Source organism: Lepus europaeus, chromosome 7 (assembly GCF_033115175.1).
Source record: "Lepus europaeus isolate LE1 chromosome 7, mLepTim1.pri, whole genome shotgun sequence".
NCBI classification, from domain to species: Eukaryota; Metazoa; Chordata; class Mammalia; order Lagomorpha; family Leporidae; genus Lepus; species Lepus europaeus.
The window spans coordinates 9,928,323-10,194,040 of record NC_084833.1 but is presented as its reverse complement, the minus strand read 5'-3'; the positions used below and the strand labels follow the sequence as shown (position 1 = coordinate 10,194,040).

The following is a 265,718-nucleotide window of genomic DNA, read 5'->3' as shown; positions in this document are numbered from 1 at the left end:
CGCCGCGGCTGCCGCCCCGAGCCGCCCCGAGGGCACGGCCGCCGCCCCGCGCCCCGCCCGGCCGCAGCCCCCTCCCCGAGGGCGGCGGAGCGCCGCGGCTGGGCTCCGGGAGCCTGCGGGTCCCTCCGCACCGCGCGACCAGCCCAGCCCGGGCGCCGCTGATGGCAGCGGCCTTGCACCGGCAGGGCCGCGCAGCCGGCCACCTCCTCCGAGGTGCCCTCTGGCTCCGTTCCAAAAGGCGTGGAGATCCACTCCGCGTTTTCCGCTAGGTGGCGGCTCTAGGGCGTCAGCTCCCCGACTCGAGACCGCGGCGGTCCCGGGAAGACGGGCTGGAGTGTGCGAAAACCAGGACTGGATTTTTGTGCCAGCGCCGAGCCAGGGTCCGCCCCTCTGCTCTTTGCTGGGGCTCGCGCACTGCGGGCGCGCCGAGGGGGACGGGGTCTAGTGGCCCTCCCCCACTTCACCCAGCTCCACAAAAGAGGAAAACAGACTTCCTGCCTCTGCTGCGCTTTCTCGGATCCTCCCCTCTTTTCCCTGACCCCAGGGCCACTGTGGACAGGAAGGGAGCCTGTCCTTCCCCTTCCAAAACTCGGGCTTTTGGCCCTCTCTGCTCCTATTCCTACAGAATCGGAACTGTTTGATCCTGATGCAGAGAGAAAGGTCCTTCGTCTCCCGTGACTTCAAGTCCCTGGAATTCGAACTGAACCCTTGGTGGTATCAGGTACCGCGAGTACGCACACACCCGCACTTGATCACCTGCACACATGGACACACACACACACGTCTCCACATAAGGAGGCTCTGCTTGCCCCTACCTGCACCAAGCAGGGCAGGCAGGAGAGCTAAACCCCTGGTCTGTGCCCGCCCGCTGCCCCGCCCTCCAGGGGGATGCAGTTCACAGGGGGGGGGGGGGGGAGGGGAGCCAGGCTTCCCAGGCGAAGAATCCTGGCTCCCACTGCAACAAATCCACCCAAGGTGGAGGTGCCAGACACACCTCCACCTTCCCAGAGTGGTCCAGGCAGCCAGCACGCACGGGGACAAACCCCATCACAGACACACACACACACACGTATTCACCTCCACCCACAGCTTTTCCGCCTGAGGAGCAGATAAGGAAATTTCCCCAGCAAGCCTTCATGAAGACCAGATTTCCTGGGATTACATGTTCTAATTAAAAATGGAAGGAGAAAGAGGCATCTGTAGGTTAAGACTCTCAGCTCCTCAGTGGCCAGACATCGCAGCCCTCACCCTCTGGTCAAGGGGCTTTGTGTTCCACCTGCAGCCACCCTCACCCGGCACAGCGCCCTCTGGGAGCCAGCAACCCCCAGAGAACCAAGTCTATAACCCGGGCCTCAGGTCTCCAGCCTTGGTTTGTTCCCTCTCCCAGCCCTGCTCAGATGGTGCACCCTTCTCTCCCCTCCCCCTCCCCCAAATGGTTAGCACCCTCCCAGAGAGGTTCCTTGTTCAGGGGCCTCCCCACCCCAGATCCCTCCCCCATCAACCCGAGAGCCCCGAGAAGGATGGCAGAGTTTTCCAGAGTTGTTGGCGAGACCATCGGAGAGACGAGCCAGGCCGCCCTCCTCAGTACAGAAGGAACTGACCCTGGGAGCGAAAGGCCCCAGAGCACACGGCCCGGGGAGCCGGGGAGAGAACCAGGGCCGCCCTTGGCCCCCACGGCCCGTCTCTGCTGACTGAGGAGACGGCCAGAGCTCTGCTCGCTCTGTCCCTACCAACAGAAGAGTTCCTTGGCTGCACCAGATGGAGCTGTGCACACTGAGGCTCAGGGGCATCGAGGGTCTGGGCCATTTTCAAAAGTTTCCAAGCATCGTAAAGACACCCTCTTCCTGGGCCTCAACTCTGCTTTGAGGATGTAGTCACTGGGAAGAGGAGAGAGTGCAGATTTCTGTGGCTCTGCCACTCGCAGCTGTGTTTACCCTGGGCAGACACCTCTGGGCCCCGGTTTCCACATCTGAACAATGGGGATAATAATAACACCGATTTCCTTCAACAACTGTGATGTTCAATGGATGTTACAATTAAAGCACTTACAATGAGACTTGGGGCATGTAATTTATTCTTGATAGATACTAAATGCCATTATTATTGTTATTTGTTTATCCTTAACAGAGACACCACAGACATACTCCCATTGCCATGTGGTGCCCCCCTCTCAGGGAAGTTCTTCCAGATGTCTAACCTCCAACCATCCTGCTGTGTTTGAAGGCTACACACTGCTGCTGGAGGAGCATCCGTGAGAGCCAAGACAGCTGTGAGCTCCTGTCCCCGGAGCTCTCACAGAGGGCAGGGCAGAGGCAGGAAATGGAGCCTGCGGGAGTGAGCAGGTGCTCTGGGAAAGCAGAGCACAGACTGCACGTGCTCCACCCTCAGGTCCTGCTCGCTGGGGGAGGGGAGGGCCTCTGGTGATCTGTTTCTGCCCTTCCAGTCCCCAGTGGAGGCGGGGGGGGGGGGCGGGGGGACAGAGAGGCCCTCTCTTCCCGTGATGTGCCTGCCGCTGTGTCCTGGGTTCCATGACGTAGCAGGAAGTGCTGGCAGCACCTGGCTCCCTCTGGGCTGCCACAGTGCGTGCTGGGGACCCCTCGGGCCTGTTTCCGAGCTGGCACCGTCATCGGGGCCAGGTGTCCCGGGTCGGCCGCTAAGGAGGGGGGGGGAGGGAGGGATGTTCTGTCCCTGGGGAGCAGACGCTGGCCCCTGAGGCCACCTGGCTCCGTTGCTAGGCCACGGCTGGGAGGCAGGGCTCCTGGGTTTCCCTCCGGCCTCTGCCTCGCACGGCTGCTGCTGCCACCGTCTCCACACAGCTCCTGTCCCTCTGCCTCCGCCCCCTGGGCTACGGCTGCATTATTAATAAAAATGCTGAGGAAGCTGTTTGTGCAGCTCACGTGACAGAACAAATGCACCTCTCTCCTTGCCACCGAGCAAGTGGCGAGAGCCTCGGGCTGAGCGGTTGCCGGATGCAGGAGGGACAGGCCGAGAGCAGCCGGCACCCGCTGACGGGGCAGGAGCAAGGACCGGCTGCCACCCTGTCCCTGCCGAGGTCCCCAGCTCTTCTTTCTCCTCCGCAGAGGGCGGGCGAGAATCTGGAGAAGCCAAAGACACCACAGGAACAGCAGCCGTCTCCCCAGGAGGGACAATGACAGCGAACTCGCAGAAGGCAGCTCCTGCCACCTCTGTGCTCACCTCATCACAGTGGAGACCCAATCAATACTGACTGACGAATTAGCGCCTCTCTCTGGACCCAGTTGCTGCCGAATCCAGAGGCCGGCCCAGGGTCCACGCCTGGCACAGTGCCGGGTTCTTCAAAGCGGGTCTGGGACAAAAGAGGCCGAGTCTGAAGCCTCCACCTCGCTGTGGTGCTGCCTCTGCCCGTTTCTCCAGCTGTTCGGCTTTGGCTGAATGCATCTCTGACCCTCAGTCTTCTCATCCATAAAATAGGGCTAATAACTGCCCCCATACAACCCCATACAACTCACACGATGAGTGTCTTCCCCAGGCACCAAGGACCCTGCCTCAGGCTGACTCCCCCCAGGTGGTAGGGCAGGCCAGATACTCCATCCCAGCCATCTGTCCTCTCACATCCTTGCTCCCTGGAACCCCCTCCCCCTCCAGAGCCAAACTCTATCCAACTCTGCCCAACTCTGCTCTGAGACACTTCCCACCCCTCCGGGACCCCTGAGATGGCTGAGGGCTACTAGGTTAGTGAGCCCCCCACGCCCACCCCATCAGGATCTGCTGGCTGAATGACCAGGGTAAATCACTGGACCCTTCTGAGCCTCACTTTACCCAACTGCACCACAAGGATGCTGTGCTTTGGTTTTGACGAAGTCTCAGGCCCTCCTGGGTGCACACTCCCTGGATCTGCCTCCCCCAGGACAATGCATACACACCCACAGACACAACGGTTCACCCATCACTGGGGGCTGCCGATGGGGGGGGGGGTCGTTCACAGGTTCCACATAAAAATCCCTGGCCTTCGTGTCTAGAAAGTTGTTTCCAACTTGGACAGCCCGAGTCCAGTGCTCTGCCCTCTGCACCCTCCCCACAGTGGCTTTGGGGCCCTGTGGCAGGTGGGCTGGTGGTCTATCCCCACCACTCCCCCGTCCCCCAGCGTCTGGCACCGCTGGAGCCAGCTGATCGGCAGCTCAGGCTAGCGTTTCAAGCCTTCTTGGAACCCACTGAACCGGCTTCACCTACCTTTCAAGGTATTTAAAGGTTCTTTGACCAAATGCTTTTTGATCCTCTGCTGATGGGAATCAAGCAGAGGCTCTTACCAAACCTCCCTCCCTCCGACATGATTAGTCTCTAAGAGCTCTTTTGATGGCACAGAGACCTTCTGTGGTTTGTTTAAAGCCCTGGCCCCGGCCTCCACCTCCCTCGGAGACCCACGCGGGTCTGCTCCAGCCTCCACCGCCCAGCCCCAGTGGTGGCCTAGTTAATGGGGGCCTCCCAGGGCCAGGCGACTCGCAGGCGAGCTAGGACCCCAAATCCGAGCCCAGCTGGCAGAAGGTCAAGCCCCTCCTCTCAGGGAGCCCCTGCCGGGTCAGGAGAGGATGTGGTGGGGGCGAGCCTCGCCCAGACTTCGGCAGACCACGCCTCTTCCCTTCCAGCTGAGCGCACACAAGCGGCCTGCGGGGCCCCACGGTGGGGTTGGGCGGCAACTGACCTGTGATCAGAGTCTGCAAAAAAACCCAACCAACCAACCAAACAAAAACGAGATTGCTCAGCCTGAAGCCGAGACGGGGAAACTGAGGCTGGGGAGTTCCAGGATCAGGGTTCAGTGCGTGAGAGAGGGCAGGAGCCAGAACCCACTGACCCAAGGCCCCCGGAGGCTGCAGTAGCCACACCCAGCCGGCGCCACGCGTATCCCACGCTCCGGGTCCTCCAGGGCCGAGGGTGGGTCTCATGACGGCTGCGGAAGCCTTGGGGGCGGGGAGCAAGCAGTGGCCGCTCTCAGTAGTGGGGCGTCTGGCAACGCCTTGCTCGGGCCGCCACCTCTCGCCGTGCGCGTTCCCAGCGCGGGTGTCCTTTGCTCCAACTTGCACCGACCCACCCGGGGCGCCCGGAGTACACTGGCCCGGGGCGGGGGCCGGGGCGGGGACGCGCGTGCGCGGAGGGGGCGCCGCGGAGCCCGCGTGAGCAGGCAAATACCGTGCACCGGAGAGGATGCGTCGGCGCCCGCCGGTGCGCAGACAGAGGGCCTCTGGGGGATCCCTCCCGCCCCGGCCGGGGTTGAGGGTCCTGTCCCTCAGCAGGTGGAAGGGTCATAAGCACGGGGACAGCTGAGTGCCCCGCTTAGTTCCAGGCTTGCTGCTCTGGGCTGGGAGGGTGGCAGGCGGGGCCCCAACACTCCGGGAGCCTCGGGGGCTGCTGGGCTCCTCCCTGTCCACCCCGCTGACAGAGCTCCAGAATCAAGTCCCTGCTCGGCCATGATCATAATAGCACAGTCACCATTTATTGAGCTCTGAGGGCTGGCCAGGCCTGGGCGCCAAATGCGTTAACACGCACTACCTGTCTCCTAGTCACAGCTGCTCAAACAAGGAGGGCGTCTTGTGACCCCCAGGAAGGCGAGGAGGCTACGGATCCGAGAGGCTGGGACCAGGGCAGCCTGCAGCAGCGGTGGGCAGCGGAGGTCACGCCCAGCTCTGGCTCCTCCCCACTGCCACTCACCTGGCGGCTGGCAGCACAGGTCTGCTCTTGGGCAGGGTGTGGCCCAGCCCATTGGGTTGAGAGAGAGCAGGGCCCTGGAGCAGCGGGAGCGAGGGAGAAGCCGGGGACCCCCAGCTTGCGGGATGTTCCATTTCCTCCTGGGTCCTGCTCTTCTGCTCCCACCCCTCCTTACTGTGGGTGGCCCCCAAGGCTCTGTCCTCAGCCTCTGTCTTCTTTCTCGCCCCCCACTTTCTTCTTCATGATCTCATCCACTCCCACGGCCTCAGCTTTCGCTTCAGCCCAGCTCCCAGCCCTGTCTCTGGGGCTCTGACCTCCCTCCTGGCTCTGCCTCTGTGCTCTTAATGAGGCGTCTCCACCCGAGTTCCCTTCCCGGAGAGGCAGCCCCCTCCTCGGGGTCACACCAGGCCTGCTACGGCTCCAGGCCTCTCCCCAGCCCAGCCCATGTCCCCACATCCTCCTGATGCTCTTCCCCCACATGTAGACGGATCCTTCTCTCTGCACACACTCCTCACAGACAGCACAGCCACCTCCCCAAGTCAGGCACTCACAGCCTCGCCCCCTCCTCAGTGGCAGCTCCTGGCCTCCTCCTTCAGCCCCCCAGCCCAGGGCTTTCCCTCACTGTGATTTCCTTGGGGACAAGATCAGGTGGGACTGATGGCTGAGGCCCTCCGTGGCTCCTCACTGCCTGTGGAGTCAGGCTAGAGCAACTTGGCCTGACCTGGGGTGCCGCCGCCTCACCCCCCCCCCCCCGTGACCCTCTGCCTCCCGCCCACCTGTCTTGCCCAGTGCCCTACCTTCAGCTGACAACTGATTTCGAGTCCGAGTCCCTTCTACCCTGGGAAGCCCACCTCAAACGCCCCACTGTCTCTCAGGCAAGTTTGGTCTCTGCTCGTCTGCAGCCCCACGGCCCGCTCTCGGTAGTTCTATGATGGAGTTGTCTACTCTTAAAGCATGGATTTACACAACGCCTCTCCAGTGCCACTCTCTGCCCATCTCCCCAGCCTTGCCAAGGACTGAGAGCTCTTCCAAGGCAAGGATGGCTGCTTATCCCATCCATCCTCATCTTCCTTCCGTCACATTTTTATCGATCCGGTCAGCGAACGTGAATTGAGTAGCTGTGTGCGAAGCACTGCAGTACTGCGTCCTCCTCTGGGTAATGGGTGTAGAGCGACACCGTGCACTAATGCAGTGGTACATGGGGCACATCCATGGGCAGCTTGCCCTGGGCAAGTATTTCCTCAGGCTCTCAAATGCCAGCCCTTGGCCAAGGCACTAGGGGCGAATGCGAGTCTGGGTAAGACCAAGCCCTGCCCTCCTCCTAGGATAGACACCTAGATCACCTGATGTGCACAGTTCAGGTGGGAACAAGGCCTTCTGGGATCACAGCAGTCGAAACAGTGACCTAGGTCCTGGGGAGAAGTTTCCCAAAAGCCCAGTTCCTTGCATCAGGAGGGAGCCTTGTAAATCTTTGCTGGATGTAACTGGTTGGGGGGAGAGAGGAGACCCAACAGGGACAGAAGGCAGGAGTTTGGTGCCGCTTGGGACGTCCACATCGCCTACTGGGGAGCCTGGGTTTGAGTTCTGGCTCTACTTTCGAGTCCAGTTTCCTACTAATGTGTATCCTGGGTGCACCCTGCAAGGCCGCAGGTGATGGCTCAGTAGTTGGCTCCCTGCCATTCACTTGGGAGACCTGGATGGAGTTCTGGGCTCCTGGCTGCAACTTGGCCCAGCCCCAGGTATTGGAGGCAGGCATTTGGTCAGTGAACAAAAGATGAGAGATCTCTGTCTCTCTATCTCTGCCCATTAAATAAGAATGAGTGAATTTTAAAAAATATTTATTTTATGTATTTGAAGGACAGAGTTAGAGAAAGAGAGGAACAGACAGAGAGACGTCTTCCAGCCACTGGTTCACTTCCCCAATGGCCACAACGGCTGGAGCTGAGCCGATCCGAAGCCAGGAGTGAGATGCAGGCATGTTAACTGCTAGGCCGACGCTTCCCTCTAGGTGTGTCTTGTAATCCTGCATCCGTGAAGTCTTGGAAGTGGTCTCCTTTATCTGCTGGTGGTGCTGTCAGTCTCTCCCCACCAGACCAGGTAAGTCCTTACCTCCTTGGAGCCTCAAGCTCCTATCTGTGGAAATTGAGAGTGCCCCGTGGGGGCCGATGCTGTGGTGTAGTAGGTTAAAGCCTCCGTCTGCCGCATCGGCACCCTATATGGGTGCTTATTTGAGTCCCAGCTGCTCCACTTCTGATCCAGCTCCCTGCCAATGTGCTTGGGGAAGCAGAGGAGGCTGACCCAAGTGCTTGGACCCTTGCATCCACATGAGAGACCTGGAAGAAGTTCCTGGCTCCTGGCTTTGGACTGGCCCAGTTCTGACCAGTGTGGCCATTTGGAGAGTGAACCAGTGTTTGGAAGATCTCTCTCTCTCTCTCTCTCTCTCTCTCTCTCTCTCTCTCTGCCTTTCAAATAAATAAATGTTAGAGAGAGAGTGTGTGTGTGCCCTGTGACAAGCTGCTTCTCTCTGCAGACCTGTTTCCCCACCTACACTTGAGGATGTGGGGTGAAATTGTCCTAAGGATCTCTGGCTTCTCCAGAGAGATGCTCCATGGGACAGATGTGTGTGGCAGGGGACCACCCCCTGGGCTGACCTCATGGTGCCACAAAGGCCACTCCCCATCCTGCTTGTCTTCCTGGTCAAAGCTGGGTAGATAGTGAGGCAGTGTGGACTTCTCAGCCAGAAGCTCCCCTGTGAGTCCTGGGGCACGGGCTTCAGGCCTTGTTCTCTGAAAAGCTGCCCCCTCCCAGGTGGAGCCCTCCCCTCCACCCCTGCTCCAGGGTCGGGGTGCCCCTGGGGAAGCCCCATCTCTCTCCAGCAGCCTGGAGTCCTTGCCCCTGCTGGGCAGCACTGTGGTGCTACAAGATGCACACCAGAGAAAGGAGAGGCAGCTGTAGTGAGGACAGAGCTGCCAGCTCCCCCCCCTCTCCACCAGCGCTCTCCCGTGGCCACCCTGGACTAAGGCGTCACCTCCTCAGACCCCATGGAGCAGGACCCTTGGCTATGTCCCCATCTCCGCTCTCTTCCACCCCGGCTGCCTCTCCAGTCCTTCTCAGACTCCCCTGGCCCTCTTCCTCGGGCCTCTCTTCATCTCTCTCGGCCTCCAGCCCGGCTCCCTTGCAGCCCACTCTCGCCACGCTGCCTCTCAGCTCCGGGGCCCTTCCACGGCTCCCCATTGCAGGCAAGAATGTGCTGAGCCCCCCCCCCCCCTCCGGCAGGCAGGGCCCTTTCTGGCCCAGCCAGAGGGCTCAAGTGGCCTTTGGGAGGTGCTGAGGGTGAGGAGGGGCAGTGGGGCCCCTTTGGGAGGCAGGAGAGAGAAATGATGGCCCCCGAGGTGGGAAAAGTCAGAAATGTGACACGGCAGGAACCCGGGTTGCGTGAGCAGGTGCATCCAGCACACGTGCCGTGCGCCAGGCACTGCTCTCATGCTGGGGACACAGCAGGGCCCGCAGCAAGACCCCTGGCCTCAGGGAGCTGGCGTCCTGGCAGAGGGACGTGGGCCATCTGGAATAAGCAAAACAAACACATGTCACGTCAGCAGCTGATGAGGACTGTGGGAGAAAGAGTTAGGCAGAAGGCGGGGTTCTCTGCACGGCTGGAGGAGGCTGGCAGTGCCAAGACGTGGAGGCCGAGGCAGGCTGCACGGAGGCAGAGGCCTCTGAGCGAGGACCAGGGAGCAGCTAGTGCAGAGGTCCTAAGGCGAGACCATGCCTGGTGTGGGGGAGGAGTGCAAGAAGGCTGGTGGGGCTGGGGTCCTGCAAGGGAGGGAGGGAGGAAGTCAGAGAGGGGCCTGGGGAGGAGGGGTCACCGTGAGAACTTTGGGCCGTGGGAGCTGCTGCAGAGGCTTTTAGAGGAAGGGTCACTTGGCTGGGGTGGAGGCAGCCAGCCGGCAGCAGGGAGGCCGCCCAAGGGGCTGTTGTCACAGACCAGGCTAGAGGTGGTGGGGGGCTGGGTCCGGGTGAGTGGAGGAGCTGGATTCCAGATCTGTGGTGAGGGCAGAACCGACAGGGTCTCCTGATGGATTGGGTGTGGGCTGTGACATCAGGGAGGAGCTGACACTGCCTCCAGGGTTATAGCAGTGCACTGGAAGGTGGTGACGGCCACAGGCCGAGATGGGCAGGGCGCGGTAGCCCAGCACTGGTTCTCAGCCTTTGCTTGTTACCACCCACCCCCACGGACTTTTTCCCCTCTCTGATCATCCCTCCTGATGGAGTTTTAACGCCGTAGCTGTAATACCTCCGTGTTGATGTTCTTTAGCCCTTTGGAGCATCACAAGCCATTATGATGGTGGAGACTTTTTTCGTCCCTCCAGAGTCAATTTTCGCCCTCTTCCGGGAGCTGGTGTCCCCATGGAGAACGCTTGTGCAAGAGCGAGGTGTAAGAGGGAGGGAGAGCTGAGCTTGGCCGTGCACGGGTGGCTTTGAGCTGGCTAGCACAGCAGGGAGACGGCCAGTAGACAGGTGGGTGGTTGAGGTTCAGTCCTGAGGTGTAGACGCAAAAGTCATCAGTGTGTAGACACTGTGTAGCCCTGAGATGGTGAATTCAATATGGCAGTGAGCACAGAGACAAAGACCAAGACCAAGGACTGGGCATGGGGCACTCCATGTCTGGACATCAGGGAGAAGAGAAAGCAGCAAAGGAACAGCCAGAGAAGTAGGAGAGCAAGGAACAAGCCTGGGAGGCTGCTGGGAATGATGTTTCCGAGAAGAGGGATAGCTATGCTGTGTCGAATGCTGAGAGAGTGAGCGAGCGAGCTCCCATCCACTGGTTCCCTCCCCAAATGGCCACAATGGCTGGGGCTGGTCCACGCCAAAGCCAGAAGTCCAGAACTCCATCTGGGTCCCCCATGTGAGCTGCAGGGGCCCAAGCACTTGGGTCACGTTCTGCTGCTTTCCCAGGCACATCAGCAGGGAGCTGGATTGGAAGTGGAGCAGAGGGGCCTTGAACCAGTGCTCCAATATGAGATGACGGCATTGCAGGTGGCAGCTTTAACCCACTCCGCCACAGTGCTGTGCAACAGGGGCATTTCTGATGGGGTGGTGGGGACAAAAGCCAGATTGGAGTGAGCTGAAGAGTGAGCAGGAGGAGAGGCAACTCTGGGGGCCGTGTCGCTGCAGAGGGGAACACGGTGGTAGCAGGCAGGGGAGAGGCAGGATTAGAACAGGCTTGTGCAGATGGCAGGAGACCCGCCTGGAGGCTCACTGATGGGAGCCGCGTCCTTGAGCAGATCCGAGGCGCTGGGGTGGCGGGCGGAGCGTGGGCAGTCACCTCCCCCAGGGTGCCGTGAGGCAGAGCATGTGGGCGCAGACGCGGGTGGGGCCGCCTGTGCCCGTGCAGATCTGGAAGTACTTGTGAGAGACCGGATTGTCATCAGGGAGTGGGAAACAAGGTCACTCGCGGAGGGGGAGGCTGAGGGAGGCAGGGGAGGGGCTGGAGGGGAAGAGGTGGTGAGAAACAGTCACCCGTGTGGAGAGGAAGGTGGCCGGGGGGAGGGAGCTACACCAGACGCCTGCCCGCCCTACCCAGGTCACAGCCTCCCTTGCTCTGCCCAGTTTCAGATGCTTTCTACTCTGCTGTCTCTCCAGGAGGCTCCCTCTCCTTGGCAGTTACAAGCAAGAACCATGCAGGCAGGCAGCCAGCAGGGTTTGAATTCACCACTATCTCCTTGCTGCGTAACCCGGGGCACTTTTTTTTAATCCTCCCATGCCTCAGTGTTCTCATCTGTAGAATGGGGCAACAGTAATTGTCTCACTGTCTTTGGTTGTCCTTTTGCACCTGTTGCCTGGCCTAGGGGAGGAGTCAGCTAAATGAAGAGTGAGGGTGAGTGAGGGGGGCGGAGCTGCATGCCAAGGAGCTGGGAGAAGATGGCAGGCGTCGCGTCTACACCGCTGCTCCCACCACAGGAGCTGGCTTCCCTGGGATGAGCTCACAGTGCAACCTTGCTCAGCCCAGGTCCAGGGCCACACTGGCCACTCTCCCAGCAGAGCCCACTGGGATTGGCTCCTCTTCCCCAGGGCGCACCCTCAGGACTTCCTCCCCAGCCAGGCCCTTCCTGTTTCTCTTTCCTGGCCCCTAAGCCCATTTCCTCCCAGGGGTCAGGGCAGGGGGCTGCTCTCTCTCTGTCTTTCCGGAGCCCAGGGCTTCCTGGACTCACCGAACCTCTAGATCAGTATCTCTGGGACCTGGGAGGGGGTGGGGCAACATCGAGTGCATGGGTGTGAGTGTGTGTGTGTGAGATTGTGGGTGTGAGTGTGTATGTATGATTGTGTATGTGTGAGTTTGTGTATGAGTGTGTGGGTTCATGTGTATGAGTGTGAGTGTGTATGTGTGTGTATGATTGTGTGTGAGTGTGAGTATATGTGTGAGTGTGTTTGTGAATGGTTGTGTGAGTGTGTGTGTGTGAGATTGTGGGTGTGAGTGTGTATGTATGATTGTGTATGTGTGAGTTTGTGTATGAGTGTGTGGGTTCATGTATATGAGTGTGAGTGTGTATGTGTGTGAGTGTGTTTGTGAATGGTTGTGTGAGTTTGTGTGTGTATGGGTGTGTGTGTTTGTGTTCATGTGTGTGAGTGTGTGTGTGATTGAGTGTGTGTGAATGGGTTCGTGTGTATGAGTGTGAGTATGAGTGTGTGCGGGTGTGTATCGAGGGGTTAGGAGGATTGGTGGGGACAAATGTGGCCTCACAACCCTCTGCATGGCTGGGAAGAGCACAGGGTGGGGGCCGGCAGCTCTGGGAGGGGCGCTACAGCCCTGTGCGGGGGCCCTGCTCTGCCCGGCCCAGCTGGGGCCTCCGCTCTCCACCCTGCAACCTGGAGGCGGCAATGAAGCCTCTTGGCCAGGGGCGGGGCGGGGCCTTGGAGAAGCAGGAGCTAATGGGCCGGAGTGGGCTCCGTGCCGCCGTGAGAGCCGCCATGCTCCTTGCCACAACCACAGGCCTGGTGGGGAGGGCGGGAGGCAGCACTAAGTGCCAGCTGGGGGTGAGGGGGCGGATAGACAAAGTGCTCAGGGAGGTCCTGGCCCTGCCCTTCACCCCCTTCATGAACCAGCTGGTACCCACCCGCAGCTCCAGGCTCAGGCCCCGGCGGAGGGCGGTGCCCACATGCATTCCTGTGTGCCCTGCTAGCAGGCTTCCTAATAGGGTGTGGGCCCCCAGGGGGCCAGGCAGAGACCACTGCTGCCCGATTCCCACCCTGCGTCCAGCCCTGCCCTTTGCTTAGTGCCCAAGGTCAGTGCCCCCAGGCAGGACCGTGCCACAGGTCCTGAGCAACCCTGGAGTTGGGTTTCAGTCATCACTTAGCAACGCCCTCCCTGTACTGTGGGGAAAGCAAACAGAGAGGGTGTGAGACTTACTAAGGATGCACAGCCGTTCTCTCTGGGTCAGCCGGCTGCCTCCTCTGCAATGGGCAGACTCTCCCCGTCCCCTGGGGGGACCGTGGAGTGAAAGGGGTCACTGCTTTCTGCCCTGAGCGGCGATGTCGAGCCTCAAGTAGCGCAGGACAGAGTGAGGATCTACTGTGGGCCTTGGCAGTGTTCCAGGTGGTGGAATACAGTGGAGAACAAGACCCTCTCTGGGGTTTGTGTTACTGCGCTAGATCTTACAACACCCTGTGTGCTAAGTGTTGCTAGCCCCGCTTTCCAGATGGGGAAACAGGCTCCCTGGGGGGTACCGTGAGGCACCAGGACCAGTGAGCGGCAGAGCAGAGAGCCGGACCCTGGTGTGTCAGGCTCCACCCGGGCCGGCCCCTGCACCCTCATGGTTGACCAGAGAGAGCCTCCGGCGGAGTCGGAGCACGCTCGTGGCGCTCCGACTTGGACTTGGGACGGCCCTCCCCTCCCTGGACCTCAGCTGCTCCCTCCCCTCATCCGAGGTGATCCAGAAGGTTCTGTCCAGTGATTCTGCAGTTCTGGAATGGGAAGAGACTGGGAATCTGGCCAGCAGACGAGCCAGGTCTGAATGCCTCCTGTGTGCCGCTGCACCCACAGTGGGTGGGGCAGGAGGTGGAGGGGCATAGGGCCACGGTCAGGCTTGGACCCTGTGCCCTGTGCAGCCCGGCCTGGCTTGGCCACAGTCCTCCAGGTGAACTTGCACTCCACTTCCATCCCTGGGACCGGACTCCAAAGGCCAAGTTCTAGTCATGACCCCACCCCTCTAACTTGCTGTGTAATTAGGAAAGTCCCGCCCCTTCCTGGCTGAGGACCACCCCCCACCCACCCCCGCAGATCTAACTGTAAAAGCTCTTGAGCCTTCCCCAGGGAACTGACTCGGGCTGTGAGTATCTGCGGGTCACCGACCCCTGAACACCGCCTTGTAAACCAGGAAGAGAAGGGCGATGTCTCAGCTGATCCTGGGTTCCCCCTCGCTCTCCCCTCGTGCCCTTGCTCAAGGGACGACGGGGCAGCCGGAGGATCACGCCAGGTAGGGCTGGGAGGTGGGCAGGGCTGTGCGGACCAGGCTCAGCCGGAAAGGCGCCTCTCTCACACGCCTGCCAGGTAGTGGGAGGACCGCTTCTGTCCTTGCCTTTTTTATCACCGTCCAGCATGGCAGGCAGCGAGGGAACCCAGAGGGAAAGGCTCCTGAGACGGGAGTTGAGCCAGCAGCCCCGGGTCTGCACTCAGATGGGTGGGCGTCGGCATTCCGATTCCCTGGACCTGGAGCTGCTCCTCTCTCCTGGTCTTTCACGACTTTAACTTGTGGGCGTGAGTGTCCCACCCCATTTAGCGGGTAGGCCACTGAAGCTCAGGGTGGAGAGATGACTGACAGATCGGGGGGCGGGAGGCAAGTCCCCAGTCTCCTGGGGGTTCTCCAGCTCCTTCCAGCAGGGACCAGGGTTTGGGGGCTTGCCCCATGGGGAGATTATCTCCCCTTCCTTATTAAAGGAGTGCAAAGACCCAGGCAACAGGAAAGAGCAAAGAGGCCCACTCACAGAGAGCCCCCAGCCCATGGCATGCTTTCTCCATACTGCAGACACCCGTGCCTCCTCTTCCTTCTTCCTGGAACCGCTTCCTCGACCTGGTTAATTCCTGTTCATCCTTCAAGTCCCAGTTTAGATGTTGCCGCTTCCAGGAAGCCTTCCTGGTTTTCCCAGGTAACTCTGCCAGGAGCTGCTCCCATACCTGGTCTGGGGTTGTATTCCTCATCACACTGGGAGCTCTCTGAGGGGGGCGCTGTGCCTTATTAGTGGGAAGCTGGCTGGGTCCACAGTTTGCCCCAAGGGGCCGTTTGTTGAATGAATGAGTGACTGAATAGAAATCTGTGAAGATGAACTGCAGTCCCAGTCGAGCCCCTGGAACTCCCACACGCTCCGTGGCCCAGGACGCCATCTAGATGAGTATGGACGAGGCACTGTGGGAGCTCAGAGAAAGGAAGGTAGCATTGGAGCAGGATCCTAGGGGGCTCCTGGAGAGCCAGCAGGGAGGGGCCTTGAATGACACTCACATGGGGTAGGGGTTAGGGCTGGGGCTAGGTTAATGACCCACGAAGAGGCTGCCTTGTCCTGAACCCAGGCCTGCACCCAGGAGCAGACAGGTACGGGCAAGGAGCTGAGTCGGCCGATGGGCGTCGTCTCCAGGGAGGTCCCAGCTGGGCAGCAGCTCCCAGCCAGGCCTTGGGGCCGTCTGCTGCCCTGTTCCCCCCTCACCTCCATGGCCCGGTAGTCCCCTGGCTGCAGGCAAACAGCCACAGGCCCCGGCTGTGAGGCAACAAATAAAAGCTTGTCAACTGGCATGTGGGAGGCAGCCGCAAATTTCAGCGGCTAAGTAATCTGTGTCTAACGCTCGCCCAGCCAAGCACAGGCTTCGGAAATGTCACTGTCCGCAGGCTGACCCGGAGCTGGCGGAGGCCGCCGTGGCCAGGGAAGCAGAGGCGCTCGGCAGCGTAGAACTCCACACTGGCAGGGGCTGTGCGGGGAGCTGTGGAAGATGCTGGAATGTGCCAGAATGTTCGGTTGCCCGCCCAGCATGGGGGCCCCGCCCAGCTGTTTCCAAGGAGTAGGGAAGCATCGGTGCTGGTCTCAGGCACTGTCAGGGGTGCCGTGTCAGAACTGCACTGGCACAAAGCAGGGAGTGGGGGGTGCGGGGGCCTCTGAGACTACACGGCTGGGGACTCCACCCATGAGCTTCCGTTGCCTCTCTGGGAGCCCTGGGACGCCTCTCCCAGGCACAGGAAGGGAAGAGTCCCCTGCCCAGTCAGTGCCTCCCCCAGGACCGTGGCAACGAGGGGGCCACAAGGAGGAGGGGCTGAGCTCTGGACCCTGGTGAAAGCCGGGGCCCCTCCTTTGTTAAGGCCTAAGGGACCGAGCTCACCTCCGCGGCCACTCCCTTGGGGTTGCCTCTGCCCTGCCTCCCTGGGGGACCTCAGACAAATCCTCAGCCCTCCCTGGGCCTTGGATTCCCTGCCTGTCCAGTGGCTGTCCAGGTCTTCTCCTTGGACAATGCCCTACAGCGATGAGTAAGGGTCAGCCACAGTCTCCCCTCCCCTGCCCCGCTCTCCTCTTCCCCAGCTACAGGGTCCTCACGGTGCTCAATGCCATATTCCCAGCCTTGGAGCGATGCCTGCTGCATAGCAGGTGCTCAGTACACATTGGTGACTTTTAAATCCCTAGGAGCCACCCCACCACCGCCCTGCAGGTCCCTTCCTCTCCCCCACCCCCCACCCCCTAGCCTCTGTTTGGTCCCCTCCGAGGCTGGCTGCATTCAGCCTCCTGGGCACGTGTGGATATGTAAATCTGGAATCCTCCCCCCTGTTTCTATTCCACCTTCTCCTTTCCATCGTGGGTGCGTGGGAGCTGTGTCTTCTTTTAGATCCCCCCAGCCCGGCTAGGCTGCGTGCCAGGGCCTTGTGGTACAGCCAGTGCTCTGTGGAGTTGTGTACAGCCTGCCGGTGACACCACAACCGCCCAGAGCAGGCTGGGCCCAGGTGTGGGGGAGGCCAGGGAGACCACCGTCTCAAAGCCCAATAGCCTTGGCCGAGGAGGGCAGGCCCAGGGATTTAAAGGGCTAAGCTGGGCCAGAATGGGGGGAGATCCATCTGGTTCAGGCCCAAGGATTCACCCATTTCCAATGCCTTGTTGAGGCCTCACTCTGGGGGCCCTGGGCTTGAATCCACCCAGATCTCGGCTTCTGGGAGCTCGCAGGGTGGCGAAGGCAGCAGTGGGTGCTGGTGGAGGCAGGTGCAGGGTGATGTGGGGGTGCAGTCAGGGGGCTGTGTGGGCTGGGGCTTCTCAGAGAAAAGGCTCCGCTGGCCAGAGGACATGCCGCTGTGTGTCTGGGTGCTGGCCCTGCCCCTGCCTGGGCCTCCGCCTCCTCGTCTGGAACGGGAGGGGGTGGAGTGGGGTGGGGCTCGGGTACAGGGTGAGGGCTGCTCCTGGGAGCTCCCTGACGGCCCCTCCAGCTCTGACAGCCACCTTCTGCGGGCGTGAGGAGGGTGAGTTACCCATAAGACAGGGATCTGGGTGACGGGCAGGTCCTGGTGGCTGAGCGGGCAGGACAAACAAGGCTGGCTGTTTAGGTAAGGAGGGGAGCTGGGACTAAGCCAGCGCCAGCCAATTAGACTGTCTCTCCAGGCCCCTTGTTTGCCGATGGAATAAGGGAGCTGGTGTGTCAACAGTGCGGAGTGAGGTGGCCTGCCCTCGCTGCTGTGCTGGGCCAGCCAGCGCCCACACAGGGTGCAGCTGCAGGAGCCTGGGGCGCCCAGCGCTCCGTTCAGTGCTCGGACAACCAGGCCCCAGCTGTGTCCGGCTCTCAGCCTAGTCTCAGCCTGACGAAAGGGGCAGTGGCATGGCCCATCCGGTCCTGGCGCCTGCACCTGACCCCTCCAGCATTGCCATCCCAGGGCACTCCCCCTGCCCGGAGGGTTCTCTCCTCATTCTACCACTGACACAATGGGTGGCTGGGGCTCCCTTCCCTCTGTCGACTTCAATTCTTTCTTTTCTCCTCCTCCTCCTTCAATTTATTTATCTATTTGAAAGGCAGAGTAATAGAGAGAGAGGTTTTCCATCCACTGGTTCCTTCCCCAAATGACTGTAACAGCCAAAGCCAGGAGGCTAGAGCTCCATCCGGGTCTCCACATGGCTGGCAAGGGCCCGAGCACTTGGGTCCTCTTCTGCTGCCCTCCCGGGTGCATTAGCAGGGAGCTCAATCAGAAGTGGAACAGTTGGGGCTTGAACCGGCACTCATAGGGGATACCAGCGTCACAGGTGATGGGGAAACCCACTGTACCTAACGCTGACCCCTGACTCCAGTCTTACAAAATGAGAGGCTGAGAGAGGGGTGTCCTAGCCATCTGCAGGTGGACCCTGTCTGCGTCCGCCACAGCAGTCCTGCTGAGACAGTCTGTCCGAGGATTCTTCTTTGCACCCAGCACCAGCCGGGCAGGGCTGAGGTCGGCTGAGCAGCCAGCTTCTCCGGCCTCCATGAGCTCGAAGGGTGCACAGTGACACCCGCGTCTCCATGGCTCTGTGAGAAGGGCCAGCGTCACAGCAACCGTGGCTCCCACCCCCGTGCGACCCTGTGGCTGTACGTAACCCCTTTGTCCCTCATCTGTGACCTGGGAGTGATGACGCCAACCTATCAGATGGCTGCGTGACCAGGGCCATGGTGCCTTCAGAAGACATAAGTGGGTGCTGCCACGCCTTAGTGTGTCTTCTTACCAAGGATCCCCCACAGCTCTGCCCATTTCTAGGAAGGGGCAGCCGTGCAGGAAAGCACCTGGGAACCAAGCAGGGGTACAGAGAGTAGATGGAGGACCCCACAATTGACGGGCAGCCCAGGGCTGGGAGGTGGCTCTATCCCTCACTCCCTGCCCTGTGCCCTGTGCACGCACCGTGGAAGTCAGCAGTTCAGTTGTCCTTGGAGAACTTCTCGTCCCAACACACACACAGGAGCCCCAAGGCTCATGTTGGAAAAGCATCTTCCTGCACGAGTTCCAGCTGGCTGAAGAAGCAGGGAGGAGGGTGGGTAGACAAACAGATGCGATTCTGAGGCTCAAGTGACGGGGTCCAGAGAGAGATCCCAAGCTTCCTGAGCCCCTAGCCTGAACCCTGTCCCATGGCAGGAGCAGAAGAGGCTCAGAGCTGCCTACCATTAGGCCAGGTCGGCCTTAGCCCCACCCCTGTCCTTCCAGGGGGCACCGCCGCCCTGAGCTCACCCCTCTCTGGAGACGCACTCCCCCAGGGGAAGCAGATGGCAGCAGAGCCTGCTGGGAACTGGCTGTCCTAGAGCCCAGCTGTTGCACAGATGTGAGGGCGGGTGGAGCGGCGTATGAAGGTAGGGACCCTTGGCAGCTCCGGCCTGAGTCACCCATCAGCCGTCAGCCCTGCGAGTGATAATGAGGGGATTAGGGTTATTACCATCGAGTGACTCCCAGCGCACTCGCTCACCCGAGCAACCGCCGGCGGCAGAGGGCTGATCACACACACGGCTGCCACGCTGGGCCTGCTGCGCCCCTGCCCCCCCCTCCTGCCACCACCCATTGCAGCAGCCTCCATACGCCTCATTAGGGCTGCCCTGACAAGCCAACCGCCCCCTGCCATTCCCCAGCTTAGCCAGGGGGATGTGGAGCCTGAGTGGGGGGGTCTTGGTCAGTGGGCACAGCGATTCCTGATTGGGGAAGCAGGTGTGAAACGCCCCCGCCCACCTGGGACTGGGGTAAGGTCAGGTGTGGCGGGGACCCAGCCACCAGGGCCAGTCCTTGTCTGTCTGGTCATCTCCTAGGGATCTGAAAACACTGGGGGCCCTGGAGTGCTCGGCGCCGTCCTCGTCCAGCAAGAGACAGAGACCGAACACTTTGCACGGGGTTCCTTTATTGCTCGGCAAGCAGGAGATCCAGCTTCGATCTCTTCTGGGCAGGAACTTTTCTTACACCCGCGTAGCAAGGGTTTATATGCACAATACACGTCACAAATCAGGTGATAGGCTAGAAGCGCGGGGATAGGACAATCTCGTGGCAAGGCGGGAAGGAGCGAGCAAGAGCGGGAACTCCCTGAGATGAGGAAGAACCCGGAAGCAGGGAGTCGGCGCCATCTTAGGGGCACGGTTCCTCCGGTCTGGTTCCCTACATCTCCCTCCTTTTGTTTTTGCACAAATCACATCCCCGACGGCCCTGGCTCATGAGGGCCGGGAGAATATTTACTAGGCAGAGAGTAGAGGTGCATACCCAGCGTGCTTGTGATCCGTTAGTTACGGAACTTCAAGGGCCTGGCCACAACCCCTGATGTCTCCGTTAGGGATCAGTTTTTATTCCCTTTTGCTGGGGCAGGCTGGGAATTGAACCTGCATGCATATGCATATGCTCTCCCAGGACCCCCGGAACCCCCGGGTGGACTCCTGCTGCAGTACCTTTGGTCTCGCATACCCAGTTTTCGCTCCCCGTCAGGGATGGGTGATACAGCCCAATGAATGAGAGGGGGAACAAGACAACTCGAGGAAGGTGTGTGCCTGATGGAGGCATTGTCCATATGTAAGGCGTGAGTAGGGATGGGGGGACGAGGGTTTTAATCGCTTTGTTAGCTGTTGGTGGCGGAGCTGGTCCTGTGGGCCTCCGCCATCAGAGATATGCACGGGTGCCGTAGTGCGCCAGCACGCCCACTGTCCAGGCGTACCAACACAGGGGGCTGAGAGGTAGGGGGATGAATGGACTACCTGTGGCAAATGGTCAGGACTAGAGGACCTGCGAGTGCTTTGTAACTGGGTGGCATAGTACGACTGACCGCCAGAAGTGCATTGGAAGTATGAGGAATCGCAAGAGCTGTGCATGGATTCTTGAAAGGTCGAGCAAGGACAGGAGTGGTTTTTGCTATGGGGATCAGAAACGCGGGGTTTGGGCACACATATGTAGCCGCGTGGTAGGCCGGGGATCCCCTGGAGGGGCAGATATGCAGTTTTGTCCCCACAATCAGCTGTGGCGATGTGAGTACGCTGCAGTACGGTGTTGCTGGTCCCCCCCTTGCAGTCGCAAGGGTTGCCTACGTTCTGCAGTAAAACAGTGGGGTTGGAGTTAAAGCCCGCATAAGAGCCAGGGAGCAAAGCCGCTGCCAGTATGAAGAAGCGGAAGGGGTGCATCTCACGTCTCGTTGTTTTGTTGCAATTTGTCGTCCTGTGAGAGCGTGGTAATCTCGGTTATCTCGGGGGAGATGTCGTCCGTAGGTGATAGAGGTGTATCTTGCGGCGGCGGGGCTGTTTTTCTGACCAATCTTTCCGGTATCCAGAGAGGTTCTCTTCCAGATTCCTGTGGGAAGACACAGACCGCGCCTCGGTTCCAGCATAATACCGGATCCGGGCCGTACCACTTTCCCGTGAGGACATCTTTCCAACGGACATAGCCTCGTGAAGATGGCTCCTTTAACATGTGTCTCTCAGCGGGGGACATAGAATGATCTGTCAAATTCAAAAAGTTTATAGTAAACAGTGCAAGGGAGAGGCGCATTCGAGGGGTTTTGCCCGTGGCAATTCCCTCCTTTTGTTTTAAGAGAAAAGCCTTGAGGGTTCGATGAGCCCTTTCAATTATGGCCTGTCCCTGAGGGTTATAAGGGATTCCAGTTTTATGTTGTACCTGCATACGGGTGCAGAAATCTTGGAATGATTTACTTGTGTATGTAGGACCATTATCTGTTTTTAAAGTTTTTGGTTTGCCCCAGGCTGCCCATGCAGCAAGGCAGTGATTAATGACATGGGTGGTACGCTCACCCGTCTCCAGAGAAGCAAAAATTACTTGGGAACAGGTGTCAACTGACACATGAACATACTTTAAGGTCCCAAACTCGGATATGTGGGTGACATCCATCTGCCAGATATGTCCTGGTAGTAATCCTCGGGGATTAACTCCCACCGAAGGCACAGGGGTTAAAGTAGGGCATGCGGCACAATGGCGAACAATATCGCGAGCGGCAGCACGAGAAAGACCGAATTTGGCGGCAAGGGTTTTTGCGTTTACATGGAACTCTGAATGAAACTGGATAGCCTGCTCTTCTGGGGAAGAAAATTGGAGTATCCAAATGGGGCGTGTGGCTTGATCAGCTATAGCATTGCCTGTGGTCATGGGTCCAGGTAAGGAAGAATGAGCTCTAATATGAGTAATAAAGAAAGGAGCAGACCGATTCCAAATAGATTTTTGCAGGGTGAGGAAAACTGTCGCTACGGAGGATGAAGAATTGACTAGTCCTGCGGCCTCAAGGATAGACACAGAATTAACCACATAGCGTGAATCAGACACAATATTGACAGGTCCGGGGAAATCAGAGAAGACTTGGTTAACTATAAGAAGTTCAGTTACCTGGGGGGAGTTAGTAGCGAATTGGAATGTTTTTGGCACAGATCCTGAAACAACATATGCACCGACTCCTGTTTTAGAACCGTCGGTATACACTACTGGGGCTCCCTGTAAGGGCTTTTGGGATGTGGACTTTGGAAAAATAACTGGGTGAGACTGAACAAAGGTTAGCAAAGGATCAGAGGGTGTTCTGTTTGTAATAGTTGCGGAAGTGGAGCAGACTAAAACCGCCCAAGCATCAGTACAAGCGATTAGCACACGTACCTGTTCCATGGAATAGGGGACAACAATGGTGGATGGTTCGCGTCCAAAATGTTGGATAGCCCTCTGAATGGCTAGGAGAGTTATCTCCGCCACTGCCACGGGATAGTAACTAATAGATCTAGTAGATGACATTGAGGGATGGATCCAGAGGAGAGGCCCATCCTGCCATAGGACCGCGGTGGGCTGTTTAAGGGTGTCGAGGACCCAAAGAGTAAGGTCCCCCGCAGGGTCCCAACGTTTTAGGGCAGCTTTACTAAGGGCATCGTTGACAATTGACAGTGCTTGTTTGGCCTCAGAGGTGAAGGTTCGGGGGGAAGCAAGATCCGGGTCTCCTTTAAGTATATTAAAGAGGGGCTGCAATGCAGCATTAGGAATGTTAAGGTAGTGCCTAATCCAATTGATATCCCCTAAAAGTTTTTGTAAGTCATTTAGAGTGGAGATAGCATTGATTTTTATTTGAATTTTTTGAGGTCTAATTTGAGTAGGGGCGACTATAGCCCCAAGATAAGAAACTACAGACGACAATTGCACCTTATTAGGTGCAATATGCAGCCCTGCCCCTTCCAGCACTTGTTGGAGTGTACTGTATAAGGCCAGGAGCCTCTCTGCTGTGGGGGCTGCACACAGTAGGTCGTCCATATAATGTAGGCACCTGCAGTCGGAATATCGGTCTCTAAGAGGTTTTAGTACTTGGGCTACATAGACTTGACACATGGTGGGGCTATTAGTCATACCCTGAGGCAAGACTGTCCACTCCCAACGCTTGTCCGGTTGTTCCTGGTTCTGGGTGGGGACAGTAAAAGCAAAACGTGGGGTATCCTTTTTGTCCAATGGAATGGAAAAGAAACAATCCTTAAGATCTATTACAATAACAGGCCATTGGTTGGGAAGTGCCGAAAGCAGAGGAAGACCACGTTGCACAGGGCCCATAGGCTGCATCTGTGCGTTGACTGCCCTAAGATCATGTAAGAGTCTCCATTGACCTAATTTTTTGCGGATGGCAAAAATAGGCGTATTCCATGGAGAGGTGGATGGGATCAAATGACCAGCGTTGACCTGCTCCAAGACCAGAGTGTTGACTGCCTCCAGTTTCTCCTGAGATAGGGGCCACTGTGGAACCCAGACGGGTACGTCCGTTAGCCACGAGATGGGTAAAGGCTCCACTGGTTTAGGAGGCGAAACAGTGACCCCTAGGAAAAACCCAGGCCAACTTTACTTGGTCTTTGTTTTGGTTCAATGGGGGAAGGGTGGCCCTGGAGCTGGACACCGAGTCCCTTGCCTGGGACGTAACCCATATTTTGTAGCATAGATCGTACTGCAGGGGAAGTGGTGACCAAAGCAACATCCATTTCTGCCAGGACGTCTCTCCCCCAAAGGGAAATGGGTAGAGGTAAAATGAATGGAGAAAACTGTCCTCTATGACCCTCGCTATCCTGCCATGACAACAAGGCTGCACTGATTTTTGGGAAATGAGCAAAACCAAGTCCTTGCAAGGTTTGTTCCGCCACATTTGTAGGCCATGTACTAGGCCAGTCCTTTGTTGCTATAATGGATTTGTCGGCTCCTGTGTCTAAAAGTCCCTTAATGTCCTTGCCATTAATCTGCAACACTAAAGTGGGACGTTCATTTAAAAGCATATGTAAGCCGGTAAAATTAATGCCAGAGGACCCAAAGTTACCAGCGCCGCGAACGTGGTTTTTAGCTGGGATTAAAGAGTGAAGACTGGGCAGTAATAACATTTGTGCGATACGGTCTCCAGGATTGATTACTAAAGGTCCCTGAGGGGCCTGAACCATGATCTTTACTTTACCAGTGAAATCAGAGTCAACTACCCCGGGGATCACAGCTAGCCCTCGGAGGGCGGCGGAGGACCGACCCAACACTAATCCAACCGAATCCGGGGGCAGAGGACCGGAGCAGTCGCTCTCCACTAATTGTACCCCCATCTCCGGAGTTAAGAGGAGAGGGGAGGTGGCGCGGAGGTCCAGGCCTGCGGACCCGTGAGTGGCACGGGCTGAGGGTGCACTGGGTGTAGCGCAGACACGGGAGGTGGAACCTGAGAGTAGATTTGATTTTGGGGGCTCCTCGCTGGGTTGGGGAGCCCCCTCTGGCCGTTTTTTGGCCCCTGGGCGCTACCTGTAAGTGGGTTGCCATCGATATCGAAAGCAGAACGGCATACCTCTGCCCTATGAGGGCCCTTGCGGCAACGGCGACAAGGCTCTATGCCTGAAGGCTGTGCCGTGGAATACCCATGGCTGAGATTGGGGCAATCGCGTTTTCTGTGACCCGGTTGATGACATTGGAAGCAAAGTCCTGAAGATATGGGGGGTCGGGTCGATTTAGATTTTGGACTGTTTTCTTTGACTTTTGCCAGCATCGCAGCTAGGCCCGCATTAGTAAGTGGCCCACCGGTATCTCTGCAGTATTTTAACCAGGAGTCCAGAGATTTATGTCTATATTGTCGAAGAATGTTTTTGCACTCTTTATTAGCCTGCTCAAAAATAATTTGTTTGACCAGTGGCTGAACGTCAACCTCGGAAGGGAAAATACGCGACGCAGCCTCAAGTATGCGAGCGACAAAATCAGCGAAGGGTTCGGCCGTGCCCTGAACGATCTTGGTGAGGTGGCTAGCTGAGTCACTTGGATTGGACGCCTGCCTCCACGCACGTTGGGCACAGTTGGAAATTTGCCTGTATACTTGTCTAGGGAATTGGGTCTGGTCAGCCTGATAAGGTCCACGCCCTAAAAGCATATCAGCATTCCACGTAGGGTGGCCGTCCTCAGCATTTTCATCTGCCTGGTCATGACAGCACTCTGTATTCATAGATTGCCACAAAAGAAAGCCGCCTGGACTTAAACAGGCCCGAGCCAATTGGGTCCAGTCGCTAGGTGTTAAAATGGACTGGCCGACTGATTCAAGGAGTGACAATGTGAATGGGGCTGTGGGTCCATAGTCATGGACCGCAGCCTTGAGTTGTTTTAATACTGTCATGTCCAATGGTTCGTGCCGGGCCTCTCGCGTGCCCAAAGCCAAAACAGGGTAAGCCTGAGCGGGGGCAGCGGGAGCGCCAGTTCGCAACTGTTTCCAGGCTTGTTGATGAAACTGTCTGCCTGAAAAAGGTGGCACATTTGGGACGTTTAATGGCCATGGCGGCACGGGTGTTAGATGGGGCTGAGGCACGCCTACATGACCGCCAGTAGGAGGCGCTGCGTCTTTAATCTGATGGGCGGGCACGACATCGATAGGAGGAGCCGTAGGCACTAGAGGGCGTAAACAGGCATCTTTTAACTTTTGCCGCAGCTGCGCATACGTAGGAGGCGGGGATTTAGGATCGCCGTCCCCTTCCCCCTCAGACTCAGAGGAGGCGGAGCCACATTCGGAGCCTGAGGCCAGTGAGGAAGTCTGGCATCCCGTGTCCTTAAATTGTATGAGGTCCCGGGCGCCGTCCGAGCTCTGAGAACGAACTTCCTCGAGAGCCTCGCGAACCGCCGTAAGAGTCGGGCGGTCCGCTCCCACCGACCTCTCCTCTTGGAGGCACGCCCGCAGTAGTTCCCATAAGGGGAGAACAACGGGGTCGATATCGGGTTCCTGGGGATCGTTAACTGTGCGCCGGAGATCCTTTCCTAATTTCTCCCAAGACTCAAGAGTTATTTGGCCCTCGTGGGTGAGCCACGGCGCAAAGAAATCAACACTTCCAAGGAACCTGACAAGTGTGGTCTTAGAAACCTTAATCCCTTTGCTACGCAATAATGCTTTTAACGGATTAAGCAACATTGAATGGCTAGATGAATTTCCCATTTTCAGTTTAAAGCGGGAAGACACGTCCGCTATCTTATTTTCAGTTTAAAGCGGGGGAACAAGTCTGCTATTCTTTCAGTTTAAAGCGGGGAAACAAGTCTGCTATTCTTTCAGTTTAAAGCGGGGAAACACGTCCGCTATCTTAGGGTGCGTCCACCCTCCAACCACGAGATATACCTCACTCGCGGGGCCCAGACGGTAAGACTGACCTCGCTTACCTTCTACTTACCGGGCAACGTAGAGGAAGCTCCCCGTACGGGCCACCAGCTGCTCGGCGCCGTCCTCGTCCAGCAAGAGACAGAGACCGAACACTTTGCACGGGGTTCCTTTATTGCTCGGCAAGCAGGAGATCCAGCTTCGATCTCTTCTGGGCAGGAACTTTTCTTACACCCGCGTAGCAAGGGTTTATATGCACAATACACGTCACAAATCAGGTGATAGGCTAGAAGCGCGGGGATAGGACAATCTCGTGGCAAGGCGGGAAGGAGCGAGCAAGAGCGGGAACTCCCTGAGATGAGGAAGAACCCGGAAGCAGGGAGTCGGCGCCATCTTAGGGGCACGGTTCCTCCGGTCTGGTTCCCTACACTGGAGATCCGGGCCAGGGGCACCTCCTTTGTCACAGGGTCTCAGTCTTCCCTCTGCTCCTTCTCAGAGGAGGAGCAGGGCCCGCAGGGCCAGTGGCCCGGGACTGAGATGGGCTGAGCAGCGGCATGCCGGCGATGCAAGTGGCTGAGGCTCCCTGAGTCTTCCTAATAGGCGGTGCCCTAAGTGCCACCGTGCTGGAGCTCATGTGGTATTCCCAATGTCCCATGAGTTGCATTATCATCCCTTTCCATTTCATAGAAGACGCGGCTTGGGCCCACAGGGGTTAAGAAAGTCAGGAGCTAGAGGCAGGTGTCAAACCCAGGCACGCTGGTGTGGGAAGTTTAATGACAATTACTATGAAGGTCCTGGCACACTGCAGATCCGTGTGCACCTGCTGATGGGGGGAGGGAGAGCCCGCCTCCCTTTGTGACTCCAGAGAAAATCATTTGGGGTGGGCAAGGCAGGAAAAGCCATCACCTGGGGCCCTTGTTCCTAGGGAGTCACCTGTCCCCCCACCCCATCCACCCACCCCGTGCCTCTCTGCTCGGATCCCAGCACCAGGGATCAGGAAGGGCCCGCCATACCCAGAGCTGGCACAGAGCCCTCACTCCATCCTCAAGCCCAACACCAGCCATCCCCCGCCGTGGAGGGGGCGGGTGGCACTCTGCCTCCTCCACGTCGCCGTCGCCTCCAAGAGTCAGAATCCAGGGAGACGGTCTCCTGGCAGCCGAGCTCCTGCTGCCCCAAACGGGTGTCTGTGGCACTGCCACGCCCACCCCGGGGGCTGCAGGCGCTCTGGCATGGGGCTGACTCAGTCCTAGGAGTGAGAAGGAGGATCTGGCCAGGCAGAGGTGCCTGCTCCCCCAGGGGCAGGTGGCAGCATGGTGCCCCGCCCAGGCAGTGTGAGCGAAGACACCTGGCACAGGTGCATGGCAGGTGACCAGCGATGGAGAGAACTTTCCCTCGGTGGGATTCTGAGCATTTTGGTACCAGCAGGGTCAGCACACACTCAGGGCGCGGGGGCATTTGGCAGTGGCTGTTGGGAGGATGAAGGATGGTCAACCTTTCTCCACCTGAGAGGCAGGGCCCATATCTGCTCTCACCTTGGTGCCAGCCTCAGCCAGACCTGGGGAAGCTCATAGGGGACAGTCCTATCCAGGTGGACCTCACACCTGCTTTGGGCTGGGCTTGGACCCCCTGGCGGTCTCACTTTACTTCCCAGACTCCCGAGGGTCCCCGATGAGGGTCCCTAGATGCCATTCTCACCCCTGGAGCCTTTGGTTCTAGCCAAAAACACTTTTGAAGCTCGGTTTCAGCCAGAAGGCTCTCATCATGAAATGGATACTATAAAAATAATGAGCAAAAATAAATCAGAAATGACTTTTGTGGGTAATTTGAATGGGAGATACACTCACGAGACGCGATATTCAAGGTTCCAACAGGACACCCAGTGCACAGTTGCTCCTCTGCTCTGTCCCCAGCTGCCCAGTGCTGCCATTCCAGTGAGAAAGATCCTCATAGAGATATTCTCTCTACAAACCATCGCCCTTCTCCGCCCAGCCCCTGGGAGTCTGCAGGGTTCTGGGAGCTCTCGTGGGTACTGAGATTGAGCAGGGCTCAAGTCCCTTATGAAAAATGGCCTTGGGGGCCGGTGTTGTGGCGCAGTGGGTTAAGCCGCCACCTGCACCGCCAGCAACCCATATGGGAACCAGTGCATGTCCCATTTGTGCCACTTCTGATGCAGCTCCCTGCTAGAATACGCCTGGGAAGCAGCGAAAGATGGCTAGGGCCCCTGCCATCCACGTGGGAGACCCAGATGGAGTTCCAGGGCGTCTGGCTTTGGTCTGGCCCAGCTCTGGCTATTGCAGCCATTTGGGGAGTGAACCAGCAAATGGAATTTATCTCTCTGTGGAAGTCTGCCTTTGAAATACATAAATAAATCTTTTTTTTTTAAATGGCCTTGTGTTTCCATGTTCCTTTGGCACATCTTCCCATGTAGTTAAAATCATCACTCAGGATAGGTATCATGGCACAGCAGATTAAATCACTTCCTTTGACACAGGCGTCCCATATGAGTGTCGGTTCAAGCCCTGGCTGCTCCACTTCTGATCCAGCTCCCTGCTAATGCACTTGGGAAAGCAGTGGAAGAAGGCTCAAGGGTTTAGGCCCCTGCACCCACGTGGGAGGACCAGATAGATGGCTTTGGCCTGGCCCAGCACCAGCTGTTGTGACCATTTGGGAAAATGAAGCAGCAGATAGAAGCTCTCTTTGCAACTCTGCCTTTCAAATTAAAAAAGAAGAATTTTTTTTTCTTCTTCTTTTTTTTTTAAACCACCTCTAGATTAAGTGTGTTGTAATCATTTTCTACTTTTGGGGAAAAACGTTCATGCAGATGCAATTGTTTTTGAGTGTTTCTGGCTTGAGGTTGGCTGAGTCTGTGGCTGTGGAGCCCACGCCCAGAGGGGACCCGCAGCACTGTCATTTGTCATCCTTTAAAATGCACCCACATCCTCTTCTCTACCTGGCTTCCTTCTCTTACAAACACAGCTTGCTTACTGTGCTCTGTCAGCTACAGAACGCCTTCCTCAACCCTAGTTTATGGCTGTACATGACTTCATTGCGTGGAGGGACCCCATACTCCATGACGAGCCCTCCCTGGTTGCACATCTAGCTCATTGCCAGCCCGTGGCAATTATAGTAAGGGTTGCAGTAGACAACCTGCTACAGGCGGCCGCTGCTTCAGCACTAGGTTCCCACCTGTGGAATGGCCAGCTGCGGCCAAGAAGGATGCCGAGGGTCTGATTGCCCTCCATGGGGGCTGCACCATGCTGCCCTCCCACCAGCCCCCCCGTGGCTCTGCCAGCACAGTGCATTGTCAGTCTTCAAGTCCAGCTATCTTGTAGAGGTGGTTAGCAGAGTTCATTATTGTTTTGGGTGTTCCCAGGCACGTGAGGCACAAGGCTCATTTCCCACCAAGAGCCACTGGCACCAGGAAGTAGTTGCCCTGTTTTGTGCAGGAAAAAAATGGAGGCCCAGAGAGGCAGGTGGTTTCCTAAGGTCCCACAGCCTAGAGGAGCAGAACAGGGTCTTGAACCCAGATCAGCTGCCTTGGGCCCATGCTCCCAACTCATTCCTTGCAGGCTCAGCTGCTAATGATGCTGGAGGCCCGGGGATCACTCCTACCCTGCCCTTTCCCATCTCCGCCAGGCACTGGGCCCACTCAGGGCTGTCGCTCCCCAGGAGTGAGGTGACGGACAGACAGACAACTGGTCCCCGAGGCCCTCCCTGAGCTGGACTTCCTGGAGCCTCTGCTCTGCCCTCCTGGACGGGGCTCCAACACCACCCTGTTGGCACTCACAGGGGTCCCCCAGGCCACCTCCTGGGAGGCCGCAAGGCGTTCACCACCATGGCCTTTTCCTGCTCTCTGCCTCCCAGGCCCCAGTGGCCCAGCAACAACAACTCTGAACTCTGATCCTGGTCCTTCCAGCACGGGTGGGGCGGGAGTTTCTGTCAACAGCAGGAGCACTTGTTAGCTGAATGTCAACAGGATTAAAGGGTCTGGTGGTGCAGGAGACAAGCGCGGTGTCACGTGATGTGATGGACAGTGGGGAAGGACTCCCATGGGCAGGGACCTTGTGTCAGAGAGGGATGGGGGCGAGAGAGAGAGGGAGAGAGAGAGAGAGAGAAACAGATGGGGGGAGGGATGGAGAAAGAGCAGGAGGGAGACAGAGAAATGGGGTGGGGGGAGAGATGGGGGAGGGGAGGGACATCGTAGTGGGAGGGAGAGAGCAGGGGAGGGGAGGGCAGGGCAGGGGAGAAGAGAGGAGAGGAGAAGAGGGAAGGAGTAGGTTTGTAAACGTGGGGAGGAAAATGAAGATTGAGTGCCGAGAAGCACTCTGCCGTGGGCAGGCCTCCGAGGAGGCTGTGGACGGCGTCCCCAGGGACTCAGGATGGCAGGTTTGTCACTCAGGCGGGGATGAGATGTGTCAAGCACCCACGGAGTGTCAAGCTCTCCAGTGGGGGCTGAGGGTAGGTGGGGGCTGGCAAAGAGAGAAGGAGGGCGACTGAGCCCCGAGGGTTCCAGATGCACGGTGGGGGTGGGAGTTGGCTCAAGTCGACTTGGAAGGGTCCCTGACCCATGCCCTTGGGGACACGCGATGAGCCTGAGGCCCAAGAGGCCCCACCAGGCTCTCAAGGTCGCCCTGCACGTGTGGTCTGAGCCTGTGCTCACTGCCCAGCTGAACAGGACACACACGGGCACACGCACGCACACACACAGCAAAGGCGTGTGACTCTCAGCGTGTGGGATGCGAAACATCTCTTCAGGTCTGCCAGGCGAAGGGATTTGCAGGAAGGGGGCCGGAAGGGGGGGCTGGGTGAGAGCTGGAGTCCTGCTCCCACAAGGTAGGGGCTGGGCCTGCTCTGCTCGGCTCCGAGTGTGCGGCCTTGGCAGTTCCTTCCCCGGGCCCTCGCTGCCTCTCTTGGAGAGGTGGGCGGTAGTAGGGGGTGGTTGGAAACCCCTGGGGGGCACACAGGGGCCTCCATGACACTGCCTCTCCTTGCCCTCACCCCAAGTTCACGGGATCAGCAGAGTCCCCGTGAATGGAGTCGGCCCTGGAAAGAAGCCGGGAGATGCAGGATGAGCCGAGACAGGAGCGGCTGGTTTCCAGTTGTTCTTCCCCCGCTCAGCCCTGGAGCCAGGAGAGCTGAGGGCAGGCATCCCAGGCAGACAGCCTGGATCCAGCATGGGTGTGACTACAGCAGACCTGCCCAGGCCCTCCGCACACCCAGAGCCCTCCTTGGCAGCAGTGGGCCATCCCGGAGCTCCCCGTGCCAGGCAGAGCTCAGGACATCTGCTGGGCACACACTGCCCAGGCTGCTGGCTGGCACGCACACAGACAGGCGGGCTGGCCAGCGGCACTCCAGGAGTGTAAATTCCACATTTGCATGGTGGATGTTCCTGGCCCCAAGGGCCGCTGACCTTGCCAGCTGCTCCTCGGTCCTTCTTCCCCCTCAGGCCTCCAGGCTTAGCTGCGCTCCCCCCACCACCCCTTGCTGGAGCCTTGGCAGCAGGGAGGGCCAGGGAGCCAAGGGCTATGGGGCAGGGGCCCAGGAGGTGGGCCCTGCAGACCCCCTCCTCACCTCCAGCAGGAGGAGCCCACTGTCCTCTGAGTCACCATCAGCTGTTCCCCCCTCCCCAATCCAGGATCCCCTCCCACTGCACGTCACTGCCTGACGCACGCATGGGCAGCCAGGGCCCCCGGATTAGCAGTGTCACTGACACATCGGTCGCCCCCAGCTGCCTGTGACGTTTCCCTGGGGATTGCCCTGTCTGAGCTGAGTGACAGCAGGCTGAGCTGTCAGATTCTCTGGGCTCAGCAGGCAGGCCTGCTCTGCTAAGGGCTGGCACCCACCAGGCCCCCAGAGGCCTCTGGTCCCTGGTGGCTTGCTCGGTGAGCTTGCCTAAGCGAACTCCCCAGGACGCATCTAAGTTACAGTGCAGCTTCTGGCCCTCCGGGAGCGCGAGCTGTGACCTCGGCCCAGGAAACACAGGTGGGCTGAGCCCCTGGGGCTGGCGATCAGAAGGGTCCATGCCGTTGCATCCGCTCATCCCAGGGACAGCTCCTCAGCCAGGGGCTGGGGACGCCTGGAGTGTTCCGGGCTGCACTGCGCCCGCCCCCCGCCCTGCCAGAGGCTATGCTCAAGCCCTCACCCCCCAGCACCTTATTTGGAAACAGGGCCATTGCAGATGTCATCAGATGAAGTCAGGCTGCAATAGGGTGGCCTTTAATCCGACAGGACTGCTGTCCTTCCGAGGAGGGGAAGACAGCCACGTGGAGGCTCAGATGCCGGGGGTGGGAGGCCACGTGACCACAGAGGCAGAGATGGGCACGGCGTGTCTGCGGGTCAAGGAGCATCAAGGTGGTGAGCAACCCCCAGGAGCCAGGAGAAGGCCAGTGCCGCTCGAACGCCCTCTGGCTTCAGACTCGCGGTTCCAGGACCACGAGACCTGCAGCGTGTGCTGTCTGGAGGGACCCGGCGTGCAGCGTTTCACCCGGGCAGCCCCAGGTGGAAATCCAGTGAGAAACACGCTCACAGGCCTGCCGGAGCTCCCACAGCAGCCTGGGTGAGATGGAGGCACAGGAAACAGGACCGTAAAGGAGGAATCACAGGACGTGGCGCTCTGCTGAGGGCGCTGGCCTGTATCGGCGTTGGCCACCTGCCTGGCGCTGGTCCCAGTCTTTACCCACAGCTCCTTCCATCCCCGCACCAGATCGGTGAAGGTGGAGTTTCCCAATGCCCATTCGACAGATGAGGACACCGAGGAGCAGGAGCCAGTGCCCTGCCCAAGGCCACAGGCTGGGATGCGGCAGGGGCAACCTGAGCCAGGCAGCACCACCCAGGTCCCAAGCCCTTCACCACCACCTCCTGATGGGGGGTGGGCAGGGGGGACTGCTGAGAAAAAGAACCAGGAGTCCTTTCCCCATGCACGGACCACCCGCTTGGCTCCTCCTGAGGCCTTCAGCCCTCCCTCATCCGGCACACCAGGGGCCTCGCTTCTCCTCCAATGCAGAGGCTGGGCCATGGGGCAGGTGAGGGCAGGGGCTCTGGAACGAGGCTGACCCCAGCCCGGGGCCCACTTCTACCGCTTGCTGCCAGGGACTTCCGACCCGCAACTCCTCCACCTGTGAGGTGCTGGGTGGAGAGAGGACCTTGGGCTGCTGGGGCGGGGCGGGGAGGAGGTTGGTGATAGGAAGAATGAAGGGCAAGGGGCCGGTGCTGTGGCATAGCAGGTAAAGCCCCCGCCTGCAGTACCAGCATCCCATATGGGCACTGGTTCGAGTCCTGGCTGCTCCACTTCTGATCCAGCTCTCTGGATCTGGGAAAGCAGTGGAAGATGGCCCAAGTCCTTGGGTTCCTGCACCCATGTGGGAGACCTGGAAGAAGCTCCTGGCTCCTGGCTTCGGATTGGTGCAGCTCTGGCTGTTGCAGCCATTTGGGGAGTGAAGCAGCAGACAAAGACTCTGTCTGTCTGTCTCTCTGTCTCTCTCTCTGCCTTTCAAATAAATAAATAAATCTTAAAAAAAAGAGAGAGAGAGAGAGAGAGAGAGAACGAAGGGCAGCTGGCCTACTGCAGGCACCCGCCTGGGCCTCTCTCTGCCCCTCACTGGCCACAGGCTGCCCCCACACCACTGCTCATGCCACCCACCCTCCGCCACACACACACACACACACACACACGGAGGCTTTCTCTTCCTTCTCCACTCTCAGAATCCCTAGCCTCCCTTCAGGATCCAACTTGGAGGATGGCCCACTCTGATGCCAGCCCTCTGCCTGGGGTTGAGTGTCCCCCACGCCAGCCTCCCCGGGAACATCTCCCACGGTGCCCACAGGGAAAGCTCCACCCACCACCCAGGACAGGGACCCTAGCAAAATACCTGGGTCTCTCCTGGGTTTACCCATCCTTCCATGCTGTGGCTCCTGGCACACTTGCTGTGCCCTGCCCCCACGGTCCTGTATCACTCCCCACTCTGCCCACTGCTGGGGGCCCCATCACCCTTGCCCTGCCAGAGTCAGCCTGAGCCCCAGCCGATGGGCAGATTACACAGCTGTCTCTCCCGGAAGAGAGTGGGTGACAAGGGTAATTAGCTGCCCGCCAGCTAGCCATCCCAGCAGCCGGCTCCGCCCTGGGGCTGGTGACAGCAGGGAAGGCCCCTCCTCCTCCAGCTGTGGCCTTAGTCTCTCTTCCTGCTGCAGGCTCTGGGTGCAGGGGCCTGGAGGTGAGCCAGCCTCCTAGGAGTCACTTCATGGTGCAGGCATAGAAGACTGGGTCCTAGTCCTGGCCCTACTTTGCCGAGTGACCTCTGGCAAGTTGCTGCACCCTGGTATCTGATGGACAGATGAGCTGGGTGAGGAGCCAATGAGCGCCAAGCCTGCCCCATTGCATGGCTGTGCAAACACCACAGCTTGGCCCCCCTCATGCCCACCCTCTCCTTCCCTCCTTGATGACCACAATCCCATTTTCCGTGGGGTCCCCAGATCCCCAGCCCCATGTGGGTCAGGTGTCAGCTAATACGTTCTCAGCTTCTCCCCACCTCCATGGCTGACCATTGGAGCAGTCATAGAAGTTCACTGATTTGGGTTTCAGGAGAGGTTTTTTTTTGTTGTTGTTGTTGTTTTTTTTTTTTTTTTTAACTTTTTAAAATAAGGGGCAGACAGAGCTAGTCAGGTTCCTTTTGGCTCCAACTTCCATTTCTCTTGCCAGGAATCTATACATGATGGCTGGCGATGTGGCAGCCAGTCAGCTGCCATGAGGTTAAAAGGTAACATTGAAGGCCGAGGAAGCAGGAAGCCAGGAGCTGACTTGAAGCCAGCACAGTGGTCCTGGGCACCTTGCTTCTGGATTCCCTGTTCTGTGAGAGGCGTTTCCATATCTCCTTTGTCTTGTAACCGAATCAGCTCCTCCCAGATACAGATTGGAATCTATCTGCGGATGTCTCCACTACTCCAGGCCCCTGGAGGGTGTTGGAGCCTGTGCCTCAGTGATACCAGGAAGTACCTGTTGATCGACTAACTGAATGGATAACAAGTGTATATATGTTCATGATAATAAAAATAATTGTCGTATGATTGTGATAATTGTTATTATAGTAACCTCATGTGTTGAGGATCTGCTGTGCCCCTACATGAAACATTATTTCACTTAGTCCTCATACCAAGGCTATGAGGCAGAACCTTAACTGTGCCCATTTTACAGGTGAGAAAAACTGAGGCGCCGAAGGCCTCACACAGCTCTCAGGTGGTAAAGCCAGGGTTTGATCCAAGTGTGTAGGCTGCAGGCTGCATCTTGGTTCTCCTCACTTCACACCCTCAGGTCAAGCAAGGGAACAGCTCTAACACTGTGAGTCTTGGCCGAAGGTACCATGTAGGAGGAAGAGTGGCCTGGCTGGACTTGGTGGCCCCGGTGCTCAGAGCCTCCACTGTCACATGCTGCCGCATTGAGCACGGGGAGCCGAGAGCTGCAAGTCAGGGGAGCAGCACGCGGGCCCCTGACAAGGGGGGAATCCAGGACTCCTGGCAGACCAGACCAGACAGGGAGCAGTCTGTCTCAGGGCCTGACTGTGGCTCTCCCCATCCTGAGGGCCCACGGGCTGCTGCTCACCTTGTCCCCGCCCCCTGTTCCCCAGATTCCTCCGGGAGGACCCCCACTTGTTGCCTGGATATATTGCTGTGGAGGCAAAGGAAGTGGGCAGGGCCTGGCTCCTCTCCTGGCCCCCGTACATGGTGCCCACTTGCTCAGCCGACCCGGCAGCGCTGGAGCAGTGGGGGAGGCAGCTGGTCCCCCTCCCGTGGTCTTGTGCTCTGGAGAGCACAGGGGGCTCAGAGGGGTGGGGGAGCCCTGGAGAGGGGCACCTATCCCTGGTGTGGAGGGCCAGGAAGAGGGACAGTGGCCACGAGCAAGGGGGAGAAGACAGCGAAGTGGGCTGTGAGGGCCCGTCCTGGGGCTCCATGAGCCGTGTGGGGTTATGGGTACATGGAGGCTGTGGTGGGGTGGGCAGCGGCCTCCAGGCTCAGCTGCTTGAGCCAGCAGCAGAGGCCCTGGGTCAGGACGTGGGGCAGCCCTCAGGTCTCCCCAGCTTGCACACTGTGAGTCTCCGAGGCTGTCGCTGAAGAAGTCTGAGCAGGACAGGAGCAGCCGCAAGCAAGGGCGTGGGAGGGGCTCTGCGGCGCCCACGAGGGCCCTCGCAGACTAACAACGCCGAGCTGGACGCCGGCCCACGGCACCCACTGCCCCAGATGTCCATGCGGTGGCCAACACTGCTCAGGCCCCAGGGACCGAACCGGCGCCCATAAGGGATAGTGGCATTGCAGACGGCGGCTTTCCCCACTAGGCCACAATGCAGGCCCCCTTTTGCAACGTTGAAGGAGTTCATGTGACCCTTATGTTTGAATACATGCATTTAGGTCTAACACACGAGACATGCGATTCTAATTCTTCTCATAACCTTGAACACCAGCACTGCTGATAGTGCTGTTTTTCCAAAACATCTCATGAAAAATCTCAAAAAAAATCAGACTTCATTTCAAAAGACAATTTGAGAGGTCCCTTTCATTATCATTTTAATTTTGCCTTTTTGTTGCAGTAAATGGTTTTGAGTTTATAAAAAACTTTTGAAAAATATTTTAAGTAATTTACTGCCATCTATTTTTTCTACTTTTTTATTTTTTGAAAGATTTATTTATTTTTACTTGAAAGGCAGAGTTACTGAGAGAGGGAGAGACAGAGACCTCCCACCTGCTGGTTCACCCCCCAAACGGCTGCAATGACCAGGCTGAGCCTGCTAAAGCCAGGAGCCAGGAGCCAGGAGCTTCTTCCGGGTTCCCACACGAGTGCAGGGGTCCAAGCACTTGGGCCATCCTCCACTGCTTCCCAGGCCATTAGCAGGGAGCTGGACCACAGTGGAGCAGCCAAGCACACAAAGCAGCGCCTATTAGGGGTCTAAGCCACAACCCCAGCCCTATCATTTATCTTTTTGATGAGAACTTTTTTTTTTTTAATTTCCCTGGCCTTTTTAGATCAGCATTGTCACTAGAGTACACATGAGGACTTTTGGGGAAATGAAGGCATGAGCGCTTCATGGGATAACACTGTACTAATCCATGAATCGTGTATGCCTTTATCTTATCACTTGTCTAAACACAGCCGGTCTGTCAACAGAATCTCCAAACATGCCAGCTTTCAGGCACGTAGAAAACCAGAGCTTGCCACACACTTTTCCCAACTTGGCCACCTCGAAGCCACCTTTGGTAAAGGAAGAGAGCAGACTTTATTTAACCGCTCGTTTGCTTGAGGTTCAGAGATTCAGGCCTATGGTCTGCGGGGCCTCACTTGTGCGCTTGCACATAGCAGAAGCAGGCCTATTTTTGCAAATTTTTATTAACTAATTTATTTCATTTGAAAGGCAGAGACAGAGAGAAATCCCCCACCCACTGATTGGTTCTCTGAACTGCTTGCAACAGCTAGGGCTGGGCCAGGCTGAAGCTGGGAACCAGGAACTCAATCTGGGTCTCCCATGTGGGTGGCAGGGACCCAAGGACTTGAACCATCATCTGCTGCCTCCCGGGGTGTGTGACAGCAGGAAGCTGGACTGGAGAGCATAGTCAGGATTCAAACCCAGGCCCTCCCACTGGGGATGCGGGTGTCCCAAGCCAGATCTTCAGTGCTGTGCCAACTGCCTGTCCCTCCTTTTTTTTTTTTTTTTTTATAACAGCTTTGTTGAAGCAGAGTTTGCACACCATAAAGTTCACCCGTCTGAACTGTGCACTGTAGTGGTTTTAGTCCGCACACAAAGTCCTGCATTGCTCACTGCTAATTTCAGAACACTTACGTCACCTTCAGAAGAAAGCTTGCATGTGTTAGCAGTCACTCCCCATCTTCTCCCCGGTGCCACCTCCCAGAAGTCACTAGCGTACTTTCTCTTTCTACACCTTTGCCAGTTCTGGACACTTCATACAGAATGATTGACACACAAATCGTATGTGTCCTGTTGTGTCTCGCTTTTCTGCTTAGCATGATGTTTTCAAGGGTCATGCACGCTGTAGCAAGCATCCTTTTCATTGCTGTGTAATAGTCCGTGGTATGGATGTATCCATTCTCCAACTGGTGCACATTCAGATTGTTTCCACTTCTTTTGCTACAGTGTGCCCTTGGAACGTTCCTGTACCAGTTTTTTTTTTTTTTTTTTTTTTTGAGGACATATGCTTCTAATTCTCAGGGGTATATGCCTAGGAGGAGAATTGCTGGGCCATATGGTAACTCGGTGTTTCACTTTTGGAAGCACTGCCAAGCTGCTTTCCGACCGGCTGCACCACTTTGTATTCCCAGCAGCAATGCACAGGGGTTCTGGAGTCTCTATACCCTTGCCAGCACTTGTTACTGTCTGTGCCTGCGATTGCAGCCATTCTAGCGGCTGTGAAGTGGTTCTCCCCGGGGTTTGGATTTGCATTTCCCTGGGCAGTTGGATGTTGAGCATGCTTTGTGTGCTTCCCGGCTATTTGTGTATCTTCGTTGGAGAAATGCCTATTCAACTCCTTGGCCCAATTTGTAATGGGGTGACTCAGAGCCGGTTTTAACAATGTAGGGCTAGAATGACGTTGCTGAGGGCCTCCACACGGGCGTCCCGTGCTTGCTTCGACACCTGTGCACTGGGGGGTGGGCAGACTTACCTCTCAGTCTGCAGCGGCTGTGGCTCATGCCTGGAGTGCCTGTGGGTCTCACCTGTAGGGCAAAGCCTTCTTTGTCATCTTGCTCTGATCACAGACTGGTCCTTGGCCATGCTGCAGAGGACAGAGTCAGCCACAGCCTATGGTTAACAACTCCAGAACCACGGGGCCAGTGCTGTGGCACAGCAGGTAAAGCTGCCACCTGCAACACTGGCATCGGTTATGTCCCGGCTGCTCCACTTCCAGTCCAGCTCCCTGCTAACGGCCTGGGAAACTACAGCAGAAGATGGCCCAATGCTTGGTGCTCTGCCACCAACGTGGGAGGCCCGGATGGAGATCCAGGCTTTGGCCTGGCCCAGCTCTGGCCGTTACGGCCCTTTGGGCAGTGAACCAGTGGATGAAAGATCTCTCTGTGTCTCTCTCTCCCTCTCTCCGTAACTCTTTCAAATAAATACAAAAATCCTTAAAAAAAATGTGTGGACCTCAGCGCCTGGAGGATGCCTTTGGGGTGCTCCCCTGACAACTGCCCCCCGGCTACCCGGGTCCCAGAGCGACAGGGACAGTCTCCAAGCTCTGGCAGATGCTGCTCCTGCGGGCTCCCCCACCCCCAGCCCCCAGTGTCCATCTCCCTGCTGTGTCACCCACGCCTCCTCTCTCCCTCCTAAGTGGTGCGTGACTGCTCAGGGGATGTGAGAGGCAGCTGGGAAGTGACACCACACCCCTAATTACCCTTGTCCTTCTGTGTCCCTGCACCTAAATTTAGCCTGGGCACTGGGGACTCAGCTCCTCCCTCACCAAGCCCCCTGCCCTGGGTGGAAGCAGGAAAATGGCCCCGGGGTGGGGCTTCCCCCTGCCCTAGCTGTGGGTCAGGGACTTAGCTGAGAGGCCAGGTGGGGGCTGGGCCCAGCAGGGACCCTCCCGCTGCAGCTGCCAGCCGAGGTTGGTGGGGTAGAATCCAGTCCCCACCCTCTGCCCTTTTGAATGACACGGAACACCTGGCGGGGAGGAGGGGTAGAGACAATGGCCACAGTGTTAGGGACACGGGCTCCCTACTCCCCAAGCCTAACAGATAGCAAGGCTGGGACTCCCACCAGATCTGCAGGTTCCAGAGCTCTTAGCTGCTGTGACCTTCTATGCCATGACTTTGGCCAAGGGGCCTCATCTTTTTGCAAGTCCATCTCAGGGCCCACCGCCCCCTGGAAGCCCCCCTGGAAGACTCCAGCACATGTCCACTCCAGACCACGCCCCTCTCCCTGGCTCTAGGACAGGTCTGGGGCGGGGGCGTTGCTGGCTGCCTCTGTGTGTATGTGAGGATTCAGAACAGTCTGTATGAAGTCCAAGTACAGCCTGGCCAGCAACGGGAGGCTCTGAGGCCAGTCGGGCCTGGATTGCATCTGCAGAATGGGGCAGTAAAGGCCAGCCCCCTGCGGGTGGGAGGAAGACGGAGTGAGGCGAGTGGCTGGGCACTGGTGTGGCTCCCACTGTGCCCCTCGTGGTCAGCAGCCTCCAGCTTGGCTGGGCCTGCTCAGAGCCCGAGCCTTTCCCACTCAGTTCCAGCCTCGCTCCCTGGGGCCGCTGCACCGGTGGGAGCTGAGGTGCAGCTTGGCCAGCCCCCATGCCCCCAGCGGATCAGTCCCCCTGGAGCTCAGGGGCACCAGTAGGATGGGCCTGGAGCAGCCCCCGCCCTGGCTCCTGGTCTTCCCATGGCACCAACAGCCGGCTGTCATCAGACCTTACCAGGAACACATGACCTCATTTAAATCTCCCAAAACAGCTTCAAGAGGTGGGGTCCCTGCCCGGCACGTGGGAGACCCAGATCAAGCTCCTGGTTCTTGGCTTCAGCCTGACTGAGCCCTGGCTGTGGCGGGCATTTGGGGATGAACTGGCACATAGGGATCTCTCTCCATCTCTGCCTTTCAAATAAAAAAATAATAATAATAAGTAAAAAAACACAAAAAAGAAATCTCCCTGGGAGGCACTTACATCACCCCAGGTCACAGATGAGGAAAAGCGGTGCAGATGTTAAGGAACCTTCTGGAAGGGCAGGGCCCGGATTCAGACCCGAGCAGTCTGGCCTCAGAGTCTGTGCTCAGCACCCGGCCTTCCTGCCCCTCCCTGATTAGGACGTGCAGCCCCCACTCGGCCTGACCATCGGGGGACGGGACGGACAGCTGCTCCAGGCAAAGGCACCATCAACCCCCTAGCTGAAGCCGCAGCACCTCGGTTTCCAGCTCAGCCTCGGGGAGGGGCCCAGGGCCCCTGCACAGACAGCAGAGCGCGGCTGGCGAGCACCGTGCCGTCTTGGTCACACGCAGATGGCACGGTGGTTGTTTGACCTGCCTCCGCAGCAGGGGGGAAGGGATGGGGACAAGGGAGCCTCCCAGGAGCACCAGGTGGGCAGCCGGGTCTCTCCCACTGCGGCCTGTGCTGCCCCGGTGAGCGCGGAGGCCCTGGGCTGGGCTGCCAGCCCAGCAGCCCGGGACCCCGCGGCTTCTCAGCCAAAGCCAGCATTTCCAGGCGGCCCCACTGAGCCTCTGGCCCAGAGGCTGACTCCTGAAGGCCTCTGGGAGGAAGGCCGCCTGCAAGGGAACTGCAGCTGCCCGGAGGGTTTGTTGTTCGTCTTCTTGTCAAAATGAGTTTGACAGGCGGAGAGTGTTAACCAGGGTTGCTGGTTCACTCCCCAAATGCCGGCAGCAGTCTGGGCTGGACCGGGCTGGAGCCAGGAGCCCAGAGCCCAATCTGGGTCCCCCGGATGGGTGGCAGGGACCCAAGTACTTGAGCCATCACTACTGCCTCCCAGGGTGCACGTTGGCACGAAGCCGCAGTCAGGAGCCGGAGCGGAGGATCGAACCTGGGCACTCTGCCGTGGGACACGGGTGTTATAGCAGCCACGCTCAGTGCCCACTCCTGCCCCCGGGATTCTCATGCTTCTGTCAGTGATATGACAGTTGTCCATGAGGGCTTTTTTTTTTTTTTTAAGATTTATTTATTTATTTGAGTTACACACAGAGAAAAGGAGAGACAGAGAGAGAGGTCTTTGATCTGCTGGTTCACTCCCCAATTGGTTGCAACAGCTGGAGCTGCGCCGATCTGAAGAAAGGAGCCAGGAGCGTCCTCTGGGCTCCCACATGGGTGCAGGGGTCCAAGGACTTGGGCCATCCTTCACTGCTTTCCCAGGCCAAAGCAGAGAGCTGGATTGGAAGAGGAGCAGCCGGGACTCGAACCAGTGTCCTTATGGGATGCTGGCGCCAGCCACACCATGAGGGCTCTTGAGAAGTTGATCCTGATCTGTGTGCATGTTTAAGATACATTCACCAGAAGGAGATAGAAATCCCCAAAGAAACAGCAAGGCAAGCAGTGCAGTTTATTTTTCTCCCGACTAAATGACATTTGAAAGTATCTGGGGGCCGGTGCTGTGGTGTAGCAGGTAAAGCCGCCGCCTGCAGTGCCAGCATCCCATATGGGGACGCTCTGAGTCCTGGCTGCTCCACTTCCGATCCAGCTTTCTGCTATGGCCTGGGAAAGCAGCAGAAGATGGCCCAAGTCCTTGAGTTCCTGCACCCACGTGGGAGACCCAGAAGTTCCTGGCTCCTGGCTTCAGATTGGCGCAGCTCCAGCTGTTGCAGCCATCTGGGGAGTGAACCAAGCAGATGGAAGACCTCTCTCTCTCTCTCTCTCTCTGCCTTTCAAATAAATAAATAAACCAGAAAGGAAGGAAGGACGAAAGGGAGGGAGGGAAGAAAATCCGGTCCACATCTCGTGCTCCACACACAGGAATCCAATTCACTTCCTTCCTGTTTCACCCTTAACACACAGCTTCCATCTCAGGACCCAGGGTAGCTGCACCAGCTCCAGCACTCACATGCATATTCCAGCCAGCAGAAAGGCAGAAGAGGCCAAAAGGGTGCAACTCCTTGCCTTTGAGTGATACTCCTTCTTGCATTCCATGGAGGAACTTATTCCTATGGCCGCACCTGACTTCACGGGAGGCTGGGAAAGGTAATGTTTATTTTGAGTGATTTGTGCATAGCTGAAAATGAGGGCTTGTGTGTCAGAGAAGGCAGGAAGCACAGATGCTGGGGACTGGTTGGCAGGCTCCTCCTCCATGCCACAGGAGAAGCCAGGTCGCGTCCTCTCTGGCACCATGGCCCAGGCAGCCTTGAGGTCCTGGTTCTGGTATATTACTCTTTACGCCTTGCCCCCAGACCAGGAGCAACCAATCAGCAGGGCTCAGACCCAGGACAGAGCCACCACTCTGGCCTTTGGGGCCTTTGGCCACTGGGTCTCATCACCTCTGCAAGCCCCAGGCAGACTGTGCCTCCCCAGCCTGTTCCCCCAGCCCGGACACCCCCTCCCCCTGAACCTCCCCCGCCAGGGGACTCCTGTCTACCCTCGAACGCCCGCCACGAGATGCGAGGAGAACCACACTCCCTCTCTGCCCTAGGTCTCGGGAGCCTTCCGTCATCTTCTATTTATAGTTCAAGTCAGGTGCCCCTGGACTCGGCGCTGGGAGGGAACGGGCTCACCCGGGAGAGCCGGTTCTCTGAACCGCCCAGGGCAGGGCTGAGCTCTCCTCTGGCCCAGGCCCGAGAGGGGAAGTCCGCTGACCCCCAGCCTGGGCAGCCTGTGGGTGAGCCCCTTGGTGGTTTCCTGTCTCCCCAGCTTCCTCTCCACCTCTCCAGCCCTGGGCCGACTCCCCCAGCCTCCAGGGCTGTGTGTGGGGCTGGGAGGCTGGGCTGGGTTAGAAAGGGGTTCTGTGCCGGGGGAGCAGCCGAGCTTTGCAGAGGGGGCAGGAGCTGGAGGCGGTTCCTATACACTCAGCTCCTCCTTCCCTGGCAAGTCCAGACCACCCACCACGGGTGGTGGAGAAGCAGCCCCCTGCTCTCCAGACCGCCCAGCAGGGGAGAAGGAGGGCCCTGGACCCCCACCCTCACCCAGCCCAGGTCACCAGGAGCACTCTCCCTGGAGCCTGGACCCCCACCCCCACAGCTGCCCCCTCCATCCCCCAAGGCACTGGCCACCTCCTTCTTCCAAGGGGCTGACAAATTGGAATGGCCAGCCGGCACGCCCTGGGGTCTGGGGCCTGGCCCTCACCCCTCTGCCCCGCCCCCCACTCACACAGGCACTCTGAGACAAAGACGCCAACACTTGCCACAGTGGCGCCAAAGACATCCACCGGCTGTCGGCCACGGGCCTCCCCTGTGCTTTTACAAGCTCCCAGCCCAGCCCTGACGACACAGACCCAGCCCTGGACCCTTGAGGGACTGCAGGAAAACACCCTTCTGTGGCCACCGCCAAGGCCACTGTCCCTGGTGCTGAGGGCCAGGTGGCAGGCAGAGCCCGGCACATCCGCCCCCAGCCTCACCTGACCCTGCACCGGGAGTGCACTCGGGGGCTCAGAATGAGACGCGTCCACCTGGGTGACCACCAGCACGTTGCTGCCTGCTCTGAGCTTCTGGGATGTGTTGCTGCCTCCAGTTTGCCATGTGGGGTTTGCAGGGGGTCTGAGGGAGGGACTAATAGCTTCTCATGTCCCTGTGGGTTTCAGATGCCACGCCTTCTTTCCTCACCCTTGCAACGTGGGGGTGAGAGGGAGGGAGGGAGGAGGGACCAGGGCACCTCCCAGTCTTGACCTGGAGCTGGCAGCCCCAGGCCCCACCCAGCTCTGAGACCACCTAGGAGAGACCACTCTGGTGAGGGCAGATGGGGCTAGTGCCGCCCAGGAGAAGCGGTCTAGGGCGCCTCCTAGTGGGCACCAAGGGAACATCTGCCCGGCAGACCCGTAATTGACGGCTCCAGCTTGAAGTCAGGGGCCAGCCAGCTGTGGCAAAAGTCACCTGTTTCTACAAAGCTCAATCTACAAGAGAGCGCTCACGACAAGACCACAACCACACCGACCACAGTGAGGCTTCAGTCTGCGGCCCAGAAGGCAAGCCCACACTCAGGGATGCTTTCCCAAGGGGTGGAGAGGAGAGCCAGGGCCGGGAGCCAAGGGCAAGGAGCCCGATCCAGTGCTCCTCCACTCCTGGGTGCTGTCTGCCTGCGACCTGGGGCCCTCTGAGCCTATTAATTGCTCCACACGGGTCTCGGCGTTTTCGGCTGTGCGAGTGCTGTTAACACGCTTGTCCCTGGAACAAGCTTACAACCACATCCAATTAACCTCCCGCCAGCCGTTATAGGATAAAATTTCTTTCCCAGCCTTTGCAGAGATATCTCTGCTCCCATCTGCCCTGGAGACAGAAGCCTGTGGAAGCCACTTGTGTGAGTGCCTCCCACTGGGGCCACACACAAGGGCGATGCTGATCCTTCGTCCAGACTCTGCATCCTCTCCTAGCGGCGAGGCTGAGCGCCTCCCCCCTCCAACCCCGCCACCCCTCCGTGCCCCAGCCTGGGTGGACCTGGCTTCTGCATGGACAAGGAAGGGGCAGAGGGAAGGCCTTCCCTCCAGCAGAGGAGGTGTTGCGGAAGGGGCCCCAGCCCCTGGGGACCCACTTATTTGATCTGTAATGCACACAGCTCCCAAGTCTCTCAGGGGTGATGCTGGGGTTGGCCGAGCTGACCAGAGAGGAAAGTTGGCCCTCTGCATGCGGACTGCCGGGCAGACTCTGTCATGTTCCTTGGGCTGTGCCATTCACCTGGGGAGCTGGCCGGGGAGCTGATAGCTCCCTGGTGCTGCAGCCGCTGGGCTATCTTACGTCCTCGGGAGGCTCAGGGATCTTGGCCGTGACACTGAGACTGTGCCAGGGACACACTTGTGCACCACTTTCCCAGACACCCGCAGGCAGGCGGCGGCACAGACCACTTGAGCACATGTCCTGGAAGAGATACACCACACACACAGGGGAGCGGGAAGCAGCCGGGTTTCTGGTGTAGCCCAGCAGGGTTATGGGGGAGACGAGCTGTGAGCTAGGGCTGTGACAGATACTGGGGAGCCACAGGGCTCTCAGGAAGTAGAGCCGACCCCCAGTCCAGCCCAGTCACCTTATTCCTGCATACCCCTTACTTACGGTCCCCACCAGGAGTGCAGAGGAGGCAGCGCCCTGAGGACCCAGTGGAAACCCCATGCCAGGCCTGCACACCCACATTGGGGATGGGGTGACTCCAGGAGGGGAAGCTGGAGTGTGTTGTGTAGGCACTCACCCCCCACTCCCCACCCCAAGTCCCCAGCCCCAGCTAAGCAGGATCCTCTCTTTCTTGCTCTCCCCTCTCCCTGCTCTCCCCATCCTCCTAAAGTCCCTGGAGGGAACCCCCCTGGGTTCCCTGCCCCCAGGGGCACCAACCACCCCTGCCCCAAAGGTACCCAGTGCAGCCTCTGTGTGCAGCTGAATCCCTGACCCCACTCTGCCGAGAGACTGTACATGTTTTTCTGCTCTGTGCCAAGGGCAGTGGGAGGTGAGGAACACTTTGAATGGAGCCGTGGGGCAGCTGCTGGAGAGGGGCCATGAGGCTCCCGTGATCGCTCACAATGAGGCTGCCCAGGGATCGGCTGCTGGCAGCAGAGGCGGAGGTGGGAGAGGTAGAAAGATTCCAGGGACATCCTGGGGACAGCCTCCGCCCAACCAGTGGTCCCCAAGCCTGGTCATGTACCAGAAACCCCCAAAGAGATGTTTTTAAAAGATTTACCTATTTGAAAGGCAGATTGACAGAAAAAGGGTAAAAAGAGACTTTGCACCTGCTAGTTCATACCCCAAATGGCTTCAACAGCCAGAGCTGGGCCAGTCTGCAGCCAGGAGCCTGGAACTCCATCTGGGTCTCCCGCATGGGTGGCATGGGCCCAAGCACTTGAGCTTTTCCCTGCTGCTTCCCGGGAGCGTTATCAGAGAGGTGGGTAAGAAGCAGAGTAACTGGGACTTGAACTGGCACTCCAGTCTGAGAAGGGACAGCTTAACTCATAGCACCACCGCACCTGCCTCTCCCGAAGGTTTCTGGGGTGAGCACTGGGTTACAGTGGCTAGCTGAGACTGAGCCCTGACTCCACTTCTGATCCAGCTTCTTGTTAATGCGTGCTCTGGGAGGCTGCAGAAGCTGGCTCGAGGGCTTCAGTCCCTGCCACTCAGTGGGAGACCTGGGGGAAGCTCCTGGCTCCTGGACCAGCAGCAGCTGTTGAGGGCATTTGGAGAATGAAGCAGCTAGCTAATGGAAGACCTCTCTCTCTCTCCCTGTCTCTCTCTCTCTCTCTCTCTCTCTCTCTCTCTCTCTGTGTGTGTGTGTGTGCACGTATGGCTCTGCCTTTCAAATAAAATAAAAATAGGTTCCCAGGTTTTATCCCAGATGCACGTAAATATGATTTTAAGGGTGAGGACCAGAATCTGTGTGTGTTTTCATTATGGTAAAAAGGGCATACCATAAAATGTACCACCTTACCGTGGGTAGGTTACAGTTCAGGGGTGTGGAGTCAAGTGACATCGCTGACCAGACTAAAAGATCTCCAGAATGTTCTCATCTTGTAAATCTGAAACTCCTCCCATGAAACGAGGCCCATCCCTGCGCCCAGCCTGGGCGGTCACCATCCTCCTCCCCTATGGGATGCCGGCCCACTGTGCCTCAGTGCCGGCCCTGGTTTCCAAAGAGTCCTTACACAGCCGGAGTGTGGCCTGGAGTTTGGGACCCACTGCCCTTTTGTCACTCAAGCTGACAGGTGCCCTTCCCTGGTGTCTTTGCTCTTAGGATCCAGTGACCCCTGAACCTTGAATGAGGCCGCCCCTTGACCTCTGGGCCTCCAGCATCGACTGGAGTCAGACTAGACAATCACTCAACACGCCGCGTTGTTCATTTTCCGTGACCCACGTTACATTACCACAAAAGCGGATTCTCCGCCCCACTCCTGGAGATGGAACCTGAATCCACACATTAGCAGGCTCCCCAGGGGCTCTAGTGTATAGCAACACATGGGAGCAAAGCTTTAGGGTTTGCAGACTGGGGGGGCTGCAAGGTGGCCCAGGCCGTCACGGGCCTGGTTTCCTCTCTCCCACCCCTCTGCCACTGTCCCCACGCTGAGGCTGGAGGTGCTGTCCTGGCCCTCAATCACCTGCCTCACCTGCCAGGCCTTAGCTGTGAGTTCCCAGGCCGTGCACGTGGCCCACCACGTTCCACAGCTTGTCCTGACCTAGACCCGGCCAGTAGGGCCCCAGTGAGGGTGACGTCCCAGCCATCCAGTGGGTCACCCCGTAGTAACGGCTCACTGTGCATTTGTAAAGCACCAAGCACTGAGAAAAGCACTCAGGGGACACTGGGCCACTCAGACCCCACAGATCCCCCCAAGGGTGCCTCCGGGATCATTACCGCCTGCTATACAAGGACACAAGGCTCAGGAAGCCCAGTAGTTGACCAGAGTCGGCTCTGCCAGGTGCCCGTGATCCTGCCAAAGAGGAGGTTGACGCTTGGTCTCAGAACCTGGCCAGTGTCATGTGGCTGCTGAATGTCGCACCTGACTCTTCAACTCAGAGCTGTGCACCCCAAACCCTGAATTCCTAACAGCTGGGTCCTTTGCCCCCTTTACAGATCTGGGAGCTGAGCTGGGCGGCGAAGGATGGGACTCTGGAGCCCTCGCCCGTCCGCCCCGCCTCCAGCTGCCTGCGCTCACCTCTGGCGTCAGCCCCCTCCGCCTGAGCTGTCAACTCAGCAGTGACCCTGATTCACCTGGGTCACCCGAGCCACAGCTGCAGCCCAGACGGCTCCAGGAGCTCAGCACAGTGGGGAGAAATGGAAACTGACACCTCCAGGTCCCTCAGCTCTGTGCCCTCGCCAGGGGAGCAGCGAGCACACCTGGGCGCAGGAGGTGGCGGAGCGCAGCAGATGTCAATGATCAGGAGGAGGCGGGAATGGAAGCTGACAGTGGGGATGGAGCTGCTTCCACGGCAGGGGCTGGGGGGCTGCGGCACGCCTGGCTGGGGGGGCAAGGGCGGGCAGGGTCTTTGAGGCACAATTGCTTCATGCACAGGTTTCATTAGCAGCTCCAGTCCTCGCTACCTCTGCACTTGGAGACTCACTACTTAACACCCCAGGCTTCCACCCCTCATCTAGAACCTGGGTGATAGCAGCACCTCTCGCACCCAGAGAGCCCTAGCAGCTTGCACCCCGGTACCCAGAACACATCCTCTGGGGTCGGCAGAGCCTAAGAGAGGCAATTTACACCTGGCTGCTTCGAGGGACAGGTGACTGATACACAGGAAAAGGTATCAGCCCAGGGGGATGCAGCAAGCTCTCCAACAGCTATTACTACCAGGAGCAGGACCAGCTACATCATCTGCAGGGCCCGGGGCAAAATGGAAGTGTGGGGCCCCTGCTCAGAGACGATTCAGAATCGCAAGATGGTGACGGCAGTGCACGGAATCAGGGGTCAGGTCCTTCTGAGCACGGGGCCTGGCAGGCGCCGGCTCTGGCCAGAAGACAGGATATCCAGGCACGGCTGTCTGTCCCGGGAGGGGTGCCCGTCCCTGCCTGGCCTCCAGGTTACCTGGGAGCTCCCAGCAGCTGCCTCTCATTGACCCACCCCCAGAGTCGCTCATCCTGATGTGCTAAGACAAATGTCCCTTACATCCTCATGCCCACCCCAGGAAGGGAGAGTCCTGCCCCAGGACGCACAGGACCCAGGGAGGGGCAGGAAGACAACCTCTGACTCCCAGGAGCTAGCTCAGATACCAGGGGAACCCCAGGGCTCTGGGGTGGAAGAAGGGTGTGTCCCCAGGGGAACAGTGCAGGAGAGACACCTGTACACCTGTCCCAGGAGGTGAGGATGCAGGCATCTCTGCTCTTTTGGCTTCCATGTTTTTTGCAGTGGCACAAATTGCTTTTGTAATAGCAGAGGGGAAGAAGCTATAAAGGAAACTTCACAAGAAAAATTACAATGTTCTCACAGGAGCAAGTAAGATAAGCTCTTGCTACAAGGTATATTCAGAAAAGAAAATCCAAAATACAGAGACAGATTAGGGCCCCCGATGCTTTCAAGGCAACTCGTGACCACTCTGGCCCTGGAGGAGACAAGAGCAGGAGAGGAACAAACACCATGGGGCTCTGAGATCAGGGGTGGGGCTGGGGAGAGAGCAGACGTGGGGCATGCACGTGGAGGGGGGCCCACCCACCCAAGCCTGAGCTACCCCTCATCGGGGGGGGCACTCTGGAGAGAGCACAGGCTTCGGGACCAGGCATAATCTGGTTGGAATCCCAGCCTCCCTGTGTGGATTAAACAAAATGAGTTGGCACTGTTAGCAGGTGGTAGGGGTTCACTCCGCAGGAAGCACACCACCCTCCTTTACATGCACCTTGTGCTCGACAGCTTCAGAGGCCGATCCTCGATCCCCGCTGTGATCGGCAAGCTCACGCAAAAGGGACAGCGGGGAAGCCAGGGCGAGGCGACCGGCGCCAGCCACCAGGTGCACAGGGCCTCCTGGTTAGAGCTTGGGACATTCAGCGGAGCGTGGAGACCCCTAGTGGCCATATCGGACCCTGCACCTCTCGTCTTGAAACTTGCCACCGGAAGGGCGGAAGGAGCTCTGCTGCTTTCCGAATCCTAAATGTTTCTTGAGCTCTTTTTAAAGTGTCAAGCCTTGTGCTTGCGCTGTGGACACAGACAGGAGGAGACTCCCACCCTAGAGTAGCCCACCACCGGGGCAGTTGGGGCCGCCCCATTCCTACCGCCCAGCCCTAAATCCGTATGGAAGAGAGCTCAGGTATCCATCAGGGAACCTCACCCTCTCCCTTGGCCTCTTGGAAGCAATGCCCTACAGAGTCGGGATCTGAACCCAGTGGATCTGGCTCTCGTGCACAAGGCTCTGCATCTGCTCCGTGGGCCAGCCCGTGGTGTCGCCACACAGGTGCACAACCTCCAACACCTCTCCTGTTGTAGATGACGTGGGCACTGGTTCCCTGCCCTGGCTACACACGGGAGTCCCTGGACCCCCTGGTTCTCAGTGTATCCTAGGCACTGGGGCTTTTAAAATTTCCCAGGTGGTTCTGAGGAGCAGCAAGGGTTGAGAAGGCCCCAAAAGGCCCCGGGATTACTCTTTATTCTGCTAAGTATCAAACCTGAAGGGATTCCCCACATGCCCCCAGCTCTCCCCGGCTGCCCCTTTAAAAATTATTTATTTACTTTAAAAGGCAAAGTTAGAAAGAGAGAGAGATCTTTTATCTGCTGGTTCATTCCCCAAATGGACAAGCCAGGAGCTTCTTCCAAGTCTCCCACGTGGGTGCAGGGGCCCAAGCACTTGTACCACTGCTTTCCCAGGCACTTAGCAGGGGGCTGGATGGGAAGTGGAGCAACCAGGAGACTCGAATCAGCTCCCATATATGAGTCTGCATCACAGGTGGTAGCTTTACCCACCACACCGCAGCACCGGTGGCCTCGCTGTCTTTTACTCTGTGTTTGTCAGATAAAATCCACCTCCGTTCCAGTGTACAGTTTAATGGGGGTTAAGACACCTGCCAGATGACAGAACATTTTCATCACCACCAAAGAAACCCTCTCCCCATGAATGGTCACTCCGGCCCTGGTGAACCCTGACCGACTTCCTGTGTCTGTGGGTTTGCCTACCACAGGCATTTTGTCCAAATGGAATCATAGGATAGGCGCCTCTCAGGGTCCAGCTTTTCATTCAGCTGGATCCATACTTCATGCCTCTTTATTACCACATAATAGTCCATTGTGTGGCTCGGCCCCATTCTTTAAACCCATTCATCAGTGACAGATGGTCTCAAGGCTCTGGCATTCTCCGGGCTAGGAGAGGTTCCGGGCCCAGAGGTTCCAGGAGGTGGAGCCGAGGGGTACATCAAGAAGTCCAGAGGTGAAGAGGTGGGACAGCTCCCAGGGGTCACATCAGGGAGACCCCGAGTGGCTGTGCGTGGTGGGCCACACTTGTCCCCGCCTCCCTGTCTGCAAAGATAACCAGGGGTGTGCACAGGGCCATACTGGGGCGGCACTGCTGGAAATGCAGAAATGAACAGGTCCAACAATGGGGATTTACCCAATGAACCACGGCAGGTGCAGCTGGGGCACACCTTGCCGTGAACAATGCGGCGGCGGCAGCTACCATTCATCGTGCTCGCCGGGCCGAGCCCTGTTTGTGCATTTCGTGTGTGCTGAGTCACCGACTCCCACAGGAGCCCTACGGGAGGGAGCTTTTACGAGGCCCGTTTGACAATGAGGCGAAGGAGGCAGGGAACGGTTAAGTCACTCACCCAGCACTGCGCGGTTAGAAAAGCAGAGTTTCAGATAGAAACCCAGGCCCACTTGCTGAAGGCCTCTGCTTTGTCTCCTCTCCAAGGGGAGGAGAAATATATTTGTTGACATGAGAACCTGTTCCCAAAACACCGGTTGCCTGAGCAATCCAAGTTGTGGAACAGTGTGCAGTGGGTGAAGCCAGGCTGTGCGTACAGGAGGTTCCCACATCCCCGCAGTCAGTCACTGTATCCTAGGCTTTGTGATTGTATTTTCCCAGGAACCTGCTTTTGCTTTTAAGGTGGGGGGGGGGGGAGTTCATTTGGTGCACTTTTAAAGAAAGAAAGAAACAATGTTCATCCATTGGATTCAACGCCCCCTCCCCAGGGTCTTGTTGCACTATTCATCGAAGTTGCAAGTTCGCTCTCCCTCTCACCCAGCAATCCTGAGTCAACCTTTGATCCTATGGGTAGAGCCCCGCGAATCAATCCCAGGTTATTGCCGCAGCACTGCTTATAATGGCAAAAGGTTGGGAAAAACCTTTTCTCCGGAGCTGGTTAAATAAACTGTGGATGCAACAAAAGAACAAGGAAGCTTTCTCTGCAGACAGGGAAACGCCAAAGGCCAGATACAAAGGGTGTGTTTACAACGTTCCTGGTTCCTGCCGCTTAAGTGGAAGAGGAGGTGGCCTCGTCCATCTGTCTGAACTGCTACAACAGAACACCGCCGACCGGGTGCCGACCGGGTGCCGACCGGGTGCCGACCGGGTGCCTGTGCGCCAGAGCAGGATTTCTCCCAGTTCTCGAGAGCAGGTGCCCACCTGCACCCCTGCAGGCCCCGATCTCTGGTCTCCTTACAAAGCAGGAAGAGGGCTGAGTTCTGTGGGGTCCCGCTTTCCTAGGGCACTCACCCCAATCACGAGGGCCCCCTCCCTTGTGTCCTAATCACCCCAAACTCCCCACGTCCTGATCCCATCACATCGGGGCTTGGGATTTCCACGTAAGAATTTGGGGGGACATGAATCTGCGGCCTGTTGCGGGAGGCAGAAGGCGTCCATTCCGGTCTGCTGGTGCTCACTCACGTGGACACCGGAAGGCAGAATCTTGCGTCGCACTGGGAGCTGGCGTGGGAGCAGACCTCTCACTCCCTAGCGCGTGTGCGGTTTCCCTGCTGGAACCTTGGCTGCCAATCCCTGTTCCCCCTCGGAGGAGGCCGGGGGCAATGCTTGGGAGGAGGGAGGGCGTGGTGGACCATGCTGAGCTCTGGCTGCTGTAGCAGCACCTTGGTTAGCCTGTGTCTGGTGCTTCAGCTCAGGCGTAAAGCCTTGGACCTTCTCTGGGGACATCAGTCGGTATTACCCTGGCCAAGAAGTAGGGGGATATAGGTGAGGGACGGGGTGCTCCACCCCTCCTCCAGGACCCTGCAGGGTTCCGGTGGTGGGCAAAGATGCTGGGGCTTCCTCAGCTTCTACGACTTGGCACAGCGCCTGCCACACAGTAGGCACTTACTAAGCATTCATTGAGCTAATTGTTCCTCTGCCTGCCTGGCCATTTCACCCTTTGGGGAATAAGCCGCTTAGCCAAACAAATCTGCCCGGGTGCCTTAAGCCCTGCACTTGCAGGCACGAGGGGCCAGATCACTTTAATCAGATCATCAGATTACTCCCTTCGCATCTGGAAGGATCAGTGCCATCTGCCCAGGGAAGTGAAAGTCTGCAGCTCCCGTCCCACAGGACAGATGTTATCAGGTCCCTGCGTGTGCAGGCCGCGGGCTGAGGTTCTGCCAGGTGACAAGCCCTGGACTTGGTTTGTAAGGGCCACAGCCATGACCAGACTGGGCTAAGACTTGTGGAGCACTGACTCTGGGAGGCCCCGTGTCGAGTGCTCCATCTGCAGCACCTCCCGCAGTCCCCAGCACTGCTCTGTAGGGGAAGTGCTTTCCTCACTGGACTCCTGCAGGTGCAAGCAACGGAAGCGAGGCTCGGGCAGGCGTAAGCAGGAGATGTTGTTGGCTCACATAGCTCGAGGTTGGGAGGCTTCAGATACGGCGAGATCAAAGCTCTGCCTGGTTCTCTGCCTTCCTCTGTGTCCTGCTGGCTCCTTTGGTGGCTGTGGGATCCTTGTCCAGGTCCAGCGGAGGAAAGGTATCGCTTTCTAGGGCTTTCTTTCTTTCTTTTCTGACAGGCAGAGTGGACAGTGAGAGAGAGAGAGACAGAGAGAAAGGTCTTCCTTTTCCCTTTGGTTCACCCCCCAATGGCCGCTGCGGCTGTCACGCTGCGACCTGCGCACCGCGCTGATCCAAAGCCAGGAGCCAGGTGCTTCCTCCTGGTCTCCCATGTGGGTGCAGGGCCCAAGCACTTGGGCCATCCTCCACTGCACTCCTGGGCCACAGCAGAGAGCTGGACTGGAAGATGAGCAACCGGGACAGAATCCGGAGCCCCGACCGGGACTAGAACCCAGTGTGCCGGCGCCGCAGGCAGAGGATTAGCCTACTGATCCGCAGCGCCGGCCTATTTCTAGGGCTTTCTTTCAAGAATGAGGAAGACTTTCTCCAAAGCCTTGAGCACGACTCACCTCCCATCCCAACAGCCCAATGTGGCTTAGTAGCCCATCCCATAAGCTCGTCGTTCTCAACCCTGACTGCCCATCACAGCCACACAGGAAAAAATGCCGGTTCCCCAGGGAACAGCCTCTGACACTCGGTGAGGGAGGCCCAGGCATCAGCATTTGTAAAAGCTTCCCGGGTGATGGAACACCCAGCAGGTGTCTGACGGCTGGACTTGGGGCAGATCCCCTGTCCAGTGATCCCAGGCCTCAGGCCTGCAGTCCATGGCTAGGCCCCACAGCCAGAGTATGTGAGCAATTAATAGTTTTAATAAATCTGTCATTTTCTTGTGAATAGCATAATTACATTGCATGGCAATTTGTGTGTGTGCGAAAGCATTAATTTGTTAAATGTAAACATCCAAAATGTGCTATAATTATTGTAAGTCATATTAGCATATCTTGTTCTTCTTCTTCTTCTTTTTTTTTTTTAATAAACTGGGAGATTCCAAAACTGGAAAGGCCCGGGTGTCTCTTGGCTTCCAGAGATTCCGAAGCTGATGTCTGGCCATAGGCTGGGTCACCTTGCCCTCGGCTCCTCCCTTCTGCAGAAGTCTGAAGTTTGATCCCAATTCTTTTAAAAAATGTTTATCTGTTTATTTGAAAGGCAGAGAGAGAGAGAGAGATTTTTCCTATCTGGCGATTCATTCTCCAAATGTCCACAACAGCTGAACTGTGCCAGGTCAAAGCCAAGAGACAGGAACTCCACTGGAGTGTCCCCCTGGGTGGCAGGGCCTCAAGTCCTTGCTTCTTCGTGCGGTGCACACTAACAGGAAGCTGGAATCAGGAGCAGAGCTACGACTTGACCCCAGGCACCCCGAGATGGAATGTGGGCATCTGAACTGCTGTGCCAGAAGCCCACCCAGCTCCCAGTTCTCCGCTGCCCTAACGGAGGGGTGGTCCTTACGCATTGCCCTTTTGTGCTGGGGGCCAAGCGCTCTTTGCTCCTAGGCCTTGGGCTTGCTCCCGTGACTTGCCGTGACCAGTGTGCTAGGAGGGGGGCCAGCCCTTGGTCTGGTGCTACAGCCTCTGGGAGCAACCCCTTCTGCCTGGGCTGTGATGGTTATTGGTAGGCGACACCTGACCCCAGGCAGCCGGGAAAAGGCTGCTTCTGGCTGTGCCTGCAGGGCTATTTCAGGAGCAGCTTAGCTCTGAACCGATAGATGATCACCCTCACCTGGGAAGCTGGGCGGCCTCCAGTCCCAGAGGGGCCCGAACTGAACAGAGAGGCAGAGGGAGGAAGAACGCTCCCTCTTCTCAGGTGGGGACATCCGTGTCCCCTGCCCCTGACACAAGCGCTCCTGGTTCTCACGCCTTCTGATCCAGGCTGGGCCACACCATCGTTTGCCTGGTGAGCACACCGGGGCAGCATATGCCTGCCGCTTGCTGTTTCTCGAGAGAATCCCGGCTACCCCGGGATGAGACTCACCCAGAGCAGAGCTACACGGCCGAGGGCAGCCACATCGCAGACCCACGGGCGAGAGAATTCACAACTGTCGTGTTACACAGCACCGGTTTCCCCTTGTACCTTCTCAGGCTGTGCCGTGGGCAGACACACCCGCCATCCCAAGCACACTGGCCCCTGCAGACCATGGGGGGCCTAACACAATGGCAAACAGACATTCCCTTTGGGTACCCAGTGATAGCATGTAGCGGTTATGAGGGTTTTGGCCAGGCCTTAGTCCAAACATAGTGAGTGTTACACATTGATTTTTGTTTTTAAATCTGACTGCCAGGGGCCAGTGCTTTGGTGTAGTGGGTAAAGCCTCCGTCTGTGGTGCCAGCATCCCATATGGGTGCCGGTTGGAGTCCTAGCTGCTTCACTTCCAATCCAGCTCCCTGCTGATGTGCCTGGGAAAGCAATGAAGATGGCCCGAGCACCCATGTGGGAGACCCAGAAGGAGCTCTTGGCTTCTGGTTTCAGATAGGCCCAGCTCCAGCTGTTGCAGCCATTTCTTGAGTGAACCAATGGATGGAAGACCTCTCTCTGTCTCTGCCTACCTCTCTCTCTGTAACTCTGACTTTCAAATAAATAAATAAATAAACCTTTTTTTAAAGATTTATTTATTTATTTATTTGAAAGTCAGAGTTATACAGAGAGAGAAGAGGCAGAGAGAGAGAGAGGTCTTCCATCCGATGGTTCACTCCCCAATTGGCTGCAATGGCCGGAGCCTGCTGATCTGAAGCCAGGAGCCAGAAGCTTCTTCTGGGTCTCCCACGTGGGTGCAGGGGCCCAAGGACTTGGGCCATATTCTACTGCTTTCACAGGCCATAGCAGAGAGCTGGATCAGAAGCAGAGCAACTGGGTCTTGAACCGGCGCCCACAGGGGATGCCGGTGCTTCAGGCCAGGGCTTTAACCCACTGCGCCACAGCACAGGCCCCAATAAATAAACCTTTAAAAAAATCAGACTGCCCTCCTGCTACGTTTGAAACCAGGTTCCTCCACTGCCATGCTGTGTGACCTTGGACGGGTTGTTTAACTCCTCTGGGCTCCGGGTCCCTTATCTGTAACACAAGGATGATAGTAGAGTACCTTGCAGCCAACCTCTGTGTAAAATGCAGGGTGCAGTGCCTGGCACACAATGAAATCCTCTATGTATGCTTGATTCTATCAATAAACAAGGGAGTCTTATTGCTGTTTTGTGGGTAATGGGATAGAGGTTAAAAGAGGTCAGCTCTACCAGCCGAAAGTTGGGTCACTGGAAATGGAACTGCCCTGGAATTGAAGATCTTGTTTGCTCTAAGCTGAAAAGCCTTTCACTTGGCCCAGCTTCCAAAGTGACCACTGCTGCTGAGGGGATGGCCAAGTAGGGTCAACAACATTGCAGGCAGAACTGTAAATTTCCTGTTTGAGATGCCACCTGCCTTTACCCGGCCAGCTCTCCTCCCAGGCCAGCCAAGTAATGAAAGTCAACAGGGTGCCTTCCCAAGGAGGTTCACCCCTCCCTTAGGATGTACCCCATGTGAAGAGACAGATAGAGCCTCATAACTGATAAGGCCTTAAAGCCCACCTGAAGATTATCAAGCCCCTTCTGTCAGGTTCTATTTGCCTGACAATTGGAAAATTTATTCATGGCTTAGACAGCACCTTTCTTAGGTCCTCCGGTGTCAGCTCCACCCCCATCCTAATGGGATTTGCTGCTCCTACTTCCCTGCCCGCCCCCAGTGAAGATTTAACAGGACTTCAACACGGCTCTCTCTCCCTCCCTCCCTCTCTCTCTCTCTCTCTCTTACGCTCTCCTATTCTCTCTTACTCTCTCGCCCTCTCCTCCTGACCCGTCAGGTTTCCCCACCCAACAATAAACCTTGCCTCTTAAAAAAAGAAAAAAGAGCCGGCGCCGTGGCTCAACAGGCTAATCCTCCGCCTTGCGGCGCCGGCACACCGGGTTCGAGTCCCGGTCGGGGCACCGATCCTGTCCCGGTTGCCCCTCTTCCAGGCCAGCTCTCTGCTGTGGCTAGGGAGTGCAGTGGAGGATGGCCCAAGTGCTTGGGTCCTGCACCCCATGGGAGACCAGGATAAGCACCGGGCTCCTGCCATCGGAACAGCGCGGTGCGCCGGCCGCAGCGCGCTACCGCGGCGGCCATTGGAGGGTGAACCAACGGCAAAAGGAAGACCTTTCTCTCTGTCTCTCTCTCTCACTGTCCACTCTGCCTGTCAAAAAAAAAAACAAAAAAAAAAAAAAAAGAAAAAAGAGAGAGAGGTCAGATGACTTGTTCAAGGTCACACAACATGTAAATCATGGAGCCAAGGTATGAAAAAGGATTCCAAGCCATTTTACTCATCTCTGTATCCCCTACCTTTATTTTTTAAATTTGTTTTAAGATTGATTTATTTATTTGAAAGGCAGAGTTACACAGAGAGAAGGAGAGGCAGAGAGAGAGAGGGAGGGAGGGAAGGAGAGAGAGAGGTCTTCCATCCACTACTTCTTCACTCCCCAAATGGCTGCAATGGCTGGAGCTGTGCCCATCCGAAGCCAGGAGCCAGGAGCTTCCTCCTAGTCTTCCCATGCAGGTGCAGGGGCCCAAGTTTTGGGCCATCTTCTGCTGCTTTTCCAGGCCATAGCAGAGAGCTGGATCAGAAAAGGAGCAGCCAGGACTTTACTGGTGCCCGTATGGATGCTGGCACTGCAGGCAGCGGCTTTACCTGCTACACCTGGCGCTGGCCCCTCCCTGACCTTTAGTGGGAACTTGGCACACAGGAGGCAGCAATGAGTGAACCATAGGCAGGGCTGAGTGGAAGGCAGGCTGGACCGAGCAGAACTCTACACAGCGCTGGCTTTGCAGTGGGCTGGGGGCTGGCTGGTGGGCGGGTGGTCCAAAGAAGGCTGGGGGTGGGGGGGTGTGGCTCAGGTAGCTCTCTGCATTGGGAGGTAGGTCTCCTCTTGATGCTGCCATGTCTGGCTGTGCCCTTTGTGGCTGTGTGTGCTTTGCAGACTCTGAGACTCAGTTTACCCCCAAGCCAGAGCAGGATCCTGCAGGAAGAAGAGCCGAGGGGGCCACAGGGCAGCCACAGCCAGGCCACCTTCTGAACCCCAGAGCCTCCTTCTGTCCTCCACTGCCTGCAAACACCTCCCTCCTTCCCAGAGGGAAACCGGAGCCCTGCTGAGCGAGGACAGGAGCAGGCCTCCCTGGGGAAAGCAGCGTGCCCTGGGCTTGATTCACAGACTGGGCCCAGAGGACACAGGGCCAGATGTACCCAGGCCTCTCAGGGTGGAGCAGGACAAGGAGATCCCGGGGCCTGGTGCAGGGGACAGGAAAAGGGTGCCCCATCTCTGGCCATCAGGGACATGGTAACCGGAGCGTCTGGGGCCTGCGCACAAGCTCCAAGGGGTCGCCCTGGAGGTTAGAGAAGTCCTTCTGTAAGCAGCAAGGGCCCACGGCCTAATGGGCTACTCCCAGGTCCTCAGCTTCCATGCAAAATAAGAACCAGGAGCCGAAGGGGCCTGGCTGGGAAGCTCCTCCAAGCCAGCCCCAGGAGACGTCGCCACCCTGACTCAGGCCCCCTTGCCGCTATGGTGCTGCTGGTGTGGAGCAGCAGGAAGCACCACCATTCTCACCCCCAAATGCCTGATATCCTGGGTCCTGCAATGGACACGGGAGACAAAGGAAAGACGCCAATGAAGCAAGAGGAAGACAGAGGCAGATCCTGAGGTACAGAACAACCGGGTCCAGTCTTCACAGTCATTGCCATGAAACAGGGACCTGGCAGACAAAAAGAGGCTTACGAGCGTCCAGACAGGGCCTGGGCAGTGTCCTCCACGGCACCCTGGTTTGGTTTGCAGGAATCAACAGAAAGGGGGAGAGTGGGGGAGGGGTTTGCAGGTGCATGGAAAGACACCTGGGAGGACTGACATTAGGTGCTCACGGGGCAGTCCCCAGGTGGTAGGGAAGGGTGGTTTTGTTCTCTTATTTTTAAGTTGTATTTATTTATTTGAGAGACAGGCAGAGCTCCCATCCACTGGTTCACTCCTCAGATACCTGCATCAGCGTGGACTGGGCTGAGCTGAAGCCAAAAGCCAGGGACTCCATCCAGGTCTCCCAATTACTTGAACTGCCACCTGCTGCTTCCCAAGTCTACACTGGCAGGAAGTGGGAGTCAGCAGCCGAGCCCAGAATCAAACCCATGAACTCAGAAGCCAAATGCCTGCCCGTATTTTCTTATTTCTGCAATGTACGGATACAGCTTTGGTGATGGTTTTAAATAAGAGAAGTTCTCTGCACGGTCTCCTTCAATCTCAACCTCCTCTCCCAGCTCCTGCCCACCGGGAACCACTGTCAACACCGCCCGGGGCACCAGTGTCCCAGGCCAGACCTCCTCCCACTCTGTGCACCTCCCCCGCACCGTAGTGTTTCCGCGGGGAGTGCTGTGCACTGAATCACAGTGGTACTCCAGCCTCTGTCTCTGGGCTGCCTCCCCTCTCCTCCCCCACCCCCAGAGAAGTGACTGTTGGGGTGGCTACATTTGGGTGGGGCTCATGCACATGCCCAGCCCAGTCCCAGATCCTTTGGAAGAATTGATTGGTCTGTCCCTACCTGGTAGTCAGCAGCTGCTGGTATCCCCTCTGGGTCAGGAATGGGGTAAAAGTCAAGCTCAAGGCTAGGACAGTATCAATCCATTTGGCCATCAACCTGAAGTCACAGCTATAGGTAAATCCTTCCATCTCTATCTGTCTGGTTGCTGTGGGTCTCTCTCAGCTGATTCCAGACTTGGAAGGGGAAGAGGAGTGTTCTTCACCGTCTCCCCCAAAACTCAGCATCTCTTTCCCCACGACCCCTCCTCCCTTACCCAGCGCCAGGACAGGTGGACACCAATGTCCTAGTGGTAGGAATGTCAGGTCTGAGTTTCTAGTGAAGAGCAGAGGTAGGAAGTCCCGGGTGCAGGCAGAGGTGGAGGTGAGGGCAGTGAGGGGGCCATGCCTGGGCATTCCAGAAACAGCAGGGGCAGGGGCAGGGCAAGGAGGCCCAGTGGCAGCGTGGGAGGGGAGGAGTGGGCTGCTAGGAGGCAGTGGCTCCAGGAACTGATGACTGGAGCTGTGGGGGGCTTTGAGCGAGGAGTGTTGGGATGTTGGAACATCCCTGGGCCACCTGGGGAGGACAAATGGAAGGGAGCAGGCGACCAGTAGCAGTGCTGTGAATCTAGAACACTTATTTAATTTATTTGAATGGCATAGTGACAGAAAGAAAAGGAGACACACACACACAGAGAGACAGAGAGAGAGAGAGAGAGAGAGAGAGAGAGTCTTCCATCCATTGGTTCACTCCCCAAATGGCCACAGCTGCTTGGGTTGGGCCAGGTTGAAGCCAGGAGTCAGGAACTCCATCTGGGTCTCCCAAGTGGGTGCAGGGGCCCAACCACTTGGGTCATCTTCCTCTGCTTTCCCAGGTACATTCACAGGGAGCTGGATTGGAAGTGGAGCAGCCAGAACTTGAACCTGTGCTCATATAAGATGGCCATTGTGCCATAACACCAGTCCTCAGAAAGAGCCATTTAAAAGAATGGATCAGGGTTAGGCGAGTTGTGGTATAATGGGTAAAGTAAGTTGTCACTTGCGGTGCCGGCATCCCATATGGGTGTCGGTTCAAGTCCCAGTTGCTCCACTTTTTGAATTCCAGCTCTCTGCTATGGCCTGGGGAAGCAGTAGAAGATGGCCCAAGTTCTTGGGCCCCTGTACCCGTGTGGGAGACCTGGAAGAAGCACCTGGCTCCTGGCTTTGGACTGGCCCAGCTCCAGCTAGGGAGTGAACCAGCAGATGGAAGATTCTCTCTCTCTCTCTCTCTCTCTCTCTCTGTAACTCTGCCTTTCAAATAAATAAATAAGTCTTAAAAAAAAAAAAAAACAGGATGATCAGGGCAGCAGCCTCCACCTCTAAGCAGGCTGAGCAGTTCATTTCAGGAAAGACTCACAGCTGGCTGATGGCTGCCCAGAGCCAGGTAACGGGTCTCCTGCACCATGCAAGGTGAACCCTCGAGCCGTGGCTGGCGACCCCGTCCCCACGAGCCCTTGCTGGATGACAAGCATTTTGCGAGGCCCCCTGTACCAGATGAAAGTGAAATTCATAAATAATCTCACCTACCCTCACTTTTTTTTAAAAAATCATGATCATATCCTACTGGTGGTATGGAAGAGAAATGAAAGGAAAGGAATTTATAATAAAAGTAATGTGCACTTCAGGAAGAGAAATTGCAAACCCTCTCCGCAGGAGGCAGGACTCTGGCTCTTGAGGTGGGGCCACAGGGACCACACAGACGGACACAGGCGGTAGTGAGGGTGACTCAGCGCTGCTGTTGCCGGCGACATGAAATGGGCAACCAGCTTTGGCAAAATGCCCGAGACAACAAAGGACAATCTTCTCCCCGCGTGCACAGTCGTCGCCTTCCTGGAAAAAAAAATCTGTGTATATTAAAAACATGCAAAAATTACTTTGTGTTTATATATAAACAGGTCACACACACACATGCACATACACACACACCCCTCCATTGTGGCAGAGAAAGATGCCCTTGTGATTTCCCAGACTCCTCTTGGCCTCATGGAGCATTATTGTTTTGTAGCTGCAACTGTAGGGACAGCAACTGAGACCAAAATGTAGGTGCCTTGTGACATCAGTGTTGCATCTCCTACAGGTGGCTGAGATGGGCGTGATGCTGTGGCCATGGGAAGAGAGCTCAGAGGCTCGGCGGCGGGGGAGGGGGTTGAGCAGCCTCCAAGAAGTGGCATCAGACCGTGGCCACAGGGGACAGCTGGCTGCGCAGACATTTCCGTGCCGGGGCGGGACAAGAGATCCTAAACAGGTAAGGTCTTGCTCCACTTGCGAGTGTGTCCTGGTGCTGGGATGGATTCTACACATGTGCCCTCACCCCTCTGTCCCCAAACCATTCATAAAAGTCAGTAACACACAACAGATGGACACAAGCACCTTGCCCAAGGCCAACGGCAGAGTGAGGCTTTGAACCCTGCATTCTGGCTCCTGTAGCTCGTGCTTGATCACCCCGACCCAGCAAGGACGAGGCCTGAGCTTGGGCGAAGAAGCACTGTGGGGAAAAGCAGCAGGAGTAGGCAGGGAGCTGGGCAGCCTGCAGAAGCTCTGCTAGGAGGTAACCGGAAGCATCCCTTGGAGATTAAGAGAAAGACCAAGGGTGCTGGAGCGCCCCCGTGCCGAGGTCAGGGACTCACCAGGGTCTTCAAGGGAAGCAGAAGACTTTTAGTATTCCAGGTCCCCGTGGGAACCTCAACGGGCCGCCCTGGCTCACCCCCAGGCCCTATCTGAACTCTTCTGTTTTCTGCGCTCTTAGATTTCAACAGCTTCACCTGTTTCCATCCTGTTTGCTAATAACTGTATTTTTATGTATTTGTTGGCTGAGAAAGTATAGCACAAAAGACTGTGAATTCAGAAATGTTTTCAGCGAATTTGAATGTTATTAATCACAATGGCACCCACATGCGTTTGAAAAACATTACATACGTGGAAGCCAAAATGCTTTCTAGCTATACTGCGTGCAGCACCTACAGCCAAGCTGGTGAAAAGGCAGAGGTAGGAACCAGGAAAAGACACAGAAGGAGCAGCCCTACAGTCCCCAGGCCCCAGGCCACCCCGCTGAGGTGACCCAGTATCCCCACAGCAGTCCCCATGTGTGGCACCCAGCCTCTGAAGAACAGCTGTGATTGGGTGGCCCTGATGCCACTCAGTGGGACAGAGTTTAGACCACCCCCGACCAGGGGGATTAACCAGCCTTCCATCCAGCCCGTATAGAGAGAGGGGCCTTCAGGTTGGGGGTAGTGGTGGTCCATGGAACTGCTGCAGTAGATGGGAAAAAAACGCTAGTTGGACTACACTCCTCAAGAGGTAATCAGCTTAAATGGAGAGGAATGAAGATAGCAACTATCGGCCAGGATGTGGAGCAACCGGAACTCGATGGTTGGCAGGAAAGGCAATAAAATCACTTGGGAAAACTAGAAGAGAAACGACCAAATGAACATACAGATAGGCTGGGACCCAGAAGATCTATCCCTCCTGAAACAACAGAAATGGGGTGCATATACCTACCAGGATATATGTAGTACTCAAGAGTTCATGGGCCAGCACCGCGGCTCACTAGGCTAATCCTCCACCTGCGGCGCCGGCACACCGGGTTCTAGTCCCGGTCAGGGCGCCGGATTCTGTCCTGGTTGCCCCTCTTCCAGTCCAGCTCTCTGCTGTGGCCCAGGAGTGCAGTGGAGGATGGCCCAAGTGCTTGGGCCCTGCACCCGCATGGGAGACCAGGAGAAGCACCTGGCTCCTGGCTTCGGATCAGTGCAGTGTGCTGGCCGCAGCAGCCATTGGAGGGTGAACCAACGGTAAAAGGAAGACATTTCTCTCTGTCTCTCTCTCTCACTGTCCACTCTGCCTGTCCAAAAGGAAAAAAAAAAAAAAAAAAAAGAGTTCACAGTGCCAAACACCTATCAATTACAGGACAGAGAAACATGGGCCCTTATGCATTGGCCTGCTTTCTGTTAGCTAAAAAGGCCAATGGTGAGCAATTTGATGGTTAAAATTAATACATTGTGGTATAAATGCACTCATGCACTGGACTATTGTACAGCAATGGAAACAGTGGAATACTTACACAGCAGTGGGGAAGAATGCGCTTCTGCTACATGGGACACCATGAATGAATCTCACAGACACAACAATGCGTGAAAGAAGCCACTCGCAGAAACCAATCGCGTGACAGCAGCCACAGGGACACCACACGGAGTCTCGCTCTCTCGCAGAAGGGCATTGACCCCTGACCCCCGCTGGCCTCACTGGGGCCAGCCTCAGTCATGAAGCCTGGTCACAAGCTTTGCTGACCATCAGAAAGCTCGGCAGGATGCCTAGAGGGCCCCCAAAGCACAGGGGAGGAATTTTGTGACTGCGTTTCCAGCCCCAAGTTCCCCAGCAATCTGTGAAAGTACAACCTTTGCCTCTTCCGGGGACTGACATCGTGGTGCAGGGTAACCTTGTGATGTCAGCATCTCAGAGTCTCTGTTCCAGTCCCAGCTGCTCCTCTTCAGATCCAGCTCCCTGCTAATGCACCTGGGAAGGCAACAGAAGACAGCCCGAGTGCTTGGGCCCCTGCCACCCACATGGGAGACCCAGATGGAGTTCCTGGCTCCGGGCTTCTGCCTGACCTGGCTGTTGAGACCATTAGGGGAGTGAACCAGCAGATGAAAATGTCTTCCTCTCTCTTCTCCCTCTCTCTCTCTCTCTGTTGCTCTGCTTTTCAAATAAATGAACAAATCTTAAAAACAAAAGACCAAACAAATTAAAAAAAAACCTTTGCCTTTGCAACTGCTCTGTGTGAAATAAGACTTGCTACAGTTATGCCCCTGGTTGCTTGTTGCCCGGCCTGTAATTCTGTGCCTAAGTTGCCCTCATAGACTCTTTTTTAATTATTATTTTAAATATTTATTTATTTATTTGAAAGGCAAGTTTCAGAGAGGCAGAAGGAGGGGGGGAGAGAGAGAGAGAGAGAGAGAGAGATCTTCGTTCGCTTTCCAAATGAGCATAATGGCCAAGGCTGGGCCAACCTGAAGCCAGGAGCCAAAGCTTCTTCTCCATCTATCTCCCACATGGGTGCAGGGGTCCAAGCACTTGGGCCATCTTCCGATGCTTTCCCAGGTGCATTAGCAAGGAGCTGGATTGGAAGTGGAGTGACCAGGAATCGAACCGGCACCCACATGGGATGCCAGCACTGCAGGTAGTGGCTTTACCTGCTGTACCACAGCTCCGGCCCCAACATTTTTATTCTTATATGAGCTTTGTTCTTCATGTTTCTGTCTCAGGATTCCTGCTCAGTTTGGGGAGGATGACATGCCTCTCCCTGTCTACACTCATGCATGAACACTCCCTGACTCCATTTGTTGGAAGTGCGGCAATGGGTGACATTATCTGCAGAAAAAGAAGTTGGAAGGGTGGCTTCTTGCAGGAGTCCTGACTGAGAGAGAGCCTCCAGGACTCTTCTGGGATGCTGGAATGTTCTCAACCTGACCTGGAGGATGTACACATATGTGAAACATTAATTAAGTTGTACACTTAGGACTGGTCTGTGTCTGTGACCTCAATTAAAAGGTAAGAAATTGCTACTTACAAATAGCCAATACGCATCTGAAAAGATGTTCCACACTATAGGTCATTAGAAGAATGCAAATCAAAACCAGAGGGAGATACCATTTTTAAAATGTATGTATGTTTGTTTGTTTGTTTACTTTCATCTACTTGAAAGGCAGAGAGAGAGAGATCGATCTTCTGTCCACTGATCCACTCACCAAGTGCTTGCAACTACTAGGGCTGAGCCAGGCCAAAGCCAGGAGCCCAGAACGCCACCCTGGGTCTCCCATGTCGGTGGCAGGGGCCCAAGCACTTGAGCCATCATCTGCGGCTTCCCAGAATGCATTAGTGGAAGCTGGATCTGAAGAGGATCTAGCAGTTCCACATCTGGCTATACACCTCAAAGAACTCAAAGCAGGGACTTGAACAAGTATTTGTATACCCATGTTCATGGCTGACTTGTTCAACATAGCCAAAAGGTAGAAACAACCAATGTCCATCAATGGATGAAATATGTTTTTCAGCCATGACTGAAAACGTGCTATACACATACCACAGAGTATTATTCAGCTTTAAAAAGGAATAAATCTTTTTAAACACTTATTTATTTATTTATTTGAAAGGCAGAGTTAGAGAGGCAGAGGCACACAGAGAGAGAAAGCAAGATAGAGAGAGAAGACTTTCATCCACTGGTTCACTCCCCAAATGGCTACAATGGCTGGAGCTGGGCCAATCAAAAGCCAGGAGCCAGGAGCTTCTTCCAGTTCTCCCATGCAGGTGCAGGGGCCCAAGGACTTGGGCCATCTTCTACTGCTTTCACAGGCCATAGCAGAGAGCTGGATCAGAAGCTGAGCAGCCAGGACTTGAACCAGTGCCCATATGGGATGCTAGCACTGCAGGCCGTGGCTTTACCCTCTAAGCCACAGCACCGGCCTCAGGAATAAAATTCTGACCCACGCTACAACATGAGTGAACCTTGACCACATCGTGCTAAGTAAATAAGCCAGATACAAAAGGACAAACACAGTTTGATGCCACTTCTCTGAAGTGTCTAGAATCGTCAGATGCATAGACACAGGAAGCAGAATCCCTGTAGTTATGAGATGCTGGAGGGAAAGAGGAATAGAGAGTTTAGTGGGTACAGACCTGGAGAAGGCTGGTGAGGATCATGTAAGTCCACTTAGTGCCACTGAACTGTACACTCAAAACTGCCGGCATTGGGAGCAGGCATTGTGGCGCGGCGGGATAAGGCGCCACCTGTGGTGCCGGCATCCAACGTGAGAGTCCATTCCAGTCCAAAAAATTCTTTCCCATCTCTCTGTAACTCTACCTTTCACATAAATAAAATATTCTTTAAAACATACATAAGAAGGCAAAGTGAAAAATACTGAAAAGAAATGGCTAGTAGGGAATATCCTGTGTTGTATATATTTGGTCACAATAAATTAGAAATCACTGAGAAAAAGGTGTCCAAGATCCAAGGCCTCCCTGAGGCTCCCTGGACTCCCTGCCCCTCCTGTGGCCTCTCCCATGGCCTCTCCCTGCCTCTCCCGTGGTCTTTCCCGTGATCTCTCCTGTGGCCTCTCCCCTGCCCCTCCCATGGCCTCTCCCATGACCTCTCCCGTGGCCTCTCCCGCTCTGAGACCCCTCTCCAGTGCTTCTTTGCCCTTCCTGCCATCAACTTCAAAAGGCAAGGATGCCCCCTGAAAAGTGCTTCTGTGCCTCTGGGGCCCACCAAGAAGCCACCATCACGCATAATCTCACTAGGAAGCCCACCTTCAGGTTCACACCTCCGGAGGCATGGATGGCGCGGGATTCTGCTAACCAGGCTCAGGTTCTGCTTAGAATGTCCCCAGAGCAAAGGCTTGGGGACAGCATGCTCCCTGAGCACCTGTCACCCAGCAACTTCCAGGCCTGGAGGAGGGCCGTGTGAACAGACCCATTATCCTGATTGGGAAACTGAGCCCAGGGAGGGTCTCAGAGTCAGACTAGAGCTGGCTGTGCTTGGCTCCAGACCCTGGCTGCGGGCCTTCCCGTCTCCAGGTCAACCTGGGGAGGAGCTGGCTCTGTGAACAGTTCTCAGAGGAGACAAAGTCCACTCTGCCCCGCTCCCCCGCCCCCTGCGAAGTATATCAAAATAGGAGTCCCCGCTGCCTGCTCTCCAGCAGAGGCTCTACCTGCAAGTCTCTTTGGCAGAGGAGGCTTCGGGCTCCTGGGAGTTCCTGAGTCTCCCACAGAAAGCAGCTCTCCTCCTCTCCCTTTGCCTGCCTCCTCACCCACTGCCAGGGTCAGCCTGACCTTTCTTTCAAGATAGGAAGCCTTGGGAAGGGTGCCCACGCGTGCACGCGCGCGCGTGTGTGTGTGTGTAAGTATTGCATGTGTGCGTGCATGTATGTGTGTAGGTATTGCGTGTGTGCATCTGTGTTTAAGTGTGTATGAGTAGATATTGCATGTGTGTAGGTATGTACATGTGTGTAGGTATGCGTGTGTGTGTGCAGGTATTGTGTGTGTGCATGTATGTGTGTGTAAGGATGTGCATGTGTGTGCAGGTATTGTGGGGGGGTATGACTATAGGTATATGTAGGCACAGGTGTGGCTGTAGCAGTACATGGGTATAGATGTGGGTATAAGTGTGTGTAGGGATGTATGTAGGTTTAGGTGTGAGTGCTGGTATGTGTTCAGATCTGAGTGTAGGGGAGAGTGTATGTTGTGTAGGTGTGTTTGTAGGTATATGTAGGCATAGGTGTGGCTGTAGCAGTACATGGGTATAGATGTGGGTATAAGTGTGTGTAGGGATGTATGTAGGTTTAGGTGTGAGTGCCGGTAGGTGTTCAGATCTGAGTGTAGGGGAGAATGTATGTTGTGTAGGTGTGTTTGTAGGTATATGTAGGCACAGGTGTGGCTGTAGCAGTACATGGGTATAGATGTGGGTATAAGTGTGTGTAGGGATGTATGTAGGTTTAGGTGTGAGTGCCGGTATGTGTTCAGATCTGAGTGTAGGGGAGAGTGTATGTTGTGTAGGTGTGTTTGTAGGTGTATGTAGGCACAGGTGTGGCTGTAGCAGTACATGGGTATAGATGTGGGTATAAGTGTGTGTAGGGATGTATGTAGGTTTAGGTGTGAGTGCCGGTATGTGTTCAGATCTGAGTGTAGGGGAGTGTGTACGTTGTGTAGGTGTGTTTGTAGGTGTATGTAGGTGCAGGTGTGTGTAGGTGTAGGTGTAGCTATGGATGTGGGCTCTCTTGAATGGAGCAGGAGCTGACAGCTCTGAACAGGCTGGGAGGAGTGGGGTGGGCAGTGTAGGGTGGGGCTCCTAGTGGTAAGTAGTGGCAGAGCCCCGGAGTGGGAATCAAAGCCTGCGGTTCTTGCCCTAACTCAGCCTCTGCCACACTGTGCAGCCCGAGTCTCTTTGTGCCTGGGTCTCCTTCTCTGTACAAGTGGTGCTGGGGTTCACGGAGGCTAAGGGACATCCATGGAAGACATACATAAGAATTGAGAGGCTGGTGTCGCGGCTCAATAGCCTAATCCTCCACCTGTGGCACTGGCACCCCAGGTTCTAGTCCCGATCGGGGCGCCGGATTCTGTCCTGGTTGCTCATCTTCCAGTCCAGCTCTTTGCTGTGGCCTGGAAGTGCAGTGGAGGATGGCCCAGGTCCTTGGGCCCTGCACCCGCATGGGAGACCAGGAGAAGCACCTGGCTCCTGGCTTCGGGTCAGCGCGGTGCACTGGCCGTGGTGGCCATTGGGATGTGAACCAACGGAAAAGGAAGCCCTTTCTCTCTTTCTCTCTCTCTCACTGTCCACTCTGCCTGTCAAAAAAAAAAAAAAGAGAGAGAGAGAGAATTGAGGCCTGCTCTAGCCAAGCTCTGGGCACAGAGCCAGGAGCAACACACACCTGTCCCCTGTTCCTAGAGTTGAGCCTCGTGGGGAAGACAGACATGACAGGACACCAGATGTTCTCTGGGGAGAAGTTAGGGGGTATAGGACCCAAGCCAACAGATCCAACCCAGCCTCAGGGATGGGGTTCAAGAAACAATGAAGCAGCTCAACCCACAGCTCTGCCTTTGCCTGGGTTTTCTCTGGAACCCCAAGTAGCTCCACCTCCCAGCTGTGGGGATCAGCATTTCAGGGGCTTCACGTCCCAGCTGCGGGGTCCTGCCCCTGCTTTCCTGATGAGCTTGAAGCCAGACAAACTCTGTCATTCTCTGAAACAGAAGCTGCGCGGAGCCATGCAGAAGGGGCTCAGAGAGCCAGAGGCCAAAGCAGGGAGCAGCTGAGGCTGGGGAGTTCCCAGCTCTCCTTGCAAGCGAAGGCAAAGCAACGCTGACGTCAGCAGCAAAGACGTGGCTCCTTCCAGCGCCGCGGTGGTGCTCAGCCCAGGCTGCGTGTTGCCATCACCTGGGGAGCTGTAAGGACTCGCAAAGCCTCCCTCTGACCCCCAGAGCTGCCGCCGTCAGGGATCTGCAGGCAGCCTGGGCAGGTGATGATGCCAGTGCATTCGTCTCAGAACCAGTGGCCTGGCGGGAAGCTGGGGTCTGCTCAGGGGCCCAGGAGGAAAGAGGCCAAATAGGTCAGAGTGGCCAGCTGTGTCCAGGGCAAAACAGGCCGTGCTGTGGTCAGCGTCGGGATGTACCTGCAGAAAGCCCCATTCGGTGGGGAGGCAGGCGTCAACACCACCACCACCTCGGAGCCCCACGCCAACCTCCAGACAAAGCACAGGATGCCGAAACAAACTGGAATTTCAGATGAGCAACAAAGAATTCTTTCAGTGTAAGTATGCCCTGAGCCATCTTAGGGCTACACGTACATGAATAAACCATTTGTTGTTCATCTGAGATTTGATTTAATTGTTTGTCTTTATCTGCTCTATCTGGCAACCCTCCCCCATCGCCCACCGTCCACCACTCTGAGCCGGGGGCCCTGGTTCAGCACCCAGCTCCGACTCTAACACACAGTGGCCTTAGCAACCCAAGGTCCCTGTCTGAGTCTGGTCACCTCCCCTACTTACAATATCCCTGCCGCCCTCCGTGCCTCGGGGGCCCAGCTGACGGCTTCCCAGGCAGTAAGGATGAGTCAGAAGGTCCCCAGAAGAACCCAGAATGGGCTGTAAAGGAATACAGGCCTTCCTCACTGAGAAATCTGCATTTTCCTCCTGCGGTTGCATCTGCATGGATGCTGCAAAAACACCGATGCTGAGGACGGAACAGCGGCCATGGTGATCCCCCAGGTGCAGTCTCTCTCTCTCTCTCTCTCTCTCTCTCTCTCTCTCTCTTTCTTCCCCACCCCCTGCTTCCTTCCTTCCTCCTGCTCTGCTCCCCTCTTTGACAGCCCCACTGCCTCCAGACAACATCATCCTCTCGCTTACCACACAGGTAAGAGTTCATTCCACATTGAGCTAAGGGCTGTGGCAGGCCTGCCTGTGCCAGGCACATGGCCTACTGAGAGCAGAGGAAGCGACGGGGACCCAGGCCCTGCCCACATGGGGCATTGAGCCTGCTGGGGCAAAATTAAAATATCATTAACGTGAAGAAGGCAGGGAAAACCTTGACAAGTGCCTTGGAGGAGAAGAACAGAACAGGTCAGGGAAGCTGACGCCGCCCCCTTCAAGAGGGGTCCTTGGAACTGACAGCTGAGGCGTGGGGAGGGGGAGCCGACCCAGCAAGAAGGGTGCACCTGCCAAGGAGATCTCTGAGGAAAGGCTGCCATGGTGGGGCAGAGGGGGCCCGAGATGAGCGTGCACTCGCTGGCACGGCCAGCCCCACAGAGAGCCAGGAGACCATGTGCAGAACTGGGGTCTCCCACCCAGGCTGCAGCCTGGCAGTTCCACCCCCAGGCATCCACCTGCATGAACTTCCTTGGGCTCTGTAAGAAAATGTCACAAACTTGCTGGCTTTAGAAAACATCTATGAGCGTACAGCTCTGAAGCTTCAAAATCCAAGAGGGCTACAACCAAGGTGGCAGCAGGCGGGGGCTGTGCTCCTTTGGAGGCTCTGATGGGTGTTGTTGTTGTTGGGACCTGGGGGGCATTTCCTTGACTTTTCCAGCTCCCAGGGGTCACCTGTGTTCCGGGGTTCACGTTCAAAGACAGCGATGGCTGGATGGGTGCTCTTATGCCGCTGCCCCCTCCCCTTCTCACTCTGTCTCCTTCTACTTAGAAGAATCTTCATGATTACACTGGGACCACCCACATAACCCAGGACAATCTGGCTATCTCAAGGCCACCTGCTCAGGCATACATCCATTCAAACATAATGTAGCATTACTCATAAGAACCATGAACTGAGAAAACCAATAACCACCAAGAGCAGGATAGATACAAAACCAGGCAATTTCACTCAATAGTGTACAGCAATAGAGAAGAATAAACTATGGCTGATGGTTGGACAGATGGATAGTTGGACAGGTGGGCAGATGGATGGATGGAAAAATGATGGATGTGTGGAGGGACGATGGATGGTGGATGATGGATGCATGGACGAGTGGATGGGTCAATAGGTAGCTGAGCGGACTGAGTTCATTGATGTAGTGTTGAGCAAAGGATGCCAGACACAAAAGAGTCTCTACTACATGATTCCATGTACTATTTTTAAATAAAGTTTTTGGTATCTCTGTATTTGATAGGCAGAGACAGGCGGACAGAGCTCCCATCTGCTGATTCGTTCTCCAAATGCCTGCAAGGTCAACGTGTAGCTGCTAGAAACTCCAATCCAGGTCTCCAATGTGGGTGGCAGGGATCCGACTACCTGAGCCATCACTACCGCCCACCAGGTACCAGGAAGCTGGAATTGGGAGCCAGAGCTAGGATTTGAACCCAGGTACTCTTATTTGGGATGTGGACATCCCAATTGGTGGCTTAACTGCTAGATCAAACGCCTGCCCCTATGTGACTTCATTTACAGAAGTGTAAGAACAGACAAAAACAATCGATGGCATAGAATTCCAAAGAGTGGTTGCTTCTGGGAGAGAGAGTATTGACTGTGAGGGGCACAAAGAACCAGAAATGTCTGAATTTTCACCGGGGTGTGGTCACAGGCATGTACATATGCAGACATTCATTAAGCTGTGAGCTTCTCTGTATATAAATTACATTTAAGGGAGATGAGAGATTGTCCTTTATGAGCAATGGGAAACCACACAGGGCTTTAAGCCATGACATGACATAATCCGATGTTCATTTTGCAAAAGGTCATTCTTCTGTTGAGTGGAAAAGAGATGAGATGTGAGAGCACTTGCCCTGAAGATGCCAAAGGTGCCCTGGACTTGGGTGGTACTGATGGGAACAGACAGAAGTGAGTGCCTCAAATGTATTTAGGAGGAAACATCAACAGGACATGATTTAGTTGGATAGATGGGTGGCGTGGATAGGAGGGTTCACGAATAGATAGGTGGATGGCTAGATGGGTAGATGGACGGATGAATGATGGATGTGTGAGTAGGGGAGTGAAGAAATGGGTGGGGGAAGGGTAGGTGGGTGAGCAGGTGAATGACTAGGTGGGGGAACACTCTCAAGAAGACAGACTCTGTCTGCCGCTAGTGTCCAGCAAGTGCAGATGAATCATGCCAGCCACAGCCTGTGGGCTTTCCCCAGAGACACAATTGTTTACACTCCCGCAGTTCCCCGGTGCCCCAAGGAGAAAACTAGTTACTACGATGCCCATCAGGGAATGGCACCTACAAGTAGGCTGGTGTAATGAGATGCCAGGATCTCCCAATCCTTTGGGCATTCTGGAGAAAGTGCTGGTGATACCCAAATGAACGGGAGATGAGGCCGGAGTGGAAAACCCTCCTAGAACCTCCCCTTGGAAGCTGCCCACTATCATCACCAACGCCAAACCACCACCACCAGCATCCACTCCAGCACCTCCACCGTCGCCACCCCCATTGTGACATTATCACTTCGATCTGTTGAGACCTTGTGCTAACTCAGGTCAAGGGTTTGGGCTTTCGGGCTCCCTTCTGGTGGGAGGGAATGCCGTGCTTCTCTGACAGCACCTCAGCACGTCCCAGTGGCAGCAGAACTTCTACCCCTGGGCTGCCAGCAAAGCCATGGGGTCCACCCCCGTCCCCCACCCACCCCTGCCACTTCCAGCCTGTTTGCTCTGTGATCCATTCCCGGGACTTAGTAGCTGGAGGGACAAGGAAGGCTGGGAGAGAAAGGGCTGGGAAAGAGAGCAGCTGTTGTCAGGGGCTGGATCCCAGCAGGAGAAGCCCCATGATCCAGAGCTGGCTCCAGGTACCCCAAGCCCTAACTTGCATGCATTTCCTAGACTTGTGACTGGCTAATTTCACTCCCTGTGGGAGCTGACAGCTCAGCCTCCAGAGCTTTTCTCTCGCCTCCCAAGGCAGGCTGAGTTTGTGCTATTTGGGTAAACAACATTCCCCTTGGCTGTCAGAGGCAGACTTATTTACCTGGTGGTGGGACTGAGCAATCCCTGCCCACCCAACCAGGGATACCGGGACTCTGGCTGGGAGCCAGGACCCTGCCACCCTCGAGGGTGGGAGACCTTGTGTCTGGGGGAGGCAATGATCTCACACCAGCTACAGGGATCCAGGCCTGCAGAGAGCAAAGTCACGTTCGCTACTGAACTCAGAGGCCTCTCAGGACTTCCTACATCTGGGAACAAACCAGGCCAAAGTCATCACGCCCTGGAGCTATGATTTCATCCAGTTACTCTACACCCTGCATCCCAGCTAAAACAGTCATGCAATCTCCCTCAGCCATGAGCAGATACTTCATACTTTCAAACCCTGCATGCTTTGAATTCCCCCATCCCCCAGTGTGCTGTGCTGGCTCCCCCTCCCTCGGGCTGGGAGGGAAGGCGAGGTCACTGGATCTCTGCCTCCACGGGGCAATGCAGTCTGGGGGTGGTGCCCAGCTCAGGAATTCTGCAGTTGTCTTTCTGCAGGCGGCCGGCTATACCCTACTGCAGTCACTGGCCAAGTCACCCCGGTCTGCAGCTGCTGGGAGCTGAGAGTCTGGGTTAAGGTACAGCTGTGCCAGCTGTCGGAGAGAGATTACCCTAGGAAGCTTGGCCATGACTCACATTCCAGCACCGGGGAAATGAGCCCAAGTTTACACACTGCCATCTTTGGGGTGCCAAGTATCATCTTGGTTTTGTCTTGCAGGATGTTCAGCTTGCAGAGCGTGGGGCAGACCAGGAAGGGGGGAGTGGGGAGGAGGCAAGGAGAGCGGATCTGTCTCTCCAGCGACTCTGTCTGTCACACACCCTCCATCGCTCCTAATAACAGCACTCGGCATTTAACAGCCCCTTTGTGGAAGCAGACGATATCACACTCATTAATTAGTTAATCCACACAGCCCCCCTGGGAGGAGGAGCCATGTTATTAGCACCACTGGGACCCATAGGGAAACTGAGGCCAGAGTGAGAATTTGGCACTGAGCTGCAGGAGCACAGCCTGGTAGCTGGACCAGGACCAGTCTAGGGCTTGTGGCCCACTCTGGACCTCACTCTTGCACTGCTCCCCAGCTCCAGTTTGCTCACAAGCCTGGCAACTATCTCCAAAGGGCTCCGAGGGGAAGGCAAGCTTGGCATTGCAGTGGACAGGACAGAGTGTGGATGGGTACCTGACCCAGGTCAGGCCCCCAGGGGGTCTGCCTGCCCTGAGCCAGCCACCCTTTATGGGACGTTTCTTCCAATGGAGCTTGGAACTAGAGGTGCAGGCGACCTGGGTGTGCCTCCTCCTCATCAGAACGTCTGCTTCTTCTGCAGGCAACTCTGCGTTTTGATTGTGTGTCTGGTGGAATGTGTGTGTGTGTCTGGGAGCCACAATCATGGTTCCAGTGAATTGGAAACAGGGACTGCCACCTGGCCGATTGGGAATCTCTCTCTCTCTCTCTCTCTCTCTCTCTCTCTCTCACACACACACACACACACACACACACACACAGGTATGAGTGGAATCCAGGGAGTACCACTGTCGTCATCACGCCCAATGATAAGCAGAAATAGACGCCTGCCGAGACGCCTGACAGTTGAGATCACCAAACACTCGAGGATAAAGATTTGGGACCGACACCGTGGCAGAGCAAACTAAGCCCGAGACACTGGCATCCCAAACAAGCACCAGTGTGAGTACTGGCTGCTCTGCTTCCAATCCTGCTCCCTGCTAATGTGCCTGGGAAAGCAATGGAAGATAGCACAAGTGCTTGGGTCCCTGCACCCACGTGGGAGACCCAGATGAAGTTCCAGGCTCTTGCTTTCTTCCTGGCTCAGCCCAAACTTTTGCCATCATTTGGAGAGTGAACCAGTGGATGGAAGATCTCTCTCTCTCTCTCTCTTTCTCTCTGTAATTCTGCCTTTCAAATAAATAAAGAAATCTTTAAAAAAAAAAAAAAAAGAAGACTTGGGTCCGTCTGCCAGGTAAAGAATCCTGACCAAATGAGCCGCAGACAGGAGGAAGAAAGCCACAAATCCCTTCTAGGAGTTTGTGACCAGTCGTAAAGATTGATGGCAGCCTCACCACCACCACCCCTCCCTTTAAGAAAAGTAGGAATGGTCAAATTAAAAACTTTTTTATATCTCCTTTTCCTTTCCCTTGATACTTATAATGGCGGGGCTTCTCAAACCGAAAGTGCCTACGAACTGCCCGGCAGTCTTGGGAACAGGCTGTGCCGCAGTGCATTTGTAAGGCACTCCCTGGTGGGGTCAAAGCCACACTTGGAGTAGCAAGAGCTCAAAAAATTCAGAGTTGGCAGTGGTTCAAGGTACCCTTTAATTCGGTTGCTGGATTCCCAGATGGGATTGCTATGGAACTCGGGAAGGAGTGGATATCACCTTTAAAATCTTGAATAATAGTAGCCTTGTGATACCAAGTCTAGAGGTGGCTGAACATGGGGATGAGAGCCTGTTTGGTGCAGACAGCCATGAATGAATGGGGAGAAGGATGTGTGTGTGTGTGCGCGTGTGTGGGTATGAACGTGGGTGTGCAAGGGGCAGCTAAAGGCTGGGATGCAGCATACAATCTTGGGAGTGCCTAAGTTCTCATCTCTCCTCTGGTATCTTCTCTCAATATAAAGAATGAGTCCGCTTGGCGCTTTCTGCCCTGGCCATGGCTGGTTAACTACAGCCCACATTGAACCAGTAGGATTCTCCTTTGGGGACTCTGGAACTTTGTACCAAGAGTTCAGACCTGACGTTTCTTTCTTTCTTTCTTTTTTTTATTTCACTACTAATTTTCTTTTTGAAGGACATAATTGTACATACAACACGATGTTTTGAAACGTGTATACAATTGTATAACAATCAAGTTAGAACAATCAGCCTACCACCTCAAACACTTTATCATTTCTTAGTGATGAGAACATTAAGAATCCTCCCGTAGCTATTTTGAAAGGTACATCATTGTTAACGGTAGTCACCCCACTGTGCAGTAGAACACTTGAACTTGTTCCTGATACCTACGGTAACACTGTGCCCGTTGACAAACCCCTCCCCACCCCCACCTCCGAATCTAAAAGTTTTGGTTATGACTAAGCGCGCAGCGATCCGGAAAGAAGGTCCCTGAACTGCTTCTATAGGGTTCAGCTCCTGCCGGAACCCCTGAGGTCCTCCACCCATTCCCCATTTTCTTTTCTTTAACCTAAGCCAGAGCTGGCCTGCAAAGTATCCATTGCCGCCACCCAACTCCTCCCAGTGCACCTGCCTCTCGGGAGGGGAAGGTGGTCCTGCGCCCAGGTCACACTTTGAACTCCAAGTCGGGTGATTGCCAGGCTGAGCCCAGCCTCCACCCCCAGGGCACACAGCTTCTTCTGCTCCACCTGCCCGTCACCCTGATTTCCTGGGAGGACAGCAAGGCCCCGGGAAATATTTCCGAAGGCACTTCCTCTGCCTGAAGCACCGCGCCCAGGTTCCTGTGTCTGATGTATTTACGCAGGCCCTTTGAGACCCCGACCCTTTGGCCCCGGGGGCTTATCCAAGTGTCCCCACAGTGAGGCTCCCGCGTGGACTGAGTTCCTGGGCACAGGGATCGCCCTCTGCCTCCCTTGGTGGCCTGGTGCAGGGCGTGGGCAAGGCCTGGCCCCGCGGGGGGGAGAGACTCTCAAGAAGGTGTGCCGAGGGGCCTACGGCGTGAAGGAACCGGTGTGTGCTTTGCTGTGGTTTTTTTCATTTGCTAGAAACGCAAACTTGACACAGGGCCGGGTCTGGAGGCCAGGCACGACCCTGCGCACCGCGCTGGGATGGAGCAGACGCCCACGGAAACGTGCCCCGACTCCCCGAGGAGCTCTCGGTCACCCCGAGGAGGTGGGGCGCGACTCTCTTTCCTTCTCCTAAATGAACCAGTTCTCCAGTGAGCGTCCCGGCTTGTCTTCCTCTCCCACGCTAAACCCGGTCACGCGGGGCCTGAAGGAGGGGGCACCCAGGCGGCTGCCTTCGCGGCAGGCAGCGCGGCCTGCCCAGCTCCTCCCTGCCGCCCACGGAGGCCCCGCAGCGGCCGGAGCCCGGCGCCCACCGCCCCCACGCGCGGGGCCCCGCGCCCGCGAAAGGCTGCGCTCGCTCGCGCTCCGGCGCCGCTCCCCTCCCTGACGCAAGGGGGCGCTGCCTCCCCACGACCGTCGCCATGGTCACCGCTGGCGGCGGAGTGGGGTTTACGTAAAGGACGCAGCGTCCCCCGGGGGGCGGAGGCGGCCTTCGCGCCGGCGCCGGCGCCCTGCGGAAGCGGCGTTAGTGAATCGGGGCCTTGGGGAGCCCAGGATGGAGGTGGCGGTCGCGGCGGCGGCGGCGGGCCGAGCCCTGCGGCGGGCGGGAGGTAAGGGGGGCCTCGGGCGCGCCGGGCCGGCCCGGGGCGCGGGCGCAGTGCGAGCGGTGCGGCGGGCTGGGCAGTGTCCGGGGCGCGCGGGGGCCGGCCCGACCGGTCCGCGGGCGGAGGTGCGGCTGCCACGCGCTCCCGCGCCAGGTGTGAGGTCCATGGAGCCGCCGGCACCGGTGTGGGGATGGTGACACCGGTGGCACGGGCGTGGGCAACGTGGGTCCGGCGCAGGCAGCGCGGATTTCCAGGCACTGGAATCAGAAGACTCACCTTGGCGTGGTGGTGGCCGCCCAGGTGTGAGGCGGGTGCAGCCCCCTGTGCAGGTAGGCGATGGGCGCAGCATGCGGGCTGGGTCGGCGGCGGCGTGGTGGTGCCGCCTGCACGGTCGTGAGGAAGTGCTGCCGTTGCTTGGGTGCTGGGATGGTCTGGGGTGGTGGCACCCAGGGCTTGGAGAATTGGTGTCCTCAGCGCGACTGGAGCCCCTGCTCCGACTGTGAGAAATGGCGGGGGCTCTGTGCAGTGCTGGGGCTGCCTGGCACTGGGAGGGGGCAGTCTGTGTGGCCCCCAGCCCCTGGGGGATGGGTAGGGCAACAGCCCCTCTCCCACCCTGCCCACGATGATGGTCACTGCCTCTGTCAGAGGGACCCAGCTTTCACGCCTGTTGGGTACCCTGGCCTTGGGGCGGTGGCAGAAGGCGGAGAGAAGGTCAGTGTCCTTTGTGCTGGATGCGATAGATGCTAGGAGATACTTCTGTCACCAGGGCACTGATGGTGACCCAGAGGAGACCTGTCCAGACTCCAGCATCGTCCTGGACTCATGAGTTTATCCAGCTTTGGGGAAGGAGGGAGAGGTGGGTGTTTGTGGTGGTCCATGTGCCTAAACATGAACACCGGGAAAGGACTGGGAGGTGACCGGTGTCAGCAGGTCGGGTACCATCTGTCTAGTCACCAGGCCCTGGCTGGTGGGTCCACTCCATGATGTCTGGGGGTTCTCTCTGCTTTGGTGCTCGGAAGCTTTGGAGGCTGCTCCTTGGAACCACTGGGACAGGTGTTGAGATGGCACCTGCTGGTGTTTGGGAAGCTTTTGGGTGAGGGTCTCACTCAGCATCGTGTCGCATTCTGCTTTGCAGAGGGGGCAATTGCCAGAGCCCCCAGAGAAGTCTTGGGAGGTGGGAGAGACCTTCAGGCCGCTGTGGCTCTCTCGAGGAAGCAGGACTAGAGGTAGACGCGTAAAAAGGGAGCGGTTGAGTAGGTCTGGAAAGGCAGTTAGGAGTCCAGAAAGAGAATGTTGCCGACTGGGGTACGGGGCGGCAGCTGATTTACCAGGGCAGTACTCGGAGACGCCCCTGAGTTCCTGAAAGCTGGAGTATTGTCGGGTGCATTTGAAGCCAGAAAACTTGAATCCCGGCCTTGGCTGAGTGACCTTGAGCAGGTGACTTTACCTGTCAGAGCCACGTGGTCACGCGGTGGTCGTCACAGAGCTTGAAGGGAGATGGTCCTCCCCCGAAACCCTTTGTAAACATCAAAAGGCTACCCAGAGGTCATCGTCAGGTGACGAGGCCAGGGCAGGAGGCAGGAGGCCACGGAGGGGCTTGGGATGTGACTGGGGAGAAAGGGCCGGAAGGGTGAGGGCCTGGCACCAGCAGTCGGAGGCCCTGAGTGTGCAGGCTTCTGGTGGGGAGAGTGGGATCTGTTGACGCTGTGAGTCAGCTCCTGAGCTGGAACCAGGCCCCAGGTCCCCTGGGGATGGTCCTGAGCGTGGCCCCAGCCAGCAGTTGGAAGCCCTTGGCTGGGACTACAGTCGGCCTCGTCGTCCGGGTAGGTCTGGGAGGTGCCTGTGGCTGGCATGTCCAGGGTCCCCATGTGGGAAGGGGACTTGGGAAGTGTGTGTTTTCTGTGGCTCCAGGCTCTGGGCATGGGGGTGGCGAGCGGTCACCTCAGTGTTGTGGGGGCTGTTCCAGAAGAAGGTGAAATTGAACAAAGAGGCCAGAGCAGGCTTGGGGCTGGGCTGTGTTGCCAGGGAGGTCGAGGCTCGATGGCAGGGGTCCCTCGGGCGTGTGGGGGAAGGAAAAGGGAGCTCTGAGGATGGACAGGTGTGGCACGGACGCCTTGGGACATCTCTCCTGATGTGGCTTGCACTTCCAGCTAAAGGCATTCCCAGGTCGGGGAAGATGAGGGGGGCTGCGAATTGCTTTGTTTCCTGCTCCCAGCAGCCTAGTTCCTGACAGAGTGCATTGCACACCCCCTACTCCTCCCTTTCCGCCCTGTCCCTCCCCACCCCCCCCAACCGCCAAGCTGGGAGCCATGGCACTGGAGGGCCGTTTCCCGAGCATTCTGTGTGGGTGTCTGCCTCAGCCTGCTCCCCAAGGCACAAAGTTTTTGCCCTGTGTCCAAGCTGCAGTGCAAGCCACGTGGGTAGAAGGATGATGAGCCCACATTTCCATGCGGCGGGACTCGCCCTGTCCTAGTGGCTGCTGGCTGGGCGCCGCTCCTCAGTCACTCCCAGGACGCTCGGAGGGGCTCGGATACCCGTCGTGTGCACTTCCTACAGCATCTTCCTACCTCTCCGAGGAGCCGCTCAGCGCTTCAGCTCCTGCCTGGAAAGCCCCCTGGGAATGTGGCGTCCATTAAGGCGGAAGTGTCTGGCCGCCCTGTTGGGAAGATTCGCTGTTCGTGTCCCCTCGGCTCACCCTCCGCACCTCTGCCTGTTTGCTATGATTTGTGGCTCAGCCTTTTATCGTTGGGCTCCAGGAGACCTCTGTGGCCACCCCTTGCCATCCGCGTGGGATGCTGGGACTTTGCAGAGCGGGTGGGAGGTGGCAGTGATCAATCGCAAGACGCTGGGAGGAGGAGTTGGCCTCCCCAAAGCAGGGCTGAATTTTCTTTCCAGCCTTTAGGGCTTGAGGCAGCAGGGAGCCAGGCTAAGGGAGCAGCCCTTGTCATTGTACGCCGGTGCTGAGTTTAGCAGATGCCAGTGGAGGCAGGGGGCTGGCGACATAGGAGCGGACATCAAGGGCAAGTGGCTCTTTGGAGCTGAGATTTTTTCCAACTCCAGTCGTCAGTCCTATTCCTGGTTTTTTTTGTCCGTGTTTCTCCCAAAGTTGCTTTACTCAGCTTCTGGCAACCTTTCCTTTCTCAGCTACCCCATAAATCACAGTGTCCAGCTGCTCGGCTTCAGGGTGCCAGGGAATCAGCCATCTCTGGCCAGAGGATGCTGGACCAGAGCTGTGAGCACCGGGCCGGACAGCTGCAGCTGACGGCTCAGGCTGTCATGGGAGCTGCTCCTCCCCCAGTCCCTCCCTCTGGGATCACAGGGGGACCCTAGTGTTTAATCACCTGTTGGCCGGCTCTCCATCTGAGTTCCATTTCTCACCGGAATAGCTTTACATTACACTCCAGTGGACCGGGCAAGTAGCGCTGGGGGAAATATCAATGAGCGTGTGGTCAGAGAGAGATAAATCTTTGAGAACCGCGGAGCCCAGGACATCACAGGATGTGGTTACCTCCCCAGCGAGCAGGGCTAAAAACTGTTGATCTTGATTGTTTTTTCCCTCTTTCTGATACCAACCTGCACTGGGCTTGATCTTTCTGGGGTTAGCTGGGGAAGTGAGGGGTGTGTGCAGGGTGGGGCAGGGGTGCCTGGGAGACCCAGGAAGCTGCTTCATCCACGGGGATCTCTTTGTTGCTGAGAGTCCAAGGAGATGACGTGGCATGCTCTGTGTGGCCGCAGAAGAGGTGTTGTCTTCCTGGGGTGCAGTGAGGTGGGCAGGGGATGAGCCCGTTTCCGCTGCGGGCAGCGCAGGGAGTGCACGTGTGTGAAGCCGCGTGTGCCCATAAGTGTGTCTGTGGGAAGTGAGGGCTGAGGGGGTGTGGAGCGCCTGGTGGCGGGGGAATTGCGGGCTCCGTGTCTGGCTGGCCTGGTGTCGGTGGGTGTGTGGAGCGGGGCGTTGCTGGAGAGAACAGTGCAGCCGGAGGAGGTGGCCCTGGAGCTCCGGGAGGGTGGGAGGTAGGTTTGATACCTTTGCTGCTGTGATTGCTATGGGAGAAGCCTTGCTGTTTCCTTGCTGCTTTCTCGCTATTCCTTAGAAGGAAGCCCAGTTGGAGGCGTGGCTCCCCGATGCCCATCTGTGCACTACCTGGGGGCGTCTCACACATGCCTGCTCCTCCCCCTGCCACCCAGAAGTCAGCTGGGGACAGAAGATAGCGTGACGGTCCCAGGGTGCCAAACAGACCCAGATTTGAACTCTAGTCTCTCTCTGTACCTCAGTTTCCTTGTCTGTAAAATGGAGATAGCAAAACCTCCCCCACATAGGAGAAGCTAAAGAGTTCTGCATAATGCCTCAAAAAAGGTTTTGGCTGTAGCAAAGCAGAATCTTTTTCCCATAGAAAAGTGGTTACATCATGACTTGCATATGTTGGCACCAGGGAAAATGTAATGGTTCCTATTACTTGGTTCAAGGAAGTCAGCTCCACCCTGCCCATGGGACCCAAGAACCCTGTGTATCTGTCCACAGCATCACACAGAGCAATCAAGCCTTGGGTTCTGAGGAGTGCGTCTGCCTGGATTCAGCTGATAATTCTTCCTGGAGCACCTGCTGGGGTTTGGGGTCAGTGAGGGCCATGGAAACAAATCGGCCAGACCAGAGCCTGTCCAGGGGAGGTTCTGACCTCAGTACCCTCAGTTCTGTTGAGAAGAGATGATCAGTTTCAAGAAGCCATACCATTGGATGGTATGAAAGCGAATGACTTCAACTAGGGAGGTGAGAGGGGACTTGGGTGGCTATGACCTTTACCCTGGACCCTAATGGCCAGTGGGAGTGACCCCAGGAAGGGGGTTGTAGGAGAATCAGCAGCAGCAGGGGGCCGTGGCTGGGAAGGTGAGCTGCTGCCCACGTGCAGGGTGCATGAAGCAGAAGTAGAGAAAGCTAAGGGTGAAAATGTGAGCTGAAGCCGAGTCCCCAGGAGCTACCACTGCAGAACTGAAACATGGCCAGCCACTGAGATGTCCTGAGCAAGGGTGTGGGGCTGGTGCCACCCCCAGGAAGGCGCATCTGGCGGCAGGTGCCAGGGTACTGAGGGATGGGAGCCAGGAGTGGCCAGGTGCGCAAGGTTTGGACAGGGCAGGAGCCACCTTGGGGAGTGGAAAGACTGATTACGAAGAGTGGCAGAAGGCATGAGATTTGTCTGGTGGGCACCGGGCAGGGCCCGGGATTGGAACCAAGCCGGGAGCCCCAGCCCAGGATGTGTTTCCCATGCTTGACTTTCGGTTGGTTTGACTCCCTAGGGCGCCAGGAAGCGCCAGTGTGTGGCTTTCAGAACCCCGGGCGGCTGTTTGTCTGTTTGTTGTGCTGCCTGCGAGGCTCTTCTCCTCCCTGAGGGCCCACTGAGGGGTTCCAGTGTTCCCAGCACTTATTTCCAGGCGTTTGATCATTTTCTCACCAAATTACCCCTGGAAATTTCGCCTGCCTGAGTTCAGCCCAGGAGGTTACTATTCTGGGAAGTTTCATCAAAACTCGTTCAGCGTTTGAGTGTTCCCTGTGCTGGGAGACGGGAGGAGGCGAACAGGGCTTGTCTTCACCTGTGTTTTGGGGGCTGCTCCTGAGAATCTGTTCCTACACCTGGAGACATTTCCAGGGAGGAGTTGGGGAGAGCGGGCCCAGGCTGTGTGAGGTGAGGCAGGATGCTGCTTCTCACGGGTCTGCAATAGGCCCCCTGTCATGCTGTCTTCTGGAGCCATTTAATTAATTTATGATTGATGTTCCTAGACTTACTTGAGGTTAATTTATTATTGATGTCCCCTCATTATGCCCAATACACCCTGCACCTCCCAGCCCCTGGCTGTGCCTGATGAGCAGGTCCCAAGGTGGGTTGGGGGACAGCGAGGGGAGTGCTCCCCAGGGCTGCATTTTTGTTGCCCTGGGGAAAGGGCCCTGCGCTCGGCTTTGTCAGACCCTTGCAGACTGAGGGGTTGTGTCAGGTTCCAGGGTGTGTCTGGGAGGCTTTGGTCAGCGACAGAATAGCAGGAATGCTCACACCAGTTTCCATTTTGGTGAGTGCCAAGGAACTGAAGCCAACCCAAGGTTGCAGGAGGATCTCTCTCACTCTTTGCCCACTGCCCCAACCCTCAGTCCTCTCTTACAGGAGGCTTAAAGAGATCGAGTCACCTGCTCTAGGACACAGAGCCATTAGCTGCGAAGCCAGGGTTTGAGCGCAGGATGGATTCATTCCCATGCCCCTCTCTACACCCTGTCTCTCCTTCAGGGACCACATAAGCCCACCTCCTCCCATGAAGCCTCTCTTCGTGGCCCCCTGAATTCTAGAATGGCCCACTGAGGTGTGTGTGTGGTCACCCTCACTATTCCACATCCTCACTGAAGAATTACAAGAATAACAAAGTAACTTTTCGCTAAGCACAGATGCCAGGCACAGCTCTGAGCACTTTTCTTACCCTGCCTCCTTTGGTCCTTGTAAGCACTCCAAGAGGCAGGTGCTACTAGCCCATTTTATAGATGAGGTTTAGATACCTACCCAAGCTACCCAGCTGATAGGTGAGGGTGTCAGGATTTGACCCCCACCCCCAGCAACCTTGATTCCCAGGGTACTTGTCTGATTCTTCCTGTAATCCCCTTCTCTTTCTGTCTCCTCCGCCTGTTTCTTTATCACATACAAGGTTATTTCCAAAAGTTCTTGGAAAAGGGGAATTAAGGGTTAGCATTTTGGCATAGCAGGTTAAGCCACAACCTGTGATGCTAGCATCCCATATGGACACCGATTCGAGTCCCAGATGCCCCCACTTCTGTTCCAGTTTCCTGCTAATGCACCTAGGAAAGCAGTAGAAGATAACCCAAGTGATTGGGGCCACGCCACCCATGTGGAAGACAGGGATGGAGTTCCAGGCTCCTGGCTTGAGCTGTTGCAGCCATTTGGGAATGAACTGGAATATGGAAGTTTTGTCTCTGTCTCTCTCCCTTTTGAATAAATAGAATGCATATTTGAAAAAGAAAAACAAATGGAATTTAAAGATTTTTTTCAGTGTAAAAATATTGAAACCCACGCAGATGAGAGGTCTTCAAAAAAATCAATGAAAATGCATATTATGCAAAAGCTACACATGGACTTCAGAAAAATGTTTGTGTGTGACAAAATAGGCTTCTCTTTTAACTCCATTTTCCAGGGGCTTTCTGAGGTCCCTGTGTGTCTGTGTGCTTATCAAGCAGCTCTTGCCCTGGCTCTGCCTGGCCTGGGCCTGGCTTTTTCCTTTGCTGTGGGAACCAGGAGTGCCCTCTGCCAGCATAGGGTGGGTGATTTTAGAGAAACAGCGAGTGTGGAGGGTGCTGGGCCTGGAGCCCATTCCTGGCCCCACTGGGCAGCTCTGGGCACATCCCTCACCTTCTCTGAGTCTTCCCTTAATAGCAGAAGTGATGTTTGTCCTCCTTCCTCCCTGGCTGTCCCCAGGTTTGCCAGAGGGGCAGAGACATTGGGGACGATACTGTGCCATCTGAGGGTTAGAATTGCTTTTGATTGAGATTCCAGAGCTGGCGTGAAGGCCAGGAATGCTTAAGACCAGGCACCTAAGCTCAGGCCGTGGCATCTGCACCTACCCTTGGGGCACCCCACACAGGCAGATGGATCCTGTGGCTTGCCAGCTGCCAGGAATTTGCCCGAGGACCCTGTGTGACCAGGAGAGGGGCGTGAGATCCCTAGAGGGGCTCCCAAGCCCTGGTCCAGTGTCCTGGTAGGCCGAGCAGGGCCTGGGGGCTGCAGGGCAGTTGCTCCGGCCCTGGCTCCCCTGTTGCGTGGAGATTCAGGGAACCCACTGAGGATTCTAGGCCCTCCTTTCGCTGTCATCTCCCACACGCAGCCTAACTAGGTCAGTCCAGGCAGGGTTTGGTAAGGAAGGAGGCTAGCTCGCCAAGCTGCCGCCTGGACGGCCCGCCCCCAGCCCAGGAAACAGGCGGAAAGCCTGGTGAAGAGGTGAGCCCTGCGCCTGTTCCGGAAAGCAGTGAGACCGCCAGCCTCTTCATGGCAGGCTTCCCAGGGCGTCGGCTCGGAATCCTCTCCACTTTCTCATCAGCTCCGCTCCCAGTGCATCTCGGCACCCAGCTGGGGAAGGCGTCTCGAGCTGCAGGGCTGCCCCCTGTCCCTTGCAGAAGAGGGCAGGGCCCCGGGGCCTGGCGGGTGGGGGCAAGGCAGGCCTGGCGGAGCCCTTCGGAAAGCTGTGGCCCGGCTGCCGGCTGCCGTTAGGTGACGTTTGTGTCACTTCCCAAGTTTCCGCCTCCTGCAGGCTGCGATTACATCAGGCTCCCCTGGCACGCCCTTTGGCCAACTCCCGCTTCTTCCAGGCTCCTCCGCTGTCCTGGGACAGCAGCCTCGCCGCAGTTTCTGGGCAGGCTGCAGAAGCACTGGGCAGCTCCCCGCCCATGTCCGAGGGGACTGCCCCAGCCTTGTCAAGTCCCAGCTGCAGGGGCCGGCAGCCCCCACGCCCTGCCTCCCACTCAGCACCTGCCACCTTCAGCCTCCCGAGACCCTGCCACCCGTCAGCGCCTTGGACGATCTGCTCCGGTCCATTCATTCTCTCTCTTTAAATTCAGCATAGCCGTCGGCCTTAGCGTGAAGATGGAGCTTCATCTGAGGCCGCTGCTACATGGCTCTCAGGCTGAGGTTCCTCACCTCAAGAGCGCTACCTAGGAAGTTCTGCGCACATAGCAGATTCTCAGTCAGCCGTAACCGCTGTCCTGGACGCTCGAGATCCTTTCCCCAGGTCGCTCTGTCAGCCCAGGCCCTCCCTCTCCTGGCGCCGTGGCTCCCTGGCCTCGCTCCCCTCCAGGGAGAGCTGGCAGTGTCCCGCCAGCCTGCGGGCGTCCTGCCCTGTTCCCACCCCAGCCCTCTCCAAGACCAGCCGGCCCAGCCCCCTCCCCCAGCCCCGGGTCCTCCTGTTTTGCTTTCCTTCCCTCTAGCCCTCTTCTATCCGCTGCCTTTTCTTTGTCTAACTTTTCCTGTCCTGAGGCCTTTGGGGGAGGGTGACGTCTCCCTCAGAGTCTCTCTCTGCTCTTCCTCCTGCAAAGACCCTCAGCCCCACAGCTGTCCTTGGGCTGAGGGCCGGTGGCCTGTCCTGTCGGTCATTCTGTGTCTCCGAGTGTGGGGGCTCGTGATTCGGCCTCCTAGCTGAGAACTCTGGCAGCCTCACAAGCCCAGTGTTCCATCCTGTCCCCTCCAGCCTGGGGGCCAGGGAAGGAGAGAACCAGACCTGCTGGGGGCCACAAACCCTCACTGAGGCTCGTGGCCTCTGGGCCTGCAAGGATGTGAGGACGTAGAGGCCGGAGACCAGCCACTTCCGGAGTCTCTTCCCCCAGAGAGGCAAAGAATTCTCTCAGGAGGATGTCTCATGGCCTTGAGAAGAACTTGCCCTTCCCCTGACACCTGGCCTGGGGTCGGGGCCAGACTGTGAGCAGAGGCTAGTCTTGCCGTTCGTGGTCTCTCTCCATCCGCCCATTCGTTCCAGGACACTCATCTAGCATCTGAGGCGCAGGTGTGTTGAGCTTAGTGCCTGGAGCCCGGGCTAAATAAAGGAGAGAAGCTGCGGCCGCACCCTCAGGAAGCTCGGGGGTTAGGGACTCGCACGGAAGCACAGTTACAGCAGCATCCGAAACGCACAGTTCTAGGCCGCCTCGGTTTCAGTGCCGGAGTGCACTTAATACCAGGAGCGGCGGTGGCGCTGTGCTTCATGGGTACCTGCTTCCCCCGTGCGCAGCCTGGTGCAGCAGCCCTAGGTACAGGTAGGGCAAGGACCTCAGCATCTGCCTGCCTGGCCCCTCCCTGGCCCACCTTGCACTGGGTTTGAAGACCCTGGGAGCCAGGGAAGAACAGGCTGCTACCACAGGAAGGCCCCCTTTAGCCACGCTGCTGCTCACAAGACCCACCTCCTCCGAGCCTGAAGCCTGTCGGGGCATGGCCACCCTGCCACTCCCATTTCCCAGCCCCGCCCTCCTTGGACCTTGGGCTCAACCTCACAGGCCCGGCCAGGCCTACAGCTTCCAGGCTCACACAGGACACTTCCTGTCACCCCACAGCCCCCCTGCCAGGGCAGCTGAGCGGTTCCAGATGATTCTGCGTGCTGCCTGCCTACCGTACCATGCAGTTTAATCAACAGGCTAATGGAGCGCCCAGGCACCTCCGGAACCGCCTTCTCCATTTCTCGGGCCCCTCCCTTCTCTAGGTGAACCCCATTCAGCAGGCTTCCGGCCCTAGTAACTAAGCAGGCGCCCAGCCCACCACCTGCCCAGTACTTTATAAAAGTTTAACCTTAATGGTGTAATGAACTCCCATCATCAAGCAGCTGGAGCGGTGCATCCTGGGATGTATAAATTATAGGAGGCCTCTGAGGTTGTAATTGGACATGGCAGCCGCTGCAAGGTTGAAAGGGGCCGGCCGCACTGGGCTGAACACAGCTATTCTCTGCTTCCTTTCAAAAGGCACACAGGACCGGGTCTGGCTGCGAAGAAAGAACGTCCTCAGACCAAACCGAGCTCCTGGTTCCTCCGCCCCAGTTCTCACTTCCTGCCCCTGACCGTGTGTGTGCAGAGGCTGCTGGCTTCAGAGGCAGACCCCCCCCCCCCCGCCCGCCCGAGCTGGCCCCATGCTGCGGTGGCTGTGAGGGAGTGAACAGGCCTTGGCTCGGCTGGGGGACGGCCGACCGGGTGGACTCCAGCGCCACTGCTCCTGGGGTGTCCTCAGAGCCCTTGATTTGACTTCCCTGGGCCCTGCATGGGGCTGGAGGGAGCCCAGCTGCTGGGGTGGTGATGGGGTTGAATGGCTGCTGGCTGCAGCTCCTGCCAGCGGTGGTTCTGTCCTGTACCCTCTCAGCTGCAGTTCCCCCCCTACAGTCCGAGGGCTCATCAGCCTCTGAGGAATGTCAGGAGGGAGGTGGCCCCTGAGGCCGCTTGTCACACTGCTCCTTTAAGGGGCGTCAGGTCACATTGGAAGCTTGCTGGTGCGGGTTCCAGTTCCGTCCCAGATCTGTCTTTCTAACAAGCTCCTGTGGTGCTGCTGCTGCTGGTTCAGAGGCCACACCCTGAGTGTTTGGCCCATGGCACGTGCTCAGTTAGTGCTCTCTGTGACCAGCCATGCAGGCAAGAAGTGCTCGTCACCTGCACCTGCCCAGGGCCTGCACAGAGGCCCTCAGGAGTTTTGTTCAGAGCTCCTGGGTATGGCCCATGAGCCAACGGGAGCAGCATCATCTGAGCACAGCTTAGGATCTCAGCACCCCTGAGCATCCCCCCTGCCCTCAAGTCAGAATCCCTGTGAGTGGAGTCCAGGAAGCTGTGGGGGGGACCAACTCTGAAGGGGGGCTCACTCTCCAGAGCGGGTTTTCTCTGAGCGCAGGTTGGTTAACCAGCACCTGAGTCTCATAGGACTAGCCGGGGGGAACTTGTGAAATATCCAGGTTCCTGGACCCCACTTTGGACTCACAGATTGGGAATGGCTGGGCGAGGGCCTGGGACTCTGCATTATCCATCTCCTGTGTGCCCGTTCAAGGTTGAGAGTCTCTGGGAATCAACGGCCCCCCACTCCGGCAGATAGCTCTAGGCCGAAGACAGGAGCCCCAGGCCATGGACAAGGGCCTGCCACAAAGCCTGGGAGCCCCGAGCTGCAGGAGCAAGAGGAGGGAGGCCACCAACGACCCAGCGTAGGGGACTGGTTGGAGGCTCTCAGTCCGTCTGGCACGTGGACAACTCTGCAGGAACAGCAACAAGGAAAGGTGGTGGCAGAAAAGTGTTCAAGGAAGAAAGGCGCTCACCTTCTGCACTGCAGTGAGAAGTGGCAGGTGCAGGTGATCCTGTGTTTGGACAGAAAAGAAGCAAAGACTAGAGGAGTAGGGGCAGGCAGTAATTTCCCAGTGGCATTATATTTCATGTCTATTTTGGGGTTTTTTTTTGGGGGGGGAGAGGGGTCTGTTTTCTATGGAGGACATGTATTTTGTGATAAGAAAAGTAGGTATGGATAGACACTTCTGTTTCTGGGCTGTGAGTCACAGAGCAGTGGCCCCCGACTCCTGGGATCCTGGGGTGATCCTGCCCTGCCCAGGCTCTCCCACCTGTTTCCATCCTCTCTGCTTTGTCTTCATGAAGATGGTGAGTACCCCTCCTCTACTCCACCTGAGAGGAAAGAGTGGGGAGGGGAGAGCCACGGGAGGGAAGCCTCCCCTGCTCCCCCCCCCTCCCGGCTTGCCAGCCTCTGGCACAGAGTTCTGTTTGCCTGTGGGCATCAGCTGGATGCCTAACCCTAAACTCTGGAGTCTAGACGCATAGGATGTGCCCAGGAAGCAATGGTTGAATGAACGAGGCTGGGCACGCAGCCGACAACAGGACAGAGACCCAGCGCAGGCCAGCGCACCTCTCTTGGGCTCAGGTTCCTGGACAGTGAGATGCCGGGGGTTGGGAGGCTCGTACCCTGATTTCTCTAGGCCCCTCCTTGCCCTGATCTTCTGGGGAGTCCTGGTTTTCTAAGCTGCGTAAGGCCTCACCCTTCTGTTCCAGCTGCCCAGTGACCGTTTGTGCCTAAGTGGCTGCCCTGGGCCAAGACCTGCAGGCAAGGGCTTGAGCAGAAACGGTCCTGCCCACCACAGCTGAGCCTCTGTGCTGGCGGCCGGGGACTGAGCGTTCCAGACCTGACACTGGCCTCGGGTGAACCCTACAGCCTCTGCACTGGCTGCCTCTGGTCAGGTGTCTGCCTTTCATCCTCTCCTGGCCAAAGCCATCTTTGTCCAAGTGCCCCCCTGTGGGGCTTTGTGTCTGAGACCCCATTTCCATCAACCCCCAGCAGCCCCCAAGTCTCTTGGCCCTCCCTGAGCTGCTGCTGTTTTCCATTGAGTGGCACAGTGGGAGGGGAGGGTGGGGAGAAATCCATTCAAGCCTTTGTTTCAAAGACATTTAAGTAAACCCCTGGGCTTTGTGTGGTCACATGTCTCCAGTCTTCTTACAAAGTAATGGATGGGTTGCAGGATCTCTCCCACCACCCACTTCCCTGCCTGGGAAGGCAAAGAGGCCAGTCCTCAGGAAGAACCATGCCGAGGGGCTGGAAGATCAAAGCTGGGGTGTGAGCAGCACCAGGCCTGTGACGCCCAGGGAAGCGGCCCCACAGGCCCTCTTTGCGATCCGAGCATGTTTTTCCTGGCCCAAGGAGCCCGCAGAAGTGAAGTGACCTTTGCCAGCGCCCCAGAGATTGGCATTGGGAGCTCATGGTGGTGCCCAGCACGGAGGCTTGCACAGGCAGACTGCTGGCTGCACGCCGGCCCTGCACAAGGGGCGCCCTGCTTTTGTGTGGACGGCGGGGAGTAGGGGGAGAGGAGCAAGTAAGCCTTGCATTCCCCCTTTCCTGCCCTTCCAGAAAACCTCCGCTGTCTGCTTGGGGCTGCACAGTGGATCCTCTGAGGGTCCCCCAACACCACAGCCCTGCACCCACTGGCCTGCCCTGTACCCGCTGGCCTGCCCTGTGTCTACGTTACTCTGTACCGTGAGCTCCTTGAGGATGGAGCTTGGTGTCTTCATGGTCACATCCCCAGAAGTCCTGCTGAGTGCAACTGATGCCGTCTGCGTCTGCGAGCTCCCAGGCCCTGGGTCCACTCTGCCACCCAAGGCAGTGGGCAGGTGTGCACAGAACGTCGTCCTCAACCTCACCTCACCTGGAAGGTGGCCCTCCCTGGGCAAGTGTCAGGCTGGAAGGGATTGGAGTAATGGGACAGGAGAAATGTCCCCCCAGCCACAGCTAAGAAGGGCACCCATCTTTCCCCGGCCCCTCTCCTGTGCCCTGGGGCTGCTGGCAGCCAAGAGGCTGCCACTCACACCAACTACCAACCGGTCTGGCCGGTTGGTGGGGACCTAGTATGTGTCTCTCTCGGGGACAGCTTGCCCTGCTGTGAGAAGTCTTCTGCCCATCCCTCTTCTGCCCTGGGCAGCGCAGTTCTCTGGTGGCCTGCTGTCCTCCTCACCCCCTCCTCCTCTGGGGGAGGGAGAGTTGGAGGGCCCAGTTGCAGGCAGCAAGAAGTCAGGGTGCTGGGCTCAGGGCAGAAGAGGATCCCTGCCCCCCTGCGACCTTGGGGTTCCTGAGGCCCTAGAAGGCAGGCTGCTTGGAGGCTGGAGTGCCTGGCATCAGGCAGGAGCTGGCAGGGGACAGGGAGCCATTCTCCCTCCTCTTCCCTACCCACGCACCCAAGGTGAGGGCCCAGAGGCCCAGAGAGGGCCTTGCTGGTAGGGTGTGTGCCAGTGAGTCCTCACTGCCCCCACAGCGCCTGTCTCAGGGAGCAGGAAATGGGGGTGAGGGAGCCTGGGTGTTCCTCTCGCCCTCTGCGGGAGGGGCTGGCACCCCACTCCGTAGGTGTCAGCGGAACCATCACCAGTGGTGGGTGCTGGTGCTGGGATTTCCCTGGTGACTCACCCTGGGCCCGGCTGTGCCTCCTCCAAGGCAGGATCTGTGAAGGTGTCTGGGTAGTGACAGCGGCTCACGTGGGGTCCCTGTGCTTAAAGGCAGGGGGCCCCTCTGCTGACCCTACACAGGCTATGGGCAGGGTGCCCCCAAACCTCCCAGCCCCCATCCTGAGGCTGCCTTCCCCCTCAGTCTGCAGCAAGCACATGACCCCCACTTTCCACCACAGGAGGAGCCTGGGAATGACTCCCCCACCCCCACCTGGGGGTAACAGGCCTTCCCGCCCCCGCCCCCACTGCAAGAGGCCAGAGAAGGAATAGGGAAACCATTGATTCCTCCCCGGTGAGCAGCACTGCACACACAAGGCAGCCCAGGCAGCCACTGTGAGAGGCAGGAAGTGGGGTCAGCATAGTGACCCTGCTGGGGCCAAGGACCCCTAGGAGAAAGGGGGGACTGCAAGCTCTCCCCACAGGCAAACCCACACCCGAGTCTGCTGCCGTTCCACAGATGATGCCCTGGAGTGCGTCTTCGGGCCCTCCCCCGAGCAGGCAGCGGCAGGCGCAGTCAGTGGGACGGAGGTGTCGCAATTACGGTTGTGGGGGGCTGGGGAGGACGGAGCAGACAGCACGGCGGAGTGTGCGGCTTGCAAGCAGGCCTGCGGGGGCGGAGGCAGCAGGGCTGCGTGGGGCGGGCTGGGGGCTGGGACAGGGGGTACAGTTCTGAGGGATCGGCCCCAAAGTGCTGCCTTCCTGTGGCCAGCTGTGCGTGGGGGGTCAGGGCACAGCCCCCACTCGGGGCCGCTTGGGGCCCTGCTGCCAAGGCTGAGGGCAACAGGGTAGCATTCGGTGCCCTGGCATGGTCCGGTCTTGGCAGGTGGACTTCTCGGTCCCTACCTACCCTCCTGGCACAGGGAGAAATGCAGCCATCTCTGCTGGCACGGTGCCTCAGGGCGGCCCCAGGGTCACGCCGAGCAGGGTGTCATACTGCCCCAAAGGCGTGTCCGTTCCATTTGTTGTTCTGATTCCTCTGTGGGCAGGGGCAGGGTAGGGTGGCCTGGGAAGGAATGTGACCAGTGGGCCCAGCCCTGCCCAGCCTCCCGAGCCTGGAGGCAATGGTCAAGAGCTTGGAGGCTGAGCTGGCTGTGGCTGGAGGAGCAGGTGGGGCCCTGCCCATACTGGGGTGGCCAGCACCACCTTAGCCCTGTAAAGGTGGCTCTTGTTAGAGTTGGGAGGCAGAGCTCTGTGTGGCAGGCCAAGTGGTGCTGAGGGCAGGACACAGCCAGCCCTGCACAGGATGGTGCCAGGGCCCCAGGAGCCCGATGCAAGGCAGGGTTGTGGGTCTTGCCATCAGCTTGGGTCTCCGTGTCGTTGGCCCTCGTGTGAGCATGTGGGATTCAATGGTACACAGGTTCCTTCGCACCTGGCTTTGGCAAACAGGCGAGGGTCCCAGGGACTTCTGTAGGGCTCCTGCTAGCCAGGGGCCTCTGTGGCGAGGAGCAGGGCGGGTCCTCTTCTTGGTCACTCTGTCTCCTGCTAGAAGTTCCTGTACCTTCTGGCGGGTGGCTGGGCTCTCAGTAAACAGTAGCTGGTGTCAGTGCCCAAGTCAGCCTTAGGTTGTCATGTTCGTTATTGTGAGGTTAGCTCCCCAGAGCCCCGGGGGGCTCCCTGGAAGAGGCCGTGCGACTCGTGTCCTGGGCTGGCCTCCTCACCCCCAGCCCGCTCCAGAATCAGAAAGTCAGACGGGGGCAGCCGGCGGGTCGGGGCGGGCAGGAGGGGGCTGTGGGGCTTGGCTGAGCCACCAGCTCCCATCTGCAGAGGGGCGGCCCAGCCCTCCCGAGTTGGCTGTGGGGCCTCGGAGCGAGGAGCGCGTGTTCTCCAAACATCTCGCAGCAGATGGCTGCCACGCTGCCTTTCTCCCTGCAGTTCCGGTGCTCTTCCCTTCCCTTTGCTCACCCCCTGTTAACTCTGGCTTCTGCTTTTGGAGATGGGGAGGCATCCTGCAAGCCCCCAGAGCTGCCTCTGACTGTGGGTGAAGCTTGGTGCTTGCAGCCTGTGGCAGCTTCCGCAGGAGACGAGACCTTGGGCCCCACCCGCCCTGTCGGGGACATGCAGTTTTGCCCTGGTTCCCACATGCCGCCTCCGAGCCTCTCTGGCCAAGTGATGCTGGCAGCGTGCTCTGAGAGGAGCAAGGGAGCTGGGCCGGGGCCTTGTCTGACATTTCTTGAGCAGCTGCTAGGCAGCAGGCACTGTACCGGGTGCCAAGGACATAGAGCTGCAGAGTACAGCCCTGCCCTCTGGCAGCACCCAGCCTGGTGGAAGCCGGAGCGGAGGGGACCCTGGGATTGGCGGGCCCCTCTGACTTCATGGAGGAGGTGATATGTAGGTTAATTCTTAAACGCTGAGGAGTTCCCGGAGAGCCCACTTGGAAAAGGCATGCAGGGCTGAGAGAACAGCCTGTGCAAAGGCAGGGAGGCCGGGGGAGCTCTGCCTGCACTGCACGTGCTCCACTGTGGCCAGCAGCAGGGCGCAGAGAGGCAGTGTGGCTCCACCGCACAGGCTCGTCAACCTCTGGCTGTTCGTGGGTTGGGGTCCGCCTGCAGCCCAGGAACAGGAGCCAGCGTTGGCGCAGGCCTTTCTCAGCACAGCCGACTTCTGCTTTGAGTCGGGGCTGGTGGGAACCATCCCTGCTGATGGAGTACAGCCAGGCCATCAGGGGTCTGGTGTTGGCTCCACAACCCCGAGGGATTGAGGCCAGAGGGTGAGAGAGCAGTGAGGCAAGCTTGCCCTGGGAGCACGTGGAGCAACCAACCCCAGCTCCACCCACACCCAGAGGCAGCTCCAGGCCGAGCTCCTCGGTGCTGAGGCCTATGCTTTGTGTGCACCCCTTGTGCATCCTCTTCAGCCTTCCTGAAGGCTGTGCATGGTGGCCATCGCGGCCTCAAGGTCCCAAGACTTAGAGTCACCCAGACGAGACGTGGCCTGGTAGAGACCTTGGGGCCCAGGTCAGCAGGACCCTGTCCAGCACATGGCCTGCTGGGTTACTCACTGCAGAGAGGCCTGGGGTGGCGGGTGGGTGGCACCCAAGCATCGCAAGCCCCCCTCTGAGGACTCACAGCCTGCCTGTTCCCTGTCCTCACAAGTAGGCCTCTCTGGGGGAATTTGGTGGCAGGAGGATCAAGTCATCTGCCCTGGGGGACCCTCCAAGTATGGAAGCCTGGTACTGGGGTACCTGCAGCTGCCGTTGGCGGGGCCACCAGAGCATGGCCTTGTAGGGCTGTGGCCTGGCAGGGTGAGGCCTCTTGTTTGCTTTTCCCAGCCCTGCGCTTGCCGTGCCGCTTGTACCTGCCTGTTTGCCCAGAGATTTGCCCTCCTAGAAGATGGGCAAGGTGGGACTGCGCCAGGGTGGCAGGCAGGTGGCTTCTGGGCTCCCAGCTTTTCCCACAGGACTCACACTGCCTGTGAGCAAGACGCTGGCCTCACCCACACAGAGCATGTGACCTCACAGTGCCCGGGCCTGGCATGCCTGGCGTGCCAAGGCAGCAGTGGCTGCAGCAGCTGGACTGTCAGCAAGGGGCAGGAGAGGCCCCCCAGAGCCCTGGTAGCTGGGGCACTGGCCCTGGGGTGTGGGGCTGAGGGGCGGCATCAATGGGGCTTTTGTGTGGCGAGGGGCAGAGGCACGCACAGACACATCTGCTCCTTTTCTGGATTTCTTGGAGCAGCCGTAGCTGTCTGCAGGCCCCCACCCTTCCTCCGAGCAGGAGAGCTTGCCCATTCGACCAGCCCCTGCCCTGACCTTCCCTTCACCCCCTTTCAGATGAATCAGCCCCGGGAGCTCAAACTCCTCCAGCCTCAGGGCCTGCCTAGGAGGCACAAGCCCTGGACCTGATTCCCCTCTGTGTGCCCTCCAGAGAGTAATGGCTCCCAGCATTCTCTCTCTGGGCCGCCTGAGCTCATTGCCAATGGCTCCTGGAGGCTGTGGTCCTGGTCCTGGGACCAAGGCGCTGAGAGGCACAGGTTAGGCAACTAGTGGCTGGAGAGATCTGGCGTCCCTGGGAAGAGGGAGCCCTCTCCCTCCCTGCAGGCCAGTCTCACCAAGTGGCTCTGGTCCCGTGAGGACGCGAGTCTCTGGGCATGTGGTCTCGGATTTTTCTACCCTGCTTTGCATGGCGGCTTTTAGCAAGCCCGCTGCCGTGGGCTCTGTGCTGCTCAGTACCTGCTGTACAAGCTGTGAGGATGAGCAGGCCGTCACCAAGACACTGCCTGGTGTCCTTCGTGGCAAAGAGCTCTGAGAACCTAGAGCAGCTGGGAGGGCATCTTCTCTCTCAGTTGGGCACAGCTGCAGGAGGTTGCCTGGACTGGCTCCTGGGAAAGCCCGCCCGTCAAGTGCTGGGAGTGAGGAGGCTGGTGAGGGTAGCCTCAGGCTGCTGGCTGTGGGAAGCACAGGTAGCCCCATCACGCCTTCTCAGCTGGGAGCAGGACCAATGGAGACGAGGAGTACTGGTCTCCTGGGCTTTGTCACGTAAGCTGCTGTGACTGCCGGACCCTGCTCTGCCCCTCCTCCTACTGCTTCAGGGGTGGGGTGGAGCCCGAGCTCTAGATGGGGCACAGCCTGAGCGCAGCCCCTTCACCCCTGCTCCTGTCTACTCCTCCAGCTGCCATAGTGGCGTCGGCCGGAGCCCGCTCACACGCAGCTCTGTGCCAGCCTGGCCTTTCCTCCTCCCAGAGCGTGGCAGATGGGGCAGGTGCTCTTGCAGTCCCCTCTGAACAGGTTAAGGAAGTCCCATTTGTGCGGAGCCCTCAGCCACACCACTTGGTGGTTCTTTATCCCTTTCATCCAGGAATTGGAGCTCAAAGAGGCCACGACTTGCCCACACCTGTTCGGTAGCCTGGCCCAGTTTCCAGCCTGGATCCTGTGACGCCAAGCCCCACGCATTTCCCTCTCTGCCCCTGCAGCCGAGAGAAGTGCTAATAAATAAGCACATTAATACATAATTAATCCCACCCCCCTCCCTCCGGCCGTTTCCCCCGGAGGCGCTGGGAGCCCTCCCCAGACGTGATCTCATGCGTCCTGCAAAGCCCCAGAAGGGCTGAGAGAAGGCTCTGAGCAGGCGACAGTGGAAGGGCCGGGCACAGAGGGGCCTCAGGACTAGAAATTGCTCCCCCCGCCCCCCGCACAGCTGCTGGCCCTGCCTCTGCCTCGGGGTTGGGGGATGCTGGGATGCCGCTCCCACCCTGCCTGCAGTCTCCTGTTGGACAGGTGTGAGCGGGAGGAGCTGGGCCCTCATGTGGTCCGGGAGAGGCTCCAGTCAGGGGAAGTGTGTGGCTAGGGCTTCTCTTAGTGCTTTCCTTCCAAGAGGCCTCCCTCTGACTCACTCTCCTGTTGTCCCTCGGAGGTTGGCAGAGAGAAGATCGGGGTCACGGGAGGGAAGTGGTCCCATTACCAGGTCTGCTTGCTTGAGTCTCCCTGTCCCTCTCCCTCCGCCGTGGGCAGGGTCTGGGGCTCAGAGACTGAGCCTCACTGATGGGTTAGGTTTTGACCTTCGTTCTGACGGGCTTCCGACATGGGGGCCACGGCAACCCTGGGCCACGGCCTGTGTGCCTCCCAGAGCCATGGCAGGGTCCACAGGAAAGCAGGTGGGAGGGCACAGCACCGCAGGGCTCCGCACCTTCCCCACGACCGCGGACCGCACTGCATTCCTGAGCCACGGGCTGCAGGGCCTTGGAAATGGAGAGGAATGGGGTGAATCCTGGGACAGTGCAAGGTCCTCTGGGCAACAAGCAGCCCATCTTCCAGATGAAGACCCCAGGCCTCTAGCGGGGACCTCATTTCCCTGGGGCTTCACTCTTGCAGGCAGGCCAGAGCCAGCTCAGCCCAAGCTGCAGACCCTGCCACCGGGACAGGGCTCCCACCTCCTGGCTGCATCCTGAGTGTTTCTCCCCCTCACACCAAAAGTCACACTTGCTCAGGTCCACAGGGAGGTGGGGGGAGCTCATCAGTGTGGGCAGCCCCACAGCAGCAGGTCCTGCTCATGGTGTCTTTGCAGAAAAGTCGCCAATATCCCCTTCCCACCACAGTTGCCTCATCAGTCAAATAGATGCCACATTTCCTCCCTGCCTCGCCCACAGCACGGCCGTTGGGCAACAGTGAAGTCCAGGCTCAGTTGCTGCTGCAGGGGGCAATTCAGGATCTGGCTTTGGAACCTGGGCCTGGGGCAGCCTGGCGTGGCAAGAGCCAGGGGCTAGAGTCAGGGCCCTGGGCTCTGGGCTCAGCGCCACACAGGCTGCTGCTCCATGTCTTCTGTCTCTATCCCTTTGCACCATCCTCAAAAATGGCTTCTCTTTGAAGCAGCAGGGGACTTAGTGACTCCTGCCACCTGCCAGGTCTTTTGCTGGGTGTTGGGTCCCTGCCTGGGAGAGCCAGGCCTGGTGAGAGCAGCCAGAGAGTAAAGAGGAGGGCGTTAGTGCACAGAGATGAGAGTTAAATAAGACAGTCCTGGGACAGGAAAGGACCGGGCTCCCTGAGATGGGCGGCAGGTCTGAGGAGGGAGGGGACATTTGAGCTAGGAACTGAGTGAGTCAGAGGAAGGCCAGCCACGCAGAGATCTGAGTGTGGGGGTGGGGTGAGCTATGTCCAGGCAGGAGGAGGCGTGAGGGCAGAGGTGTCAAGACAGGATGCACTTGGCCTTTGTGAGGGTGAGCAAGAAGGCCAGTGGGCCTGAGAGGGAAATGAGCCAGGGCAGTGTGGGGAGAGAGGAAGGCAGGCAGAGGCTGGGTCCTGCAGGGCAGGCAGCCAGCAGAAGAGGAAGGACTGGAAATGGTGGGTGGGTTGATGGATGGACATATGGAAGGGAGGGAAGAGGGATGGGTAGATGGGTAGATGCCTGGATAGGTAGTTGGATAGTAGTTGGATAGGGAGAGGGGAGAATAGATGGGAAGATGTGTGTATGGAAGGGAGAATCAAGGGAGAAGGAGAGGGGAGGGGAAGAGGATGGATGCATGGCTGGATGCATGGCTGGATGGATGGGAAGAATATATATGGAAGGAAGGGAGGGATGGGGGAGGGGAGGGGAGAGAAGGATGCAAGGTTAACCTGAAGCAAATATCCCCTCGCCATCCCCCTTCCTGCATGGGTTTGTTTGAGCTCTGAGATCGCCTCACCTCCCATGGGGTCGTGTTGGTGGTCAGGGCTGGGTGGCAGGAAGAGTGACGAGTTGACTGTTCAGGGGAATTACTTCCAGTCCCGCGCATGTGCTCACCCCTGAATGGGTGCCCGACAGTCTGACAGGTTGGACTGCCTGTGCGCAGGCTTGCTTAAGGTCAGGACTGAGCTGGACTGAGACTTTTAGGGGACCACGTTGAGTTATGGGGAGGGCAGGCAGCCCCAGGCCCCCATTCTCAAGGTGCTCCTCTGAGATCGGGTGCCCTCCTGCCTGCCTGTGCAGTTTCACAAGCCAGGAGGCCGGGGACGCCCTGGACAGTGCCCTCATCCACATACTACTTCCACCTGCCAAGTCTCAGTCTGTGCCACACGCTTCTTTCCACCCTGACACCCATGTCACCCATGGTCCCCCAAGCCCAGATCCAGCACCTGGCCCCTCGCCTCCCATCCAAGCTGTGATGGGACTGCCCCCTCCCAAGCACACATGGTGGGGTTCATCATCATGTGTGACGAGTGACTTCCAGCTGCCTTGCTTTCTGGGCTGTGAACCCTGTGCCCCTCATTGGCTTTTATTTATTGCCATCTTCCCATGGCACTCAGTGGGAGCCCTTATGATTGGATGGATGGGTGGAGAACAGCTGTGTGCCTGAATTTAATTTTAACCATACTGCACCTGTGTTCGCACTAACCAGGGCCCGCCCCCAGAGCAGTCTCCTGCCTTTTCTCCTTGAAGAGCCTGTTCTGGAAGAGGCCATGTCCCCTCTGTGGCTGTCTCCCCCAACCCCCATTTGCAGGCAGCATGGAAACAAATATTGGCCACCTGTGAATGTTGGGACCTCACCTGCCGGGTCTGGAGACCACTTCCTATCCTGTGCTCCTAGGTCAGCCATGCCCGGGGTTTGAGGCCCAAGCCTGCCTGTGAGCTCTCAGGGAGGAGCTAGCTCAGAAGCATGCCAACGAATAAACGCATGCAGCAACCGCTAACCATTGTCACGGGGCCCCTGTCAAAGTAGACTGTGTCCCAGGAGGCTTCCAGGGTGATGATGAGTTTGGAAACCAGGTCAAACCGAGAATCGTGGAGGAACCATGGGACTGGGAAGGTGGGGGAGGTGGGACTTGGGGTCACCTGGCTTTGGAGGTTGCAGCCCTGAACCGGGTTCCTGAGGGAGCCTGATGCTGGAAGCTGCCTCAAGTGTATGGACAACAGCCGAGCTGAAGCTGGCCGGCGGCCTTGAGTGCACGCCCCTTCCCCGCCATCTCTTGGGCTGGCCAAGGCTTTGCTCTCCAGGGGCCTGGCACCCTCAGGACTTCGCGTGTGAAGACAGTGGGAAGCTCAGGCCTGTCTCCTTCCGTGTTGGGTTTGCCATGCAGATCGAGGACCGTGCCCAACCACGGGCACTCTCATGTCACGTGGGTGCTCTGGTCAGCCAGGCTCTGTCAGAAACAGGCAGGAGGAGGGGGGCACCTAGGAGGCCTCGCAGCCCACGATTCTAGGTCACCTCCTGCAACATCCAGAGACAGGAGTGGTATTTATAGCAGCCAGCGGCCACCGGGGGTGGAGAAGTCAGCACGAGCTCTGACGCAGGCTGACCCCCCAGATCCCCCAGCGCCTGCTGCCTCCCTCACCCCCACCCCAGCCCCCACCCCGGAGCCTCCCTGAGATGAGCAAGGAAGGTCTGGGCCCGCCGAGGAAGCAGGCTTTGTCAGATTGTCACCCCGAGCCCCGGAGGAGGCGAGGTGCCACTTGGGCCCAGCAGGAGCCCCAGCCTCCGCCAGGCTCGCCAGGACTTTGGCTGACAGCCCCAGGTGGGCATCCCATTAGCACTCAGCGCCTGCCCTGCTGCTGCTGCTCCGGAGGCTGCCGTCAGCTCCTTTGTTGAAAGCTCCGTCCCCCGGAGTTCCCAGCAGCTGCACTGACCACCGTCAGGCCCACGGGGGTCAGCGAGAGGCCCGCCCCAGCCCACGACCGCCAGTGGAGGGGCCGAGGGCACTGGCCCCGGCTGACTGCAGCGAGGCCCTGCCAAACGCCTGTTACTTCCCTGCTGTGTCCTTGCTAAGTGGTGGTGGAGAGCCACCCGGGCTGCAAGGATGCTGTCCCCGCCTGTGGTCACCAGGGCTGTGCAGAGCACGAAGCCGCCCCAGCTCCGCCTCCTGCCACACCCAAGGAGCGGGTCTGAAAGCAGGGGACACAGAAGGAGGAGTGTGACAAGGCTGGGCCCCCAGGCTCCTGAGGGCCAGTCCTCCGGGCAGGAACTCGATGCCAGACTCCGGAGTCCCAGGCCGAGCGGGTGGGGCCCTGTCCTTGCCTGGCACCCGGAGCCCAGTGGGACTGTGGGGCCTGCTCAGGCGTGGACAAGCAGGAGGCCTGTGTCCTCTGCATGGCTCTCCCCCCATTTCCAGTCACCCACAGCCTCATGGCCCATCCCCCAGAGGCCAGGAGAGGAGCAGCGGGAGGCCAGAGTTTTCTCCTTGGGAAGCTACAGTGTAACACAAAAGGTGAGGCCCCAGAAACTTGTAGGGAAGTGGGCCATGGACTGACCTGAGCCGTCACTGGTGACCCACTGGGGCCAGGGCTTCAGGCCAGCTGGGGGCAGGTGCGAAGAGGGCCCCTGAGGCCCCACCTGGAGACGCACCTGAAGCAGGCAGGAACACGGAGGTGGGGATGGGAAGTGCGTGCCAGGCTGGACGTCAGGAGCCGGGTGCACAGGGCTTCGCAGCTGGGGACTGCAGGTCTCAAAGGACGTGGAGGGGCCACCATGTACTTTTGCAAAGGGGACTGCGAGTGCTTCAATGAAAACTGTGTGTGCAGGTAGCCAGTGCCACCCAGCTCCTCTTCTGTGCCAGAGCCTGCTCCCAGCACACCATGACTGTCAGCTCACTTGGTCCTCACAGCCGGTCCTGAGGGAGGCCCTGCTGTCATCGTCATCATCATCGTCGTCGTCGTCACTATTCCCGTCTGACAGACGAGGAGACCGTAGTCCATTCGTGCTGAAAGGAGGCAGCACCTGCATGATGCTGTGAAGGTCATGGCCGAGTGGACATCCGAGTAAATAAAGGCACTGGGACCAAAGCCAAGTCCAGCTCTGTCCTCCGTCCCGCAGCAGAGGGCCTCCCTTGCCTTGTTGGAGATCCTGTTGTCATGTGTGCCTCAGGCCAGCTTTGTCACCCCCGGGAGAGGCGGGTGGTCTGAGGATAGAGAAGTCGGTCACCGTCCCTGGTCTCTGAGCCCCTGGGTCAGCAGCTTCCCTTCCCGTGTGATGGTCCCACAAGGTCGGGCACCCGTGGGAGGCCCCAAGGCGGTCTCGTGAGAGCTCTGCAGTGGAACCTTGACATCGTAGAGCACAGAGACTGCTCGGCTGCGACACAGTGTGACCGGGACGGAGACTGCTCGGCTGCAACACAGTGTGACCGGGACGGAGACTGCTCGGCTCCGACACAGTGTGACCGGGACGGACTGCTCGGCTCCAACACAGTGTGACCGGGAACTTCCACACATGAAGCAGCCGAGAGCTGCTCTGGTTTATGTGGCCTGCAAGTGCCAGGCACCCTGCCTGCCGGGGCCACCCCCTCCACGGGGGCCCCTGAGGGTGGCTGGCAACCCACTTTGCAGAGGAAGAAGACTAGGCCCCGGCCAAGTGCCACTGTGGCGATGGATGCCACCACCAGCTTCGTGCCCTGTTGGGTAGGGGGTTGTCGGTCATCTCTGCCACACACTGGGGTTCTGCAGACCTCCCCCGGGACAGAGCTCGCGTTACCAAGTCACTCGATCCCTGCCCGTGTCCCCGATGCCCTGGGAATGGTTGAAGTGAAACCCAATAGCCTGAGCGGCTGGCCTGTGCCCTAGATGACCGTGCCACCCAGAGAGGGACCACACAGCCCTTGAGCGGCATGTGCCCGAGCAGGGCAGGCCCCCGGCCTGAGCAGGCACGGCAGGACCTGGCGGCTCCGGGTATGCTGGGCACAGGGAGGGGGGCTCCCAGAGGGGAGGTGTCAGGCTCCTCATGCCCACTTAGCATCTCATTCACAGCCTCATTAAGGGCCCTAATGAACCGGGAGGTGCTAATTCCTCTCCAAGGTGTTGCCAACACTGGGACTGATTCTCCTCTGGAGAAAGCTCTGGTCCTCAGAGCTCCTGGGGATGCCCTGGGGGCCATCTGGGGAGTGCACTCCCAGCAGGGGGCCCTGGGCCAGGGGGAGGCCCTCGGGGGTTGGGCAGGTGGCTTGGACAGAGCACCTCTGCACCCAGAGCAGCTTGGATATGGGAAGGGTCTACAGGGCGGGCTGGGGGGCCAGGTGTGCCCTGCAGGCCTCTGGCTGTTTAGGAGCCGCACGGCCTTGGCCCTGAGGCCCGTGCTGTCCTGCGGGTCTTGCTGCCCATCTCACTGGCTTGTGGGTAAAAAGCGGGGCTCTGAAGCCTCGTGTGTCAGGGGAGCTCCTCCAAGAATCCTCTGTCCCTGGCCAAGAAGGGAGACCGGGCGAGGGTGGGCGCAGGTGTGGGTCAGCCAGGTCACCGGGGGGAGGAGAATGGGGCCATTCTGGCCGGGGGGGCTGGACGTGGCTGCAGGGGCTTGCTAAGCGAGGAGAAGGGTGCGATGATTAATCCCGCAAGGGGAATGCAGCTGCTGCCTTCTGCCAGCCGGGCGCTGGGATGTCGTTGTTGACTCCCCGCGACGTGAATGCTCTCCTTGTTCCTTTGCTCAGATGAGGACACTGAAGCTCAGAGAAGTGTTGGTCACAGACAACCAGAAGCGATGGAACCCAGGGCTGGAGGGAGCGCAGCGGCTGGGTCGGCGGGGTGTGTGTGTGTGTGTGTGTGTGTGTGGCACCACCCTCCAGGCCTCTGCGTCTCCCAAGGGAGAGGGGGATGACGACTCGGAGGTGCAGGAGGGGCGTGAGACAACCACAGGGGCGTATGGAAAGGACCGCAGCCGGCGATGCGTGTCTGCGTGCCGCCCGCCTGTGCCGTCCCCACAGACAGGCAGGAGGCACCTGGTGTGGAGGAAAGTAGGCCTGAGCCACCCGTGCCCATCCCAGACCCCAGCACGGCCCGCCCCTCTGGGCCACTCCGGGCCACCTCTGGTCACTGGCCTGTCCTGGTTTTAGGAGAATAAACAGTCTCCAAGGAAGAACTCACAAAGAACTTTGCCTGGACAGAGCCTGGGGACTCCTGTGCCATGGAGAAAAGTCGGAGGCCAAGACTGAGTGAGCCCTGGCATAGCCCCAGCTGCAGCCTCTCCCAGGAGAGGGGGCCCAGCCTGGCTGCCAAGGAGGGGTCCTGCTGCCCTCCAGGGTCCCCCACGCCTCGTCCCCCAGCAGCCAGCGTCCCCCCCCCCCCCCCCGAACAACTGGCAGGAAACCCAAGGCCCCATTTGATTCCCAGGGAGTCGGCTGGTGGCAGTGGCAGGGCCGGTGGCAGATGGCAAATTCTGCTCCTTGTAGAGGCGTGGAGAATAATTAGCGTGAGAAACCACAGGCTCGGCCTCGCTGATACATGGAGCCCTGGTGGAGGCTTGTGGGGAGGGGCTTGGAGCCTGAGCTCTAGGGCCAGGGCCCTGGCTCTGCCGCTTGCCAGCTCAGTGATGGTGGCCGAGTTCCCTGCCCTCTCAGCCTCAGTTTCCTCATCCATAAAATGGGGACAAGAAAGGCATTTGCTAGACAGTGTTGTCAAAAGGGTTACACTATAGAAGGAAGTCTCTGTGGGCCTGCGATGGTACTCAGCATGTGGTAAGTGTTGTGTAGTTTTTTTAAAAAAATGAGCATGATTGAGTAGCTGGTGGGACTGTTTCTGGGGGCTTAGCCACAGTACCTGGGCTGCTGGGACTCCGTGCTGGGCTCCCAGGTGGCTCCTTTGTGGGCAGGAGTCTCCTGCCAGCAGGGAGAGTGTTGCAGGCAGACCTAGCTTCAAAGTCTGGTTACTCACTGGGTTATATAATCTCTCCAGGCCTCGATTTCCCCATCTGGGACATGGGAACAGCCGGACCCACCATACCCACGGGATTGTGGCAAGGACCACTGAGTGGTGGGCACATAGCAAGGGTGTAGGAGGCAGATTCCTGGTCCTTCAAGGCCAGCCTGACCCAGGAGACAGGGAACAAAGGACAGTGGCATCCCTGTCCTGCCCCCTGGCCGCTCCAGGGCTTGGGCATGTGAGGACCCAGCTCGCGCTGAAATCCTGCCCTGGCCCTGGGCAGGCTCAGCTCTGCCGTCTGCTCTGGCACAGCTGCTATGTGAACAGCAACAGCCCTCACTTGGGTGGCACACAGCCGGGCACAGGCTGGTGGCACACGCAGCCCCCAGCCCACATGTGCTTTCTCTGTCACCTTCCTCCCTCTTGTGCCTTCTGAGGCCAGCCCTGCGGCCTCCCTCAGGGAGCTGCAGAGCTGGGAAAGAGAAGGGGCGCTCACGGTAGAGCAGGCAGGCGTCTGTGTGCGTGGAGGCCAGGAGCCCGGCTTCAGAGGCTGCCCGGAGCCATGGCCTGGTCGCCGGGTGCTTGGCGAAAACGTTTCTCCTCTCTGAGCCTCTCGCATGATGACACAGTGTTTCTAGCCGTGTGTCCTCTGTCTGTCCCGTGGAACTCCTCTGGGCTCAGTTTCCCTCATGTGAACAGTGGGGCCAGTGCTGTCCCATGTGATGGTGCGATTGTGATTCTGAGGACCCAGAGAGCTCTTTGCGGTGCCCAGGGCCCTGCCTTCTGGGGGGCAGGAAAGTCGCTCCGTGAGGGGAGTGTGCGGCCAGCTCATGGGTTTCAGGACAGGCATTTCACTGAATCGCACACCTGGGAAGGGGCGTGCAGAGGTTAAGGCGTGGGCTCTGGAACGAGGCTGCGCGGTCCTGGCCCGGCTGCTTCTCCTGCCCGCAGAGTAACAGCAGCTGCTCCCTCCCAGGGGTGTTTGGACGATTAAGTGAGTTTATGTTTGCAAGTGGCTGACATGAGTGTTAGAAGGGAAACAACCCAGGCCCCAGCCTACAGGTGCGCTGGGCTCCTCTCCCCCCCAGCACCCCCTGCAGTTATTCCAAGTGATCCTGGTTTCCACATCTATCCCCTCCCTCTGCCCTCTCGTTTAGGCCTCAGATGCCAGCACAGAGAGGTTAAGCAGTGACCACAGTCGCACAGCTGCCATGTGAAGGGGCTGGAATTGAACGAAAGCCTGTGTGCGCACCTGGCTGGAGTCAGTACCCGGTTAGGCAAGGTGGTGAGCTGTATGGGTGAGCCCATCCCCGCCGGGCTGGAGCCTGTGCCCTGGGCAGCCTGCGGGGGCCTAACCTCGCTGTGGTCATTTGCCCTGCTCAGACAACCCCCTGCAGCCTGGGCCGGCCCCAGAGCCGACATAGACGCGCCCAGAATTGGGCAGACAAGAGGGCAGAGCAGGTGCCCCTGGGCTGTCTGGGAGTGCCTTCCGACTTCAGGGCACTCTTGTGGGAACCCTGAGAGCGCTGAGGAAGGGAGAGTCCTGGGTTCTCCCCTCAGGACACCAAAGCTGACAACGCCCAGCAGAACTACAACAGCCCTTCGAGCCCAGCCAGTTTCCCCTCTCCCCTTGGCCGCCAGGAAGCAACTGTGAGGGCCTTGATGACTCTCGCACGTGCAACTGGCTCATTCCCCCACCTTCTCTTTCCATTCACTGGAGCCTGGAGGGACCGCAGCTTTCTGTCCTGCCCTTGGTCTGGGACCGGGCTCCATCTTCAGCCTCAGCAGGGGAGGGCAGAAGGGGGACCCAGGAAGGCAGCTTTGGGCTGTGAACCTCCTGTCGTTAGCCACACTGGCTGCAGAGTGCCCGGGACTCCACCTGCCTGCAGGCTTAAGAGCAGCCAGCAGGACCCCAAGTGGCTGACGCCTCCCTGCAGGTTTATCTCCAGCCAGGGAGCTCGTGTGGAGTTGCCAGCTTCTGAGAGGGTTATGCATCTTTCCGAGCACGAGAAGGAATCTGGCCCTGGCTCCCTGATGTACGCTCTGCTGACCGTGGTGTCCCCAGGAAGTAGGCCGGCTTGGGGACTGCGGGGCTTTATGTCCAGTACCGGGTGATGACAACACAGGGAGGGACGTGCTGAGAGGAGCTGGGAGCCAGTTTCCTCACGAGGACAATGGGACGGGCCCGAGACCCCTTCTAAGTCACTGTAGGACAGCGTGACCAGGGCCACATCGGGGTAGGGGCCCCGGGGTCCAGTCCAGGGGGACCAGCAGGTGTGGGCTTTGGATGGTGGCAGAGTGATCTGTCCTGCTTGTCACTTGGTCTGCAAGGAGCATCAGGGCCTGAGCCTTCCTCTGAGCCTTAGTCTCCGCTCCGGCAGTAGTGGCGAGGCTGGAAGGGGCCGCACCTGCTGAGCACTCGCTGAGTGCAGGACCCCTGACCCTCGTGGGAACTCTGCTCGTCCCCCTTTCAGAAGTGAGGAAGAGAAGTCCAGCAGCTTTTCCAGGTTCACATAGCCACATAGCCGGGAAGCGACAGAGCCAGGCCTCAGATGAAGTCTGGTTTTATTTTATTTAAAATTTTTAAAATTTATTTGAAAGTTACAGAGAGCGGTAGAGACAGAGGGAGAGCGGTCTTCTATCTGCTGGTTCATTCCCCAAATGGCCGCAACGGCCAGATCTGAGCCAATCTGAAGCCAGGAGCCAGGAGCTTCTACCAGGTCTCCCATGTGGGTTCAGGGGCTCAAGCACTTGAGCCATCGTCTACTGCTTTCCCAGGTGCATTAGCAGGGAGCTGCATCGGAAGTGGAGCAACCAGGACTCAAACCAGCGCCCATATGGGATGCTGGCACTATAGGCCGGAGCTTAAACCTGCTGTGCCACAGTGCTGGCCCTGAAGCCTGGTTTTAGACATGCGCTTTTCACCATCCCCTGCTCTCTCTCTGGTATGAGTGACACTGTCACCTGTGTTACCTCTGCGGGGACTGAAAGTGATGAGTCCAGGACTGGGGACCTAAGAAGTACTCAACTGGCGTCAGTACTCACAGGCATGTCCCTGTGACCCCAAACTGGCTGTCATCTCCTCCTTCAGGCTCAACCCCCAGCCCGGCCCTGGGCCCTGGTGTCTGAGGCCACCTCTGGCCAGGGGGCAGATTTCATGGGCCAAGATGATGGGCAGATGATGGGCCAAGCACATCATCCTGTCTCCGGTGGGCACTCAGGTGCCGTGACCCCTCTGCAGGCAGGCAGGGAGCCCTCTGCTCCCATCAGCCCCAGCCCGAACTCTGGAAGCATCCACGGGGTTGCTCCAGCACTCCCTCCCTCCCTGACCCATGGAGCCCCACTGGGGACCCCTATTGCTGAACCCTGCCCCCAAGGCCAGATCCATTGGGGACCGACCTTAGGATGAGGGCAAAGCACCTTGCCCAGTCCGGGCTTAAAATCGCTCTCTGCAGCCCTTGCTGGTCAGCAGAGCCACCATGAGCCCCAGACTACCTGCCAGGGCCACGCCCTATCATGAATCGCGTCAGAGGGGTCTTCAGAAGTCACTGGGCTCTGCTGCTCCAGCGGACACTTAGGGGTATGCCAGGACCTTGCAGAGCCCTCCCGGCCTCAGGAGGTGGCGCTGTCCCCACTTTACAGGTGATCACAGCGGAACCCCATGGAAGGGGGCCATGGCTCACCATGGGGAGCCTCGCCTGGCAGCCAGGAAGGAAGGGTGTTTCCCCAGGAGGTAGGGGTAGGTGCTAAGAAGGAGAGGGTGCTCTCGCCTGGGCCCTTAGGACAGGGACAGGCATTGTGCTGAGCAGGCTGGGCCACTGCTCAGGTGGGGATGAAAAGATGGCTTGGGTGGGGTGGAGGGACCAGAGCCCAGCCCTGCAGTGGGTGCTGGAGGGGCATGAAGATGACCCTTGGCCCCCCGCCCCAGGACAGGCAGGGATCCCTTAACTGTGAGACAGTGGACCAGGGATGTGCTGCAGACAGATCTTGTCCCCCAAGAGGAGTGTCGTGGGTGGGGGCCATACCAGGAGGGCTTCAGAGAGGAAGTGACTTTAGTCTGGGCTAGAAAGAGGAGTAGGATTCTGCCTGGCAGAGGAACTGGGGTAACCAAAGCATGGACCCTACCCGTGAAGTATTCTTAGGAAGCAAGTTTGGGGGGGGGCGTTGGAAGAGGAGGGTGGGCAGAGTGTGAGAAGGGGCTGTCCCCAGCCAGAAGGGACCAGCCTGCCCAGGGCCAGCTCTGTACTGTGCTCTGTTGTCCCTGCATTCCTGAGGGTTGGGGCAGGTCTTCTGCTGGGAGCCAGGAAAGCATGGATTCAGAGAAGGCGAGGCACGGGCCCAGGAGTGCACAGCCTGGTGGTGAAAGAGGCCCCCCTCACCTTATTGTGCAGGCCACAGGGAGCCAGCGAGGATTTGTAAAATAGGGGGCAGATGTGCACTTAAATTTTTTTTTTTTAAAGGGCTTTGCATTTTTAGAAAGAGGAACTCCCAGAATGTCTACTACTTAACCCGGAGGTCTGAATCACCAGCAGGGAAATTGGGCCATGTGGGTGGGGAAGGAAGAGGCCCCCTAGAGCCCTTGCATCACTGCAGCCATCCGAGGGGCTCCTGGCACCCTGGTCACACCCGCCTGGCCTCGGGACCCCCAGCCAGAGGCTGTGCCCCCTGCTGGAGAGGGTGCGGGGCCTATCCTAGAGGCCCCACTGGCCTGGGGTTGCTGAGGGCACCGACTCCGTGCCCGAGGCGGGGACAGCAAGAGGAGTCGCTTTGTGGCAACTCAGGCCAGGAAGCAGCCTCTGCCCTCCCCATCCCGGCCCCCAGACGTTTCCTCCAGATGAACTCACATCCCCAGCAGGCAGGCGAACAGGCCCCCATTGTGATGGGCTGGGGTCCCGAGAGAAAGGATGCCTTTCAGGCCCTTAAAAATAGCAGCCCCGAGATTTACGGATGTGCAGGGAGAGTGGACTGGCCCATCCCCCCGAGCTGCACGCAGCCGGGCCCTGCTGCCTGCGTCCCAGACCTTGACCTGTTGGTGACCTGCTGGAGGGGCCACTAACTGGTGGTGGGAGGGGCCAGCAGGGGGTTCACACGCACTCCCCCTGGCCAAGATGGGGTCTGGCATTCGTCCAGATGTCTCCCCAATGTGAGCTTCACTAGGACATGGGACGTGAGAGTAATCCCATCTTACAGTTGAGGAAACTGAGGCACAACTCATGAGTCACTCAGCAGGTAGGTGCTGGAGCCTGGGTTTGAAGCCAGGCAGCCTGCCTCCTGGGCCTGGGCTCCCTGCCTCTGTGCCTAGACACCTGCTGTGGGGGCGGGCCCCAGCACCCACCCTGGTCCCCGGGCCTGGAGCAAGGTGCCCGGCGTGCTCACATGGCACTCAGACGGGACCTGGCGTTGGCTGCAGGCTGGCTGCCCGGAGCCTGGCCACATCACTGCGGTGACTCGCCAGTGCAGCCTCCTCTGCAGGAGCCCGATGGCAGCTGGGCGCCCTTCTCCCTGCCTGAAGTCAGACTGTGGGTGGTGAAGTGTATCCAGTTCCAGGTTCCTCCACCAGGTGAAGGCTGGGGCCGGCGAGCGGCCCCCCAGCATGACTGGGGAGGACCATCCCAGGCAGCTGACAGAGCAGGACAGGTGGCAGATCCCTCCCGCCAAGCCAGCCCCTCCCCTCCCCAGCCCCGCCTGGCTGGGGCAGGGCAGGGAGTCACTACACCTGCTGGGGCCACGCTGGTCTCTCCTGCTCCACAGCTCCACACATTTCCTTCCCTCGAGGGGGCTCCGGGCAGCCCCACCCCACGTCCCACCCAACGCTCCCTGAGCCACCTGGTGCAGGGGGCGGCGGCAGCAACACCAGTGGCCGGCAGCTCTGGGTCGCCCCGGCCCCGCTGGCCCCCGCCCACGCCGGGATTTCTGTTCTGTCCGCCGCTGCCGGCTACAGACGCTGCCGAAGCCCCAGCCCCTGCAGTCCGTGGACCCTCAGTCCCCGGCCACCCCACCACCGAGGCTCCCTCTCTCTCCATCCTCCTGGCTTCCCAGAATCCAGGCTCCGACTCCTCCTCGGAGAGAGAGGGGGATGATGTCACTTCCTGAGGCGGGGGGAGGAGTAGGCACGACCCCGCAGCCAGCCCGCCAGCCCGCCCGCCGGCCGCCGCCGCTGCTCACCCGCCACAGGAGCAGCCCTGGCAGTGCCGGATGGAGTGGCTGCACCGGGGCCAGGGAGAGGGAGACGGACCGGGCCGGACATGCTGGCCGCCCCGAGGACTGTGCCCGCTGGCGGGGGAAGACTTGGCCGCCTCCTTCCCAAGTGCTGCCGGTCTCCGCGGACACGCGTCTCCCCCGGAGTCATCACCGGGGACGGGAGGACCTGCCGCTCGCCCCTGGACCAGGTGCCCTGTAAGCCTCTGCCCGCCGGGGGGCAGCTGCCTAGCAGCAGGGTGCCCACCCCACCCCACCCCCGCAGCAGGGGTCAGGCACATGGCTGCCCTCAGTCCCTCCCGGGTATCTCCCAGGAACCCCCAGCAGGGAGTCTTCCTGGGTTTCCAGGAGGGGGCTCAGTTTCCCCAGGCGCTCCTTTCTGAACCAGCTGGTGGCCAGTTGGAATCCAACTACCTGAGAGTTGGGAACCGGGCAGGGAAGGTTGCTTGGAGCAGGGTGGGCTACCCTGCTGGGCTCACCCACCGCCCTTGCAGCCAGGGGCACACCCCTGCCCCCAGGCCCCACCTGGTCCTACCCTCCCTAGAGGCAAGGGTGTGGCTGGGGATTCTGTAGGAGAGGCCAGGAAAGGAAGTGAGAGCAGGCTCACGGGGCTGCAGCAAAGCAGGGGACTGATACCCCCATCCCACTGGCACTTCCTGAGCACCTGCTGTGTGCCGTGTTTGAGGTCCCAGCATGGTCCTGCCCCGCTGTCCCCAAGGCCTTAGCCCCCTTCCCCTCCCACCATGTCCTGCAGGGCTTCGTGCCGAGGGGTGGCTCCATCTTAGTCTGGGAAGCCCCCACCCCATCCCAAAGGACCATGTGCACTGGGCCAGGTCTGCTTGCAGCAAAGCAGTAATGGGCTGGGGGCAGAGGCTCACACCGATCCCATGAAGGAAGAAAGAGGGGATGAGCCCAGGTCTTGGACGGAGCTGAGCAGTTACTGCTGGGGCAACCGAGGCGGCGTCAGTCTCGGGGGCCAGGAGAGACCTGCGGGTGAGGCTGGAGCCAGTCTTGTGCTGTCAGGGTCCTTTGTGTTGGTTCTGGGTGGTGGATAGGGCAGGAGGCGGGTCCCATCCAGGACTGAGTCAGTATTTCCAGTGGCTGGGAGGTCCCTGGGCTATGGGCCGTGGACTTGAGGTGAGTGCCAAAGACGTGTATGCTGCTGGTCACACCTAGGACTGGCCAGAGGCCCAGGAATGCAGGGGCCCTGGGTGCTGTGCCCCTCCCCCACCCCACGCAGCTCCAGGGTCCTGTGCTTCCTTCCAGGAGGTGAGCGCCAGGCCCGCTGAGCCTCCCCAAGCCGCCAGCCATGCCCGGGATCGTGGTGTTCCGGCGGCGCTGGTCTGTGGGCAGCGATGACCTGGTCCTGCCAGCCATCTTCCTCTTCCTCTTGCACACCACCTGGTAAGTCTGGGAGGCCGGGCCGAGAGGCCTGGGAGGAAGCTCTGCAGCCATCTGTTCTCCCTGCCTGGGCCCAGTCCTGACCCAGCCCCCAGGAGGTGTCTGCAACTTGGTGCCTCTTAGAGCCATACCCAGGTGGAGCCCAGCGACCCCTCCGGGCCACCGCTGCGCCTGACCCCAGCACGCGGGGAGTTGCTGCTGCTGCCTCCACGCACTGGTGGCTGGGTTCCCAGCTCTCACCCCTGTCCCGAGTCTTTCACTGGTTGCTCGTGCCCTGGAGGCATTCGAGGCCGGGGATGGTGGTCTTAGGAGGAGGCCTGCCTGCCGGGTTCAGCGCAAGAAGCAGAGGCCACCAGGCCTCACTTGCTGGTCTCTCCACAGGTTTGTAATCCTGTCCGTGGTGCTCTTCGGCCTGGTCTACAACCCGCACGAGGCCTGCTCCCTGAACCTGGTGGACCACGGCCGCGGCTACCTGGGCATCCTGCTGAGCTGCATGATCGCTGAGATGGCCATCATCTGGCTGAGCATGCGTGGGGGCATCCTCTACACAGAGCCCCGCGACTCCATGCAGTACGTGCTCTACGTGCGCCTGGGTAAGGGCCACCCGCCTCGGGTGGGGGGCTGCTCCAGACCCCGACCTGCACCCTCCTCCTCTACTCACTGCTGTGAGTGCTGTGGGCCGGGCTCTGTGCTGGCAGCGGGTACGGCAGGGAGCTGAGACTCTGAGACGCTGGGGTTTACATTCTGAATGTGGCCGGCTCCAGGCCACTGTTTTTTGTAAATAAAGTTTTATTGGAACACACCCATACATTCATGTAGGAGGGTACTGCAGAAAGTTTTTGGCAAATGGAATTAAAGTTGTTTATTTTGGTGCAAGAAAAAAAAAATCCATACTTAATTTTTTCAATAATATGCAGTTCCCATGAAATTTTTGAAGATCCCACATTGTGTGTGACTAAAAAAGTTTGTTTTAAGATTATTTATTTAAAGTTAAAGAGTTATTTATCTATTTGAAAGGCAGAGTGACAGAGAGAGGGAGAGACAGAGAGATCTTCCATCTGCAGTTCATTCCACAGATGGTGGAAGCCAGGAGCCCGGAGCTGCTTCTGGGTCTCCCACATGGGTGGCAGGGACGCAGGCACCTGGGCCATCCTCTGCTGCTGTCCCAGGTACATTAGCAGGGAGCTGGATCGGAAGTGGAACAGCCAGGACTTTCAGTGGTACCATATGGGATGCCGGCATCACCAGCAGCAGCTTTATCCACTGCAGTGCAAATGCCGGCCTCTCAAAATTTCCGAACCAAAATAAACCTATCTTTTAATTCCACTTTCCATGAACTCTTTGAATTCTCCTCGCGTTGTCTCTGACTACGGTGGCACAGCGCTGACACAGCTGAGCTGCTCCCGAGACCCAAGGACACGAGGTCTAATTCTTGCTCCATGCCCCTTTCCAGATTGCCAGCTCCTTTTCTGGGTCGTGTGTGTTTCTCCTAGCGCATTTGCTCTGTGACCCTTGCCTTCCTGGGAAGTCGTACAGGGGCCTGGGCCAGCTCCCCTCAGGACAAGCCTGCGCCCTGTCTCCCTGCCTTTCCCAGGGAATGCTTCTGAGTGCTAAGCCAGCCCTGTGTCAGCTCCCAGAGAGGAGCCGTCACCAGCTTCAGGTCACAGATGAGGAAGCCGGGGCCCATGGGGTTTATTGGCTTTCTCAAGGTCACACAGCTAGTAAGTGTGCATCCAAGCTGGGACTTGAACTTGGGCCGGCTGGCTCCAGTGTTTGCGCTCTTGGTTGCCAGTATAGCCAAGACTTTTGAATTTCCTTTTTACTGCCTGCCCCAGAGAAATCAGGAAACTCACCTAAGACGTGTGGGTTCTCAGGATGCAAGTGTAAAATCCTGAAATAAGCATAGGGAGATGCCTTTCACCCGTCCGCCTTCCCAGCCACGTGCTGAAGGAGGCGCCAGGGATGTGAAGGGTGTGAGGGACCAGGCAGGGGCTGGTAGGACAGAACGGCGATGGGGCAGCCTGGGACCTGTGCGGCAGAGGGGGGAGTGGGGAGTCTGATGCTAACCCACCACCACTGCCTCTGCTGCTGGCCCAGCTGGAGGCCCCGTGGGGGGAGGGTCCGGGCCAGGTTGCTGGGCCCTTCCCTGGTGGCAGATGGTGGCCCTCCTTCAGCCAGGGCCTGCTCTCCTCGCAGCCATCCTGGTGATCGAGTTCATCTACGCCATTGTGGGCATCGTCTGGCTCACTCAGTACTACACCTCCTGCAACGACCTCACTGCCAAGAATGTCACCCTTGGTATGTCGGGTGTGACCCACCACAGCCCCAGCCAGCCCTGGGGTGGAGGAGGGGGATCTGTGTAGAGGAGGAGGAGCTTGGGTACTGCCAGAGGGCACCGGTGGGGTCGGGGTGGGTCTGCTTCCTTCCCCGTGGGATTAGAGGCCTTGGGTCCGGGTGGGCGGCGGCAGGCACAGAGCTGCCCAGGGCAGCAGCTGAGGCTCCCGCACACCTCATTGGAAGGGTGGGCCTTAGGGTCATGGCCGCCCAAGAGTCTGGCCATGTACATAGTCGGGGCTCCTGAGCCTTACGCACGGGGCCCGGGGACAGTGGTGGGTGCCCCTTCCTTCCGAGCCACTGAGCCAAGGAGAGGTCCCCAGCACCTCCACCTGTTGCCCCCAGGGATGGTCGTGTGCAACTGGGTGGTCATCCTGAGCGTCTGCATCACCGTCCTCTGTGTCTTCGACCCCACGGGCCGCACCTTTGTGAAGCTCAGAGCCACCAAGAGGAGGCAGCGCAACCTGCGGACCTACAACCTGCGGTCAGTTGGCTGGGTGGGCGGGCAGCCCCGGGGCGGGGCTCTGCTGACCGGTGGGCAGAGGTGAGTTCCTGTTCTCCACAATGCTGCCTGGCACTCCCCAGCTGCATGTCAGCTCCATGGGAGCCGTGGCCGTCAGTGAAGGGCTGAACCTCTCCCTGCCTCAGTTTCCTTGTCTATGAAGCAGGCATGATACCAGTTCCTGCTTCATGAGGTGGACAAGGCATTTAAGAGACTTAAACGGTGCCGTGGCTCAGGGCCGGTGCCGCGGCTCAATAGGCTAATCCTCCGCCTAGCGGCGCCGGCACACCGGGTTCTAGTCCCGGTCGGGGCTCCGGATTCTGTCCCGGTTGCCCCTCTTCCAGGCCAGCTCTCTGCTGTGGCCCGGGAGTGCAGTGGAGGATGGCCCAAGTGTTTGGGCCCTGCACCCCATGGGAGACCAGGAGAAGCACCTGGCTCCTGGCTTCGGATCAGCACGGTGCGCCGGCCGCGGCAGCCATTGGAGGGTGAACCAACGGGAAAAGGAAGACCTCTCTCTCTCTCTTTCTCTCTCTCACTGTCCACTCTGCCTGTCAAAAAAAAAAAAAAAAAAAAAGAGACTTAAACGAGACAACAGGCTGACACAGTAGCAGCACGAACAGTAACAGTGATAGTACTTGCAGGACACATCCAGAAACCAAGCCAGCAACTCCATGAGAAAGCTGGGGAGCCTGAGGTGCCGAGCGGTTGTGCTACTTGCCTGAGGTTGCACAGCTAACACGTGCTGAGGCTGGGGGCTAGCTCAGGCAGTCTGGCCTTAGAACCATTGCTCAAACACCAGGCGAGGCTGCCTCCAGGACTCAAGGGTCGGAGGGGGTTAACCAAGGCGTACGTCCTGGAGGGGGCGAGTTTTGTATGGCGTTTTACAGAAGGGAGAAAGCTGAGCTGTGGCAGAGAAAATGAGAGAGGGCAGCAGACAGGGTCATAGGAGCTGCTGCGGCTGGAGCCCAGGCTCTGTTAGGTCCTGCACCGAGCCCTTCCTGTACTCGGGCCATCTGACGCTCTCGCCAACCCCCGTGCAGTGGTGAGGCCCATTCTGCAGATGGGGAGTTCCAAGTCCCTTGCCTCGGGTGTGAGGGGAAGGGGAAGGTGGCTGCTGGATTCCTGGACTTTCTGTCCAGACTTAGTATGTGCGTGGAAACGGCCCAGGCCCTCACCCTGCGCCCTCCCTTTTGGCTCCCCTCAGCCCTTCCACGTTCTACTTGGCACTGCAGCCAGAGCCACACCCGCGCCTGGTCTGGCCACCTCCCAGCCCACAATGTCAGGCTTGGAGCCGAGGTCCCTCACGGCAGTGGGCGCCTCTGTGCGACTTTGATCACTCTGAGCATGCACTCTTGCCTGTGCGGGGTGGCTGCCTTTGCGGCCCCGGGCGGACAGTGCCTGCGCAGCTGGGGCTGGCACTCACTGCGTGGCCATCAGAAAGCTCTCCTGTGGTCACCAGGCCCTGAGAAGCAGGAGGCGTTGGGGCTTACCGGCTCTCCCACCTGCCGTGGGTTCTCCAGCCGTCATGGAGGGCTTCGGGTCTGGTTGAATCTGACCGCCTCTCAGACTGTTCTCCACGTGCCCTCCCTCCGTGCTTTAAATCCAGCAGTTTTTCTAGAAAGGACATCTGCAAGCCAGCACCCTGCTGGCCCATGCTCTTGAGTTATTTTGGGGTTTGGAAGTCACAGAGCTGTTTGTGTCCTTGCCCCCTTGTCCTTCCAGTGAGCTCTGTTGGGGTGTGGCGACGGGTGGCAGGGGTGGGGTGGGTTGGTGTTACTCCCAGCACTGCTCCCTGGGAGCCTTGGCCTTGGGATTTTGCAGAAGGAGTGTTTGCCTTCCTTTCCCTTCAGGGAGCTGCAGGGCTGCTGGATCCCTGGACTTTCTGTCCAGACTCAGTGTGTGCCTGCCTGTCTCCCTTGTCCACAGCCTTATTGATGGCTAGGCTGAACCTGACACCTTCTCACATGCATTCCTAAGGGCATCTGCCCCCTGGTGTATGTGAAGGGTACTGCAGTAAAGTGTCAGTACTTCATCTGGCCAGGGGCCCAGCTGTAATGGCCCAGGAGGTAGGATCCTGGTTTAGGATATAAGGCAGCTAAGTCCCTAAGACAGCAGATCCTGGAGACAACAGTCCTCCTGTAGCCTTTCCTAACCTCCTCCTGTAGCCCCAGAAGACCCTGTACTGGCTGTCTTGTTCCAGGCGGCCACTGCCTTGTGGACCCAGGGTATGAGAGCTGAGAGCCACCCTCAGCCACAGTAGAGGAGCCAAGAGGCTCAAGGAGGGCCCAGCCTGTCACTCCTGATGGGTGTTAAGTGGCTGAATGCCTGCGAGGGCCACCTTCCCCTTCCCCTCCTAACCGCCCCGTCAGGCCAACATGTGGCACGCAGGCCAGACGACCCCTCATTTCTAACGCTGGGCCTGCTGTGTTTATGCTGAAAGCCCACTGACTTCTGAGCATCCAGCGTTGGAGGCACCTCTGTGGTGTTCTTTGCCCATTGCTCTGCCTTTGGGGTTGCAGACTCTGGATACCGTGGTTCCCCATGGGAAGGGTGAGACCCATGGGGGCTGGGAGCTGGGGGGCAGCCATGCAGAAGAGGGGGTGGGAGCCCCTCCTTGCTTCAATAACCGGCCCAAGGGGTTGGGAAATGCAGCCCTCATTCAGCCCTGCACACTTCCTGTAAGTTCAGGGGATGTGCGCATCTGACATCCTTCCCAAGAAAAAGCAGGTGTGTCCACCAGGTCTGTTCCAGGGCTTGCAGTGAGACCTTGGAGAGGCCCAGCACCTGCTGACATCTCCCATGGCTCTAGCTTGAGCCTTTGGGCACCTGAGCTACGGATCGGCCCCAGGGGATGCCAGTGTTCAGTCTTCCAAATGCCGTGGAGTGTGCCACCCCCCACCCCACCCACCAGCCAACAGCTTAGGCCAATAGGAGTCCCCCAGGGACCGCCTCTGCTGGCCAACGGCCAGGTCACTGGCCACCCAGCTTTGGCTGGGTCTGAGCCCTGTTCTCCCCCAGACTTTGGAGGGGGCCTGGGAACAGGCCAGCCTGTTTCCATAACATCTGGGCCCCGGCTCTTCTGGTGTAGCCCTCTGACCTCACACATACCGACTGTCCCCTTTGCAGGCACCGCTTAGAGGAGGGTCAGGCCACCAGCTGGTCGCGTCGGCTCAAAGTGTTCCTGTGCTGCACGCGGACGAAGGACTCCCAGTCAGTAAGTACTGGGAAGTCACTTCCTTGCACTCATGGCTGCAATTTGGGGGCCGTTTGTTCCTCTGGCAAAGCTGGGTGGGGAAGAGCTGTGAAGGCTTTTCTCTGACCCCCTCAGAGCTTGCAGTCTAGATTGGGAGAGGAAACCCAGTGACGAAGAAAAGCAGCACCTCACCAGAGCAGAGCAACTGTCAAGTGCACAGCGCACAGCCCCTGGGAGCCCTGAGCAGTGGCCAGAGGGGCCATACTTGGCACCGAGGTCAGGATCATTCATTCCTGGGGCAGGCAGGAAAGTGCCCCGCAAGGAAGCCTCTGTGGCTCCTTCCCACCAGGCACCCTGGTGAGCCAAAGAGTGAGCACGCATGTGCAAGAACACACTCAAGTTCCCTGGCGGGAGGGGAGCACCCCACGAGTCCCTCTGGGGACGTCTCAGGGTTCAAAGCCAAGACTAGGCCTCAGGCAGGTCGTGCAGAGGGCAGGGAGCAATCCCCTGGCACATGGAGGCTGGGCCTGCCAGGGCTCGTGGAGGGCACACCCACCCCTCCAGGCTCACGGGCAGAGCCAGGCCACTGTCGGAGCCTGCTGAGAGGCAGCATCTCGGTGAGGGGGAGCCCCACTGGGCAGGGACGGCGCAGGGCCCAGGTTCAGTCCTAAGCATGCTGGGATCAGCCTGTGCTATTTTGCTTCAGAATTTGTATAAGACACCAGTATCTGAAACCTTGACCTGTTATCTCCCCAGGCCCGTCAGCTGGAGCTGAGAAGTAACTGGCTCTGTGCGGCCCCGTTAGGCATTGGAGTCTGACCCTTGATGTTTCCTCTGACAAGTGTCAGACACTCCTGGGTGGGACGCAGTGAGATAGGACCGGCTCCTGCTAGGGCGTCGCCAGACAGGTTAGGGAGGCTGCTGCAACTTCAGTGGGCGTGAGGCAGGAAGTCACCGAGCTCATCGGTCAGCATGGCTGGCCTCCGTTCTTGCCTTGCTGCCCCGAGGCCCAGAAACCAGCTGTCCGCAGGCCGAGGACCTGGAGGGGAGCCAGTAGGGCGGCCGGCCCAGTGATCCACACCCCTTCTCAGGTGTATCACGGGGTTGCCGAGCCCCCACAGCCTGTGGGCAGCTCAGAGAAGGGGCCTGAGACCAGGAGGCTACACAGAGCCCTTAGGGGGCCCTTCCAAGGTCACAGATGGCAGGTAGAAGCAGCCAGAGACTAGCCAGAGAAGAGGCACGGCTCACTTGGGCATAGGAGGCAGCACGTGCCGTGTGGCCTCTGAGGAGAGGCCAGGGCCAGGGGGGTGTGGGAAGAGGTCAGTGGTGCCCCACATGGCTGTTGCCAGGTCTGCAGGTGCCCCGAGCCCAGCACAGGGCTCTGAGGGTCACAACTGCACAGGGCCGCTGGGGTCAGGCCCAGCTAGAACCACCCAGGTGAGCCTGCCCCTGGGGGGATTCACACCTGGTCTCTTCCCCTATTCTGTTCCCCCACCCTGGACCTTGTAGGATGCCTACTCGGAAATCGCCTACCTCTTCGCCGAGTTTTTCCGGGACCTCGACATCGTGCCATCCGACATCATTGCCGGCCTGGTGCTGCTCCGGCAGCGGCAGCGGGCCAAGCGCAACGCCGTGCTGGACGAGGTGAGTGCCCGGCGCTACCCCTTCTCCCCAGGGCTTCTCTGCAGGCCCTGCTGCTGCTGTGGGCTCGACAGGTGTCCAGCTTCCATCCAGCCCCTTCGTTTCCATGGTCCCTCTTGGGCCCTGGAGGTCACCTTTTCCCGCTTGTTCCTTGTCCCCTCCCCAGCACATCCCTGCAGCAGCCATGCCATGGGCCCCCACTTAAGTGACCAGAGAAGACCTCTGGCCAGGGAAGACCCCCCAAGAGCTTATAATCACAGGGTCATCTGTACTTACTGCTCCATCTCAGCCAACGGGCAGTCCCCATTAGGGTCTCTTGGCTTCTCATACAAAAATCCCCTCCCCGCAGAGTGATGGTGCTTTGGGTGATGAGGGTGCGCCTGGAGAAAGGGGGGAACCTCAGACCAGGGAGAGTGGGAAGGACTGAAGGACCCCAGGCCTTTGGGAAGCAGGCGGAGCCTGGCGGCTGGACGCCCCGCCCCCCAACCTTCTCGGCCACATGCCCCACCTCACATGCCTGTTTTGCAGGCGAACAATGACATCTTGGCCTTCCTGTCTGGGATGCCAGTGACCAGAAACACTAAGTACCTCGACCTCAAGAACTCGGTGAGTCAGGGGTCACCTCCCACCTCCCCGCCTAGTTCCTTTCTCTGCCAGCGTGACCTGAGCCAACCATCTGCCTGCCTTCCTGGAACACCGGCTGCCCTGTTCCTGACCTGGCCCCCTCGGCTCTCCCAAGAGCGGCTCTCTCAGATCACAGTCCCCCTAGAACCCCAGCATCATGCGGGTTCTGCACACGACACCCCAGAACCCCACGGCCAAGCCCAGGAACGTTTGAACCCGGCCTTTTGAAATTGTCGAGGTCTCTGCCAGGGTGAGCGCCGCTTCTACAGAAGACAAAGCATGTGACCGTCTCGGTTTTCTAGCAGGAGAACTTGGTCCACGCTCCCTCCATAGAAACCCAGGCTGTTAGAAGGAAAGGTGGTGCCTCCTATTGGGGGAAGCCCCAGACCAGAGGGAACCCACGGCCAGAGGCAGGGAGAACCGGCTCTTCCCGGGGAAGCAGACCAACTCCGCCCCCTGTCATTGTGACCTGAGCAAGCCTTTCGTCCCCTCCGAGCCTGTTCCTGTAGCTGTAAAATGACATGTGGCACACTTTCCAGCCGGAGCTAGGGTGGGAGATGACCGGCCAGCCTCGGCCCAGGCCTCGGGCTAATGCAGTGAGCGGTGGCAGACGGCTGCCCTGGGATACCTCAATCCTTCTCAAAGCAGCCCTGCCCACAGCAGGTGCTCCAAACAAGCCATCTCTGCTTACCACGGCCTGCTTTGGCTCACCCCGGCTGGTGCCTGCCACCTGACCAGGTTGGAGGGGCCAGGAGCAGGCAGAGGCGCTGAGGTCCACACCTGCCTGCTACCTACCTGGCAGAGGCTGCCAGGGCCGCGCCCGCCCTGCCCGGCTGGCAGGGAGCTCCTGCCACAGACGGGATAATTACCCTCCCAGCCCGTTCCTGAAGAGCAGACACAGCCGGCCCAGGGCCTCTCCTCCGCTCTGGGCCTTGGTTGAGGCCTACCTTTTCCACTTCACAGGATGACTAATCGCCCTCCTTAACTTTTACAAGCTGACTAATTCCCTCTAAGTGCTGGGGCACCGGGTGCCTGGGGGGCCGACCGGAACCCTTTGCTGGGACACTCTGCCCCCCGCAGCCCAGCAGACTCCCACATTTCTGCAGAGAGATCTCCATCCCCACAGACACACCCTCCCCCAGCCCTGGGAGCCTGGACTGAGGGTCAAGCTGGAGTCTCCCTGTGCTTACAAAGAACCCCAGGGCCAGAGAAATCTGGCAACTGCTTCCTTGCCCAGTGTGGCCTGCCCCGCTGCCCAAGGCCTGGACACCCACCCCCATACCTCACAGGGCCCAGGGCTTCCGTTCAACCTCTCAGGCTTACATTTCGGCTCCTTCCCAGGGCCTGAGCACCGAGGCAGGGTGAGCCCCTCACTCTCTCCCCTTCTCGGGGAGAACGGGCAAGGAAATCAATCCAGTGTTCCAAGTGATTTTCTGTCCCCAAATCATTAATTCCAAGGTTGGAGCAACAGGATGGGTCCCCAGAGGATGTGTGCCCTGGTTGTATGGAGATAATTAGGGAAACGCAGTTATCTTCCCTGGAGCAGGCCCTCCCCACCAAGGCGGGCCACGGCAGGCAGGGGGGTGAGGGTGGGGGGAGAAGCCTGCTGCTGGGGGGAAGGGGGTGGCAGGCGCCCCCTGCAGGGAGTGCAGGGCCCTGGGGCTGACGGGAGCACCCTCCGCCTTGTGTCTCCCAGCAAGAGATGTTGCGCTACAAAGAGGTCTGCTACTACATGCTCTTCGCCCTGGCGGCCTACGGCTGGCCCATGTACCTGATGCGGAAGCCGGCCTGCGGCCTCTGCCAGCTGGCCCGGTCCTGCTCGTGAGTACCCGACCCCCACGCCCCTGCCGCCACCCTGCCTGCCCTCCCGGCCGCAGGCTTAGATCATGAAGCTGGTGCCCGCAGAGGCACCCCCTCAATCGGGCTGGGCCTGCTGCCCTGCCCCCAGTTCCCCCCCACCCCGGGGCCTGTGTTGCTTTTCTTCTGCGCCTTTGCTGGAGCTCAGCCCGGAGTCCTGCGTCGCCTGTCCCGCAGGCTCCGGCCTTCACCCAGTTCTGGGGTTTGAATCCCAGCTCAGGCACCTGCAGCCTTGGGCAAGATGAGCTATGCCGCGGAGCCTGTCTCTTCATCTATGAAATGGGGATACTGCTGGTGCGATTTGGGGCGAGGACTGCATGGGCTACTGGGTGGTAGTGAGGCCCAGTCCCAAGAGGTCTCCAGAAAGGCACCAGAAGTTCCTTCCTTTGGTTCAAAACTCCAACTGTCTTCCAAGGAAGTGGGAGAGGCCTCCGCCCCAGGTCTGACCTGCAGCCTGGCCCCGCCCTCACTCCACCCCCCTGGGCCCTCCCTGCTCTCCTAAGTGGGCCAGAGAAGGGCTCCAGGAAGAACTCCTCCCTCCCCTGGCGTCTCCGCCTCAACCCGTGGCAGGCAGAAGGAGGACAGTTCCCTGGGCACCTGTTCCGGAAAGCTGCCTGCCTGGCTGGGAGGGCAGCTTCCATCCCCGACACCTCCCTGCCCTCGGGGCCACAGCAGCCACGCCCCCCAGGTGGTTCCCAGGAGCTTGTTCTCCCCCTGCCCCCAGTGGCTGATCCCAGAGGGCTGGGGCGCTGTCATGTCCCCTTCCTATCTTTGTCCTCTGCATGTGCCCGGCGCTCCTCTCCATGACCTAGGGAGTCCCAGCCCAGACGCGACCTGGGAGCTGGCAGGCCCCGCGCCGGGTGAGGAGCCTCCGTTCCCTCCTTGGTCACAGGGTGTTTCAGAATATGGGGAGCAGGTGCAGGCTGGGGCTGTCTCCTGCTGTAGGGACAGGAGGGGAGGCAGTGTTTGCATCAGACTTCACAGGGCCAGAGAGAGAGACAGAGAGCAGAGTCCTCAGACCCCACAAGGGCCCAGCCAAGTCCCTCCCCAGAAGAGCCGGCGGGGACCTGCGAGGCAGGGAGAGGCAGACCTGAGGCCCAGGCCTGCGTGTCAGCCATGTGCCACGTGCAGCCAGAGGGCCGGACGTGCCTCTCAGCATCCTGGCCTGTCCACTGCAGCCCTGGTTCCCGCTGCGGGTGGAGGAGGGGGGCTGCCCGCCTGGTGGGGTCCACACCTTGTACCTGGCAGTAATTCTCCCACCCCAGCCAGGCCTGCCCCGTGGCCCAGCAAACCTTGGAGGCCACACTGGGCTCTAGCCCCACCCTGGACATGGGATCCGTCTCCCTCCTATGGGAGGAGAGGTGTCATAGGCCGGACTGGCCATCAGGTGCCTGTGGCCTCCAGCCTCTCACCTTGAGGTGGGAGCACTGCCCCTGAGGATGTCTGGGCTCCCAGCCTTGCTGCTCTTGTGGCTTTGCCTGGCTCTCAGATCACTAACTTGCCCTCTCTGGAGGGAAGAGCAACCAACATTTATTAAGCACCTGCTGTGTGCTGGGCCCTTTCTGCATCTTGTATCTTTGGTCTCAGGCCAGCCTAGTGAAGTAGCCATCTGCACCCCACTCTTACAGGGGGGGAAACTGAGGCCCAGAATGGCTGAGCGCCCTCCAGGCCTTTGCCGCCTGGAAGTGACACCCAGAGTGCGGATCTAAACATGTCTCCATCCTCCTGCTGTTGATCCCAGGTTCAGCTGAGGTGGGAGGCAGAGGACCCAGGCCCGCATTCACCTGACCTGGCAGCAAGTATATGGGCAGTGGGCTCGCCCCAGGGCCTGCAGCCACGCTCGCCCTGTGTTGGCCCTCACCTCAAGACCAGTGGCTTTGGACACTTGGCTTAACCCTGGGCTTTCTCAGCGAGGCCTCGCCCTGCCAGGAGGAAACAGCCCCGCAGGTGCTGCTCCCAGTGAGATCAAACTGCTCAGCATCACCAAAATCCAAGAGTCTTCATAAATTCTCAGCTGTCGCCTGCTGTCCCCTGGCAGGCTGGGGTCATGTGATACCAGGCTCCTGGTGCCCCATCTGTTGGGAGCTGGCTCCCTCTGGTGGCCTGCAGGGCAGCTGCACCCCCTTGCTGGGTGCCCAGCTTAGCTGTGTGGGCAGGCTGCTGGGCGCCTGGCAATGACCATTGCAGAACAAGCCCTGCCTGGGGAGCCCACTGCCGAGACAGTACCCAGACAAGCAGAGCCGCAGTGTGTTGGAGCGGATGCCTGGTCGGGATGGGGATGCTGGGGTGGGAAGGGGACTGTGGCAGGGCTGGCTGTGCCTGGGCGGTGGCCAGGTGGACCTCACTGTAACATCACCTTTGAGCAGAGACCTGAAGGAAGTGAGGGGCGAGCCACGCAGTGTTCAGCAGAGAGAGCTGCAGGAATGTGTCCGACTCTGGTCTGAGGACAGGCAAGGAGGCTGGAGAGGAGCGAGCTAGGGGGGTGGGCAACAGGTCAGAGAGGCCAGGGCCAGATGGGGCAGGGCCCTCAGCCCTCGGAAGGACTCAGGCTTCTGTACTGGGCAAGAAGGGCATGGCTGTGGGGCTTTAAGTGACCCTTTCTTAAAAGGGTCAGGTGCAGCTAGGTTGAGAGTGGAGGGGTGAGTATAGCCGAGGGAGTTGGGGTGGAGCCAGAGATAATGGCAGGGGTGAGGGAGGCCACCGAGGCTGACTGGAGGCTGGTTCTGAGTTGGAAGGCAGAGCCCACCAGGTGTGCCCACCAGAGGCTTAACTCGCAAGTGCAGGGGCTTCTTCCTGGGGGGATGCGGGCCGGGTGGGCGTTCGAGGGAGATGTGTGGGCAGCTGAATGGAAGCGGCCGGAGGGCCAGAGCAGGCCCCAGGTGGATTCCTGAGCAGGGAGCAGGGAGTGTAGCCCGAGGGAAGAGGAGGCCAGTGTCAGAGGCCTAGGAAGAGGGAGGGACCCACGGGATCAAGTCAGCTACGAGAAGGGCTGGGTACTGACTGGCTTAGACTTGGTAATGTGCAGTCCCTGGAGACCTAGCCAGGGCACATTGCGGGGCAAGAGAGTGGGGCTGGAATGGAGGAGAAACTTCCCTGCCCCGCCAGGGTCCCCTGGCCCTGAGCCCTCTACCGCCCACCCCAGGTGCTGCCTATGCCCCGCGCGGCCCCGATTCGCCCCTGGGGTCACCATCGAGGAAGACAACTGCTGCGGCTGCAACGCCATCGCCATCCGGCGCCACTTCCTGGACGAGAACATGACTGCGGTGGACATAGTCTACACATCCTGCCACGACGCGGTGAGCGCCGGGGTCTGAGCTCAGGACCAGGCCGCTCGGGGTCTCGGGTGCCACAGGTGTTCCCCTGGGCCAGCACTGGCTGGCTGTAGCCTCCAGGATGCCCTTGGGTGGGCCCTCTCCCCTTTCACCCCCCCCCCCCTTCAGGCCTGCAACCTCTTGGGCTAGGTTGCCAACCCTGCACTCTGTCCTAGGTATGGGAGCCAGTCTTTTGGGGGAAAAGAAATGATGAAAGATGGAATTAGACCTCAAGGGTGCCTAGCTCAGCAGGTGGCAGGCAGTTCTGGGGCTGCCCCAAGCAGAGAGGGATTGGGAGGGCTGTGGGGAGGGGTTCACAGTGACACCCACCCCCCCAGGAGCTCCAGCAGCTTGGCGGGTGTCAGGAACCAGGTAGCCTCTGGAAACAGATTTCCTGCTTAGGAAAGAGACCTGCTTGGGTCATCATCCTCAAATCTGGCCCCATCCCGGGGCCACTCAGCTTCACAAGCTGCCCACCTCCTAGGTCTACGAAACTCCCTTCTACGTGGCAGTGGACCATGACAAGAAGAAGGTGGTGATCAGCATCCGCGGAACCCTGTCCCCCAAGGTACGCTGCCTGCGGCCCTGCACAGCCCTGGTGCGCTCGCAGCCCCGGGGTGTGCCTGCCTCCTCACCTGCTTCCTCTCTCCCCAAGGATGCCCTGACCGACCTGACGGGCGATGCTGAGCGCCTCCCCGTGGAAGGCCACCACGGCACCTGGCTGGGTCACAAGGTACCTGCCTCACGGGCTCCTGGGGGCCTGTGGCCCTCGCCATCCACAGCTGCTGCTGGGAGGGCTCCTCCCACTCACTGCGGGAGGCTGGTCAGAGGTGTGCGTTCATTAGGGTGGCCCACCTGCCCGAGGAGGGAGCTGGGAAGCGATCACACCCATGTCTGTTAGACCCGCCGCAGAGGGATGGAGAAAGACAGACAGATCTTCCACCTACTGGTTCATCCCCCAACAGCTGGGGCTGAGCCAGGAACTCCATCCAGGTCTCCTATGTGGGTGGCAGGGACCCAAGTCCTTCAGCCAGCATCTGCTGCCTCCCAAAAAGTGCATTAGCAGGAAGCTGGAATGGGGAGCAGGGTTGGGACTCAAAGCCAGGCACACTGGCCGGCGCCGCGGCTCACTAGGCTAATCCTCTGCCTTGCGGCGCCGGCACACCGGGTTCTAGTCTCGGTCGGGGCACCGGATTCTGTCCCGGTTGCCCCTCTTCCAGGCCAGCTCTCTGCTGTGGCCAGGGAGTGCAGTGGAGGATGGCCCAAGTGCTTGGGCCCTGCACCCACATGGGAGACCAGGATAAACACCTGGCTCCTGCCATCGGATCAGCGCGGTGTGCCGGTCGCAGCGCGCCAACCGCGGCGGCCATTGGAGGGTGAACCAACGGCAAAAGGAAGACCTTTCTCTCTGTCTCTCTCTCTCACTGTCCACTCTGCTTGTCAAAAAAAAAAAAAAAGCCAGGCACACTGATGTGGGATGCACCCCGAGCAGCAGCCTAACTGCTGCCTCTGAACCTCAGTGTTCTCATCTGTGAAATGGGGATTCTGTGGCCAAGGTGTCCGCCAGCCTCCAGAGCCAGGTGGCTATGAGTATCCAAGGAGGAGATGGGTGGGACGGGGCTGATGAGCTTGGGTCCCCGTGGCTTTGCCGGCCACCGGGAGGCCTGCCGTCGACTTCCCACTCTGTTCCTCGGCACCCAGGGAATGGTCCTGTCGGCCGAGTACATCAAGAAGAAGCTGGAGCAGGAGATGGTTCTGTCCCAGGCCTTCGGGCGAGACCTGGTGAGGCGTTCCCCGTGCTGCTGAGTCCCTCCCACACCTGGCTCTCCCTCCTGGGAGGCCACAGGAAAAGAGGAGAGGGTGGGTGGCCGGTGGTGGCCCCCTACCCCATTCCCCCAGGCTTTCAGACCCTCTGTGGCCCAGAACCCAATCCCCTCCTTGCCCTGTGCCTCGGACCCTGACTCTTGTACGAGCCCTCCAGGGTGCCCCGCTCAGCCCCACCCACACCTGTTGAGCACCTGCTCCACGCAGGCACTGGAGGCACAGAGGTGATGCAGGCTGGGGACTTCTGTAAAACTGCATGGAGAAGCTCCAGATATGGAGCCGAGTGGCAATGAACATCGTTACTGAGCCCCGCAGCCACGCGTGAGACCCTGCCTGCTGCGCTCTCCAGAATAAAGCAGTCCCTGGCCTCGGGAGGCTTGGGTGGATTCTAACAGAGTGTGACCACTACAGTGATAAAAAAGATCCATCCCAGCTGCGTAGCAGTGCCTCGGAAGGAATGGGCCCTTCCTGGAAAATCAGGGAGGGCTTCCCCGGGGAGGCAGCCTCGGGGCACAGCTTTGAAGGATAAGTAGGAGTTTGTCCCTAGGAAGCCGCTCTGTAGGGGCCTGGAGGGGTTCTCCGTGTGCCCTGGCAGCCCGGGAAGGAAGGCAATAGGGTGGGCCACTCAGGCTCCTCTTGGCCCCCAGGGTCGCGGAACCAAGCACTACGGCCTGATTGTGGTGGGCCACTCCCTGGGCGCCGGTACTGCCGCCATCCTCTCCTTTCTCCTGCGCCCGCAGTACCCGACCCTCAAGTGCTTTGCCTACTCCCCCCCAGGGGGCCTGTTGAGGTGAGTGGGCGGGGGCAGGTGGGGTGGGGGCAGGTGGGACCACTGGAGGCTGAGGGCTGACTGGAGCTGGACAAGGCTGAGCGCTGGCCGGTGCTGGCTGCTGCACTGGGCAGTCTGACTTCTAGTCTCCAGGCCAGTAGGGGGGGGGGGGGTCGGAGCTTTGTAAAAGGCCACACGGACCCTTGGGTCCCCCCCAGCAAGCAGAGCAGGGGGCAGGCAGCCAGCTCAGCTCCTGCCAGCTGCCTGCAGGCCTGGAGGCCAGAAGCAGTGCTCCCTCAGCTCTGGAGCCCCTCAACCCCTGCCCCTTGGCCTGGCTTCTTTTGCAGTGAGGACGCCATGGAGTACTCCAAGGAGTTTGTGACCGCTGTGGTTCTGGGCAAAGACCTCGTCCCCAGGCGAGTCACTCCCTTCTGCAGGCCTCACCCCACTCCCTGGCCGCCTCCCCACTCTCAGCTGCCCAGTAGCGAAAAGAGGGGGACAGGCAGGCCGGCCCTCGCCCTGCCGGCCCTCCTTTCCTCGACTCTCCTCTGCCGTCCCCCAGACTCCCCCCCACCCCACCATGACCCCAGCTGACTTGCCTTGTTCCTGGGGGCCTGCCCCGCTGCCCCCAGCCCCTGAGCCGGCCAGGCTGACAGCCCCGGTCCTGCTGCTCCCCAGGATCGGCCTCTCACAGCTGGAGGGCTTCCGCAGGCAACTCCTGGACGTCCTGCAGCGCAGCACCAAGCCCAAGGTGAGCCCAGCCGGGCACACCGGCCTCCGAGCAGCCTTGTCTGTCCCACCTGAGACAAAGCACCAGAGACCCAAGCCATGTGAGGCCGGGGCAGGGGTAGGGTAGGGGTGGTGGTAGGGGAATTTCAGGCTAAAAGACCCTAGGCACCTCCAGGCTCAACCTGTCCAGCCCCTGTCATATACAGATGGGGAAACTGAGGACGAGTGGAAGGGACTTGCTTTTTGCTCATATAGGAGGTGGAACCAAGCCAGGCCTGGGAGTGCAGGGTTCCCATCACCCGGAGCTGCCCGATGCCAGGGAAGGGAAGCCCACGTGCTCTGAGTGGGTGAAGCAAAGGCCACTTCGAAAGCCTGCGGCTTTTCTGATTTGCTGGGGCCAGCCCTTCCTAAGCCACAGCAGGCCTTTGGAGGCCCTAGGCCCCTTCCTGTGCAAGTTGGCCTGCAGCAGGTTGGGCAGGTGGGCAGGGGTTCTGGGGTCAGGCGCCCTGGAGCAGACCAAAAGCAGGACGGAGGCACACTGGGGCTGGCAGGTCCTGTGTGTGGTGAGCCTCCTGCATCAGCCTCCGGGTAGCCCTCACCCCACGCACTGTCTCAGCCCGGCCTGGGCTGCAGCAGCTCTGGGGCCTGGGGTGCCAGGTCAGGGATAGGCAGCAAAGCTTTGTGGGACTTGTCTTCCTGGAGGAGCCTGGTTCTGGGGAGGCAGGACCACCAGACCCAGGCCAGGACACTTGAGAGGCAGGTGGCTGGGAGCTGACGGAGACACGGCCAGGCCTGGCAGGTGCAGCTGGGGCCTGCTTTGCCTCTGACTGCCGAGCGACCCCGCAACACTCCCTTCCCCTCACTGGGCCTGTCTCCCCATCCACTAGATGGGGGCTTGGCTGGTCTCCTAGCCCTGGGCCAGCCCTGAAATTCAGCAATTCCATGTCATCTGTCCTTGGCTCCTTAGTGGCCACCTGGCCACCGTACATCCAGCCACTGCCTCTTCAGGTGGGCACCGACCTTTCCTGCTCTAGCCACCGCCCTTCCCCTGCCCTCACTGCCATCCCACCTCTGACCTCTCACCTACTGAACCCTCCTCCTGAGCACCCCATGCCCCTGCCCACCCAGTGCTGTTCAGCTCTGTCCCCATCTCCCCCACCCCACCCAGTGGAGAATCATCGTGGGGGCCACCAAATGCATCCCCAAGTCGGAGCTGCCCGAGGAGGTGGAGGTGACCACCCTGGCCAGCACACGGCTCTGGACCCACCCCAGTGACCTGACCATCGCCCTCTCGGCCAGCACCCCGCTCTACCCGCCCGGCCGGATCATCCACGTGGTCCACAACCACCCTGCTGAGCAGTGCTGGTAGGTACTGCCTGGGGTCCCGGGCCCACTGCTGCAGAGGGCAGTGTCCAGGGCAGGGGCTGTGTGATCAGAGGGCTGGGATGGGGGCAGACGCTGGGGGATGACAGCCCAGGACCCCCACAGCGGGGCTTTCTCAGACCCTGGACATGGAACAAAGGGTCAGCCCAGAGCAGGACTCCGGGCTCCTCTCTGGTCAGTCCCAGTCTCCATCAGGGTTGGCCTGGTGTTACCCAGGGCATCTCTCCTGTGCACATCTAAAAGCGCGTGCCCTGGAGTGATGGGTCAGTCAGCTTTGTCACTACAATGGAATACCCAAGGCAGGTACCTTTACAAAGAACAGAGGTTTATTTAGCCCACCGTTGGGGAGGTTCAAGTCCAGGGTGGAGTGGCCCCATTGGTTTGTCATCTGGTAAGAGTTTCTGATGGCAGGGGTGCAGTGTGTGTGGAAGGATCGTATGGCCAGCCAGGAGGCAGAGCAAGAGAGTGGGCCACACGTAGGCTTTTGTAACAGTCCCGTTTGGGGGACCCAGGAGGTCACAAGAAACCTCCCTTCCCAGGGCCTGAGGCCTGCCCACCGGGCCCCACCTCCCAAATCCATCACTGGATTCCATTCCTGCCCTCTTAGTGCCTTTATCTGAGGACTCGGGTCTGCAGGAGTTCAGGGACCAAATCTTATTCAAACCACAGCAAGGGATCACCCACTGCCTGGGGGTCGGTAGGTAGGTCACTGTGAGGATGGCGCCTGGGCAGGAGAGGAGGGGAGTGGGCCATTTGATGGGCTCCTCCCACTTCCTGCACTGTCAGAGGGTTGGGGCCTCCCTCCCGGCATGGGCTGCCTCCACTCACAACTGGGGCCCTGCCCAGGATGGAGTAAAAAGCAGCCAAGAGGCTAGGTAGGAATCGTGGCTGAGGCTCCAGTTTGCCTGTCCCAGGCCGAGGGCTAGGGAGGAGCAAGGAGCCAGGTCCCAGAGACACAGCCTTACTGGCTGGGTCAGGCTGAGGACCTTGGAGGCAGGGAGGTGGAGCAGAGCCAGGGGCCAGGGCCCAGGCTTCCATCCCTGCCCTCACTTGCCCCGCCCCCCTCAGCTGCTGTGAGCAGGAGGAGCCCACGTACTTCGCCATCTGGGGCGACAACAAGGCCTTCAACGAGGTGATCATCTCGCCGGCCATGCTGCACGAACACCTCCCCTACGTGGTCATGGAGGGGCTCAACAAGGTGAGCCCCACTGGCAGCTAAGGCGCCCTCAGCCACAGTCCCCTGCTGGACCTTAGGGGTGGGAGGCTGAGGGGTGGGCAGGAAGCCCGGCAGGAGTTCCGGGCTGTTTCCACATCAGCCCACTGCCCCATGGGGAGGAGTTTAGGAGGCTCCCGGGGATCTGTCCCCAAGGCGGGCTAAGCCAAGAGGCCACGAAGGCCACCTGGCCTGTAACAGATGCATGGCCAAGTGGCAACAACCTCAGCCATCCCCTTGGCAAGATGCATCCAGCCTCACGGGCCTGTGACTTGTGGGCAGGTCCCAGGCCTTTCGCCTTCCATGAGGAACAGGGCTCCTGAGCGGAGGAGGGGGAGGAGGAGAGTGGAACCCTTCTGGCCCCAGGACTGGGCCTGCCCTGCCTCACCCCCTCCCACCTCTCCTGTCCTGTCCCAGGTGCTGGAGAACTACAACAAGGGGAAGACGGCCCTACTCTCTGCTGCCAAGGTCATGGTGAGTCCCACCGAGGTGGATCTGACTCCCGAGCTCATCTTCCAGCAGCAGCCGCTGCCCACGGGGCCACCCATGCCCGCTGGCCTGGCGCTGGAGCTGCCCACTGCAGGTCATCCCAACAGCAGTGTCAGGTGAGTCCTGGCCCTGCCTGCCCCACCCTAGGGGCGTGTGCAGGCACCCAGAGTGTGGTTCAGAGGGCACGTCCTCGCGTGTGCCCTCACCAAGCTCAGCACTCACACACAGCGATGCAACTTGCCCCCTCCGCTCCAGCTGTCCTCGGCCTCCTGTCACTGAAGGGGCCTGTGTCTCAGACGGCTCCCCATGTGGGCCAGGAGACGGCTAGGCACACACAGACCCAGAAACCCTGGGCCCCACACAGATTCACTAAGACCCAAACACGTGGCCACACATACATGTGTATTTGCATATACACACATATGTGTATATGTATTTATATCAGAGCTTCTGCAGGCACATACATACACACAGATGGCCCCAGACAGACTCACACATGAAGGACCACACCAAGACAGTGACGCATACACACGGACACATGTACGTGGACATGCATGTGAACACACATGACAGACACCTGGTCCGCACTGCACGTAAACACAGATGTGTGTGCACACGCTCACAGGTGCACACTCACCCAGGCTGCAGACCTGGTGCAGACTCACCCTTACTGGGTGTCAGGCCCTCAGGCGGTAGCCCATCCAGGGGAGAGCTGTCCTGCCTTTGTGGGACTTTTCCTGCCCCGTCCGTGACTGCCAAGAAGGGGGAATGGCTGCTTCCTGGCCCTTGGTTGAGATACCCGGAGGGTCCCTCCCTGCCACTTTGAAGTTTCCTGTGGCAGCTGCCTGGCAGGATGGAGGAGCCAGTGTGCTTTCTCGGCCACCATCCTGCAGCTGCCACACACTCCCCCCCTCCTTCATTCATTCCCCACAGGCTGCTGCAATGGAGCAAGGGGCTTCTGGTCCCCTCCAGCAGAAGGCTACAGCCATGGGAGAGGCAGGAGGAACCCCAGGGTGAGGGAGGGGGGATGGCACAGGGGGCGCTGGCCCTCTTCCTCTTTCCTTTCTTCCCCCCCCCCCCCCCCCCCCCCGTCTCCCATCCCACTATGGCCTCATGAGGGACCTGGGGCAGCCGGTCCCAGCCCCACCCAGTGCTCCCAGCACAGCTCAGGGCCCCTGGCACATGCCAGCATCAAGCCTGGTCTTTCAACTTGGTTGGAGTGCTTGTGAATTTTTTTATTTTGAAATAAGGATTCCTTGCTTCAAGCTAAACGACCTTGTCCCTGTGACCTCCTGCCAGTGGGGGAGCTGGCCTGGGGGCGTGGGCGGCCTCTCTGAGGCGCCAAGACTCACCCCGCCTCCCCCCAAACCCCCCCTCCTCCCGCAGGAGCAAGTCCCAGTCCGAGATGAGCCTGGAGGGTTTCTCCGAAGGGCGGCTGCTGTCCCCCGTGGCCGCGGCAGCCCGCCAGGACCCCGTGGAGTTGCTGCTGCTGTCCACGCAGGAGCGGCTGGCGGCGGAGCTGCAGGCCCGGCGGGCGCCGCTGGCCACCATGGAGAGCCTGTCGGACACCGAGTCGCTGTACAGCTTCGACTCGCGCCGCTCCTCGGGCTTCCGCAGCATCCGCGGCTCGCCCAGCCTCCACGCCGTGCTGGAGCGCGACGAGGGCCACCTCTTCTACATCGACCCCGCCATCCCCGAGGAGAACCCGTCGCTGAGCTCGCGCACCGAGCTGCTGGCGGCCGACAGCCTGTCCAAGCACTCGCAGGACACGCAGCCGCTGGAGGCGACGCCGGGCAGCGGGGGCGTCACCCCGGAGAGGCCCCCCAGCGCGGCAGCCAAAGAGGAGGAGGCGGCGGCGGCGGCGGCAGCGGCAGCGGCGGGCGGCAGTCCCACCCCCAGCCCCGCCCCCGCCCCCGCCCCCGCCCCTCAAGGGGAGCTGGCGCTGCACAATGGGCGCCTGGGGGACTCGCCCAGCCCCCAGGTGTTGGAGTTCGCCGAGTTCATCGACAGCCTCTTCAACCTGGACAGCAAGAGCAGCTCCTTCCAGGACCTCTACTGCATGGTGGTGCCCGAGAGCCCCACCAGCGACTACACCGAGGGCCCCAAGTCCCCCAGCCAGCAAGAGATCCTCCTCCGGGCCCAGTTCGAGCCCAACCTGGTGCCCAAGCCCCCGCGGCTCTTTGCCGGCTCGGCCGACCCCTCGTCGGGCATCTCGCTCTCGCCCTCTTTCCCCCTCAGCTCCTCTGGGGAGCTCATGGACTTGACGCCCACGGGCCTCAGCAGCCAGGAGTGCCTGGCAGCCGACAAGATCCGGACTTCCACCCCCACGGGCCATGGGGCCAGCCCGGTCAAGCAGGATGACCTGGTCATCTCGGCGCGTTAGCATCCCCACAGCGGCTGCCAGCTGAGGCCCAGGCCAGAACAGGTGGCTGCCCCTTAGCTGGGCAGCTTTGAGGAGAGGCCCCTAGGGGCCAGGTAGCCCCAGGCATGGGGCCTCACTGCTGAGCTTGGGGGGTCTGCATCCCTACCTCAGCCTAGGACCCCCAGAGCCAAGGTGGCTGGGATCTGGTCTCCCAGATGCGGAAAGGTGGCAGAGCCCGGGCCATCCTAAGCCTGACTGCCCCCAGCAGGGGCACCTGGCACCCCCTGTCCTGGGCCAGGCCTTGGGAAGCTGGCTCCCCTCGCTGCCCTCTGGCTGCGTTGCCAGGGCGGTGATGGCGAGCAGCCCCTCCACACGTACTCTCATCTGTGGGCCAGGCTGGCACTTGCCCTGCCCCCCCCCCCCCAGACCTGGTGCCTGCTGGCGGCCCACAGTGCTGTGTATGTTTACAGAGGCTGCTGGGCTGGCTCAGGATGTGCCCTGGGCGTGCAAGCCCCTCGTGCCCTCCCTGCCCTGGCATGTGCTCAGTAACTTCCTTTCTGAGCAGGACCAGAGGCAGCCCAGGAGCCTGGAAGGGCATGGTGGAGAATGGGGTGAGAGTTGCCCCTTCTCTGCCAGTACCCCTTATGCTAGCCCCTCGGTCTGTGGGTCCTGGGCACACTTGGCCCCAGGGCTCCCAGCCACTCAGAGGGCGGTGGGCACTGCTGTGGCTCCCCTGGCTGTAGACTCAGTGCCCTTGGAGGAGCGAGGCCACTAGGAGCCTCCTTCCTCCAAGTGTCCCCCAACTCCCTATGTACCTCCCCTACCCAGTGCCTAGGCAGCTCTGGGCCCTGGGATCTGAAACCAAACACTCCTCTGTCCACCTCACCTCTCTCCTCACCGGCCTGCGCTCCTACTTGGGAACTGGGTTTTCTTCCCTCCCACCCCCAGTATCCTATTGGCAGGAAGTGGGGCCAAGAGGGGGGTATTGTGGGACTTGGCAAGACACCCTGTGCCCGCTGCCCAGGTTGGAGGCCAGGAGGCAGGGGGTTGCCCTGGTTTAGCCTGAGGCTCCCACAGGGGTTCCTTCCCTGTTGGGTTTGGGAAGCGGCTGGGAAGGTGGAGACTCTGCCTTTGTCCAGAGGCAGGCGTGGGGGAGGTTGTGCATGCTAGTGTCAGGCGTGTGTGTGCATGTGCATGTGTGTGCACCATTCCTGAGGAAGGGGCTGCTGGGCACTGCCCACCCTACCTGCCCTGCCTGCCTGCTGCGCCCCCCAGCCTGCCAAGAACACAGTGAGCATGATGGGGCCTGCAAGGTGGGGCCTCAGGAGGAGCTCAGTTTCAGACACCACTCGTTCCCCTTTTCTCACCTGCTGCTCTGACCCCTAGTTTGGAAGACGCCTGTACCGTGTAGCAGGCGCTGACTGCCTGCTGGTGCCTTCGTCCCCTTGGAGGCATGATCCCTCCCAGTCTGGCCCTACCCACAACCTCCCTGGGCCGCCTGGGCTTCCCTGACCAAGACCCTATCTCGTGATCACTGGGACCTGGAGGCAGAACCTTGTTCCCCCACCCCTCACATGGCTGCCCTGGTTGGGGGCCCGGGGAGCACCTGCCAGCCCTGACAGACGGGGACAGAGACCCGGGAGCTGGGCCTCCCGCCTCGTCTGTGACGCACCCTCACCTGTCTCCAGGACACTCTTCCCCTGCTGAGGCACAGCCCCAGCCCAGCACAGAAGCAGGACAAAATCAGAGGCTCTTAGAGCTTAAAAAGACAAAATATTAAATCAGAAAAAAAGTTCCAACAAGCACCCAGCCAGTAGCAGCGAGAGACTCGGTGTCTGGCCTTTTAATTCCTCCTGTGCCAGGGTGGGTCCTAGGCCCCCTTAAGGTGGGCGTATCACCCACCCATGCCCAGGCCTGAGCCATCAGGGACAGACCCCCCCAACCCCAAGGCTGCAACCACGCCATGTTACAGGCTTGGGGCTGGGGCAGGCTTGGACTCAGCCCTGGATACCCAGGGTCAGCCCCCTCACTGGCCCCTCTCCACCAGCCCCAGAAGGATGGGCCTGCTGCACGTCTCACTCCTCCACCCCATGCCGCATTCAGGGGGGTCTGAGCCACCCCCCTCAGCCCAGCTCGGCTCAGCCCGACCCCCACTCCGTCCCCCAGACCCGCAGCACAAGCTCTGCCAGCCACGTGCTGGCCTGCCCTCCCGGGGCCTGGGTGACCTCCATATGCAATGGGTAACGAGCGCCGGGCCCCACACACCCTCACGCACTCTCTACGTGCCATTCTCCCGTGACTTTTTTTTGTACTTAATGTATGAAAGATCCACACTAATATTGCTGTAAAAAGGAGAGACAGATTAATATAGCTTATTCTATAAATACATCTGTATATAAAGGTTTCTGTATATTGTATAGAGCTATGTATAAACTGGATGTAGAAGCACACTGGCTGCCTCGAGTGACCTCTCTTCCCATCGGGTGAGTGATGGGTACATGCCTGGCTCGAACCAGGAAGCCCAAGGGGAGAACTGAGGTTCCCTAAGACCAAGCCTGCCTGACTGCAAAGACGCAGGTGTGTTCGGCGGCTTAGGTGCAGTCCCGCCTGTATCTGGTTTAAAGCTGAGCTTCTCGGCCTGGGCCGTGGGCCCCTGCACCCTAGGCTCCCTTGCAGTGTCAGGTGCTAGCGGCATTTCTCACCTACGCCTGCGCTGCCCATATCCTGGCCCAGCATCGTGCTGTGTGTGATTCACAGCACAGAGGCAGGAGACCCTCAGGGCCCAGGCGAATGGGAGCAGCCCCTTGCTGAGTCCTGCCTATGTGAGAGGGCTCCCAGGGGATCGACGTTCTCCTGTTGCTGTGCCCTTAAAAGACAGCCGGTCGGCAACTCCTTTTTCCTCCCTGAGGACTGAGGCCCAGAGTGTGCCAGTGAGCTGCCCGACTCTGCAGAGCCAGGAACTGGTGTTCTGACTACGCCTACCCAGCACTGAAATGCAGGGACCACTGGAAGCCTCAGCTGAGGGCTTCCCACGGAGGGCACAAAACACCTGGACAAGCCCAGAGCGCCCCAGGAACCCCTGCCCAGCCTGGCTTCAGGGAGTGAGGCACCAGGAGGGGGTTGGAGGTCCAGGGTAGACAGGCAGCTGGGCCTTTTGCCAGTCCCAGGCGGGCTCCTGCTCCCTCCGCACAGCAGGGGGCGCTGTTCCTCCAGACTGGCCTATGAGCTAAGCCAGCCAAGTTTTAGACTTGACCTTCCTCTTTCCCACCCAGCCTGCCACCCCAAGTCCAGAATGACTGTACTTGGTGAAGGGCCGGGGAGTCACAAAAGTGCTCTTGGCTTTGGAGTCTCGGAACAGGAGAGGAGACTGAGACCTGATAAGGGTCAAGGTCCCACAGGAGGTGGGGACAGAGCTGGGACCAGAACCCAAGCCTCCCAACCTGGTCCAGCCTCCACCTTCACCTACTGGGGTGCAGAGGCTTCTCCCTTTGCTGGGAGTAGGGCCGAAGCCTAGGAAAGTGGGGTTCAGAGAGGTCCTGGGCTTGCCCGGGTCACACAGCAGAGCTTGGTGAGGGGCGGTGCTGGCTGAGCAGGACTTGGCCTCACCTTCCCCGTGCCAGACCTGCAGACGGTCCCTCCTGGAGTCTCGGAGGGAGGTCTCCTGGCAGCCGCCCCACGCCCTGCCGGTGTTGCCGTCACCCAAGTCCAGGAAGCTGCACCCCGGCCTCACTGACTCCCTGGGCTCACACTCACCACCCTTAGGGCCTTCCTCTTTCCCCATGGCAAATGGGCTGCTGCCAAGGCTGTGTGGGCCCACGGGAGGCCAAGTGTCCTGGGTAAGGAGGCCCCTCCTCTTCCTGGACTGGTCTCCTTGCCCGTTACTCATTAGCCCTTGGGTTGCCTGGGTCCCTTTCCCTGGGAGAGCCTTCTGGTCCTGCTGCCACCTAGGGCCAGGCAGGGGCTCCGGAAACCCAAGAAAGCAAAAGCATCACTTATTGATCACGTGCCTGGCCCTCCAGCTGCACTGGAAGGCAAGAACAATGAGTGCGCTCCCAAGGGCCAGCGGGCAGGCCTCGGGGAGCAGGCTGGCTGGCCGCAGGGGACCACTGTGCTCACTGGGCTGGGCTGAGTCTGTCCCACACTGAGGGAAGCGTGGTGGAGTAGAGCGAGGACACGGATGGGACCACCTCCATGGCCAGGGTCCCAGTCCATCAGCCCCAGCTATTACCCTCTGCCCAGCCTCGGCTCCAGGCGTGCTTGTGTCTCCACTCCATTGTGGACTTGGGGGGCGCTGGCAGCCTTGACTCCTAGCTGAGCCCTTGTCTCAGACATGTTAACCACCAACTACAGGAGAAAAGCCCTGGGCCAGTTGCCCCCAGCCTGGCCGGCTCCCACGGGAGAAACTGGAGGCTCCCCGTCCAACTTCAAGGCTACCCCAGGGACCGGATAATCTATCAACTTAATAATGAGGAGGTGGCGCATCATCCCCCCACCGCAGCGCAGGAGCCCGGACAGGGAAGGAGGCAGGCACGGGATGGCCCTCCAAGGGCGGCGTTCAGGCACCACGAGGGCTACGGAGGAAAGACCTGGGCTGGGTGGAGGTGACCGAGAAGCTGTAGCTCAGCAAAGGAAGCCATTTGGTTAAAATCCCATGGTGTGGGCGGGTGTGTGTTTTGTCCACTGGCAGGCCTGACCCCTGGTGGAAGAGGGGGCAGAGGAGGGGGTAGAGCGCAGAATAACAATTGTCTCAAGGGAGTCTGCAGAGAGAGAAAGACTTCTGGGTGGATCAGCTGAGAAAGAATAGGCATCTCAGTGCGGCCCCTCTCCCCCCTCTCAGCCCAGCCCCTGGGGGTGGGGGCGGGACAGCATCGGTCAGCACACACAGCTGGGGCCTCCAGCAGAATCCCATTCTATATATCTAAGAGCAACAGCTCGGAGAGCGGACAGCGGCCCCCACAGGGACAAAACCTCATTGTGAGGCACCCGCCGGCCTGGGCACCCCCTCCCCCAACCCTAGAACTGTCGTGGTATTGACCCTCCTCGGCGGGCCACCGAGGGCCTGCTGACTGGGCCACATCTGGGGCTCAGTCACTGCTGCCCCTCCCCCATGGCTGGCCACCGAGGAGGAGGAGGGAGGCTGGGGGAGGCAGCGGGCTTCTCCAGCTCTCCCTGCAGTGTCTGGGGTCACTGGCTGGTTGGCCTCTTCATCTGCCCGCAAGGCCTCCCAGCGCTCCCAGCCTCAGTTTCAAGGTTTGTCCAGCAGCGTTGGGTGACAGCGTTTTCCAGCTCTGAATCCCATGGCTTAGGGTCCGGGGAGGCTGCGGTTGGCTGGAGTTCAGCCACTCTGGAACGGGACGATCTGCCACTCACCGAGCACCTGCTGTTTACAGGCAGTGTTTCCTCGGTGTTGAAGCTACGGCAATGACCAAGACAGAAAAATCGTTTGTCCTCATGGGGCCCCTTCCGTTCTAGAGCACAGAGAAGGATGAGGCGAGAAAGACGAGAACGGCCTAGGCAGGTGGAATCGCTTTAGGTAGGGGGCCAGGGTGGCGATGTGTGGACTGAGACCTGAGCGCTGAGGAGGAACCAGCCAGGTGGGACAAGTGCTTTAGACAGATGGAACAGCACATGCCAGGGGCCTGTGGCAGCTGTGGGCCTGGAATGTTTAAGCAATGGCAGGTGTCACAGGAAACACCTCACTGAGGCTGCCTTAACCGGCTTGGGAGAGTCACTGGGGGCTGGTAGTAAGCGGGTTAAGCTGCCGCCTGCGATGCTGGAATCTTGCATTGTTGCGGGTGAAATGGTGGCGGAGAAAATATTACACTTAACCTGTCTGACTCCTCACAGCATCAGAGCGCCAGCTCGAGTCCCAGCTGCTCCGCTTCCAATCCAGCTCCCTGCTAATGCACCTGGGAAAGCAGTGGAAGATGGCCCAAGTGCTTGGGCCCCTGTGCCCACGTGGGAGACCCCAGTGGAGTTCCAGGCTCCTAGCTTTGGCCTGGCCCAGTGCTGGTCGTTGTAGTCACATGGTGAGTGAACCAGCAAATGGAAGATCTCCCTCTGTTGCTCTGCCTTTCAAATAAACAAATTTCTGAAAAAAGAAAAAAATTCACCAAAACGTACAGAGCAAGCAGAGCTGGGGTTATTGGACACAACACAAGGAAGCAGAGGGCAGCGTGTCAGATGGCAGCACAGACCGTCATCTGAGGGCTATTCCTCTAGCAGCAGGTCCCAGTTACGGGGACTGTTGCCCTGTGTTTGCACGGGGGCAGTGGTTATAATAAGGACCACCACCCGAGAAGCATTCTGCTGGCTGGCGTCACGGCTCAATAGGCTAATCCTCCACCTTGCGTTGCCAGCACACCAGGTTCTAGTCCCGGTCGGGGCGCCGGATTCTGTCCCGGTTGCCGCTCTTTCAGGCCAGCTCTCTGCTGTGGCCCGGGAAGGCAGTGGAGGATGGCCCAAGTGCTTGGGCCCTGCACCCCATGGGAGACAAGGAGAAGCACCTGGCTCCTGCCTTCGGATCAGCGCGGTGCGCTGGCCGCAGCGCGCCAGCTGCAGTGGCCATTGGAGGGTGAACCAACGGCAAAGGAAGACCTTTCTCTCTCTCTCTCACTGTCCACTCTGCCTGTCAAAAAAAAAAAAAAAAAAAGAAGAAGAAGAAGAAGAAGCATTCTGCTGGTATTTCCTCCATTAGGGTGATTTCCCCGGGGCGGAGCTGGGGAGCTCCTATCCGCTTTACCTTAGGGGACTCCACCAAGTGCCCCAAGGCCACCAGCCCTGCAAGGAGGCATTGGTGGCTGTGTGGGCACAGAGAGAAAGGCAGGCGCTGAGGCAGGGGTACAGGCAGGGGTGGGCCACCCGAGGCCTCAGAACTGGAGCGAGAAGTTCAAGTCGGAGGGCCAATGGAAACCACTGGTTTTAGCAAAGCATTGGCATTGTCTGAGTGATGTCTTTGAAAAAAATAAATAAAGTGATTTGGAAGGTTCTAGAGATCCCTGGAAGAGAGGCTGTGCAGCTGGGTTGGACGGAGATGAGAAGGCACTCACGGGTGGCGGCAGGAGAAAGGAGCGATGGGTTTATCTAGGACATCCTTCCAAGTAAAGCCTTCCAGACAGGGCAGCGGTGAGTGACTGCTGGATCCCTGGGTCAGCCAGGATCTGGCCCTGAACCCGAATGACCTTGAAACTCAGACCTGCATTGTCAGTACTGTAACCACGTGTGACTATTTAAAGTAAATAAAATTCAAAAACCAGTTCCTTAGTCCCAACAGCCATATTTCAGGTGCCCAGTGGACCACACAGAAAACACCTCCATCGTCATAGTTCGACGAGACAGTTCCCAACCCGTTAAGCCTCAGTTCCCTCATCTGCAGAACACATAAAATAACGGCATCTCCTTGGCACGGTACCTATGAGGGCTGAATGAAAAGGCACCTGTAAAGTCTCAGCGCAGGCTGGAAGTTACTGCTGAGATGCGTGGACCAGGAGAGGAATGGGGGTGCGAGACTCTGAGGTTCTGATAACCTAAGATTTAGACTCCTAAATCTTGCCCTGGAGAGGGAAAGAACAGCGAGGGCCGAAAGACGCCGCTGACCCCAGGCCCAGTCCACCGCCACCCTGGCCAAGCCGCCCTGGTCCCTCGAGTCGGCTGGGACCCCCTGCGCCCAGCGCCTCCCCAGGCAGACGCGCGCACGCTGCCCGCGGCTGGGTTGCGGCGCGAGGCGCGCCGGCAGGGGGCGCTGTGCGCGGCGGGCGGGGCCCGTGGGGCGGGCAGGGGCCGGGCCAGCACCGCGCGGGGGGCGAGCGGGGCGGCGGACCCGGCGGGACCGCAGCCGGAGCCGAGCCGCGACTGTAGCGCGGGCCGCGCCGGCGATGCCGCGCCCCCGGGCCGGGCTGTAGCGGGGCCGCGGCCGGAGTGCGCGCCGGGCAGGCCGGACATGGAGGTGGTGGACGAGACGGAGGCGCTGCAGCGCTTCTTCGAAGGTGAGATCCGCGGGACGCGACCCTCTTGTGCTGAGACCCTCAGTCCATCTCCCCGGGGCTGGGGCGCCCCACTGTGTCCCCACCACTCCACGAGCCCCCGAACGCCTCCTCTGGGTGGGGGCCCTCCTCAGGCTGGCACCAGCGTGTCCGGCGTGGCTCTCAGGTGCCTTTGGAGTTACTACTCACCTCCCCTGAAGTTTGGGCTCCCCGTCCCTGCCTCCTAGCACTTGGCTTCCTGGGGGCCACGTCCCCTTGGAGGCTCGGACCTCCCTCGGCCATCCAGGGTCTTCAATCCCCTAAATTATGACACCCCCCACCCCCCCAGCACCCTTTCTTAGTCTGTGGACACTGCTGTGGTCATCTGGAACCCTGTCCAGACTGGAGCCTGCCCTCCTTCTAAGATCTTCCTTACCGCTTAAGGCTGGTACTCCAGACCCTAGCCTGCCTCCTGGAGGCTGAGCCCCCCTCCCCCCAACCTGAAGGCCAGGACCCTCTGGGTGCCTTTCTCATTGACACGCTGCTCCCAGTGTGACTCCTGGGAGCTCGGGCGGCCCCACCATGCTTCTCTGAGGCCAGGACCCCCTTCCAGACTGGGACTCTCTTTCACAACGTTGCCCCCACCCCAGGCTGAAATTCCCCCTGAAGCAGCTTCCTCTCCCGTACTTGTGGCTGGGACCCCTTCCCCAGCATGCTGTCCTAGGGCTGGAACCTTCTGGAAGCTGGCACCCCTGCCACTAGCCACCTCTGCTCTTGAGATCCTCCAGATGCTATGAACTGTGTCCACCGGCTCTCTGGAGCGCCTCGGGGCTGTGTCCCCCACACCTGTCCCTGGAGTGTCCTTTGATTGCGCCCCATTGGAGGGGCCTCACCCCCTCACCTTGACCCTGAAAGGACCTTCCCAGGGTGTGATCTTCGCACACCTTACAGTATTGCCTTCTCCCCTACCCCACCCCCACACTGGTTTCAGAGGTCTGATCTACATCTAGCGACTCCCCCCCTTTTCCTGCACACCCTGCCCCTCCTCCAGGGCTGCCCGGCCTCCCTGGACAGGGTGTGGGCGGGGGAGGGGGAGGTGTGGGCTGACGTCTCCCAGCCCCCTATGCTTCTCAGAGCTTCCCTGGAACACCTAGCCAGGCTCTCTGGCCCCTTTTGGGCCCCTCTTTGCTAACCTGGGGAGCCTGCTCCCACCTTCTCCCTTTCTATTAGCCTGAACCTGCCCTGGGGGTGTACTGTGCTGCCCTTAGCCCCCGGGCCTGGAAGCTGGGGTCCCAGATACCTTTGGAGTTCTGTGGGGGAGAGAAGGCCTTTCGCTGCCTCAGTTTCTCTGTGTGTCTTGGAGGCAGAGGAGGGGCAGGAACCTTTGGCCACTCTGGCCTGCCAAGCAGCCTCGCAAAAGGGCATTTCCAACCTCAGGCCACAAACTCCAGTGTTTTGGACACTCCGGCTGGCCAGGTCCCAGGAAGGCAGGCCTGGAGTGGATTCAATGGTTGATCCTAAAGCGGGCAGTTGCACCATTTGGGGGGTCCCAGGTAGCCTCCATCAGCCCCAGGGGTTCTCAAGGGACTTTATAGGAGTCGGAGCCTCCAAGGAGGAGACCCTGAGCCCAGGGCAGAGGGGTGGACCTGGCTGGCCTGGGCTCCCTGTCTCCAGAGCCAAACCTTCCCGCCTGGCCAGCCGGGGGGGGGGGGGGGGGTAGGGCTGACGCCACGGCTCAGCCATGCGGCCGCCTGGCAAGGAGGCAATGCTGCTCCCTCCTGAGAGATAAGAGGAGACTCAAGAATGTCTGTGGGGAGCAGGGCGGGGTGTGCAGCGCCTGCTGGGAGGCTGGCCTGGAGGAGTCCTGGAGCCTGAGATGGGGGCGGGGGTGGGCAGGAGGCCGGGGTCGCCTCAGCCACCTGGGAGGAAAGTCCTGGCAGGAAACGGGGTGGGCCATGGTATGGGGCCCAGTGCGGCTGAGGGTGCGCCCTGTGCCCCCAAGCAGAAATAAGAAAGCTCCAGGGGAGGAACCTGGGCTTTGGTGGTGTGGATGTGGCTTCCCGAGCGCGTGCTTGGACCTGGGGCTGGGGACACCCAGGTGGACACCTGGGTCCTCATCCTGGTCCCTGCATGGCCTCCATCACTAGGGAGTGCACAGTGGGTGGAGGGCTCTGTGTGTTCGGCTCTGGGCTGGAAGATTGGGAAAGGGTTTTGCCGATGGAGCAGCAGTGCAGGAGGCTGGTCGCATGCTGGAGTGCCATTCCCTTTGCACACAGGCGTGTGTCCTGGGTCCTGCCCTGTGTATCTGGTGGGACTGGGGGCTAAGGCGCTTTGGACCTCGGGTGGGAGGCTGGGACAGGGCGGCCCCCTCGAGGCTGGTACAGCCGGGCCCCCGTGACTGCCTCGCTAATCCCCTAGAGAGAGGCAACAGCAGACCAGATCGGCAGGCACAGGGCCTGCAGAGGGAGGACCTACCGGGCAGCATGCACTGGCTTCCAGCAGGTAACCGGGGTGTAGTGGCAGGTGCACTCTCATCACCTGGCTGGCTGAGATCTGGACTCCCACAGCAAGGTTCGGGATCGGAGCGTGGCAGCATCTGAACATCCAGCCAGGACTTTGAGGTTCTGGTGCAGGCATAGCCCCTGAGAGCTGTGTGGCACTGTGCAAAGCTCTTGTCCTGGCCGGGCCCCCTTTCCTCACCTGCAAGACAGGAGGGTGTGGCCTTCAGCTCTCAAGAGCCTTATCTTCTAGCCCTGGGAAAAGAAAGACCAGGGCTGAGACACAGAGGGGCAAGTGCTGGCCCTTGATTCTGGGGCCACAGGAGGCTTGAGTGAGCAGCCATGGCCCCCCAGAGAGAAGCATGCCTTGGAGACTGAAGGGAGCTAGGTTTCCAGAAAGGCCCCTGAGAGATTGGGGGGGGGGGGGCTTTCGTCCAGAGCCCACCAGGGTTGGAGGCAGGGGGCCTGGGATCTTGTCTGTTCTTGGAAGTGAGGGCGGCCTGGCTGGTGACTTCTCTGGCCTCTCTCTTCCTCACCTGGCAGGTAGGTTAGTTGGGCCAACTCTGGCTTCCCATGTGGTTCTTTTTTTTTTTTTTTTTTTTTTTTTTGAGCCATCCAACAAAGACAAACTCACAGCCTTTGGAAGGACAAAAACACTGGGATCCTGGCTTGGGGTGGGGGCTCCCCTCTGCTGTTTCCGGGCTGGGTGAAGGGAGGAGGATGGCGCCAACTGCGCCCCCAAGAGAAGAGAGTTGGCCAGAGCTGACCCCAGGCCCTCAGCTCTCTGTGCTGCCTCAGGGGGGTCTTGCTGGAGGCAGAGGAGCACCTGTCGGGGTCAGCACCTCCGTCTCCCCTCCCAGGGCCAATGGAGGCCCCACGAGCAACCTTAAAGGCTCAGGAGGATGGCAGTCTGGGGCTGAGCCTGGATGTGTGTAGGGGGCAGCACTGTGTCCTGTGCCAGCCTGTCTATCTGACGCACCTGGGGAGTAGGTAGGTGGCCGGGCTGTTTGACCCCTGACTTGGAGGGAGCTGGGATGGGACTCTCCTGGGTCTACCCAGACCCACTCTCTGGGGGACTCCTGATGATTGCCAGTAGGGGGTCTGACTCATGCCCTTGGCCCCACACCCAGCGCAGGGCCACACGGTGGGGGCCGGGATGGGGGAACAGGAAGTGTTCTCAGGGCCAAGGGAGGCCAGCAGTGGTTGTGCGGAGGTGGGGGTGCGTCCTGGGGAGGGGCTGGACTGTCGAGGAGGGTGGGGGTCAGTGAGGAGCAGGTGGCCACCAACCGCAGACTCTGGGGCTCTCCTGAGTCCAGGAGCCTGGACAGAGTGCCCTCGGCGTCTTAGGCAGAGCCAGGGAGGGTGTATGGGGACAGACAGGCACCTCTGGGCAGAATGGCTTTGTCTCTGGGGACCTGGCCCCCACTGCCTGACTCCTGGGAGGTTACAGGACTGGGGGGCCCTGGCAGCTGAGGCTGTGATTGGCCGCTGCCCTTGGACTTTGCCCTCCCGATAAGGACTGGGAGCAGAAATCATTAACTGAATCATTAACCGGGGGCGGCCCCGCCCTGCCCAGGCCTCCGCCTTGCCTTTTCACCTTCTTCCTCTTCCTCCCTCCTCTGGGCCTCAGTTTCCCTCACAGCCTGGGGTGCTGGTGGGGGGCTCTGCCGTCTCCAGGACTCCAGCCCCTGCTGCCTCTGGCTGTCTGTGGCCCTCGGCTGAGGGGCAGGGTGGGATGACGTCATGGTTTGGTGCTTGCCCTGGCGTGGGCAGCTGGGGTCTGCAGCCTCACCAGAGGCCTGCTCTGGGTGGATCACTGCACCTCGCTGTGCCGCTCAGTAAAATGGGCGTCCAGTGCAGCACCGGTGCCTGCCTGTCCTGGCCTGGGAACGCTCCCTGAATGCCGGCCTCGGTCAAGGTGATCACTGACAGGCCTTACACAGCCCTGCCCCGCAGGCTCGGGCCAGGTGTTGCGCGCCACACTTTGGGGACGATGGGTCCACAGAGAAGTCAGAGCCCCACACCTGGGCCGGGAACCTGCTTTCACAAGCCGCTCACCCTCTCTGGGCTGCTTATTCCAGGGATGAGGGAAGCTGCCGGCCTTGTTGGGTATATTCTGTGTGCAGGCACCTGCGCCACGTCAGGGGTGGCCTTGCCCTGGTCCCCGACATGTCCCGAGGGGCCTGCCCCACCCTCCACCCAGAGATGCGGAACTTGTTCCCTGGCCAGAGGGATGGGGCCTGGCCGTCCTCCATCTTTGCCTGTGCTGGTGGAGGTGCCTGGTGGAGGGGTGGGTGGTGTCCCCTCCTTTCTCAGCAGGGAAGGAAGGGGATGTATCAGACTCACTCTGGTGGCCACGGCAGAGCTGGGCGGCGTCCTGGGTCCCAGGTGGGTGCCATCCTGGGAAGGGGCCTCTCTTCTCACGTGCCGAGGGGCCTGACTCCGCTCTGATGGCTGTGCTAAGTGGTGTCCATCCAGCTCCCGGGCATCTCAAGACCTCAGAGCCTGAAGGTGAGCACCCTAAGGGTGCCGAGGCTGGGAGGGAGCTATGGTAGGGCTGCAGGGTATCCTGTCTCTCCACAGTGGAGTTCACGGGCCCTACCTCCTGGGCTCCAAGGGTAGGGGAATCCCGGTCTCCTGCCCTGCTAGCTTGGAGGCAGGGGACTGCCTTTAGAGGGCAAGGGACTTGGGGCTGTGATGTGGCTTTACTTGGCTCTGGCTCCTGCTGGAGCTGCCTGCGAGGAGAGGGACTGACAGAGGGAGAGGAGACTCCCTCCCAACCCAGGCACGTGAGACTGCCCTGGGAGGTGTGTGTGGCCTGGGCCCGCCATGGGGGAGGTGAGCATTTGTATGCACCTGTGTTAGGGTGTACAAACCTGTGTGGCCCTGGCGTGCCCGTACCTCAGGGCCTTTGTACTGGCTGTCGCTGCTGCCTGAAACCCTCTGAAGTGCTATGGATTTTACTGACCCATCAGCTCTGTTTCCTAGAATGTCAGCTCACGTGGGAAGGGAATGTCTGTTTATTGCTTTGTCACTGCAGCCTAGGGCTGTGCCGGACACATAGTAGGTGCTCAGCCAGTCATTGCGGGGTGGATAAAGGAGCCCTAGAGCATGCTGTGTGTGTGTGTGCATGTGTGTATAAGCTGTGTTGCCATGTGTTGTGGGTGTGTCCTTGTGTAATTGAGTAGGGGACAGGCTGTTGGCAACCATGTGTGTCAGGGTAACTGGCTATGGGTATACCCTGTGTAGGTACACATGTGCACATTGGAGTGTGGATGGTGTGTAAGCACAGGTGGTCATGGCTTCCCCTGGTGGAGGCTTGTCCCTACCCCAAGCTGCCAGGGTCTCTACTCTGTCTCTGTGGCTTGCCCGCCATGGGCCCAAGGGAAGAGAGTTAGGGGCACTGGGTGGGCCACAGGGCTGTGGCTCCCGAATGGAGCGGATAACCCTGGGAGCCAGTGTGTGGGTAGCACCTGCTGCTCTCCATTCTGCTTGACCCAGCTGGGGAGCTTCTGGGGACTGTGAGTTCAGTTTGTGCTCACCTGAGGCCAGCGTAGCAGCAGTGGGAGGACCAAGGAAACCATTAGCCAGAGCCCAAGATTCTGGGTCCCCTGCAGGCAGGCTGTGGGCTTCTTCTCCATTTTTGGTAAGAAGTGGGAGGCAGCAAAGGCGACTGTGGCTCAGATTTAAGAGCCTGATGGACAGCGACTTTAGAGCTACGTGTTCGTCAGGTGACACAGAAGTTCAGCGTTGCTTGTACAGTGGTGCGTCTGAATGAGAAGGCTCTAGTCACAAGGTAAAGGAGCCGGAAGCAAGGACGGCTAGCGATTCTTGAGCATATTGATAAAGACAGAAAGTGAAAATCAAAGGAGATGAGAGTGTGAACTGGCTCGAAGGATGTCGATTAGCTCATTCGGCACAGGGAGGAAGATCCATAGGGCTAGGGGTCCCCCCGCTGAGATTGGGGAGGGGCTGCCTGGGGCCAGGAGGCTAAATTGTGCCACCCATGTGCAAGAATAACAGTGCAGGACCGCTCCTGTGGGACCAGGGACTTGGGGGCAGGTGCAGGGGCCCCTTGGAGGCTCCAAGTGCTCCGTGGAGCAGGGGTGATGTGCTGTAGGGCGGGGTGGCAGGGCACAGAGTGGTGCGGCCTGGGCAGAGGCATGAGGGGAGCCCCAGGAGAGATGGAAACAGAGCAGTTAAGTTTGGCTGACAGCTGGTGTCCTGGGGTCAGCCCCTTTAAGGCTACGACCAGCCCACGATGCAGGCATCCCTGCCCCATTTGATGGAGATGGAAGCTGAGGCCCAGGAGCTGGCCCTTTCAGAAGCCAGGTCTCTGACCTGAGGGCTGTCTCAATGCCAAGGTGGACAGTCCCCTGACCACCACCACGCTGGCCCCAGCGACTGCTGGAGCTAGGCCGCCCCTTTGATTTGGGTGTCTGGGGTGGACGTTTGTTACAGCCAGGGTGCTCGGGGGACTGGCTTAGGTCCTGATGCCATGTCTGCCCCAGGTTCAAATCAGCCAAGCCTGGCCAGCATCCTCGGCCCTGGCCCACCCTGCCTGCAGCCACGTGGCTGACGGGATTTCCGCCATGTTTGAGGCATGAATTGACAAGTGCACCATTGACGGGGCAGGGAGGGGGTGGGCAGGGCACAAGCCTCCCACTGTGCCGTGTCCCCACCCTCCCCCGTCCCACAGGACAATGGCCGAGACTCAGCCAGCAGCCACAGCTGGTGGGGGGGGGGGGATGTGCGCATGAACAGGAGGAGGGGCGGAAGGGAGGGGTCCGGGTGGAGGGACCACCTGGGCCCCCGCCTGCTCTCATCCCACACCTGGCTTGAGTCCCCTTGGCTTCTCTCCTGCCCAGCTGGGTGGGCTTAAGGAGAAAAGAGGAAGGGCCCACCTTCCCACAGTCCAGACCCAGCCTGCCCAGGAAGGGGCCATGTCTGGCTCCTGTTCAAGGCAGGTAATAAAAAGCTAATTAACGAGGAGCAGCTGGGGTGCATGGCAGTACCTCCTGAGGCCTGTGTAGCCCCGGGGCCCTGCCGCAGCCTGGCCTGGCTGGGCTCCCCACACCCCTTTCCCAGTCTCCTCCTGGTCACTTGGCTCCTTTGTTCCTCTTTATTTTGTTAGATTCCCACTGTGTGCTGGGAAGTTTATGTCCTGCAGAGACAGAGTAGGGCATCATGTAAGGCCCAACTCTGGCCCCAGGAGCTGCAGGCAAGCTGCCTGGCCTTTCTGAACCCCCGTTTCCCTGTCTGTAAAATGGGCATTACTTATCACATTATAAAATGTGATAAATATGGATAAATATGTAGATATGAACATTGTCCGTGCAGAGTGGGTGCTGTGGGCTGAGCGTGGGGTGGCCGCTTGGGGTGAGCTGGGAGCACTGGTGGTGGTGGATGACACACCACCTGGGGAGGTCTGAGTACAGAGGACAGTGAAAAACCTGATGAGTGGGTAGAATGGGGGCTGCCGAGAGAGAGAGAGAGAGAGAGAGAGAGAGAGAGAGAGGTGTGCACTCTCTGAAACTAGAGAGTGAGTACAGTCAGCCTTCTCTGGTGGAGGGAATAGCATGTGCAAAGGCCCGGGGTCGGGGATGTGTTTGTCCTACAGGGAGGGGAATGGGGACAGGAGAAGGGAGGGCAGGAGGCCGCTCATGCCCTGGGCCAGCCCTCCCTCTGCAGTGGGAAGTTGTTGAAGGATTTGAGGTGGGGGTGGGGGTGGGGGTGGGGGGAGTGCAGAGAGTGGCGCTGGCTTGTGACCTCATGGTGTCACTTACTGGCTATGGGGCCGGGGGCGGCCTTGCCCCAGCCTGAGAATGCGTGCCCCACGCTCAGCCTCCTGGCTGGCAGGGACCTGTTTTTGGGATCCAGTGCTGTTTTAGGGCTCTCTGGGGGAGCAGCACCCTCGAGAGTGTGCCCAGGGGTCCCTGCCCCCCCCGACTTCCGGGGGGGCCTCTGCTTCTGCCTTAAGAATTCCTGGGCTCCAGCAAAGCTCCACCCCCACCCCTGCTCCTGGCGTGTTTACTCAGAATCTCTGGGGTGGTTCCCGGGGCAGGCTGGGGGCCGGGCCCGTGAGGACGGGAAGCACAGGGAGAAGATGAGGCTGGCCTCGAAGGCTTCCAGGGAGAGAAAGGTGTGGGGTCTGCATCCCTCAGAGGCCCCCCACCCCCAGCTCTCCGGCTCCTCCCTGCTCCTTGGCCCACCCCCTCCCTGCTCTATCCGCTCCCTCCTCCCTCTTCCGTCCACCCCGTCCCTGGCACGAGAGGGTCCCTCCTCCCCCCAACCACATCTGGTTCTTGTTAGGGTCTCCCAGGATGCCTCTGTCTGAGGCCCCCCATCCCCAGGGAGGTGGGCCGGAGGATTAGGGGTGATTAGGAGTGCTCCTGGCCAGGGGAGGAGGAGGAGGAGGAGAGGAGGGGGCTGGGCCTGTTATAAATAGCAGCTCAGGACTTCCCGGGCCCATCCTTCACTGTAGATGCCAAGTTCAGTCTCAGAAACCTGCAGCTCCCGCGGCCAGGGTGGGGGTGATGCTGCAGAGCCCGCGTCCTCCCTGCTCGCTGCCCCTGGTTGGTCCTCCCTCAGGAAAGCTCATCCCCTTGGAGTCAGACCCCTGTGCCTAGGTGTGCGTCCTTCTTGCTGTGTGGCCTTGGGCAAGAAACGCGACCTCACTGAACACCAGGGATGGCGGCAAGGTGGGATGCAGAGCCCTCACAATGATTTGGGGCCTGGTAGGCACGCAGTCACCGTGAACCTCCATCCTGGGGACCGTCCTTGTCCCTGTCGTGGGCTGAGAAGCACCGGTAGGCATTAGATGAGCTGTTGTCACCATCGTGGTTCGGTCGCACAGCAGGAGCCTGCAGAATGCTTTGGATATAACAAACTTCCCGTGTTTTCTTTAAAGATTCATTCACTTATTAATTGAAGGGGTGGGGGAGAGAGAGAGAGATCTTCCATCTGCTGGTTCACTCCCCAAATGGCAATGGCCAGAGGCTGGGCCAGGCTGAAGCCAGGAGCCTGGAGCTTCATCCAGATCTCCCATGGGGGTGCAGGGGCCTAAACACTTAGGCCATCTTCAGATGCTTTTCCAGGCACACCAGCAGGGAGCTGGATCAGAAGCAGAGCAGCCAGGACTTGAACTGGGGCTCTGATATGAGATGCCAGCATCACCATCAGTGGCTTAATCTGCTGTGCCACAGCACCAGCCCTTCCACGGTTATTGATGCTTTTGGCTCCACAAGTGCCCAGCACACAGTAGGTGCTCAATAAATGGCAACTGTGGTTTCTATGGGAGTAAGGGGGTGGGGGCCCTGTGCAGAGACTGGAGTCCCGGCACCTTGACATGCATATTGGTCACTTCTGGCTCCCGAGGCTTCTGCCCTGTCCACTCGGGACCCTGGACAGCCATTGGTGGTGCTCAGTGGGTGTCCCCTGTTCCCACTGGGTGAGCCGGGGGATGGGGTCAGCAGGAGAGCCCTGGCCTGTCGCAGGCAGCGCGTGACTCCTAGGAGGGCTTAGCCGCTCATTAATCACCTAAGCGGGGCTCAGCATTCTTGAAATGCCGGCTGGGGCCAGCAGGGCCTGGGCCAGGGGCTCTGGGGGACCCCAGGGCTCTGGAGCCAGGAAGTGAGGCCAGGCACTCCATTTGCCGAGCACCCACCAGGTACGGGGTGCTTTACGGACCTTTATAGATGTCCATCACAACAGCCCTGTGAGATGTGAGCTGTTCAGGCCCCATCTTACCAATGAGGAAACTGAGGCTCAGAGAGGGCAGGGGACCCTCCCAAGGTCACACAGCAGGAGTGGCTGAGCCAGAATTTGGTACTAGACCTGGCTCTGTGCCCAGGGTTCATCAGGGAAGGGGCACAAGATGCAGACCCCAGACCCCGGCTCTAGAGGCTGGTGGGAGGGGCCCACTTGCCTCAGTGGGGCTGGCCAGCCCGGGTCAGCAGTGTGGGTGGGGCTGTCGCATTATCAGACTTGACGCATCTCCCACGTCAGCTCTTTTATCACCCCGCCCTCCAGCTCCCCATGCAAGGTGACCCTGGGTGGGAAGAGGCCAGCGCCTCCCCCTCCTGCCCTCGGGGTGCCCAAGAGCCCTGTGCTGCTGTTCCTGGGAGTCCCTCCCCTTCCTGGGGCCTGGGCCAGCAGGGAGGGCCCGGGAAGAGGTGGGCAGGTGGAGGGGCGGGGCTGTGACTGCCCTCATTCCCCACTGTGAGGCCAGGGCCAGGGCAAGCACAGGGAGGCGGGGCACTCTGGATTCTGGTCCCCACTCTTTGCAGCTGGGCACTGAGTGCAGGAGATGCCCCCCAGGATGTAAGGTCCCAGCCAGCCAGGACCCCTGTTCCTGTGTGCCCCACACTGGGCTGCCTGGGACTGATCACCAGAAAACAGGGCAGGACAGCCCTGCTGGGTCTGAGCCAGTGATGGTAGTGGCACCCACTGGACACCGCATTTGCTCCTCGTGGAGTCCTGTAAGACAGACAGCAACTGCAGTCTCCAGATGACAGGAAGGGCCCTGCCTGGCCACACAGCTAGACATAGGAGTGTGGAGGGGCAGGAGTGGCTGATGTCCCCAGCTCCATGCTCGAGGACTCTCTCATCTCTCTCGAGGTGGCCTTGTGGGCCAAGGACCGTCCCTCACCTGCACACAGAGGGGAAGGAGTCTGGGCAGGGATGCAGGCGGGGCCCAGGGGCCTAGGTGTGTCCCGGGAGGCAGCCCCCTGCCCAGCTCACCGCCTGCTCCGCCACAGGCCATGACATCAACGGTGCCCTGGAGCCCTCCAACATCGACACCAGCATCCTGGAGGAGTACATCGGCAAGGAGGATGCCTCTGACCTGTGAGTGTGAGGGCAGGGCCTGGGGGTGCACATGGTCCCCTCCTCCGCACGCAGCCACTGCCACCTCTGCCAGCTGCCCAGGTCCCTGTGGGAGGGGGTGCCCCGGCTGCCTCCCTGGGGGCCCTGGGCCCCTGACTGGGGCTGAGCTGCCTCCCTCCTCTGCAGCTGCTTCCCAGACATCTCTGCTCCAGCCAGCGCCAGTGCCTACCCCCATGGGCAGTCGGCGATGCCCGGCGCCAGTGGGGTCCACCACCTGAGCCCCCCCGGGGGTGGCCTCTCCCCGGGGCGCCATGGGCCCCTCCCACCCCCGAGCTACGGTGCCCCGCTCAACTGCAACAACAACAACGGCCTGGGTGCCGGCCCCAAGCCCTTCCTCGGGGGCTCCGGGCCCCCCATCAAGGCAGAGCCCAAGGCTCCCTACGCCCCAGGGTGAGTGAGGGCAGCAACAGGGTGGGGCTCGGGGGGAGGAGGCAGGGCCCAGGGGCCGTGGGCCTGGTGGTGGGCAGGGCCGTGCGTGCGGGGAGAGCAGGGGCCAGGCCCAGGGGTGAGCGCGTGGGCTTTGTCCCAAGGCAGAAGGCAGCCACCAGTGCTCTGAGCGGGGAGTGATGAGGGCTGACGTAAGTGCTAGAAAAATCTCTGAGAGTGTTGGAGAGTGGACAGGAGGGGGTGAGACTGGAGGCCACGGCTGTTTACATTTATGGGAACACCTGCACACACGTGTACACCTGCAGGACACCTAACGCACGTGCCTTCAGCCCACGTTGACCACGGCTCGGGGGTGGGCCCTCAAGGTCCCCTTCCCCCAGGCAAATCTGCGGAGCCCAGAGCTCACCCTGGTGATGCCTCGCCCTCCCAGTTCCTTCCCCTTGTCTCCTTGGGGGCCCACACCAGTGGCCTGACCCAGAGCTGAACCTTGGATTTGACTTTGACCAAGGGGTCCAGGTGGTCCCCAGCCAGATTCCAGGGCCCGGCTTGTGGAGAGGAGTTTGGAGGAAGCTCTGGGTTCCCCGGTCTGGGGCGGGGGAGCAGGGGCCCCGTCTCTGGGTGGGAGAGGAATGAAGTGCTGAGATGGGAGCAGGGTTCAGACAGCCCTGCCCCGCTGCAGCCACTCCACCCCACCACTGACGGGTCCTCCATCAGGGCCTCAGTTTCTTCCTCTGTAAAGTGGGCCTCCGAGGAAGTGCCAGGTGGATAGTGGCCACTGATGTGTTGTCCCAGGACTTCCTAGTCCACAGCTTGGGGGGGGGGGAACCACGGTGGAGGCCATGCGCGGGGGTGCCAGGGGCGAGCCTTTGCTGCAGAAGCAGACTGTGTGCTTGAGGCCAGGAGGCTGTCCCCAAGCCACAGACAGAACGGAGAGAGCACAGAGGCAGGACCCACGTTGTGACGCGCCTGCTGAGTGCCACTGCTGTGCCACTTGCCTCTGTGTGTGAGTGCGGCAGCCTTCTCCAGGAGCCGCTCCCGGGGCACCCAGATGGGGCCTTGGCCAAGGAGCACCCCGAGGCTCAGGGAGAAAGGGGCTTGTCCAGAGCCGCTCAGGGAGGAGGCCCCTGCTGTGCATGACACCCAGGACAGACAGGCCCTACTGCCAGGGCCCCAGCCGCCTGGCTCGGAGAGATCTTAATCAGCGGCTCTGCAGACAGGGATGGTGAGAAGTGAGAGGCGTTTACGAGGAAAGAACACAGTTCTGCAGACTTTGATTGCAGGGACTGGAGAGAGAGGGGTGAAAAGACCTTGATCCCTTAGAGAAACCCAAGGCCATTATCAGGGAAGTGCAGGGAGCAGGCAGGAGAAGGCCTGGAGCGGGGCAGGCCCGAGGCTGTGGTGAGGAGCGGTGGCCCTGTCCGCCTGTCTGTGTTGTCCTCACACCATCTGGGGAGGGCCGGATTTGTGGATCTGTGGGTGTGTGTGGCTTGCCGGGGGATGCGCTGGGACTGTGGAATCAGCCCCGGCTGTGTCCCTGAGAGCTCAGGTGGCCTGGTAGGGACCAGGATGGCCAGAGGGCTGCTTTCCTGGTGTGTCCACCCCTCCCCCGCCCCTCGCTGGGCGAGCAGGGTTCACGCAGGACGTGTTGACCTCTTGGGGTTGAGTTTGTTCTTTTTCCTGAACCACTGATAAAATGAAACTTGCAAGGAAAAAATAACCCCAGGCCTGGCAGAGCTGGCTCCCCGCCCAGCCCACACCTGCCTCTGGCAGAGCAGCCCCCAGTGACCAGCTGAATCCCCGCAGGCTGCAGTACCCCCAGGGTCCCGCATTCCCAGGAAAGTGTGGGGCTTCGGTGGGTGCAGGAGGGGAGGAGCAGGCCTGGGCTTTCGGTCTGGGAGGAGGGTCCTTGGATCCCAATGCCTCACCAGGGGACCTGGTTACTGGCCCCCAAATGCCCAGTAGATACAGAGGCTCCTGGGCAGCCACAGTCCAGACCCTGATGGGCCCTCCAAGGTGGATGGTTCAAAGACATGCCCCCCGAGAGTGGACGGGAGGGGATCTCCATGCCTCAGTGCCTGGGGGTCTCAGGGACCCTCCCTGGCAGAGGAGCCACCAACAGCCCCTTCCCCTGGCTCCACAGCACCCTGCCAGACTCTCCCCCAGACTCGGGCTCTGAGGCCTACTCCCCCCAGCAGGTGAATGGTGAGTCCAGTGGGCACCGCCCTCCCCCTCTGGGGTTTGGGCAAGTGGTTGGGGCGGCCTTATCGGGAGGAGGGAGGGAGAGAGGGAGGGAGGGAGGGAGGGGGCCAGCGGCTGCCCAACGGGCTGAGATTATCGTTGGTCAAATACTCCCTGCGCTGGCTATTGTTCCCTACGGGCGGGCGGGTGGCGAGCCTGGCCCTGCCTCTGAGCAAGTGTCCCTGCCGGTGATGCCACCCGCCTGCCCGCCTGCGCCATCATGGACGCGCCCTTTGGCGGTAAGTGGACGGCTGGGGAGGGCCGCGGGCGCAGCCCTGCCCACCTCGCCTTAGGGGGCTGCTCAGGGGTGCCACGGCCCCCAGGTGGCCAAGAGCAGAATGGCCACGCCGCCAGCTCCCCACAGCCCCGAAGGGTCAGGAGTTCTGTTTATCTTACCAAAAACACGCCTGGAATGCCTCCTGGGGAACAAAGGGAGCTAGGGCCTCCCCCCTCGGACTGGGGGGCTGGCCCCTGGGAGCCTGGTAGAGGGGCTGCTGGAGGGAGGAGGGCCAGCTGGGCTCTGTCGGGACTGGGGGTTTCTGACGTCCAGAGGAGGATCAGGCCTGAGACAAGTTGGGGGGTTGGGGCACCTTAAGACTTAGGACCCGCACAGGGAGGCCTGTGGGAAGGAGCTAGCTGGTGTGGGGCGAAGGGCCCCCTACCTCCTGGACAGAGTCTCGCTTCCCTGCCCAGACCCCTAGTGGCTACCCTCAGCTGCACAACCTCACTCCCACCTGGGTAGGTGGGAGGGCGGCCCCTGGTTTGGCTCAGGAGGGGTGGGAACAGGAGACCCTGCTTAAAGGGCATGGGTGCCCAGAACCTGAGTGAGGTTGGTCTCTGATGCCTGCCCCCATCTCTCCCGCAGACCCCCATCTCCTGCGGACGATAACCCCCGAGACCCTGTGCCATGTGGGAGTGCCCTCCCGCCTGGAGCACCCACCCCCACCTCCAGCTCACCTGCCAGGCCCCCCACCACCCCCGCCACCTCCGCCTCACTACCCTGTCCTGCAGCGGGACCTGTACATGAAGGCTGAACCCCCGATCCCCCCGTATGCTGCCATGGGGCAGGGGCTGGTGCCCACGGATCTCCACCACCCCCAGCAGTCCCAGGTGCTGCACCAGCTGCTGCAGCAGCATGGAGCTGAGTAAGACCTGGGCAGCCACTTCCCGAGGCTGGGGAGATGGGATGGGGGCAAGAGATGGGGGGAGGGGGGCTGGGGCAGAAAGCTCTACATAGAGGATGGGGGGTCATGTGCCCTGAGGGGGTTATGGCCACAGCTAATTATCTGGTGGGTACAGTCTGATAAACTGAGGTCTTGAGAGGGGGAAGTGGATTGCCAAGACAGTGGAACTAGGGAGGGGCAGAGCTAGGACTTGAACTAAGGGTGGTCTTTGTAACTCTGCCGCCAGTGACTTGTGGCTATCTAGAGGAGGCCCTGGCTTCTGTAGGGGCCACCTGGCTCCACCTGTCGTTTTACCTGGTTCCATGCACAGTGGAGTTCAAGGAGAGATTCTGTCAAAGCATCTTGTAAACCAGAAGGGGAAGGGGTGCAGTCGGCCCCACCCAAGGAAGCACTCCTGCCCCAACTTTGGTAGCCTAGTCTGTCTGTGGCTTGTTTCTGACCCACCGAGGCTACTGTCCATAGAAACCCACTATGGGGTGACACTGACATTGACAGCAAGGATGGGACCGGCTTATGGATTGTACAGACACCTGCTGGGCCCTTTGCTGGGCCTGATGGAGAGGTGGCTTCTGCCCTCCAGAGCACCACTGTCTGGGGAGTCAGGGAAGAGTGTAGACAGCAGAGAATGGCAGCACTGATGATGGGGGAGCTTGGGGGAGGGGAGGAGGCACAGCCTGAGCGCTTCCTGCGGGACATGTGCTCTGGCCTGCGTGTATCCAGCCAACACTGGGTGCAGAGGTGACCGTTGTGTGACTGCTCAGTGGGAGAGGGCTCAGGGGAAGCCAGCCCCCACGGTGTACCTGTCTGTCTCCCCAGGCTCCCCACCCACCCCTCCAAGAAGAGGAAACACTCTGAATCGCCTCCCAACACCCTCAATGCCCAGATGCTGAATGGGATGATCAAGCAGGAGCCTGGCACTGTGACAGCCCTGCCCCCGCACCCCGCAAGAGCCCCGTCCCCACCTTGGCCTCCCCAGGGTCCACTCTCACCCGGCCCTGGCTCCTTGCCCCTCAGCATCGCCCGGGTCCAGACTCCACCTTGGCACCCACCGGGTGCACCCTCACCAGGTATACGGCCGGCCAGCCCTTCCAGGTGGGGCAGGGGGCCCAGGGCCAGGGTCCGCATGGGCATTCCTTCTCTCTAGGTCTTCTGCAGGACAATGACAGCCTCAGTGGCTCTTACCTGGACCCCAACTACCAGTCCATCAAGTGGCAACCGCATCAGCAGAACAAATGGGCAACATTGTATGATGCCAACTACAAGGAGCTGTGAGTGATGCTTGCCACTGGTCGCCTCTCCCCATTGAGATCCTAGAGCAGGCCTGGGAGCACACTGGGTCCAAGATAGGCCCATTTTACAGGAGAGCAAACAGGCTCAGGCATCCTGGGTCTTGGGCCAGCCCCAGGCCTCCCTAAGAAGGTTGTGTCTGCCAGGGAGGGGCCGCGGGCGCCAAGTCAAGGAGAAGTGGGTGGAGGGGTGTTCGCTGGCTCCTCCTATCCCTCCTCCTCCCCCTCCTCCTGCATTCCAGGAAGGTAGCAGGAAGTTGAGTGTAAGCAGGGCCCTTCCAGCAGCCCCCTCCCTGCAGGAGGGAGGAGGGGTGGGGGAGGACTGGGTCATAGGCTGCCTGGGCATTCCTAGCCCTCCCTCTAAACCCTTATGGATTCAGCTTCCCAGGCCACGGGCCAGGAACCCTGTGGGCACCACCCCCTGCTCCCCAAGAAGCCCAGGCCGGTGAAGGGTGACTCCCCTCGATCACTTTGGACGTTGTCCATTGTGGGCAAGGTGGCTGGGGCTTGGGCTGACTCACAGCCAGTGAGTCTGGCCTCCTGGAGTCAGGCGTCCCAGGCTGGGTGGGGTTCTTAGCCACCAGCTGGGGTGGCCGAAGGGTCCTATGAGGTCCTGCCTGGGTGTGGGGCTGAACCCGGACTGGAACCTCCTACTCCCACCTCTATACTCCTGGGCCAGCCCTGCCACTGCAGGTCCCAAGGCCAGGAAGCTGGCAGCTGAGGCCTGCAGTATGGCCCGGGCACTTCCTGGGTGCTTTGCTAGGTCTGGCGGGTGGCCTGAGCTTCCTGGGGCAAGGAGGTGGAGAGCCCAGACCTGCCTGAAGTCCCCAAATGCTTCTTCCCATGAGTTGCAAGCATTGTCCTTGCCCAGCTTGCCCAGGGCAGGCACCATGCGTGCTTGGGAGTCTGGGAGAGGGTGGGCTCAGCCACAAGCCAGTGAGTGCCCTCTTTGCTGCCATCTGGTCCCAAAGGGGCCAGGCTTGGGACACTGACTCCATCAACAGATGGGCAAACAGGCTGAGTCTGAGGAGCAAGCACAGGATTCCCCTCTCCCTACCTGGGCAGACAGGAGGAGTCAGAATGAGAGCATCTGGGGGCCCTGAGCAAGCTGGTGGGCAGGGGCTGGGTGTGCGGCAGAGCCGGCGCCTGGTTCCACCGTTTCCAAGGCAACCAGCTGTCAGGCAGGGTGAGACTCTGCAGACCCGGCCCCTCTTGCCCCAACCGGGATGGAGGAAGGGGGCTTCAGACATCGTTCTGGGATGGAGCCAAGTGTGGTGAAGGGCCGCCAAGCCCCCTCCTGAGGAGTTCCCTTGGTGACCTCCAGGGTCTTGCCCTGTGATCCCCATGACCAGGGCAGGGCAGTGGCCCCAGGCACGTGGAGGACAGGACATTGGCCAAGGACTTGGCAGACCCGGCTGTTCCTGGGCTGTGGGGGCAGCCCCATGCGGTTTGAGGGTGTGGGGTCCAGGGTAGAAGCCTGACTGGGACACAGGCCTGGCTTGGGGGCCCCAGGTGACTGTCCCTTCCGGTCGCGCAGGCCTATGCTCACGTACCGCGTGGATGCCGACAAGGGCTTCAACTTCTCCGTGGGCGACGACGCCTTCGTGTGTCAGAAGAAGAACCACTTCCAGGTCACTGTGTACATTGGCATGCTGGGGGAACCCAAGTATGTCAAGACGCCTGAAGGCCTCAAGCCCCTCGACTGCTTCTACCTGAAGCTGCACGGCGTCAAGGCAGGTTTGGGGCTGGGCGGGGAGGGAGGCCCCGGGGCCAGGACCGGGGCTGGGGGCGGCATTGAAAGCCTTCAGTGGCTGCACCTTCCTGTGGCCGCACCCCTAAAGCTCCGGCTCCCCAGCTCGCTCCTGCCTCTTGTTCTGTGTCCCTCTCTGCCTCGTGTCCCCCAGGCCAGCATCCCCAGACAAGACCCATCTCCTGACGACAGCGTGATTGGTTGCCTCAGCTCCCAAACTAAACTCCCTGCAGCTTGCCCCTCCCCTGGGCTCCTTCCTCAGGGGCCAGGGCGCCAGGGTCCTGGGTGCCAGCGTCTTCTTGCCCCTACTATTGTGCACCTGGCTGTGCTGTCCCCTCCTCGCCTCCCTGCTGCCCCTCCCGTGGCCCAGGTCATCGCCCTCCTTACCTGAATGTCCACTGCAGCTTCCACTCTGGCCCCAACTCCTGCCCCACCTGAGACTTGGGGTTCATGGCACTCTGTTGTTCAGAGACACCCCCCCCCCCCAGAGCCTCCCAGCACAGCCCTGGCATCTAAGTTGAGACCACAGGAACTTGGGGACCCAGCCATTCACTCCAGCCCGGCCACTTGCTGTGCTGCAGCCTCTCAGCCCATTCTCTGTCCCCCCTTCCCTCTCCTGGGGTCACCCTCCCAGTACCCCAACACATCCCCTCCTGGCTGACCCCACAGGGCTGCCCTCCTAGAGGAGGCTGGGTCTGGGTGTGTGCTGAGTGTGAGTGGGTGTGCTGGGGTGTGGGTGGGGCTGGCTGCAGTGGTGGGAGTGCGGGGGGATGGGGTTGAGAGGGTGTTTGTGCGGTGTAGGGGGCGTCTGGCATGCTTTGTTTGCGTCCCTGTGCAGAAGCCGGGAGAGCCGTGCACTCAGGGGGATGTGGAAGCCATGTATTTGCTCGAGGTGGGGAGGGAGGGTGTGTTTGGGGGGCAGCTCTGTAGGAGAAGCTGCTTGAGTTTGTGGGGAGTGGGCTGAGAGGCGACGGAGGGTAGGGCCGGGAGTGGCAGGGGTGACACCCTGAGGTGTCACTGGGCTCTGTCCTCGCCAGCTGGAGGCCCTGAACCAGTCCATCAACATCGAGCAGTCACAGTCAGACCGCAGCAAGCGGCCCTTCAACCCTGTCACGTGAGTGTCTGGTTCCCGCCAGGGCCCCCATGCCCACCACCAGGAGGGGACTGAGGGGCTCACACAGGTGCCCCTCCTCTGCAGGGTCACTCTGCCCCCTGAGCAGGTCACAAAGGTGACTGTGGGGCGGCTGCACTTCAGCGAGACCACGGCCAACAACATGCGCAAGAAAGGCAAGCCCAACCCTGACCAGAGGTGAGCAGGCTGGACCCCTCCTCGGAAGGAGCAGGGCAGGAAGGCAGCCCCTGGGGAGCATGCCCGGCACAGCACCCGCAGCCTGGCCCATGTCACAGATGAGGCAGCTGAGGGTCAGAGTCCTTGACTGACGAAGAGTGGGGGCCAGTGCTATGGGCCCTGGGGATTTCTGCCCCCTGGTGGAGGCTCAGGTCCCTGCTGTGTAAGGAGGGGCTGAGATGATGGTGGGGAGCTATACATGCTGGCCCGGGAAGGGTGGCCAGGGGCAGGGGCAGGCAGGGCAGGACGCTGGGCACCTCTGAGACCCCTGTGTGTCCCAGGTACTTCATGCTGGTGGTGGCTCTCCAGGCCCACGCACAGAATCAGAACTACACGCTGGCTGCCCAGATCTCAGAGCGCATCATCGTGCGGGTGAGGACCACCTCCTCCTCGTGAGTACAGAGTCCTGCCCAGGGCTGCACGAAACAGCACCCGGGAGAAACACAGGGGTGCTGGGGAGTCAGGAGCTGGAGCGCAGATCCTGCCGGGGACCGGCTGTGTGGCCTCGTGCGAGGCAGCCGCCCTCTCTGGGCCACAGCATCTCCTTCACAGTAAAGCACGGAGGTGGATAGCACCTCATCGCCTTCTGGGATCCGGCAAATGACTAAAAGTTGTCACAACAGACAGGACAGTTTAAGTTGTTCAGAGTGGGGTGAGGAGCCCTGGCTGAACCACGAGGACAGCTTTCCCAGGGCCCTGCAGATCCCACTCTCAGGCCTGAGCCAGCCCCAATTCCCCTAGGCCTCCAATCCAGGCCAATTTGAGAGCGACAGCGACGTGCTATGGCAGCGGGCGCAAGTGCCCGACACCGTCTTCCACCACGGCCGCGTGGGCATCAACACCGACCGTCCCGACGAGGCGCTGGTTGTACACGGCAATGTCAAGGTCATGGGCTCCCTCATGCACCCATCAGACCTGCGTGCCAAGGAGCACGTGCAGGAGGTGAGGGCGGGGCTGTGGGGCTGAGAGGCTGCAGGCAGGGGCGGGGTTTGTGGGCGGGGCATGACGGGAGGGCGGGGCTGCTGGGGCAGAAGGAAGGGGATGTTTGCGCTGGTTCTCAGCCAGCGACCCTGGCAGCGGGGTGTTCCCTCCACACTGCCTCCCCCGGCTGCCGGCCTCCTGGGCTCCGGGGGCTCTGGCGGCCGCAGCAGAGGAAGCTTCAGTCTGAGCCCTGGCTGTCCCGCAGGTGGACACCACCGAGCAGCTGAAGAGAATCTCGCGTATGCGCCTGGTGCACTACAGATACAAGCCCGAGTTTGCTGCCAGTGCAGGCATTGAGGCCACCGCGCCTGAGACGGGTAGGGACTGGCCTGGCGCAGAGTGGGGTCCGGGAACCTCATAACCTTGGGCCTCAGTGACCTCGCTGGCCCTGGTGCTGTGGCGCGCTTGTGTTCCTACTCCCAGAACCCTCTCCCCTTGACTCTTGAAGCTCCGTCCTCGTCCTCGGGAATCCGGTCCCTCGGCCCCTAGAAATCCGCGCCTCCCTGGTCCCCAGAAGCTCACCCTCCGCCCCCTGGAAGAATCCTGCCTCATCTCCCCCGATGAAGAGGCCCCTTCCTCCTGGAGTGGCACACCCGGAGCCCTAGAGCTGCCGCCTGGCGTGCACTTGGGGCTGGGACTACTCCCCTGCTCCTGCCTTGGAACCCAGATCTCCTGGACTGCTCCAAGCCTGCCCCCTCTCCCCACACACCCCTGATTTGTCCCTCCCCAGGTGTCATCGCCCAGGAGGTGAAGGAGATTCTGCCCGAGGCCGTGAAGGACACGGGGGACATGGTCTTTGCCAACGGGAACACCATAGAGAACTTCTTGGTCGTGAACAAGGTCTGTGGGGCAGGGGAGCTGCAGGGGCCCCAGCTGCAAAGGGGCATGCCCGCTGGGGCTTCATCTCCCCTGTGGAGACCTGGGCACCTCCCCTGTGGAGGGCGGGAGCAGCCTGTCTCCTCCCGGCTGTCTCCAGAGCCCCCTCCCCACCCCACAGCAGAGGGGGTGAATCAAAGGTGGGATCTGGCCACTGCAGGCTGTGTGAGCAAAGTCAGGACACCCTCCCTCAGCCTCTCTCCCCTCCATCAGAGGAGAGAAATAGAACTGTGGAAGCATCCTCATGTGCGTGTGCCAGGGTCAAACGTGTGGTTTATGGTGAGGATGAGGTTTGCAGCTTACCTGGCACCAAGGGGACATGCAATATGCTGTCACCTCAGTGAGGTCTGAGACACTGCGGTCATCAGAGGGGCAGGTTTGGGGGCCAGTGCCTTCAGCTCGGGGCAGCCATGAGGACGCGGTCAGGCAAAGGTGCCGAGATGAGGCTGTGCTTGGAGGCAGGTGCACGGGTCTGCAGGAGCAGAACCTTGGCTGGAGGAGATGGGCTCCAGGTGGCTGTGGACACAGGGGCTCCCCTCCTGCTCCCTGGTGGCCTGCAGCCTGGGGTTCCTGGGGCTCCTGGGGCTGAGCATGCCCTCAAGGCTGGCCCATGCCCGTGGCAGGAGCGCATCTTCATGGAGAACGTGGGTGCTGTGAAGGAGCTGTGCAAGCTGACGGACAACCTGGAGACGCGCATCGACGAGCTGGAGCGCTGGAGCCACAAGCTGGCCAAACTGCGGCGGCTTGACAGCCTCAAGTCCACTGGCAGCTCGGGCGCCTTCAGGTGGGGGTGTGGGGTGGGGAGGGGGAGGCCCTTTTCTCAGAGGCAGCCCTAACCCTGGCTCTCTGGCTGCAGCCATGCAGGGAGTCAGTTCAGCCGGGCAGGCAGTGTCCCCCACAAGAAGAGGCCTCCCAAGGTGGCCAGCAAGGTGAGGGTGGGCAGGGGCGGGGACAGCTTGGACCCGGGTCTTCCCCTTGCCAGCTCCCACCTCTGCAGCCTCACTGACTCCAGGTGCTCCCCTCTGCTGGCCCTAACGCCCTCCCAGACTCTCCTACCTCTCCCTCTGCCCCAGCCCCACCCAGGGGAGGGGGGCATGGGGCTGTGAGCACTCCCCCCTCCCGCAGAGTGCACAGTAGATAGGACTGCGAGCTCCCTGAGTCTGCCTCCCTCTGGATCTTTCTCTTTTTCTCCTTAGTCATCGTCCATGGTCCCAGACCAGGCCTGCATCAGCCAGCGCTTCCTGCAAGGAACCATCATTGCTCTGGTGGTGGTCATGGCCTTCAGGTGACTGGTTCCCCTGGCCCTGCGGGAGCTGAGCTGTGCGGTGGGGCTAGCTGTCCGTGGACCCCAGAGTTTGGGGGAGAAGACGTGGCTTGGGAGAGCAAGCAGCTGAGGTCTCAGGGACTGCCTGCTTCTGTCTCCTCCTCCTGGGGCTGGGGAGGCACATTTTATTTTTAAAGATTTATTTATTTATTTGAAAGGTAGAGTAACTGGGGGTGGAGGGTGGATTTCCATCCTCTGGTTCACTCTTCAAATGGCCATATGGGCTGGGGCTAGGCCAGCCAAAGTTGGGAGCTGCTTCTAGGTCTCCCACGTGGGTACAGGGGCCCAAGCACGTGGGTCATCCTCCGCTGCTTTCCCAGGAGCATTAGCAGGGAGCTGGATTGGAAGTAGAGCAGCCAGGACTTGAACTGGCACCCATATGGGATGCTGGCACTGCAGGTTTAACCCACTGTGCCTCAGCCCTATTTACAAAGTACCACCTGGGAGCCCAGCCCCTGGGGCCAAGAGAAATGGCAAGGACAATGAACCAGCTCTAATGGTGACCCTTCTCTGTGGCTCCCAGCGTGGTATCCATGTCCACACTGTACGTGCTGAGCCTGCGCGCCGAGGAGGACCTGGTAGATACTGATGGGTATGTCCCTGGGGGCCTGGCTACTGAGCAGGCTGCCAGGCCAGGTGGGCTTTGTTGAGGAGCCAGGGAGGCTGTGTCCTCTGAAGGGGTTCAGCCTGCCAGGAGCATGATGGGATGGGTAGGAGGGTCCCCCGGAGGGTGGGCAGCTGTTCCCAGGCCCTGCTGACACTGATGTCTCTTTCTGCCCCACTCAGTGTTCCTCCAGGTAACTGGGCCTCTGGGAGTTGGGGCCCATTTGAGGGGCCTGGGGTTGGAACGGGGGTGGGAGGGTCAGGGCAAGACCTGGGCTGTTTGCCCACTATCACTCCCAGCTTCTGGGGTCATTTCTGACTGTGTCTTCTCTTTCTCTCTCTCTCTCTCCCCTCCCCTGGGCCTGTCTGCCCCTTGCCTCTCTGCTGCCCTTAGCTCTTTTGCCGTGTCTACTTCCTGTCTCCTGGCCCTGCTCCGGCCCCAGCACCCTGGGGGGAGTGAGGCCATGTGCCCATGGTACGTCTGCCCCTCCCTCAGCTGGCTCCTGCTGCCCTTCTGCCTGCCTCCTTTCCACCTTCCCTCTCCACCTCCTCCTGCCCCTCCTGCTTCTCCAGACCCCCCAAGCCTCCCCCTTCTGAGCCCCTCAGTCCTTCTGAGCTCAGCTCACCCTTCCCCAGCAGGTCCAGCCAGAGCTTTGGGACCACTCAGCTCCGACAGTCTCCTGTGACCACTGGGCTACCACCAGACGTGCCCTCTTTGTTGCTGGGTGTGTGCCTGGGGCAGGTCTGGGGGCGTGGAGCAGGGGAGACGCTGTGGTGCGGGGTTCTGCTTGTTCCCCTCCAGCTCACACAGTCTCCCTCTTTCAGTTACCACGGGCCTGACCAGCTCCACCCCAGGACCCACCATCCGTACCTTGGACCTGTGCTCCAGCCACCCCTGCCCTGTCGTCTGCTGCTCCTCACCCACCCCCAGCCCTCCCACACACCCTAGTCTCGGCCCCAGCTTTAACCCTGGCCATGGCCTCAGCCCCAGTCCCAGCCCCAGCCCCACCACCAACCATTCAGGTATGGTTACCTCAGAGACGGAGCTTGGGTTGGGGGACAGGAGGAGTTATCTGAGTCCAGAAAAAGGACCCCAAGATCTACTGGTGGGAGGGTCTCCTAGAGCCCAGAGTGAGGCTCTGGAGAAAGACTGGGGAGTCACGCTGAGGGGGACCAGGAGACTGATGGGGTTCACTCAGAGTCCAGGGGACCCCGGGGACTGCCAGACAGGAGGCAGCAACCCCCCTTTACAGCCTGTCCCTGCTTCTATCCACAGGCCCCAGCCAGGTGGCCCTGCTGCCCGTCACCAACATCAGAGCCAAGTCCTGGGGCCTTTCAGCCAATGGCATTGGCCATTCCAAGCATCCCAAGAGTGTGGAGCCTGTGGCCAGCCCTGCAGTCCCCTTCCCTGGGAGCCAGGGCAAAGCCAAGAACAGCCCCAGTCTTGATTTCCATGGTCGGGCCCGCCGAGGGGCTCCCGAGCCCAGCCTGGGTCCTGCCCAGCCCACTCGGGCCCAGGGCCAGCCAGGTACTTTATCTTGCACCTGACAGCTCCCCACACAGCCCAGCAAAGCTCGTTGTCCAGGGCCCTTTACAGCCCAGTCACGTGGCTGCGTGGGTGCAGAACTGTCAGCCAACTGACACCTGCAGAGCACATCCTAAGTGTCAGGAGTTTGGCCAGGAGCCTCACATAGATGGGATCCTGTAATCCTCACAACCCTGCAGCAAGGACGCTGTTCATGAGGAAACAGCAGAGATTTGGGTGCGGAGACTTGCGTGGGTCCTGCAGCCCACAGCAGCAGTGCTGGGATTTCACGTCAGGTCTGCCTGTTGAGCCTAGCTCCTCTGCCATGCCAGGAAGAGGAAGGTGCTGTACAGGGCTCCCTGCGCTTCTCCCATCTCTTGCCTTCGGTTTTAACAAAGCTAGAGAACCTTCTATTGCAGAGGTCTCCAGAATCCGTTCCTCTCAGGTGCCCCTTGGGCTGCCCCAGAGATCCAAGGAGAGGCTAGGAGCCTTGTGAGCCTCTGTCAGGCAGCTCTGCTCTTGAGATTTGAGCCTCCTCAGCAACTTTCCTATGATGGGTTTTGTGGCTTAAAGGATAAATAACCTTGGAAACGGAGACTTGCAGAGATTGAAGTTGCAGGTGGTGGGGAAACCCCAAGGGATGGATGCTCCCCAGGCAGCCGTTCCCTGGGGTGCTGCTCTGGGGCTGGCTCTGTGCAGGGCTTGGGGTGAGGGAGACAGCCATGCCCCGGCCCTCCGCGAGCTTGTAGAGGACAACACCGCCGTGTGACAAGGCTCCAAGAGGACAGGCAGGCAGCTCTGGGCCTGGCGAGGTGACTGAGGGAGGCGTCCCTGCAGGAGGTGACACTGGAACTGAGTCTGTGAAAGACATTTGGGTTTGCCCAGAAGGGAAGTGGGAAGGACATGTGTCCCTGGCTGCCAGGGTGTTCTGCATCCTGCTGGAATCCTGTGTCCCTGGGTTGTGCCTCAGAGTTCAAAACTGGGCCCAGCATGTGTTCAGCAGCCTGTTCCGTGCTTTCTCCCTTCCTTAGTGGAAGGACCAGGCAACAGTGAGCCTGAAGGTGAACCAGGATGAACAAGCGAGCTTTGTCCCTCCCACTCCCAGCTGCCCATCACACTTCAGTTCCATCCCTTAGCCAGCCAGCCAGGCTGATGGGATCACCCAGTGCAGGCTGCGGGCCAAGGAATGTTGGGAGGTGGGCTCTCTGGGGTCGGGCAGAGAGCCCTGACTTGTGAGCACTCTGCCATGGCGGGTTCCAGGCTACTGAGGAACATCCTGAACCCAGAGTTGGGAAGAGATGTGTGGTCAGGAAGAGAGGCCTCTGAGTGGCTCCTGCACCCACTGCAAGGGATCTGGAAGTTGGGTCCCAGCTTCTGGGTGCCTGGTTCTGTGCAGGAGGCAGACCTCAGGCCCATGGGAACAAGGAGCTGCTGGGGAAGGGGTGCAGTGTGACCCTGGCCATTTGTGGGAGTCTGGAAATACCCCAAAGCTTAGTCAAACTAAGGCATGAGTGACCCAGATCTGGCTAGGGAAGACCGGACTGCTGCTCATCGGTGTCCTGCCTGGCACCTCCCTGCCCAACAGCCTTTCTCCTTGCAGACCCAGTGCCTTCCCTGACCTCCATCCAGGTGCTGGAGAATTCGATGCCCATCACTTCCCAGTATTGTGCTCCAGGGGACACGTGCAGGTGGGTTGTCCGTTGTCCCTTACCCCCCGGGGGTCCCCTCAGGTGACATGAGCACAGGTGCCCCAATCTTGCCCCCCTTGGGGAGGGGCCTCCCACACACAGCAGGGCAGCCCCTTTCCAGGCCTCTGAAGGGTCCCAGGGACTAGCTAGGGGTGAGGAGTCGGAGGGAGATGCTTTGACAGGGTGGTCTGGGGCTGAGGTGGCAGTTTTGCCCCTTCAGGCCTGGAAACTTCACCTACCACATCCCCATCAGCAGCAGCACCCCGCTGCACCTCAGCCTGACCCTGCAGATGAAGTAAGTGCTGGCAGGGGGTGGGTGGGTGTGTGGGAGCCACGGAGAAGCCCCCACAGAGCCTCAGGACAGCCTGAGCAGGATCTGGACGACCTGGGGTGCAGGGCGGGGGTGGAGTGCTGACCCAATTGTCTGCTCTGTGGTGAACTGGCTGAGATGACCTCGCAGGCTGTAGGAGCATATGGGATGGTGGATAGGAAGGGTTTGGCCCTCCTAGGACCTTGGTTATCAGGCCTGCTTTTTAGTGGCTTGTTTCAGGGGTGGGACTGAGAGACTTGGGATCCCCATTTTCCTGCTAACTGGGCCTTTTCCCCAGCTCCTCCTCCCCCGTGTCTGTGGTGCTGTGCAGCCTGACGTCAAAGGAGGAGCCCTGCAATGAGGGGGGCTTCCTGGAGAGTCTCCACTCCCACCAGGATACCCAGGTAGGGGGCTGGGAAGGTATGGGCCAGGCAGGCTCTTGAGCTCCCCTTTCCCTGGCACAACTGGACCCATGAACAAGTGAAGGGGAGCCAGGAGTGGGAGAGAAGGCATCTCCACAGGGGATACTTGGGGGGCTGGGCCCTGCCATACCTGCCCGTGTTCATTCATTCCACTCTCTACCAAGCATCTCTGACGTGTGCAGTGATGGCGCCCTGGGGATTCAAGTTCGGCAAGGACTAAGCTGGGTTGAGTGCCATGATGGAGATGGGTGGGCTTCCTGGGAGCCCGGGGCAGGGAGGGCTGAGTCAGGGAGGTGGAATGGTTGGGGCCTGCATCGGCAGAAAGGGGCCTACGCCTCCTGCTCAGGTGGGGGAGGCGGCACAGTTAGATCTTCAGTCTTAGAAGAGCTCTCGGGCTCCATGCCTGGAACTGATGGTAGGGCCCTGTCACCATGCAGCTCCTTGCTGGCCATGTGGACAACCAGAAGTTAGGACTCTCCTGGGGCAAATAGACCAGCTTCTCCCTGGGCGTGAGAGGCCATGGGAGAAGACTGGCAAGTGAAGGGAAGGAGTATTTAGTCAACAAATAGTTATTGGGGCTTCCTGTTTCAAGCTCTGTGCTCGCAGATATGGGAGGCACCAGTGGGATGAACACAGGCTTCAACTTCCCAAAATGCACTCCCTAGAGTCAGAGAAAGGAGGTGCAGACAGTACCTTGATTGGGGGAGGGAGTAGCCGTGTCCCACAGCGTCCCAGCTAGATGCTTGTTGGATGAGGGCTCAGGCAAAGCCTCGCGTGAGAGATGGGAAGCTGCCTACAGCTGGGCCTCGTGCTGCCCTGTGAGGGAGAGAGCCACACAGGCCTGGGTTTGAAGCTTAGCTCTGCCACTGTGATTTTTAGGCACATGACTCAGTTTCCTGATCTCTAAGGTGAGGACAATAGCAGCATCCTTTCACTGGATGGTAGTGAGGAGGGAGTCAGATACTTTGATGTGCCCGGAGCAGTGGGTGGGAGGTAACAGTGGGACAGGGCAGGCAGCACCGGGTAGAGGTGGCTGTGCAGGGACAGGCAGAGTCTGCAGAACGTAGCTACCACTGCTCCCCAAAGCAGAACGTGCTGCCTGCCAGCTCTCTCTAGAGCTCTCCGCCTTCTTTCATGAAACACACTGCAGGGCCTCAGGGCTGCGACAGCCATGGTGTGAGGGGTACTGGTTGGGATGGGGGCGAGTGCTGTGCTGACCCTTCTCCCTTCTTCCCTCAGGGCACCTCGCACCAGTGGCCAGTAACCATCCTGTCCTTCCGTGAATTCACCTACCACTTCCGGGTGGCACTGCTGGTGAGCTTGGGTACCCACCATCCCCTGTGCGTGGCCAGGCACCTTAATCTGCCATATGGGGCTTGGGGAAGTAGGGGCAGAGTACATGGTTGGAGTTGGGGCACAGTGTCAAGGATGTCAGCAGGGGGAGTGCCACCTGTCCTGTCCCTTCAGAGCCACCTCATCGATTCTCACTGCCCTTCCACCAGGGTCAGGCCAACTGCAGCTCGGAGGCCCCCGTCCAGCCAGCCACAGACTACTACTTCCACTTCTACCGCCTGTGTGATTGAGCTGTCCTCCAGGGGCAGCGCCATGCCAGGGACCAGGGGTCCTGGGCACCCCTCCCACACTGGATGCAATGGTGTTACACTGGAGCCTGCTGCTGGCCAGCTCTCTGCTGCTCACTGGCCCTCCGGGACTGGTGAAACTGGAAGTCCTCACACTGGAGTTGCTGTTCCTGCTGTCATCCCTCACCCGGCACAGAGGGAGCCGGAGAGACTTCCTGGGCCAGGACAGGGCCCAGTCACGTCTGTCTAGAACAGTGGCTGGAGGGCTGGCTTTAGATGTCCTGGAGGCAAGGGGGAGCCTGTGACCCTGATTGTCCAGAGCCCACCCTCCCCCGCCTTCCTTTTTGAGACTGGGAGCTACCCCTCTTGGAGAGGACCTACCTACTTTTGAGATCAGTCAGGGACTGGGATCCAGCCCTGAGACTTGGCTGGGACACCCATAGGTGCAGGGGGGCCAGACAGCTCTCAGCCTCAAAGCTGCTCCCTGGGGGATGGCTTGGCAGTGGACTTTTTGGGGTTTGACTGTTACGTTGGACTTGGATTTCTAAGCTTCAAGTGTGGCCCAGGAGGTGTCTTCCCGGGAGAGCTCGGCAGCCAAGCCCAGCCCTGGATGGGTTGGAGAGACACTTTTGTGCCTTACGTCTACTCAGTGCCTGACGAAGCTGTCCTCAGGTCTGAGCCAGAGGGGGTCGGTAGGCCAGGTCAGCCTTGAACCCTTGAACCTGGGGTATACTGGAAGGGGAGGTTCCACGTGATCCCCCAGATGGCCTGTGTTCATGGGAGCTTCCAGAGCAGCGGTGTCAGGGCCCCATCGTCTGAGCAGAGGAGCAGGAATCCCTGCAAGCAGCAGGCTGGGCTTGGCTGGTGGGTGGATGCAAAAGCTCTTGCTGTTATTAATGAAGTGATTACTAAATGCACTTAAGCCAGGGCAGGAAGGAGCAGAAGCATGGAGCTAGAAAGCCCAGAGTGGGTCACAGCCCTGGGGTGACACTAGCAAAGATAGGGCCTGGGCTCAGAGCTTTCCAGGGAGCCCCAAAGACACCCATGTCACTCCCAACTGCCAACGCCAGTCTCTCTCTCCACTCTGTCTTCTGGTGGCCTTGTCTCTCCACATCAGAGGCTCACTTGCTGCACTTGGGAGCTAAGCCGGAGGGATACCTGCTCGGCAGACCCCATCTCTGTCCGCCCCGTCCAGGAGTGGAGGGGTGGGCTTCGTTAGGGAAGCTGCTTTATCCCAAGTGCCAATGTAATGTTTCTTAGTGGTGCCTGGGGCACTCTGAGGCCACATCCAAGCTCATGGAAGGGGTGAGGCAGTCATTCAGCCGTGTCTGCCATGGGCTCAGAACTAGGAAAGGGAATTCCATCCTTGCCCTTGGTATTCTGCCACCTCTTTGAGAACCAGGCCTTGCCCCCATGCCACCTCTCACTCATAGCTCTGAATGGAGGCTGTTCTTGAAGAAACCAATGGACCACAGGCTCCCTTCTGCCATGGATCACAAAGCACTTACCCGTGGGACAGGGAAATACCAGGACGTGAGGGGACAGCAGGGTTATCTTGCTTCCGAGCCCACCCCCGTTGGCTCACTCCCTACTTGTGAAATAGGAATTGTGTGACTCCACGTGCTGTGCTAGGGGTGGGGCAGGCGTGGGTTAGGACTCCTCTGCTCTCCCCCCTCCCACTGGAGGGCCCCTCCTTATAATGCCTTAAAACTGCCACGTCCTATCCTTTGTAATAGGATTCTGGGGCTTCCTCAGCGGGGGGAGGTATATTCTCGGACTGCGGCCCCTCAGTCCTTAACTGGAAAGTGACCCTCCTCTGCCCTCTGGAGCCCACTTGGACACAGCGTAGCCCTAATCCTGTTAGCAGCTGGCTCTGTTCTGTGCCTGGTGAGGGGTCCTCAGTACAAGTTGCTGGGGCTCCAAGCTGCTTGAGGGGGTCAACCCTGGACCAAAGTTGCCTTTAGCCCAAGGTAAAGGGCTTCAGGGACAGCTAGTGGGCCACCTGCTGGAGGCTGGCTGCCTGGCCCACCCTGCCCTCCCTGGGTTCAGCAGGCCGTCCCTCCCTTCCCTCCTCTTTGTTTGTTCCTGTAGCCACTGGGCTAATCTCCCCCTAGCTTCAAGCTGTATATAGGGCCTCCCGTGCAACCCCCCCCACCACACTCTGCCCCTTAGAAGTCTGCATGTGCATAGAGCGCCCTCCCAGGTAACCCCCAGTTCCTCTCCCTGAGCTGTGACGCATATTTATCATGCACCCACTCTGACTCCGAGGTGGGCAGAGGACAGCAGCCCCAGGCCTGCTCACTTCTGGTCTCCTGACCTGTTCTCTTCTTCTGGAGTAAATATACATATATAAATAAATGTATAAATGCTGCTTTGTATCTGAGCTTGCCTCCCTGGTTCTGGAGGTTGTCCTGGTTGAAGAGGGAGTCACCCATGGGACTGGGACCGACTGGAACTTGGAAGTCCTTCCTAAAAAGTCTGGAGTCCCCAGCCTGTGAGCCAGATGCGTGCTTTGTGTCCCTTATCCTGCTTAGTGTCTTACAAGGGCTGGGAAAGGACTCAGCAGCTCCTCCCTTGGCCATACCTCCTTTGCCCACCCCTTAAGTGCCACCCACCTGAGTTAAAAATAGCCATGCAGGCAAAAGCCTTTTTGGGGAACAAGCTGAACCCGGTGAAGGCACCCAGCCCAGAGAAAAGGATTGGCCCTGGGCAGAACTGACTGGTATGGGTCTCTAGGAAGTCTGTTCTAGAAACCACAGCAGAGGGTAGAGACCCAGACCCTTCCTGTCCACAGGTTAAACTCTAATGACAAGATAACCCTGGCACATTATAACCCTCAGCCCCCAGCAACAGAAACTATGCTATAGGCAGGCAAGAAACAGTAGAGTGGGACCGGGAAGTCATGTGGGTCCGAGTACCACCCCTGCTCCCATAGAATGGGCACTAGACAGGACTGTCACACATCTGCCTTTATTGTGAGAGCAGGTGGGACGCTTCCAGCAACAGTAAAAAAAATTTTTTTTACAAAAGTGGAGGTTCCGGGGAGCCGCCTGGCTGGTACCTGAAAGGGGAGGGATATCCAAATGAGACCAAAGACTGTTCTTTCCACCTTTTCTCCCTGAAGCCCTGCGCCTAGGGCAGGGACCAACAAGCACAATCCTTTACGGATGAGCGTCCAGGGCTGATTCTCCATGACCTGGTGGGGGGATTATCTGCAGGAAGTTTCAAGGCCCAGGCCCTGATCCCTTCCAGGAAGCCCGCTTCCCAGCAGCTTCTCCAAGTCACTGGTATATGACTTTGAAGAGTGAACAGGGAAGACCACAGGAAGCCTGCATCCACATCCCAAAGCCAGACTGAGGTCTTGGGCAGTCTGGAGAACTCAGCTGACAAAGTCCGTCCCACATGGCCAATTCCCCATGTGGGGCAGGAAAGAGGCACACGTATCTCATGTCCCTATCCAGAGGTTGCCTCCATTAGCCAAGGAGTCTGGCCCAAGGGCCCCACTGATGTGGATGTGGGGAGCTTCTCTAGACCCTGTCGGAGGCTCCAGCATCCCACCCTGTCACAGCTCTTACCCTTGGAGCTCATACATAGATGCCAACCCACAGCAGGAGGAAGAGGACTCCAAAGCCCATGAAGAGCGAAGCCACCAAGGAGATGAGGAGCTCTTTGTAGATGTCCCGAGTGTACTTGGTGGACGTGACCTCATAGCTGGGCACAGCTGTTAAGGAGAAGCAGAGATAGACTGCAGAGTGCGGGGAGCCTGGCCAGCCAGCATTGCTCTTGGGAAGAAGGAGTGTGCAAAGGGCTTTCTGGGAGGCCTGGCTGGCTCAGTGTGGCAGGCAGAGGGCCCAAGAGATGATTCCACTCTGACACTCCATGCCACTCTGGTGACTGACCCAAGGTCATACAGCTCACTTGTGGTGGAGCTAGGACTGGCCCTCAGGCTTCCTGACATGAGTATACCCCACTTATACCACCTCTCCAACGTTAGCTCTCCCATCCCCAGCCTTCGCTCTAGTTGGGACCTCCTGCTCACTGTCTTAGACATCTGACAAGCAAACCAAACTCACCTGAACCTGGAAAATAAGGCCACAACTTTCCCTGGACATCATGAGCCTTGCTCTCCTTATCTTCTCCCATCCCTAACCACATACTCAAAACTGGTAGGGTGCATGAATGCACCGTGGTTTCTCCCTCAGCTTCCCATGTCATGAGTTCTGGCCCACTCAATGAAAGGATACACGAAGAACCAGGCGGTGAAGAACATGCCAATGGCCAAAAGCACAACAGTCAGATGAGGGAAGACAGCTGGGTTCACTGGGCTGGTGTATCTGCTCATGGCCTCGAGCTCCTAGGGGAGGACATGGGATCACAGCCATCAGGGAATCCCGTGAGTCCAACCTGGGGACACTGTGGGGTTACCCACAGACGCTCAAGTCCCTTATGGAAAATGGCACAGTATCTGCACATAACCAATGCGCATCCTCCTGTACATTTTAAATCGTCACTAGATTACTTATGATACCTAATCTAATATAAATGCTATGTAAATAGTTGTTATACTGTATCGTTTAGGGAATATGATATAAAAAAGTATGCGTACAGTACAAATGCAATTTTTTTCTTTTGAATGTTTCTGATCCATGGTTGGCTGAAACCTGGATGTGGAACTTACAGAGAGAGTGGACTATATATCTTAAAACTGTAAGGCTGGCGCTGTGGCTTAACAGGCTAATCCTCCGCCTTGCGGCGTCGGCACACCGGTTCTAGTCCCGGTCGGGGCTCCGGATTCTATCCCGGTTGCCCCTCTTCCAGGCCAGCTCTCTGCTATGGCTCGGGAAGGCAGTGGAGGATGGCCCAAGTCCTTGGGCCCTGCACCCCATGGGAGACCAGGATAAGCACCTGGCTCCAAGCTTCGGATCAGCGCGATGCGCCGGCCGCAGCGGCCATTGGAGGGTGAACCAACGGCAAAAAGGAAGACCTTTCTCTCTGTCTCTCTCTCACTATCCACTCTGCCTGTCAAAAAACAAAAACAAAAACAAAAAAACTGAAGTGGTGGTGTGGCAATGTAGCACAGCAGGTTAAGCTGCTACCTGAGACACCAGTATTCCACATCAGAGTGCTGGTTTGAGTCCTGGCTGCTCCACTTCTTCCTTTTTAAAAATTAATTAATTTATTTGAAAGAGTTGCAGACGGAGAGGCAGACAAAGGTTTTCACCCACTGGTTTACTTTCCAAGTGGCTGTAATGCCCAGAGTTGAGCCAGGCCAAAGCCAGGAGGTTTATCCAGGTCTCCTACATGGGTGGCAGGGGTCCAAGCATTTGGGCCATCTTCCGCTGCCTTTCCCAGGCCATTAGCAAAGAACTGGATTGGAAGCAGAGCAGCCGGGATAAAAACCAGGGCCCATGTGGGATGCTGGCTTTGCAGGCAAAAGCTTTACCCACAACGCCACAACCCAGCTGCTCTACTTCTGATCCAGCTCTCTGCTAATGGGTCTGGGAAAGCAGCAAAAGATGGCCCAAGTACTTGAGCCCCTGCCACTCACATGGTTGACCAGGATGAAGTTCTGGGCTTCTGGCTTTAGCCTGGCACAGCCCCTGCCATCATGGCTATCTGGAGAGTGAACCTGCAAATGGAAGATCTCTATCTGACCCTGTCACTCTGCCTTTAAAATAAGTATTAAAAACCAAAACACCAAAGTGGCACTTTTTAATATGGGACAACAAGGGTAGCTTAGAGGCTAAGACACAGAAGGTAACAGGCTGCAGCTCAATCGTCCTTAGCATTTTCCGACACCAATGGCCACTATGAAATGTAGTGAAAGATATACCTCCTGCCTGGGAAAAAAAATCACATAGAAGAAAAAGTTTGCTTACAAACTTCAGAGCTTTGTGGATGTAAGCCTACAGACACCAAGCTAGGAATCCCCGCTACAAAGCACAGACCCTGGACTGGTACCTAATCTCAATTTTTAATTGAGAATTCCTCCCACTATACTTTTATGGATTCTCAGGACCCATAAGCAAAAGAAAACAGTTAAAATTCTGGCTCCAATGAGTAATCTGAGTCTTGGTGAAGTGGTTACAATAACATCTATTTGGGGCCCACACTGTAGCATAGTGGGCTAAGTGTCTGCCTGCAGCGCTGGCATCCCATTAGGACACCTGTTCGTGTCCTGGCTGTTCCTCTTCCAATCCAGCTCTCTGCTGTGGCCTGAGAAAGCAGCAGAAGATGGCCCAAGTGCTTGGGCCCCTGCACTCTCATGGGAAACCAGGAAGAAGCTCCTGGGTCCTGGCTTTGGCTTGGCCCAGCTCTGGAAGTTGTGGCCATTTGGGGAGTGAACCAGTGGATGGAAGATCTTTCTGTCTCTCCCTCTCTCTGTCTGCGACTCTGTGTCTCAAATAAATAAAATCTTTTAAAAATAATATCTATCTGACACAGAGTTGATGTATGATTTAAGAAAGCTGATGCATGTCCACCATCTAGTTTAGTGCCCCGCATACAGTAGCTGCTCAATGAGTGTTTGTTTCCTTCCTAAGGTTGCAAGGAAGATAATGAGATAATGCCTGTGAAAGAGGCTACACACGTCAAGTTTTGTACAAATGTCCACTTCCATTGTCACCCACTAAGCCAACGCTTCTAAAATCCAGAACATAACAACTCGGGAGAAGTAAACTGACCCCATTGTTCCAAGAGATACTGGAATTGAATTCAGTAAACAATTATGTCCCCCTCACCCCCCTCAAAACGATGAAGACAATCGCTGCTATTATCCAGCCTCCAATTACGGGCCCTGTGTTGGGCACTGGGAATACAAAGGCTAATAGACATCACCCAGAGCTAGATGCGCGTCAGATGGTGGTCACTAGGAGGCGTGGCAGAAAACAAAGGCGGCCAAGAAACGTGGCAAGAGGTCTGTACAGAGGCTGTGGGCGCTCCCAAGAGAGGGGGACCAAGTGCCCGTGAGCGTTCAGACATTGGCCAGGGCCTTGTGGGACGAGTACAAGGCGGGGGAAGAACTTTCTAGAGATCACAGGGAACAACCACACAAGTTCCAGGGTACTCAAAGTGCACCTCACACCCCTCACCCTTACAAACAGCAGGATCTGAAGCCCAGTGGGGCTAAATCTCAGCCTACGGAGTCTACGGCAAGTCCTTCCTCATCCCTCAGCTCAAACCGGGGGTCCCAGGAGCGCTCCAACATCTGATCTTGGACTTCTGAGGCCTCCGCGAAAGTACGCGGTGTGGATCAGACCCCGAGCTGTCCTCACCGCCCTGCTCAGAGCTCCCCTCATCCCTCTCACCATTTTGCCAGGCACAGCGTAAGTCGCCACTCCGCCACCGGAAGAACACGTCGGCAGGAGCAGGCGCCTTGTTCATCCGGAAGAGGAAGTGCTCCCGTGCGAATGGCATTGTGGGACTTGTAGTCCTTTAGTTTCAGATGTGCTCGGAGCTGGGATCTGTGGGGTCTGATGCAGTACTCTACGCCTGGAGCAGAGTGAGCAACGGAAGAATAGGGAGGGCTCAGCTGAGCGAGTCCTTTTTCCCTAGCGAAACTGTTTGCCTTGGGAGCAAGGTGTTCGAGAGAGCCAGAGCCTGCACTACGCTCCCCAGGAAGCTGTGCGCGCGGGCCGGTCACGTGACGGGAGCGCGGGCTTTGGAAGGCGGCGGAGTGAGGGTCTACCCGCGACAAGAGCTGAGGAGAGCGGAGCTTAGGACTGCCCTGGGCAAGACCAGGCGAAGCGCTACCTGCCCAGGCCTCGCGCCGCAAAGGCCAGGTGAGACTCCATGGGACGCTCCCGAGAGCGACGGGGGCCGCTTTGCGCCGGGTGCCCTGTCGCTCGCGGGTTCTCAGGCCATCCCGCCACTTTCCCGTTGTGAGATCTGGGACCTTTGGCGTAACCTCCGAGCCCCTCCTTTGCTTGTAGAAGGAGGCCAATAACTACCACGTTATGAGGTCGTGGGGTATTATTTTTTTACTATTTTTTTTTTTAACTAAGGCTTTGGACGCAAAACCTGTTCGCAGCCTCGCTTGCTTAGGCCCCTTTGCTGCCTGTATTGAATGCCGCCGAGAGCGTCTGCGGCTCGCAGAGCGATGTCCTCTGCTCTGGGCACACGGGTTAACAGTTCTGCCCGTTTGGGGGCTTGAACCCGAGGATCGGGTGGGTTCCGTCTCGGGCACCTGGGTCATGGCGGAAGATCGCCGGTTAACGCAGCGGGAATCCCGCAAGACAGGCACGGTTGTCATAGAGTGGAGAAGCCCAGACCGAAGTGCGCTGTGACGCCGATGGTGCTCGCGGGCATCCGGATTCAAGGCCAGGGCTTGGCCACAGACATTCACAGCGGAACTAGAAGGAGATAGACCGTGAAGGAAGGGTGAGAGGTTGGCGGGAAGAGGGCACCGAAAAGGCAGCCCTGATCACAGCCTTTCGATTGGTTCCCAGACTGAGGAGGTTGGTTGTAGAGTATTTGTTTATTTACCTGAAAAGCACAGTTACAGAGAGGCAGAGAGAGAGATTGCATCCTCTGGTTCACTCCCTGATGGTCGCAGTGGCCAGAGCTGTGCCGATCCGAAGTCAGGAGCCAGGAGTTTCTTCTGGGTGCCCCACGCACCTGGGCCACCTTCTACTGCTTTCTCAAGCCATAGCAGAGAGCTGGATCGGAAGTGGAGCAGCCAAGACTTTAACCGGCGCTCACATGGGATGCCGGCACTACAGGTGGCGGCTTTACCCGCTGCACTACAGTGCCAGACCCTGTAGAGGATTTCTTAATGAGGGACATCTGCTACCAGTGCGTACAGGATGACTTTAAATTGCACATAATTGTGTGCATTTAAAGACCTATTAGGTGAATGAAAGTTCAGATTTTAACTGGAAGTGGCAAAAATGGTGATGGTAGTTTGGGAAAGATTTGCTAAGGGACCTGAGTCACGGATGATGAAGTACTGGCTCCCGATTCCAACTGCCTGCCAATGCAGACCCTGGGAGACAGTGATGAGCAGGTTCAAGTTGGTTGGGTTCTTGTCTTCCTCTTCTGACGCAGCCCCTGGCTGTTGCAGGCATTTGGGTAGTGAGCCGGCAGGTGGGAGCTCTATGTCTCTCTAAACTCCCTAAATTATGCTCCCTAAACTCCTCAAGCTGCGTCAGCCATCGTCCTCTCGGATAACTAAGTAAAAACTACATGTATAAGGCTGGTGCCGCGGCTCAACAGGCTAATCCTCCGCCTTGTGGCGCCGGCACACCAGGTTCTAGTCCCGGTCGGGGCACCGATTCTGTCCTGGTTGCCCCTCTTCCAGGCCAGCTCTCTGCTGTGGCCAGGGAGTGCAGTGGAGGATGGTCCAAGTGGTTGGGCCCTGCACCCCATGGGAGACCAGGAGAAGCACCTGGCTCCTGGCTTTGGATCAGCGCGGTGCGCCGGCCGCAGCGCGCTACCCGCGGCGGCCATTGGAGGGTGAACCAATGGAAAAGGAAGACCTTTCTCTCTCTCTCTCACTGTCCACTCTGCCTGTCAAAAAAAAACAAAAACAAACCTACATGTATATAATGCATATATGTGTAGATTTCCCACAATTTTTAAAAAAGATTTTATTTATTTATTTGAGAGAGTTACAGTGAGATGTAGAGAGAGAGGGAAAGGTCTTACATCCACAGGCTCACTCCCCAGATGGCCACACGGCTGGAGCTGGGCTGATCCAAAGCCAGGAGCCAGGAGCTTCTTCCAGGTCTCCTATGTGGGTGCAGAGGCCCAAGGACTTGGGCCATCTTCTGCTGCTTTCCCAGGCCATAGCAGAGAGCTGGATTGGAGAGCTGGGATTCAAACTGGGGCCCAAATGGGATGCCAGCACTGCAGGCGGTGGCTTCACCTGCTGCACCACAGTGCTGGCCCCTCCACAAAATTTTTGAAGCCCTCTTTCTTAGCTGCTATTTGCCTGTCCTTTAGGGTCAGTTCTTCCAGCTTGCTCTCTAAACTCTCAAGCTGCGTCAGCCATCATCCTCTGTCTTCTCCAGTTCTTGATACGTGGGTTTCAGTCTTGAATGAGAGGTGATACTGCTGTCCTTGCCACAGAGTCCTCTCATGAACGTGGCAGTGTCTATTTCTCCTCTTTTGATAGACTGTAATTTTCTTGAAAATGAAGGCCATTGTTTTGGTATCCTTTCAGCCTTTGCAGTGCTGAATTGGAGTAGCTAGGACATGCAGTTGGTGTGAGAGCACCAGTTATATCCCTCTTCTTCTTTGCAACCTTGAAGTTTCTCTGCCTCTTACTTGCCTTTCATTTTTTTTAGTCATCCCTCCTCCAAATTGCCATGGGAATTCAAGGCCTGGCCAAACTGATTGCCGATGTGGCCCCCAGTGCCATCCGGGAGAATGACATCAAGAGCTACTTTGGCCGCAAGGTGGCCATTGATGCCTCCATGAGCATTTATCAGTTCCTGATCGCGGTTCGCCAGGGTGGGGAAGTGCTGCAGAACGAGGAAGGTGAGACCACCAGCCACCTGATGGGCATGTTCTACCGCACCATCCGCATGATGGAGAACGGCATTAAGCCTGTGTATGTCTTTGACGGCAAGCCACCACAGCTCAAGTCAGGAGAGCTGGCCAAACGCAGTGAGCGGCGGGCAGAGGCGGAGAAGCAGCTGCAGCAGGCTCAGGCTGCCGGAGCTGAGGAGGAGGTGGAAAAATTCACCAAGCGGCTGGTGAAGGTCACCAAACAGCACAATGACGAGTGCAAACATCTGCTGAGCCTCATGGGCATCCCATACCTCGATGCACCCAGTGAGGCAGAGGCCAGCTGTGCAGCCCTGGTGAAGGCTGGCAAAGTCTATGCTGCAGCCACGGAGGACATGGACTGCCTCACCTTCGGCAGCCCTGTGCTAATGCGGCACCTGACTGCCAGTGAGGCCAAGAAGCTGCCCATCCAGGAGTTCCACCTGAGCCGGATTCTGCAGGAGCTGGGCCTGAACCAGGAGCAGTTTGTGGATCTGTGCATCCTGCTGGGCAGTGACTACTGTGAGAGCATCCGGGGCATCGGGCCCAAGCGAGCTGTGGACCTCATCCAGAAACACAAGAGCATCGAGGAGATCGTGCGGCGGCTCGACCCCAATAAGTACGCTGTGCCAGAAAATTGGCTCCACAAGGAGGCCCAGCAGCTCTTCTTGGAGCCTGAGGTGCTGGACCCAGAGTCTGTAGAGCTGAAGTGGAGTGAGCCAAACGAAGAAGAGCTGGTCAAGTTCATGTGTGGGGAGAAGCAGTTCTCCGAGGAGCGGATCCGCAGTGGAGTCAGGCGGCTGAGCAAGAGCCGCCAAGGCAGCACCCAGGGCCGCCTGGACGATTTCTTCAAGGTGACCGGCTCACTCTCTTCAGCTAAGCGCAAGGAGCCAGAACCCAAAGGATCCGCTAAGAAGAAGGCAAAGACTGGGGCAGCAGGGAAGTTCAAACGGGGAAAATAAAGGTGTTTCCCTTCATCGGATCTCCTTGACCCCAGAATATCTGCCTTGTACCCTCAAGAGCTGCAGCTAGAAGAATCTCCATGGGGGTGGGGAGGGGATTCCATTACTTTCCTAGTTCTGTGCTTCTCAGTAGCTTTTCCCCCCTTTTTTTTTTCCTTTCCCCACTTGATCTCTTGGCAGAAAGACATAAAGGTGTTTGTTTTCTTTTTTAGCTCAGGAAAGTGAGTCAGGCTCAAACCACTTCTCAGGCAGTTTAATGGACACTGGACCCATTGTTATATGAAAGTGATAGCAACAAATTTGGAGAAGGAAGAGGGAGATAAATGATGGAGATGAAAGACTGTGTGGAAATGGATTCCTGGCTGGCCAACTGATGGCCTGTGGGAGGTGACGGAACCAGACTGCTCTCTAGGTCAGCCTTGACCTACCCTGAAAGCCATCAGGAAGACCCAGTCTTTGCAGGTGGTAAGAGCGCCCGACAGGCAAGCAGGAGGGTTTGGTTACTGGCTTTGTCTTGAGGTGGGCAGAAACTTGAACTTGCTATGTAATTTGAATCTTTACAGTGGTTATTTGGAGGAGTAAGGTGATAATGTTCTTATGGCCTTTCTGAGGCAGTCAACTGAATTGCGACGTTGGGATAAGACACTGGTTTCTGTGTCCTGTTTTTGTGTTAAAGAGAGAAAAAAAATCAATAAAATGAAAGAAGCCAGAACATTCTTTGAGAACATTTGAAAAGAGCCCTAGTGCTCTTTTTTGAAGGTAATCATGCTGGAATTGTGCTCTGGCACATGGTTTGAGTGTGGCCACAAGATGGCGCCACACCCCATAAAATGGCCCCAGTGGCTGTGGGAGAACTTCAGTCCTTTGGGGGATGTTGGCTGGGAGAGGAATTTTAATGAATTGATTGTTAGTCCTTTATCTACTTTGTGTGAGATAAAAGGACTCTGGAGAATCCTCATAGTTTAGATCAACTAGCTCACCCAGATATCTGCTTTGCCAGTTTGTAAATTGAAGTTGCCATTCCAAAACCACTTGCCTATTTCTTTAGTGACATCAAATACAGGTTGATGTTTCTCAAAGAGATGCATGTTTTTGAACTTCAGAGGGTTTATAATCCTGACAAAGCTTGGTGGGAGCTAGCCCATCTGAGTTTTTGATTTGTCATTCCTATTTCCGCCAGTAGAACCAGGATACTTCTCTGGAAGTTTCAGTTGACAGTGTCTCGGGAAGGTAAACAGGTAGAAGACCAAAGACCAGTGGTTTCTAAATCATTTAATGGAGCAAACTTTTTCCTCAAGTGAAACTTGGGTTGAAGATTGACTCTAGGTTGAAGTAGGTGGGATACAGTCTCCCCAGCAGTGGCTTTGAAACCGGGGAAACTGCTGCTGGTGTAAACATACTCTTTCCTGTGGCTGGTGTTGTGGTACAGTGGGGTAAGCCACTGCCTGCCATGGCAGCAACCCATGTGAACGCCAGTTTGAGCCCCAGCTGCTCCTCTTCTGATCTAGCTCCCTGCTGATGCATCTGGGAAAAAGCAGAAGATGGACCAAGTACTTGGGCCCTGCTACCCATGTGGAGAACCTGGAAAGGAGGTCCAATCTCCTGGCTTCAGCCTGGCCAAGTCCTGGCTGTTGTAGCCATTTGGGAAGTGAACCAGCTGATGAGAGAGCTCTGTCTCTCCTTCTGTGTCACTCTTTTAAAAAAGAATTCTGGGGCAGGTGTTGTGGTATAGCAGGTAAAGCTGCTGCCTCTGACACCAGCATCCCCATATGGGCACTGGTTTGTATCCTGGCTTCACTTCTGATCCAGCTTCCTGCTAATGGTCAAGGAGAAAGCAGCAGCAGATGGCCCAAGTGTTTGCACTCCCGCAACCCAGGTGGGAGACCTGGATAAAGCTGGCTCTGGCCCAGCACTGGCCATTACGGCCATCTGGGAATGAACCAGCAGATGAAAAGGTCTCTTTGTAACTTTTAATTTTTTTAAAATTTTATTTATTTGAGAGGTAGTTACGGATAGTGAGAGGAAGAGAGAAAGGTCTGCCTTCTGTTGGTTCACTTCCCCAAATAGCCGCAATGGTTGGAGCTGTGCTGATCTGAAGCCAGGAGCTTCTTCCTGGTCTCCCACATGGGTGCAGGAGCCCAAGGACTTGGGTCATCTACTGCTATCCCAGGCCATAGCAGAGAGCTGGATGGGAAGAAGAATAGCCAGGACTAGAACTGGTGCCCATATGGGATGCCAGCGCCACAGGTGGAGGATTAACCTACTGCACCACAGTGCTGGTCCCCCTTTTAAGATTTTATTTATTTATTTGAGAGGTACAGGTAGTGAGAGGAAGAGACGAGAGAAAGGTCTTTCTAACTTTCAAGGTAAATTAAAAAAAAAAAAAAATTCTTTCCCGAGGGCAGTGAACTTTGTTTCACTTACTGCTCTACTCCCGCAGTTGATGAATGAAGCACATTTTTCTAGACTGAACCAAGCCACACAGCTTATTTGAGTCCCATTTTCTGGTTCAGGTAATTTGATTTTAAACCTACAGTAATGGTGATAGAGCCTGAGGCAGTAAGACTTCAGGAGTTACTGCTCTTGCGTAGTCACTCTAATTATGGGCTTGTACTGTAGAAGCGTGTAGTTTGCTTTGTGCAATTGGATTGCAAGGTCTTTTCTACAAGTTTATTAATTTGCATGAGCACACAGCAGGAAGTCACTTCTGCCTGCAAATAGTCTAATGGTTTTGTCCAGGGGAGGTATAGTAGGATAGAGGCTTATAGCCCTTACGGCATTGAGCCTGCAGAGAAAACTCAAAATGGAAAAGGCAAAAGTCTGAGGACACTTGATTACCTCAGGAGCAGGACACCATGTACTGGAACCCAGCAGGTGTATTTAGGCGGTCTAGCCTTTGATTAGACAGGTACTGTTGGGAGGACTGGGCTGTGCTCTGCCTTGCCCTGGGGTTTCCTGGAGGGTCCCAAGGCTTCTTCCTCAGTCCAAGGGGCTTACCCAAAAGGGTATCTGCAGTGATTCATGTTCAGAAGGAAGTACAGAGGTGAACAGTAACTTGTAGCAGAGGCACCAGGGAATCCTGTGTGCACGTGGGCAAACATTACCAACAAATATCCTTCATTTGGTCAAAATTAACTTTATTGTACAGCTTTACTTTATTGGGAATTGGTAACAAAACTGGCACACCAAAGGGATACTGGAAACAGGCCTGATTAAAGAAGATACCTTGGCCAGGTAGTAGAAAGATGAGTAACAAAATAAACATGTTGGAGTTTTAAAAAACACTGAACGAGGTACCACGATCTATGTGTCAGAGGTGGTTTTTCTTCTAAGCTTATTTTCTCCTCTGTCAGCAGAAGTGATAAAGATCTTACCATTCTAACACTCTGATGTGTCCAGCTGTGGCCCTGTTGGAGACCACACAGGTATAGGCTGAGGGGAGAAGGCCACAGTGGTTCAGGTACTTTGAGGACGTGGGCTTGGCACAATAGAGCCTCACTGGTGTTTGCTCAGATTGGGTAGCCTGGGCCCAAAGCCAGCTGGCTTGGCAAGCTGGTGATGCCACATCTATACCTAGTGGCAGGGAACAGGAATGGGGTGGGATCAGCACCTGTTCTGGAGTGAGGAAGCTAACGCAGAACTCTTCAATTCTGCTTCTCATTTTTATACTCAGGCCTTGTTAAACCAGGTTCTCCAGCCGGGCACAACCTGTCCTAAAGGGAAAGATCTGAACTCTGCAACCTGTTCTCCCCCAACTGTTCTCTTTCCAGCCCTGACAGACCTCTAAGCATTCCTAACAGCCTTTGCTGGCACGTTGAACCCTAGCCCAGCATTATCTTAGGACCCTCATCTGGACCTGCCATTCCCTCCTAAAACTAAGCGCTTTTCCTTTTAGTCAATGTTCTCTTCTCCCAATATCCAAAATGGCTGACATGCTTAGAGTAAATCATCCCCTCACCTGGACCAGAAGGCTAGGTGTGGGGAGGGAAGAGAGACAGTGAGTGGTAATGCTAGGCCCTAGGACTTCAGACAAGGATCCCCAGGCCATATTCCTATGTTTGCTCTCTGAAGAGATGCAGGAAACTCTTCAGAACCATGAGGTTAGAAAATTGTTTCCCTGTTAGACTGATATGCATTTGAAGAATTTATCCTAAATTCCTATCTGGTCTCCAGGAGTGTAAGATACCCAAACAAGACTGGACAGAGTAAGAAGCCTAACTACAGCAACGACGACAAACTTTAATCTTCCTATCTGGGATTTAGAGCTATGAAGCAATCCTCTCCAAGCCACTGCTGTTGCTCCAAGGCAGTGCTGTCTAGATTAGAGTTCCTGCTCATAGCCCTTAGACTTTCTTCCTGGAACTCGTGTCCTTCCTCTTGGCTGGTAACCCCTATCTCCCAATTCGGTCACTTGTGCTAATCACTGCTTTCTTAAACTTCAGATTACAGGTTGGGAGGCAAAAGGGAACCACTGGGAGTGCCATTTGCTTCCAGGGAGGAGGAAAGACTAAGTCGCCCCATTTGCTTACTTGTGGGGCAAAGTGGACTTGCAGTCCTGGGGTCCTCTTCCTTGAGGCAGATGAAGAGATTTCTAGTGGCCAGCAGCCCTCTCCTGTGTGTTTTGGCAGGAGGTAGGGCCTGATATTCCCTTCAGGGGAACATGAGACCACAATCTGGTGCTGGAGACCTTCCGGGCCACTTGGGAAACAGACAAGGCTTTTCCCAGCAGCCTGGGACAGACACAGGTCATACCCCTGGGGCTGCAATCCCAGGCACCGCCTGGAGCCTGGAAAGGCTGCTCAGAAGTGGGCCAGTAAGGTGAGTTCCCCTTAATCTGAGTGGAATTTTAGTGTTAAGTCTCTCCCCTTTTTAATGACCTCCTGGTTACCTTTTGCTCACCAAGCATCCTGCATCTGTCAAGCTAGAAAAAGGAAACAAAACTTGTACCCCTGCCCCAACAGCACCTTTCTTCCTCCTGGGGGCTCATGTCTCCCCTGACCCCTGCTTGGGCCTTTACACCTAGAAGATGAAGGGGAAGAGTATGAGCCTTTCTGTCCCCAAACCCACCCCCCTCTGAATATGAGAACTGTTAGTGGCATTGTCCCTTAAGCTCCCTGGCATTGGCTCCAGGGTCCTCTTTTCTTCCCGACGGGAGGGGGAGCTGGTGTTTATTGGTGAAGATAGGCATCCAGCCAGAGCTGCCCCGACTCCTTCAGAGAGCTGCAGGACAGAAGAGCGGCAGACGGTGAGGGAGGCAGCAGGTGCAGAAGTGACGGCGCTATAGCCCTGGGCTTTAAGGCCTTTGTCCTTTTATAGTGGCTTTCCTCCCCCACTACTTCTGGAAAAGGTAGCTTGGGCCATAGTCACCTCCACTCCAGACTGGGAAACCTTTATGTTTCCCACATACGCTTGTCACCTTTCTCATCGCCCTGCCCTTTCCCCCACTTACAGTGCCCTTCTTGGGCCAAGATACTCACTGGACAATGTCGGCAAAGGCTGAGAGCAGGGGCTTGGACTGGTACTCTATGCCATGCTTGGCACACAAGGACTGCACCAGGGGCGCCACTTTGTGGTAGTTGTGCCGGGGCATCGTGGGGAAGAGACTTGAGAGAGAAGAGGAAAGTCAGTGGCTCCTGCTGTTTCGCCTGCTCCTCGCCCACCTCACTTAGACACCCCGCACCCCCTGGGATCTGGCTTCCCAGGCCATCCTACTCACTGGTGCTCGATCTGGAAGTTGAGGTGCCCACTGAACCAGTCATTGAAGGCAGACTTGTGGACGTTGCACGTTGCCTGGAGCTGGAGGTCAGAGAAGAGCATGTCCCTGGGCCAGCCCAGCCTCCTCCAAGTACAACTGCTGATGGGGTGTGGGGTTATCCCTAGTCATTCCCTTCACGTGGTGGCAGGAGATAAGCCTCAAGCTGATGAGGCAATGCTGTTTGGGGGCTTTTTTAAAAAATATATATCACTACCTCTTCCATATTTTTCATTAGTTGTGTTATGCTGGGATCTTCCAAGCAACCGTGCCTTACCTGGGTGGAAACCCAGTCCTTGTTCTGGTCATGATCAATGTGCATGGGGATGTGGTTCATCTGTGTCACCCACACAAACCAGTTGCTCTCCAGGAACCTGTTGTCCAAAGTACACACACCAAAAGAGTACAGGCAGAGCCCAGGGCTCTCATTCCCCATCTACCCTCCACACCAACTCCCAAACCCCTGCTGTTGCCCCCAGGCCCACACCCCCACCGAATTCTACCTGACAATGAGGAAAAGGCCCAGGAAGCCTTTCAGCCCCAACAGCGGCACATATGTGAGGAAGATGCGGACATAGAAGGTGACCATCCAGGCCAAGTCCTGCAGCGGGAAAGGCGGAGGGCACGACTGCCACAAAGCAGCTCTTACCTTTCACTGCGCCTGTTTCTGCACCTGGCACAGTCTTGAAAGTACCTGACTGCAACACTCAGCTTCCCTCAGCTGCCCCACCCTGTGATACCTAGTGCCCCTGTCCCTTTCTACTACCCCTGGCCCTCGTGGCCTCTCACCTTCATAAGGAACAAGACCCATTCGGGACCTCCCTGCCTCCAGCTCCTCCCCAACCCATCTAAACCCTGCTTGCTGCCACATCACGTTCAGGACAACGGCTCAGCCCGACCAAATCTCTAAACCCTCTTCATACATTGAACCAAGCACCATACTCTTGCCCTGACACACAATATGTCTGGTGGCCCAACTTACCCCTTACTTCCCAGCCTCTCCGCTCAATTCATCCTCCCCCTCCCCAACCTTTGCCTGTCCTCCAAGCTCAGCTAGAAAAGCAATTTCAAAAAGGCAGCCACAGACCCCCTTTGGGATCCCCACAACCTGTTGCCCATACCTCTTAAGGTATCAACCACAGTCAGCTTCATCAAGTTTGCTGAGAGTGGGTTCATCTCCCCTCTTCCCTGGCTTCATGCCCAGCACAAGAGCCTCAGGAAACACTGGCTGTAGGCAACCAGGGACTAAGGGCCAGGTTGCCTGCTGAGCCCTGTCACTCCGCCCTACCCAGAGATAAGGATCTACACCTGGTTCCATTGCTCTGCTCTAAATTAGGCCTGGAGCTAGTCTCAGCTTCCCTTGGGAGATCCGTTCCCCTCCCCAGACAACTGGATATGTAACTCTGGGGCCATGGGTACTCACCACCCACTTCTTCCGCTGGAAAACAAAATAGAAAATATACCACTGGAAGTAGAGAGGCAGCAAGGCTGGGGGCCCAACTGGGAGAGAAACAGAGACAGGAGGCATGAGCAGTGGCTCATGAAAGGGTGGGTGAGTGGTGGGGAGATGGCTTCTGGTAGGGGGTACCTCCTCTGCCATCCCCTCCTGTGGCCCCTCCAACTGCCTCAGCACCCTGCAAGCCACTGAAACCAGCAGGCAGTGAAGGTGGGCGTGGGTGTAAGCCTGGGGATGCCAGGGAGGGCGAGGGGTGGGTGTGACATTCTTCTCCAGGGAAGAGGGCAGCTGGGGAATGTGCTCTGCTCCCGTGCCTTTAAGAGGGCACTTCCGGGTGTTGCACTGGCCATGCTGTGGCCTGCCCCAGGCCTTCCTCTTGGCCCCCAGCCTACCCTCCTGTCATCTGTGTTCCTGGCTGCTCCACCATGCAGGTGAAGTAACAGGGGCAGGAAGGTGTGTGTGTTCAGCAGGATCCTAGGGACCCTTCACAGGCTGAGCCCACCTCCTTGGCCTTGGGGTGGGGGAAGGTGTGGCCCGTGCTACCCAACCTCAAGCCCTAGAGGTTGGCTCTAAGAAGGAACAGAAGGACTTTTCAAAGAAAACTATGAACTGAAGAAGTGGATTCCATTTCCTTCTCTCATCCTTTCTCTGCAGTACCTAGCGGTTACCTGTGACCTCCTGCAGAGCCTGCCATGGCTCCTCTATCTCAATGCCCAGGACTAAAATTCCTTCTTCAGGAGTCTGCTCCGCCCTCCCGTCCTGTCCACCTTTCTTTAGAAGGGGTAGTTGGGAAGAGGCAGTTATGATAAACTCCAAACCAAAGTGGATCAAAGGACTTCCTCCCTCCCTGCCTTTAGCGATTTGAAGTTTTACGGAGTTTAAAGCTCAACATTTAAGCATTAGGGGGAAGACTTTTAAAGCAGTCTTCAGAAAGTGTGTAAGACAACCAAGGGACATCTGGCTCCAACAGCTCCTTCACCGCTTCCCCAGGCCTCCCTCCCACAGCTGTTTGTACTCTTGTTCTCCCAGGGGGCTGAACTGGGCCTGCCAGGTCACTCTGACCCAGGTCTCCGAAGCTGAAGACGAAAGCTTAATTAGGAAAGCCCCACCTGACCACGCAGATTCTGAGCCAATTAAAAGGCACTGACATTGGGGTTGAGGGAGCTGGTCTGCCACAATCTCAAGGCCTTTTAATTCAACACTAGCCTAATGGTCGGCTCTGCTCAGTAGCAATGGCAAACTGTGCCCATACAGTGAGGAACCAAGTCTGGGGGCAGAGTCCTTTCTCTGCACTTTGCCTGAGAATACCACAGTCCCTTGGAAGAGCTGCTTCCGCCTCACACCCCTTCAGCACCCCCTCGTGCAGCAACTCCTGGGTTGGTTCTAGATACTCACTGAGGAAGAAGTACTTGTGCTGATGGTTGTATGGCATGTACTTTTTCTTCTGTTTCCCAAGCTGTGAAAAGAGCAAGCAAGTCAGCATTAATAGCTGCCTCTTCCCCCTTATGACCTTGGCTTCTCCCTGCTCAGAAGTTTAGACCTACTGCAGGAACTATAAACTTAGAAGTGCTACTGGAAGCTCCTAGCAGGCCCAGCCTTACTTCCAGCACATGGAACACGAAGCCATGGGCTGCCATCTGTGGAATCTGCCAAGGCCTGTAGCTCAATGGTCCATGTCCAGAAGAGGCTGTGCACAACACAGAGTCTCCAAGTCCTCAAGACTCCTGTGTCCCTCCAATACCTCTGTCATACCAATTCCAGGCCCAAGCCCCACTGCCTTCTTCCTTCCTCCCATGTGGTACCTTTCAGAGTCTCCACGGAAAACTATTTTCAGCCCTAGACAGGAAACTACTCCCTCTATGTCCAGCCTCTAACTGCCCCAGCCTCCAAAATCTTCTGGTCTCCTGACTTCAACATGAACTTTACAAAAATCCCAGGGTTGGCGCTGTGGCACAGTGTGCTAGGCCTCCGCCTGCATCACTGGCACCCAACATGGGCCAGTTCAAGTCCCAGCTGCTTTTCTTTCGATGCAGCTCTCTGCTATGGCCTGGGAAAGCAGCAGAAGATGGCCCAAGTGATTGGGCCCCTGCACCCATGTGGGAGACCCAAAAGAAGCTCCTGGTTTCTGGCTTTGGATCAGCCCAGCTCCAGCTGTTGTGACCATTTGGGCAGTGAACCAGCAGATGGAAGACCTCTCTCTCTCCCTCTGTCCGTAACTCTGCCTCCCAAATAAATAAATAGATATATAAATCTTTAAAATAAAAATTCCTTGCCAGCTATGCTGTGCTTAGCATGTTTGTGCAAAGGGTGCCAAGAACAACTTCGCGATCTGAAGGTTCTGGCAAAGTTCTCCCCAGTGGTTGGTGGTTGTAAGTGTAGCTGCTGAAGAGAGAAGCTGGAACTTCCAGGTCAGCCGGCCAGCATAGAACCCCAGCGTGGCTCACAGCAACCTGACACTGAAGCTCTGCTATCTCACTCCATGCCTCCTCCTGCATCCCCAGGGCTGAGGAGGAGCACAGAACCCACAGCAGAATGCTAGCGCATCCTCTCAGCACCCACCTGCTGTGTTCACATGACTGGTTTCTAAAAAAGGAGATCTGTTTATTTGAAAGGCAGGGTGACAGGGAGAGGGAAGAAACAGGGAGAACTAAGGGGAGGGAAGAAGGGAAGGAGAGAGAAAGGTTGGTTTTCCATCTGCTGGTTTGTTCTCTAAACATCCCAGCAGCTAGGGATTGGGCCAGGCCGAAGCCAGGAGCCAGGAACTCCATCCAGGTCTCTCCCATGTTGGTGGCAGGGAGCCAAGTACTTGGGCCATCAACCACTGGTACATCAGCAGGAAGCTGGATTCGACATACAGGCAGCCAGGACTCTAATGGCACTCTGAGAAGGCATGTGGGTGCCCCAAGCAGAAGCTTAACCTGCTGTGTCACAATGCAGGTCCCAGGACATTTATTGAGAGCCAATCTCAAGGAAGCATTCCTTCTACATTCATGAGTTCATTCAACAACTACTGGAAAACCTACTGTGTGCCAGGCCCTATTCTGAGTACCGAAGATTCAGAGGTGAACAATTCAAAGTTCTGCCCACAAAGAGCTTATAACCTGAGAAGATGAAGTTGGTAGTAAGTCTACATAGAGGTCAAGGTAATTTAGATTAAAAACAGGAAAACATGGGCCGGCGCCGTGGCTCACTTGGTTAATCCTCCCCCTGCGGCGCCAGCATCACATATGGGTGCCAGGTTCTAGTCCCGGCTGCTCCTCTTCCAGTCCAGCTCTCTGCTGTGGCCTGGGAGGGCCGTGGAGGATGGCTCAGGTGCTTGGGCCCCTGCACCCGCATGGGAGACCAGGAGGAAATACCTGGCTCCTGGCTTCGGATTGGCGCAGCACTGGCTGTGGTGGCCATTTGAGGAGTGAACCAACGGAAGGAAGACCTTTCTCTCTGTCTCTCTCTCTCACTGTCTAGCTTTATCTGTCAAATAGAAAAAAAAAAAAAAAAAAAGGAAAACATTACAGCAAGTGAGAATGTTTTGGTGAAGTGGAGCAGTCTAGCTTCCCTTAGATGCTGACATCTGAACTTAGACCTGAATGATGAGAAGGATCAGCAATGCAAAGATTCAGGGGAACATTCAAAGTCAAAAGGATGGCTAGTACCAAGGCTCTTGTGATGTTCAAGACCAGAAACCAGACAGGGGCCAGATAATATATGATCTTAGGAAGTCCCAGTGAGGCCTCACTAAGGAGTCTGGCTTTAGTTCAATGGCAATGAGAAGTCACTGGAAGGTTTTCTATGCTTTGTGCTTTAAAAGGCTCCCTCTGGCTGGAGATGTGGAAAATGAAGGAGAATGAACTGCAGGCTGCAGGTACAGTCTTAGGGAGACCAGTGAAGATGTCAAAGCTAATTCAGACCCAGTGGGGACTGGAGAAGCTGACAGACCTGAGATCTGTTTAGAAGGCAGTGTGAATAAGGCTTGCAGTGGTGAGAGTCATACCACCCTAGGCAAGACTAATGGAAAGGGAACCCTGGAAGAAGAGCACCCTTCTTTTTTGGTGTGGTGGGTGGGACAGACCCCTGGCCTCCCATCTTGGAACTGTGAAGGGAAAGTGCTCTATCCGTTGCTGCCTCCTTGAATGGCAACCAAAAGCCACTATGACCTCATTGAATTTGCCCCATTTGTTTAGATCCTTGGAGGTCAGAAGGGTTCTAATTAGGGCGAAGTCCTTCTTGTCCGAGAGTTGGGAGGCTCTGGGTGGATGCCACTGTGTCAGCCTAAGCATCAATGTCAAATAATCTGCACCCAGAGGAAATGAACCAAGGCCTAAGCAGCCTGCAGGCATTCTCTAATAGGCAGCCTATGCTCAGCCTCATGGCTGGGGGGATGGGGCGAGAAGGAACAAAAGGCTATTTTAGGTCCTAGATCAGTCTCTACTTTTGACGTCTGTAGACAGGAGTTTCCCGAAAACCCTAAATCAAGAAGCAATGAGGGCAGTAGTGTGAGACAGTTTCCTTCCACTTCGCTTCCCCACCTCCCTACCTTGACCTTTTAAAAAGACTCTAGTGACAACAGAAGTGCTACCAAGAGCCCAGTGCTGTGCCCACGCTGCCCTAGAAGCAGCCATTGGAACCAAATGAGGTCAAGACTGGCTCATGGTCAGCATACTGTTGACCATAACACAACATTGGATGTGCACACACCAGAGCAGCACATGCTTAGGAGGTAGGAAAACGAGACCTGTATGGACAGATGGGGCATAAGCCTCAAGCTGTGAGCTCCTCGTGCTAGGACAGCCAGTGCTGCCAAGGCCCTCCCTGAGTCCTCATGGCTGGAGGGGAGGGAAGAGGAGAGCCAGGCTACCTTGAACTCGTGCCTGGAACTGAAACTTGTTCAACAACAGTTTAATTCCTGGCAGGCTGAAATGTCATAAAGTGGGGGTGGAGGAGCTGGTAGAACTGACTGCAGCCTGGAGCTGGGGACAAAAGGGTTTTAAACCAACTTTTCAAAGTACTCTGTTGGCCACTGAGAACCTTCTACTGCCTTAGACTTACTAAAAGTTCACTAGATCTCTTCCTACAGCTTATGATTTCTGCTCACAACCTCAGATGACATTTCACACCCAATTCTGATGGCCCTGGAGATCAATCTGTGATCAGATGGTGGGAAGAAGTAGTTGTTTCTCAGTATCTGTGGAGGATTGGTTCCAGGACCCCCACCTTGAGAATACAAAAATCTGTAGTTGCTGAAGTCCCTTTCCCCCCATATACTTTACATCACCTCTAGATGACTTACAATGCTTATTAGAACATAAGTGCTATGGAAATGGTTGTTTTATTGCACTGCTCAGGGAAAAGAGCCTGTTCGGTACAGATGCAATTTTTTTCTTCCTAATATTTCTGCGCTGTAGATGGTTGAATCCACAGATGCAGAACTGATGGTTATGGAGACTGACTACTCAGTGAATGAATGTTCTAGGCACTGGAGCATCAAAGAACAGCCAGACAGTCCAGCCCTGGATGGGGAGACTGTGACAAAACAGGATCTCCAAGTATAAAAAACGGAAATACAAAGTGCAAGGGGAGTGACTGCCTGGGGCAGGAGTGTCAAAAAGTACCACTCATTCTCAATAAGCATGAGCAGGGCCTTGCACAGTTCATCTCTGGGTCCTTCGCAGCATATGTACTACGTGCAATAACTAATCTGTGCTAGAAGTCACTCTAGGAAGACAAGGGATTCTGTTCTAGGCAGTCCTGCTTTCAATAATCTGTTGCCACCTAGAATTTCCAAACAGCAAGGGACCCAGCCAGCCCGTCATCCTCTGATGTCTTATTATACTGACATTGTGATCATTTGTCACACAGCCCTCTGTGCTGCCTCCTTTTCATTCCCTGAGCCATTTCCAATGATACCTTTGCTCACCTCCACTGAGAGGATCTTCCCCAAGGCAAAGAAGAAGGGATGCATGTTGATATCTGGGTCTTTGCGAAAGCAGTTGGGCTTGGCGTGGTGCTGGAAGTGCATGTGGTTCCACCAACTGGCAGGGGCCCCCTGTAGAAAATCAGAGATATGGGTACAAAAACCTACTGTCTCTCACTTCCCAGTTCCAGGTGGCCCCTCCCCGTCTCACGAACCTTCAGGTGCCCAATCACAAAATGATGCAGCAAGTGGTTCCACGTGGAAGTGCTAAAGACGGACAGGTGCCCAAAGTCATGCTGCAGCCAACCAGCCTGGGCCTGGGGGGAAAGGTTCATGCTAAGAGCAGCTCACCAGCCCAGCATCCCCTCCAACCTCTCTTCCTTCTTCCACTCAGGGCTGAGATAGCCGCACCACCCCTACCAGGCAAATCAAGAAAGAAAATCAGGAAACCCAGCTCCTGAGTCTGGCTCTGCCCCTGACTGAGACAAATCACGACGTCTTCTGGTGTTCTTCACTTTGCCCAGCTCTGAAGTTCCAGGACTTATGACGGGCTGACATCCACACTATGGAACGGACTCAGTGGCGAGCAGGCTTGCCAAATGGCTTCTGACACCCAACTATTAGTTCCCAAACGTTATCAGCACATTGGGCCATGTCGGTGGCAGTACGGGAACCAAGCTTTGCTGAGAAAGCAGGATCTTAGTTTTCAGCACGCCTGGGCTATCGTGGGACCTGAACTTGAAGTTAGAGAACAAATTCCACAGGAATGGAATCCCGGAAGAAACAGCTAAAGGCAGTGAGAGAAACAAAGCGGTCCACGTGGCGGAAGAGCAGATAAAAGCCACAAACCGTGGAATGTATTTTCTTTTTCTGAAGCAACTGTCCCTAGTATCTTCAGATCTGCCCTGGTCAGAGGACAAGGTTTCTTAGCCTTCTGAAGGGCACAGACAGCGTTCTCCATTGACGCTGAGCATTGCTGTGTGTTGACAAGCTACAGGCTCTCACCTGAACTACACTGAGCAGCACTGCAGAGAGGAGGAAGGGCACTAAGGATGTCCCAAAGACCCAAAGAGTGAGCCAGGCAGCAACATCCAGCAGCAGGATGTGCAGCAGGTACAGCAGGAAGAAGATATGGTTGGTCTTCATGAGCCCCATCCGTTCCACTGTGGCCCGCAGCTCCCGGAACTCATCAGTCAGCTCTTTCTGGGGAAGAATGGGGAAGAAGGAGGAGCTGTTACTCTTCCCAGCTGCAGCCCAGCACTGCTGGAGACAACGGCTCTCTCAGGCTCATGGACTTCCCACTGAGGCAGCTGTGAGAAGTCCACAGTCCTAGCCCGAGATGCCACATCAATAAATAAGGATGACCAGAGGAGGTGCCCTGGGATCCTTATAGTTAAGCAGACTTGATTCCGGTCCCCATTCTGCCACTGACTACCCATGTGATCCCTGGCCTCTTGCCTGCCCTCGTGTATGAATTCAATCTTGGCATATACTAAGTCTCATATTGATGGTGATGATGGTGGTAATGGTGATGACCACCTTGAGGTGTGCTAGGGTTCCTGTTCCCCTGGGCCTGAACCCCATGTGTAAGAGAAGGCAGGATCTTGAGACTCCAGAGAGCTACTGACTGGTCCCTGTCCCTCGCTACCCCATCTAGGTTTGCTTACTGGCCCCTCCCCTTCAACAGCCAAGTCTCCAAACAGCAAAGAGGGTCTCACGTTCTTGGTGGGCTCAAAGCTGGGCTGCTCCGGAGAAAGTTCTCCAATGAGGAGAGAGTTCATGTATTTCCTCACAAGGCCCTTGTCGATGTGGAATGCCACAAAGGGATCCTGCAAGCAAGAGAAGACAGGTGAGGGCTAGCCCCGGTTCCCTGCACTCCTGCTGGCCAGAAAGAAGGGTGAAGCGAAGTTGAAGCACAGACCACCTCCCTCCCCCCAGATGCCCTGGGGGTGTCCACAACTGGAGCTCACCCAGCATCTGTATTCCTTAAGAATGTCGCTGTGATGGCCCAGAAAGACAGCCTGGGCTGGCCTTTCCCGGGGGGGGGGGTGGGGGGGTGAGGTGGGGGGGGTGGGGACAACTTCTGCCCATGATTTAGACAGACAAGAAACAGAAGGACTGGGTGGGATTTCCAACAAGTCTCTCCAGTCTGTGAGCCCCGGCTCCCCACAAACTGCGATGAGGTGGTCTCCTTATGCCCGAATAGGGGTTACTTTCCAATCTTTCCCTCTTCCCTTCGCTGCTGTTCTGGAGAGGTACCCTGGCCACCCCACGGCCCCAGGGTAGCTAATTCTGGTTCAGCGAAACACAAATCCATTGCTACCAGGTTCCCCTTGGTAGGTCGAGCGCTCCCACCCCCCAACCCGGGACGCAGCATGGTGGGCGGGGGCCGGGGCGGAGTCAACAGCCGGTGGCACCATACATCACCACCAATCGCAGCGCGTGCCGCCGCATCTCTGGCCCCAAATCCCACTGCGGGAAACCCAAGCGTCCGGCTTCGAGTGCGCAAGCGCAAGCCCACGCCTGCGCTGTCGGCGGCGGCAGTCGCCCGGACTCCGGCGTGGACACCGCGGTGAGCCGTGCAGGCTCTGTTTTCGCCCTCTAGGCGCGCTGTCTCGCATCGAGGAGCGGGTCCTCGTCCCACAGCGTCTAAGCTCGGCCGAGACCCACCGGGAAGCCCGGAGGCCCGACGCGCTCTGGGATGTTAGAGCGATGGTTGGGGGCCGCGGAGAGGGAAATGCGGTGACGCGAACGCCCCCGGCGCTCCCGCTTAGCCCTGAGAGCGGCTGGTCCACAAAGCAGCGGGGCTGGGGGGGCGCTGCCTCTGCAGCGGGGCTCCGGGGAGCGGGGGACGCGACCCCGGGACACAACAGTCGGTCGAAGAGCCAGAACAGCCCTCCTCAGCGCCGGCCTGCCGCGGAGTGGCCGCCCGCGCCGGCAGGATGCCCGCTGAGTGTGTGCAGATGCCGGCGCCCCACCTCCATCGCGCCGCCTCCGCCGCTTCTCCCAGGGCGCCAGCCCCGCCAGCCCTCGGGCCGCTGCAGCCCCCTCCCCGCCCTCGCCGCTTCACCCCGCGCAGGGGGGCCGTTACAGCCCCTCTCCTGCTCCCTGCGGAGCCGGGTACGCGTCGAGGCGGGGCTGCGGGCCGGGCCGGGCCTGCGTCTCCCTGACACGGCGCCCCCCGATCCCGGCGGCACCGCTGCTGCCTGCGCCGTGCGTTCTCGCTCCCCCGCCTCAGCCCGGCTCCGGGTCGTGAGGCGCCCGGGGGCTGCGGACGGGACGCACGGGTCGGCGGCGCAAGTCCTTTGTGTGCGTGCGCGCGTCGCGGGGCTCCATCCCCGCCCGCCGGCCTGGTTTTCAGAGCCTCTCTCCTGCCCCGGCCACCTGCGCCCACGGGACTCCCAACCACCCGGCAACAGGCTGGCCGGGGCGCCCAGACCTGTCGGCGTTCGGCCCGGGGTGCCCAGCTTCCCGTCGCCCGCGCAGGCAGCCTCGGGCTGCAGCCGCCCGGCGCCGCTCACCGTGGCATCCTGCCCGGCGTAGTGGCTGATGACCCGGGAGCCCCCCGGGTGCCGGCGGACGAACTCGCTGATGTTGTACACCTTCCGGTCGATCACGAGCCACCGCTCCTTCTCGCGGCCGGAGTGCAGTGCCACCTCGTCCCAGGTGAAGTAGCGCGGGCTGGGCCCCTCGGCCGGGGTCTCGGGGGCCATCGCCGGCCTGGCGACGCCGCGCGCCGGCCCGGCAGGGGCTCGTCAGGCGCGCGCGCTCGGGGCCCGCGGGGCAGCGCACGGCGGTCTCGCGGGCTCCGGGAGCGGGTCCGCTGGCGCGCGCCCGTGCGCCGTCGCCCGCGCGCCGGGTTTTCAGCACCCGCGGAGCGGACCGCTGGGCCGGGCAGCGCGCGCTCCTATTGGCTGCGCCGCGTGGCGCGGGGCGCAGGCCCCGCCCCGCGCCGGTCCTCGGGGGCGGGCGCCGGCGGGGGGGACCTGGACGACCGCAGGCTCCTTAAAGGGGTCGCCCTCGTTCCACTTCCTGAGCGGCGACCGGCGGAGTGCTGAGGTGATGGCTGCCTGAGGGCGGCGCGGCCGGAATAACGGTTCCCGGCGCGGCCGGGCTGCCGAGGCAGAGGGCCCTCAGGGAGCGGGCGTGGAAGCGGGGCGGAGCTCTGGGTGGATTTAGCAGCACTTATTTGCGCAAAGCTCTCCTTTGACCTGTCCACTAAAGATTCAGAGCGTTCCTCCTCAGCAAGGCGGGCAGCCGCGGGCTGTAGGGGGGAAAAAAAAAGTAGCATCGGCAACAGGCAGAAGCGGCCTGATTGGCTGCGGTTCCTGGCGTTCTCCTTATTTGGAAGTGGCCGCGCCGTCCGCAGCCCGTGATTGGCTGAGAGCGCGGCCCCGCCATTGGCCGGGACTCCACTACTGGGCACGGGAGCGCGGGTTCCGTCCGGTTGCAGTCTGCGTGTTTACCCGGGTTCTGGTTCGTTGACTGGAAGGGTAGCTGTGAGGCCGAATTGAATTCAACAGTTCCCCAGCGCTTTTTTTTTTTTTAAGTTGAGGGATAAAATCGAGTGCATCGTGTACGACAGACATGTAGCGAAGTATACTTGTGTACATGTTGTGGAATGGTTAAATATAGCTAACTATGCATGACCTCACGTAATTAGGATGTTCGTGGCGAGCTTACTCAAAGTCCAGTTTCTTTTTACCGTTTCGACGACCACGATATGTGGTCACTAACTATAGCTCCCTTGCTGGCCAGTCCATCTCCTGAGCTTTCTCCTCCTGTAAGCGATTGTATGTCCTCTGACCACTCTCTAACCAGCCTAGTTTTTGGTAACCACCATCTACTTTCTACTTCTATGAGATTGGAGGTTTTTTTCATTTGAAGATTTTGTATTGATTTGAAAGGCAGAGTAACAAAGGGAGAGTCAGAAATTTTCCATCTGATGATTCACTCCCAAATGATTCACTCCCAGAATCTGCAACAGCCAGATCTGGGCCAGCCTGAAGCCAGGAATTACATCCTGGTCTCCCACATGGGTTGGCAGGAACCCGAGTACTTGGGCCATCTTCCTCTGCCACCTCAGGAGCATTAGCAGGAAGCTGGATCTGTTGGACCTCTCAGTTGCAGAGATGCCCACTTGCTCGGGAGGACGCCCAAAGATCCAGACTCCAGACCAGTTGATGCAAAAAGCACCAGGTTTTTATTGAACGTTTGTGCAAACGGGCCCCCACCTCAGGCGGTGAGGAGCCCTGAGCAGCAGTTTCACACAGGTTATATAGGCAACGAATTAGCATATTCCTAATGCGCATGCGTAGGATTGGTCAGTTCAGAGGGACCATTAGCATATGGGAGAATGCTGGCGAAGAATGCTGGTGGAGAGTGCTGGTGTAAAATGCAGAGGTGGCACGGGATTGGCTGGTTCGGAGGGACAATTAGCATACCGGAGAATGCTGAGGGAGAGTGCTGAGGGAGAGTGCTGAGGTGTTACAGGATTGGCCGGTTGCAGTGACATCATAAGTGCGCGCCTAGAGACTCTCTGAAGGGGAGGGGCAGCTCTGCTCTGGGCGCGCCCAGAGGTTTCCCGGAGGGGAGGGGCAGTTCTGCTCTGGGCGTGCCTAGAGGTTTTCTGAAGGGGATTGACTTTTCCTTCCCAGAGAATGTCCTGCCCGCTAGACTCTGGGGAACATCTAACCTCTTAAGAAGCCCCTGATATTTGCCCAGGCCTAGTTTCTTGTCCCTCTTCCCCCATAAGGGTCCTTCATTCCCTCCTTTTCTTTTTGCACAGATTTTAATCCTAAAATCTATTGGACCTCGGAGGTCTTTGAAGCTTGACACTGGTACTGTTGAGTCAGCACCAGGGTTTGGACAAGGAAAAGCCTCTCGCGGATAAACTGGAGCAACCTGTTAAGAATACATGGGCCGTCTCGTATGGTAACATTGTGGGTGACATTGCACAAGTGTCGGTGGGACAAGGGAGGATTTCCTACACAAGTACCTTGTCCCGACACCTAAGAGTGAGACGCGGCCGAAGGGGCAAGAGGCAATTATTTGCCTCTGTAGTGCCATTCCAGGTCCTGGGGACCGCGAGGCCCTCGTAATAAGGTGGACCTGGGGCTAGGCATAGCCAGCAGGACTCGGTCAGCTCCGGATTGGTCTGGTTGAGGGCCAGAAAGGCCCCTGTCAACAGGTTAAACAGCCGCTGTCCGGTTGTACGGGGGCTTGAAGTGTTTGGAGTTAAACTTGCCAAGCTAGGCGAAAGGGTGGCTGGCGGGAGGGGTGGCCTGGGGAGAGCCTGCCTCACTGGAGGGAGGGAACTCTGTTCTTGCTGGACTGGGTTGGGTCCCACTGACTGGGGACTGGGAGCCATACACGCCCCAGTAGTTAAGACTATTTCCAGGGATTTTTGTCAAATTATCCTGGTCAGGTATATCCCAGGTATCTAACCCAGTAACCAGTTGACATACGTCCGGGTATAAGGTGGGCCACCACGCCCCGGGGGTATGTAACCCACTAACAGACCAGGCCACCCGTCCTGTGGAGGAAATTACTTCCCATGTTAACAATTGTGGAGCATGGGGATTGGAAAAACAATGGGGAAAGGCCAGGAACATCACAAATATTAAACAGTTATTGAAAGTCTTAGCTTGAGTGGGTTCTGAGTGCGCTGGAGCTTCCATTTGGCTGGTCTATCCGGATCCTCGGGGCCCTGGGGGGGTGGTGCTCGCTTCACATGTGAGCCGTGGACCCAAGCAGCGATTCCGTCGACCTTGAGAGCGGTGGGAGTTGTCAACAGCACAGTGAAGGGGCCTGTCCACCGGGGCTCTAGAGTCTTAGATTGGTGCCTTTGAACATACACAGCGTCTCCGATTTGGAAAGGATGTGGGATGGTTGTCGTCTTGGGTTGGTAGGCTGCTGCAAGAGGTTTCCAGACCTGGTTCTGGATGATCTGGAGCGCTCTCAACCGGGCCTGTAATTTAGGGGCATCGGCAACGGAGTCACTGGCAAGGTCAAGCAAGCCTGCTACTGGTGGGGGCCCTCCATAAAGGATTTCGTATGGCGTCAGCCCGCAATGAGAGGGCGTGTTTCGGACCCGGAACAACACCATAGGGAGGAGTTGGACCCAGTCTTTAACGCCAGTCTCCAACGCTAATTTGGTCAAGGTCTCTTTAATTGTTCTGTTCATTCTTTCTACCTGTCCTGAACTTTGGGGTCTATAGGCACAGTGCAATTTCCAATTTATGCCTAATGCTTTGGCCACCAACTGACTTACCTGGGAGACAAACGCTGGGCCGTTGTCAGACCCGATTACCTTAGGCAAGCCGAACCGGGGGAAGATCTCCTCTATGATCTTCTTGACGACCACCCGGGCGGTTTCCCATTTTGTGGGGAATGCCTCAGTCCATCTGGAGAAGGTGTCTACAAAAACTTTTAGGCAGTCCTGCTCTGTTTCGGCAGCAAGGAGGAGGTCGTCCACATACTGCAGGAGGACCAGGTCCGGATGGTTGACTCGGAAGTCGGCCAAATCTAGGTGCAGAGCTTCGTCAAACAAGGTAGGCGAGTTTTTAAATCCTTGGGGCAACCTTGTCCAGGTGAGTTGTCCTGAAAACCCGGTCTCTGGGTCTTTCCACTCAAAAGCAAAGATGGATTGGCTCTGAGGGCTCAGTCTTAAACAAAAGAATGCATCTTTTAGATCTAACACAGTGTACCATATGTGGGTCGGAGGCAAGGTACTTAGCAGATTGTAGGGGTTGGGCACTGTGGGATGCATATCCTCCGTTCTCCTGTTAACCTCCTGCGAGTCCTGTACTGGGCAGTAGTCACCCGTACCGGGCTTCTTTACTGGTAGTAGGGGGGTGTTCCAAGGTGAACGACAAGGTTTTAAAATGCCTAGGTGTAACAGTCTCTGGATATGTGGCCGGATACCTTCCTTAGCTTCCTTGCCCATCGGATATTGATGAACTGACACGGGAATGGCCGTGGGCTTCAGATCTATGATCAAGGGAGGCCGGTTGACGGCCAGCCCTATTCCCGCAGTCTCTGCCCAGGCCTGAGGAAAATCTGCGAGCCACTTGGGGTCCAGGGGAGCCATGGTGGACGAGGGCCTCTCGAATAATCGGTGATCGTCCTCCAAGCGTAGTGTTAATACCTGGAGGGGCCGCCCTCCTGAGTCTGTGATGGTAGCTCCTTTCTCATGGAAGTGAATTTGGGCTCCTACCTTCGAGAGTAGGTCCCTGCCCAGGAGGGGGTAGGGGCAGTCTGGCACTAGTAAGAACGAGTGTGTCACAAGTCCTGTACTCAACTGGACCTCTCAATTGGTTGTCCAGCGATATAACTTCCCTCCAGTTGCCCCCTGAACCCAGGAAGTCTTGGAGCTTAGAGGCCCTTTTTCTGAAGTCAGTACCGAGTGCTGGGCTCCCGTGTCAATCAGGAAGGTTACCGGTCTGCCCCCCACTTCAAGGGTTATCCTGGGCTCGGGGTGGGGCTCCTGGCCCTGACTCACCTAATCGTCTTCTTCCAGGGACAGGATTGGAACTGGTCTCTTCTTTGGTCCCTGTGGTTTCTTCGGGCAGTCTTTGACCCAGTGTCCTCTTTCTTTACAATAGGCACATTGATCTCTTTCCACCCGAGGCTTTCGCTTGTCTCCCAAGTCCCTATTCTGTCCTGGTCTACTCCTTTCTGTATCCTGCACTACGGTGGCCAAAATTCTACTAAGCTCTCGATTACGTCTTTTGTCTCTTTTGTCTTCCCTTTCCTCCTGCTCCTTGCGGATCCTTTCCTCCTTCTCCTCTCGGGTCTCCCTTTTGTTGTAAATCTTTTCTGCCTCCTTCATTAAATCTTGTATAGTATACCCCTGAAGCCCCTCTAGCCGCTGCAATTTATTGCGGATGTCCGACGCTGACTGTCCTATAAAGGACATGATTACATCTCCCTGCCGGTCCTCTGCCAGGGGGTCAAACGGGGTGTACATACGGTAGGCTTCCATTAATCTTTCTAGGAAGCCTGCCGGCGTTTCCTCAGCCCCCTGCACTACTGCACGTACCTTGGCCAAATTGGTGGGGCGCTTTCCAGCCCCTCTGAGACCCGCAAGGAGAATCTGGCGGTAAAGACGAAGTCGCTCCCTACCAGCAACGGTGGTGTAGTCCCAATCAGGACGGGTTAAGGGAAACGCCTCTTCGATTTCGTTTGGCAGTAGGGTCGGTCGGCCATCTGCTCCAGGGACGTTTTTCCGTGCCTCAAGGTAGACACGCTGCTTTTCCTCAGTAGTGAGGAGGGTCTGCAGAAGCTGCTGACAATCATCCCAGGTGGGCTGATGAGTCAATAAAATTGACTCAATCAGCCCAGTCAGAGCCTGGGGGTCCTGAGAGAAAGAGGGGTTATGGGTTTTCCAATTGTAAAGATTGGAAGCGGAAAATGGCCAGTACTGCATCTGGCCAGCCACCGAACGAAGAGGAAAGGTCTGTGAAGTCCAGACGCTTCCCGAGCCCCCTGCCTGCCCCCGACGGAGGCGCAGGCGGCTGGAGGGCGGGGAAGGCGCTGAGACTTCTTCCCCTGCCCTCGTGGAATCAGGGGATGGTGCAGAAGGTTGCACATCCCGCTCTGGTTGTTGTGGGGGTTCCTGCGGGGGAGCAGGCTGGCCGGGAAGATAGGGTGGGGGAGAGTCAAAGAGCAGAAGGTCCTGATCAGCCGGAAGAACCGGTGGCTTGTCAGGTTTTGGATCTCGAATCTCCTTCAGAGGGTATAGGGAGGAGGTTGGCACAACCGTGACGGGAGGAGGGGGTATCGGGGAGGAAGGTCCCAAGGGGGAAGGTATTAAAGGAGTTAGGGATGGCTGAGGAAGGGGTAACGGGGTCCATATGGGCTCCGTCGGGAAGGAGAAAGGTTTTATCCAGGGAGGGGGGTTACGTGAAAGATCCTCCCACGTGGTAATGTAGGGCACCTGATCAGGGTGTCCATTGGATCCTGGCTGGAAGACTCGCGCCTTAATCTGTAAAATAATATCAAGGTTAAAAGTGCTGTTCCTTGGCCAGCCGACCTCGAAGGCCGGCCACTCTGAGGAACAGAATTTTGCCCATCGTTTCCTTTTAACCTCCACTGAGAGGTGGTGCGCACGTTCTTGAACGTCCTTCCAGTGATCTAGAGTGAGACTTAAAGGGGTGGTTATTTGTTGACCCATGGGTGCAAAGATTTCAGCCCAAACAAAAAGAACAGCCAATACACAGACACATACAGTAAACAAGACAAACCGCACGGCACCAGCTCTAGGACAAATCAACAATGCTACCTCAGATGGGAGCGGCCGCTTGGCCAGGCTTTTCCCGGGAAGGAGGGAGACTTGGTCCCTGGCCTTCCTCCAGACCATTCCAGGCACGTCAAACCAAGCAAAAAGAATAGCCAACAAAACCGCACAGCAACAGACCTACAACAAATCGAACGCTATTGCGCTATTTTTGGGAGCGACTGCCTGACCAGCCCTCCCCGGGAAGGAGGGAGACTTGGTCTCCGACCCACCTGCAGACCACCCCGGGAGCGTCTTCCAGGGAACGGACCGAGGGTTTCCCCTACTGGTCTCACAAACCGGAGCGTCCTCCGGGGAACGGACCAGGGGTTGCTGGGCACGCCTGCCTCCCCCACTGGTCTCACAGAGTCAGGTACTGGCCAGTCAGAACACTCAAGACGAAGAACAACAAACAGAAAACAATCGTACCTCCAACTGGTTCGCAGGGAATGGGTCTGAGGGCGACCTAAAATCCCCATACGGGCCACCAAAATGTTGGACCTCTCAGTTGCAGAGATGCCCACTTGCTCGGGAGGACGCCCAAAGATCCAGACTCCAGACCAGTTGATGCAAAAAGCACGAGGTTTTTATTGAACGTTTGTGCAAACGGGCCCCCACCTCAGGCGGTGGGGAGCCCTGAGCAGCAGTTTCACACAGGTTATATAGGCAACGAATTAGCATATTCCTAATGCGCATGCGTAGGATTGGTCAGTTCAGAGGGACCATTAGCATATGGGAGAATGCTGGCGAAGAATGCTGGTGGAGAGTGCTGGTGTAAAATGCAGAGGTGGCACGGGATTGGCTGGTTCGGAGGGACAATTAGCATACCGGAGAATGCTGAGGGAGAGTGCTGAGGTGTTACAGGATTGGCCGGTCGCAGTGACATCATAAGTGCGCGCCTAGAGACTCTCTGAAGGGGAGGGGCAGCTCTGCTCTGGGTGCGCCCAGAGGTTTCCCAGAGGGGAGGGGCAGTTCTGCTCTGGGCGTGCCTAGAGGTTCTCTGAAGGGGATTGACTTTTCCTTCCCAGAGAATGTCCTGCCCGCTAGACTCTGGGGAACATCTAACCTCTTAAGAAGCCCCTGATATTTGCCCAGGCCTAGTTTCTTGTCCCTCTCCCCCATAAGGGTCCTTCAGATCAGAAGCAGAGCAGCCAGGAATGGAACTGGCAGGCCAGTGTGGGATGCTGGCATCCAAAGATGTTGCTTAACCCGAGTCAGACCCTTTGAGATCAGTCCTTTTTCAGTCCATGGATCAGTGAGATCATGTGGTGTTTGTCTCTCTGTCTATAGCAAACTTCCTTAACATAATGTCCTCTGGTTTTATCCATGTTGTTGCAAATGACAAGAGTTCATTCTTTTTATGGCTGAATACTAGTCCATTGTGTATATGTACACCATATTTTCTTTATCCCGTCATCCATTTGTTTGTGGACACTTAGATTGAGGCCATATCTTGGCTATTTTGAATTGCGCTGGGAAAAAAACAAGGGAGTACCACTGTATATTCAACATACTAATTTCATTTCCTTTGAATACATACCCACTAGTGGGCTTGCTGGATTATATGATAGTTCTATTTTTAATTTTTGGAGGAACCTCCTTACTGTTTTCCATAATTTACATACCTATCAACAGTGTAGGGGTTTCTGTTTGGCCAACCTTTGTTATTTTTGATACTGTTACTGGAGTGAGGTACCATCTCATTGTGACTTTGGTTTGCATTCTCCTGCTGATTGAGCATTTTTATCATATACCTGTTAGCCATTTGTATGTCTTTTGAGAAATATCTTATCAGGGCCGGCGCCGTGGCTCACTTGGTTAATCCTCGACCTGCGGCGCCAGCATCCCATGTGGGCGCCGAGTTCTAGTCCCGGTTGCTCCTCTTCCCATCCAGCTCTCTGCTGTGGCCTGGGAGGGCAGTGGAGAATGGCCCAAGTGCTTGGGACCTGCACCACCATGGGAGACCAGGAAGAAACACCTGGTCCCTGGCTTCAGATCAGCCATTTGGGGAGTGAACCAATGGAAGGAAGACCTTTCTCTCTGTCTCCCTATCACTGTCTATAACTCTACCTGTCAAATAATAAAAAAAGAGAAATATCTAATCAAATCTTTTGCCTATTATGAAATTCATTGATTTGTTTTCTTGCTATTGAGTTATGTTTGAGTTCCTTTTATCTTTTGGAATATATCAGATACCTAGCTTGCAAATATTTTCTCCTATTCTATAGGTAGTCTCTTCACTTTGTTGATTGTTTCCTTTGCTGTGCTGATACTTTTTAGTCTGATGTAACCCCACTGGTCTATTTTTGCTTTTATTAACTCTGTTTTTGAGGTCACATCAGAAATTCATTGCCTAGATTGATGGCATGGAGTGTTCCCTCTATGTTTTCTTTTAGTATATTCATAGTTTGGAGTCTTACATTTAAGTCTTTAATCCATTTTGCATTCGATTTTGTATATGATGGCAGATGAGGGTTTAATCTCATTGTTCTGCATGTGGATATGCACTTTTTTTAGCACCAGTTACTGAATAGACTATTCTTTTTGAAAGATTGGCCAAAGCCTTGGGCACTGGACTTCTGTGATCTCAGTGTGGAATTCATAATTTGCAATGTCAGATGAATTGGATGATTCCTTTTGCTTTCTTCATATTTTTATACATCATGCCACCTCACAAATGAGGCCATATTTTTTAAAAAAAGATTTATGTATTTATTTATTGGAAAGGCAGAGTTACAACAAAAGAAGGAGAGAGAGAGATCTTCTATCCCAAATGGCTGCAACAAAGGGTCTGGAACTCCATCCCGGTTTTCCACATGTGTGCCAGGGCCCAAGAACTTGGGCCTTCTTCTTCTGCTATCCCAGGCTCATTACAGGGAGCAGAACTGGAGAATCCAGGACTTGAATTGGCAAATCATATGGGATGTCAGTGTTGCAGGTGGCTGCTTAACTCACTGTGCCACAGTGCTGGCCCCAAATGAGACCATTTGATGTACAAAGAATGGCTGCAAAGGAGTAATTAAAACTTAGGGATCCAACACATCAGGGAGTTTATTATATCAGGAAAATAATACCAAGAAACTGACGTTTGATTCTTAACAGAAGGTTCTCTGAACTGTATGGAGCAAAATCAAATCAAAATTTAGGCAAGAAAGATAGTTTGACAGGCTTAGAGCCAATTGGTCATAGTCTTTTTTTTTTTTCTAGGACATGCTGGCAATTAAGGACCACAGTTTGCTGTGAAATGATGTGATCTAAAGAAGTATCCCGGAGCAGGTGTTTGGCCTACAGAATATGGTTCCCAGCTGTGCTTCTAATTTCAGCTTCCTGCTGTGGGAGGCAACAAGTGATGGCACAAGTGGTTGGGTCCCTGATATCCACATGAGTGACCTGGATTAAAAGTCCCTGGCACCTGACTCCTGGCTCTGATACTCCCTCCCTATCCCTTTGCCTATCAAATAGGCAAATAAATAATTTTAAAATGTTCCCAGTAGGGACTGGCGCTGTGGCATAGCAGGTAAAGCCACCACCTGCAGTGCCGGCATCCCATATGGGCGCCGGTTCGAGTCCCAGCTGCTCCACTTCCAATCCAGCTCTCTGCTATGGCCTGGGAAGGCAGTAGAAGATGGCCCAAGTGCTTGGGTCTCTGCACCCATGTGGGAAATACAGAAGAAGCTCCTGGCTCCTGGCTTCGGATTGGCCCCGCTCCGGCCATTGCAGCCATTTGGGGAGTGAACCAGCAGATGGAAGATCTGTGTCTCTCTCTCTCTCTGCCTCTGCCTCTCTCTAACTCTGCCTTTCAAATAAATAAGTAAGTATTTTTAAATTTTTTTAAAAGTTCCCAGTAATTCCATGTTTAAGGATATAGCTTCCAGAATTTTTTTAGAAAAAAAATACAAACAAAAATATTCATTGAAACCGTGTCTATAATACTAAGAAATGGTAGCAGTCTAAATGCATATCAATGGAATATTATGCAGCTATTAAAAATGATGTGATGGCTGGGGGCAGTGTACTGTGGCTTAGTAGGCTAACCCTCCACCTGTGGCGTCAGAATCTGATATGGGCACCAGTTTTTGTACCAGCTGCTCCTCTGAAAATCCAGCTCTCTGCTATGGCCTGGGAAAGCAGTAGAAGATGGCTCAAGTGCTTGGGCCTCTGCACCATGTGGGAGACTCGGAAGAAGCTTCTGGCTCCTGACTTCAGATAGGCCCAGCTACAGCCATTGCAGCCATTTAGGGAGTGAACCAGCAGATGGAAGACTTTTCTTTCTGTCTCTTCCTCTCTCTCTCTCTCTAACTCTACTTCTCAAATAAATTTTAAAAGAATTTCTTTAAAATAATGTGATGGCTGTAGGGATTTGATACAGTGATATGATGTCACTTAGGATGTCTGCCCTGCATCCCATGTGAGAGTGACTAGGTTTGAGTCCTGGCTCCACTTCTAATTCCAGCTTCCTGCAGTTGCATACCCTGGGAGACAGTAGGTGATGGTTCAAGTAGGTGTGTCCTTGACACCCATGTGGAAGACCTGGATTGAGTTCCTGGCTTGCTGCTGTCCACCTAGCTCAGCCCCAGCTGTAAAGGACATTTGGAGAATGAATCTGTGTTCCCCACCATGCTGTCTCTCTGCCTTCTAAACATTTTTTAAAAAAGTAAAATATTTTTAAAATGTGATAAATTTTTATTTTGAAGATAACAGCTCAATGCAAAAAGACTAGAAAAAATAATAATGATTGTTTCTTGATGGGTAGACCAAGACAGCTGTGTTTTCTTGAATGCTTTTTGAATTTTCTATAATGCGATAAGGAAAAGAAAAGTTAACCTTTTTTTTTTTTTTTAACATACTGTTTGTAGCATGATTCCTTGATCAGCTCCACCTCTATAAAACCAGTCATTGTGTTTTATTCAACATTTGTGGAGTGTCTCCTCTTTGTCAGTTATTTGGATAGGTGCTGGGAATAGAAAGTCCAATGCCATACGGTCCATGCCTAATCAGGTCACTGGGGAAGATGGCAAACAAGTCAGTAGGAGAGAAGAAAATTACTTCCACTTTCTGAGTTCTCAGCATTTAAGTAGTTTGTGTAACATGATTTTTCATTTGTTTTTAAAAAGTTTTATTTATTTATTTTTATTTGAAAGAGAGACTGAGACAGAGATTTTCTATCTGGTGGTTCACTTCCCAGATGCCTGCAACAACCAAGGTTGGGCCAGGTGGAAGCCAAGAGCCTGAAACTTCATCTGGGTCTCCCATGTGGGTGGCAGGGACCCAGGTACTTTGCCATCACTTGCTGCCTCCCCCTATGGTATGCATTATCAGGAAGCTAGATAAGAAGCAGAGGAGCTGGGATATAAATGAGGCATTCTGATGTGGGATGTGGGGTCCCAAGTAGCATCCTATCTGCTGTGCCAAACGTCTGCCCTGGCATTCTTGTTTCTTTGCTTTTCCTGTGTTCTTGTGACAGTGTCATTTATTTTGGTTGCTTTCTTAACTGGGTTATAATCCTAGTGACTATAGATTCTGTGGCATTCTAGTCACAGTACCCTAGTGCACACCATCACATACATTTAGGGACTAACTCATGGTTTCAACATGAAAAGTACATGTAAATCAGCATAGCGTCCACAATACAAACAATGCATTGCCTTCCCACGTCACTATCCTCCTAGGCAGGTCGTCATGTACATTGTAAAGAAAACATTTTCTGGCCCAAGTGGTGGCCAGCCAGCTAAATCCTTTGCCTCGTGGGCTCTGCTAATCCTAAGTTTACTTGTCTTATCCAGGATGTGAATCACATGTTTGCATTCACATTGACACTTCTGAAAATTAATTTTTCTGCCTAAATTTACTACTCAGGGAAGGAGCAGAATAAAATCGGATTAAGACTGTCGTACTGATATACTTACTGATTCTAATCAAGTCATATTTGGTAATAAAGGCCATTGTAATAACCTGAAATGTGAGTTCAGATTTTGATCTGTTTTGACAAAAGATCATAAATAAAAGATTTGGACATTGAATTAAATCCCTTTCAAAGGCAACGAGCATGGGGGAAGAGTACTGATTGATGGTAGCTTTGCAGCGTGAGCTGAAGCACGTGACCCTCACCAGAAGCCAAACAGATACTGTCACCATGGTCTTAGACTTCCTAGCCTTCAGTTTTTGAGAGAAAGGGCCAATATAAATACATGATCTTTTCCTTTGTAAATCATTTTAGTTTGTAAAACTCTTAAATGTTCATATTGCCAGGTTTAATTTCTCTTAAGCCTCATGTTGAAAACACTAGGAGCATTTTCGTTAAATTTATTTGGTTAGTTCGGACCCCTCTTGAGCTTCTGATTCATATATAAAGTGCCTTCTTGTCACATAGGTGGGGGTGTCTTATTGATAGGGAGGAACTAGGCAGGAAGTTAGATAGATAAAAAATGAGCTGGGAAATTGCCACACAACTTGTGTCTCTCAGCCTTGTGCTATAATTCCACCTTTTCTTTTTATTTATTTTTATTTTTTATTTTAATTTACTTTTTATTTTTTTGACAGGCAGAGTGGACAGTGAGAGAGAGAGAGAGAGACAGAGAGAAAGGTCTTCCTTTTACCGTTGGTTCACCCTCCAATGGCCGCGCGGCCTGCTCACCACGCTGATCCGGAGTCAGGAGCCAGGTGCTTCTCCTGGTCTCCCATGCAGGTGCAGGGCCCAAGCACTTGGGCCATCCTCCTCTGCAATCCTGGGCCACAGCAGAGAGCTGGACTGGAAGAGGGGCAACCGGGACAGAATCCGGTGCCCCGACTGGGACTAGAACCTGGTGTGCCGGCGCCGCAAGGCAGAGGATTAGCCTATTGAGCCGCGGTGCCAGCTAATTCCACCTTTTGTATGTCAGTCTAGTATGCTTACTTTCCCATGATGCATCTGCGTCTCATCTGGGACTGGGAAAGAGGAGATGCCGTTATGAACATGTGGAAGTTAAACTCCATGTGGAGGCACCACGAAGCTCCCAGAAATCTCACACATAGTAAACCCCTCCCAAACTCCACCCCATGTGTACATTCTATTTGGGAGCCACTGTGTACCCTGGAAAGGGAACTGATGCATATTGGAGCAGCCATTTTGGCTTCTTGCTCTTTGGTTGGCCCTTCCCTTCCCTTCTCCATGATCTCTCTCCTCATAGGCTCTCACGGCAGGTATCACTCCTCGTGGGGTTGTGTGAGTGTATATTCACTCTTTTAATAAATCCTACCTCTCATTTATGTACCCTACTTATGCATCTGCTTTGAATTCTTACATCACATTGGGGCAAGAACATATTCCTATAACATTACCACCATATCCAAGTCAACATGTCCAAGCCTCAACTTACCATCCCCCTGGTTACCTCCAAACGTGCTCCCCTTGCATTGTCTTCCTCATTGTTAACAAACACACTGTTCACTCCACAGGACAAGCGAAAGCCCTCGGAGCTGTTTTAAAACACCACTCACTGGTTCCTGAACAAGCCAGCTCTATATCTAGAAACATTAGCTTCTTCACTTCCTGAAATCTCTAGTGCCTGCACTCCCACCCTGGCTTATTGTCACTTGTCTTGATTCCTGCACTGGTTTAACCAGACTTCTTCCTTTATCTACGCTTGACTCTCTCCTATGTGATCGCCACAGAGCAACTAGAGTGAGCTTTTAAAACTGGAGATTATGCCAGTTCCTGCTTAAAATGTGTTCTTGGTTTCCCACTGCACCTGCGATAAAGTGTGTTCCCCTGTGGCCCTTGCCCACAGCTCCCCTCTCCTTGCCCTTGTGTTGGCATTCTTCCTGTCCCCTCCCCAAGCACTGTGCAGCTGTCAGGGCCTTTCTGTTCCTGAAACATGTTTAACCTCATTCTTGAATTAGAGCTTTTGCATTTGGTTGTTTCTTCCACCTAAAGCATGATCTGCTTTTCCTATGATTGTATCTTTCTCATTAATTTCTTCCCAGCTTAAATTGCATTTCCTTAAATGCTCCTTCCATGACCAGCACTCTTTCTAAGGAAAATGGTCCCCCTCTGATATTTACTTTTTAAAAATAGTTATTTACTTATTTGAAAGGTAGAAACAGAAAGGGAGAGACACACAGAGAGAGAGAGAGAGAGAGAGAGAGAGAGAGAGAAAGCGTCCATTTCCTGGTTCGCTCCCCAAGTGGCCACAATGACCAGGGCTGAGCCAGGCTGAAGAAAGAAAACAGGAGCCCCATCCAGGTCTCCCACATTGGCGCAGGGGCCCAAGGACTTGAGTCATCCTCTGCTGCCTTCCCAGGCACATAGCAGGGAGCTGGATTGGAAGTGGAGCAGCCAGGACTGGAACCAGCATCCTTATGGGAAGATAGCATCTCGGGCAGTGGTTCAACCTGCTGTGCCACAACGGCCCTTGCTGTTCACTCATGATTTCAACATCCTCTGTTTTCTTCTTACAGGATTTACAATTACTTTACTCTTACTTTGCTTTTTATTTTCAGCGTTATAAAAAAATTACTTTCCGGGGCCAGCACTGTGGTGTAGGGGGTAAACCCACCACCTGTAGTGCCAGCATCTCAAATCGGCACTGGTTGAACTTCTGGCTGCTCCACTTCTGATCCAGCTCTCTGCTGTGGCCTGGGAAAGCAGTGGAAGATGGCCCAAGTGCTTGGGCCCCCACACCTACATGGGAGACCCAGAAGAAGCTCCTGACTCCTGGCTTCAGATGGGTGCGACTCCGGTTATTGCGGCCATCTGGGGAGTGAGCCAGCAGATGGAAAACCTCTCTTTCTCTCTGGCTCTACCTCTTCTCTCTAACTCTGCTTTTCAAATAATAAATAAAATTAATCTTTTAAAAAATTATCTTTTTTTTTTTTTACAAAAAGACATTTATTTATTTGAGAGAGTTACAGACAGAAAGGGAGAGACAGAAAGGTCTTCCCTCTGCTGGTTCACTCCCCAAATGGCCACAGCGGCTGGAGCTGAGTTGATCTGAAGCCAGGAGCCAGGAGCTTATTCTGGGTCTCTAGCATGAGTGCAGGGCCCCAAGCTCTTGGGCCATCTTCTGCTTCTTTCCCAGGCCATCAGCAGAGAGCTGAATCTGAAGAGGAGCATCTGGGACACGAACCAGCACTGGCACCACAGGAAGAGGCTTAGCCTATTTTGTCACAGCATTGGCTCCTCTCCATCCCTTCTTTTTTGAAAGGCAGACATACGCACACACGCACACACACATAAAGACAGACACAAAGAGCACAGAGAGATCTTTCATCCACTGGTTCACTTCCAAATGCACACAACTTCCAGAGCTGGACCAGGCTGAAGTTAGGATTAGGAACTCCATCCTGTTTTTCTATGTGGGTGTCAGGGACCCAATACTTCAGATATCACTATTGCTTTCCCAGGTGCACATTAGCATGAAACTGAGTGAGCCAGGACTTAACCAGGCTCTCTGATAGGATGTAGGTGTCCCAAGCAGTTTATTTATTTATTTATTTTTTATTTGACAGATAGAGTTAGACAGTGAAAGAGAGAGACAGAGAGAAAGGTCTTCCTTCTGTTGGTTCAGCCCCCCAAATGGCCGCCACGGCCCGAGCTACGCTGATACGAAGCCAGGAGCAGGTGCTTCCTCCTAGTCTCCCATGAGGGTGCACGGGCCCAAACACTTGGGCCATCCTCCACTGCCTTTCCGGTCCACAGCAGAGAGCTGGACTGGAAGAGGAGCAACCGGGACTAGAACCTGGGGCCCATATGGGATGCCTGCGCCACAGGCAGAAGATTAACCAAGTGAGCCACGGCGCTGGCCCCGCAAGCAGTTTCTTAACCACTGTGCCAAACAGCTGGTTCCATTGCCAGCACTTTCTTTTTCAAAGATTTATTTTATTTGTTTGAAAGGCAGAGTTACAGAGAGAAGTGGAGAGAGAGAAAGAGAATATATGAATGAAATCTTCTATCTGCTGGTTCACTTTCCAAACGGCCTTAACAGCCCGGACTGCCACACTGAAGCCAGGAGCCTGGAACTCCAACTGGGTCTACCACGTTGGACCAGGTCCCAAGCGGGCCATCCTCCACTGCTCTCCTAGGTGCATCAGCAGGGAGTTGGGTGGGAAGTGGAGCAGCTGGGACTGGACCTGTGTTCATTTGGGAAGCCAACACAAGTGGCAGCTTAATCTGCTGTGCCACAACACCAGCCCCTACTGTCTGCATTCTTAAAAAGATTTATTTATTCAGAAGGCAGAGTGACAGAGACAGAGGGAGAAAGACACACACACACACAGAGAAGAGAGATCTTCCATCTGCTGATTCACTCCCAACATGCCTGCAACATTCAGGGCTGTGCCAGACCAGAGCCAGGAACCAGGAACTCCACACACGAGTCTGTCACGTGGGTGGCAGGGACCCAAGTACTTTGACTGTCATCAACTGCCTTCCCAGTAGCATTAGCAGGAAGCTGGATCAGAAGCAGAGCATCTGGGACTTGAACCAGTGATCCAATATGGGATGCTGGTGGCACAGGCATCCTTTTAACCTGCTGTGCCACAACACTGTTCCGCCCTGTTACCAGCACAGTTATTCTGTCTCCCTAGCTTCCCTAAGTGGACTAAGAGCTACATGAGAAAGGGTCTTTGTCTTGTTAATTGTTTCATCCTTAATCTGTACTCAGTACAATTAATTGAATGAAATCATTAGCATAAAATAAATGAATAACATCAACAGAGATTGTACAAAAAGCCAATAAACAAAGAAGGATGCTCAACCTCCATCCATAGTGTTTATATTATTTTTAAAAAAGATTTATTTATTTATTTTAAAGTCAGTTACACAGAGAGAGGAGAGGCAGAGACAGAGAGGGAGAGGTCTTCCATCCGTTGGTTCACTCCCCATTTGGCTGCAACGGCTGGAGCTGCACCAGTCTGAAGCCAGGAACCTGGAGCTTCTTGCAGCTCTCTCACGTGGGTGCAAGGGCTCAAAGACTTAGGCCACCTTTACTGCTTTCCCAGGCCATAGCAGAGAGCTGGATCAGAAGTAGAGCAGCCGGGACTCGAACCGGCGCCCATATGGGATGCCAGCACTGGAAGCAGTGGCTTTATCCACTATGCTACAGCGTCGGCCCCTGTCCATAATGTGTATAAAAAGTGATTGTATTGTCACAAATCAGACCAGCAAAATTTAGAGATTTGGCCATATCTTTTTTTTTTTTTAAAGATTTAGTTATTTATTTGAAAGAGTTAAACAGAGAGAGAAGGAGAGGCAGAGAGAGAGGCCTTCTGTCCACTGGTTCACTCCCCTAAATGGCTGCAATGGCTGGAGCTGGGCCAATCCGAAGCCAGGAGCTTCTTCTGGGTCTCTCATGTGGCTGCAGGGGCCCAAGGACTTGGGACATCTTCAACTGCTTTCCCAGGCCATAGCAGAGAGCTGGATTGGAAGAGGAGCAGCCAGGACTTGAACCGGCGCCCATATGGGATGCCAGCACTGCAGGCTATGACTTTATCCACTATACCACAGCCCCGGCCCCCATATATATATTTTTTAAGAATTTATTTGAAGGACTTAGAAAGGGAGACACAGAGATATCTTTTTTTTTTTTTTAAGATTTGTTTATTTTTTTACTTACTTGAAAGGCAGAAATAGAAGGAAAGAGAGAAAGAGAGAGAGATATCATCCATCCACTGATTTACTCTCCAAATGGTTGCAATGGCTGAGGCTGGGCCAGGCCAAAGCCAGGAGCCAGGAGCTGCTTCTGGGTCTCCCTTGTGGTTGGCAGGGGCCAAAACTATTGGACCACCTTCTGCTGCTTTTTCCAGGCTATTAGCAGGGAACTGGATTGTAAGTGGAGCATCCAGGACACCAACTGGCTCCCATGTGGGATGCCGGTGTCACTGGTGGTGGCTTTATCCGGTATGCCACAATGCTGGCTCTGGCCATATCTTTTAGATTTGGCAACGGTGCAACTTCAGGAATATAGTGATTCTTCCCACCATTCCTGCCCTCCCACCCACAGTCCCACCCCTCCTCCTCCTCCCTCTCCCATTCCCAGTCCCATTTTCCACTAAGATCCATTTTGATTAACTTCATACACAGAAGACCAACTCTATACTACGTAAAGAGCTCAACAGTTTGTGTGTGTGCACGCACACACACACAACTGTTCCTCGACAGTTGAGACAAGGGCTGTTCAAAGTCATTGCATCTTGAAGTTAATTTCACTTTTTTTTTTTTTTTTTTAGAAACTTAGTTAACTTTAAGGAAGCACCCAAGAATGATACTTGTGAGCACTTAGACATAATTATAATACAACTCTTTGAGGACAGAGGTCCTGCATGGGAAGTTAGTGCACAGTGACTCCTGTTAATTTAAACATTAACACTCTTATATATGACGTCAGTGATCACCCAAGGCTCTTGGCATGAGCTGCCTAGGCTATGGCAGCTTTTAAGCAGAATAGAAGTTCTATTCTCCCTTCAGAAAAGAGTACCTCCTTCTTTGATGACCACTCTTTCCACTGGGGTCTCACCCACCAAGGTCCTTCATGCAGGACATTTTTAGTGCAGTGTTTTAAAAAACACCTGGCTGAGTCAGCATTTTGGCACAGCAGATTAAGCTACCACCTGAGACACCAGCATCCCATATCGCAATGCCAGTTCAAATCCCAGCTACTTCATTTTTCATCCACCTATCTGCTAATGTCCCTGGGAAAGCAGCAAAAGATGGTCCAACTACTTGTGCCCTGCCACCCATGTGGGAGACCCAGATGGAGTTCTTGGCTTCTAACTCTGGCCTGGCCCAACCCCAGCCATTGCAGCCATTTGGGGAATGTACAAGTAGATGAACACTGATCTTTCACACACACATTTCTCTCTCTTTCTAACCCCTCCCCATATTGGTATTGAAAAGCAGAGAGTTTTTGGCAATATGTATCAAATTATAAAAAGCATATATCCGTGATCCAGGAATTCCAGAGATAATCACACAGGAATGAAAAGAAATACATTCCAGAGTATTCATTGTCGCATTGTTTGTAATAGTAAGAATGTGGATTAATAATAGCTAGCATTTTTTGGTACTCACCATGTTCCAGGAACTGTTCTAAGAATGCTCATGTACTTCACAGAACAACTCTAAGAATGATTGTTATAATTATATATGCATTTTATAAGTTGGGAATAGCTGGTAACTTCTTCAGGGATCCACAGCAAGCAGCAAATGAGAGCTTAGACTTGAACCCAGAGCTGCGAATTATACCATCATTTAGAACAGCCTAAACAAAAACAGATGGATAAACAAATGGAACAGAATAGGAATACCAGAAATCAACTCATGCATCTACAACTAAGTTATCTTTGACAAAAGAGCTAAAATCAATACCTGGAGCAAGGACAGTCTCTTCAACAAATGGTGCTGGGAAAGCTGGATCTCCGCATACAGAAGTATGAAACAAGACCTTGAACTTAGACCTTACACAAGAATCAACTCAAGATGGAAGAAAGACCTAAATCTATGACACAATACCATAAAATTATTAGAGAACACTGGGGAAACCCTGCAAGACATTGGCATAGGCAAAGAGTTCTTGGAAGAGACCCCAGAGGCACAGGCAATCAAAGCCAAAATTGACAAATGGGATTACATCAAAATGAGAAGCTTCTGTACTCATCAAAGTGAAGAAGCAACTGACAGAATGGGAAAAATTATTTGCAAATTATGCAACTGATAAAGGATTAATAACCGGAATATATAAAGAGATCAAGAAACTCAACAATGAAACAACCCAGTTAAGAAATGGGCAAAGGACTTAAACAGACATTTTTCAAAAGAGGAAGTCCAAATGGCCAACAGACACATGAAAAAATGCTCAGGATCACTAGCAATCAGAGAAATGCAAATCAAAACCACAGTGATGTTTTTCACCTCACCCCCATTAAAATGGCCTTTATACAGAAATCAACGAACAACAAAGGCTGGCGAGGATGTAGGGAAAAAGCTACTCTAATCCACTGTTGGTGGGAATGTAAACTGGTACAGCTACTGTGGAAAGCAGTATGGAGACAACTCAGAAATCTGAACATAACCTACCATATGACCCAGCCATCCCACGCCTAGGAATATACCCAACGGAAATATAAAAGCATTAAACATTAATAGTTCTTTCATATTAAAGCATATGAAAGAGTTATCTGCACCCCCATGTTTATTGCAGCTCAATTCACAATAGCTAAGATATGGAATTAATCCAAATGTCTGTCAACTGAAGACTGAATAAAGAAATTATGGGATATATATACCATGGAATGCTACACAGTGGTAAAAAAAAAAAAAAGAAATTCCGTCATTTGTATCAAAATGGATGAAACTGGAAAACATCATAGTGCAATAAGCCAGTCCCAAAAGGACAAATACCATGTGTTCTCCCTGATTTTGATAACTAATAGAACACCTAAAAGGTAATGTAAAGAAGTGAAATTAACACTTCAAGATGCAATGACTTTGAACAGCCCTTGTCTTGACTGCTAAGGAACAGTTTTGTTTTTTTTTAAATACAATTTGTTGAATTCTTTACTTAGCATAGAGTTAATCGTATGTGTATAAAGTTAATTGAAACTAGATCTTAGTAAAAAATTAAGAATGAGAATAGAGGGTGAATGAAGAGGAATGAGAGTGTGGGTGGGAGGGCAGGTACAGTGGGAAGAATCACTATATTTTTAAAGTTGTATTTATGAAAAGCATGAAGTTTATATTCCTTAAATAAAAGGTTTCTGGGGAAAAAAGGAACAACCCAAATGCCCATCAAATTAGAGTATGCTATTTAAAATTGTACACTGTTTTGACCCTCTGGCCATAAACTATAAAACTGGACAAAATATATGAAGCAATTGTTTGTGGACTTTTTAATAAAGATTATTTGGGAGAGGGAGCAGAAGGGAGGGTTGCGGGTGGGAGGGAAGTTATTGGGGGGGGGGGGGGGAAGCCACTGTAACCCGAAAGCTGTACTTTGGAAATTTATTAAATAAAAAATTTTAAAACAACATTATTTATTTGAAAGAGTTACAGAGAGAAGGAGGGAGAAAGAGATCTTCCATCCACTGGCTTACTCCCAGATGGCCAGGGCTGGGCCAGGCAGAAACCAGGAGACACGAATTCCATCAGGGAATTCGTGGCAGGGGCCCAAGCACTAGGGCCATCTTCCACTGCTTTCATAGGCACATTAGTAGGGAGCTAGCTATACTGAAGGTGGAGCAGCTGGGACTCGAAATGGTACTCAAATGGGATGCCAGTGTTGCAGGTGGCAGCTTAACCTGCTGCACTACACACGCAGGCCCCTGTTTCTGGACTTTGTACCAACAGGCAGAGCAAGACTGAACCCCAAGGGAAAGGAAGTGTCCAGAGTGAGCGCCACTGCTTCCTGGCTGTCCATGAAGGCCCTTTCTGCTGTGGTAGTGAGGTGGAATCCAAACTGCAGGAGAAACCAGCATGTGGACCTGCTGGGATTTGTGGGATCTGTGGGTCAGTGTACTAGAGAGAAGGGAGTGCGTAGAAGGAGCACCAGAGATCTGTACCGCAGTCTCCTTAAAATCTTTAACCAAATGCTAAAGACTTAAATATGTGCAGGGTGAGTCTCTACAGGCCTGGCAGAGAACAGCTACTGGTTCTCACAGTGCTGGGGGAACAAAGGCGTTCCTATTAGCCAGAATCAAGAGACCTCATTAAATACTCTGAGCATTCCATTGAGACCCCAGAAAAGCCATTCATTATGAGTAGGGCTGCTCTAGCTGTAAACAATGGGCCACTATAGACCTTCCCAGTAAAGCTTAAAAATTAGTCTTATGGGTGGGCATTTGGCTTAGCAGTTAAGATGCCACTTGGGTTACCTAGATCTCATATTGGAATTCCTAGGTTTAAGTCCTGGCTTCACTCCTAATTACATTCTCCTGCTAACGCACACTTTGGGAAAGCGGTAGAAGATGGCTCAAGTGCTTGGGCCTCTGCACCATGTGGGAGACTCGGAAGAAGCTTCTGGCTCCTGACTTCAGATAGGCCCAGCTACAGCCATTGCAGCCATTTAGGGAGTGAACCAGCAGATGGAAGACTTTTCTTTCTGTCTCTTCCTCTCTCTCTCTCTCTAACTCTACTTCTCAAATAAATTTTAAAAAAATTTCTTTAAAATAATGTGATGGCTGTAGGGATTTGATACAGTGTTATGATGTCACTTAGGATGTCTGCCCTGCATCCCATGTGAGAGTGACTAGGTTTGAGTCCTGGCTCCACTTCTAATTCCAGCTTCCTGCAGTTGCATACCCTGGGAGACAGTAGGTGATGGTTCAAGTAGGTGTGTCCTTGACACCCATGTGGAAGACCTGGATTGAGTTCCTGGCTTGCTGCTGTCCACCTAGCTCAGCCCCAGCTGTAAAGGACATTTGGAGAATGAATCTGTGTTCCCCACCATGCTGTCTCTCTGCCTTCTAAACATTTTTTAAAAAAAGTAAAATATTTTTAAAATGTGATAAATTTTTATTTTGAAGATAACAGCTCAATGCAAAAAGACTAGAAAAAATAATAATGATTGTTTCTTGATGGGTAGACCAAGACAGCTGTGTTTTCTTGAATGCTTTTTGAATTTTCTATAATGCGATAAGGAAAAGAAAAGTTAACCTTTTTTTTTTTTAACATACTGTTTGTAGCATGATTCCTTGATCAGCTCCACCTCTATAAAACCAGTCATTGTGTTTTATTCAACATTTGTGGAGTGTCTCCTCTTTGTCAGTTATTTGGATAGGTGCTGGGAATAGAAAGTCCAATGCCATACGGTCCATGCCTAATCAGGTCACTGGGGAAGACGGCAAACAAGTCAGTAGGAGAGAAGAAAATTACTTCCACTTTCTGAGTTCTCAGCATTTAAGTAGTTTGTGTAACATGATTTTTCATTTGTTTTTAAAAAGTTTTATTTATTTATTTTTATTTGAAAGAGAGACTTTATTTGAAAGAGATTTTCTATCTGGTGGTTCACTTCCCAGATGCCTGCAACAACCAAGGTTGGGCCAGGTGGAAGCCAAGAGCCTGAAACTTCATCTGGGTCTCCCATGTGGGTGGCAGGGACCCAGGTACTTTGCCATCACTTGCTGCCTCCCCCTATGGTATGCATTATCAGGAAGCTAGATAAGAAGCAGAGGAGCTGGGATATAAATGAGGCATTCTGATGTGGGATGTGGGGTCCCAAGTAGCATCCTGTCTGCTGTGCCAAACGTCTGCCCTGGCATTCTTGTTTCTTTGCTTTTCCTGTGTTCTTGTGACAGTGTCATTTATTTTGGTTGCTTTCTTAACTGGGTTATAATCCTAGTGACTATAGATTCTGTGGCATTCTAGTCACAGTACCCTAGTGCACACCATCACATACATTTAGGGACTAACTCATGGTTTCAACATGAAAAGTACATGTAAATCAGCATAGCGTCCACAATACAAACAATGCATTGCCTTCCCACGTCACTATCCTCCTAGGCAGGTCGTCATGTACATTGTAAAGAAAACATTTTCTGGCCCAAGTGGTGGCCAGCCAGCTAAATCCTTTGCCTCGTGGGCTCTGCTAATCCTAAGTTTACTTGTCTTATCCAGGATGTGAATCACATGTTTGCATTCACATTGACACTTCTGAAAATTAATTTTTCTGCCTAAATTTACTACTCAGGGAAGGAGCAGAATAAAATCGGATTAAGACTGTCGTACTGATATACTTACTGATTCTAATCAAGTCATATTTGGTAATAAAGGCCATTGTAATAACCTGAAATGTGAGTTCAGATTTTGATCTGTTTTGACAAAAGATCATAAATAAAAGATTTGGACATTGAATTAAATCCCTTTCAAAGGCAACGAGCATGGGGGAAGAGTACTGATTGATGGTAGCTTTGCAGCGTGAGCTGAAGCACGTGACCCTCACCAGAAGCCAAACAGATACTGTCACCATGGTCTTAGACTTCCTAGCCTTCAGTTTTTGAGAGAAAGGGCCAATATAAATACATGATCTTTTCCTTTGTAAATCATTTTAGTTTGTAAAACTCTTAAATGATCATATTGCCAGGTTTAATTTCTCTTAAGCCTCATGTTGAAAACACTAGGAGCATTTTCGTTAAATTTATTTGGTTAGTTCGGACCCCTCTTGAGCTTCTGATTCATATATAAAGTGCCTTCTTGTCACATAGGTGGGGGTGTCTTATTGATAGGGAGGAACTAGGCAGGAAGTTAGATAGATAAAAAATGAGCTGGGAAATTGCCACACAACTTGTGTCTCTCAGCCTTGTGCTATAATTCCACCTTTTCTTTTTATTTATTTTTATTTTTTATTTTAATATACTTTTTATTTTTTTGACAGGCAGAGTGGACAGTGAGAGAGAGAGAGAGAGACAGAGAGAAAGGTCTTCCTTTTACCGTTGGTTCACCCTCCAATGGCCGCGCGGCCTGCGCACCACGCTGATCCGGAGGCAGGAGCCAGGTGCTTCTCCTGGTCTCCCATGCAGGTGCAGGGCCCAAGGACTTGGGCCATCCTCCTCTGCAATCCTGGGCCACAGCAGAGAGCTGGACTGGAAGAGGGGCAACCGGGACAGAATCCGGTGCCCCGACCGGGACTAGAACCTGGTGTGCCAGCGCCGCAAGACGGAGGACTAGCCTATTGAGCCGCGGTGCCGGCTAATTCCACCTTTTGTATGTCAGTCTAGTATGCTTACTTTCCCATGATGCATCTGCGTCTCATCTGGGACTGGGAAAGAGGAGATGCCGTTATGAACATGTGGAAGTTAAACTCCATGTGGAGGCACCACGAAGCTCCCAGAAATCTCACACATAGTAAACCCCTCCCAAACTCCACCCCATGTGTACATTCTATTTGGGAGCCACTGTGTACCCTGGAAAGGGAATTGATGCATATTGGAGCAGCCATTTTGGCTTCTTGCTCTTTGGTTGGCCCTTCCCTTCCCTTCTCCATGATCTCTCTCCTCATAGGCTCTCACGGCAGGTATCACTCCTCGTGGGGTTGTGTGAGTGTATATTCACTCTTTTAATAAATCCTACCTCTCATTTATGTACCCTACTTATGCATCTGCTTTGAATTCTTACATCACATTGGGGCAAGAACATATTCCTATAACATTACCACCATATCCAAGTCAACATGTCCAAGCCTCAACTTACCATCCCCCTGGTTACCTCCAAACGTGCTCCCCTTGCATTGTCTTCCTCATTGTTAACAAACACACTGTTCACTCCACAGGACAAGCGAAAGCCCTCGGAGCTGTTTTTAAAACACCACTCACTGGTTCCTGAACAAGCCAGCTCTATATCTAGAAACATTAGCTTCTTCACTTCCTGAAATCTCTAGTGCCTGCACTCCCACCCTGGCTTATTGTCACTTGTCTTGATTCCTGCACTGGTTTAACCAGACTTCTTCCTTTATCTACGCTTGACTCTCTCCTATGTGATCTCCACAGAGCAACTAGAGTGAGCTTTTAAAACTGGAGATCATGCCAGTTCCTGCTTAAAATGTGTTCTTGGTTTCCCACTGCACCTGCGATAAAGTGTGTTCCCCTGTGGCCCTTGCCCACTGCTCCCCTCTCCTTGCCCTTGTGTTGGCATTCTTCCTGTCCCCTCCCCAAGCACTGTGCAGCTGTCAGGGCCTTTCTGTTCCTGAAACATGTTTAACCTCATTCTTGAATTAGAGCTTTTGCATTTGGTTGTTTCTTCCACCTAAAGCATGATCTGCTTTTCCTATGATTGTATCTTTCTCATTAATTTCTTCCCAGCTTAAATTGCATTTCCTTAAATGCTCCTTCCATGACCAGCACTCTTTCTAAGGAAAATGGTCCCCCTCTGATATTTACTTTTTAAAAATAGTTATTTACTTATTTGAAAGGTAGAAACAGAAAGGGAGAGACACACACAGAGAGAGAGAGAGAGAAAGAAAGCGTCCATTTCCTGGTTCGAAAGCGTCCATTTCCTGGTTCTCTCCCCAAGTGGCCACAATGACCAGGGCTGAGCCAGGCTGAAGAAAGAAAACAGGAGCCCCATCCAGGTCTCCCACATTGGCGCAGGGGCCCAAGGACTTGAGTCATCCTCTGCTGCCTTCCCAGGCACATAGCAGGGAGCTGGATTGGAAGTCGAGCAGCCAGGACTGGAACCAGCACCCATATGGGAAGATAGCATCTCAGGCAGTGGTTCAGCCTGCTGTGCCACAACGGCCCTTGCTGTTCACTCATGATTTCAACATCCTCTGTTTTCTTCTTACAGGATTTACAATTACTTTACTCTTACTTTGCTTTTATTTTCAGCGTTATAAAAAAATTACTTTCCGGGGCCAGCACTGTGGTGTAGGGGGTAAACCCACCACCTGTAGTGCCAGCATCTCAAATCGGCACTGGTTGAACTTCTGGCTGCTCCACTTCCGATCCAGCTCTCTGCTGTGGCCTGGGAAAGCAGTGGAAGATGGCCCAAGTGCTTGGGCCCCCACACCTACATGGGAGACCCAGAAGAAGCTCCTGACTCCTGGCTTCAGATGGGTGCAGCTCCGGTTATTGCGGCCATCTGGGGAGTGAGCCAGCAGATGGAAAACCTCTCTTTCTCTCTGGCTCTACCTCTTCTCTCTAACTCTGCTTTTCAAATAATAAATAAAATTAATCTTTTAAAAAATTATCTTTTTTTTTTTTTTTTTACAAAAAGACATTTATTTATTTGAGAGAGTTACAGACAGAAAGGGAGAGACAGAAAGGTCTTCCCTCTGCTGGTTCACTCCCCAAATGGCCACAGCGGCTGGAGCTGAGTTGATCTGAAGCCAGGAGCCAGGAGCTTATTCTGGGTCTCTAGCATGAGTGCAGGGGCCCAAGCTCTTGGGCCATCTTCTGCTTCTTTCCCAGGCCATCAGCAGAGAGCTGGATCAGAAGTAGAGCAGCCGGGACTCGAACCGGCGCCCATATGGGATGCCAGCACTGGAGGCAGTGGCTTTATCCACTATGCTACAGCGCCGGCCCCTGTCCATAATGTGTATAAAAAGTGATTGTATTGTCACAAATCAGACCAGCAAAATTTAGAGATTTGGCCATATCTTTTTTTTTTTTTTAAAGATTTAGTTATTTATTTGAAAGAGTTAAACAGAGAGAGAAGGAGAGGCAGAGAGAGAGGCCTTCTGTCCACTGGTTCACTCCCCTAAATGGCTGCAATGGCTGGAGCTGGGCCAATCCGAAGCCAGGAGCTTCTTCTGGGTCTCTTATGTGGCTGCAGGGGCCCAAGGACTTGGGACATCTTCAACTGCTTTCCCAGGCCATAGCAGAGAGCTGGATTGGAAGAGGAGCAGCCGGGACTCGAACCGGCGCCCATATGGGATGCCAGCACTGCAGGCTGTGACTTTATCCACTATACCACAGCCCCGGCCCCCATATATATATTTTTTTAAGAATTTATTTGAAGGACTTAGAAAGGGAGACACAGAGATATCTTTTTTTTTTTTTAAGATTTGTTTATTTTTTTACTTACTTGAAAGGCAGAAATAGAAGGAAAGAGAGAAAGAGAGAGAGATATCATCCATCCACTGATTTACTCTCCAAATGGTTGCAATGGCTGAGGCTGGGCCAGGCCAAAGCCAGGAGCCAGGAGCTGCTTCTGGGTCTCCCTTGTGGTTGGCAGGGGCCAAAACTATTGGACCACCTTCTGCTGCTTTTTCCAGGCTATTAGCAGGGAACTGGATTGTAAGTGGAGCATCCAGGACACCAACTGGCTCCCATGTGGGATGCCGGTGTCACTGGTGGTGGCTTTATCCGGTATGCCACAATGCTGGCTCTGGCCATATCTTTTAGATTTGGCAACGGTGCAACTTCAGGAATATAGTGATTCTTCCCACCATTCCTGCCCTCCCACCCAAGTCCCACCCCTCCTCCTCCTCCCTCTCCCATTCCCAGTCCCATTTTCCACTAAGATCCATTTTGATTAACTTTATACACAGAAGACCAACTCTATACTACGTAAAGAGCTCAACAGTTTGTGTGTGTGCACGCACACACACAACTGTTCCTCGACAGTTGAGACAAGGGCTGTTCAAAGTCATTGCATCTTGAAGTTAATTTCACTTTTTTTTTTTTTTTTTAGAAACTTAGTTAACTTTAAGGAAGCACCCAAGAATGATACTTGTGAGCACTTAGACATAATTATAATACAACTCTTTGAGGACAGAGGTCCTGCATGGGAAGTTAGTGCACAGTGACTCCTGTTAATTTAAACATTAACACTCTTATATATGACGTCAGTGATCACCCAAGGCTCTTGGCATGAGCTGCCTAGGCTATGGAAGCCTTTTAAGCAGAATAGAAGTTCTATTCTCCCTTCAGAAAAGAGTACCTCCTTCTTTGATGACCACTCTTTCCACTGGGGTCTCACCCACCAAGGTCCTTCATGCAGGACATTTTTAGTGCAGTGTTTTAAAAAACACCTGGCTGAGTCAGCATTTTGGCACAGCAGATTAAGCTACCACCTGAGACACCAGCATCCCATATCGCAATGCCAGTTCAAATCCCAGCTACTTCATTTTTCATCCACCTATCTGCTAATGTCCCTGGGAAAGCAGCAAAAGATGGTCCAACTACTTGTGCCCTGCCACCCATGTGGGAGACCCAGATGGAGTTCTTGGCTTCTAACTCTGGCCTGGCCCAACCCCAGCCATTGCAGCCATTTGGGGAATGTACAAGTAGATGAACACTGATCTTTCACACACACATTTCTCTCTCTTTCTAACCCCTCCCCATATTGGTATTGAAAAGCAGAGAGTTTTTGGCAATATGTATCAAATTATAAAAAGCATATATCCGTGATCCAGGAATTCCAGAGATAATCACACAGGAATGAAAAGAAATACATTCCAGAGTATTCATTGTCGCATTGTTTGTAATAGTAAGAATGTGGATTAATAATAGCTAGCATTTTTTGGTACTCACCATGTTCCAGGAACTGTTCTAAGAATGCTCATGTACTTCACAGAACAACTCTAAGAATGATTGTTATAATTATATATGCATTTTATAAGTTGGGAATAGCTGGTAACTTCTTCAGGGATCCACAGCAAGCAGCAAATGAGAGCTTAGACTTGAACCCAGAGCTGCGAATTATACCATCATTTAGAACAGCCTAAACAAAAACAGATGGATAAACAAATGGAACAGAATAGGAATACCAGAAATCAACTCATGCATCTACAACTAAGTTATCTTTGACAAAAGAGCTAAAATCAATCCCTGGAGCAAGGACAGTCTCTTCAACAAATGGTGCTGGGAAAGCTGGATCTCCGCATACAGAAGTATGAAACAAGACCTTGAACTTAGACCTTACACAAGAATCAACTCAAGATGGATCAAAGACCTAAATCTATGACCCAATACCATAAAATTATTAGAGAACACTGGGGAAACCCTGCAAGACATTGGCATAGGCAAAGAGTTCTTGGAAGAGATCCCAGAGGCACAGGCAATCAAAGCCAAAATTGACAAATGGGATTACATCAAAATGAGAAGCTTCTGTACTCATCAAAGTGAAGAAGCAACCGACAGAATGGGAAAAATTATTTGCAAATTATGCAACTGATAAAGGATTAATAACCAGAATATATAAAGAGATCAAGAAACTCAACAATGAAACAACCCAGTTAAGAAATGGGCAAAGGACTTAAACAGACATTTTTCAAAAGAGGAAGTCCAAATGGCCAACAGACACATGAAAAAATGCTCAGGATCACTAGCAATCAGAGAAATGCAAATCAAAACCACAGTGATGTTTTTCACCTCACCCCCATTAAAATGGCCTTTATACAGAAATCAACGAACAACAAAGGCTGGCGAGGATGTAGGGAAAAAGCTACTCTAATCCACTGTTGGTGGGAATGTAAACTGGTACAGCTACTGTGGAAAGCAGTATGGAGACAACTCAGAAATCTGAACATAACCTACCATATGACCCAGCCATCCCACGCTTAGGAATATACCCAAGGGAAATATAAAAGCATTAAACATTAATAGTTCTTTCATATTAAAGCATATGAAAGAGTTATCTGCACCCCCATGTTTATTGCAGCTCAATTCACAATAGCTAAGATATGGAATTAATCCAAATGTCTGTCAACTGAAGACTGAATAAAGAAATTATGGGATATATATACCATGGAATGCTACACAGTGGTAAAAAAAAAAATGAAATTCCGTCATTTGTATCAAAATGGATGAAACTGGAAAACATCATAGTGCAATAAGCCAGTCCCAAAAGGACAAATACCATGTGTTCTCCCTGATTTTGATAACTAATAGAACACCTAAAAGGTAATGTAAAGAAGTGAAATTAACACTTCAAGATGCAATGACTTTGAACAGCCCTTGTCTTGACTGCTGAGGAACAGTTGTTTTTTTTTTTTTTTTAAATACAATTTGTTGAATTCTTTACTTAGCATAGAGTTAATCGTATGTGTATAAAGTTAATTGAAACTAGATCTTAGTAAAAAATTAAGAATGAGAATAGAGGGTGAATGAAGAGGAATGAGAGTGTGGGTGGGAGGGCAGGTACAGTGGGGAGAATCACTATATTTTTAAAGTTGTATTTATGAAAAGCATGAAGTTTATATTCCTTAAATAAAAGGTTTCTGGGGAAAAAAGGAACAACCCAAATGCCCATCAAATTAGAGTATGCTATTTAAAATTGTACACTGTTTTGACCCTCTGGCTATAAACTATAAAACTGGACAAAATATATGAAGCAATTGTTTGTGGACTTTTTAATAAAGATTATTTGGGAGAGGGAGCAGAAGGGAGGGTTGCGGGTGGGAGGGAAGTTATTGGGGGGGGAAGCCACTGTAACCCAAAAGCTGTACTTTGGAAATTTATATTTATTAAATAAAAAATTTTAAAACAACATTATTTATTTGAAAGAGTTACAGAGAGAAGGAGGGAGGAAGAGATCTTCCATCCACTGGCTTACTCCCAGATGGCCAGGGCTGGGCCAGGCAGAAACCAGGAGACACGAATTCCATCAGGGAATTCGTGGCAGGAGCCCAAGCACTAGGGCCATCTTCCACTGCTTTCATAGGCACATTAGTAGGGAGCTAGCTATACTGAAGGTGGAGCAGCTGGGACTCGCAATGGTACTCATATGGGATGCCAGTGTTGCAGGTGGCAGCTTAACCTGCTGCACTACACACACAGGCCCCTGTTTCTGGACTTTGTACCAACAGGCAGAGCAAGACTGAACCCCAAGGGAAAGGAAGTGTCCAGAGTGAGCGCCACTGCTTCCTGGCTGTCCATGAAGGCCCTTTCTGCTGTGGTAGTGAGGTGGGATCCAAACTGCAGGAGAAACCAGCATGTGGACCTGCTGGGATTTGTGGGATCTGTGGGTCAGTGTACTAGAGAGAAGGGAGTGCGTAGAAGGAGCACCAGAGATCTGTACCGCAGTCTCCTTAAAATCTTTAACCAAATGCTAAAGACTTAAATATGTGCAGGGTGAGTCTCTACAGGCCTGGCAGAGAACAGCTACTGGTTCTCACAGTTCTGGGGAACAAAGGCGTTCCTATTAGCCAGAATCAAGAGACCTCATTAAATACTCTGAGCATTCCATTGAGACCCCAGAAAAGCCATTCATTATGAGTAGGGCTGCTCTAGCTGTAAACAATGGGCCACTATAGACCTTCCCAGTAAAGCTTAAAAATTAGTCTTATGGGTGGGCATTTGGCTTAGCAGTTAAGATGCCACTTGGGTTACCTAGATCTCATATTGGAATTCCTAGGTTCAAGTCCTGGCTTCACTCCTAATTACATTCTCCTGCTAACGCACACTTTGGGAGGCAGCAGGTGATGGTTGGATCCCTCTCACACACATAGGAGACCTGGACGGAGTTCCAGGCTCCCAGCTTTAGCCTGGCCCAGGTACTTGAGCCATCACCTACTGCCCCCTAGGAGCATATTAACAGGAAGCTGGATGGAAACAGGTGGGACTTGATTCCATGCCCTTCGACATGGGCAAGTGTTCCAAGCGGCAGTTTATCCTGCTGTGTCAGAACACCCACCTCCATGTAAGGATTTAAAAGAAAAAAAAAAAAAAGTATCAGGTGAACACATCGGGGAGCTCACCAAAGAAAATGAAATGGGATGGCATTGTGGGGCAGCAGGTTAAGCTGTCACTTGGGGTGGCCACATCCAATATCAGAGGGCCTGCGATGATTAAGTCTTGCCTCTCCCTCTGCTTCCAGACTGGGCCAGCTTTGGCTTGGCCCAGTCCCAGCTGATGGGAGCATGTGGAGAGTGAATGAGCAAGTGGAAGAAACCCTCCCACCCCTACCGCTGCCTGCATTTGCATTTGTCTGTCTGTCACTCTGCCTTTTAAATAAATAAACAAACACATAAGTAAGCAAGACTTAAAGAATAAGATAAACAAGATATTCCTTAAGAAGAAACAAAATTCTAGTGGAAATTCTAGGACTGAAAAATATAGCATCTGAAATTAAATTCACTGAATGAAATTAAAAGCAGATTGAAAACTACAGAAGAAATGATCAATGAACTTGAAGTTAAGGACGTAGAAATTTTCCAGGCCAGGGTCGCGGCTCAATAGGCTAATCCTCCGCCTAGCGGCGCCGGCACACAGGATTCTAGTCCTGGTCGGGGCACCAGATTCTGTCCCAGTTGCCCCTCTTCCAGGCCAGCTCTCTGCTGTGGCCAGGGAGTACAGTGGAGGATGGCCCAAGTGCTTGGGCCCTGCACCCCATGGGAGAGCAGGAGAAGCACCTGGCTCCTGCCACCGGATCAGCGCGGTGCGCCAGCTGCAGTGCGCTGGCCGCTGCCATTGGAGGGTGAACCAACGGCAAAGGAAGACCTTTCTCTCTGTTTCTCTCTCTCACTGTCCACTCTGCCTGTCAAAAAAAAAAAAAAAAAAAAAAAAAAAAAAAAAAAAAAAAAAAAGAAAGAAAGAAAGAAAAGAAAAGAAAAGAAAAAAATTTCCAGAGTGATATTCACGGAGGGAAGCCAAGACTTAAAAAGAGAACAGGGACTGAGGACAATATCAAGTGTTTGGAGATGCGTATGATTGCAGGCTGAGAATGAGGAGAGAAAGACAAGGGTGGAAAAAATCTGAAAGAAACAATGCCAAACACTTTTCCTAACTTGATGAAAAATATCAGTTCACGAAGCCTAGAAGTTAAGTGAACCTGCAAGCAAGAAAAATACAAATAAAATGAGTTCTAGGTATACCAGAGTCAAATTGTTGAAGAAATAAAAGAGAAAATCTGAGAGTGTCTGGAGGTGAAAAGAGATGTAGGTAGGGAAACAAGAGTAATAATGATCGCTGATTTTTTTACAGAAATAAGGTAGCCAGAAGACAATGCATAGAGAAACATCTTCAAAGTGTTGAAAGCGGGATGCCATCAACTTGGGAATCTATAGCCATTGAAAATATTCCTGAAAAAAATGAAGGCCTGTTTTTGTGGGAGGAGTCAAGGAGTATATGAGAACTCTCTGTACTTTCCACTCAGTCTTGCTGTGAACCTAAAACTGTTCTAAGTAATAAAGTCTATTTTTAAATAGAAGGCAAAACAAAGATATTTTCAGACAAAGAGGCTGAGAGAATTCATCTCCAGGAAGCCTGTACTGGAAGAAATGAAACTTTAACACAACCTTTTCAGGTCAAAGGACAATAATGGAAGAAGGAAACTAGAATTTATACAAAGGATGAAAGACATGAGAAATGCTACATATAATTGAGTAAATAAAATGTGCTTTCTTCTCATTTGTTAGATTCTAAAAAATAACTGCTCAAAGAAAAAATAATATGTAATGTGAGATTCCTATATTATACATGAGATAGTAGTAAAATATTAACTCATGGTAGATTGCACTGAGATATGGATGCATATTGTATTCTCTAGAGTAGCCACTAAAAAGCTGTAGCCAAAAGTCCAGTGGATGAGATACAATGGAACTTAAAAAAAAAAAAACCCTTAAGTTACTGATAAAAAAGAATAAACAAGAAAGGAATTAAGGAACAAAAATACAGATGAGGCAGAGAAAACAAATTGTAAAGTGATAGACTGAAACCAGCCATATCACTAATTACACTAAATGCAAATAGACCTATTCCAGATTGTCAGACTGGATAAAACAACAAGAGTCAATCATAACAAGAGTTACATTTTAAATGTACTGACAGATAAGTGAATCATGGAAAAAGATATAAGTACCATTCAAATGCATGGGAAGCTGGAGTGGCTATATTAATATAAGATAAAATTCATCAGAGGGATTTTTTTTTCTTCCCCCTAAAGATTTATTTATTTATTTGAAAGGCAGAGTTACAGAGAGGCAGAGGCAGAGAGAAAGAGGTCTTCCATCTTGCTGGTTCACTCCCCAAATGGCCATAGTGGCTGGAGCTGTGCCAATCTGAAGCCAGGAGCCAGGAGCTTCTTCTAGATCTCCCATATGGGTTCAGGAGCCAAGGACTCAGACCATCTTTTACTGCTTTCGCAGGCCATAGTAAAGAGTTGGATTGGAAGTGAAGCAGCTGGAACTCGAACTGGTGCCTGTATGGTATTCCGGCACTGTAGGCAGTGGCTTTATCTGCTATGCCACAGTGCTGGCCCCAGAGGGATTTTCATAATGACAATAGGTTTAATTCATCAAGAAGTATTAAAAATTCACAATTTGTACACACATAATAACAGAACTTTAAAGCACATGAAACAAAATTTTATAGAAACAAGACAAATTCACATCATAATTGCATGCTTTTAAAAGATTTACTTATTTATTTGAAAAACAAAGTGAGAGATATCTTTCACTCACTGGTTCACTCCCCAAATGGCCACAAAAACTGGGGTTGGGCCAGACTGAAACCAGAAGCCCAAAACTCCATTTGGGTCTCCCACATGAATGGCAAGGACCAAAGCACTTGGGCCATCTTCCTCTGCCCTCCCAGGCACATTAGCAGGAAGCTGCATAGGAAGCAGAACAGCCAGGACTGAAACTGGTACTCCTATCTGTGATGTCAGCATTGCAAGCAGGAGCTTACCCTGCTTGAGACATAACACTGACGCCATAATTGGAGGTTTTAAAACCTAACTTTTTGGGGCTGGTGTTGTGGTACACTGGGAAAGCCACCGCCTGCAGTGCCAGCATCCCACATGGATGCTGGTTCAAGTCCTGGCTTCTCCACTTCTGATCCAGCTCCCTGCTAATGTGCCTGGGAAAGCAGCCAAAGATGGCCCAAGTCCTTGGGCCCCTGCATCAACATCGGAGACCTGGAGGAAGCTCCTGGCTCCTGGCTTCTGATCTGCCCAGTTCTGGCCGTTGTGGCCATTTGAGGAGTGAATCAGTGGATGGAAGACCTCTCTCTCTCTCTGCTTCTGCCTCTCTCTAACTGTGCCTTTTAAATAAATAAACAAAAAAATTTTTTTTAAAAAAAGCCCTTCTTTTTGTAATGCATAGAACAGGCCAAAAAATCATTAAAGAGGCAGAATATCTGAGCAATACATCAGCCAGCTTAATTGACATTCACCAAATACTGCTTCCAGCAACTACCGATACACATTCTACACATTCTTTTCAAGAGTACGTTGAACATTTGTCAAGATTACTATGGTAGCCCATAAGAGAAATATATTTCACTAAATATTAAAAAGGTTTAAATTAAACAGAGTCTATGGGGGTGGGATGGGCAGTGTTGTAGCATAGCAAGTTAAAAAGCCTCTGCTTGCAATGCTGGTATCTCATGTAGGTACCTGTTTGTGTCCCAGTTGCTCCACTTCTGATCCAGCTCCGTGCTAATGACCTGGGAAAGCAGCAGCTGATGACCCAAGTGCACCCACATGAGAGACCCTGGGGGAAGCTCCTGGCTCCTGGCTTCAGACCAGCCCAGCTCAGGCCATTGTGGCCATTTGGGGAGTGAACCAACAGACGAAAGACTTCTCCCTCTGTCTCTCTGTAACTCTGCCTTTCAAGTAGATAAATAAATCTTAAAAAAAAAAAAAACTGTGAGAAAATGAAATTACAGACCAATAATCCTTATGGCAGACAAGTCTCTATTAAAATATTAGGAAATGAAATCAACAGTATATCAAAAAAGATAGGAACAAGTGGAGTTTAGCTCAAGAATGCAAGGCTGGTTCAAAATTTAAAAATCCATGTTATTCACCACATTAGAATAATAAAGGAGAAAAGATCATATGGTTTCACAGTAGAAGCAGGAAAAGCACTTGAAAAAATTCAACAGCTTTCATGATAAAATTCCCAGCCATCTAGAACTACATCCAAAAGATAATGCATCTGTAACCATGTCTGTGTGCATTCTTTTTGCTCAATCTCTAATCTAATCTATAGCATTGCTGGAAGGAAAGGAAGGTCTCCCTGACAAAGACGTCTATTTATACTACGAATTAAGAAGGTGACCGACCTAAAAGGATCTGAAAGAAAACCACATCTTTGCTTCCAGGTCTTTCATATTCTCCAAGACCTGTCTCCCCATAGTCCCTTATCTCTTCCTGCCCTCTTTCATTTTTTACTCAATTTCCCTATTTTTCTTTCCTTACAAGAATTTCTTTTCTGAGATTATTTCTTTATTTGTCAACTCCACTAAAGTATTAGTATTAGCATGAGTTGCTTTTTTTTAAGTATTCCTAATATGGAGAGCAGTGTTTGGCATATAGTAGATATTCACAAAAACATTGAGTGTATTAGTGGTTTGCCTCCTACTCCAGACTTGCCCTTCTCTAATTCCCTCTCCACCTGCAGCGGATCCATCTCCTGGCTTCTACCTACCTGAACATAAAATCTTAATTCCCCAGTGTAGCTTTCAGGGCCCTTTAGGGGCTGTGCTTGCTTGCTCCTAGCTGGAGAACTTCCTTACTCTGATAAAGGCGTCTATGAAAATCCTCCAGCTAATGTCATACTTAACAGTGAAAGACTAAATGCTTTCCCTCTAATATGGAGAAGAAGGCAAGACTGTCTGTTCTTACTACTTCAACTCACACTTTGCTGGATGGCCTGGCCAGTTACAAAAAGCAAGAAAAAGAAATAAAACGTACACCGATTGGGAAGGAAGAAATGAAACTATTCACTGGCAACATGATGTGTATGAAGAAAATACTGTGGAATCCACCAAGCAGAAACACAACTATAGCTAAGTGAACTTAGAAAGTCATAGAATTCATGGTCAATATATAAAAAATGGATTGTATTTCTACAGTTGTATGCTAGCAATTGTATAGTAGCAATGGGCAAATAGAAAAGGGAGTTTAAAAACCACCTTTCACAGCGGCTCCAAATATATAAAATTAAGGATCTATTTTAGTGAAAAATACACAAAGTCTACACGAAACAATTTGACAGCTCCATGTGTCTGATAGGTGTTTCAAACCTAATGTTACACGTGGAATTTTTGATTTTTTCATCCCTGCATCTACTCCATTTGCCTGTCTTGGGAAATGGTGCCATTATCTACCCAGGTACTCAAGACAAAGGCTAGGAGTCCTCCTTGTCTGCTTTCATTCCTTCACACCACCGCCAGGCCTGCCCCTTGTCTGTCTCACTCATGAGTGGATCTCCTGCCAAAAGATGTGAATTTATCCACTTGCCTCTATGCCTATCACCTCCCACCTCCATCCTTCCCCCTCTCCCTTCCTTTTTCCCTCTCTCTTCCTTTTTCCCTCTCTCCCTCATGCCCTTCCTTCCCTTCTTTTCCTTTAATCATTTTCTAGGAGGTTTGTGTTTATTGGCATTTGACCAATGGGTAAGGATGCAACCCTGGACCTTGGGAGGAAAACCAGCATCCTACTTTCCCCTCCATTCAGGCTCTGTTGATCCACCAATCCAAAGGTGGTAAAGTGACCCAGGACTTGATGTGCTGCTCTCTTAGTCGGCTGAGGGGCCAGCACTATGGTGTAGCAGGTTAAGCCACCTCCTGCAGCACCAGCATCCCATATGGGCACCAGTTTGAGTCCCAGCTGCTCCACTTCCAATCCAGCTCCCTGCTAATGCACCTGGGAAAGCAGCAGAGGGTGGCCCAACTGCTTGGCCTCTGCACCCAAATGGGAGGTCTGGATGAAGCTTCTAGCTCCTGGCTTTGGCCTGGCCCAGCCCCTTGGAGCCATTTGGAGGAGTGAACCAGTCAGAAGATCTCTCTCTCTCTCTCTCTGCCTTTAAAATAAATAAAATGAAAATTTAAAAGAGTCTGCTGAGACTCAGAGTTGTAGAGTGAGGAATATTTCAAGTTCTACCCATTTATCTCCACAACAGAAAATAAGTAGAGACAGGAACTAGAGAGCAAAGGTGCTGGCTGTGCTATATCTTGCCATGTCTTTATAGCTGTGCCGCTAGATCTGTAGGCTCCTCCACTTCCCAGTTCCTGCAGGATTCTCTGGAGCAGGCCGTCAGTGATTGACACTGCACATACCCTGGTCTTAAAGTGACTGAACGCTGCCACTTGGGGACCCAGCTGTCCCCTGGATGTAACATCATGATGATTCCATCAACGAAAGAGCTGGTGCAGTCACACACCGTCTTGGTTACCCTTCACCTGCAGGCATCGCAATGATCGCCAACCGTCATATTCAAATTGGCCCCTAATCTTGACCAGTAAACACAGCAGACTATCCCACAGATGCCACAGGTCCTTTAGCACTGTCTTCAGGGCCACCCCCAAACTCAGAAGCAATTTCTATCCTTTGCCTGGACTATTAGAATAGTCCCCTAACTGGGCTCCCTGTTTCCATTCTTTACAAATAAAGCAACCTACTGTTTTTAAAAATGTCAGATCATTTTTCTCCCAGTGGTCTCTCAATGTACTTGCTAACACCTTAGCAAGACCCTCGAGATCCTGAGTAATCCGACCCCTGCATCTCTCCCGAACCTCACATCCATTGATCCCACCTCGGTCCCATTTATGTCAGCAACACTGCCTTTCTTTTGTTTTTTAAAGATTTATTTCTTTATTTGAGAGGTAGAGTTACAGACAGAGGGAGAGACAGAGAGGTCTTACATCTGCTGATTCACTCCCCAAATGGCTGCAAAGGCCAGAGCTGGGCTGATCTGAAGCCAGGAGCTGCAGGGTCTTAGTCCACTTGTACGAGGATGGACTGGGCCCGAGGAAAGGTAAGCGCGCCGCTCCCCCGTTTCCCAGCCTGGCGATCCCGGAGACGATCAGATGCAGCAGGTAGCCAAGTCAAGCAAGAACTCGTTTATTGCGCGCATAGCAAAGCCTTTTAAAGCACAAAACTGCAGAGTCATTGGGGCAGGGCATAAGGACCAACCAATCACTTAAAAGGTCATCTTATGGGGCGATTTTTTATAGGACTAGCCATATGTCTATACACTCATCATCAGTTGTCGTCACTTCCCCTGATTCTGCGTGGCCAATTAGCTTTAGTGGTAAACAACTTTGTGTTCTGCCCACCTTACTTCCTTTGGGCACCATCTTTGAATTGCCTCGTGTGCCTAATTTCCCCACAAGGAGCCAGGAGCTTCTTCCAGGTCTCCCACACTGATGCAGGGGCCCAATCACTTGGGCCATCTTCCACTGCTTTCCCAGGCCATCAGCAAGAGCTGGATCAGAAGAGGAGCAGCCAGGAGACGAACCGGTGCCTATATGAGATGCTGGCACATAGGCAGAGGCTTAGCCTCCTATGCTACAGCGATGGCCCCAACAATGTCTGTGCTAGGAACACCCCAAATTCACCATCCTCCTCTTGTTCTGTCTTCTTGGAATGCTTTTTTTCTGGATCTTTCTAAGTCTGGTAGTCTTTGTCTCAGAGAGGTCTTCCTTTCCTTCCAGCAATGTTACAGATTAGATTAGAGATTGGGAAAAGAGAACACACACACACACACACAAGACATGCATTCCTACTCCAAGTTCCTAATTTATGTAACCAAAGATCCAGTGCCTATAGGGAGTGATATGGCCACAGAACATCGCTGCACGTGTCCCAGCTTTTGCCCTGCCCCTGAATGAACCTTTTGCACACGGAGGGTCCTCCAAGAATTGCGAAGGAAGCCAGATTATTGCCACATCACTGCTTTTTTAAAACTCAGGCTTACGTCACCCAGTGGGAAGATGAACAAGCCTTGTGCTTCCATTTAAGGGCAGCTTCGTAAGTGTTGAGCTCTGCTCCTTCTGAAGCATACACAGCACTAGCAAGACCACATCTGCACCCAGAGGAGGTGAACTACACCTCTGCTTCCAGGTCTTGCATAGGCTGGGTAACCCAGCTCCCCGTGGTCCCTCATCTCTCTTCTGCCCTCTTTCAGTTTCTCTCAATTACCCTGTTTTTTGTTTCTTCACAGATGTTTCTTCTCTGAAATTATTTCTTTGTCATCTGTCACCCTCCACTAAAATGTAAGCACCCTGGAGTATGAGTTGCTTCTTTCTAAGTATTTCCAATACTGAGAGCAGTGCTTGGCGCATGGTAGACATTCACAGAAATGTTTGTTGAGTGAATGAGTGTTTTGCCTCCTACTCCAGACTTGTCCTTCTCTAATTCCCTCTCCACCTACAGCTGATCCATCTCCTGGCTTCTCACCGACCTGAACATAAAATCTAATTCCTCTTGCCCCAAGTTCTCCCTTCCATTTGGCTTTTTTTGTGTCCTCCGTCTACTGAACTTCTTTCGGACCCTCAAAACTGCAAAACTGCAAGGTCTTCCTGACTTCTGTGCCCTCTGTCACCTCTTCTCAATCACAAGAACAGTTTTATTCTTCTCCTTCCTTTCCATACAACCTTCTTGCCTTTTATATTACTCTGGAACCTGTATCTCTTCCTTCCCCCGAAGATTTGCTTGTTTACTTGAAAGGCAGAGAGAGAGAGAGAGAGAGAATGTGAATATCTTTTATCTGCTCATTCACTCCCCAACTGGTCGCAACAGCCTGGTCTGGTACAGGCTAAAGCCAGGTGTCCCACATGGGTGGCAGGGGCCCAAGCATTTGGGCCGTCGTCCACTGCCTTCCCAGGTGCATTAGTGGGAAGCTGAATGAGAAGTAGAGCAGCTAAGGCACGAATCCGAGCAGCTGGGACTGGAACTGGCACTCTGATGTGGGAGGTTGCTTTTGCAGGCAGCAGCTTCATCTGCACAACACCAACCCCTAGAACCTGGTCTTAACACTTATTCCTCTTAAAACTTAACTCCCTAACTTACGAGTGTTACGTGGTGGCTGCTTCCTCTTCAAACAGGTTGCTGCATGAGCCCAGGGGCTCTCTCGTTTGATTGCACGTGTTCACACACCCAGATCTGAGGGACATATGTAGTAGTAGTGGAAGTGGCTTGCTTCTCAGTGGGCAGGGAGAGTATATTTTCTTAGCTCATCTGTATTTTCTGATTTTCTTTTTTTATTTAATAAATATAAATTTACAAAGTACAACTTTTGCATTGTTGTGGCTTTTCCCCCCATAACCTCCCTCCCACCGGCAACCATCCCATCTCCCACTCCCTCTCCCATCCCATTCTTCATCTAGATTCACTTTCAATTATCTTTATATACAGATGACCAACTTAGTATATACTAAGTAAAGATTTCAACAGACTGCCCCCACACAGCACACAAGATAAAGAGTACTGTTTGACTAGTAGTTTTACTGTAATTCTCATAGTACAACACATTAAGGACAGAGATCCTACATGAGGAGCAGGTGCACAGTGACTCCCGTTGTTGATTTAACAATTGACACTCTTATTTATGACGTCAGTAACCACCCAAGGCTCTTGTCATGAGCTGTTTTTTTTTTTTTTTTTTTTTGATTTTCAAAATGAAACTCTCGTTTTTTTGGTTTCTCTTGACAACCTCACTTTAAGGATTACTATAAAACAACGGGATCCAAGACAGAGCATATTAGCTTTAGAATAGATAAGTAGATCAATGGGAAAAAAAATGCTGGTGAGAACTTGGAGCCTCTGGAACTCTTACTCAGTGCTGGTGGGAATGTAGAATGGTGCAGCCACTTTGAAAGTAGTTTGGCAATTTCTTACAAAGCTAAACATGGTCTGACCACGTGACCCAACAGTTAGGCTCCCAGGTACATACTCAACTGAAAACGGTGCACACAATAGCCTGTAACAAATGTTTATAGCACCTTTATTCATGACTGCCCGAACCTGGAAGTAATCAGGTGTCTTCAGGAGGTGAATGGGCAAAATCTCATAAATCCTTACTATTCAGTGCTGAAAAGAAAAGCGCTATTAAGCCACAAAAGATACAGAGGAACCTTAAATGCATATTGCTAAGTGAAAGAAGCCAGTCTGAAGAGGCTACACACTGTGTAATTCCAACCGTATGACTTTCTGGAAAAGGCCAGACTCTGGAGACAGTCAAAAAATGAGTGGGGGCTGACACTGTGGCACAGCGGGTTAAGCTGCTGTCTGCAGCACTGGCATCCCACATGGACGCCTGTTTGAGTCCCGGCTGCTCCACTTCCTGTCCAGCTCCCTGCTAATTTGCCTGTGGAAAGCAGCTGAAGATGGCCCAAGTACTTGGGCTCCTGCACCCACATGGGAGACCCAGAAGAAGCTCCTGGCTCCTGGCTTCAGTTTGCCCAGCCCTGGTCATTGCAGCCATCTGCAGAGTGAACTAGATGAGATCTCTGGAAGGTCTCTCTCTCTCTGTCTCTCCCTCTCTTTCTCTGTTACTCTGCCTTTCAAATCAACCAAAAAAACTTTAAAAAAATTGGTGGTTACAAAAGGTGGGAGAGATTAATAGAACTCTGAGGATTTTAGGGCACAGTGAAGCTATTCTGTAAGATACCCTACTGATACACACGCCATCACTATGCACATTAGAATACAGGAGAGGGGCCAGCATTGTGCTGTAGCAAGTACAGCTGCCACCTGTGACACCACCATCCCATGTGGGCACAGTCTGAGTCCTGGCATCTCCATTTCCGATTCAGTTCCCTGTTAATGTGCCCAGAGAAAGCAGCAGAAGATGGCCCAAGTGCCTGGGCCCCTGTACACATGTGGGAGACCCAGATGAAGCTTCTGGCTCCTGGCTTCGGTCTGGCCCAACTCTGACTGTTGTAGCCATTTGAGGATCAAGCCAGCAGATGGAACATCTCTATCTTTCTCTTCTCCCTCTCTCACTGTAACTCTGCCTTTCAAATAAATAAAACAATTCTAAAAAAGAAGAAGAAGAGGAGGAGGAAGAGCAAGAAGAAGAAGAAGAAGAAGAAGAAGAAAGAATGAATGCAGGAGAGCAAACCATAATGTACAGATGGACTTTTTTTTCATTTTTTATTTTTTATTTAATAAATGTGAATTCACAAAGTGCAACTTTTGTATTATTGTGGCTTTCCTCCCCCAACCTCCCTCCCTCCCGCGTCCCTCCCCTCTCTCCCTCCCTCTCCCATCCCACCCTTCATCGAGTTTCATTTTCAATTATCTTTATATACAGAAGATCAACTTAGTATATATTAAGCAAAGATTTCAACAGACTGCACTCACACAATCGCGCAAGGTATAGGGTATTGTTCGACTAGCAGTGCTGTCTAAACAATTGGCACTCTTATTTATGATGTCAGCAATTACCCGAGGCTCTTGCCATGAGCTATCTAGGCTATGGAAGCCCCTTGAGTTCACCGACTCTGAACTTGTTTAGTCAAGGCCATATCACAGTGGAGGTTCCTTCCTCCCTTCAGAGAAAGGCGCCTCCTTTCTTGATGGCCCATTCCTTCCGCTGGGGTCTTGTCCACCAGGATCTTTCATTTAGGTTGTTTTTGCCACCGTGTCCTGGCTTTCCATGCCTGTGAGACTCTCATGGGCCTTTTAGCCAGATCCAAATGCCCCAAGGGTTGAATCTGAGGCCGGAGTGCTGTTTGGGGTGTTTGCCATTCTATGAGTCTGCTGTGTGTCCTGCTTCCCTCGCAGGATCATTCTCTCCCTTTTAATTCTACTCTTCATTATTTGCATACACTGGTCTTATTTGTGAAATCTCTTCGACACTTACCCTATCTTTTTTTTTATTTATTTATTTTTATTTTTTATTTTTTGACAGGCAGAGTGGACAGTGAGAGAGAAAGAGACAGAGAGAAAGGTCTTCCTTTGCCGTTGGTTCAACCTCCAATGGCCGCTGCGGCTGGCTGGCGTGCTGCAGCCGGCGCACCGCGCTGATCCGATGGCAGGAGCCAGGTGCTTCTCCTGGTCTCCCATGGGGTGCAGGGCCCAAGCACTTGGGCCATCCTCCTCTGCACTTATGTACTTATACTTATCACTTTACCAAGTGAGCTGGCATTGGTACATGCCTCCTTGGTAAGATTGGGTTGAAATCCCCTGGCACATTTCTAGCTCTACCATTGGAGGTAAGTCTATGTGAGAATGTGCCGACCTGTACATCTCCTCCCTCTCTTATTCCCATTCTTATATTTAACAGAGATCACTTTTCTGTTAATTTTAAACGTTTAAGAATAATCATTTATTGATTACAGAATTCAACCAGTGGTATTAAGTAGAACAAACAGAGCAACAACAACAACAACAAAAATACTAAAAGGAGTGAAATATTAAGTTGTTCCTCAACAGTCTAGACAAGGGCTGATCGTGGCATTGTCTCTCATAGTGTCCATTTCACTTCAATGGGTTTCCTTTTAGATGCTCGTTTAGTTGTCATCGATCAGGGAGAACATATGATATTTGTTCTTTTTGGACTGGCTTATTTCACTCAGCATGATAGTTTCCAGATTCCTCCATTTTGTTGCAAATAACCGGATTTCATTGTTTTTACTGCTGTATAGTGTTCCATAGAGTACATATCCCATAATTTCTTTATCCAGTCATCCGTTGATGGACATTTAAGTTGATTCCATGTCTTAGCTATTATGAATTGAGCTGCAACAAATATTGAGGTGCAAATGGCTCTTTTTTCCCCCTTTAATTCCATTTGGGTAAATTCCAAGGAGTGGGATGGCTGGGTCCTGTGGTAGGGTTCTATTCAGGTTTCTGAGGACTCTCCAAACTGTCTTCCATAGTGGCTTTACCAGCTTGCATTCCCACCAACAGTGGGTTCGTGTCCCTTTTTCCCCCCACATCCTCGCCAGCATCTGTTGTTGGTAGATTTCTGTATGTGAGCCATTCTAATCGGGGTGAGGTGAAACCTCATTGTGGTTTTGATCTGCATTTCCCAGATGGCTAGGGATCCTGAGCATTTTTTCATGTGTCCGTTGGCCATTTGGATTTCCTCTTTCGAAAAATGTCTGTTAAGGTCCTTGGCCCATCTTTTTATTGGGTTGTTTGTTTTGTTTCTGTGGTGTTTCTTGATCATTTTATAGATTCTGGTTGTTATTCCTTTATCTGTTGTGTAGTTTGCAAATAACGTCTCCCATTCTGTCGGTTGCCTCTTCACTTTCCTGACTGTTTCTTTTGCTGTAAAGAAACTTTTCAATTTGAGGTGATCCCAACAGATGGACTTTGATGACTATGATGTGTCAATATAGGTTCATCGATTGACACAAATGTGCTATTTTGGTGCCTGATGCTGCTGTTAGAGAACTCTTTTTTTAAAGATTTATTTTATTTATTTGAAAGACAGAATTACAGAGAGAGGGGTCTTCCATCTGCTGGTTCACTCCCCAGATGGTCGCAACAGCTGGAGCTGTGCTGATCTGAAGCCAGGAGCCAGGAGCTTCTTCTGGGTCTCCCATGTGGGTGCAGGGCCCAAGGAGTTGGGCCATCCTCCACTGCTTTCCCAGGCCACAGCAGAGAGCTGGCCTGGAAGAGGAGCAGCCGGGACTAGAACAGGCACCCATATGGGATGTCGGCACTTGAGGCCAGGGCGTTAACCTGTTGCGCCACAGCGCCAGCCCCCTAGAGGACATTTTGTATGTGTGAGGTATACGGAACTGTCTGTACTCTCTGATGTATTTTGCTGTGAACCTAAAACTGTTTTTTTAAAAAAATGAAAGAGATCTTAAAAACAGAAAACCATCTGTTAGATCAGATGTCATCTCCCTAGAGTGGAGATGGTCTCTGTTCGATCTGCTTTCTACCTCTAGGTCTTTGAAGGGGTCCTGTAGGCACTCTAGGATTTTGGTTATTTTTCTACTCATAAATGAGGAGTTGGGCCAGATCAGTGGTTCCTGTACTCTTGGGTTTCTCATGGAGAGATAAAAACAGAAATCGTTGCAGTGTTGTCAACTTTTCATGTTTCACATTTTAAAACCTCTGCCATCCACTGCCATTGTTTCATTGTTAAAACCATTTAGGGGGTGGGCATTGTGATGCCGTGGGCTAAGCTGCCACTTGGAACACCCGCATCCAGTATTGGCCTGCTGCTCTGTGTCCCAACTACTCAGCTTTCAAGCCCACTTCCTGCATTGCATCCTGGGAGGCAGCGGATGATGGGTCAAGTGCTTGGCTCCTGGCCTAGTCTAGTCCTGGCTGTTACAGCGTTAGTGGAGTAAACAGTGGAAGATTTCTCTCCCTCTCTGTCATTCTGCCGTTCAAGTAGATGAAAATAAATATTTTTAAAAACTACTTTAGCCCAAACATTTAGAACATAATTTTAAAATAAAAAACAGATATTTAAAAGTGAATATCCTAAATTTTCACTGAAAACTACATTTTCCTAATCTTTCCATTAACTCCTGACAACTCTTTTGAGACCTAGAACCGGTCCGTGGACAAGCACTGTGGCTGGCTGACAGGTATCTAAGATCTCTTCCAGCCACAATATCTAAGATCTCTTCCAGCAGCAATATCCGCTATCTTTATGGACAGGTAGTTTTGGTGTTGCAGGAAATCTAAGGAAGATCTGGTCTGTGCTGGAGCCAAGCAAAGTGTACCCCGGAGTATAAGAGCCTGGGGGACAGGGAGGACAAAGAACCTCAAACAGTTCCGGCTTGAGCTTTTTTTTTTTCCCCCAAGGACGTTCCAGGAAAGCTTATCTTGCAACATTAGGCTCCAAGGGCACCAGCCAGGGCAAGCTGCAAGACTTCTGGGTCAGACTAGAACAGACAATGCATGCAGCGGTGCCTGGCTTGAGCAGGAAGGGCACCGCTTGCTAGGAAAGCCCTGGCCAGCTGCTTCTTGGAGAGGCAGTTCAGTTTAGAGAAGTCTACCTTCCCCCCATTGTCTCCTTTACTTGTCACAAGCAAAGAAAGCTGTGCTCTGTGCAACTCCCGCTCCGGGCTGCGCGTGAATAGAAACTCTCTGACTGCTGAACAAAAGCAACGAGGCCAGCACGGAAGCCCCTGCTGCCACTGCCAGGCTTAACGGTTGTTAGAGCTTCAGACGCCCCCAGGGCTGGGTGACACTAGAGGGAAGAAGGAGAAGTTTGGAAGGATGGAGTTACCTGCCCAAAGTCACGCTGCAGTGGTGGCAACACCAGGACACAGACCCAGGCCTGTCTTGACTGCAGAGTTCCTATTTTTCTCTCTATCCTCAGATTCTGGTTTTCTGCCCAGCACTCTCCATTCTTTGGAAGCAACATTTGCCTCTTCTGAAAACGGTCCCTCCCCTAGCTCCAACTGGCAGATTGATCTCAAGTGCTCTCCCTCCCCCACCCCGCACCCACTGCTGCCACCCCCAGGCCTGGGAACCTGATCCCAGGCAGGAGTGCCCAGTGCATTGGGCTCACACCTGCAGGGATTAGAAGGCTTCGCTTTCCAGTGCAGCAAAGCCAGCAGCTCCAAGGCTCAGCAGTTGTCAGCCATCCAGCCACCAGGAACCAGGGACAAGGCAGGTAGTGACCTCAAAGAGAACCAGAGGACAGAGCAGTCTGGCAGTGCCAGGTCCCTGCATCCAGATGTTCCTGAGGTCCTCTCCTTCCTCGCCTTTCCCATGGTCAGATTGTTTAGCTTTTCCCTGCATGTAGCCAGGGAACAAATTCCTCAGCCAGTTCGAGCTTTGCCACACACAGCCAGCAGAGCTCGGAGCCGAGTGCTCTTCCTTTCATCCAGAAAGCAGTCAGCCCCGTCCAGTGGGAAGAATGTGGACTTTGGAATGTGGTGCCTGGCGAGATATGAACAAAGCAATGCTTCATGGTATTAGGGGCTTATTAGGTGTCAGAGCGGGGGCTGGCATTGTGGCACAGAGGATTAAGCCTCCGCCCACGACACCAGCATCCCATATCAGAGCGCCAGCTTGAGTCCCAGCTGCTCTGCTTCCGATCCAACTCCCTGCTAATTAACGTGCCTGGAAAAATAGCAGATGGTGGCCCAAATGCTTGGGCCTCTGCCACCCATGTGGGAGACCTGGATGGAGTTCCAGGCTCCTGACTTTGGTCTTGCCCTGTCCCAGCCATTGTGACCATTTGGGGAGTGAACCAGCAGATGGAAGATCTCTCTTTTGTCACTCTGCCTTTCAAATAAGTAAACAGATTAATAAATAAATAAATATTTTAAAAAATGTCAGAAGGACTTGTACTAAGCCACTGAATAAGGGATAGGAGACTAGGTTCTTGTCTCAAACACCAGTAGTACACCAAGGCCTCTATTGTGTTGGGGGACAGAGGCCGTATATCTATCTGAGAAAGGAAAACAAAACAAAAATCCCTGTATTGGTTGGGGGCCGGCACTATGGCATAGTGGGTAGAGTCATTGCCTGCAGTGCCAGCATCCCATATGAGCACCTGTTGGAGTCCTGGCTAATCCACTTCCAATCTAGCTCCCTGCTGATGCACCGTGGAAGGCAGCAGAGGATGGCCCAAGTGCTTGGGCCCCTGCACATGTGGGAGACCCAGAAGAAGCTCCTGGCTCCTGGCTTCAGTCTGGCCCAGCCCCAGCTGTTGCGGCCATTTGGGGAATGAACCAGCAGATAGAAAATATTTCTTTCTCTCTTCCTCTCTCTCTCTCTGTAACCCTGACTTTCAAATAAATAATTTTTTTAAAAAAATCTTTATATTTTCATTTTTTCCAGTTATTTTCTAAGTCACAACAAAGAAGAACTAGAACTACCTTCTCCACCAGTCATGTTTTATGACTTTAACATTTTACAGCTGTATTTATTTTTTAGAGTGGATTCATTCATATGGCTCAACATTCAAAAATATAGAAAAAGGAGTACTGTGACCATCCTTCCTCCCATCCCAGCCTCTGACCCACTCCTCACCACCTCCCGGGCAGCCTGTGCAGCCAGTTCAGAGGATCTGTCCTGTGCAGGCCAACACTGGCTTTTGCTGCATGACAAGCCTCTTCAAAACTCAGTGGTTTAAAGCAATAAACGTTTTTATTTGCTGGAGTTTCTGTAGGCCAGCTAAGCAGTTCCAGACTTGGCTTGCTCAGCTGGGTCTAGACAGTCTAGGAGAGCCTGAGTCATGTGTCTGAAGTTGGCAGGCTTTTTGGACAGGGGTGGCAGGCAGGGGTCCTCACGTCATGGATATCAGCTGCAGGTGACTGACACCCAGCAGACTAGCCCAGGCCCACCTGACAATGGAAGAGTTTGAAGCAGTAGAAAGAGTTACACCCCATGTGTGAGTAGTTTCTTTTTCCTTTTTTTAAAGATTTAATTATTTATTTGAAAGAGTTACACACAGAGAGAAGGAGAGGCAGAGCCAGAGAGAGGTCTTTTATCTGCTGGTTCAGACCCCACTTGGCTGCAATGGCTGGAGCTGTGCCAATCCGAAGCCAGGAACCAGGAGCTTCTTCTGGATCTCCCACGCCGGTGCAGGGGCCCAAGGACTTGGGCCATCTTTCCAGGTCTTAGCAGAGAGCTAGATCAGAAGAGGAGCAACTGGGTCTCGAACCAGCACCCATATGGGATGCCAGCCCTGTAGGCGGCAGGTTAACCCACTATGCCACAGCGCCAGCCCCACGTGTAGTTTCAACCCTTTGTTTTCACCGTATCTGTTCATGAAACTGACCAGAGCAAATCCAATGGGCACTGCCAGATTCAAGGAGTAGTCAGACTCCATATTTTGATAAAAAGAGCTGTGACGTCACTTTGCCAAAGGGCACACGTATAGGGGTGACAAGTTTCTGGCATTTTGTGCAGTCTACCACCACATAAATTTGTGCATGAGTATGTGTGTATATGTGTATTTGTTTTCCTTTTTTTTATACAAGTGATGACATACGATTTTATTACTTTTTGTGGTTCCATAAACCTGTTTTACAAACCTTACTATCAGTGCAAAAATGTTTATATTTTAGGTGCTCATAACATATTATAGTCAAACAATCTAACAAGAGAGTAGTTCCTACCTGGTTTTTTTTTTTTTTTTTGAACAACGGGATAATAAAGAGGATGGACCTGAAATTTGTAGTAGAGAACCAGACAGAGTTGGCTTTAGTTTCTCTTTGTTCTTTTACCCAAGTTAACCCATCTGCTAACCAAGGACTCTTTAAAAAACAAACAAGATTTATTTGAAGGGGAGAGTGAGAGAGGGAGAGGCAGAAACAGAGGAAGATCTTCTATCAACTGGCTGACTCCCCAAATGGCTGCAAAGTCAGGAGCCCAGAACTCCATCTGGGTTTCCCACATGGATGGCAGAGCCCAAGCCCTTGGGCCATCTTCTGCTGCTTTCCCAGGTGTACCAACAGGGAGCTGGATTGGAAGTAGAGCAGCTGGGACTCAAATAAGCACTGTGATATGAGATGCCAGTATTGCAGGTGGTAGCTTAGTCCATTGAGCCACAATGCTGGCCCCAAGGACCTTTCTGTCATTCTCTAAGTCTGGTACATGGCTTTCCACAGGGGTACCCTCCTGTAGCCACGTAATCCAAGTACTTTTTGGTCAAAGTCTCCATTTAGAGATGACTCCATCTTTAGTGAAAGCTCCTTTTCTTTTCTTTTTTTTTTTTTAAAAAGATGTATTTATTTGAAAGTCAGAGCTATGCAGAGAGAGGAGAGGCAGAGAGAGAGAGGTCTTCCATCTGATGGTTCACTCTCCAACCGGCCGCAACAGCCAGAGCCGCGCAATCCGAAGCCAGGAGCCAGAAGCTTCTTCCGGGTCTTCCCACACAGGTGCAAGGGCCCAAGGAGTTGGGCCATCTTCTACTGCTTTCCCAGGCCATAGCAGAGAGCTGGATCGGAAGTGGAGCAGCTGGGGCTCAAACTGGTACCCATATGGGATGCTGGCACTTCAGGCCAGGGCTTTAACCCACTGCGCCACAGCACCAGCCCCTAAAGCTCCTTTCTTAATTATCCTTTATTGAAGAGGGGACTTACTGGGGTATAGCTCAGGGGCAGAGCATTTGACTGCAAAGAGGGGACTTCCAGGACTTTCTTCCTCTGGGTCTCAGTGTCACTTTTCAGTAAGGGCTTCCCACCCTATCTGGATTGCTGGCTGCCCACTCCCTCTCCTGTTTTATTCTTCTCCATGGCACAATTGCCATCTGAAATTCTCTATAGACATCCTGAGTATCCGTGGGGAACTGGTTCTAGGACCTCCGTGGACACCAAAATCCACAAACGCTCCTTTATGTAAAATGAGAGTATTTTTATGTAACCAATGCACGAAGTCCTGTACACTTTGAACCATTTCTAGGTAACTTTACCTAATATCAATGCCATGCAAACAGTTTGCTATACTGTATTGTTTAGAGAATAAGCACAAGAAAAAAAAATCTGTATGCATTCAGCAGAGATGTGATTTTTTTTTCCCAAATATTTTTGATCCCTGGTTAGTTGAGTCTGCAGTGCAGAACCTGCAGGTTCTGGGTGTGCATGTAGTCATTTGTTTATTCACTGTCCGTCTCTGCCAACTAGAGTGTGCACCGTAAGAGGTCGGAGGCTCTCTTGTTTACTCCTCTGTCGCTGGCACCTAGAACAGTTACAGGCACATCAGAGACCTTTGTTGAATGAATATAATGAACATCTCCACACAAGTCAGTGTCCTTTCTAAGCCCCAGTGACCTCATGTTTAAGACAGGGATTCTACTTCCTTCTTCCCTGGGTTTCCATGACAAGTAATAGAGTGGTGCATGTCCAGTACATCATATAAAGGGGCGCACACAGACCTTTGCCTCTGCTTAAGGGGCACTCACAGTCTCCATCTACGGGGGACATAAATGTTCATAACAGGAAGTAGACCTCTCGGGACATTTGAATTTGATGTAGAAGCAGACAGCCTTTTAGAAGCTCAGTCTACACTCCCTTGCTAAGGAGCACACTGCACCCGTGTTCTGTCGTTCACCACTCCTGATCGTTCACTCAAATGAGGAAAAAGTGGGGGGGCATTTGGTGTAGCAGTGAAGGTGACTCTTGGGACACCTGACAGTTGGGCCTCCCACATACCAAGTCAGAGTGTCTGGGTTAGAGTCCCTAGCTGGCTCTGCATTCCAGCTTCCTGGTAAATGTGCACTTAGGAGGAAGCAGGGGGAGACTCCAGTCATCGAGTCCTGCCTCCCAGGAGACTCAATAGATTGAGCTCCAGGCCCAGCCCTGCCATTGCGGGCATTTAGGGAGTAAACAGTAGATGGACGCTCTCTCTGTCTCTGTTTGTCTGTGTGTGTGTGTCTCCGTCTCTCTGCTTTTCAAATACAATAAATAAATAATTCAATAATGTAAGAAAGTAAAGTAGGGGCCAGCATTGTGGCATAGTGAGTGAAGCCACTGCCTGGTATTCCGGCATCCCATATGGGCGCTGGTTCATGTCCTGACTGCCCCACTTCTGATGCAGCTCCCTGCTAATGGCCTGGGAAAACAGCAGAAAATGGTCCAATGTTTGGGCCTCTGCCTCACTGGGAAACCTGGAAGAAGCTCGTGGCCCCTGGCTTGGCTTAGTCCTGACTATTGTGGCCATCTGGGGAGTGAACAAGCAGATGGAAGATCTCTCTGTGTCTCTCCCTCTCTATAACTCTGACTTTCAAATAAATAAATCTTTTTTTAAAAAAGTGAAATAAAATTAGAAAAAGAAACAAAATGAAGCCCTTAATCCTGAGGAAAACAGGCTAGGCCATCAGCCAGCAAGGGGTTGAAATGAGTTTCCGGAAGTTGTAAAGCAGATATGATGGGTGGAATGGAGTAGAGGAAAGCACAGCCAAGAACAAGCGCGGGGGATACGGCCAGCAGCCAGCGTCCTGGGAAGAGTCCCAGAGAGGAGGGCTCTGCGCAGGGCTGAGGAAGATCTGTCTGCCGATCGGCTGCTCGCATTCCGTCCCCTCTCCCTCCCCCTCACCCCGGAGCGGGCAGCCAGCCAGCTGTTTGGCCTCAGCCAAAACACCAGGCATATTCTTTGCTAAAGCGAGGGAAGGAACTGCAGGAGGGTGACTTTATTCATTAAAGTGAGCGTTGGGACCCTGAGGAGGGCCCTCCCAGAAGGCTGCCAGCAGGTGCGGGAAGTGCTGGGAAACACAGCAAAACACAGGGGGCCACACGTCTGCTAAGCCCAGTCTTTGTTTCCTCGTTGAACTCTCCTAGGCTGGTATCTTATTGACCATCTACAAATAAGAGTCTTTGAGTCAGTAGAGGCAGTCGCTTGCTAGCAACTAGTAAGGGAAGCAAACAGCGTTCTGTATTCCTTTTATTTATTCCAAAGCAGTGTTCGTGATAAGTGCTTATTTTAACAAACACGAAAGAAACAGAAAATGCAAATGTCCCCAGAAAGGCTTTTGTGTGTATTTCTGCAGAGACTTTTTCTAGGCACAGCTAGTAGATACATACCTGGTTTGTTTATTACTTTTTTTATTATTTTCAGTTAATATCACTGAAACCTTCCCATGTTAGAGCATGTACCTCATACTATATTGTAAATAGCTGCATATGATCACATGTTATGAACTATTGTCATGGACTTAAAATTGCTTTTTTTCTTTTTGGCCATTAACACTAGTACTTCTTTGAACATCTTTATACATTTATCTTTGCTAATTTCTGTAGGATAAGTGGACTTGCTCCCTCAAAGAGTCTGCACATTCTTTTAAAGACTTATTTATTTGAAAGGCAGAGTTACAGAAAGAGAGGGAGGGAGGGAGAGAGAGAGAAAGAGGAAGAGAGAGAGATCTCTTTCACCACTGGTTTACTGCCCAACTGGCCACAATGGCTGGTTCTGGTCCAGGTTGAAGCCAGGAACCTGGAACTCCATCTGGGGCTCTCACGTAGGTGGCAGGAACCCAAGCACTTGGGCCATCTTCCATTGCTTTTCCAGGTGCATTAGCAGGAAGCTGGATCAGAAGCAGGATGTCTAGGACTTGAAACAATACTCTGATAGGGGGTGCCAACATCGGAATCTGCGGCTTAACCCGCTGCACCACAATGCCAGCACCGGCGTGTCTGCACATTTGAACTTTAAAGCCTTCTGTATCGGTTTTCCCAGAGCTCTTGTGATTTATGCTGTCCTGTGTGGGGTTTCCAGTTCTGTCGCAGCTTGGCCAACCTTGGATATTATTGTTCTTTTATATCTCTGTTCATCTCTTAGAGGAAAACTTATGTCCTGTATTGTGTGTGTGACTTAATGAAATTAAGCTCTCTCGCTCTCTCCTTTTTTGATTCTTTGACTTGGGCTTATATCCTTAGCTATTTTTCTGTTGTACCATTCATCTGTTTGTCACTGAATTTTAAGACAACAGCTGGCATCTGGCTCCTGTTACGTGGACGACAAAGCCCATATGTTTTCTTTCTCCCCTGTGGCTCCCTGTGGGGAAGTCCTGTGCTCCTAATTATGGAATCAGCAAAGCAGAGGTTAAAGGGCGTCTCTCTCAGCTGCTGGGGTCTGGGCCCAGCGTTCCTGCCTCTCCTGACTCCCCTGACTTCACTTTGCTTCATCCCAGGTAAACACATGTAAGCCCAGGCACCGAAGAGCTCTTTGGAGCATGCATCCTCAGCGGAGGAAGGCCTGACATTTTAGCCATTGCGTTCAGTTTGCGTCTGCTATGAGTCAGGCACCAACATCATCTCTGGCGGCACGGACATGCATCAGACAGCCCCTCACTCGGCTTAGAGAGGGGAGATAGGTCCAGGCAGAGAAAGCCACAGCCAAGGCCTGAGAGTTTGGAGAACATTCTTGGGGTTGGGGCAGCTTCAGAGGGAGGGGGCGTATGAGGGGTTCACATTTTATGTGTCAACTTGGCTCGCCCTCATGGCCCAGATATTTGGTCTGACATTATTCTGGATGCTTTAGTGATGGTGTTTTTGGATGGGATTAACATTTAAAGCAGTGGACTTTGAGCAAAGCACACCGCCCTCCATGATGGGTGTGGGCCTCATCCAAAGGTCTTCCTGGAGTAAAGACCAACCTTCCAGAGCAGGAGGTAACTTTGCCAGCAGACAGAGCTTCAGACTTGGACCCCAACATTGGCTCTGCCCTGGGTCTCCAGCCAGCCCACCCTGCAGATCACGAACTTGTTGGACCCCAGAACATGCAAACCATCCCCCTCCCCATCTCTCTCTGGGTTCTGTTTGTCTGGAGGACTCACAGTAATAATGCAGGTGGGTTTCTGGGCCCCAGGCTCTCCTGGACCATTTGCTTGTGGCAAGCATGGTGTTTGCCAGTAGCCAGGAGGGGCTGCCGTGAGCTGAGTCGAGACCGCGGTTCCAAGCTGAGGAGGTGGATATCAAGCTGGGGAATTCTTGCCAGGACAGAGATGGTTCCAGCCAAGGGGCCCAGGCGTTAGGCATATGGCAGTGAACTCTAAGACTGTAAGGAAGAAAACATTAAATCTGTAATTAAGTCATCTCAAATGTGCAAAATGCTGCCATGGAGAAGAGTGGGTGGTAAGAGCATGGAGAGGACCGAGCTTGGCAGGGGCGTCAGGGAGGGCTTCTCCGAGGACGTGACATTTAGCTAAGATCCAGAAGAGGTGTGAGAGTCAGCTGGGAGTGGGGAGACCTTCAGGTATGGGGGGCAGCATGTGTGGACCAAGAGAAGCCCAGCTTGGCTAGCTTGAAGTAGATGAATGAGAGAGTGAAGGAGCTGAGATTGGAGAGGTCCAAGGGAGGTGGATAGAATCCTGCAGCTCAAAATGACGCGTGTGGCCACTGTTGTCACTCAGGTAACTAACGTGTTAGAGTGGTTGGTAGTGTCCGCAAGTCACTGATGAGCTCTTAATTTTTTAAAAAAATATTTATTTTGGCCGGCGCCGTGGCTCACTAGGCTAATCCTCCACCTTGTGGCGCCGGCACACCGGGTTCTAGTCCCGGTCAGGGCACCGATCCTGTCCCGGTTGCCCCTCTTCCAGGCCAGCTCTCTGCTGTGGCCAGGGAGTGCAGTGGAGGATGGCCCAAGCCCTTGGACCCTGCACCCCATGGGAGACCAGGATAAGTACCTGGCTCCTGCCATCGGATCAGCGCGGTGCGCCAGCCGCAGCGCGCCTACCGCGGCGGCCATTGGAGGGTGAACCAACGGCAAAAGGAAGACCTTTCTCTCTGTCTCTCTCTCTCACTGTCCACTCTGCCTGTCAAAAAAAAAAAAAAAAAAAAGAAAAGAAAAGAAAAAATATTTATTTGAAAGGCAGAGTTAGAGAGAGAGCGAGAGAGAGCGCTTCCATTGGCTGATTTAAATGGCCGCAATGGCTGGGACTGGTCCAGACTGAAGCCAGGAGCCTAGAACGCCGTCCAGGTCCCCCACATGGGTGGCAGGGCCCAAGCACTTGGGCCATCTTGCCCTGCTTTTCTGGGTGCATTAACAGGGAGATGAATTGAAAGTGGAGCAGTTGGTTCTTGAGCTGGTGCTCCAGTGAGGGATGCTGGCATTGCAGGTTGTGGCTTAACTTGCTGCACCACAATCCTTAATTTTTTGTTAACTATTTTTTGTTTGTCTTTCTCCATTCTTCCCTTGGGGTACTTTCTATTTATATGCCTTCAGGCCCACTGATGCTTTTTCCTGCAGTATCTACCGTGCTGTTTATCCCATCCAATGTACTGTTCGTATCAGACATTACGGTTTTCATCTGTAGAAGTTCCATTTGGGTCCCTTTGTATCTTTCATTTCCTTCCTCGTATTGTTCCTGTTATGCTCTAACTACTTGAACATCAGGAGCGTGCTTATAATAGTTCCTTTAGCACTCATGTCTGCGAATCCCATCATCTCTGTCAATACTGGATCTGTTGCTATTGACTGATGCTTCTCCAGGATAAGGGGCCATATGTGTTGCTTCTTTGCATACACAGTAATATCTGATCAGCTGCCAGACATTGTTGATTTTACACTGACACAAGATGGAGTGGTTGTATTTATTCAAATAGCGTTTGCCTTCGCTGTGGTGAGCAATTAGGAACTTGGAATCAGTTTGATGCCCTTGAGACTTGCTTTTAAACTTTTTCAGGGTGGGTCCATCACAGCTTTGAATGCGGGGCTGACTCACTCCCATTTCCAAGGCATGGCCCTTTGTGTTGTAAGGGCTCTGCACGCTGGCTGCTGGGACCACTTCCAGTCCTGGGTGTGCCCCAGGAGCCATCTGGCATGCAACTTTCTGGTGGTTCTTCCCCGACTCCCACATACTCCCGACACCACTCAGCCAAGGACTTGAGAATGCCCTGAAGTTCTTGTGGAGCCGAAGTTCTCGTGGAGCCCGTCCTAATTGGCTTGGGTCTCTCTGTGGCTTGGCCAATGTTAGGCTCTAAATATTTGTGTCTCCCTAACATTTATGTGTTGAAATCTCAACCCCCTACGGTGAAGTTTTTAGTGGGTGGGAGTTCCAAAAGCGTAGCCCTCATAAATGGGATTAGTTCTCTAAGCCAGAGGGACAGAGAGAGCCTGGCCCTTCCACCATGTGAGGTTACAGTGAAAAGACACCGTCTAGCTAAGAACCAGGGACTGGGTCCTCACCAGACACCAAGTCTGCCAGCACTGTGACCTTGACCTCCCAGCCTCCAGAACTGCGAGAAATAAATGTGTGTTGTTTACGAACTGCCCCATCTATGGCATTTTGTTATAGCTTCCTAAACAGCCTGAGGCCTTCCAGATGTGGTGCAGCAGGTTTGAGCCCCAGCTGCTCTGCTTCTGGTCCAGATCCAGCTTCCTGTTAATGCACCTGGGAAGGCAGCAGGTGATGACCCAAGTACTTGTGCCCCTGTCACCCAGCCACCCATATGGGAGATCTGGATGGAGTTCCTGGCTCCTGGCTTCGGCTTGGCCCAGCCATGGCTGGGTGGTCATTTGGGGAGGTTCATCCTCTCTCTTCCTTCCTTCCTTCCTTCCGTCCTTCCTTCCTTCTTTTTCTTGTCTGTCTGTCTGTCTCTCCCCCCTTTCTTTCTTCTTCCCTTCCTCCCTTCTTCTCTGTCATTCTTCCTTTCAAATAATAAATCAATTACTTAAAAAAAAAAAAAAAGACCTTTCAGATGAGGTCAGGGTGAAAATGGTGGTGTTGGCCACCCACTCTTGCTCAGAGGCCTCGGCCCAGCCTCGGCATGTGGCTCCTGTCACCGTGGTCCTCTTACTGTCTTTGTTATTCCAGCCAAGAAAGTATGTTTCTAGACGTGAGACTCGGGGGCTCATGAAAGTTTTTAAAACTGGATTAATATCACTTTGGTGAAATGACAGAAAGTAGCATCTTCAGTGATTCCCGTCTGAGAGTTCCCCTCTACAGTTTTGTTCTAGAAGTATTCCCAGAACCCAAACCTATAACCCGGATTTTGACCGGGGGCCATTTGTCCCTGTCATAGCAAAGGAATCTGCTTTTCTGACTTTCCCTGAATAACATCCATGGAATTCGGTGATGTGAGCGTCACATTTTAAAATAAACCTCTCCACAGGGGTCTCGTTTTTTAAAAAATTGCTTTCCTGTAGCGTGGTGGGGTCAGCAATATAAACTGGGCCACAGTGGATACTTTGGAGCTCCCAGACCTCAGACTTGACCTTTCAGAAGCTTCTGGAGACAGACTGATGGGGGCACTAGGAGGGAGACCCTCTGCAATAGAAGCTGAATCCCTTGCTGCCCAGGCACGGCCTCGGTGATTTGGCAGAGACAGCAGGGAGGAGCCACGACGCCCGACCTAGTAAAGAGAAGCCCTTTCGTTTTATTTATTTCTTCTTTAAATTGAAATTCATGTAACATATAATTAGCCGTGTTAAAGTGCACCGTTCACCGGTGTTTTGTACGTTCACAGTGCTCTACGATCATCACCTCTGTCTGGTTCCCAAACACGTTCATCGCCCCAGAAGGAAACCTCTTACCCTGCAGCAGTCACTCCCCGGCCTTCCCCAGCCCCTGGAGAAGAACCTCCCCCCACCCACCCACAACATTTCCAAGTGCCAGGGTTGGCACTAAGAATACCTTCTCTCAAGGACAGCGCATGCATGAGTTTTAGCATCAGGGCTAAGAGCCAAAGCCACATTTTTCACTTCTCTGTGTGGTCCTGGGCTGGTTGCTTTATTTCTCCAAGCCTCAAGCTGGGAACAGTATCCTTTAGGAAGGGGAAGGGTCTTTCTCCAGCCCTGAAGTTCGGTACAGTGGCTGCTGTAGTCCAAAGGCAGAGCTCCTTTCTTCAGGGTCCCTGTGCCTGGCTCTGGGAAACTTACACTTGATCCTGATGTTCTCCCACTAACCTCCAGCAGCCAGGAATCCTTGGGAAGTTACTGTCGAGCACGTGTCAGGGCACCAGCCTCTATTGCCAATATTCTACATTGTGCAGGGCTCGTAGACACCCAAGAGTAGATGAATAAAAGAGGCCGTTTCTTGGGCAGTTCTGGAGCTGCATTGGGAATCGAGTCCAAGTATTACTCAGAATTCATAGCTTTCATTCCAAGGGAACCGTTGGCCCCTTAACAAAGTAATGGGAAGAGATTTTAGGGTTAACAAACACCATTACTTCTTGTGTGTTCTCTGCGGGGACACTGTGTCTTAGACGCTCCCCCTGAAGTACCAGGACAGCAGGAGACAGTGGATGAGAACCCTGGCGCAGGGGCCAAGTTCATCCTGTGACCTTGCGTACTCCCAGAGGCGCTGGCCTCCTAGTCCAAGAGGCACAGCAGGGAGATCGTCACCAGGCTCCCCACCCGTGCCTGATGTGCAGGAACCCTCCCTCCCATGTTCTCAGGACATAGTATCATTCATTGTCACCAGTCAGGATGGGTTCCAAGCTTCTCTGGAATTCCTGTGAACTTCTTAAGTGGATTCTGAAGGTCAAGGACAATCTGATTCCAGTCCCCCCAGCCCCCAGCCCTCCCCCACCCCCCAGCTGCAGGATTAAACTGACAAGGGCTTTGGGGTTTCTGGCAAGTGAGCCACTTTACAGAAGGTCTTAGCAAACTCAGGGGTCTCAGGGTGAATGCAGAACTGGCTGTCCTCCCAGACTCGTCTGGGGTGCAGTGAGCCCAGGGAAGGGGCCGCGGGCTGAGAGGGATCGGCTCTGGCCTCCTGCATCCAAACGGAAATTGTTTCCGGTCCCAGCGGTCAGTGAGACATAACCCGATCCGCTTAAGCAAGTCCCAGTGTGGGACTGGGATGAGCTGGAGCCTGTTTCCATAATGCTGGTAAAGTCCCAAGAATGTAGTCCTAGAGCCTGGAGACATCTCAGTGCTCAGAACAAGCTGTGGCTTATTCAGCAGCCAGGGTTTCCTGGCCTCCTTACACTCAGGGAGAACAGGGACGGGGTTCTCAAGGGTCGGTGGGGAGGCGGCGCTGAGGCTCCATCCAGGGTTGCGGCAACCTTAAGAGTGAGTTTTGGGCCGGCGCCGTGGCTCAATAGGCTAATCCTCCGCCTAGCAGCGCCGGCACACCGGGTTCTAGTCCCGGTCGGGGCACCGGATTCTGTCCCGGTTGCCCCTCTTCCAGGCCAGCTCTCTGCTGTGGCCAGGGAGTGCAGTGGAGGATGGCCCAAGTGCTTGGGCCCTGCACCCCATGGGAGACCAGGAGAAGCACCTGGCTCCTGCCTTCGGATCAGCCGGATCAGCGCGGTGCACCGGCTGCGGCGGCCATTGGAGGGTGAACCAATGGCAAAGGAAGACCTTTCTCTCTCTCTTTCTCACTATCCACTCTGCCTGTCAAAAAAAAAAAAAAAAAAAAAGAGTGAGTTTTGGACCTCCCCTTCCATTAGGGTTCCTCAAAATCATGTCAAGATTTGATGATAAGCTCCGCACTGTTTGCTGACAGGTAGTCCGGGGCCCCGCCGGAAGCTGAGTAAGGCAGCTGTTGCTCGTCTCCCTGGACAGCAGCGGCTCTGCATTACAGAAAGAGTAGGTCTGGAGGTGCGAGTCGTTAGAGACCCTGGAAGCTCCTCCCAAGCCCGGGGCTGCTCTCGGGCATCACCCCCAGAAAGGAAGGAGGGCCAGGAGCCCTGATGGCTGGTGGGCTCGGTTTGCCCACTGGAGCTGTTTTCTCCCTCGGTGCCCCCAGGGATGGGAGGGCCTTGCCATTTGCTCCGGCGGTTTCCCCTGCAGGTGATAGTGCGGAATGAGACCCCTGTTCTGGAAAGCAGGGGGGTGGCGAGAGAGGCCCTTGTGTGCCCGCCTGAGAACTAGAAAGGAGAAAGGGGGGCTGATGACTGGCAGGGGATGCTGCAGGGAGAGCTGGAGCTGAGTCAGTGGGAAGAAAGGAGCTACACCTGCTGGAGGTGTGCGGATCACGTAAGCCATGGTCAGAAATATGGAGTTTATCCGAAGGGAAGTGAGAAATCTGAACCAGATTGAAGTGGCAAAGGGGCAGGAGTGCACTTGACACAAAGGACCCCTCTGGCTGCAGTGTGGGAATGGGTGGGCTGATGGGCGTGGAACCAAATGCAGAGCTGGGCCTTATGTTGGTTGAACATGACATGGCAGAGAAAAGCCAATAGTAACTTTTTGTTTTGAGCAAATAGCCATGCCCATGGCCAAGAGAAGGGAGAGGTACAGGGGCAGGTGGAAGGAGTACCGTGAGTTTACACTGGGTGTTCTGGGTCCTAGACTCCTTTCTGGTACCAGGCAAAGCCATCCAGTTGGCAGCTGGAGAGAGCTCTGGGGAGAGATGCAGGTCTGGGGATTGTGGACCTTGGGTGCTAAATGAACCTGTGAAGCCATTAAACCACCCCAGGGAGACTGGGGGTGGTAGACCTGGGACAAAGCCCTGAGGAACGTCACAGGGAGATGCTAGACAGAGGAAGGCCCAGCAAAGGTGACTGAGAAGAGCAGGTGGCATGGAAGGAGGAGACCAGGGGAGGTCAGTGTCATGGCAACCAGGACGAGAGTGTGTTTCCAGAGGCTGGTGTTGTGGCATAGGGGTAAAGCCAGCACTTGTGATGCCAGCATCCCTTATGGGTGCCATTTTGCATCTCGGCTGCTGCACTTCTGATCCAGCTCCCTGCTAATGCACCTTGGAAAGCAGCGGAAGAAGGGCCAAGTGCTTCAGTCCCTGCACCCGCGTGGGAGACCCAGAAGCTTCTGGCTCCTGGCTTTGGCCTGGGCTAGCCCTGGCTGTTGTGGCCATTTGAGGAGTGAAGCAGCAGATGGAAGATCTCTCTCTATGTCTCTCTCTTTCCCTCCATAACTATGCCTTCCAAATAAATAAAATCTTTTCATTTTTATTTTCTTAAAGATGTATTTATTTATTTATTGAAAGGCAGAGTTACAGAGGCAGAGGCAGAGGCAGAGAGAGAGGTCTTCCATCCGCTGGTTCTCTCTCCAAATGGCTGCAATGGCCAGAGCTGCGTCGATCTGAAGCCAGGAGCCCGGAGCTTCTTCCAAGTCTCCTACGCAGGTACAGGGGCCCAAGCACTTGAGCCATCTTCTGCTGATTTCCCAGGCACATTAGCAGGGAGCTGGATCAAAGTGGAGCAGCTGGGAATTGAACTGGTGCCCATATGGTATGCCAACACTGCAGGCAGCACCTTTACCTGCTATGCCACAGCACTGGTCCCAAAATAAATCTTTTTTTAAAAAGATTATTTGAAAGACAGACTGAGAGGGATAGAGGGAAGGAAGGTAGGAGGGAGGGAGGAAGGGAAGAAAGGTGGAAGGGAGAGAGAAATATTCCATCCCCTGGTTCCCTTCCCAAAGGCTTGTAAAATCCATGGCTGGGGGCTGGCGCTGTGGCATAGTGGGTAAAGCCACCACCTTCAGTGCCCCCATCCCATATGGGCACCAGTTTGAGTCCCGGCTGCTCCACTTCTGACCCAGCTCTCTGCTATGGCCCGGGAAAGCAGTAGAAGATGGTCCAAGTCCTTGGGCCCCTGCACCTGCCTGGGAGACCCAGAAGCTCCTGGCTCCTGGCTTTAGATTGCCCCAGCTCCAGGCATTGCAGCCATTTGAGGAATGAACCAGCAGATGGGAAATCTCTCTTGCTCTCTCTGTGCCTCTGCTTCTGTCTCTCTGTAATTCTGCCTTTCAAACAAATAAATCTTTAAAAGGCCAAAACAAACAATCAAACAAAAAGCAACAACAACAACAAAAAACATGGCTCGGCCAGGCTGAAGCCAGGAGCCAGGAACTCCATCTGGGTCTCCCATATGGGTGGCAGAGCTCTAAAACTTGGGCCATCCTCCACTGCTGTCCCAGGAAGCTGAATCAGAAGCAGGGGAGCTGAGACTGGACCTGCACTCTGGTATGGGATGTCGCTGTCCCAGTTGGTGGCTTAGCCCACTGCACCACAGTGCCTGCCCTCGCACTGTGTTTTACACACTAGTTTCCCCCATATTGACAGGGGATTTGTCCCAAGACCCCCGTGGCTGCCAGAAAACTCGAAGAGCTCTGCACTGTATATACTCATATTGTGTTTTTACCTATACATGCACAGCTATGATAAAAATCAATATATAAATCAGACAGGGGAGGAGACTGACAACAATAACATGCTAAAATAGAATAATGACAACAATACATTGTCGTAAAAGTTACGCAAATGTGGACTCTGTCTCTGGAAATATCTGATATCTTTACTGTACTCACCCCTCTTGTGTGATGACGTGAGATGATACGAGGGCTCATTAGAAAGTTCACAGGAAGTGCGTATTATGAAAGAACTATG

At 55.6% G+C, this 265,718-nt stretch overlaps 5 protein-coding genes and 2 pseudogenes across 13 annotated transcripts; 3 read left to right on the top strand and 4 right to left on the bottom strand.

Annotated features, from left to right (window-relative positions):
- Window positions 1-92,578: 92,578 nt before the first annotated feature.
- On the top strand, window positions 92,579-138,727 carry DAGLA (diacylglycerol lipase alpha). 3 transcript variants are annotated; one of them, XM_062196039.1, is made up of 20 exons: window positions 92,579-92,612; window positions 113,918-114,055; window positions 114,434-114,645; window positions 116,249-116,350; window positions 116,732-116,870; window positions 120,015-120,102; window positions 121,591-121,725; window positions 122,251-122,328; window positions 124,043-124,167; window positions 127,346-127,499; window positions 127,999-128,082; window positions 128,170-128,247; window positions 129,216-129,296; window positions 129,986-130,128; window positions 130,455-130,523; window positions 130,786-130,858; window positions 132,005-132,201; window positions 133,288-133,417; window positions 133,850-134,037; window positions 135,308-138,727. In XM_062196039.1, exons 2-20 carry the CDS (start codon window positions 113,961-113,963, stop codon window positions 136,302-136,304), a joined length of 3,168 nt encoding a protein of 1,055 aa, XP_062052023.1. In that variant the 5' UTR covers window positions 92,579-92,612; window positions 113,918-113,960; the 3' UTR covers window positions 136,305-138,727. The 3 variants fall into 3 exon arrangements, with proteins under 3 accessions (XP_062052023.1, XP_062052022.1, XP_062052021.1); XM_062196038.1 differs by lacking the exon at window positions 92,579-92,612 and adding an exon at window positions 112,601-112,842; XM_062196037.1 differs by lacking the exon at window positions 92,579-92,612 and adding an exon at window positions 112,601-112,849.
- A 5,463-nt stretch (window positions 138,728-144,190) lies between these two features.
- Window positions 144,191-175,508, top strand: MYRF (myelin regulatory factor). 7 transcript variants are annotated; one of them, XM_062196026.1, is made up of 27 exons: window positions 144,191-144,268; window positions 155,502-155,589; window positions 155,755-156,018; window positions 158,156-158,217; window positions 159,119-159,398; window positions 160,254-160,504; window positions 160,582-160,705; window positions 162,261-162,456; window positions 163,511-163,587; window positions 163,672-163,782; window positions 164,103-164,193; window positions 164,563-164,763; window positions 165,008-165,119; window positions 165,533-165,642; window positions 166,302-166,462; window positions 166,535-166,607; window positions 166,875-166,963; window positions 167,526-167,594; window positions 168,000-168,080; window positions 168,245-168,330; window positions 168,431-168,628; window positions 168,882-169,133; window positions 170,731-170,818; window positions 171,039-171,113; window positions 171,427-171,532; window positions 172,790-172,864; window positions 173,053-175,508. In XM_062196026.1, exons 1-27 carry the CDS (start codon window positions 144,223-144,225, stop codon window positions 173,131-173,133), a joined length of 3,447 nt encoding a protein of 1,148 aa, XP_062052010.1. In that variant the 5' UTR covers window positions 144,191-144,222; the 3' UTR covers window positions 173,134-175,508. The 7 variants fall into 7 exon arrangements, with proteins under 7 accessions (XP_062052010.1, XP_062052009.1, XP_062052015.1 ...); XM_062196025.1 differs by having other exon boundaries at window positions 168,242-168,330; XM_062196031.1 differs by lacking the exon at window positions 155,755-156,018 and having other exon boundaries at window positions 168,242-168,330.
- Window positions 175,509-176,081: 573 nt separating this feature from the next.
- TMEM258 (transmembrane protein 258) lies at window positions 176,082-180,561 on the bottom strand. Its single transcript, XM_062196036.1, is given in 5 exon segments — window positions 176,082-176,191; window positions 176,706-176,841; window positions 177,375-177,484; window positions 180,438-180,464; window positions 180,466-180,561. Coding segments are annotated over 4 exon segments (345 nt in total). The 5' UTR covers window positions 180,547-180,561; the 3' UTR covers window positions 176,082-176,191; window positions 176,706-176,714.
- An 89-nt stretch (window positions 180,562-180,650) lies between these two features.
- FEN1 (flap structure-specific endonuclease 1) lies at window positions 180,651-187,693 on the top strand. The gene is made up of 2 exons (XM_062196034.1): window positions 180,651-180,911; window positions 183,417-187,693. The coding sequence occupies exon 2, from the start codon at window positions 183,438-183,440 to the stop codon at window positions 184,578-184,580; it is 1,143 nt and encodes a 380-aa protein (XP_062052018.1). The 5' UTR covers window positions 180,651-180,911; window positions 183,417-183,437; the 3' UTR covers window positions 184,581-187,693.
- A 7-nt stretch (window positions 187,694-187,700) lies between these two features.
- Window positions 187,701-201,445, bottom strand: FADS1 (fatty acid desaturase 1). Its single transcript, XM_062196035.1, has 12 exons — window positions 201,218-201,445; window positions 199,415-199,525; window positions 198,702-198,899; window positions 197,912-198,013; window positions 197,700-197,828; window positions 193,184-193,244; window positions 191,756-191,832; window positions 190,836-190,933; window positions 190,610-190,706; window positions 190,297-190,376; window positions 190,058-190,183; window positions 187,701-189,800 (listed from the first exon to the last, which is right to left on the bottom strand). Exons 1-12 carry the CDS (start codon window positions 201,407-201,409, stop codon window positions 189,749-189,751), a joined length of 1,323 nt encoding a protein of 440 aa, XP_062052019.1. The 5' UTR covers window positions 201,410-201,445; the 3' UTR covers window positions 187,701-189,748.
- A 4,367-nt stretch (window positions 201,446-205,812) lies between these two features.
- On the bottom strand, window positions 205,813-207,428 carry LOC133762966 (uncharacterized; annotated as a pseudogene).
- Window positions 207,429-240,207: 32,779 nt separating this feature from the next.
- On the bottom strand, window positions 240,208-240,854 carry LOC133763567 (transcription elongation factor SPT4-like; annotated as a pseudogene).
- Window positions 240,855-265,718: the final 24,864 nt, after the last annotated feature.

Coding starts and splice junctions, on each gene's coding strand:
- FEN1 (XM_062196034.1), top strand. CDS start 183,438: ATGGGAATTCAAGGCCTGGCCAAACTGATTGCCGATGTGGCCCCCAGT.
- MYRF (XM_062196025.1), top strand. CDS start 144,223: ATGGAGGTGGTGGACGAGACGGAGGCGCTGCAGCGCTTCTTCGAAG. Junction 168,629..168,881: donor CCCCACCACCAACCATTCAG/GTATGGTTACCT, acceptor TTCTATCCACAG/GCCCCAGCCAGGTGGCCCTG. Junction 171,114..171,426: donor AGCCTGACCCTGCAGATGAA/GTAAGTGCTGGC, acceptor CCTTTTCCCCAG/CTCCTCCTCCCCCGTGTCTG.
- FADS1 (XM_062196035.1), bottom strand. CDS start 201,409: ATGGCCCCCGAGACCCCGGCCGAGGGGCCCAGCCCGCGCTACTTCACC. Junction 198,014..198,701: donor TGCTGCTCAGTGTAGTTCAG/GTGAGAGCCTGT, acceptor CTTTCCCCCCAG/GCCCAGGCTGGTTGGCTGCA. Junction 190,377..190,609: donor AGGACTGGGTTTCCACCCAG/GTAAGGCACGGT, acceptor TCTGACCTCCAG/CTCCAGGCAACGTGCAACGT.
- DAGLA (XM_062196039.1), top strand. CDS start 113,961: ATGCCCGGGATCGTGGTGTTCCGGCGGCGCTGGTCTGTGGGCAGCGAT. Junction 121,726..122,250: donor GCAACGCCGTGCTGGACGAG/GTGAGTGCCCGG, acceptor CCTGTTTTGCAG/GCGAACAATGACATCTTGGC. Junction 124,168..127,345: donor CAGCTGGCCCGGTCCTGCTC/GTGAGTACCCGA, acceptor CGCCCACCCCAG/GTGCTGCCTATGCCCCGCGC.